Source organism: Manis pentadactyla, chromosome 8 (assembly GCF_030020395.1).
Source record: "Manis pentadactyla isolate mManPen7 chromosome 8, mManPen7.hap1, whole genome shotgun sequence".
NCBI classification, from domain to species: domain Eukaryota; kingdom Metazoa; phylum Chordata; class Mammalia; order Pholidota; family Manidae; genus Manis; species Manis pentadactyla.
Genome location: NC_080026.1, coordinates 56,591,858 through 56,880,215, shown reverse-complemented (window position 1 = coordinate 56,880,215; position 288,358 = coordinate 56,591,858). Strand labels below are relative to the sequence as shown.

At 35.8% G+C, this 288,358-nt stretch overlaps 1 pseudogene; it reads left to right on the top strand.

Annotated features, from left to right (window-relative positions):
• The first annotated feature begins 192,125 nt into the window (after nt 1–192,125).
• On the top strand, nt 192,126–194,628 carry LOC118929336 (mitochondrial intermediate peptidase-like; annotated as a pseudogene).
• Nucleotides 194,629–288,358: the final 93,730 nt, after the last annotated feature.

Genomic DNA, 288,358 nt, shown 5'->3' with positions numbered 1-288,358 from the left:
GGGGTCTATCCTAGGAATGTAAAGTTTTGACATTTGAAAATCATTTTGTGTACTTTACTATGTTAGCAGAATAAAAAAAAGGAAATAAAAAATTAAAAAATGATTGTCTCAATAAATGCAGAAGAAAATATTTGACAAAATTCAACACCCATTCATGACAATGACTCTAGGCAAATTGAAGATTTTCAACGTTTTTCTAGTTGAAAATAGACAGCTTTACAATTTTGAAGTTAAAATTTTACTTAAGAACAAAAGCATGGATATTTTCACCATGAGATTTGGAAAAGCCAAGGATGTTCCTCTCACAACTTACATTGAACATTATGCTTGCAATTATAACAAGTATCATTAAGGAAAGGAAATAAAAAGCATATACCTAGAAGAAATTAAGTAAACCTGTTTTTTTAAATAGGCAATATGATCAAATATGCAAAAAATTCCTAGAGCTTTACAGATACAAGATTGTAGTAAGGTTATTTGACACAGGTCAATATGTAAAATTAATCCTATTTCAATGTACTAGCAATGAAGATTGGTAATCGGTATTTTTTAAGGTTATATTTTATTACAGCATGTAACATGAAATAGGATTTAAAAAAATGTGCAAGAATGGCAACAGAAAATTACAAAACTATGCTGAGAGAAAAGAAAAGAGACTTATGTAAATGAAGAAGTACACCATATTGATAGATCAGAGGATTCAGTGTTATGATTTCAACTGTCCCACACAATGTTGGTGGAAATGTAAATTGGTGCAATGATTTTGGAAACTGGTTTGGCAGTTTCTTAAAAAATTAAACAACACGTATCATAAGTATTTACATCCTTAGGCATCTGTCCAAGAGAAGTGGAAACATATGTCCACACATTTACTTATATACAAATGTTTATAGATGTGTTATTCAAAATGGCCAAAAATGGGAAGCAGCCTATCCATCAAAAGTCATATGGATAAACAAATGCTGATATATTCACACAATAGAATACTATTCAGCAATAAGAACGAACCAAGGACTGATACAGGCGGGAACGTGAATGAATCTAAAAAACAGTATACTGAACAAAAGAAAACAGGTATCAAAGAACACATACTGCTTGCTTTCATTTAAATAAGATAATAGAAAAGATGGAAAATAATGCAGTTGTTGGTGGTGGCTGGTTAGGTTAATGGTGTGTGGGCAACAGCAGATGGGCATTTTGTGGTGATGGGTACATTTCTGTATCTTCATTATGATAGTTACATAGATGTATACATACAGCTGTATCCATTCATGAAAGCTCATCAAAATGTACAACTAAAATGGGTGCATTTTATAGTACATAATTATACCTCAAAAGTTTATATAAAAAGTATAAAAATATAGCTTGGAATGTAGGATCTAGACTGAGAGTGAGATGAGCAGTAGAACAAATTTAGAATTACATGCAAAATCAGATAGTGGGGGGGTCTTGAATTCCGATATTACATATTGAGACTGCTCTTCAGGCTGTTATAATATCAAATCCTCACAATTAGTATCAGACCTCAACTTTCTGAATCATTTTACTATTGTATCATATAACTAGACATATAAGAAACTTATTTACAAAAACCTACATTTGGACTAATAGATTTTATAAGGATGGGTAAGCTTGGCCTGATAAACTAGACTGGTTAGGAATCGGCCCCTTTTTGGAAGTCTACTCATGGAACTGTTGGAACAAACTTGGTGTGCATAGGTAAGTAAAATAGACTTCAGTACTCTGAATGGGGTATTCCTATGATGGAGTGATAAATGCTTCTATATTTAGAAATATTTGTTTTCTTACTATACCCTTTACTGTAAGTGAAAACAGATAAGCAATGAACTCCTGTTTTTCACACACAATGATCCTCCTGCATATTAACATATTCTAAAGGTAACATAGCTTTATAATTGCCAAAGCATTTTCATATAAAAATATTTATATTTGTTTTATTAATTATATCAGAAAGAGAATACTATCTTTATTACAGTTCCTATTTTAGAGATAAGGAAACTTTGATTCTAATAGTGAAAGGAAATAAGACACAAACACAACTAACAGGTATTGAACATTTATTATGTGTCAGCCTTATGATACAGAACATCTATCTTCTGTCTGAATTAATCCACACAACACCCTTGAAAGATAAGATGTATATCAATGTTAACAGATGAAGAAACAGTGACTCAGGAGCAAATGTCCAGCTTAGTACAGAATTAATCAAAAGCAGAACCAAATTTGAATCCAAATGTCTGGCTTCAAAAATCTGTGTTTCACTAACCATACTGCTTTATGAGAAAATATAATTTGAATCGAACATTGTCCATTCCAAATTCAGTGTTTTCACTGAGTATCTACTGGTCCAAATTGATGTTCATTTCAAATTAGTTTTATAATACAAGTTTTAATTAATTCTTAAGCCCATAGATTAATTTTCACCCATTTTATATGACCAAAAATAGTTAAATTAATGTACAATTTTTGTCAGTCATGATTCAAACCAATCTCTAATATTGGTTATTTTTTAAATGTTTAATTTGACATCTACACTTTCTACAGTTTACACAATTTCATACACTGTATTCACAGAAACATTTTCTAACACAAGGATCCTACCTTTTTTGCAAATTGACTCTAGTTCCATATTTTGGGTCATGACTGTCTTACCTATGGGCACATGGTTATGTTCTTTCTCTGGAGCTCAATACTGACTTTTCTCATGTCGAGATGCATTATGGTTTTCCTCCCAGAATCCTTCACTGAGTCATGATTCTAAATTTATAGTCTAAGGGGCCATGGGATGCAACTGGGCACTCAGATGGAGAAATTTTAAGAAATTTGTGCTCAGAATGAGTAAGTTCATAAGGAGAGTATGCAAAGTCATCTTAAAGATGTTAATAACCTAAGTCAAAAGAAAAGGTACACTTAAAACTTTTTTTTGCATATCAACAAGCAATTAACGAGGTCATTTTGTACCCATAATGCTATCTACGAGGAAAAGAATCCTGAACTCCAATGAAATTTACTTAGGAAACTTGTATGTGGTTGAAGAATGTATACTCTCTTTTTAAGAATAAAGGAGTACAGCTAGCTTTTAATCACCAAAGTGTTTCATTTAAATATATCTGAAAGCATTTGAACTCTCACCAGACATTGAAGTGGTCTTAATTTTTAAAACAATGCTTTATGCTAATTAATGTTTAGGAATGCAGTTCTCTGAGATTAGACTTGTTTTCTTTTCAAAAACAGCTGACAGGGAAGAGGAACCAAGATGGCAGCATGAGTAGGGCAGCAGAAATCTCCTCCCAAAACCATATATATTTTTGAAAATACAACAAATACAACTAATCCTAAAAGAGAGACCAGAAGATACAGTACAACAGCCAGGCTACATCTACATCTGCAAGAACTCAGCACCTCCCGACAGGGGTAAGATACAAGCCGTGGCCTGGCAGGACCAGAGCATGCCTCCCACCTCAGTGCACCAGAGGGAAGAGAAGAGTTGGAGCTGGGAGGGAGTGGAAGCATAGGACTGCTAAATAACCAGCCCTGGTGATCCGCACCAGGAGCACAGACACACATTGCATGGTGTGCTGGATATTAGGGAAACAGAACAGTAAAATCTGTAAGCGGGTCCCCACAGAAGGCACCCCTGGGACAAAAGAAAAGCGAGTGCTTTTTGAAAGTCTTAAAGGGACAGGGGTCTCACAGCTGGATGGCAGCATCCTGGCACACTCAGCCCAGAAGCTGGGAATTCCGGGGAACTCCAGGAGCCCTAACTCCCTGGGTAGCAGTGCAGCTCTGAAGCCCCTCACAGAGATAAACAGCCTCCCGTCCATTCTCCCTCTGGCACAGCCTTGCCAGATCAGGGGAGCAGCCTGAGAGTGGCCATGCCCACAGCAGCTGCACTGAGCCACCTCCCCAGACACCTGGGCCAGACTCAGAGACCCTATTGGCACGCGGCAGCCCAGCACAGACAGAGGAAGCAGGGACAGGGCATGAAAGATTGCCGTTCTCACAGGAGAGCACACCCGGCATGCCTGCTTCTGCCGGCAGAGATCTGGGCTGCCCCAATGGCTGCTCTGCCCACTGTGACTCAGGAAATAAAACTGGAAGCTGCTCCCCAGGTGCAGGACATTGTTCCCCAAGCTGGCACATGCGCAAACTGCCTATGACTACCTCTATCACCATGAAAAGGCAGAAGAATTTGATCCAGTCCAGACTTACCCAGACAACTCCTGAAAGGGAGCCTGGGGAGATAGATTTAACCAATCTTCCTGAAAAAGAATCCAAAATAAAGGTCATAACCATGCTGATGGACCTGCAGAGGAATATGCAAGAGCTAAAGGATCAAGTTAGGAGGGAGAATACAGAAATAAAACAATCTCTGGAAGGATTTAAGAGTAGCCTGGATGAGGTGCAGGAGGCCATTAATGGAATAGAAATCAGAGAACAGGAACACAGAGATGTTGAGGCAGAGAGGGACAAAAGGATATCCAGGAACAAAAGAATATTAAGAGAACTGTGTATCCAATCCAAATGGAGCAATATCCGCATTATATGGGTACAAGAAGAAGAAGAGAGAGAAAAATAGATAGAAAGTGTCTTTGAGGAAATAATTGCTGAAAACTTCCCAAACGGGGGAGGAAATAGTCTCTCAGACCATGGAGGCTCACAGAATGCCTTACACAAGGGACCTAAAGAAGACAACACCAAGACATATAATAATTAAAATGGATCAAGGACAAGGACAGTGTATTAAAGGCAGCTAGAGAGGGAAAAAAGGTCAACTGAAAGGAAAACCCATCAGGCTATCATCAGACTTCTCAATAGAAACCTTACAGGCCAGAAGAGAATGGCATGATATATTTAATGCAATGAAACAGAAGGGCCTAGAACCAAGAATACTGTATCCAGCACGATTATCATTTAAATATGAAGGATGGATTAAACATTTCCCAGACAAGCAAAAGTAGAGGGAATTTGCTTCCCACAAACCACCTCTACAGGATATTTTAAAGGGACTGCTCTAGATGGAAGCACACCTAAGGCTAAAAAGATGTCACAAGAGAAAATAAAATCACAGTAAAGAAAGCAGACCAACCAAATACTAACTAAAGGCAAAAAATAAAATCAACTACTCACAAAAGCAGTCAAAGGAAATGCGAAAGAGTACAGATTAAAACACCTAACGTACAAAGAATGGAGGAGGAGGAACAAGAAGGGAGAGAAATAAACAATCATCAGACTGCATTTATAATAGCTTAATAAGTGAGTTAAGTTAGATGGTTAGATAGTAAAGAAGCTACCTTTGAACCTTTGGTAACCATGAATCTAAAGCCTGAAATGGCAATAAGTATATATGTTTCAATAATTACCCTAAATGTAAATGGACTGAATGCATCAATCAAAAGACACAGAGTAACAGAATGGATGAAAAAGCAAGATCCATCTTTATGCTGCTTACAAGAGACTCACCTCAAACCCAAAGACGTGCACAGATCAAAAGTCAAGGGATGGAAAAAGAAATGTCATGCAAACAACAGAGAGAAAAAAGCAGGTGTTGCAATACTAGTATCAGACAAAATAGACTTCAAAATAAAGAAAATAACAAGAGATAAAGAAGGACATTATGTAATGATAAAGGGGTCTGTCCAACAAGAGGATATAACCATTATAAACATATATGCACCCAATACAGGAGCACCAACATATGTGAAACAAATACTAACAGAATTAAAGGAGGAAATAGAATGCAATGCATTCATTTTGGGAGATGTCAACACACCACTCACTCAAAAGGACAGATCCACCAGACAGAAAATAAGTAAGGACACAGAGGCACTGAACAACACACTAGAACAGATCGACCTAATAGATATCTACAGAACTCTACACCCAAAAACAGCAGGATACACATTCTTCTCAAGTGCACATGGGACATTTTCCAGAATAGATGACATACTAGGGCACAAAAAGAGCCTCAACAAATTCAGAAAGATTGAAATTCTACCAACCAACTTCTCAGACCACAAAGGTATAAAACTAGAAATAAATTGTACAATGAAAACAAAAAGGCTCTTAAACACATGCAGACTTAACAACATCCTCCTTAATAATCAGTGCATCAATGACCAAATTAAAATAGAGATCAAGCATCATATGGGAACAAATGGCAACAACAGCACAAAGCCCTAACTTCTGTGAGATGCAGTGAAGGCTGTTTTAAGAGGAAAATATATAGCAATCTGGGTCTATTCAAAGAAGGAAGAACAATCCCAAATGAATAGTCTAAAGTCACAATTTCTGAAATTGGAAAAAGAAGAACAAATGAGACCCAATGTCAGCAGAAGTAGGGACATAATGAAGATCAGAGAAGAAATAAATAAAATTGAGGAGAATAAAACAATAGAAAAAATCAACGATACAAAGAGCTTGTTCTTTGAGAAAATAAACAAAAATATAAGCCCCTAGCCATACATATTAAGAGAAAAAGAGAATCTACGCACATCAACAGAATCAGAAACAAGAAAGGAAAAATCATGACGGACCCCACAGAAATACAAAGAATTATTAGAGAATACTGTGAGAATCTATATGCTAACAAGCTGGGAATCCTAGAAGAAATGGACAACTTCCTAGAAAAATACAACCTTCCAAGACTGACCAAGGAAGAAACAGAAAATCTAAACAGACCAATTACCAGCAATGAAATTGAATTGGTAATCAAAAAACTACCCAAGAGTAAAACTGCCAGGCAGATGGGTTTACCTCAGAATTTTGTGAGACATACAGAGAAGACATAATACCCATTCTCCTTAAAGTTTTCTAAAAAATAGAAGAGGAAGGAATACGTCCAAACTCATTCTATGAAGCTAGCCTCACTCTAATAACAAAACCAGGCAAAGACCCCACCAAAACAGAAAATTACAGACCAGTATCCTTGGTGAACATAGATGCAAAAATACTCAACAAAATATTAGCAAACCGAATTCAAAAATTCATAAAGAGGATCATACACCAGGACCAAGTGGGATTCATCCCAGGGATGCAAGGATGGTACAACATTCAAAAATCCATCAACATCATCCACCACATAAAGAAAAAGAAGGACAAAAGCACATGATCATGTCCATAGATGCTGAAAAAGCATTTGACAAAATTCAACACCCATTCATGATAAAATCTCTCAACAAAATGGGTATAAAGGGCAAGTACCTCAATATAATAAAGGCCATATATGATAAACCCACAGCCAACATCATCCTTAACAGTGAGAAACTGAAAGTTTTTCCTCTAAGATTGGGAACAAGACAGGGAGCCCCCTCTCCCCACTGTTATTCAACCTAGTACTGGAGGTCCTATCCATGCAGACAAAACAAAGAAATACAAGGCATCCAGATTGATAAACAAGAAGTCAAACTGTCACTATTTGCAGATGACATGATATTGTACAACAAAAACCCTAAAGACTCAACTCCAAAAGTACTAGAACTAATATCTGAATTCAGCAAAGTTGCAGGATACAAAATTAATACATAGAAATCTGTTGCTTTCCTATACATTAATAAATGAACTAGCAGAAAGAGAAATCAGAAAAACAATTCCATTCACAATTGCATCAAAAAGAATAAAATACGTAGGAATAAAACTAACCAAGGAAGTGAAAGACCTATACCCTGAAAACTACAAGACACTCTAAAGAGAAATTAAATAGGACACTAGCAAATGGAAACAGATCCCATGTTCTTGGCTAGGAAGAATTAATATTGTCAAAATGGCCATCCTGCCTAAAGCAGTCTACAGATTCAATGTAATCCCTATCAAAATACCAACAGCATTCTTCAGTGAACTGGAACAAATAGTTCTAAAATTCATACGGAACCACAAAAGACCCCAAATAGCCAAAGCAATCCTGAGAAGGAAAAATAAAGTTGGGGGGAATCTCGCTTCCCTCCCTCAAGCTCTACTACAATGCCCCAGTAATCAAGACAATTTGGTACTGGCACAAGAACAGAGCCACAGACCAGTGGAACAGAATAGAGACTCCAGATATTAACCCAAACATATATGGTCAATTAATATATAATAAAGGAGCCATGGACATACAATGGGGAAATGACAGCCTCTTCAACAGCTGTTGTTGGCAAAACTGGACAGCTTCATGTAAGAGAATGAAACTGGATCATTGTCTCACCCCATACACAAAAGTAAATTAGAAATGGATCAAAGACCTAAATGTATGTCATGAAACTATAAAACTCTTAGACAAAAACATAGGCAAAAATCTCTTGGACATAAACATGAGTGACTTCTTCATGAGCATATCTCCCTGGGCAAGGCAAACAAAAGCAAAATGAACAAGTGAGACTACATCAAACTGAAAAGTGATCCTACAAAAGGCATCCTACAGTACGGGAGAATATATTCATAAATGACAGATCTGGTAAAGGCTTGACATTCAAAATGTATAAAGAGCTCATGCACCTCAACAAAGAAAAAGCAAATAATCCAATTAAAAAATGGGCAGAGAAGCTGAACAGACAGTTCTCCAAAGAAGAAATTCAGATGGTCAACCGACACATGAAAAGATGCTCCACATCACTAGTCATCAGAGAAATGCAAATTAAAACCACAATGAGATATCACCTCACACCAGTAAGGATCGCCACCATCCCAAAGACAAAGAACAACAAATGTTGGCGATGTTGTGGAGAAAGGGGAATCCTCCTACACTGCTGGTGGGAATGTAAATTAGTTCAATCATTGTGGAAAGCAGTATGGAGGTTCCTCAAAAAGCTCAAAATAGAAATACCATTTGACCCAGGAATTTCTAGGAATTTACCCTAAGAATACAGCAGCCCAGTTTGAAAAAGACATATGTACCCCTATGTTTATCACAGTACTATTTACAATAGCCCAGAAACGGAAGCAACCTAAGTGTCTATCAGCAGATAATGGATAAAGAAGATGTGGTACATATACACAATGGATTATCATTCAGCCATAAGAAGAAAACAAATCCTACCATTTACAACAACATGGATGGAGCTAGAGGGTATTATGCTCAGTGAAATAAGCCAGGCAGGGAAAGACAAGTACCAAATGATTTCACTCATATGTGGAGTATAAGAACAAATAAAAACTGAAGGATCAAAAGAGCAGCAGACTCACAGAACCCAGGAATGGACTAACAGTTACCAAAGGGAAAAGGACTGGGGAGGATGGGTGGGAAGGGAGGGATAAAACGGGGGAGGGAAGAAATTGGTCATTATGATTAGCATGTATAATGGGGGGAGGGCATGGGGAGGGCTGTGAAACACAGAAAAGACAAGTAGTGTCTCTACAGCATCTTACTATGCTGATGGACAGTGACTGTAATGGGGTTTGTTGGGGGGACTTGGTGATGGGTGGAGTCTAGGAAACATAATGTTCTTCGTGTAATTGTAGATTAATGATACCAAAAAAAAAAAAAAACAGCTGACAGCACCTTGCTATTTATACCCAAGAGGCAAAAACAACTTTGGACACTGTAGGCCTAAGTAATACTTTTGAAATCATTTCCAGTAGTTTATGAGTTGCACAAATCTTAAAGGACTGCTTTCTTTCTCTCTGGTTTCATAGTTCATGAGATTTCTGATTTAAAAAAAAATCATACTTATTCAGCCTAGACTAGTGGAAAACTATTATTTTGTCTACAAGTTACCCAGATTTAGGCAAAACTTATGTCATTTCCTAGGGTTTTGTTTTTGTATGCTTGACCTCACCAAGTTTGTGATATTACAAATGAAATCCATGCAGATGTTAATAACCCAAGTATATGGTCTACTGAGAAATGATACTTCAGGAAGTTTTGCCTGAAGAGGGCAGTGCTTCACCAGTGGAAGGAATCTATAAGGGTAAAATTTTGGAGACTGCAGTGACTCTAGGAAAACAGCCAGTTATAATTGAATAAATTATTTTTTGCTTGCTATCAATATAATTATATATTGCTAACATGTCTTCTTTTCCTTTCTTAACCTAGTTGCTCATTTCAGAAAATAGAGGCCTACAACTCAAAATTTAAAAACATATCTGTATTCCATGAACATATTTCTTATATGTATTATTCCTGCAGAGGCATGATGAAAATCATTGTTTTTACCTACCTGAAGCCTGAAATTCTTCTGAGGGAAAGAATGGTCTTTATTTAGGAAAGCCCCTCAATGAATCCTGTAAAGGTCCCACATGAGCTCTGATGGATGGATGTGAAGGAGACTAGGGGGAGATGGTCAAACTGTCTGTAAGAGAAGAAAACAAACCAAGGGGACTTGGGGGCATTAGGGTACCTAGGGTCAGGAGAGAGCCTGGGGTCTGATTAGTTGATAGGACTGAAGAGTGGAGAGTTCTATGTTTTATTTTTAAATTGTATAGTTCACTGTATAGTAGTCATGTGAAGATTTCTCCCACTTGTTAGAGTTTCCCGCAAAAAAACAAACTCAAAAACCCCTTTTATTCCCCATGGCTTGTGGGCTTGCCATTTAGAGCGGAGCAGTGACATCAATAGACAAATGAGTCCCAAGGGCTTTAATTTGGTGAAATGAACAGGTAAGTGAGTAAAGTGATGCTCATACTTGTCACCACCTGTGTCATGGCCATGTTCATAATTACACAGGTTATGTTTTGTATTGGAAGACTGCTCAGGACCTAGGGGCCTCCAAGGCCAGCCCACACTGCTGGGGCTTTCCGTTTGCATGTCCACCTTGGTCTTTCTGCAGGGCTGTCGGGTGTGCATGTGCTTTCAGCGGTTGTATCCATGGCTTTGTCCAGTTTTCATTAGGGCATTGAAATCTCTGGTATAAGTTGAATGTTGATAGCTAAAATTATTAAAAATAATGTTAAAAACTAGTACCTAGGCTGTGATTTCTATGAGGCCTTGTGTGCAGTTCTGTAACTACCTTGCATAAGGGTCAGTGCATGTTCCTTACGTTGGGTGTTCAAATGGCCGCTTTTTGCTCTTGTGTTGTCTCTCGGATATCTTCTTAGTAGTGGAGATTACTAAATAAATAGGAAGAGATCCTCTTTAGAAGACCTTGGAATGATGCAATGGCACATAAGGAACAAAAAAAGAAGTGTAGGCATAAAAGGCTGGACAGGGAAAAAGTTTCAGAAAATGAAGATAATGACACTTTACATAAATTGAAAACGAGCGTCAATAGTGATATGTGTACGGGCATAAAATTTACTTTCGGATTAGAATTGCTTTGAAATCAGCCATATGAATGAACTGAAAAGAAATATGAATGTCATTCTGTGTTGGCTAATATATACAGGATTATTTAGTGGGTGTTGAGAAATGTGTTCTCCTACAATGACATTTTTTATTTATTTTTTGTTCTTTTTGCTTAAGGATATCACTGCCAAAATGAATGTTAAAGAAGATTAAATTCAGTAAAAGTGAGCAGAGCAACATTAACATAGTCTTAAAAATAATTCTGCGTGTGGGAGAGAAGATGGTTGCTCTAAACTTCATTAAGCCAATTGTTGAGAAGACATCTGGAATCTGATACGAGGGGAGGCCAGGCAATAAACTTGTATAGCTAATTTGTGTTAAAATGTGGCAGTTTAAGTAGGATTTGATTGAAACAAGTACAGTTCTTAGTACCTGCCAATCGAGTTGCCTCTGTGGGTCCTCCTGTGTGTTGGGGAAGATGTGACGGTGGAAGGTAGAGTAAGGTTGGTCCTCATGACGGGGCAGAGACCAGGAAGTGAGGGGCAGTCTTAGGCCTGCTCCCCAAACTTGGTCAGTCTCTATCTAACTTACCCATATGAGAAATTTTCTTTTTAATTCCAGGATTATACATGCACTGGGAGTAAAATCCATGAATTTTCTGTATCTTCACCAGCTAAAATAATGGGTATTCATTGAAAACAAATTAAAGAGTAATTTATTTCCTAAAAAGTATCAACATTTTATTAGAGGAAAAGTCATTCAGAATTAGATATAGTAGGGATTTAAAGAATTGTTCTTGTGAAATATAAAATGTTCATGAACCACTCGATGCACTCTTTCATATTCAAGGAATGATTAGGACTTACTATTTTAAAGGTGAATAAGACATAGCAGCTGCCTTGAAGAAATTTAAAATCCACCGGAGTCAAGCTATAAGTGAGTACATTCACTTTTTTTCTGGGGATATCATATATAATATTCCTTTATATAATATTGATTCATTGCTTATGCTTGAAAACGAAGTCTTTATGCAATGATAAAGTGAATATGAAAGTACATATCCGTAGACATCTTAATGTTGGGGGGAGCATTGTGTATTTTCCTCAGTTCTTGTCCTCACAGCAACAAATTGAAGGGCAGAGACACAGTAATGAAGCAGAGTAAAAATTTTATTTAAAGTTACTTAAAGAGAGAAAAAGTGCAGATGACCTCAGGGCGGGGAGGCACCCTGAAAGGTTTAAGCTTTATTTAAAGAGGGCAAGTGCACACTTGGAGAAAGGGGAGTGTGAGCTACCTCATAAAAGAGGTGCGCTGAAAGGTTGCGATAAATTTTTAAGGCTATGCACTTAGAAAGTGAGAGCGACCTCAGAGAGAGGGACTCACTGAAAGGTTTAGGGTCTGGAGTTTTATAAACGGTTGAGAATTTTCAGGAAAGCGACAAAGGGCCAGGTGTGGACCTGCTAAATGGTTTCAGAATGTTCATCTTTGATAAGACATTTTTTCTTTTTTTTTTAACTGAACGCAAGAAATATACTACTTTGATTCCTTTCCAGTATATCAGCTTCTGTCTGGAATTATATCATCAAGACTGTCTGCCCTGCCTCCAAGGTGGGCTGAACCACTGTCCATTTGATAAAAATGCAATCTCAGCTTTAAGATGGAATTCTTCCTAAATAAGCTGGGCCTTTGAGCAGGCTAAAGTAAATCTTACAATGCTATGTTCTAATTGACAAAGTGAAACATAGGCTATGCTGAGATACTTTTATTTATCTGGGGAGTATTCAAACTTCTAGGCCCAGTTGCTCCTGGCCTTCAGAGCTTTCTATTTTTAACTGGTTAACTCTTTTGAGTTGCTTCCAGTGGGTTTTTCTGGCCTTACTCTCTTTCCACCCCATTCATATCTATTTTCCTGCCTAACATTAATAAACTTTCATTTCCACATTTATGGTATTTCCAGATACCTACCACAATGATGGTTTTGGGCTACAGCATGATATATAGAATACAAAAATAAAAAGAGTTTCAGCAAAACGTAGGTTTAAGAATGTTATGCTGGTGCTCTAATATTTTGTGGTACCTTTGCCTAATTGACAAGCTTTCTTTCAACTCTGGAATGGGCATCAGATAGCTCATCTTTAATGTATTAAGCCCCAGTTCATTCATTATTTCATTGTCATATTGCATAATCATTTATTGAGTGCCTATTAGAGGCTGGGAACTGTTTTGGACAGTGGTTATTTTATGATGAATTATAAAGACAAAAATCCTGCACTCAGAGCCAAAGCTCCCTTCACTATGACTTGCACACCCATTTTATGCCTGTTCTATATATTTCTATACCTGTGTAACCTTAACGTCACTTTCCTACAGCTCGAGTCATTTATTTGTATTTCCAGAAATTCTGAAAATTCTTAGACTACCATCAACCCTTGCCTAATTCTGGTTACCAATCTTAGTTTTATTATTGTCATCTCTCCATGTGTCTTCTCTTGTCTTCATCAAAGCAGATTTTAAAAGGGCTGGGATTTTTTTAATGCTCTTTCAAAGCAGCTTTTTCAAAATATATACAAATGATTTCTTTAAAAAATGAATTACCAAGGAGTGTGTTCAACATAAATCTCCTTGACCGTTATTACTACTCCAATTATAGGGCACTTTCACTTTCTATTTTATACATCCCTGTAACTGTTTGAAGTTTCAAAAGATATATTGCTTTTTTTATTCAGTTAAACAATAAAGCTTATTAACGTTTTGAGTAAGATATTTAAGGAAATGTGTCAAGCAAGCGCATATCTTCAAAAGAAGTTTTCAAATATTAAATATATGAGCTATTGAGAGAGCTTTAAGAAATTTAATTCACTTTTTCTTATGCATAGAAAAGATGATAAGAAGAAATATTTCCTAACCCCATTCTCTTTTACAATTAGGAATATTTCATGCAAGGTATAATTGTTCATCATCTAAAATAAACAGAACACTGAACAATTCCCATTTTTCAGAATAGAAAAACATTTGTTAATTCAAATAAGTCACTGTAATCACAGACTTTAAGTATGAAAAAGGGAATATTTCAAGATACCATTCAAAATATACAGTGAGTAACCTTAGAGTTTGATTGCAGTTTTCAAAGGCCCTTCATTAGATAAACAGGTCTGCTAAAAAATGACTGATTTTATGTCATGTTTCTATTCCAGTCCCCATTGTAATCATCACCCTATTGTTGAGACATTTCTCCCCTACCAAATCAAGGTCCCCATCTATGGGTCTATGATTTTGACTTCCTTTTTAATTCCTTTTTCCTTTATACACACTGAGATCTCCAGAAATACTTGCATAACTCTTTTATGATGGTTCTCCCACTGATGTACTTTTTAAACATTGTTTGCAAATAGCTCTATACCACCTGTATGAGATTTTTAGGAATATTTTTGTAACTCCATTCCTAAAAAAGTGATTGTCACCTACTAGGGGATAAATGTATTTGTTGAAAATAGCATTATTTTAATGAATCTTTAACATGGGAAATTAGGCAACAATAATGCTATAAGAAAAGCAAAATGCCATTTAAGAAATTAATTTAGGACATAATGCTATAAATGGAAAGCTATGTATATATAGCTTCATAATATAATATAAAATATATAAATATATTAACATATTTACATAAATAGAATATATTTACAAACACAATGCTATAAATGGTATCTAAAAGCATGTTTCCAGTGCTTTTCCATTTATTGTCCTGTTTATTTGTGTGTACACAGAAAACCTTTTCCATGGTCAAAAGGTAAACATATACAGTTGTAGTAGCCACCGTCAGGACTGCCCCAGTGATGGTCATACCTGTGCATTCCCATTGTCTTACCCTTCCAAGCTGAACTGGGCTGATCTGTGCAACAAGTAGGAGATTGGAGAAATTACTGCAGCTTCTGCCTTTCTTTCTTGGGCCATTTTCTTTGGGTAAAACCAGTCTCCCTGTCATGGGACTATTCAAACAGCTTTTTAGAGAGATCTCTGTGGCAAGGAATAGAGTACTGCCAACAACCAGCACCAACTAGCCAGGCAGATGAACAGGCTCCCTCAGAAACGATCCTTTAGCTATAGACAAACCTGTAGCTGGCAGCAGTCCTGACCAGCATCTTGACCACACCATGTGGGAGGTGCTGAGCCAGAAGCATTCAGATAAGCCACTCCCAAATCTTATCTACAGAAGATGTGATATAATAAACATTTATTTTAAGCTTCTAGGTCTTGGAATCATTTGTTATGCAGCAAGAGCTAACTAGTATAAGCATATTTACTAAAGAAATCATTATAACTTTAAAAAGTTTAACTTTCATTCCATCCCAGTATAGCTAGAAAATATATTTAAAATCATAGAAAAAAATTCTGACAGAATGCAACTACTTTACATGAGGTTATAACCATGAAAACACTCTACAACAGGCACATTTAAATATATCTTGCTTATGATCCTTTTTATTTTTAACAATGCCAACAGTCAACATAACAAGTCTTATTAGTGCAGAGTTATGGAAACCTGGTCCTATAAATAGTTTTACAGCCTTTAATTTTAAAAATACCATGAACATTTAATTCAGATGGTGTTCAATTAAAATGTATCTCTTAATTCTACTATTCCCAATTTAGTATAATTTAATTTTTAATAAGGTGTCCTCAAAATAAAAAATATGAACCATGAATATATGTGTATAATTTATCTGAAAACAAAGTGATACATATTGCTAATTTCTTATGGGCTATGTTAATCAATTTTTTAAAGCTCTTTGTAAATGGTGACTAAGATGCACAGCATTCAAAGGTAAGACTCAATCTTGTTCTGAATTAGAATGATAGGCTGCCATCCTAGCTCATTTCTCCCTCAACCTTTATACTGAAAAAGAAATGTAAAGAGAAATGGCAGTAATTCACCCACCATCCGGGAATTGCACTCTAACCGTTCTTTTTATTGATTTATTCAAAGAAGCTGCTGTGGTCTTTCCTTCCCCTATACATTTCACAGGCAATATCCATTGCAAACTCTTCCAAAGAATTTAATATATCTCTCATAAAAGAGATATCTTTTATGCATTTTTGAATAAGTGTATTTTTAAGAATTTTGAGGCCCAGTGTTTCTGATATAGGTGGTAAGTGGAGGGAAATGTAAATCTCTGGTCAAATCAACAAGAAGCTCAAACTGTGAAGCCTGATCAAGTGCTTAACTTATTTTTCTTAATCAGAATCAACAAGTCGTAAGCTGAAGCTCATCTCTCAACAAATACTAAGTGTTGTTGTTTCTTAGGTGGTCAGAGAAAGGTTAAACATATTCCACAGTAATAAATGGTTTGTAAGTTTCCCTGATGACTTGTCAATAGAGGGAAAGGAGAATAATAGCTTTGTTTTCCTCATCCAACTCCTTAATGTTGAAAAACAGTTTGAGTCTTTTCTTGGAGAAAAGGTATATGACTATATTCAGTTCTCCTATAGTAAAAATAACATTTTTTCACTCAATCATTTCTAAATATTTTCCCTATTATACTCGATATTAATTTCTAATCACACTGATTTATATCAAATAGACTTTGTTTTTCTAAGGACCAGCTATCTTGGATGTATTTTTTACTTTGTAATGTACTTCTTAGAGGGATTATGTTTCTTAGTCACTCTGAGCCTTAGTTTTCTCATCCACAAAATGACACTGATAACACCTAACATTATTTCTAAGAAATATGACTGTGATCATTTTCTCTTTAGAAAGGAAAAGGGAAACCACATAGTAAATATTTGGGTTTAGAGTATGTTTCTCTGAGTAAATAAAGTGTAGACAACTTTGAGCTGGGAAGTAGCTACCTGTCTGCTCCAATATTGGAAGGGAAATGCCAGTCTATGAACCTCCTCCCTTGCATTCCAGGGCAGAACAATGGCAGAGATGGGAGGCTGGTTCTTTTTTTGACCACTGAACCTTATCAATCCTCCTTTTCCCCTTGCCTGTTCCTCAGTGCTCAATGCCAAGACCAAATGTGTCATTCTCTTACCTAACTCAACAACATGCAGAGCATCAAAACACACAAAGCGATGGTGATGATTAAAGTATGAATGAACATACATAAAATATGCAGCCAATAGCTGACACCTGGTAGGCATCCAGCAGATCATACATATTCCTTTGCTCTATGCTTTGCATTCATTTATTTGACAGATTTACTTTGAAGGAGATTCCTTAATTAAACATTTTTTGTCTTCAAATGTTTAATATATAAAGAGTCTCATCTAAGTATGTTGAATGAAGTGGTAGATAATAAGGACTGTGCTCAGATTTGAGATCAGTACACATTTTTAACTTTAAAAAGATATCTGCTTCTCAATTTTAGGTGGAACGACCCTTTGGTTTGCTTACGTTGACCATAGTCAGTGTCTGTGACTACATACCAATAACCCTTGAATATGACATAGGGTCACTGAGCAACAAAGGCCCAAGAAGAGGGGGGAGCTGGATGGGAGATGGAGAGCTGGCTGGGCAGTGGGGAGGGGCAGTACTGGCAGAGAGTCTAAGGCACACATCACTTTCAGCACTCTTTCCAGAGTAGTTTTTTCCAGGGCATCTAACAAAGTGGAAAGGCATGACATCTCCTAGTAATCCACTTAGGGATTAAAAATTTTGGGGAGTGGAGGCATGAAGAACATTGTGACCGCAGCTCATACATAGATTCTGGAGTGTTTATGATCAACATTAGGGGCAAAGCCTAAGATGCTGAGGATAAAAGCTGTAGATAGAGTGATACAGCGTTCTGATGGACAAGTTAGACACTTGTTCTACTTATGTGGATAAGCATGTGGGACTAACCCACTCACAACTATGATTTTCCTCAACATAACTTCACTAATGATAGTATGATATATTTCTCTTTTGCTTTGGGGAGAATTAATATTAAAAACATTCATATGAAAAATGCTTTGGTGCGTCTTGGAAAAGGTATTAATTTTGGTCCTTCAGTTCTTTTAGAAAGTGTTTTTGTAAGAAATTTGTGGATTTTTATGTTCAGGAGGAAACATGTCGAAAATGAATTTAAGTTCCCTTTTGAAAACCAGATAATGAAATATAGCCAAACAAATTTGTTTTTGTTTTTACTAAAACACTTCTTTTTAATTCTAGTAAGGGATTAAAATCAAATTCACTTTCAATAGGTTTTCTTTTATCTTAAACATCTTCAGATTTTCATTATTCCCAAACATTTAAATATTAAATGGCGTGAACCGGACACAAAAACAACTAGATAGAATTTCATAGGTCTTAAGTAGAAAAATGTTCACTGGGACGAAATCTTCACTTTTATTTATTTTTTATTGAAACATCAGTGATATACAATCTTATATTCATTTCTAGTATATAGCACAGTGGTTCAACAGTTACCCATATTATTAAATCCTCATACTCACTAGTGCAGTTACTATCTGTTAACACAGGAAGATGTTACAGAATCATGGCTATATTGTCGATGTTGTACTACCATCCCTGAGACCAACTTGTGTTATGATTGAGAAATTTTGTGCCCCTTTATCCCCTTCATCCTCTCCACTGACCTACCCCAGCCCCTCCCCCATGGTAACACCAGTCAATTCTCAGTGTCTATGAGTCTACTGCACAAAATGTTCATTTTTAACAGATTTTCTCATGGCAGAAGCCTAAAAAGCCTTGTTCAGAGATACAGCTTTTTTACCTTAAATTTAGAGCATATTCTTTTCACTTCTGCAATTCTCAAAATGATCAATATTTATTTTGAGATATTTTTATATTTAAAAGTCAGAAAACATTTAACTAGAGAATGAAATGTGAATTTATATGCTCTCCTGAATCTGTAAGAAAAGAAAGCCAACCTAACATTGGGCCAGAATATTGAATTATGGATCCTAATATTTTCTAGATTTTTGTAAGACTTTACATCCATTTATTTAATAAATAATAACAGTGTGTGAGACTGTGCTAGATCAAAAGATTCAGTATATTCCAGGGCTCATGAATCATGGAATCTAAGAAGCAGGAGAGACTTTAAATGAATTAAGCAGATTTGGACAAATGAAAACATTTTTCAGAAAAAAAAGAAATAATCTGAAGGGCCAGAGAAACATCTCTTGAGGAAGTGGTTTTAGATGAGTCCTAAGGGATGAGTAGAATTTACATATGTGAGTAAGAAAGCAAAGATCAAGGTAAAAAAAGAAAAGCTGTTTTAATGTTCATTTTTATGGGGAGGGTAGATGATGAAGTAGCTGAAAATTAGTGGGGTCACAGAGAAAATAGAGAAGGAGAAAAAGGAATTGAAGAAACAAAACCAGAATTACAAGTGATAAGAAAGTCAAAGAAAGACCGTGTAAGATAGAGGAGGCCTTGGTCAAAAGGGCAGTGCTCGTAGAGAGAAGACGAAAGTAAGACGGGTTCTGTTGGAGGATCACCCACTTGGTGGTCCGGACATCATCTGAAGCCTTAGCATCACTAACTTATTATTGGCTAGGGGTAAGTAGAAAATAAGGGAATGAAGACAAATATATACTACTCTTAAGAAGTTTAGCTATGAGAAGATAACCAAAAAACAAATAGAAGGAATAGAAGGGTAGTCAGTAGTTCTACTTTCTCTTACTTTGTAGTGTTCTGAGAATGCAATGGTGTTGCTGTCATCACAGAAAACACAACGGGATCTCCAATAAAATAATTTGAACATGTTGGTAAAAGTCAAAATGTGTTGAATGTGAGTCTTTCTAATTAATGCTTTAGTTATATACAAAAATAATGACAATCTGAAGCTTAAGAAGAATTATGAGATGAGTATAATTATATCTCAATGTTTTAATGTCACATGGAATCTAGTATATTTTCAATCACTTAAATCTTCAGAGCTAAATCTGTTACTCAAATTGACTAATGGTTCACAGCATAATCCTGATTATTTTCTCTGCTTTCATTCAGTATATATAAAGGTATTAAATAAAATCAAGTAGAAACTAAATCTCTTTAAGAAGGGAGGCTTAGTCTAATCTATAATTGTGTCAGAATAGATGGTTTAACAACCTCTGTTTTTCCTTAAATACAAACACTGGATTTGGATATTAAAAGAGAATATTTTCTGAACTAGCCTCTAACAGATAAGAACTTTTTAGATTGCTTACTTAACAAATGGGTGAACTAAAAACCAATAACAGATTGAGAACATAGTCTTTTGGATAAGAAGAATGCCAAGATTGTTTATGTTAATAACCACTAATGTTAAGACTAATTTAAAATTAATCAGGGAGTCTATTTTATCACCATGAGCTACAGTTGCCAAATTTCTCAAAGTTCAATATTATTTGTGTATTGGATTAAATGACTGTCTTCCTTTGATTATTAGGTACTTACCATTTTATAAAGCAGTTAGTAACTACTGTCTTATCAATTTCATGGTGACATGGATTAGTCTCAGATATATCATTTTCCATGATCATGATTTTTCCTATTAGAATTCTGTTTTTAAAATCAGATATTGTAGCAATAAAGTAATGAGTTCATGATGTCTAATATTAGAATTACTTGAGTCAATTCAAATAGTAATTCTGAGCATAATCAAGGTGAACATTTATAGTTGATATTAAAAGTAGATAATTTAATAAATGGTAGTAGAAAAACTGGGTAGCCAAGGTTAATAGAAAAGGTAAGATTCCTACTTTATTTTCTTTTACATCAAAATAAATTGCAGATGATTGCAAATTTTTAAAACTAAAAATCAATCTAATTTCTAGTTTTGGTTCTCATATGTAAAGAGCTAGGAAGTTCCAAGTCTCATCCTTACAAGAAAAAACTGGACAAATTAAAATTGAGAATTTTTGTAGGACTCATCCTATAACTGAAGTCACAGGACAAACTGATCACCCAGATATATCCAGAAGTAGAATCCCAGATCTGGCTATTGGGATCAGAATCCTCTGAAGTCATAACCAGGCTAAGAGGACATAAATGGTAATTTTGATTAATTAGTTGAGATTAAGTGTGGACTTAAGTAAAACGTAGAAACTCTTTAGGCTCTGAGCAGGAGACCTCACATATTTTTCAAATTGAAGATCTGAGAACATCCCTTTCTAGCTGAGATAGGACGGGAAGAAGGGTAACCATTGTGAAGAAGGCCGGAGCCTTCCCTACCCAGCTCTCAGAATGGTGCAGCATGTGGAAGAAGGAGAACAGAAAAGACTTTACCTGAACTCAATTCTAAAATCTTATCTTAGCTAGGAGAAGGGAATTTCTCCTGGCTTGTATTTCACTAGGGGATAGGGATTCAAAAATCGATAGGAAATGTTGTAGCCAGGAAGGGCACAGGGGCAGAGAAAAAGCTGTATGACTGAAAAAGGGAAAAAATCACTTATAACATCTACAGCTCAGAGACACAGGTCCACTCAGTGGCTTGGGCATCCTCATCAGATTATAGAATGCTCCTCCTAACCACTACACCAACAAGGCTCCAGTACAATAATAATGAGTTACAGTGGAAAGAACAGCAAGATGTAGAAAAAGAAAGAGTACTTAGATGAACCCAACATCAAGAGTAGAGACAAAAACAAAAGATCTGGGGAAATTTCAAACCCCTGACCCTCACTGCTATGGCAAACATTAAACATAGGCCAATTTCTGGTCAGAGTAACATAGTACTCATGCTAAAGAACTATTTAATGAATTTCTGTTTGTCTTGCTTTCAAAAAATGGAATTACATGGCTTGACAAAGGCAAGAAAAACACAGTGTGAGGAAACAAAGCAAGCATCGGAGTCAGACATAAATGGTATGACATAGTCTTTGGACTTATCAAACAGGGAATTTAAAATAATGTGAATAACATATTAAGAGATCTATTTGAAAAGGAAGACAGCATGGAAGGACAGATGGATAATGTAAGCAGAGAGAAGGAACTGAGAAAGAATCAAAAGGATATCTTAGAAATAAAAAAATAAAGACAGTAATGGAAATGAATACCTTTAACTGGCTCATCAGTAGACTTGACATGGCCAAAGAATGTATCCATGAACCTGAGCACAGGCCAATAGAAACTTCACACCCTGAAATGTAAAGAGAAGAAAGAATGAATACAATATAACAACAGCTACAAGTATAATAGTACATCCAAGAACTGTGGGATCATATTGAAGGATATAATTTACCTGTAATTAGAATAAGAAGAAAAAATAATGAACAGCACAGAAAACATATTTGAAGTAACAGTGGCAGAGAACTTTCTGAAATTCACTACAGACACTGAACCACAGATCCAGACACCTCAGGGAATACAGAGCACGATAAACACCAACAAAGACACACTGAATCAGTCAAACTCCAGGAAACCAAAGGAGAAAAAGTTTTAAGGGACATTAAAGAGTGGGGGAACATTTTATCTATAGAAGAACAAAGGTAGGTATGACAGCAGGCTTCTCATTCAAAATACAAGCCAGAGACAGCAGAGCAACATCTTTCAAGCCCTGAAAAACATTAGAAAGGCAAACAAAAAACTATTTAGAATTCTATTCCAACAAACAAGTTTCAAAATGAAGGTGAAATAATAACATATTAAGATATACAAAATTTGAAATAAATTATCACTAGAAGACCCACATTTTAAGAAGTATCAAAAGAAGTCTGTTAGGCAAAAAGAAAGTAACAGTAGAAAATATGTATCTACGTAACAAAAGAACAGGACTAGAAATGATCTACATTTGGGGAAATGAATTTTTTCCATGATTTTCAAAGGTTATAGCATTTCTGTAAAAATTACAAAACAAATTGTGAAGATTATAATGATCACTATATAGGTTTTATCAGATTTTTAATTAGTATACCAGACAGGAGCCACATTATAAGAATGTTTGTTGCCTAACTTTTTTTTCTTTCTGGTATATCAGTCATTTTTTTCTGTTTTATTTTTTATTTTCTCATGTCTCATAAATTTTTGTGTAAATTACACTTTAAATAATATATTATAGCAACTCTGGGTACTGTCCCTTACCCCTCCCCCATCATTCCTTACAGTTTATAGTTATTTGTTTAATGACTGACTGAATTATTTGATTTGAATTTATTCTGCCTCCAACAGAGAAAACCTGTGATGTTCCTAAGGAGGCACAGACTTGGTTATGGCCACAATCGCCCTGGAATACAATGGTTTCAGCATTGTTTCCTTTGAAGATCTCTTTTTTTAACCACACCCAGCTGTTAAATTCCACTAATTGCTGATTGCTCTGTAGTTATCAACAATAACTTCCTTAAAAGATAATACCAATCAATTCCAGACTCCTTACAAGAGTATTTCCCGAAGTCACTGTTTGAGGTGTGTCTGCACTCTACATCAGGCTCTTCCCGCTGTCTCCTGGATTTTCACAGGTGAACTGATCAGCCTGCAGTCCTACTAAATGCACAATGACTCTATCAAGCTCCTCCTCATTGTCTTTCACTACAAGTAGAACTGTTTTGAGAGGGTTCTTAGGCTTGAACTTCTCCATACTCTACTGCAAATGAAGTCAGTCTGTTGAGGTAAAGATTAAGAGCTATCTGTTTTGTGCACAGCTTCTGACCCCCTGAAAAATCTCTGAGCTTTGGGTCTAGAACTGGGTTTGGGGACTATCGTGTGCTTCTCAGTGAATGGCATCGTTGTTTTAGGAGAGAAATGCTCAGTAGAGAGAAGCAGTAGTCTCAGGTTTTGTGTTTGCTTCTCCTGGCATGAAACCATTGCTAGTGGCAGGGTGACTGGGGCCCCAGGGTTCTCAGCTCCCTGTCAAAGGTAGGCTTTCTGCCCCACAATGCAGGGCTGGGTGAAAGAAAGAGTCCCCACTTCTCTGGTGCATGCAGTCAGAACTTAGCCTTGGCAGCAAATGAGAAATACTGACATCCTGACAGTCCCAGCAAATTAGTCCTCCATCTGGCACTGCCTGGAAAAGGAGTTGTGTTCTTGGCTTTGCCAATTGGGACTGAGATTTCATCTAGGTGAATTGGGAGGAGGAAGGGAGGAGCAGGTCTTTGTTCATGTACCACAAACTCTCACTGTTCCTACTAAATGCTAATAGAATTTCTTAAGTACATGTTTCTTCATTTGCTGCATAACCATGGGACCATTTCCAGAGATTTGGGTTTCCCTTGTTTTACTTATATATGTCTAGTTTTCCATAGTACCACTGAGGAATGGGTCCACAAGCTCCCCACACAGTCATGCTAGACTATATATAACACTGCAGAAAATTCTTAAGAGCATCTCATGTCCAATTCAAATAGAAGATACTATAGAAAATGCAAACTCAAGCTCTTGGCTTTTAATCTGAGGAATTATAACATAGTTAACCATAGAGAAGATAAAATGAGGAGGCCAGATGGTTCCTCTTGTATATTAACATTCTTCTATTTGGTGCTCATGTATTTAGTCCAGTACTTTACAGAATTGTAACTAACTAGTTATCTCTATTTGAAGCCTGAAGGGGATTAGAAGCAGCTATTATGAAGGTGAATAAAACCTACTGCTGTAAAATTTAGAAGCACAAGGCCCATTTAGTATAGGGGAAAATAGTCTACAGAATTACAAAAATTTATGTTAGCAATGATCATTTTGACATAAAAGTGATTAAAATGTATTTTGTATATTACTTTAGAAGACAGTGATGCATATGATATATTTTGTAATGATTTCTTGCATGACCATCTCTGAAGTTTGAATCCTTTATACAGGTTGAATTCTCAGCTCTACAGAAAATTTACATCTAAAGCAACACATTCCTCTAAATCCCAGCTAGCCAGAAATTACTGAATTATCCATGCATCTTGAGTCTCAACCTAGCATTTCCAAAACAGATATGTTTTCAAACAGATTTAAAGTCACACATACAGTACTGTTAATTTTGTTTTTGTGTCTTATTTAGAACAATTAAAAAGTGAAATACTTAGCAATTTCCTGTGCTAAATTAATATAATAATTTACTGATTAAACATAAAAAAGATTAAAATATGTTTCTCTTTCTAAACATTGATTTCCTGAATTGAATTGTAGGAATATGGAAACGGGGATATAAGAAACTGCATGAACACTTGAGTTATATGATAAGCCCATATTCAATTCAATATTTTTGGCAAGTTCTTAGTAGAAAACTAAGAAACTAACAAAGCATGGCAAGCTCTGAAACTGATATTACCAAGTCTATGCAGCTTACTGATAAGGAGTCCCCTGAGCCCTCTCTGAATTTACTTTTATTTTAGACATGATTAGAGAAGCTTGGGAATGCCGTTTTTAGTGCACAACCAATTAAAGGCAAGTTAGGGGTCTTTTTCAGGGAGCAGACACACAACAGCAAAAAGTGACAGCTGATTTAAGGGAAGACATGGCAACTAAAAAAAGCTTAGACATTTTAGCACACGTAGAAAAGAGGTCAATGGCATTACATACTTCAGGGACCCCAGAGGATTCATTTCTGTTTTATTACACTCTGATGTTCTTTGTGATGGCCAAGTTAAACTTTATTTAGGATTCTCTAGTAAAATTGAGGAAATAGGAAATATATTTCACAATTTTTTATTTTTCGCCAAATAAGTTAAAATAAACTGGATGATCAAATGAATTTGCCTTGGTTGCTTGAAAAATTCACATGTATTAACTTAGTTACCCATCAGTGATAATAAGTAAGTGAATTGTTACCACATTTTGGGTATTGTTTCTATGTCTTCTTTTTCAAAACTACTTGTGGCTTCATTTTTTTAATGCAAGTGTGAGTTGCATGGATGTTTTCCCAAAGTAGAAGTGGCAAAGTAGATCAGTCTTTCTGGTTTGAAAAAAAATAAAAAGATCAGATAAGTGATACTTTGGTTCTTCCAAATTAAAACCTGGCTTGATACCATTATCACTTTACAAAGATTCAAAAAACTCCATTCATAAGCATACAATGTCCGACCAGGTTTGAACATCTTTCACTTAATTACTTCATTACAATTTATTGTAACTTAATTGGCAGTGAATTTTTGCTTATACAGGCTTAGAGTTTATGAAATATGCCTTACATAGACTATGAGAATTAACAGAGAATGGAGGGAAATCTCTAGCATGAAAGAGTCCAGAATAAACAAAGAAATAGAGCTAAGAGGAAATAGAAATAATGTTTGAAATTGAACAAAACTGCAAAACAGAGAGATAAGAGAAAATGTTGCATCAGTATGAGTAAAAGAAAGAAAATACTGTTAGAAATATACCTATATATTTATTTTAAAAGTTAAGTAACAAGTTTGAAATTTCAGGGTAGGAAAATTTTGCAGAAAGGAAAAGAAGAAAAAAGAGGAGAGAACATAGGAAAGATAAAAATAGAATGAGAAACTCAATCTAAGAGAACAGAGAAAATAGAGGGGGTGAGAAGTAAAGAAAGATATATTTAAGCTGATAAAAGGACCTTGATTATGGACTTGGTATTAGTAATGATAAAGAGTTATTATTTTTATTAAATGTGATACTGGCATTATTATAAAACACCTCTTTCCTATTTGTAAAATACTTACAAGTGATATAAAGAGATATCTTCAAATATTCCACAAAAAGGAAGTGAGAGAGAGATGAAGTGAGGCTGGCAAAATGTTGGTAACTCTTTAAGTTGGGTCACAAACATGAGGGGATTTATTATAGTGCTCTCTTTAGTTCTGTGAATATTTGAAAAGTGTGTCAAATAAAATGTAAATGTATATATGGTACAAGAAGAAGACACAGAAGTTACATTTTTTTCCTAGTTTGAAACAACTCACTAAGTTCCAGTAAAGCAAATTAAAACCACTTCCCAACTGGTCATTTCATTTTGAAATATCATATTAGAGGTAATGAGAAGTTCCTAAAAAAGGAAGGGAGAAGGGAGGGAGGTAAGAAATTAAGAGAAAGAACTAACGAAAGAAATAAAGGAACTATGGGTCCTGTAGGATACTCGCATAGGCAAATTTGCCATGTACTGTGCAAATACTAAATAAGTACATTATTAACAGCACTAAATGCATTCATGCACAAATTGTCAGAATTACTAGGATAGAGAACATCATGAACTTACTTTTACATGCAAGAGAGGAAACAAATATTTGAATCCAGCAGAGCTAGCTTTGGCGCTTACAGTGGAAAAAAGGTAGAAAAGAGCAGATTACAGGTAAATGCACTTGGTAGTAACTCAGTAATAGAGCAGTAGTGGAGAGACTCAGAGAAATCACACCAAAGGATCCTATCCTGAAGAAGGAATTCCTGAGGCAGGCTTGCGACTTGATGGACCAGGGTACCAACATATGGGATTACTGAGGGGAAGGACTGGAGGGCATGTGGGCACAGAGGAGGCTGTCTTGGGAAAAGAGGGTTCCCAAGGAACAGGGAGGAAACTCAGAAAGGGGATCCACTCCTTGGAAGCTGGCTGGTGTAGAGAAAGAAGGAGGAAAGTGGAACACATTAGGGTCCTAATGAAGTATTTTCACACATAAATCCCTGCAGATCCCACTTTAAAGACCCTCCATCTATGGAAGAACTGCAATAGTGCCCCTTATCTGTGGCGTATACGTTCCAAGACCTCCAGGGAATGCCTGAAACCATGGACAGTACCAAGCCCTGTATATAATGTGCTTTCCTATAAAAATACACCTATGATAAAGTTGAATTTATAAATCAGGCTCAGTAAGAGATTACCACAATAACTAATAACCAAATTGAACAATTATAACAATATACCATAATAAAAGTTATATGAATGTGGTCTCTTTCTCAAGATGCGTTACTGTACTGGACTTACCCTTCTTGTGATGATGTGAGGAGATAAATACCTCTGTGATGAGATGAAGTGGGGAAAATGACGTAGGCATTGTGATGCACCATTAGGCTACTACTGACCATCTGACAGTAGGTCAGAAGGAAAGCCATCTGCTTCCAAAAGTGGTTGACCACAGGTAACTGAACCATGGGTAGGGGGGACAGGCCAATGAAAGTGGGTGCTCATATGATAGGAAACATAATAAGAAACACAAGAAAACAGAGTAAGAATAATTACCCCCCTTAACTCTGTAGAGAAGGACATTATTGCTCGTCAGAAAAAAGAGCATTAAAAATTAATAGGCTGTATCTATAGAAACCACAGTGAGAAGAAAATAGGAGGTGCACCTCAACTAGAAGGGAAAACATAAGACATCATCCCAACATTAATTCAGTATAATTAGACAGGCAAATGAGAATATGAAAGAGTACCTTGAGTCAGAATTTCAAAAACTCAGAATAGAAATGGACATAAAGGGAACATGAAAGGACACTTATCTGAAATAACAAGGAAAAAAAGAATGAAAAAAATTTCCTTGGAAGTGCAGAATAAATTATGTTAATTAATATTATCTAAAAATATAATAAGGGATATTGAGAAAAATAATGAAAATAAGAAAACCAACATTAAAAAAAGAAAAAGGTCAAGTTTACTCTCTAAGAGCACAGACAATGGTATGTCATACAATGCCAACTGTTAAATGTGTGTCACTTTTATTAACTTTATGTAATGAGAACACAGGGTATTTTCTACTAACAGAAAGATTTTTCCTTTGTGATGTCTGAGAAGTAGTGCTGATAACCTGAGAGATTTTTCAATTGCAGTTTTAGTAGGTAGGATAGAAACATGAAAATAGTGAGTGTTTGAGTACTATGATTCTATTTTTAATTGCCTTATTAAAATGAGGTGCTTGTTAAATAGTTATGTGCTAAGTTTATACATTTTGATCTTATGTTGTTGTTGATGAGATATTTTGCTTTAAAATGGGCATACTTTTTCAGCTTTGCTAAAGTATAATTTACCTACATTAGAACTCATCCATTGGCGTCCCGCTTTTAAATATAGTTTTTGATACAAGTAAATTTAATAGCAATAAACTTTGATATTTATCTCATCACATTTAGTTTATTCCTGTAGATTGCATGATGATGGGCAAGGTCTGCATCTTTTATACATAAAATTTATTAAATTAGCTGACCATTGAATTATCCCCACCTCCTGACAACATTGTATCCAATCCTGAGCAGAGCTCCACTTTCCATGTCACTCAGTATGAAAGCTGAATCCTAAGAGCCACTTACAAGATCCCGCGTGAACTGGTTTTCCTGTTACCTATCTTAACTCATTTAGTCCTCTCTTCTTGTCTCACTCTGCTCTGGCCTTTTGCTCTCTTTTCTATTACTGAAACACCCTCTGGAATGTTCCTAGCCCAGGAGTTCTGCATCCCTCTTTCCCCTGCTTCAACTCCTCTTCCCTCAGACATCTGCAGAGCTCCATTCTTTACCTCCGTGAAGTCTTTGACTATTGACTTCACAATTCATCTTTCCCTAAATTCTCTGCATTAACTCGTGTACTTCTTCACTCATATTTCCTCTTCACTGGCCTTGCATCCTCTCCATGGCACCTGTCACCATCAGGCATACCTGCTTATTGTCTGACTATCTTGAGTAGGGTCTAAGGTCAGCAGGGGGAGCTGTTTTGTTCATTGCCAAAGCCCCTGGTCCCAGAAAAGTGTTTGACAAAACATATGCTCTCAGTAAGTACTTTTGGAATGAGTATGAATGACTGGAATACTAGTGACCCAGGACCATAAATTAAGGTGGAAAAAGGAACCAAGATAGATCATTTAGAGCAAAGAAAAAGAAGAATCAGTCTTACAAGCCATGGGTCTTCATGAGTCTCATGAAGGCTTGGAAAGATCAAAAGTTGAAAATGTTATAAGTAATAAAAATTTTGAGGTCAGATTATGTTCTAGGAGTCTGGTGATGAGAAAAAAATCTTCCATAGGATGATGGGTGTAGAAGCTAATTGCATTCATGTTAAGCATGATACAGAATTGATAAAGTCAAAGAAACAATATTTTACCCATATGATATAAACTTTGATAGAGTAAGAAGGATTAGAGATTAAAAATAATTCTTTGTAGAGTTAGGCATGAAAATAGAGATTATTTCTAAGATGAGGGGGATTTGACATGAAAAGAAAGAAGTCAGTGGAGATGGTTGTGACTGAATATAATAAAATAAAAATTTCTGCCTTGAGGGTCTGTGTCTTTAACTGGGGAGAAAAAGCCAGAAATTGTAGTAAAGAACAGAATAATCAATGTCATTAGAGGAGCCAAGGAGTTTGGTCAGAACAGATGAAGGAAGTAAAAAAGATTCCATCACAGTTCTGATATATGACACAGCCTTGGAAAAAATGGAAAGCACAATATTCTTATTAGTATTGATAATATTCATATACTTATATAGTTACAGTTCTCACAGAAGAATAAAGTATCACACAAAGAAATAACTTATGCTCCTCAGTTTTGTAGATACAGCACAGTAAGTAGACTTAAACTGCTGTACAAAAGTATTAAGGTACAAGGAAATGCAAATTTTATAGACTCAGACTGGAAGACTATGATTTTCTGGTAGTTTTAAGTTTGAACAAGTTCTGGGATGGATATGCTGTACAGGAGGAACTCAAAGACAACAGAAAACAAACTAAATTGAGCCAAGGAAAGGATACTTCAAGACAGTGTTACAACAGCCTAAACTTAAAAATAATTCTTTGTGTCCTGCTAGGAATATTTGCCTGCAGATATTAGAGATTAATTCAGCTACTTAGATTGGTTTCATTTTTTTCTGGAGAGGGGGTGTTGGGTCTTGAAGTCCTTAATCCCTATTTTTAAGATTGGTCAGCCCCTTTGTTTGAAGGACATTATGAGAAATGATAAATAAATTTCAAGTTAACTATTTTTTGCTATACAAATAGTGGCAAAAGATATTGCTTCTTCAGTTTTAAAGATAGTAGTGAATCAAGATTCGATTTTCCAAAAGGACAGAGGAATGGTCCTTTGAGCAAAGCCAACCTAATCTTTAAGGAAGGGACTATGTGGCTCCCATATCTTGTTATCTTGTACATGTTACACTGAGAAATTTAAATGGCTGAGAATTATATTGGTAATATGTAATTACAGAAAGTTTTCTAATGAGATGAGACATACGATGTCATATTTTTATGCATAATGACAATATATACAAAGTAGTACAAAGTAGTCTTTGGAGTGTCCTTATGGGAATGGTATTTAAATTGTCAAATCAGTGTTGTCCACATGACAGTACTTAATGAAAACAAAGGGGGAAATACAGGGAAAATGACCTCTATTAAGAAAAAAAGGTAAATTTTCAGTGTTCTACTACATTACTTAAATAGATTTCATGTTTGCTTTTCATTTCCCAGTGGCATGTTAGTTGAAAATGATTAATACTATGTAAAATACATTATTTAAGTAATTGAATATTGTGGGAAATTTTCGATTTCTGTAATATTCTAGATTTTGTATTAACACAGTGAAACATGGTATTGGGAATATAAAATTCCAGTAAATGTTTTCATTGTACTGTCAGGGTCAAAGATGAGATATGAGTTGTTTTTTTAAGAAATACTTCAATTCAAATGCATCTTTTCATTGTTTAACTGAAATAAAAATTACCTAACATCAGGTTACCTTCTATTTCTTCTACTGTGTAAGAGAGATGGAATGACCAGAGTTTATAGTAGCACACAGTAAAAGAAAAAATTATTTAAATTGTAAAGTTATCATTTTTTTTTTTTTTTTATTATTGAAGGGTAGTTGACAACAGTATTGCATTACATTAGTTTCAGGTGTACAACACAGTGATTCAACATTTATATACATGATAATTCTAGGTACCAGGTATCACCATACCAGGTTGTTACAATATTTTGACTATATTCCTTATGCTATACATTACATCCCGGTTACTTATTTATTTTACAATTGGAAGTGTGTTTATATATATATATATATGTATATATATATTTTGTGAGGGCATCTCTCATATTTATTGATCAAATAGTTGTTAACCACAATAAATTTCTGTATAGGGGGGTCAATACTCAATGCACAATCATTAATCCACCCCAAGCCTAATTTTCGTCAGTCTCCAATCTTCTGGTGCATAACGAACAAATTCTTACATGGAGCACAAATTCTTACATAGTGAATAAGTTACATGGTGAACAGTGCAAGGGCAGTCATCACAGAAGCTTTCGGTTTTGTTCATGCATTATGAACTATACACAGTCAGTTCAAATATGAATATTCATTTGATTTTTAAACTTGATTTATATGTGGAGACCATATTTCTCTATTATTATTATTTTTAATAAAATGCTGAAGTAGGTAGATACGAGATAAAGGTAGAAAACAGAGTTTAGTGTTGTAAGAGAGCAAATGTAGATGATCAGGTGTGTGCCTGTAGACTATGTGTTAATCCGAGCTAGACCAGGGCAATAAAACATCCACGGATGCAGAAGATTTCTCTCAGAACATGAGGGGGGAGGTTCTAAGCCTCACCTCTGCTGCTCCCCATTTTCTCACCAGATGGCCCCCTGCGACTGTGCCTGTCTTAGGTTGTTCCTCCCTTGAGGAATCTTACCCGTCTCTGGCTAACCAGTCATCTTCCGGGGCCATACAGGGAAATGTTAAGTTGGTAAGTGAGAGAGAAGCCTTATTGTTTGAAAAGGTTAGCTTTTTACTTCTTTGCATATTTATGCCCTGTGGCATCTATGCCCAGCATTTGTCTTGAGGTATCTTTACCACTTGGAAGAATTATGATACTCGGTAAATTCGACATGTGGCACGAGTTCTATTTAAAGGTTGTGATTAGGTAGGAAGAAGAAAAGCTATAGAAGTAGCAGGCAGAAGAAAACCTGGGAAGATTGATTATTTCTTTGACATATCTTCTTGTAGAGTAACTTCAGCATGGATAGGTTTTAAACTACTAATTAAATTGTGCACACACATTAACATAATAGGAATATAGTTACCTAACCAAAGCATACCTGTAATTACCAGCCATCTCCAGTGAAACCAAGAAAACCAGTTAGGCACCTTAGGCATTTGTGAAAACTTATCTATGATATGGTGGATATTGTCCGACTGAACTTAAACAGTCTGAAAGAATTCAGATAAACTAGAACAACCCATTCCTGGGGACTGTTCATATCCCATATGTTCTTTTAACGATAAATAGTCTGTGGTTGTAAGATTTTGGAGTGCTACAATTTGCACTTCTCCTAATTCTTGGTTGAGTTCCAACAGTATAGATCCAGTCCAATTTTTGTTTTACAAGTTATCATTTTTTAAAAGAAATTAGTGATTTATGAATACCTCACACTCATTTTAGTATTAAATACATTTTTAGGAAAAAGTTTTCTGATGTTTTATTTATCTTTTTGTATTTTTATATTTTATTTTTTTAATTACGGTATCATTGATGTACAATCTTATGAAGGTTTCACATGAGCAACATTATACACTGTGGTTTTAACATTCACCATATTATCAAGTCCCTCCCCTGATTGTAATCACTGTCCATCAGTGTAGTAAGGTGCTATAGAGTTAATATTGTCTTCTCCATGCTATACTGCCTTCCCTGTGACCTACCTATATTGATGTTGTAAATGCCCTTTAATCCCCTTCTCCCATTCTCCCCACACACACCACTCAACCCCTTCTCTTTGGTAAACGCTAGTCCCTTCTTGAAGTCCGTGAGTCTGCTGCTATTTTGTTCCTTCAGTTATGCTTTGTTGTTATACTCCACAAATGAGTGAATTCATTTGGTACTTGTCTTCTTCCACCTGGCTTATTTCACTAGGCATAATACCTGCCAGCTTCATCCATGTTGTTGCAAATGATAGGATTTGTTTTCTTCTTATAGTTGAATAATATTCCATTGTGCATATATACAACAACTTCTTTATCCATTCATCTACTGATGGACACTTAGGTTGCTTCCATTTCTTGGCTATTGTAAATAGTGCTGTGATAAAACACACGGGTGCATATGTCCTTTCGAATCATGGATTTTGTTTCCTAGGGGTAAATTCCTAGGACTGGAATTACTGGGTCAAATGGTATTTCTCTTATTAGTTTTTTGAGGAACCTTCATATTGCTTTCCACAATGGTTGAAGTAATATACATTCACACCAACAGTGTGGGAGGGTTTCCATTTCTCCACATCCACACCAGCATTTGTTGTTCCTTGTCTTTTGGATGTTGGCCATTCTAACTGGTATGAAGTTATATCTATTTGTGGATTTATTTTGCATTTCTCTGATGATTAGTGATGTGGAGCATCTTACCCTGGGCCATTTTTAAATTGGGTTATTTGTTTTTTGGGTTTTGAAGCATGTGAGCTCTTTAGGTAATTTGGATGTTTACCCCTTATTGGATAAGTCATTTATGAATATATTCTCCCATACTGTAGGATGCCTTTTTGTTCTGCTGATGGTGTCCTTTGCTGTACAGAAGCTTTTAAGTTTGATGTAGTCCCATTCATTCATTTTTGCTTGTGTTTCCCTTGCCCAAAGAGTTGTGTTCAGGAAAAAATTGCACATGTTTATATTCAAGAGATTTTTGCCTATGTTTTCTTTTAAGAGTTTTATGGTTTCATGACTTACATTCAGGTCTTTGATTCATTTCAGATTTACTCTTGTCTACAGGGTTAGACAATAATACGGTTTCATTCTCTTGCATGTAGCTGTCCAGTTTTGCCAACACCAGTTGTTGAAAAGGCTGTCATTTCCCCATTGTATATTCATGGCTTCTTTATCGTATATTAATTGGCCATATATGCTTGGGTTAATATCTGGACTCTCTATTCTTTTCCATTGATCTATGGGTCTGTTCTTGTGCTAGTACCAAATTGTCTTGATTGATGTGGCCTTGTAGTAGAGCTTGAAGTTGGGGAGCATAATCCCTCCAGTTTTGTTCTCCCTTCTCAGAATTGCTTAGTGGTCTTTTGTGGTTCCATATGAATTTTAGAAATCTTTGTTCTAGTTTTTTGTATAATGCTTTTGGTATTTTGATAGGGATGGTGTTGAATCTGTAGACTGCTTTAGTCAGGATGGCCATTTTGACAGTATTAATTCTTTCAATTCATGAGCACGGGATGAATTTCCTTTTATTGGTGTCTTCTTTAATTTCTCTCATGAGTGTCTTACAGTTTTTAAGGTATAGGTCTTTCATCTTGGTTAGGTTCATTTCTAGTTATTTTATTCTTTTTGATGCAATTGTAAATGGAGTTGTTTCCCTGATTTCTGTTTGTGCTAGTTCATCATTAATATATAGGAGTGCACAGATTTCTCTGTATTAATTTTGTATCTTACAACTTGCTGAATTCAGTTATTAGTTCTAGTAGTCTTGGGGTAGATTCTTTAGGGTTTTTTATGTACAATATCATATCATCTGCAAACAGTGACAGTTTGACTTCTTCTTTACCAGTCTGGATGCCTTTTATTTCTTTGTGTTGTCTGATTGCCATGGCTAGGACCTCCTGTACTATGTTGAGTAAAAGTGGGGAGAGTATACATCCTTGTCTTGTTCCCAATCGTAAAGGAAAGGCTTTCAAGTTCTTGCTGTTAAGTATGATGTTTGCTGTGAGTGTGTCATATATGGCCTTTATTGCATTGAGGTACTTGCCCTCTATGTCTATTTTGTTAAGAGTTTTTATCATGAATGGTTGCTGAATTTCTTCAAATGCTTTTTCAGTATCTATTGTGATGATCATGTGGTTTTTGTCCTTCTTTCTGTTGATATAGTGGATGATGTTGATGGATTTTCAAATGTTGTACCATCCTTGCATCCCTGGGATGAATCCCACTTGATCCTCTTGATGTGTTTTTGTATTTGGTTTACTAATATTTTGTTGAGTATTTTTGCATCTGTGTTCATCAGGGATATTGGTCTGTAATTTTCTTTTTTTGTGGTGTCTTTGCCTGGTTTTGGTATTAGAGTGATGTCCTCATAGAATGAGTTTGGAACTATTCCCTCCTCTTCTAGTTTTTGAAAAACTTTAAGGATGATGGGTATTAGGTCTTTTCTAAATGTCTGATAAAATTGAGCAGTGAAGCCATGTGGTCCAGGAGTTTTGTTCTTAGATAGTTTTTTGATTACCAGTTCAATTTTATTGCTGGTAATTGGTCTGTACAGATTTTCTTTTTCTTCCTGGCTCACTCTTGGAAGGTTGTATTTTTCTAGAAAGTTGTCCATTCCTTCTATGTTATCCAGTTTCTTAGCATATAATTTTTCATAGTATTCTCCAATAATTGTTTGTGTTTCTGTGGTGTGTGTAGTGATTTTTCCTTTATCATTTCTGATTCTGCTTATGCTTATGTGTGCAGAGTCCCTTTTTTCTTGATAAGTCTGGCTAATTGTTTATCTATTTTGTTTATTTTCTCAAGAAACTAGCTCCTGGTTTCATTCTTTCTGTTGTTTCATTCTTCTCAATTTTATTTATTTCTTCTCTGATCTTTATTATGTCCCTCCTTCTACTGACTTTGGGCCTCATTTATTCTTCTTTTTCTACTTTCATTAATTGTGAGTTTAGACTGTTTATTTGGGTTTGTTCTTCTTTCTTGAGTTAAACCTGTATTGCTATACACTTTCCTCTTAGTACTGCCTTCACTGCATCCCACAGATTTTGGGGTTTTGAATTGTCTTCATTTGTCTCCCCATATTGTTTTATCTCTGTTTTTATTTGGTCATTGATCCATTGATTATTTAGGAGCATGTTTTAAACCTCCATCTGTTTGTGGGCTTTTTCACTTTCTTTGCCTAATTTTTTTCTAGTTTTATACCATTGGGTCTGAAAAGCTGTTTGGCACAATTTCAATCTTTTTGAATTTACTGAGGCTCTTTTTGTGGCCTGGTAAGTGATGTATTCTTTAAAACATTCCATGTGTACTTCAGAAGAATGTGTATCTTGCTGTTTTTGAGTGGAGTGTTCTACAGATATCTGTCATATCCATCTGTTCTAATGTCAGTCCCTCTGTCTCCTTACTTATTTTCTGTCTGGTTGATTTTTCTTTTGGTGTGGGTGGTGTGTTGAAGTCTCCTTAAATGATTGCACTGCATTCTATTTTTCCCTTTAATTCTGTTAGTATTTATTTCACATATTTAGGTGCCCCTGTATTGAGTGCACCTTTTTGTCTCTTGTTGTTTTCTTTGTTTTGAAGTCTATTTTGTCTGATACAAGTACTGCTACTCCTATATCTTTACTCCTATTATTTGCATGAAATATCTTTTCCCATCCCTTCATGTTTAGTCTATGTATGTCTTTGGGTTTAAAGTGAGTCTCTTGTAGGAAGCATATAGATGGGTCTTGCTTTCATCCATTCTGTAACTCTGTGTCTTTTGATTGATGCATTTGGTCCATTTACATTTAGGGTGATTATTGATAGATATGTACTTATTGCCATTTCAGGCTTTAGATTCAAGTTTACCAAGGGTTCAAGGGCAGTTTCTTTACTATCTAACAGTTTAACTTAACTCCCTTATCATGCTATTTCAAACACAATCTAAAAGTTTTTTTCTCCATTCCTCTTCTTCCTTCTCCACTCTTAATGTATTGGGTGTCCTATTCTGGAGTCTTTGTGTATCCCTTGACTGTCTTTGTGGGTAGTTGATTTAATTTTGCATCTGCTTAATAATTAATTGGTTTACTTTCTTTATTGTGGTTTTATTTTCTCTGATGACAGATATTTAGCCTTTGGAGCACTTCCACCTATAGCAGTCCCCTTAAAACACACTGTAGAGACTGTTGTGGAAGGTAAGTTCCCTCAACTTTTGTTTATTTGGAAATTGTTTAACCCCTGCTTCAAAATTAAATGATAATCTTGCCAGGTAGATAATTCTTGGTTGGAGGCCCTTCTGTTTCATTGCATTAAATATATCCTGCCACTGCCTTCTGGTCTGTAAGGTATCTGATGAGAAGTCTGATGGCTTTCCTTTGTATGTTATCTTTTTTCTCTCTCTGGCTCTTTTTAATATTCTGTTCTTGTCCTTGATCTTTGCAATTTTAATTATTTTATGTCTTGGTGTTGTCTTTCTTGAGTCCTTTGTGTGGGGAGATCTGTGCAATTCCATGGCCTGACAGAATATCTCCTTCCCCAGATTGAGGAAATTTTCAGCAATTATTTCCTCAAAGAGACTTCCTTTCCCTTTTTCTCTCTCTTCTTCTGGTACTCCTATAATGCAAATATTGTTCTGTTTGAATTGGTCATACAGTTCTCTTATTATTCTTTCATTTCTAGAGATCCTTTTTTCTCTCTGTGCCTTGGCTTGTTTGTTTTCCTATTCTCTAATTTCTATTTCATTTACCAGATCCTCTACTTCACCTAATCTGCTTTTAAATCCCTCCTTTGTATGTTTCATTTCAGATACTGTATTTTTCAAAGTTTCTATCTTTATTAAAGTCCTACCTCAGATCTTGAATATTTTTCTGTAGCTCTTGGTGCATGTTTATGATTTTTATTTTGAAATCTTTATCAAGAAGATTGGTGATTTCAGTTTCACTTATCCCTCTTTCTGATGTCTGGTGAATTTTTGTTTGTACAAAATTTTTTTGCCCTTTTATATTTCTAGTGATTCCTATGGATTAGTATCTTTCTGTAGGCAGTGCTCTCTAGTGCCCAGAAGCTCTACTTTCTGGAGCTGCCAATCCTCTGGTGCAATGGCACAGGTCACAGGGTCATGGCACCAGCACCTGCCAGGAGGAAAGAACTCCTTTCTGTTTCCCAGCTGCAGTGCTTTTCTCAACTGCCAAGTCCAGTGGGCCAAGCACAGAGGGAGGAGCCTCAGCATTGCACCCCTGTAGCTGAGACAGCAGGTGTGCAGACTGTTGCCTACTGGGAAGAAGGCTGAGTATTACAGTGGGGAACCCTCAGGGCTGTGTTGCCAGCCAGGGGGATTGAGCTACTGAAGCTCCTGAAAGTTTCCAACCTGCTGGGCTGAGTGTGCGAGGATGTTTTTGTCCACCTGCCCTTTCTTCAGAAAAGGTAAGCTCTGTGTAATTTTTGCTCCTTTAACTCCCCAACTGCTTTTGGGATGTCATTCAAAATGCCCACCTTTGTTTCTTCCTGGAGTGGCCAGTTGTGCATACCTGCTCTCCACAGCTGCTGGAATCTCAATCTGAGTATTCTGCCTCTCTTTGCTTTCCAACCCCACTAATCTCCAGAGCACCATGGATTAATGCTCCCAGAGAAGATCTCCAGGGCTCGGTGTTTAACAATCTCTGGGCTTCTACTCCCTTCCTGCTCTGTTTCTCTTGCTCCTGCCTGTGAGCTGGGGTGAGGGGAGGGCTTGTGTCTCTCCTGCTTATGGCTTTGATGCTTTACCCTTTTCTGTGAGTTCTTCTCTTTTCCCCAGATGTAGGCAGTCTGTTCTGCAGTCTTCTGGCTGCTCTTCCAGAATTAGTTGTATTTGCTGTATTTTCATGTTATATGTGTTTTTGGGAGGAGGTTTCTGCCTCACTTCTCATGCTGCCATCTTTTTCACCCTAATGATATTGTATTTTAAACAAAAACAGTCCAGTGCCTTCTTAACAGTCACCTCTTCTTAGAATGTTAAATTGTTCAATTTGTTCTTTGGTTAGAGAGTGGGATCATGAGAAAATCAATTAACACAAAAAATTTGCAGAAATCCAGAGCTGAGACATTACAAGTTCTTAGTTTACTAAAGCCTTTTAATTGTCTATGAATAAAAACCTTAGTCTGATATTGATGTTGGAGTCACTGAATTAATCAATTTCATCAGTGATTACCTAGTGTTATATGGTAGGCACAGTGCTAGACCCCGTGGGTGTTGATCAAGACTAATTTCTTGATTTTGGAAGCTCACACTGTTCAATGGCAAAGAGAATTAACAAGGAAATTCATCGTAGCACTATAACTTTATGTAATTAGCAAAGGACACTCATTTTGGTTACCTTTAACAAAAATATAATTTATGGGAAGAACACTGCAGAAGACAGAGCCTGGGAGGGGATCCTGTGGGTCTTAACTTGTAAATCGGAAGGGACCAGGGGATGGTGATTCTAGTGGTGGAGTTTTAGACACTAATGCTGGCCTTTTCACCATTTGATAACTGCCTCACCACTGCTGGATTTTTCCTGGATACCCTACTGTGACAAATGATTTGTCATCACCCTTCCAACTCTCACTCACTCAAGATTAAATCTTGAAGTGGAGTGTAGATTTGGCTGGACTTAATAATGCATCTCATGCACTACTTTCAAAGGGAATGGAAGAAACATTTGCCTCATGTGGACCTGAATTCAGATGCAAGGCCAGAATTCTCATCACAAGTGTTAAGAGGAGGAAGCATGGGCTGGCAGAGCATGCTGAGGGGAACAGTTAAGTCTTGGGTGGTTCATGCTAGGTAGAGATAAATCCAACTCTAATTTATAAGAATTTGTAACAAACTCATAATTATTATTTGCAAAAATATGCATTGTAATGCAAAGAAAAAGTTTTTGAAGGAAATTAAAAGTGTTTCTCCAGTGGACACATGAATGATACACAAGTGAAACAGCCTTATGCTGATATGGAGAAAGTTTTAGTGGTCTGGATAGAAGATCAAACCAGCCACAATATACCCTTCCTTAAGCTATAGCCAAAAGCGGAGCAAGGCCTTAACTCCCTTCAATTATATGAAGGGTAAGAGAGGTAAGAAAGCTGCAGTAGAAATGTTTGAAGCTAACAGATGTTTGTTCATGAGGTTTAAAGACAGAAACCGTCTCCCTAACAACAATGTGCAAGGTTAAGGAGCAAGTGTTGATGTCGAAGCTGTGGTGTGTTATCCAGAAGATCGACACAAAATAGTTAATGAAGGAACTGCACTATGCAACAGATATTCAGTGTAGTTGAAACAGCCTTATATTGGAAGTAGATGCTGTCAAGGACTTTCATAGCCAGACAGAAGTAGTGCCTATCTTCAAAGGACAGACTGATTCTCTTGTTAGGGGCTAATAAAGCCAGTGATTTGAAGTTGAAACCAGTGCTCACTGACCATTCTGAAAATCCTAGGGCTCTTAAAAATTAGGCTAAAGCTGCTCAGCTTGTGCTCTATGAATGGGACAACAAAGCCTGGATGACAGCACATCTGTTTACAAGATGATTTACTGAATATTTTAACCCCACTGTTGAGATATACTGCTCAGGAAAAAAATTTCTTTTAAAACATTCCTTCTCATTGGCAATATATTTGGTCATCCAAAAGCTCACATGTAGATGTACAATGAGATTAATGATGTTTTCATGTCTGCTAATGCAACATTCACTCTGCAGTCAGTGGATCATGGTGTAATTTTGATTTCCAGATGTTATTGTTAAAGAAATATATTTCATAAGACTATGGCTGCCATAGATAGTGATTCCTCTGATGGATCTGGGCAAAACAAAGTGAAAAAATTCTGCACTTATCATTCCAGATGTCATTCAGAACATCCATTATTCATGGGAAGAGGCCAAAATATCAACATCAACAAGAATTTGGAAGAAGTTGATTACAACACTCATGGATGACTTTTAAGGGTTCAAGACTTCATTGAAGGGAGTAAATACAGATGTGGTGGAAACAGCAAAAGAACTAGAATTAGAAGTGGAGCCTGAAGATGTTACTCAATTATTGTGAATGGATGAGGAGTTGTTTCTTATGTATGAGCAAAAAACGTAGTTTCTTGAAATGGAATCTACTTCTGATTTAGTTGCTGTGAAAATTATTGAAATTAAAACAAAGGATTTAGGATATTACATTGACTTAATTGATAAAGCAAAGGCAGGGTTTAAGAGGATGGACTCCAGTTTTGAAAGAAGTTCTACTATGAGTAAAATGCTAGCAAAGAACATTGCATGCTATAGAGAAATTTTGGTGAAGAGTCAATCCATGCAGCAAACTTCATTGTCTTATTTTAACAAGTTGCCCCAGCCACCCCAATCTTCAGCAACCATCACCCTGAACAGTCAACAGCAATTAGCATTGAGGCAAAACCCTCCACCTTCAAAAAGATTATGGTTTGCTGAAAGATCAATTGATAACATTTTTAGCAAGAAAGTGTTTTTAATTAAAGTATTGTACACACTGCTAATTTAGACATAATGCTATTGTACACTTAATAAACTACAGAATAGTATCACTATAAGTAGGGAGGAAGAGGCTCCCCACCCATGGCAAGTTCTCTATGAATCTGATGAAATGGAAGGAGAACAAGGGTGAGAGGCTGGGGATTATCAGCAGGGCTCAGCCTCTCCTCGCTCTGAACCCGGGCTGCTTGGCTCTCTCTCCCCTGTGCTGCTCTGCTCTGAATGCTGGGCTGCCCAGCTTTTTACACCGGCTGTCTGCTTCCTCCCACCGCTGGCCCCAGGAAGAGCTCTCTGGAAGGGTTTCTGGTGCCTGTCAGAGGCCTGCCCAGTTATACACAGGAACTCAGGAGAGGACAGCCTCTACACCCCTCACCAGGGTGGGAACTCCTGTGGTTGACCAGTGGCTCTGCCATCAGTATAAACATCCTATTGATGTACAGACAGGCTCATATATATATATATATTTAAACAATGGGCACTATCAAGGCCAGGTGGGAATCCTGGTTATAAAATTCCATTTTCCATACAACATAACTTTTATATGTACTGGGAAAACAAAAAATTCAATATGACTTGCTTTATTGGCAAATCCACTTTTTTTTGCACTAATCTGGGACTGAATCTGCAATATCTCCAAGATATGCCGGTATCTTGGGCCTCTTTCCTTATCATTAAGTATTTTCCTCCTTTTTTTTTTTACAGTTCCATATGTCATGGATTAGCATAATGTATTTATCTTTAATTAAATTACTTAAAATGAAAAACCACTGATTTAAATTTTTTAAATTTAAGTCATAATTTAAGACAAATTAATTCCTTATTTATATTTAAATTTTTGCTTCAATCTTTAGTCGTCACAATTTTTGCAATGAATATTCAAAGGTCATTTTCAAGTGTGTACACACATATCTACAAGAAGATAAATTTCCATATATAAAATTTCCAGGTAGAAAAATATATGTACTTGTGATTTTAAAAAATATTGACAAAATTGCCTCTGTTGTGGTTGAACCTTGCTTCCACCAGCAGTATATGAAAATGGCCAGTTCATCACAGCCTCTCTAAAAAGAACATGACATTGAACTTTTGTATTTTTGCCTATGTGATACCCTTTCAATTTTTTTGCCACTTTTCTTTTACATTTGTTTATCTAATTTTGCCAATTTCATACTTGGTTTAAAAATTTTTTTTTGTTGCAGTTTACTAATGTCAAATTTTTCTTTCCCTTACCATTTCTAGAAGATAAGTCATAATTATAATGGAATCTAATTGTTATCTATTATTTTCATATTTAAATCTTTAATCTATTAGATAATAATTTAGTGTATTATGTATGATGGACCTCCAAATCCATTATTTCCCCATAGATACCCAGTTACCTATTTATTCAAGTCTATAATTTGCTCACTGTTTTGGGTGTCACTTTTTTGAGTTTATTTTTTATTGATATACAATATTGTATTGATCTTAAGTATACAACATGGTGATTCAACAGTTACCCTCATTATTAAATCATTACCCCAACTAGTCCAGTTACTGTCAACATAGAAAATGTTACAGAACCGGTGACTATATTCTTCCATCCTCATGACCAACTTTTATTATGATTGAGATTTTTGTGTCCCTTTTTATGCCCCTTACCTCCCCACCTAACCATTCTACCCCCTTCTGCATGGTAACCACCAGTCACTTTTCAGTGTCTATGAATCTACTCCTGTTTTGCTCATTTTGTTTTGTTTTTAATATTCCATAAATAAATGAAATATTATGGTATTTGTCTTTCTTAGCCTGACTTATTTCACTTAGTATAATACCGTCTAGGTCCATCCATGTTGTTGCAAATTGCAGGATTTCTTTTCTATTTATGGCTCAATAATATTCCATGGTGTATATGTACCACATCTTCTTTATTCATTCATCTATTGACAGACACTAAGATTTCTTCCATATATTAGCTATTGGGTGTCACTTTTATCCTACACTAAATTACCATACATGTTTGATTTACTTCTTGATTTTTAATGTTATATTGGTCCATTTGCCTGTTTTTCTGAAAGAATGAATTTCTTACCCACCAGGCTGATGATTTACTTCTTAGAATAGAAAGGAAGACCTTGACACAAATTGTTGCACTGGATTTAATTTTAACTACTGAAAAATAACTGGTAATTTAAATGTGTAGGGAGGCTTGGGTGAAAGCTAGACCCAGTGAAAGTTTCTTTTTTGCCAGAAAACTCTCTCTTACCAGCTTTTCCATAATTCTTGAAATTATCACACAATGTATTCTTAAGGCTTAAGGCATTGACAGCTCATTTTCAAATACAAATATTAAACTGCTTACAACAGTTTTTTAATGAAATAAAATGTAGCTAGAGGTAAACCCTTAGACATAGCAGTCAAAATGAATGGGAAATTACATTATATTAGAGGCACTGGAGAATAATCAAGGCAGTCTTCCATTTAAATAATTTCTTACCTTACTGTTGCCTGCCCATTTATTTCCATAAACCATATTAGATTAATTCCATCTGCTGAGTATTGTGTCAGAAGGGCTGTGAACATGCAATATGTGCTCCTGAAATGAGGACTTTTTTTTAATACAGAGTAAGATGGGATGTTCACTGCTATCAGGAAGAGTTTGGGGGATCCTTATGCTGGTACTTTCCTTTATCATCCTTACATGTCACAAATGCAATCTGAACCTAATCCCAAAACTCAATAAACGTTCCCCAGGACAGGGGCACAAGGTTCACCTGATGGCAGACCATAAACTTCTTGATTTCAGTCATTCCAGTGACTTGTGTGGCTGGAAGAGTGAGTGGCCTCCTTTATTGCACACTATGTCTCAAGGCCAACAGAGCTGAAAGACAAAGTCATCTGCTCTTGAGGCAAAATTCATTTACTTATTGGTCATTTGTTGTGGTACAAACAGTATCTAAATTCTTAAGAGAACACCTACAAGGCATCCTTTCTGAAAATATATTCTTTGTCTCTTTTTTCTCCCAGCAATTGATTATATTTTACTATGACTTTCTGTATACTTCTACTGAGTTACACTTTATACAATAAAACATAGGCACATTTTGCTTTATAATTAACTTTATTAAAGTGTAATGTCAAAAAATAAAATTCACCCATTTTAAGAGCACACTTTAACGAGTTTTGGCAAATATGTACACCACATTAAATATGCCTTCCCCCACACTTAAGTATTCAAAGCCAAGAAAGAGAATAGTTCCATAACCCCCAAAAGACCCTTATAACTGATTGTGCACTGCCCCTCCAGGTCCTGGACCCCAGAAAACCATTAATCTGCTTTCTGCTAACAGAGATCAGCTTTGCTTCTCTAGAATTACAAATTATTTTTCTGAATCTGTGAACAAATGTTTTACTCTTACAGTGTTTCTGAGATTCATCCATGTTGCTCACTGTTAATCTTTTGCTCATTTAAATATAGATGCTTTCTTAAATTGTAGACAGTATATATTCTGTAGTCCAGTCTTTTGTCATATACATGTATTGGAATATTTTCTCTACTCAATAGAATTCCTCTTCACCAGAAACTAGAATTTTTTCATTTTTGATGTGATGTAATTTATCATTTCTTTACTTTACATCTCCAAATGAAGATTTTTCTGATGATCTTAAAAAATATATATTTTTCTCCTTTTTTTCTAGAAGTTTTATAGGTATAGATTTTAGGCTAAATGACCCATTTTTAGTTAAATTTTTTTCTGTATGATGTGAAGAAAAGATTGCGGTTCATTTGTTTCTTTCCAAATGATATCCAGTTATTCTGGCACCATTTCTTGAAAAGATGTTACAATTAAATGTTAATAAAATAATTGGCAGATTATTTTAAAGATTGTGTTATCTGTAATCATTTAAATTAAGGAATAATTTATGAAATATTTGCAGCTTCAGAAGTGAAGCCTGCCATGGAAAATATTTGTAGTCTAGTTTTACAAACTTTCTTAAGATGCAAAATAGCAAGTTATATGTATTTTAAATAATGCTGATAAAGTGTTCTAAAATAATATGTAAGGATAATAGAAAATTTGCACTGATGGCAATTTATATTATCATCTGAATACTAATGATTAAATATTTTTTATGTTTGTGGGGTGGTTGAAGAGGGTTGAAGGAGGGGGTCATAGATAATATAATAATAGAATCACTGCTTACTATATAGTTTATATAACAATTATGTCATCTAAAAAGGTAGCATCAATATTACTATATTATTCTCTAAGGAAATGGTTTGAAATAATGTGTTGTCATCAATAAACATAGATGAGCTGGGCAAGTTAGCAGGAAAATTCCTTATTGTTCCCTTGCAGAATCAGTCTGTTTCATTATTGAGCACTAAAAAATTGATGTCCTGATTTAAAGGGCTGACCAAGCACTTTATGTCTCCTGAATTACTTTAAAGAGGCAGGGAAGAACAGGTGGAGGTGAGGGCCATCAGTTATTGGCAGAAAGCTGAGCATATAGTCACAAACTAAGTGGCATGGCTACAAGATACAAACTATTAGAAACTACAGTTTATCAGGAAGTTAATTGGAGAAAGAAGAAAATAAATTCATGAAAGAAGAGATTAGAGGAGGAAATTAGCATTTTAAAGTACAAATAAAGCACAGAACAGCAGAAATAGGGAAAATGTGATTCTACTCACCTAGAGATGGAAAATTATGAACTTAGAAATGCCACCAGAACTAGTGAAGTTAACATTTCTGAATATGAACTCTTAAGGTTAGTTCAAATATCTAATGTAGCAAGAGCACCATACAGAAATGGGAGTGAAATAATTTTGAGCATTTGAGAGTCTATAGTTTTAATGAAATGAAAATGATTTGGGGTGGGAATTTTTAAATATCTTATTAACATACTTTTAAGGCTTATCATATATAGTTATGTGAATTATCACTGGTATTAGTTATTGTTTTCCAATTCACAGTTCTCCACCATTGCTTTCATTAAATTGACATGGCAAATATTATAAGTGACATTGTTCCTCTAAAGTATGTTTATACTCTTTAAATAAATGACCTGAATATCACCTTAACTTTGGGTAATAGTAAGATCAAGTCAAAACCTAAGAATGAATATGCATTTTCATTAAGAAAAGAAATAACAATAAAAGAGAACATACAATACATCACAACCTTCTTTGAGGAGCTTTAGAATGAAGCCTAATTTTCTTCCCTTTCAGTCAGAAAGAGCAATTATCATTTACTTTCTACTTCTCTTGAAGACTACTTAAAAGTAATCTTCAGCACTTATCTAAATAACCTCACTAACTTCTCAAAATTTAATTTATCTGAACCTTCTCAGAGTCTATTAAAACTAAGTGACCATTTATATTGTGCTATTAAAATTAAAATGTGTCCCTTAGCAAAATCTAGGGTTGTAACTGAGAACTCCATTTTTTACTGATTTTATTGATTGCATCTCCCAAATAGAATATCAGATCTATTATTTCTGATATTTGTTTTAGGAATTTTCCAGGAGATATACAGAAATGTAAAATAGAAATATAACTAAAAAAAAAGAAAAGAAAGAAATTGGCACACTGAGTGGTACAGTACAGGAAAATGGTCAAGACCAGGTACAGATCTTGAACATGCCTTTACTAGCTATGTGACTCTAGGTAACTCTGTATTTCAATTTCCTCTTGTGGAAATGGAAATATATTAGTACCTAAATCACATAGTGTTTGTGATGATTTGTTAAGATAATGTATTTAAAGCATGTAGAATAGTGCCCTCTACTATGAGGGCCAATATGCAAATTAGACTAATTAATAGTTTAGAGATCCATGATAGATTAAAAATTAAACATTGTTCCCTAATTTATGAAGACGGTTCTCTTATTCCCTACAGGCTGCTGTAACAGAAGTCACATCGACTGGGTGGCTTATGAACAGCAGAAATTTGCTTCCCACAGATGTGGAGGCTGGGAGGTCCCAGCACAAGGTGCCAGCACAGTCTGTGTCCCATGGGGTCTGCTTCCTGGCTCACCAAAGGCTGTTTTCCTGCTGTGTCCTCACATGGTCGGGGAGGGCTCTCTGGGGCCTCTTTTGTAATGAAGGGCACTAATCCTAATTATGAGAGCTCTACTGTCATGAACTAGTCACCTCCCAAAGGTCCCACCTCCTAATATCCTAATGGGGATCAGGTGTCAGCATATGACACACATTCATATGAATGTTCATAAGAATGCCCTAGCTAAATATCTGATACTATATCAGAGCATTCCTTACATCATAGCTCCTAACAGAGGGATATGACCTGGCTAGATATTAGGAATGAGAATAGGTATTGGTGGAATAAAGACAAGCCACTAGGCTTCTGACTTGAGTGAACAATGGAGACAGTTATCAATGGAAGCATTTAAGCTGATGAGATAAAAGTTGGGCTTACCAGAATGAAGTGCTTATAAGCAAAAAATGAAAATAAAATTTAAAAAAAAGCCCAGTAGTTAGTTAATTATACAAGAGTATGTATATCAGGAATAGAGTTGTGTACAGAGATGTGAGATTAGAAGTTGTCAATAAATGTATTGTAGTTGAAAGGAAATAAGAAAAGAGGACTAGTGGAAAATATAAGCCACAAGAGAGTAGAGCCGAGTCTAAGGAGGAGTGTTGAGTAGGAGTAGTGTGGGAGATTGAAGAAATGCCAAACATGGAGAAGGTTTTGCAAAGCAATTCACTAATAATGTCAAATTCTGAAGGAGCTGCCAAGATATGGACTTGGAACTCAGTTGTTACTGGTGACCTTCTGGAAAATGGATTTGGTAGGATGGCAAGGATCCAGAATGCAGTGAGAGAAGGAGTAGATGGGAAATAGTAAAATCAGAAAGCCAACTACAGTTAATTCTTTCCTGAAGCCACCCTCAATCTATTTCTCTAGTTAAACATTGTTGAAGTCAGTTATCTTAGGGAACTCTTAGCAAGTCTAAAATTCCATACCATTCAAATGGAGCCATGACATCATTTCTTCATAAGTTATATATTTGAGCTGAGTGATCAGAATACTTATGGTGTGATTTTATAAGAACCATACCATTTTTTTTGGTATCATTAATCTACAATTACATGAGGAACATTATGTTTACTAGGTTTCCCCCTTCACCAAATCCCCCCCACAACCCCCATTACAGTCACTGTCCATCAGCATAGTAAGATGCTGTGGAATCACTACTTTTCTTCTCTGTGCTGCACAGCCCTCCCCTTGTCTCCCCCCACATTATACATGCTAATCGTAATGCCCCCTTTCTTTACCCCCCCCTTATCCCTCCCTTCCCACCCATCCTTCCCAGTCCCTTTCCCTTTGGTAACTGTTAGTCCTTTCTTGAGTTCTGTGATTGTGCTGCTCTTTTGTTCCTTCAGTTTTTTCTTTGTTCCTATATTCCACATATGAGTGAAATCATTTGGTCCTTGTCTTTTTCTGCCTGACTTATTTCACTGAGCATAATACCCTCTAGCTACATCCATGTTGTTGCAAATGGTAGGATTTATTTTCTTCTTATGGCTGAATAATATTCCATTGTGTATATGTAACACATCTTTTTATCCATTCAGCTACTGATGGACACTTAGGTTGCTTCCATTTCGTGGCTATTGTAAATACTGCTGAAATAAGCATAGGGGTGCATCTGTCTTTTTCAAACTGGGCTGTTGTATTCTTAGGGTAAATTCCTAGAAGTGGAATTCCTGGGTCAAATGGTATTTCTATTTTGAGATTTTTGAGGAACCTCCATACTGCTTTCCACAATGGTTGAAGTAACTTACATTCCCACCAGCAGTGTAGGAGGGTCCCCTTTCTCCACAACCTCGCCAACATTTGTTGTTGTTGTCTTTTGGATGGCAGCCATCCTTACTGGTGTGAGGTGATATCTCATTGTGGTTTTAATTTGCATTTCTCTGATGACTAGTGATGTGGAGCATCTTTTCATGTGATCGTTGGCCATCTGAATTTCTTCTTTGGAGAACTGACTGTTCAGCTCTTCTGCCCAATTAAAAAATTGGATTATTTGCTTTTTGTTTGTTGAGGTGTGTGAGCCCTTTATATATTTGGACGTCAACCCTTTATCAGATCTCTCATTTATGAATATATTCTCCCATACTGTAGGATGCCTTTTTGTTCTATTGATGGTTTCCTTTGCTGTACAGAAGCTTTTCAGCTTGATATAGTCCCACTTGTTCATTTTTGCTTTTGTTTCCCTTGCCTGGAGAGATATGTTCATGAAGAAGTCACTCATGTTTTTGTCCAAGAGATTTTTGCCTGTACTTTTCTCTAAGAGTTTTATGGTTTCATGACTTACATTCAGGTCTTTGATCCATTTCGAATTTACTTTTGTGTATGGGGTTAGACAATGATCCAGTTTCATTCTCTTATGTATAGCTGTCCAGTTTTGCCAACACCAACTGTTGAAGAGGTTGTCATTTCCCCATTGTATGTCTATGGCTCCTTTATCGTATATTAATTGACCATATATGTTTGGGTTAATGTCTGGGGTCTTTAGTTTGTTCCACTCATCTGTTGGTCTGTTCTTGTGCCAGTACCAAATTGTCTTGATTACTGTGGCTTTGTAGTAGACCTTGAAGTTGGGGAGTGAGATCCCCCCCCACTTTATTCTTCCTTCTCAGGATTTCTTTGGCTATTCAGGGTCTTTGGGTGAAGAACCATACCCTTTTTTTTTTTCCCTTCCACCTTATATTTATTTACTACAGTGTAATTATAGAATCTGTATAAAAGAACAGTTTAATGAATAAAAGGAGCATTCTGTCAATCATCCATGTGAAAATAAGTCTCATCCTCCACTGGCTGGGATATGCATAATTATGACCAGGACGGTCCTGCTTTCACAGAGCAGATGACTCTAGAGCTCCTACCACTGCCAGAGGTCAGACATGGGAAGGAGAGATGACATTTCATTTAGCTCAATGAAGTTGGCCCAAGTCTAGCAAAGATCTTTTAGCAGAGTGGAGAACTCTTTGTCCATTGCAATGTGCTTTGGACATAACTGTGGATTGGCTGCACAATTCACCATCCAATTCCTGTGGCTATGGAAAGATCATTCTGCTTTGTAGTTTTTTTTTTTTTGAGAGGGCATATCCTATATTTATTGATCAAATGGTTGTTAACAACAATAAAATTCTGTATAGGGGACTCAATGCACAATCATTAATCAACCCCAATCGTAAATCTCAACAGTCTCCAATCTTCTAAAGTATAACGAACAAGTTCTTACATGGTGGACAAATTCTTACATAGTGAATAAGTTCTTACATGGTGAACAGTGCAAGGGCAGTCATCACAGAAACTTTCAGTTTTGATCACGCATTATGAACTATAAACAATCAGGTCAAATATGAATATTCGTTTGATTTTTATACTTGATTTATATGTGGATCCCACATTTCTCCCTTTATTATTATTTTTATTATTTTTAAGAAAATGCTGAAGTGGTAGGTAGATGTAAGATAAAGGTAGAAAACTTAGTTTATTGTTGTAAGAGAGCAAATGTAGATGATCAGGTGTGTGCCTGTAGACTATGTGTGAATCCAAGCTAGGCAAGGGAAATAAAACATCCACGGATGCAGAAGATTTCTCTCAAAACATGGGGGGAGAGGTTCTAAGCCTCACCTCTGTTGATCCCCAATTTCTCTCCTGATGGCCCCCCTGCGACTGTGCCTGTCTTACGTTGTTCCTCCCTTGAGGAATCTTACCCGTCTCTGGCTAACCAGTCATCTTCCGGGGCCATACAGGGAGATGTAAAGTTGGTAAGTGAGAGAGAAGCCATAATGTTTGAAAAGGTTAGCTTTTTACTTCTTTGCAGATTTAAGCCCTGTGTCTTCTATGCCCAGCACTTGTCTTGAGGTATCTTTAGCACTTGGAGGAATTATGATACTCGGTAAATTCGATATGAGGCACAAATTCTATTTAAGGGTTGTAATTAGGAAGGAAGAAGAAAAGCTATAGAGGTAGCAGACGGAAGAAAACATGGGAAGATTGATTATATCTTTGACATATCTTCTTGTAGAGTAATTTAAGCATGTATAGGTTTTAAACTACTAATTAAATTGCACACACACATTAACATAATAGGAATACAGTTACATAACCAAAGCAGATCTATAATTACCAGCCATCTCCAGTGAGGCCAAGAAAACCAGTTAGGCACCCTAGGCATTTGTGAAAATTTGTCTATGATATGACGGATATTGTCCAACTGAACTTGAACAGTCTGAGAGAAATCAGACAAATTAAAACAGCCCATTCCTGGGAACTGTTCACATCCCATATGTTCTTTTAACAGTAGATAGTCTGTAGTTGTAAGATTTTGGAGCTCTACGACTTGCACTTCTCCTAATTCTTGGTTGAGTTCCAACACTGTAGATCTAGTCAACTTTGTTGTTTTACTGTATGCACAGGCCAGCTTAGATATCTCCTTCTTCATTCCCATGGCAAGTCCAGGAACCAGTGGGATGAATGCAGCTACAACCGCAGCCTCGCCTAGATCTTTGCTGAGGTTTTTTGATGAACATCTTCTGGTATGACTCTTCCAGAGAGTGCTGTTGTTGGAAGTTCTTCTTCATATCGTATCTTAGTTCATTTTCTGGGTAGCCAAATCAGGCTTTGATCCTCTGTATAAACACAAACAGACCCTTCGCCCACACTTTGATCTGCCCTTTATACCATTGTGTAGAACTCATTGGAAGTCACCACACAGGAACTGCTTTTTTTTTTTTTAACAGAAAGGAATATTATCAGAAAAGTTTACCTCCATAGCCGATCATCTGACACACTTTAAGTGATCAAAGTTAAGGATATTGAAAACATGCATTAATAGTTGATTTACAGTTAGTTTTATCCTATCATGGAGTAATCCCCCTTTTCTTTCTTTCTTTCTATCTTTTTTGTTATCTTTAATCTACACTTACATGAAGAATATTACATGTACTAGGCTCTCCCCTATACCAGGTCCCCGCTATAAACCCGTTGAGAATCACTGTCCATCAGCATAGCAAAATGTTATAGAAACACTACTTGTCTTCTCTGTGTTGTACAGCCCTCCCCTTTCTCCCACCCCCCATGCATGCTAATCTTAATACCCCCCTTCTTCTTCCCCCCCTTATCCCTCCCTACCCATCCATCCTCCCCAGTCCCTTTCCCTTTGGTACCTGTTAGTCCATACTTGGGTTCTGTGATTCCGGTGCTGTTTTGTTCCTTCAGTTTTTCCTTTGTTCTTATACTCCACAGATGAGTGAAATCATTTGGTATTTCTCTTTCTCTGCTTGGCATGTTTCACCTAGCATAATACCCTCCAGCTCCATCCATGTTGCTGCAAATGGTAGGATTTGCCCTCTTCTTATGGCTGAGTAGTATTTCATTGTGTATATGTTCCACATCTTCTTTATCCATTCATCTACCGATAGACATTTAGGTTGTTTCCAATTCTTGGCTATTGTAAATAGTGCTGCGATAAACATAGGGGTGCATTGGTCTTTCTCAAACTTGATTGCTGCGTTCTTAGGGTAAATTCCTAGGAGTGCAATTCCTGGGTCAAATGGTAAGTCTATTTTGAGCATTTTGATGAACCTCCATACTGCTTTCCACAATGGTTGAACTAGTTTACAGTCCCACAGGCAGTGTAGGAGGGTTCCCCTTTCTCCACAGCCTCGCCAACATATGTTGTTGTGTGTCTTTTGGATGGCAGCCATTCTTACTGGTGTGAGGTGATACCTCATTGTAGTTTTAATTTGCATTTCTCTGATAATTAGTGATGTGGAGCATCTTTTCATGTGTCTGTTGGCCATCTGTATTTCTTTTTTGGAGAACTGTCTGTTCAGTTCCTCTGCCCATTTTTTAATTGGATTATTTGATTTTTGTTTGTTGAGGCATGTGAGCTCTTTATATACTTTGGACGTCAAGCCTTTATCGGATGTGTCATTTTCAAATATATTCTCCCATACTGTAGGGTTCCTTTTTGTTCTATTGATGGTGTCTTTTGCTGTACAGAAGCTTTTCAGCTTAATATAGTCCCACTTATTCATTTTTGCTGTTGTTTTCATTGCCCAGGGAGATATGTTCAAGAAGAGGTCGCTCATGTTTATGTCTAGGAGGTTTTTGCCTATGTTTTTTTCCACGAGTTTAATGGTTTCATGGCTTACATTCAGGTCTTTGATCCATTTTGAGTTTACTTTTGTACATGGGGTTAGACAATGGTCCAGTTTCATTCTCCTACATGTAGCTGTCCAGTTTTTCCAGCACCATCTGTTGAAGAGACTGTCATTTCGCCATTGTATATCCATGGCTCCTTTATCAAATATTAATTTACCATATATGTTTAGGTTAATGTCTGGAGTCTCTAGTCTGTTTCATTGTTCTGTGGCTCTGTTCTTGTGCCAGTACCAAATTGTCTTGATTACTATGGCTTTATAGTAGAGCTTGAAATTGGGGAGTGAGATCCCCCCTACTTTATTCTTCTTTCTCAGGATTGCTTTGGCTATTCGGAGTCTTTGGTGTTTCCATATGAATTTTTGAATTATTTGTTCCAGTTCATTGAAGAATGTTGCTGGTAATTTGATAGGGATTGCATAAAATCTGTATATTGCTTTGGGCAGGATGGCCATTTCGATTATATTAATTCTTCCTAGCCATGAGCATGGGGTGAGTTTCCATTTGTTAGTGTCCCCTTTAATTTCTCTTAAGAGTGACTTGTAGTTTTCAGGGTATAGGTCTTTCACTTCTATGGTTAAGTTTATTCCTAGGTATTTTATTCTTTTTGATGCACTTGTGAATGGAATTGTTTTCCTGATTTCTCTTTCTATTGGTTCATTGTTAGTGTATAGGAAAGTTACAGATTTCTGTGTATTAATTTTGTATCCTGCAACTTTGCTGAATTCCGATATCAGTTCTAGTCGTTTTGGGGTGGAGTCTTTAGGGTTTTTTATGTACAGTATCATGTCATCTGCAAATAGTGACAGTTTAACTTCTTCTTTACCAATCTGGATTCTTTGTATTTCTTTGTTTTGTCTGATTGCCATGGCTAGGACCTTCAGTACTATGTTAAATAACAGTGGGGAGAGTGGCCATCCCTGTCTAGTTCCGGATCTCAGAGGAAAACCTTTCAGCTTCTCGCTGTTCGGTATAATGTTGGCTGTGGGTTAATGATATATGGCCTTTATTATGTTGACATACTTGCTCTCTATTCCCATTTTGCTGAGAGTTTTTATCATGAATGGATGTTGAATTTTGTCAAATGCTTTTTCAGCATCTATGGAGATGATCATGTGGTTTTTGTCTTTCTTTTTGTTGATGTGGTGGATGGTGTTGATGGATTTTCAAATGTTGCACCATCCTTGCATCACTGGGATGAATCCCACATGGTCATGGTGTATGATCCTTTTGATATACTTTTGTGTTCAGTTTTCTAATATTTTACTAAATATTTTTGCATCTACATTCATCAGGGACATTGGCTGTAATTTTCTTTTTTGGCAGGGTCTTTGCCTGGTTTTGGTATTAGGGTGATGTTGGCTTCATAGAATGAGTTTGGGAGTATTCCCTCCTCTTCTATTTTTTGGAAAACTTTAAGGAGAATGGGTATTATGTCTTCTCTGTGTGTCTGATAAAATTCTGAGGTAAATCCATCCAGCCTGGGTGTTTTGTTCCTGGGTAGTTTTTTGATTACCGTTTCAATTTCTATGCTCGTAATTGGTTTGTTTAACTTTTTTGTTTCTTCCTTCGTCACTCTTGGAAGGTTGTATTTTTCTAGGAAGTTGTCCATTTCTTCTAGGTTTTCCAGCTTGTTGTCATATTGGTTTTCATAGTAGTCTTAAATAATTTGTTGTATTTCTGTGGAGTCTGTCATGATTTTTCCATTCTCATTTGTGATTCTGTTGATTTGTGTTGATTCTCTTTTTATCTTAATAAGTTTGGCTAGACGCTTATCTATTTTGTTTATTTTCTCAAAGAACCAGCTCTTGGTTTCATTGATTTTTGCTATTGTTTTATTATTCTCAATTTTGTTTATTTCTTCTCTGATCTTTATTATGTCCCTCCTTCTGCTGACTTTACACCTCATGTGTTCTTCTTTTTCCAATTTCGATAATTGTGATGTTAGACTATTCATTTGGGATTGTTATTGCTTCTTCAAGTGTGCCTGGATCACTATATACTTTCCTCTTAAGACTGCTTTTGCTGCGTCCCACAGAAGTTGGGGCTTTGTGTTGTTGTTGACGTTTGTTTCTATATATTCCTTGATCTCTGTTTTCATTTGTTCATTGATCCATTGATTTTTTAGGAGCATGTTGTTAAGCCTCCATTTGTTTGTGAGTCTTTTTTGTTTTCTTTGTAGAATTTATTTCCAGTTTTATACCTTTGTGGTCTGAAAAGTTGGTTGGTAGAATTTCAATATTTTGGATTTTGCTGACGCTCTTTTTGTGGGCTAGTATGTAGTCTATTCTGGAGAATGTTCCATGTGCACTTGAGAAGAATGTATATCCTGTTGATTTTGGATGTAGAGTTCTATAGATGTCTACTAGATCTATCTGCTCTACTGTGTTGTTCAGTGCTTCCGTGTCCTTACTTATTTTCTGCCCGGTGGATCTACCCTTTGGGGTGAGTGGTGTGTTGAAGTCTCCTAGAATGAATGCATTGCAGTCTATTTCCCCCTTTAGTTCTGTTAGTATTTGTTTCAGGTATGTTGGTGCTCCTGTATTGGGTGCATATATATTTAGAATGGTTATATGCTCTTGTTGGACTGAGCCCTTTTTCATTATGTAGTGTCCTTCTTTATCTCTTGTTACTTTCTTTGTTTTGAAGTCTATTTTGTCTGATATTAGTACTGTAACCCGCTTTCTTCTTGCTGTTGTTTGCCTGAAATATGTTTTTCCATCCCTTGACTTTTAGTCTGTACATGTCTTTGGGTTTGAGGTGAGTTTCTTGTAAGCAGCATATAGATGGGTCTTGCTTTTTTATCCATTCTATTACTCTGTGTCTTTGATTCATGCATTCAGTCCATTTACATTTAGGGTGACAATGAAAGATATGTACTTATTGCCATTGCAGGCTTTAAATTTGTTTTTACCAGAGGTTCAAGGTTAGCCTCTTTAGTATCTTACTGCCTATCTTAGCTCACTTATTGAGATATTATATACACTGTCTGGAGATTCTTTTCTTCTCTCCCTTCTTATTCCTCCTCCTCCATTCTTCATATGTTGGGTGTTTTGTTCTGTGCTCTTTCTAGGAGTGCTCCCATCTAGAGCAGTCCCTGTAAGATGTCCTGTAGAGGTGGTTTGTGGGAAGCAAATTCCCTCAGCTTTTGTTTGTCTGGGAATTGTTTAATCCCGCCATCATATTTAAGTGATAGTCGTGCTGGATACAGTATCCTTCGTTCAAGGCCCTTCTGCATTAAATATATCATGCCATTCTCTTCTGGCCTGTAGGGTTTCTGTCGAGAAGTCTGATGTTAGCCTGATGGGTTTTCCTTTATAGGTGACCTTTTTCTCTCTAGCTGCCTTTAAAACTCTTTCCTTGTCCTTGATCTTTGCCATTTAATTATTATGTGTCTTGGTGTTGTCCTCCTTGGATCTTTCTGTTGGGGGTTCTGTGTATTTCCGTGGTCTGTTCAATTATTTCCTTCCCCAGTTTGGGGATGTTTTCAGCAATTATTTCTTCCAAGATACTTTTTTCTTCTTCCAAGATACTTCCAAGATATTTTCCTCTCTCTTCTTCTACTGGTACCCCTATAATATGGATATTGTTCCTTTTGGATTGGTCACACAGTTCTCTTAATATTGTTTTATTCCTGGAGATCCTTTTATCTCTCTCTAAGTCAGCTTCTGTGTGATCCTGTTCTCTGGTTTCAATTCCATCAATGACCTCTTGCATCTTATCCATTCTGCTTATAAACCCTTCCTGAGTTTGTTTCATTTCTGTGATCTCCTTTCTGGTATCTGTGATCTCCCTCCGGACTTCATCCCATCTCTCTTGCGTATTTCTCTGCATCTCTGTCAGCATGTTTATGTTTTTTATTTTAAATTCTTTGTCAGCAAGACTGGTTAGGTCTGTCTCCTTCTCTGGAGTCTTTGTTATCTTGGTTTGCCTGTAATTTTGTCTTTTCATGGTGATAGGAATAGTTTGCAAGCTGGGACAAGTGACTGCTTGAAGAACTTTACCTCTTGTTGGTTTGTGGCCCTCTTCTCCTGGGTGAACAGCAACCTCTAGTGGCTTGTGCTGGGTAGCTGGTGCAGACAGGGCTTCTGATTTCTGCCCGGCTGCTATGGAGTTTGTCTCCGCTATTGCTATGGGCGTGGCCTGACTCTGGCTGCTGCTCCAAAGTGGTGGATTCGTGCTGGAGGCTGAGTGGCCAGGAGGCTATTTATATCTGTAAGGTGCCTCCGTGCTCCCTGGAGCCCAGGGGGTTAGGGTGCCCAGAGATCCCCGGATTCCCTACCTCTGAATTTAGTGTCCCGCCCTGCCCCTTTAAGACTTCCAAAAAGCACCTGCCAAAACAAAACAACCACAAAAAAATATATATATAAAAAAAAATTTTTAAATAAAAATAAATAAATAAATAAAAAATGGCCGCTCTTTTTTCTTTATTCTCCAGTGCCAGCCTCAGGCATCTGCTCACCGGTCTTGCTGCCCTGTTTCCCTAGTATTGGTGTCCCTATCACTTTAAGACTTCCAAAATTTGCTGGCCAAAACAAAACAACAACAACAGCAACAAAAAATGGCCGCTTGCTTTTCTTATGTCCTCCGGCGCCAGGCCTCCGGTACCTGCTCACCGTTCATGCTGCCCTGTTTCCCTTGTATCCAGGGATCCGCGCACGCACTGTGTCTGCGCTCTGGTCCAGATGGTGGTGGCTGGGTGTTCGGCAGTCATGGGCTCCGTCTCCCTCCTGCTCTGCCTTCTCTTCTCCCGCCAGGAGCTGGGGGAGGGGCGCTCGGTTCCAGCCGGGTTGGGGCTTGTATCTTACCCCCTTTGCGAGGTGCTGGGTTCTCGCAGGTGTGGATGTGGTCTGGATGTTGTCCTGTGTCCTCTGGTCTTTATTCTAGGAAGAGCTGTCTTTGTTATATTTTCATAGATATATGTGGTTTTGGGAGGAGATTGCTGTTGCTCTACTCACGGCGCCATCTTGGCTCTGCCTGAACCATACCCTTTTTGAATTCTCTAATCAGCATGCACATTAGTGGTGTTACAGTGATCAAGGAGACAATTAACATCCCATTGTTTTTAGTTTTGTCAGAGAATTGCAGCAGTTTCTCTTTTCTCCACCCAAGTATCACACTTCTTAGCTGCATTCTCTTGATTTCTATGTTGAAATATAAAAGAAACGTAGCCTAAAGTCCCTTTCTTTATATACTTTAATTAATTGGCTTATTTATTTATTAAAAATAAAATGAAGTATATGGGATTATTTTAAGTGCCTTAAGTTTCTGCTCAAAGTTTTATCAGATAATAGTGTGCAATGTGCAAATCATGTGGCAGTAAAGGTTTCTTCTTCCCAACTGAAAATTGTTCCCTGTATGTCCCTTGCCATATCAGTCAATTATGAACAGCAACAAATGGCTGGCCCTGACTAGTATCATTGACAAGGAAGGGCTGAGCTTCCTGAAATAGATGGTCCAAGATTTACTTATCTTAATTCTGTAGCCCTCCCTCTCTCCTGACTTCTGATTCTTTCATTTTCCCTCCCTTCTCAAACACATACATGGCCACAAATGGGCATTTCAATAAATTGATGACAACATAATTAGGTACTAAAACAGCTTGGGAAACATTGGGCTTTATATTTTTTATTTAATAATAACCATGTGCTCATTTTCCTTGCTCTTAACAAATTTCTTTCAGGAACTAGTTTTTTTTTAAATTGAACAGTCTTGTAGCTACATTAAAATAGTTCACAGTTTAAGGTCATCAACTTTTACTAGGCTGTATCTATTCAAAAATTGATTTTTGTTGCTTTATATTTACTCAAACATTTTTCTACAGATTTATACATCCTACTTTAAAGTGATGATGATGATAAAGGTAGAAATAATAATAACAATAACATTTTCTTTTTACCACTGGGCAGGTGGGAATTAGAAGAGATCAAATTAAAAGGAGTATAGACTAAGAGGATTGTTTAAAATTTTTCTTTTAGAGCCAGCTGTGAATTTGAAAAAGTTGATTAATATTCATTGATAACCTATCACATGTAAGACACAAAAGTGGTGCTCATGTTAGTGCTTCTGATCCAAGGACTACATATTAGGAACCACTGCTTGATATTTTTAATTCTCTTCATTTACCTTTACACTCTCTGCAAGAGCCATGGCAAACTTCTGGAAGGTCCTCTATCATGCCAGGGTGTTTTATCTCCAGGCGTTCTCCTAGTCTGTCCATTTTCCCTGGAGCACCATCTTAATTCTACCCCATGGGAGCACCTTCTTCCCAATACTCATCTTTAAGTTCTTCAGCTTTTTCTGTTCCCTCAATAATGAATGTAATTCCTTCTCATGTGCCCCAGTAGGACCTTCTTTCTTTTAAAAAAAAATTTATTAAGTTATTATTGATATACACTCTTATCAAGGTTTCACATGAAAAAACAATGTGGTTACTACATTTGTGCATATTATTAAGTCCCCACCCATACCCCATTGCAGTCGCTGTCCATCAGTGTTGTAAAATGCCACGGATTCACTGTTTGCCTTCTCTGTGCTACACTGTTCTCCCCATGATCCCCCACACCATGTGTACTAATCATGATGTCCCTCAATCCCCTTCTCCCTCCCTCTCCACCGCCCTCCCACACTCCTCCCTTTTGGTAACCACTAGTCCCTTCTTGGAGTCTGTGTCTGCAGCTGTTTTGTTCCTTCAGTTTTTCTTCATTGTTATACTCCACAAATGAAGAAAATCATTTGACATTTGTCTTACTCTGCCTGGCTTATTTCACTGAGTATAATGTCCTCCAGCTTCAACCATGTTGTTGCAAATGTAGGATTTGTTTCTTTCTTATGGCTGAATAGTATTCCATTGTGTATATGTACTACCTCTTCTTTATCCATTCATCTACTGATAGACACTTAGGTTGCTTCCATTGTAAATAGTGCTGCAATGAACATAGGGGTGCATATGTCTTTGAATCTGAGAAGTTGTATTCTTTGGGTATATTCCAAGGAATGGGATTCCCAGGTCAAAAGGTATTTCTATTTTTAGTTTTTTGAGGAACCTCCATATTGCTTTCCACCATGGTTGAACTAGCTTACATTTTCCCATCAGCAGTGTAAGGAGGGTTCCCCTTTGTCTGCATCCTCGCCAGCATTTGTTGTTCTTAGTCTTTTCGATGTTGGCCATCCTTACTGGTGTGAGGTAATATCTCACTATGGTTTTAATTTGCATTTACTTAATGATTAGTGATGTGGAGCATCTTTTCATGTGTCTTTTGGCTATCTGAATTTCTTCTTTGGAGAATTGTCTCTTCATATCCTCTGCCCACTTCTTAATCAGGTTATTTGCTATTTGGGTGTTGAACCTTCTTTCTTTTTAATCTTAGCATTTATTGCATTGCAATACCTCTATGTCTCTCCAGCCAGACTGCAAATTCCATGAGCACAGGTGTCTCTGCTGGACATCATATTGCCAGCCCAGTGCTTGGTAGTCCATGTTAAGATCTGTGTATTTTTATTGAATGATTGCTTAAAACTTCCATATTTGCTCTTAATGACCTGTCATATTTTAAAGGGTTATTTTATATTCCTTGTATGTTATGTTAGGCTCTGAATTTTAGAGATGATTTTCAAATTTATTGCTGCCCAAATACTTTGGGCTAATATGTTTTGCAGCCTTGATTTTAATGTATATATTATTTCCTCTTGAATTTCTGATGCATTTTTGTTTTATTCTTGATGTGTACCTTAAATAAAAATCTCCAGAAGGTATTTACATAAACATTTAGAAGAACGTGTATGAACTCTGGGTCTGCATGTTGCTGTATCACTCTATTCTAAATGGAAGGTCTCACTGGTTTTAAAACTGTTGCAGTTAATTTTTTTCAAGTGTCATTTTAGAAGGAACTCAAAAGGCAATATTTGCTACAGTTCATAGAAAGTATATAAAACAATGAAAAATTCCTAGAACTGAATAAAAATGATCTTAAAGAGACAGAAAACATCACAATATCATAGTGAATTGGAAACCATGTGTAGCCTTGGAAAACCATCTTTGTTTCTGAAAGGTAAGAAACAATGTAACCTAAGCAGTAAGAGAAAAACATGGAATGGTAAATTATATGAAAAGTTCTTTAGTGAAAGAAACTTACATGATAAAAAAATTGTGTTTAAAGGAGAAAGGACCAGATTCTGATTAGCTTAGAAATTTTGCCAATGAGGAAAATGAAGACAAGGAATTTGAAGTCATTTGCTCTAAACAACAAAGCTGTGTACTTAATGGCACAGATAAGGAAAGAATATCACCTTCTTTAATTCAGAATTATAACTGGTTTCTCATTTAAATACATTTCGTTTGCATTATTATGCTCCCAAATTATGCTTATTTTAGTGACAATAATTCATCTTCTCTAAATAAACATATTTGGCTTAATCTGAATTTGTACAGTTGAATTAGGATTAGAATACTCTCAATAATCAGAAAGTTAAATGTAATTCATGTCTAATAAGCAAGATAACTAAATTTGTGAGGAAACCAAGCAGACTATTACTGGAAATAATTAATACATTCAGTGGATGCTAACTAGAGTGCATATGTTACATTGAACTCTGCATTGTAATATACTGTATGACTTTACAATACATTGAGTACATGATCCATGAGAATATACTTACATGTACTTAATATTTTAGAGTCTGTTTAATTTTTCTTTCTACAGCATGGAGGTGTTGAATTCTATGTCCTTCAAGATTTCATCTGATTTTTAAAACTTTCTAATAGTTACATCTGATATTAAACAATATTGACTTTATGACATAGCAGAGAATGGTAGGTGTTAAATGGTGACACAGTTTATCTTCACAGTAGAGTTGTAGGGGCTGCTCATTTCTTTCAGCTCTTGTCTCCTTCTCATCGATCTCTCCCCTTCTCTATCTACTCTTCACACTCTCAGAGTTGTGATCTTTTAATAAGGGACCAGATGACACAATACAAAATCCTCAACCAGCTCTCTAAAAAAGAAAAGAAAACATAAAATGGAGGGGAAGCAAATGATATCGACACTTGAAAAACTCACACCATGAGATCTGCAGGCATCTCAGAAGGCAGGGGTTATGTTTAACTCTATAAATGGAGGGATTGTTCAAACCTCTCCATAGGGAGAAGTTGGACTCCATGTCCCTTTGAAACAACCAAATAGTATCCCTTCTACCTACACCACTACAGGAGTCTGTATTTCTTCTCTAAGAATTAAAAACTGAGAAATGGCAGACGAAGGGTTACCAGGTACAGAGGGGGCTAGTGTTGAAGTTCAGGAATAGAAACATTAAATGAAACTGAAAAAATGTTCTTGTGGCCACAGGCAGCCAGGAAAATTTTCCCCAGAGGGCATTCCTCCACATATTAAATTTTGGGAGATTCTCAGTGGAGAAATAGCTATCTGTGCATCCTACAGGGTGACCTACATGTTAACAAGAGTAAGTTTTGCCCATTCACACATTAGCTTTCAATCAGCACAATTCATTTGTAAAGAACAAAAAGGAATGCAATTTTAGGAAATATGGCCAAATTTCAAAGGAGTTGGCCCCCTTCCTTCTACTGCACACACACAGACATTCTTAAGTATATGTTAAATGTCCTCATTGTTCTTACAAATACATCTGTATTTTATTGAAAAATCAGTCAAGATCTCCAGCTTCCAATGACAGAGAACAGATTTACAGCATTAAGGTAGAGCTGATGTCACATATCCCAGACAGATTGGGCCCTATTTCAAATTTTTTGTGACCATTTAGGCATAAAAGTAACTTTATTAATAGATGGCATTACATGCATAGTAATCCACAGTAAAAATATCTTTCTAATAAAGAATATGTAACAGTGAGCCTTTCTGGCTTAGCATGATTCTATTTAATTATAATTATCATGATTTCTAATCTAATGATGTAGCTAGGGAACTCCTTTCAGCAAATAGTCATGCCCCATAACATTATTTTTCTTCCTTATAAAAAAATTGTGAGAAATATTATCTATGTGTAGACTGTGTTACATTGACCTCTAGTCAGACTTTTTTTTTTAAATTTTAGCTTATCTGTTAAATTGTTTTGGAATCTACTTTGCTCCATGCCAAACCAAAGTAACGCCAAATAGTTGTAATTACAGCATAAAATTTTTTTCCTAGAAAGATGTTATTAGTATAAATAAATCTTTTTTTAAGCCACTAAAAGGGTGAATTTAGAAATATTAAAATACTAATTTAAAGAGAATTATAAGATTTAGTACTGAGTCATCTATGTAAGATTTTTCTTTATGTAAGCAGGTTAGTAAATGGGTTGAACTCAATGGGGATATAAATAATTTTTCTTCAGCTGCTCACATCTGGTATGATCTCTCACATCTTCCTACTCTGGATGACATCTGAGGCACACACCTTATTTTCCTAGAAGTTGAAAGAAGTGAAGGAGTCTGAAGAGGAAAGTTTTTTTTAAATTGTTTGTTTATTCATATTATTTATTCCCATTTAACTGTCTTTCCAATGCAGGTCTTTCTTGGTAGGCCATAAATGCTCAACATGTAGCAGTCATCCCAAATCTTATCTGGGGCTACATCCTTATGTTCTTTGGTGTGCTCCTTGGCGAAACACTAAGTTTCATGACATAGACAACATGCATTCTGGCTAATGTCTTGCCACTTACTCCCTATTTTAGCTCTTTTGCCAAAAATAAATCCCTCTCTAATCAGTTTGGGTTTCCTAATTCTGGCATTATGCCTACTTGGGAGGAATACCTTCCAGGGGACCCAGTCAGTTCAGCTATCATCGAAGGGCTGCATGAGTCAGTGGTACCACCTCTGAAAGGCAACCCTGGGTGCTCCCAGCTTCCTTCTCTACTCATCCTGCCCTGTGGGCTGCTCCAGATCATTTCATATCTTCAGAATTCCTAAAGCAGAGAGGTTGACCTCAGTTTCTATCTTTCCATATGTCCTCAAACTCCAGTAGATACATGATCATCCCCAGTACATTTCAAACTACATTCCATTTTTGTGGCGCCACTGGGTTATGCCTAAGGATTTCTAAAACTCAGTCTCTTCTTTCAGGTATCCCAGTCTCTATAAATGAAACTCGTGGAGCTCTCCTTACCTTGCAAAATTATAAGATTATGTACCACTTGATATTTTATGAAATAAGTCATCCTCATCCATCAACTTCAAAATTAACTGTTGTTTTTTAACAACTTGTTTTTTGCTATGACTTTTATGAGCAATACCCCTGTATCATTGTAAAACATTTCTGAGAGTATTAGAATTACATTTAATTTATATATTATTATCAAGAAAATGTATATATTAATATGGGGAAAATTGGCATAAGTTATTAAATCCTTCCATTTATGAACACAGTTTAATTCTACAACTAGATAGTCATTTGTTTATTTCAGTAGAAATTTACAACTTTCTTTGAAAAGGTCTGGCACATTTTGATTTAATTATTCAGTATTTTCAGTTAATGTTGCCACAGCTTATAAAAACTATTTTTATTGTGGTAAAATATGTATAACATGAAAATGACCATTTTAACAATTTTTAGATATAAAATTTAGTGGAATTAAACACATTCTAGTTATTGGGCAATGATCACCACTATCCATTTCCAGAACTTTTCCATAATCCCCTAACTAAACTCCATTTTTTTTAGTTAGGTTGCCTAATTGATTTTTTTTGCTACTGTAATGGTAAGTATTAACTTTGTACAGCAACTTTATATGTGGAAAACTATCAGGAGTCTATTATTTATTCTAATAGTTTACACTCAATATTTTCATGTAACATAATCTCTCATATTTTATATCACTTTATATCTCTATTCCAAATCTTGGGGCTCTTCCTTGCTTCTCTCTTAACTTTTACTGATTTCCTTTTCAGCTGGAGTGTAATTAGCTATTTAGCTCAGTTGCTGAGCTTTAAGTTCTATATTTTTTTTCCTCAAATCTACATGCTCTATTGTTCATAGTTCTGCTTTTGACAATATGACTTCTCTTCTTTATATGTAGCTTTAGTAGTTCTGAATAATTTTACATCACTTTAAAATTGTTCTTCTACTTCAGTTTTCTGGGTGCAAATCTACACATATGTTCTATTTGTGCTCTCTGTCTTGCCAATGGGTTTCAGCTCCCGACAAGTTCGCTATGGATTCAATATGACCAAAGAAATGACAGTAGAATGTTTCTTTGGGGTGAAAGGGTTCATTACCCGGTTTGTTCTCCCGACGGTAGGTCGAGCACTAACGTCTCTACCTCGGCCCAGAGCATTGGGTGGAGCTCTTTATACAGTGCAAAAATAGCTTATTGCCTAAAGGTGTAGAAGTGGTAGCCTAGCAACAGGCCAGTTACATCATCAAGTGGTTTAAGTTCAGTGAGGATCCTGGCCATAGGAACCCCAACTTACCCACATCTCTTTTTCATGGTTATATGTTTAGCACTGAATTATTTAATTTTTTTGCTGTAGTTCATCTTCAGTTGCTTCCTTCTATCCTTTGGTCATCCCATAAATTAAAATAGTAACTGTTCTTACGGAGTAATTTCAAGTTTGTTTCAGCATGTGTTCAATAGATTTCAATAAAAAGTGACCTTAGGTGTCCCTTTATATTCATTACTGGCTTGTAGATACCTAAACAAAGGGAATGTGACCATTTTGGCCTTGATACTCACACCTGGTAGAGGCTGTAGCTTTTCCACACACCTTGACTTCAGTTACAGCCAATCTCCTGTTCCATCATGAGCTGCAGGTGGGTTCCTGTTCATCCCCTGCACTAGAAGGGGAAGCCTGCCAGGCTACAGCATTATGTGCATATCTCAGTTCTAGAGTTTGATCTTGCTTGGGCCTGAGGAAAATCTCTCATGTCACTTACCATAGGATAACCCAGTCATCATAACCTATTTCTGGACTTAATTTTCTCAGACTGCATACCACTGTTATGCCAAGTTCACTCCAGGTTTCATGCATTGATGAATTTTATTTTTTAAAAACTTTTTTTTTCTGCACTATTTAAAATTTCTTCCTTTAAGATTTAATCCAGGATTACTGTGGGTAGGAGAAAGGTAATTAGGCTTATTACATTTTATTTGATGTTGCTAATTCAGAAAGAAAACAAATAGCAAATATTGTTTGGCAATTTTTGGTTCAGGGAGGAATACATGGTTTTGCAGTGACATGGGAATCAAGACCAGGTGGTCTGGGAAGTTAAGAATATCAATTTGATAATTACTGTGTTATTCTCCACAAGATCAAACAAGGGAGTTAAAAACAAGGATCAGAAAGCAATGAAGTTATAGTGAGATGGAGGATGCCTACACTCAAATATATCATGTTGTTCCGAGACACTTGTATTCCTAAGAGCCAATCAGGCTCACAAAACTCTTATTTTTGGCTCCTCTTTTAAGAAGAGAATTTTCCTGCAGATCCACAGATGGAATTTGAACTACACAACCAAAGTCGAAATATGCCTGACCTTTCCGCAATTAAATTTCTAACTCTATGTTTTATCAATACTCGTGGCAGAACTTGAACTAAAGAGACAGTGTTGTGAACTCTTTTGCCCTTTATTAATTGTAACATTTGCAACGTACAAATAGTATCATTTCCTTTAGGATTTCTCATAATTTTACTGGGAGATAACAAATTCATTTACTGAGAATACAGAGTACACTTTTTGAAAGAGGTCTTCTTTTAATTCAAGTTCTGAAAACAGTTGTTTAAAGTCCTGAATCTTGAAGTCTGAGAATAACCACATTTTAATAAAAACATAGACGCTGAAAGAATTGAGAGAGCATCGAGCCTAACCATTTCATTTTGGGGTGAATCTTATTATTTATGTAGATTTGGCTTCTAACCAAATTGAATACTCTTCTCCTGCTTTTAAAAGGAAGAAATCCCAAAGTAGTTTGACTAAAGTACAATAATTTAGTCCACTTCTGTTCTGTTTCAATAGTAGACATTTGCCAAATACATTTTCTTCCTCTCTCCTTCCCTCCCCCTTTCTCTTTTCTTTCTTCCTTTTATCCTTCTTTCCTTTCTGTCTCCCTCCTCTCCCTCCCTCTCTCTTCTTTCTTTCTTTCCTTAATATTGATACTTTATTGGTAAATATCAGAGTAGGAAAAATGAATGTAAGGCAAGGAAGAATGAGAAATAAACAAGTGTGCATTACCCAGAGGTCCTTGTTTTATGAAAAGACACACACTTTCCCTCACTTACTTGCAACATTTTCTCTGTAGGCAGGCCATAGAGAAAACACCATGACCCAAAATGGATATAGAAGGGGAAATGGTAATGACTTTATCTGTCTGCTTCCTCCATCTTCCATTGATCAATGTTTGCCCATGGGGAGTTTCAGTTTGCATCTGACAGGTCAGACAATAGCATTGCCCAGACATGCATGGGTAAACTGATCAGGTAAATGGGTCATCTGAAGCAGCATCTAAGTGGTGTCAAATGATACATCCATAGTCTGCCATCTTTTCTCCCAACAGATTTGCTTGAGTATGATGTGGTACCAGTTTCCCTTTCTGGAACCTCTTGAACTCTTGTTGCTGGATTTTAAACAGATTTGGATGAGAGAAAGGTCTTTCACCATCAGAAACATCTGTATAGAATCATCACAGCATGATCTGAGACACACAGTGGCAGAGACATTGATCATCAAAATTAAACAATGACCTTTCAGTCTTGTCCAGCCTGTGTTGTGCATAGTCCTGTGGCTCTGGCAGCAGATTTCAGTGCTGCATTCCTGATGTCAGAGATGCAGGCTCATTTTGAAATTTTAAAAGGTGTATGTGTTAATGGAAAATGGAAACTTTTGCTCTAGAGACATTCTTTTCAGTTATATAAAAAATATCTTCTTAGAACACATAGAACCTGAGGAGGTAAATACTATAGACAGGTTAAGAAGTAGTTTTAGGTATATCATGAATTACTGGGCTAGTCATTACTGAAGGCAGATATAGGATTCCTTTGTATATGTTCTGTGAGTTGCTTTAACTGAAAGGTATTCTCTGAACTGTAACTTAATTATTTTAATATACTTTAAGTAAATAGATAGAAGAATCTTTTCAAAATAGATTTGAAAACATATTAAGTCATCATCATTGAGTGTCTCTCTGGATTCCTTTTGGTTTTTAATCTATGGATTATGAAAATAAATCTGGTTAGCTTTTACCTGTCTTTCCACTGTTTTCCAGAACAGAATCAAAATAGTTGCTTACACTGGCCTGCTGACCTACTGAAATAAAAACCCCTGAACCAGATGGAGCACTTTGGATGGAAGATGCTGGATGTGCCTTGCCTTCCAATTCCTGGGAAAGGATTTTAGCTTCAGCAATTAGGGACATGGTGACTCACTATTTAAACTTTAAACTGAATTGCCTCATTTTTTTTCTTTTACATGTAAGTCATAGTTTCCATTAGCAAAAGTAGTGTATATCCTGTCATACTTTCTGAGTAAACATATAAAGCCCTGAAGAGTCCTCATGATATTTTCTCTACTTTTAGTTCCAGTGTCCCTGGCTTCTGAACCTTTCCCATGTGATGATAGGAAGAGAAAATGAGAATATTCTAACGTCCACTGCATGGAGTAGATGGAGAAGGGCTCTCATGGCTTCATGTCATGGAACCATAGCTCTGGCTCCACGGACCTTGCTTGGCTGCTAATGGCTGAGGGCACCAGCCATTCGACACTTGTGATCCATATGTCATGGTACAAATGATCGAGAAACTGTGCTAACCAAAGCTGCACCAGTTATTTCACCAACATAAAATGATACCTTTGAAGACTATCCCAGCATTATTAATTCAATAAACCTTCAGTTAGCATGCACTGCCATGGCTGATGCTGCGGTGGGTCATGGATTCCAGTGCCCGGATCTGCCTCCAGACCATGCGCTCATTTCCCCAGCTGCTCGGAGCACTGGCTGCTGGCAGCTCACAGATGAATGTGTTGCCAGGGAATTGCCCTAGCATGAGGGAGCTGTCTTACTCACGGCATACCATTCCTTCTCTGGGACAGCTCAAATCCAGTGTTTATTCAGTAGGGGAGGAACCTGAGAAGTCTGTGACTTGGCCAAGTCAGGGAGCTTCATCTGAGCTCCACAGCTTTCCGAGGGATCCATCAAGGTCTCCGCTGTAACTGCCATGAGGTCCAGCTTCTCCCTCTGCCCGACCCCACATCCCTCGTTGCCTCAGAGGACCTGTTCCAGACAGTATCCCCAAAAGCCTTCTATGTGTGGATCTTGTTTCAGCACCCATTTCCTGGGGAATAAATTTAAGATGGAAACAAAGACAAAGTTTAGAACTGGCCCTCCAGGAGCTTGGAATCCAGAGGAAGGACCAACAGGCAAACATAACTACTGTCACCATGAAGGTTAAAGCCATTGTCTTTGTATATATAGGATATATTGAAACAATAAAGAGTGATTGATAATACCTAAGTAAGAGGTGGTAAGAAAAGGGGTCCTGAGGGGCATCTGTGTTGAGCACAACATTGTGCTGTGTATCATTGTTCCCTCTGCCCAGGGGATGACAGGCCATGCTAAATAAATGCTCAGTGAGTCGGTAATGTTGGGATAATCTTAAAATTTATCACTTTATTATCATTTAACTCACTTCATCTGTTGAAAGGAAAGATTGACAATAGATGTTGGTCATGGGTCTTAAAGGATGAATAGGACTTTAATGGACAGGAAGTGATAAAAGGGCATTTTAGGTAGAGAGAGTAACATTTTCAAAACCCCAGATTGTTGAAGTTGTTGTATTTTCAGAGAGGCTCCAGTAAGGATGAGACAAAGCTCATGTGGAAGGTAAAGGCTAGGTTGGAAATATCAGCCTATGACTTCAATTTACAAGCCAAGAGGTTTTTAAATTTTTTTCTTTTACAAACGTTTAAAATATATATTGGATGAGTTACTATATTAGTTAAGGCAATTGCTATAGTTACATAGAGGTCTCAAAATAAACTGGCTTAAATAATGGGATTGAAATGTTTCTTTTCATAATAAGCTCAAGGTCGGTGGTACAAACTGGCAGGATGCCCTGCTTTCAGAGTCAGCATCCTTCAGGTTTTAGCTCTGCCTTCCCAATTTACATACTGGAAGCTGGACCACTGCCACATTTGTAACTAGTACAGTGAAGAGGAAATGGAAGAACAAAAATTCAAAAATGTTTCAGGGTTAAGCCTGAAATAGGCTGTCCCTTCCATTCATATGCCATTGGCTTGTCCAGTCAACTGACACGTCTGTTTGTCGGATCTAAGAAGCTTAGCAAGGTGGGTGAGGGGGAGTACTGACACCAGTAGAAAAAGACAAGGGACACAAGAACAGTTAGTGGGTACCATCATAACAGCCAATGTTTAAAAACTTGGAGATTTCACATCATAAGCAAGATATCTGGCCTCTTTTGAAAATTTGGGCCTGCATTTGCATGTAGCATCAGTCAGTTTGTTCTGATAGATGTTATCAGTCAGGGTACACAGTTCTTGGACTAACATGGAATAAGAAAGAAGTACATAAGTAAACAAAACCTTTATAATCTAAAAAGGCAATGTATAAATCATTTGAAAGAATACAACATAGCATTTACTTATAAAACATGCCATAATTAAAATTATCATAAATTATCTTTAATAAAACTTTATGAAATTAAAGAAAGATTCACTTTGTAAGAAATTTAAAAATGTAACTGTGTTAAGTAAAAATGTGTGAAGCAAAAACTGAAATGAAAACACATTTTTTTTTACTGACGGTACATATATAATAGTATTTATTTAGTTCTGAAGAAATCATATATCCTTAGCAGGAATAAACATTTGCAAATACAAGTTAAATTAGAAACATCATTGTCCAGAAAATGTGAGGATATGGCTAAAGTTTTACTGGACATATTGGTGAAAAATTTAAACCACGATGACAGCATAAATGAAAAAGAAAATGACTATTCCACATAACATTAGGAGGTAGTTTCAGGTTTGCTCATTCACACAAACAGAGGCCCTAATCTGTCACCATGTTTACTTTTGTCTTGGACAAAGATACAGGACAGGAATTCCAACATACCTGGTGGCTTCACGGGTAGTGTCTTGAAGGGGAATCCTTATAGTACTCAAGGAAACACTGCTCAGGACACTCTGGAATCAGTCCCTTACCAAGGGACTACACCATGTATGCTGAGTTGGGACCCACGCTGGGTCTGGTTGTGCTCACTCAACATTGGATCCGTATCTTGTAACATCCCTTGAGCAAAATTTTCAGGTGCCCCTGAGGCCAGTTTGGTTAGAGAGACCTGAGGTTTGTGTCTCAATAAGTTCTAATAGCTCTCTCCAAGCTCTGAAAACACAAATGCAGTTCATCAAATATAGATCATTTTTAAAATAAACATAATTGCTAGGAACAGAGCTTATATGCCTCAGTGAACTTAAACCATTAGTTTTCCAGAGAAATAGGGCTAAGAGAGGTAAGTCTGCAGCCATTGTTTCCACAGAAAAAACATTTAGGCTTACTGTTAACCCCTGTCTTCATACACCCACTTAACCAAATATGCATATTTATAGTTTTGATGAGACTTGCTGTGTTAAAAGTAGTGTAGATATGGTATCTAAGGCAGTCTAAGTAATGTGAAGCATCTTACAATTTCTATGGGAAGAATCTTGAAAATATTAGAACACATTGGTCGATATTTGGGGTTTGGTTAACTAATACTCCTGTGTACCTCATTGATCTTACCACTTGTGCAATTCATTGCACTGATTTTTTGGTTTTATTGTGCTTGGCCAATAGTTATCATCATGTTACTTAGGGTTATGGTCAGAGTACATATGATTCTCTCTAGTAGACAGTAAAGCCAAACTATTATATTCTCTCCTTACTCTCCCTTTCCCATAATTCTGCTGATTGTGTGTGTGTGTATGTGTTTGTGTGTGCATTTGTGTTTATGTGGCTGCATGCATAGATTTATGTGTCTAGCAAGTGAAGATAACATTTAATCAAATAAAGAAGATTCAGGATTTCTTGACTAACAATTTTAACTCTTCTTTGACTTAGAAGATAACTTCTGGCAAAATGGTATCCCTACTTCAGTGGGCTCTTGGGATCAATTTTCAAGAGAGTTGATTTTGGTTGAAGAAATATATCTCTAAATCTAAGTACATAGAAAGATAGATGACTCATAGATGGACATCTTAGTTTGGGCTGCTTAAACAACACACATTTATTTCTTACATTTCAATGGCTGACAAGTCCAAGATCAATTTTGTACCCTGGGAGAGCCCTCTTCCTGGTTTGCAGGTGGAGGCTTTCTTGCTATATTCTCACATGACGGAGAGAGGAAAAGAAAGCAAGCTCTCTCATGTTTTTTCTTATAAGGGGACTAATATCTTCATGAATGCCCCACCCTCATGATGTAATAACCTTGCAAAAGCCGCATCTCCAAATGCCATCATGCTGGTGATTAGGGCTTTGACATGAATTCAGGGGGAACACAAAAATTCAGTACATAGAAGATAGGAAAATAGATAAATAGATAGATACAGATTAATAGATCAATAGACACAAAAACTCTAAGGAAGAATAATAACGACTTCCAAATTTGTATCCCTAGTCTGGACTTTCTTTCCTGAACTGAAGACTCATATCTGTAACTCAGCATCTGAATTGGGTGCCTAAAACACATTTTAACATTTAATTTTTATACCTCCAAACTGTACCAACCCTGCTTTATCTACAGTTTTTCCATATTGTTTAATGGCAACTCATCCTACTAATTGCTTATATTATCTTAAAATCACTTTTGAGACCCCTTTTTCTTTTGAATCATATATCTAATCCAGGAGAAAGTAGATTAATTTTGTCTCTAAAAAAATATCTAGATTCCCATCAGCTCACTGTACTATCTTCACTCTTTTGGATCAATATCCCAATTAAAAAATGAGTGAATTATATGAATAGACATATCTTCAAAGAAAATTAAGTAATGGCCAATAAGCATATGAAAAGATGCTGAACATCATTAATCATTAGAGAAATGAAAATGAAAACCACAATGAGATATAGCTTCATATTCTCTAGGATGGCTGTCAACAAGAAGTCAGATAATAATGTGTTAGAGAGGACATAGAGAAATCTAATACTCAGACATTGCGGGTGGGAAGGTAAAATGGTGCAGCCACTTTAGAAAACAGTTTGACAATCCCTCAAAAGCTAAATTAGAGTTACCATATGCATCAGAAATTTCATTCCCACAATATCACCAAGAGAATTAGAAACATATGTCCAAACAAAACTGTACACAAATGTGTATAGCAGCACTGTTTATAATAACCAAAATGTGGAAGCAACCAAAATACTGATCAAGTGATGAATGCAAAACCAAAATGTTGTATATCCATACAATGGAATATTATTCATCATAAAAGTGAATAAAGTACTGATACACTTGTTTCAATGTGCCTGATTTTTTAAAACATTATACAGGTGAAGAAAACTAGACATAAAGGCCACATATGCATGATTCTCTTTGTATGGAGTGTCCAAGATAGACAAATCCATAAAGACAGAAAGTGGGTTAGTGATTTTCAGGGGTTAAGGAGAATGGGGAATGAAGTGTGACTACATATTTGCACAGGGTGCTTTCTGGGGTGATGATACTGTTCTGGAATTAGATAATGGGATGGTAACACAAATTTGTAAGTGTGCTAAAACTACAGAATTGTGTACTTTAAAATAGTGAATTTTGTGATATATGAACTATATGTCAATTTAAAAAAATGAATGTTTAGATACATTAACAGTTAATAAACCTAAAGCAAATAGGAATCAGAATAGCTACAAAGAGTAAACATAACCAAACAATAAAAATACCATAATCAGCAGTTCTGAGCCGTGGGTCCTGTTCCATTGTTCTTGGTCAAAAGCTGTATGCTGCAGGTAGCCATCACCTTGGCCATTAGTTCTTAGGTAATAAATATCTGCTTTACATAGTCATCAATGTTGGGAGACATTTATTAATCCTTGGCTAAAGATCTCTAGTGGAACTATACACTCTCTTGTCCTTAGACTATATACCAATTCCTCTGACCTTCATTTTACCTTGTAATGAATTTATTCTAGGATCCACCATGTAATTTAGCTGCACTATCAGTTGTCAGAGGACTTGTCAGTATGCTTTCCAGAGTATTTCCAAAGAAGACTTTCTGTAGTATCTCTTTCAGTAGACTTCATTTTCCAGATGTAAATAGTGAGCACATTCTGAATATTAGTATTAACTAATCTCATTAACTAAGAAAGGAACTTAATACCAGTAGATGCTAAAAATTAGAATAGTGACCTGTCCTTTAGAAATATATATTGCTAGATTTTCATAAGGCAAGGCAGACTCAGTAATGAGTGCTGATATTTCAGGAACATAGGGCTCCCCATTATTATTTTATAGAGTTTCGTGTGTGAAGTAGAAACAGGTAACATAATGGCTTTTTAAAGCATGTCAAAACTGTTGGTCAAAGGAATTCAAATTCTGAGAGCTTGGTCTACTTATGTTCATGGTGTTTGTATGCTCTACTTTTTCTGAAGATGTGGAAGATGGGGTAATAAAACTTTTGATCAAGTTTCAGTATTTTGCTAGTTCCTTTATAATGATTCCAACAAAGTGAAAACTTACATGTACAAAGTATTAAGGAAAACATAGGCCAATTATTTCTTTGTCATGGTTACTGCTCTGGTCCTTTTCATTTGAAGTTTTCAAGAAAATTCAGAGAGTTCTAAGATACTCATAAGCACAGATTCGTAAAATTGCATTTGAACAACTGGGTAATTCAGTTGGGATGCCCTTTGGATCTGGCTCAGAACAATGTCCCATCTTTACGGCTTTGTTCAGACCATTATGGCAACAGGTAAGGCATGACCCAGCCACATCCCCAGTTACAGAAGTGAAATTCCCAGTTTGTATGTCTAGGATATGCAAGGATTATTCAGGATTGTGATAATCTTACCTCTTTCAATATGGTCTAGGTAATGTAACTTTTCCAGGCACAATGAAGTGGCTGTCTTGGCCAACTCATGGCCAGGAAAATAGACTTCCTGATATTAGCCAATATTTCTTTTCTGAATCTGGAAGCACATTCTTTAGGTTTAGATTATATTTTGTATATATATAACATTTAATATTTTAATTATCTTATAAACCTCTGTGAATGAAGGTGAAAATACTGTTTTCATAATGATCTTCCACTACATTACCTATGGATTCTTTAGTGTTGCTTTTACTGTGTACCTCCATACTCATTACGAATACTTCTACTGAAAGCATAAACACTACTAAAAAATCTCCTATTGAGTCTCCATTGTTATAGGCTAACAATGGAAATTTAAAATAAGTTAATTGGGTTTTGAAGAATGCTTAGTTGATGATCAGTAATACAGTTTGATTAACATCTAGAACTCCTTAATTCACTGAGGTGGCAAGGACAATATCTACAGGAATTCTACCGTTGTCATGTGTATAAACAAGGCAGTTAAGAACGAGTTATTGAATCTAGTTTGTATAGAAGATGAGTTCCTGATGGTCACCACTTTGTAGAGTTAAAAATTCCTATGCATATCCTATTTTTATGAATAAATTAGGAAAAATATATGTATTTAAATTTCAGATAGATTTTTGGGGGACATATATATTTCACATTAAAGAGTAGCAGATTGTTTCAGCCTGAACAGTCCACAGAAGAAGTGCCTTCACCCTCTGGGAGGTTCGTAAGGGGGTTGTATTATGCTGAAAGGATTGGGAGGAAATTCATTGCCTGAAATATTTGGTAGACCTCAAGAAACCTTTCAATTTTTTCTTGTTGTTGGTTTTGGATATTGCTTAAGCCCTTATTGTTTCTTGGCTAGAATGTGGCCTTCAGAAAAGAAAGACATCAGGGAAAAATCCTAAATTTTTCTTTGCAACTAAAGACCCTTAGCCAGCTACGAATTTCTTTACAAGGTAGATTGAGTCTTCCTGGGAGCTTTTCAGAACAAATGTAGACAAACAAAAGAGAATATCATCCATTATACTAAGTGAGGGTTGAATGTCTTGGAAATATTACATCTTTTGCTTCTTCATTTAAATACTGAAAGAAACATGAACACAGCTCTGTGGATCCTGAGGCATTACCATCTTAGTATATTTTGGGTCATTCCAGTAGAAGTTGGGTTATAAAGCAGCATATCAAAATAAAACACAGTCATAAACACTGTAAAGTCCTAAGTGTGTGTAACCCCATTCAGGCAGTGAACCTAGGGCCCTGGTGAAGGTACATGCCATTGCATTGTTCTTTCAACAGGATGATATTCTTGCTGGCCTCATCCTCCTAATGGTGCTCCTAGTTAGAAAAATTGGGAATTGAGGCTTATAATGACAGAAAGAATGTAAATGACATGAGCATTTTACTTATTTATTTAGTGAACTGGCCAAAGGAGAAACAAAGGAGATTTTTAAAAAAAGTTTGGGCCTTGGGTCCTCTCTTCAATTTTGGGGCCAAAGTGGCTGAGATGAGCATGAGCACGGAAGACTAGCTGGAATGCCCCTCTTTGTTATGACATAAATTTAGCCTATGTTAACTGCAATACTTTATGTACTGGGATGGTTGGAGAAGCATTTCTTGAGAACATTTGCAAGCCTGCACAAACATACACACACAGACACATTTCCATGGTGTTCCATTTTCTTTCTGACATCACCTGGTCCATTGAAGCTGGTACTTGACCCTGAAGTCAGTCTCCCCTTGCAAGGCTGTTGGAGTGATTACCATTGATCCTGAGACTTGACAATGAGAGTAGTTGGCTGTTTCACTCTTTTGGCTTTTATTAGTCTAGGAGCCACTACCCAAAGAGAAATCATTGCTCTCATGAGCCTCACACTTTCAAAACACAGCATATGAATGCAGGGAGTAAGGTTCCCTGTGGTGACTGTCTGCCTGTGAGCTCTTTCTGAAAGTAAATCTCACAGGGATATAGGATTGAGTGAGGAGGGGAGATTGACACTATAATGTTTCTCCCTTCCCAGTATACTCAACCACTGAGACTTGCTTCACTCTTTCTCAGGAACCTAATGTAGAAAAGAAATCTTATTGATCCCTTTACTTGGCTTGTGAATCAGTCTCATTAACTGCTGTGAAAAACCAAGTAAAAAATTAAATGGATTTCTACAACAGAAGTGTAGTTCTTGTTTGCATTAAGTCCCACAAGCAGTGAGAGAAGGGAAGAGGTTTGCCTTGACACAGTCATCAGGGATCCAGGCTGGTACTACATGTCAGCAATCAGAGAATATTCCCAGGTGAGGGAGGAGAGAGCATGGAGAATTTCATGAAAGGCTTTTCTTGGGGGATAATCTCCTGGCCATAAACCACTGGTGTCTTCAGGGCAGTCATAGTTAATAGCAAGGATGTTGGGAAAAGTGCTCTGGTTTTGTGCCCAGAAGGAAAGGAACATGTGTTTAGGTTAACATACAGCAATCTCTGCCACAGGTTTTATTTATTTATTTTGTCTTCTAAGAGTTTTATGGTTTCATGACTTGCATTCAGGTCTTTGATCCATTTTGAGTTTACTTTTGTGCATGGGGTTAGACAATAATCCAGTTTCATTCTCTTACATGTGGCTGTCCAGTTTTGCCAACACCAGTTGTTGAAGAGGCTGTCTTTTTCCTATTGTATATCCATGGCTCCTTTACCATATATTAATTGACCATATATGCTTGGGTTTATATCTGGGCTCTCTAGTCTGTTCCATTGATCTATGGGTCTGCTCTTGGGCCAGTACCAAATTGTTTTAATTACTGTGGCTTTGCAGTAGAGCTTGGAAGTCGGAGAGTGTAATCCTCCCAGTTTTATTCTTCCATCTCAAAGACTACTTTGGCTGTTTGGGGCTTTTGCGGTTCCATATGAATTTTAGAACTATTTTCTCTAGTTCGTTGAAGAATGCTTTTGGCATTTTGAAAGGGATTGCATTGAATCTGTAGATTGATTTAAGCAAGATGGCCATTTGATGATATTAATTCTTTCTACCCATGAGCCTGGAATGTGTTTCCATTTATTGGTATCTTCTTTAATTTCTCTCATGAGTGTCTTGTACTTTTCAGAGTATAGGTCTTTCCCTTCCTTGGTTAGGTTTATTCCTAGGTATTTTATTCTTTCTGATGCAATTGTGAATGGAATTGCTTTCCTGATTTCTCTTTCTGCTAGTTCATCCTTAGTGTATAGGAATGCCACAGATTTCTGTGTGTTAATTCTGTATCCTGCAAGTTTGCTGAATTCAGATATTAGATCTAGTAGTTTTTCAGTGGATTCTTTAGGGCTTTTTATGTATAATATCATGTCATCTGCAAACAGGGACAGTTTAACTTTTAGTTTACCAATCTAGATGCCTTTTATTTCTTTGTGTTGTCTGATTATCATGGCAAGGACCTCCAGAACTATGCTGAATAAAAGTGGGGAGAGTGGGCATCCTTGTCTTGTTCCCGATCTTAAAGGAAAAGCTTTCAGCTTCTCACTGCTAAGTATGTTGTTGGCTGTGGGTTTGTCATATATGGCCTTTATTATGTTGAGGTACTTACCCTCTATACCCATTTTGTTGAGAATTTTTATCATGAATGGATTTTTAATTATGTCAAATGCTTTTTCAGCATCTATGGAGATGATCATGTGATTTTTGTACTTCTTTTTGTTGATGTGTTGGATGATGTTGATGGATTTTTGAATGTTGTACCATCTTTGAATCTCTGGGATGAATCCCACTTGGCCATGATGGATATTCTTTTCTATGTATTTTTGAATTCAGTTTGCTAATATTTTGTTGAGTATTTTTGCATCTATGTTAATCAGGGATATTGGTCTGTAATTTTCTTTTTTGTGGTGTCTTTGCCTGATTTTGTATTAGGGTAATACTGGCCTCATAGAATGAGTTTGGGAGTGTTTCCTCCTCTTCTACATTTGGAAAACTTTAAGAAGAATAGGTATTAGGTCTTCACTAAATGTCTGATAAAATTCAGTAGTGAAGCCATCTGGACCAGGAGTTTTGTTCTTAGGTAGTTTTTTTATTACCAGTTCAATTTAGTTGCTAGTAATTTGTCTATTCACATTTCCTGTTTCTCCCTGGGTCAGCCTTGGAAGGTTGTATTTTTCTAGGAAGTTGTCCATTTCTTCTAGGTTATCCAAATTATTACCATATAATTTTTCATAGTATCCTGTAATAATTCTTTGTATTTATGTGGTGTCAGTAGTGATGTTTCCTTTCTCATTTCTGATTCTGTTTATATGTGTAGACTCACTTTTTTTCTTGATAAGTATGGCTAGGGACTTATCTATTTTGTTTATTTTCTCAAAGAACCATCTGCTACTTTCATTGATTCTTTCTACTGTTTCATTCTTCTCAATTTTATTTATTTCTGCTCTAATCTTTATTGTGTCCCTACTTCTACTGACTTTGGGTCTCATTTGTTCTTATTTTGATAGTTTTGTTAATTGTGAGTTTAGACTGTTCATATGGGATTGCTCTTTCCTGTGGTAGGCCTGTATTGCAATATACTTTCCTCTTAGCACAGCCTTCACTGAGTTCCACAGATTTTTTGCAGTGTTGAATTATTGTTGTCATTTGTCTCCATATACTGCTGGATCTCTGTTTTTATTTGGTCATTGATCCATTGATTATTTAGGAGCATGTTATTAAGCCTCCATGTGTTTGTGGGTTTTTTCATTTTCTTTGTGCAATTTATTTCTAGTTTCATACCTTTGTGATGAAAAGCTGGTTGGTACAATTTCAATCTTTTTGAATTTACTGAGGCTCTTTTTGTGGTCTACTATATGATCTATTCTTGAAAATGTTCCATGTGTTCTTGAGAAGAATGTGTACCCTTTTGCTTTTGGGTGAAAAGTTTTGTAGATGTCTGTTAGATCCATCTGTTATAATGTGTTGTTCAATGCTTTTGTCTCCTTACTTATTTTCTGTCTTGTTGATCTCTCCTTTTGAGTGACTGGAGTGTTGAAGTCTCCTAGAGTGAATGCATTGAATTCTATTTCCCCTTTTAATTCTGTTATTATTTGTTTCACATATGTAGGTGCTCCTGTATTGGGTGCACAGATATTTATAATGGTTATAGCCTCTTGTTGGTTTGACCCCCTTTATCATTATGTAATGTCCTTTTTGTCTCTCATAACTTTATTTATTTTAAAGTCTATTTTGTCTTATATAAGTACTTCAACATCTGCTTTTTTCTCCTTATTGGTTGCATGAAATATCTTTTTCCATCACTTCACTTTTAGTCTGTGTATGTCTTTGGGTTTGAAATGAGTCTCTTGTGGGCAGCATATAGACAAGTCTTGTTTTTTAATCCATTCAATGAGTCTATGTCTTTTGATTGGTGCATTCAGACCATTTACATTTAGGGTAATTATCGATAGGTATGTACTTATTGCCATTTCAGGCTTTAGATTCATGGTTACCAAAGGTTCAAGGTAACTTCCTTACTTTATCAGAGTCTAACTTAACTCACTTAGCATGCTTTTACAAACACAATCTAAAGGTTCTTTTTTTTCCCCTCCTTTTCTTCCTCCTCCATTTTTTATATATTAGGTTTAATATTCTGTACTCTTTGTATATCTCTTTTGATTACCTCTGGTGACAGCTGTTTAACCTTAAGAATCCTTCCATCTATAGAAGTCCCTCCAAAATACACTGGATATGGTTTGTAGGAAGTAAATTATCTCAGCTATCTGGAAATTGTTTAATCCTTCCTTCAAATTTAAATGATAATCTTTCCAGATAGAGTATTCTTGGTTCAAGACTCTTCTGCTTCATTGCATTAAATATATCATGCCACTCCCTTCTGGTCTGTAATGTTTCTGCTGAGAGGTCTGATGATAGCCTGATGGGTTTTCCTTTGTAGGTGATCTTTTTTTTCTGTCTAGCTGCTTTTAAAGGTCTGTCCTTATCCTTGATCTTTTCCATTTTAATTATTATATGTCTTGGTGTTGTCCTCCTTGGGTCCTCTGTGTTGGGAGATCTTTGCACCTCCATGGCCTGAGAGACTGTCTCCTTCCCCAGATTGGGGAATTTTTCAGCAATTACTTCCTCAAAGACACTTTCTGTCCCTTTTTCTCTCTTCTTCTTCTTCTGGTACCCCTATAATACAAACATGGATTGTTCTCACAGTTTTCTCAATATTCTTTCATTCCTCAAGATCCTTTTTTCTCTCTGTGTCTCAGCTTCTTTGTATTTCTCTTCCATAAATTCTATTTCATTTATTGTCTTCTCTACCATATCTAATTTGCTTTTAATACCCTCCATTGTATTCTTCAACAATTGGATCTCCATCCTAAATTAAGTCCTGAGTTCGTGAATATTTTTCTATACCTCCTGGAGCATGTTTATGATTTGTATTTTGAAATCTCTTTCAGGAATATTTATTAGATCAGTCTCACTTAACACTTTGTCTGGTGTTATTGATATTTTGCTTTGAACCACATTCCTTTTACATTTCATATTTGTATGTGGCACCCTCTAGTGCCCAGAAGCTGCTCAGCCCCTGGAGTGATGTTTGGAGTCACAGGGGAGTGGTGCTGTTGCCTGGGGGTAAGAAAGAGCTGTTTCCTGCTTCCTGGCTTCTATGCCTGTCTCCACTGCTGGAACCAGTGGGCTGAAGACACAGGTGTATGCCTCTGTGCTTTGCATTTGTAGCTGCTGTAGGTGGGGCCTCCCTCTGGCTGGCCTGACACCATGGCAGATTTTGCTGGTTTGTGAGCCATGTGAAGGCTGCCCAGGAGGAAGGCATAGCAGGCTGCGTATCACAGTGGGGGATCCTTGGAGCTGCATAGGCAGCCAAGGCCATCTAGCACCTGAAGATCATGAAAGTTCCCAACCTGCTGGGCAGAGTGGGCCCAGACAATTTTGTTTACCTGTCCTTTCTCCTGAGCAGTTAGCTCTGTGCAATCCTTGCCCCTTTAACAGCCCTCCTGCTTTTGGGAAGTCTCTCAGACTGTCCATCCAGATCAGCCAGATATGCCCTGTTTTCCACAAACAGCTGGAATCTCAGTCTCCAGCTATTCCTCTTGTCTTAGCTTTCTAACTCCACTAATCACCAGAGAACCATGGAATGTAGGTTCGTACTGTCAGAGCAGATCTCCAGGGCTAGGTGTTCATCAGTCCCAGGCCTCCACTCCCTCCCCACTCTGTTTCTCTTCCTCCTGCCAGTGAGTTGGGTTGGGGTAGGGCTTGGGTCCCCCAGGTCATGGCTTTGGTACATTACCCTGTTCCATGAGATCTGTTCTTTCCTCCAGGTGTATGCAGTCTTGAGCAGCCTTCTTTCCTGTTGCTCTTTTAGGATTAGTTGTATTAATTATATTTTCATATTATATGTGGTTTTAGGAGCAGGTCTTTGTCCCACCTCTTATGCTGCCATCTTTAATCTGATCTTTGCCACCGGTTTTATAACATCAAGTTCCTGCTCAGTTTGATAACTCCTTCAAAATGTCCTTTGATGGCTGCTTCTTTTGACAATGAATTCTAAACATGCATTCCATAGGGGATAGTCAGGATCCTCTGATATTTCTTACAGTTTTTAATCAGAGTTTTGGTAATTTTCTTTGGAATTAGACATTGTGTCTTTCCTTTCCTTTTTCTTTCTTTCCCCTCTTTCTTCTCTCTCTCTGTTTTTTATATCTCTGTCATACATGTAATATGGTAATATTTGCTTTTGCTTGTTTGGTAATAATGCACTACTGTGGAACTCTATGATATTTGGTACTGATGATTTGGTAGTCTCTGCTTGTTCAGTCATGCTTAGGGATAAGTTACCAAATTTTAATGGGATGGTCTGTATTCATAGACTGTCATATAGTGCTTCTCTGTAAGGTACCCTGTCAAAGAACAAACCTGCACGTGTATGTACATGTGCACCCATAATATATGCTAAAATGTGCATTTGGGAGTGCAGGTTTTATGGGGTGCCATCGTGCTTGGAAAGAAATGGAACAAATTGGAGAGAAATGGAAGTCACATCATCCTATATGTAGACTTTTCCTAAACTCCATCTTTCAAGTTTGGCAGCTCCTTCCTGCCTGCTGTAACTGTAAGGGAATTCCCTCTGGCCATTTTAGGCTGAAGGGATTGAACACAGCAAATTGTATGCTTAGAAAAACACACTGGGAACATTGAAATACTTCCAGGTGGGTTTCCAGGAATTATTCCCAGAAAAGCACTACAGAATTAGCCTGTGAAAGGACCCACAATATCTCTCACTCTTTAGAAGGTCAGGAATCAGGAAATTTTCACTGTCTCTGTTGATACCAGAAATAAACTCTATTACTGGCATTCCCGTGATCAGGAAACCAGAGTCAAAAATATTTAACACAGAGAAAATATTGCTGTATCAAGAACTAGGAAGCAGGAAGCAGCCTCACTGTTGACTTTATTGCTGACCACACCTACTAGCTAAATATGGCAAAACTGTATGATCTGCCCCTTGCCTTTCAATACTCATGCAAGTAGTAACTAAGTATGGATGCTTGTTATCATCTTGGAGAATCCCTACACCTCCCTGCCTCTGTTTACCATCAAAAATGAAGCAGTGCCATGTTGCCTTTTTGTTCAGCCTCAGCAGCAAGGAAGTCTAACAGGCAGTGTCTAGTTTTTCAGCTTCTGCAGTGCACAATGGCACGGCATTTATCAAAGTTCTCCTTATCTCTCCCTGATCTGAAAAGTTTCCTGGTTAAAATTTTCTGGAAGAAGATAAGGAAGGGGACTGAGGTTATCACTGCTCTCCTATATAAGTGATCAATCAGGCTTCCTGTTTACAGCTCCCTGTGTCACCTACACCTTTTGCAGTAAGTGGTTCCTCTGCCATGCTGTCCATCTTCAGTTTGCTGGAGTGAATCCTTCTGACTGGCCTCACCCACCAGGACTGGGACTCCTTTCCTCAGCCCCTCACTGTGTGTTGTTTTCCAAAAATTACTAATTGGTACTTTCACCTTGTATTTTATTTTCTGATAGCTTTTTCCTTGTAGTGAGAGAGAGAGTTTTAATTATATTACCCTTAGTTAGTGGAGTTTTAGGAGAAAATGGAGACAAATGTGTTCAACAAACCAAGTTTAAGCTAAAATCTGCTCATGCTTTTTCTATCTTTAATTTTTTCCAAAGTGATCTATTTCATTATTCCACTGTTCACAAATGCCATATGCATGCCAGTGACTCCTAACTTTGTGTTTTTTCCCTTAATTTCACTACAGAATTTCAGATTCATATATCCCACTGAATGACATCTTGAATGTTTAAGAGACCTTATTGATCTAACTGCACTAAAATAGGATTCTTCTGTTCTCTTCTTGCCTGTTTTTCTCCATAGTATCTAAAAGACTTGCAAACAACAATTAGGGGATTTTGAATTCCAGCTTCTTGATAAAAAAACAAAAAAAACCCTCATTATTATAATATGAGTCTTCCTGTCCCTCAATGGGAGCAATATTCATTGTACTCTTTGTAACGCACACACATCATGAACACTTCTTGTTTTTCTATTTGTTTCCTAAGATAAAAGAAGTCTTCCTCATTTATCAGATAAATCACAATCCTGTAGATCATCTGGAATCTTTACAAAATATTATTAACATTTTTTATTTAAAATCTGAGTTTAAAAGAGCAGTTTTTTAATCTTTTGTTCAGTGTTACTGAATGACCCCTAGGTATATAATGAGTACATGTGTTATATTACTCTAAGTTATTCTGGTTCTTATTTTCTTAGGACTGAGACTTGAGGTTACAAGCCTCAAGTAAATATTGCATAATTTTTTATTCCATAAAAACATACCATCAATATACAGTATTCACATTATAAAAATATTCTTTATTACAGTCAGTAAAAAAAAGTCCCCCAAATATGTATATTTTGGAGGTTAGGTATACTTTTTTTATTTTTTTATTCTTTTATTGAAGGGTAGTTGACACACAGTATTACATTAGTTTCAGGTGCACAACACAGTGATTCAACATTTATATACATGATAATTCTAGGTACCATCTGTCATCATACCAAGTTGTTACAATATTTTGACTATATTACTTATGCTGTACATTACATCCCAGTTACTTATTTATTTTACAATTGGAAGTGCGTGTATATATATATATATTTTGTGAGGGCATCTCTCATATTTATTGATCAAATGGTTGTTGACAACAATAAAATTCTGTATAGGGGGGACAATGCTCAATGCACAATCATTAATCCACCCCAAGCCTAATTTTTGTCAGTCTCCAATCTTTTGAAGCTTAACGAACAAGTTCTTACATGGAGTACTAATTCTTACATAGTGAATAACTTACATGGTGAACAGTGCAAGGGCAGTCATCACAGAAACTTTCAGTTTTGCTCATGCATTATTAACTATAAACAGTTAGTTCAAATATGAATATTCATTTGATTTTTATACTTGATTTATATGTGGATACCACATTTCTCTCTTTACTATCATTATTTTTAATAAAATGCTGAAGTGGTAGGTAGATACAAGATAAAGGTAGAAAACATAGTTTAGTGTTGTAAGAGAGCAAATGTAGATGATCTGGTGTGTGCCTGTAGCCTATGTGTTAATCCACGCTAGACACGGGAAATAAAACATCCACGTATGCGGAAGATTTCTCCCAGAACAGGGGGGGGAGGTTCTAAGCCTCACCTCTGCTGATCCCCATTTTCTCACCTGATGGCCCCCCTGCAACTCTGCCTGTCTTAGGTTGTTCCTCCCTTGAGGAATCTTACCGTCTCTGGCTAACCAGTCATCTTCCGGGGCCATACAGGGAAATGTTAAGTTGGTAAGTGAGAGAGAAGCCTTATTGTTTGAAAAGGTTAGCTTTTTACTTCTTTGCATATTTATGCCCTGTGGCTTCTATGCCCAGTATTTGTCTTGAGGTATCTTTACCACTTGGAAGAATTATGATACTCGGTAAATTCGACATGTGGCACTAATTCTATTTAAGGGTTGTAATTAGGAAGGAAGGAGGAAAGCTATAGAAGTAGCAGGAGGAAGAACTGGGGAGATTGATTATTTCTCTGACATAACTTCTTGTAGAGTAACTTCAGCATGTATAGTTTTTAAACTACTAAGTAAATTGTGCACACACATTAACATAATAGGAGTACAGTTACGTAACCAAAGCATACCTGTAATTACCAGCCATCTCCAGTGAAACCAAGAAAACTAGTTAGGCAACTTAGGCATTTGTGAAAACTTATCTATGATATGATGGATATTGCCCAACTGAACTTGAACAGTCTGAGAGAATTCAGATAAATTAAAACAACCCATTCCTGGGGACTGTTCACATCCCATATGTTCTTTTAACAGTAAATCGTCTGTACTTGTAAGATTTTGGAGTGATATAATTTGCACTTCTCCTAATTCTTGGTTGAGTTCCAACAGTATAGATCCAGTCAAATTTGTTGTTTTACTGTATGCACAGGCCAGCTTAGATATCTCCTTCTTCATTCCATTGGCAAGTCCAGGAATTGGTGGGATGAGTGCATCTACACCTGTAGCAGTGCATGGATCTTTGTTGGGGTTTCTTTGATGATCATCTTCTGGCATGAGTCTTCCCGAGAGTGCTGATGTTGAAAGGTCTTTTTCATATCGTGTCTTAGTTCATTTTCAGGGTAGCCAAATTAGGCTTTGATCCTCTGTATAAACACAAACAGACCCTTTGCCTACACTTTTATATGCCCTTTATATCACTGTGTAGAGCTCATTGGAAGTCACCACACAGGAACTACTTTTTATTTTTAACATTAATCTACACTTACATGACGAATACATTGTTTACTAGGCTCACCCCTATACCAGGTCTCCCCTATATACCCCTTTACAGTCACTGTCCATCAGCGTAGCAAAATGTTGTAGAATCACTACTTGTCTTCTCTGTGTTGTACAGCCCTCCCCTTTCTCCCACACCATTATGGATGCTAATCTTAATACCCCCCTTTTTATCCCCCCCTTATCCCTCCCTAACCACCCATCCTCCCCAGACGCTTTCCCTTAGGTACCTGTTAGTCCATTCTTGAGTTCTGTGATTCTGCTGCTGTTTTGTTCCTTCAGTTTTCCCCTTGTTCTTATACTCCACAGATGAGTGAGAACATTTGGTATTTCTCTTTCTCTGCTTGGCTTGTTTCGCTGAGCATAATACCCTCCAGCTCCATCCATGTTGCTGCAAATGGTAGGATTTGCCCTTTACTTATGGCTGAGTAGTATTCCATTGTGTATATGTACCACATCTTCTTTATCCATTCATCTATAGATGGACATTTAGGTTGCTTCCAATTCTTGGCTATTGTAAATAGTGCTGCAATAAACATAGTGGTGCATTGGTCTTTCTCAAACTTGATTGCTGCATTCTTAGGGTAAATTCCTAGGAGTGCAATTCCTGGGTCAAATGGTAAGTCTGTTTTGAACATTTTGATGAATCTCCATACTGCTTTCCACAATGGTTGAACTAATTTACATTCCCACCAGCAGTGTAGGAGGGTTCCCCTTTCTCCACAGCCTTGCCAACATTTGTTGTTGTTTGTCTTTTCGATGGCAGCCATCCTTACTGGTGTGAGGTGATACCTCATTGTAGTTTTAATTTGCATTTCTCTGATAATTAGTGATGTGGAGCATATTTTCATGTGTCTGTTGGCCATATGTATTTCTTTTTGGAGAACCGTCTGTTCAGTTCCTCTGCCCATTTCTTAATTGGGTTATTTGTTTTTTGTTTGTTGAGGCGTGTGAGCTCTTTATATATTCTGGACATATAGCCTTTATCGGATGTGTCATTTTCAAATATATTCTCCCATACTGTAGGGTTCTTTTTTGTTCTATTGATGGTGTCTTTTGCTGTACAGAAGCTTTTCAGCTTAATATAGTCCCACTTGTTCATTTTTGCTGCTGTTTTCTTGCCCAGGGAGATATGTTCAAGAAGAGGTCACTCATTTTTATGTCTAAGAGCTTTTGCCTATGTTTTCTTCCAAGAGTTTAATGGTTTCGTAACTTACATTCAGGTCTTTGATCCATTTTGAGTTTACTTTTGTATATGGGGTTAGACAATGGTCCAGTTTCATTCTCCTACATGTAGCTGTCCAGTTTTGCCAGCACCATCTGTTGAAGAGACTGTCATTTAGCCGTTGTATGTCTATGGCTCCTTTGTCAAATATTAATAGACCATATTTGTCTGGGTTAATGTCTGGATTCCCTAGTCTCTTCCATTGGTCTGTGGCTCTGTTCTCGTGCCAGTACCAAATTGTCTTGATTACTATGGCTTTATAATAGAGCTTGAAGTTGGGGAGTGAGATCCCCCTACTTTATTCTTCTTTCTCAAGATTGCTTTGGCTATTCGGATTTTGGTCGTTACATATGAGTTTTTGAATTATTTGTTCCTGTTCATTGAAGAATGTTGCTGGTAGTTTCATAGGGATTGCATCAAATCTGTATATTTCTTTGGGCAGGATGGCCATTTTGACGATATTTATTCTTCCTAGCCACGAGCATGGGATGCGTTTCCATCTGTTACTGTCCCCTTTAATTTCTCTTAAGAGTGACTAGTTTTCAGAGTATAAGTCTTTCACTTCTTTGGTTAGTTTTATTCATAGGTATTTTATTTTTTTTGATGCAGTTGTGAATGGAGTTGTTTTCCCGATTACTCTTTCTGTTGGTTCATTGTTAGTGTATAGGAAAGCCACAGATTTCTGTGTGTTGATTTTGTATCCTGCACGTTTGCTGTATTCCGATATCAGTTCTGGTAGTTTTGGGGTGGAGTCCTTAGGGTTTTTTGTGTGCAGTATCATGTCATCTTCATATAGTGACAGTTTAACTTCTTCTTTTCTGATCTGGATTCCTTGTATTTTATTGTTTTGTCTGATTGCCGTGGCTAGGACCTCCTAGGACCACTACTATGTTGAATAACAGTGGGGAGAGTGGGCATCCCTGTCTAGCTCCAGATCTCAGAGGAAAAGCTTTCAGCCTAACTCTGTTCAGTATAATATTGTCTGTGGGTTTTTCATAGATGGCCTTTATTATGTTGAGGTACTTGCCCTCTATTCCCATTTTGCTGAGAGTTTTTATCATGAATGTGTGTTGAACTTTGTCAAATGCTTTCTCAGCATCTATGGAGATGATCATGCGGTTTTTGTCTTTCTTTCTGTTGATGTGGTGGACGATTTTGATGGACTTTCGAATGTTGTGCCATCCTTGCATCCCTGGGATGAATCCCACTTGGTCATGGTGTATGATCCTTTTGATGTATTTTTGAATTCGGTTTGCTAATATTTTGTTGAGTATTTTTGCATCTACGTTCATCAGGGATATTGGTCTGTAGTTTTCTTTTTTGGTGGGGTCTTTGCCTGGTTTTGGTATTAGGGTGATGTTAGCTTCATAGAATGAGTTTGGGAGTATCCCCTCCTCTTCTGTTTTGGAAAACTTTAAGGAGAATGGGTACTATGTCTTCCCTGTATTTCTGATAAAATTCCGAGGTGAATCCATCTGGCCTGGGGGTTTTGTTCTTTGGTAGTTTTTTGATTACCGCTTCAATTTCGTTGCTGATAATTGGTCTGTTTAGTTTTTCTGTTTCTTTCTGGGTCAGTCTTGGAAGGTTGTATTTTTCTAGTAAGTTGTCCATTTCTCCTAGGTTTCCCAGCTTGTTAGCATATAGGTTTTCATAGTACTCTAATAATTCTTTGTATTTCTGTGGGGTCCGTGGTGATTTTTCCTGTCTCATTTCTGATTCTGTTGATTTGTGTTGACTCTCTTTTCGTCTTAATAAGTCCGGCTAGAGGCCTATCTATTTTGTTTATTTTCTCAAAGAACCAGCTCTTGGTTTCATTGATTTTTGCTATTGTTTTATTCTTCTCAATTTTATTTATTTCTTCTCTGTTCTTTATTATGTCCCTCCTTCTGCTAACCTTAGGCCTCATTTGTTCTTCTTTTTCCAATTTCGATAATTGTGTCATTAGACCATTCATTTGGGATTGTTATTTCCTTTCTAAATATGCTTGGATTGCTATATACTTTCCTCTTAAGACTGCTTTTGCTCTGTCCCACAGAAGTTGGGGCTTAGTGTTGTTGTCGTTTGTTTCCATATATTGCTGGATCTCCATTTTGATTTGGTCATTGATCCATTGATTATTTAGTAGCGTGTTGTTAAGCCTCCATGTGTTTGTGAGCCTTTTTGCTTTCTTTGTACAGTTTATTTCTAGTTTTATGCCTTTGTGGTCTGAAAAGTTGGTTGGTAGGATTTCAATCTTTTGGAATTTACTGAAGCTAATTTTTTGGCCTCATATGTGGTCGATTCTGGAGAATGTTCATGTGCACTTGAGAAGAATGTGTTTCCTGTTGCCTTTTGATATAGAGTTCTGTAGATGTCTATTAGATCCATCTGTTCTAGTGTGTTATTCAGTGCCTCTGTGTCCTTACTTAATTTCTGTCTGGCGATCTGTCGTTTGGAGTGAGTGGTTTGTTGAAGTCTCCTAGAATGAATGCATTGCATTCTGTTTCCTCCTTTAGTTCTGTTAGTATTTGTTTCACATATATTGGTGCTCCTGTATTGGGTGCATATATATTTATAATGGTTATATCCTTGTGTTGGACTGAATCCTTTATCATTATGTAATGTCCTTCTTTATCTTTTGTTGCTTTCTTTGTATTGAAGTCTGTTTTGTCTGATACTTGTATTGCAACAGCTGCTTTTTTCTCTCTGTTGTTTGCATGAAATATATTTTCCATCCCTTGACTTTAAGTATGTGCATGTGTTTGGGTTAATGTGAGTCTCTTGAAGGCAGCATATAGATGGGTCCTGCTTTTTTATCCATTCTATTACTCTGTGTCTTTTGATTGGTGCATTCAGTCCACTTACATTAAGGGTGATTATTGAAAGGTATGTACTTATTGCCATTGCAGGCTTTAAGTTTGTGGTTAACAAAGGTTCAAGGTTAGCTTCTTTACTATCTTACTGTCTAACTTAACTCGCTTGTTGAGCTATTATAAACGCAGTCTGATAATTCTTTATTTCTCTCCCTTCTTATTCCTCCTCCTCCCTTCTTCATATTTTGGGTGTTTCGTTCTGTGCCCTTTTTAGGAGTGCTCCCATCTAGAGCAGTCCCTGTAAGATTCCCTGTAGAGGTGGTTTGTGAGAGGCAAATTCCCTCAACTTTTGCTTGTCTGGGAATTGTTTAATCCCTCCTTCATGTTTAAATGATAATCATGCTGGATACAGTAATCTTGGATCGAGGCCCTTCTGTTTCATTGCATTAAGTATATCATGCCATTCTCTTCTGGCCTGTAAGGTTTCTGTTGAGAAGTCTGATGATAGCCTGATGGGTTTTCCTTTGTAGGTAGCCTTTTTTTTCTCTTTGGCTGCCTCTAATACTTTGTCCTTGTCTTTGATCTTTGCCATTTTATTTATTATGTGTCTTGGTGTTGCCCTCCTTGGATCCCTTGTCATGGGAGTTCTGTGTACCTCTGTGGTCTGAGAGGCCATTTCGTCCCCTAGTTTGGGGAAGTTTTCAGCAATTATTTCTTCAAAGACACTTTCTATCCCTTTTTCTCTTTCTTCTTCTTCTGGTACCCCTATAATGCGGATATTGTTCCGTTTCAATTGGTCACTCAGTTCTCTTAAAATTCTTTCAGTCCTGGAGATCCTTTTATCTCTCTCTGCATCAGCTTCTCTGTGTTTCAGGTCTCTGTTTTCTAGTCCATTAATGGTCTCTTGCATCTCGTCCATTCTGTTTTGAAGTCCTTCCAGAGCTTATATTATTTCTGTATTCTCCCTCCTTAGTTCTTGCATATTTCTCTGCAAGTCCATCAGCATGGTGATGACTTTTGTTTTAAATTCTTTTTCAGGAAGACTGGTTAAATCTATCTCCCCAGGTTCCTTCTCAGGGGAAGATGTAGCAGACGTCGAAGCTGTCTGGGTTAGTCTTGTCTGGATCAAATTTTTTTGCCTTTTCATGTTGATAGGTTCAATGGTGAGCTATTGACTTTCTGTCAGCTGGGAGGGCCGAGTCTTTCCACTAACTCCTGGCCTTTCTTTACTGGGACAACTGTGACCCCTAGTGGCTTGTGTTGGGCAATTGCGTGTAGACTGGGTATCTTTATCTTGCCCGGCTGGTATGGAGGAAGCTCCCTTGCTGTGGGCATGCCAGCCTCAGGCTGCTGCTCTGCTATAGCAGGCCCTGGATAGGTAATGGACGGGGGGCTGTTTGACTGTTTACCTCCATGAGGGGGTTTCAGAGCTGTTGCCCAAGGGGTTAGTGCACCTGGAGTTCCCTGAAATTTCCAGCTGCTGGACTGTGACCCGGGAAGCTACCATCCAGTTATGGCGTCCCTGTCCCTTTAAGACTTTCAAAAAGCACTTGCTTTTCTTTGTCACAGGGGTGCCAGCTTCAGGTCCCGCTCAAAGGTCTTGCTGTTCTGTTTCCCTAGTTTCCAGCACTCCACACATGCACTGTGTCTGCACTCTGGTGCGGATGGCTAGGGCTGGGTGTTTAGTAGTCCAGGGCTCCCTCTCCCTCCCTGCACTGACTCCTCTACTCCCGCCGGGAGCTGGCAGGAGGGGCGCTGTGGTCCCGCCGGCTGGGGCTTTTATCTTACCCCTTTCACCAGGCGCTGGGCTCTCACAGATGTGGATGTAGTCTGGCTGTTGCCCTGTGTCTTCTGGTCTCTCTTTTAGGATTAGTTGTATTTGTTGTATTTTCAAAAATATATATGTTTTTGGGAGGAGATTCCCACTGCCCTACTCAAGCCGGCATCTTGGCTCCGCCCCTGTAATCTCTATTCTTATCAATTGTATTTATTTCTTCTCTGATCTTTATTATGTCCCTCCATCTGATGACCTTAGGCCTCATTTGTTCTTCTTTATCCAATTTCGATAATTGTGACATTAGACTATTCATTTTTTATTGTTCTTCCTTCTTTAAATATGCCTGGATTGCTATATACTTTCCTCTTAGGACTGCTTTTGCTGCGTCCCACAGAAGTTGGGGATTTGTGTTGTTGTTGTCATTTGTTTCCATATATTGCTGGATCTCCATTTTAATTTGGTCGCTGATCCATTGATTATTTAGGAGCATGTTGTTAAGCCTCCATGTGTTTGTGAGCCTTTTTGCTTTCTTTGTACAATTTATTTCTAGTTTTATACCTTTGTGGTCTGAAAAGTTGGTTGGTAGGATTTCAATCTTTTGGAATTTACTGAGGTTCTTCTTGTGGCCTAGTATGTGGTCTATTCTTGGGAATGTTCCATGTGCACTTGAGAAGAATGTGTATCTTGTTGCTTTTGGGTGTACAGTTTTATCAATGTCTGTTAGGTCCATCTGTTCTAGTGTGTTGTTCAGTGCCTCTGTGTCCTTACTTATTTTCTGCCCAGTGGATCTACCCTTTGGAGTGAGTGGAATGTTGAAGTCTCCTAGAATGAATGCATTTCCTTCTATTTCCTCCTTTAGTTCTGTTAGTATTTGTTTCACATATGTTGGTGCTCCTGTATTGGGTGCATATATGTTTATGATGGTTTTATCCTCTTGTTGGGCTGAGCCCTTTATCATTATATAATGTCTTTCTTTATCTCTTGTTACTTTCTTTATTTTGAAGTCTATTTTGTCTGATACTAGTATTGCAACACCTGCTTTTTTCTCTCTGTTGTTTGCATGAACTATCTTTCTCCATCCCTTGACTTTTAATATGTGCACACCTTTGGGTTTGAGGTGAGTCTCTTGTAAGCAGCATATAGATGGGTTCTGCTTTTTTATCCATTCTATTACTCTGTGTCTTTTGATTGGTGCATTCAGTTCATTTACATTTAGGGTGATTATTGAAAGATATGTACTTATCGCCATTGCAGGCTTTAGATTTGTGGTTACCAAAGGTTCAATGTTAGCTTGTTTACTTCATTACTGTCTGACCTCACTCGCTTATTGAGCTGTTATAAACACAATCTGATGATTATGATTACTTCTTTCCCTTCTTATTCCTCCTCCTCCATTCTTCATATGTTGGGTGTTTTGTTCTGTGCTTTTTTTAGGAGTGCTCCCATCTAGAGCAGTCCCTCTAAGATGCCCTGAAGAAATGGTTTGTGGGAGGAAAATTCTCTCAGCTTTTGCTTGTCTTGAATTATTTAATCTCTCCTTCATATTTAAGTGATAATCATGCTGGATACAGTATCCTTGGTTCAAGGCCCTTCTGTTTCTTTGCATTAAATATATCATGCCATTCTCTTCTGGCCTATAAGGTTTCTGTTGAGAAGTCTGATGGTAGCCTGATGGGTTTTCCTTTGTAGGTGACCTTTTCTCTCTCTCTGGCTTCCTTTAATACTCTGTCCTTGTCCTTGATCTTTGCCATTTTGATTATTATGTGTCTTGGTGTTATCCTCATTGGCTCCTGTCTCTCAGAAGTTCTGTGTGCCTCCATAGCCTGAGCAACTATTTCCTCCTCTAGTTTTTGTAAGTTCTCAGAAATTATTTCTTCAAAGACAGTTTCTATCCCTTTTTCTCTCTCTTCTTCCTCTGCTACCTCTATAATGTGGATAGTATTCCTTTTGGATTGGTCACATAATTCTCTTAATATTGTTTCATTCCTGCAGATCCTTTTATCTCTCTCTTCTTCAGCTTCTGTGTGTTCCTATTCTCTGCTTTCTATTCCATCAATGGCCTCTTGCATCTTTTATATTTTTTTTTTTTGTAGAACATTATTTTTTAATGAAGGGTAGTTGACACACAGTATTACATTACATTAGTTTCAGGTGTACATCATAGTGATTCAACATTTATATACATGACAATTCTAGGTACCAGCTATCACCATACCAAGCTGTTACAATATCTTGACTATGTTCATTACATCCCGGTTACTTATTATTTTACATTGGAAGTGTGTACTTTTTTTTTTTTTGTGAGGGCATCTCTCATATTTATTGATCAAATGGTTTTTAACAACAATAAAATTCTGTATAGGGGAGTCAATGCTCAATGCACAATCATTAATTCACCCAAAGCCCAATTTTCATCAGACTCCAATCTTCTGAGGCATAACAAACAAGTTCTTACATGGAGAACAAATTCTTACATAGTGAATAAGTTCTTACATGGTGAACAGTACAAGGGCAGCCATCACAGAAACCTTTGGTTTTGCTCATGCATTATGAACTATAAACAGTCAGTTCAATATGAATACTCATTTGATTTTTATACTTGACTTATATCTGGATAAAACATTTCTCTCTTTATTATTATTACTTTTAATAAAATGCTGAAGTGGTAGGTATATACTAGATAAAGGTAGAAAACATAGTTTAGTGTTGTAAGAGAGCAAATGTAGATGATCAGGTGTGTGCCAATAGACTATGTGTTAATCCAAGCTAGACAAGGGCAATAAAACATCCATGTATGCAGAAGATTTCTCTCAGAACAGGGGGGGGTGAGGTTCTAAGCCTCACCTCAGTTAATCCCCAATTTCTCACCTGATGATGCCCCTGCAACTGTGCCTGTCTTAGTTGTTCCTCCCTTGAGGAATCTTACCCATCTCTAGCAAACCAGTCATCTTCCGGGGCCATACAAGGGAATATAAAGCTGGTAAGTGAGAGAGAAGCCTTATTGTTTGAAATGGTTAGCTTTTTATTTCTTTGCATATTTATGCCCTGTAACTTCTATGCCCAGCATTTGTCTTGAGGTATCTTTACCACTTGGAAGAACTGTGATACTCGGTAAATTTGATATGAGGCACGAATTCTATTTAAGGGTTGTAATTAGGAAGGAAGAAGAAAAGCTATAGAAGTAGCAGGCTGAAGAAAACATGGGAAGATTGATTATTTCTTTGACATATTTTCTTGTAGAGTAACTTCAGCATGTATAGATTTTAAGTTACTATTTAATTGCGCACACACATTAACATAATAGGAGTATAGTCACATAACCAAAGCATACCTGTAATTACCAGCCATCTCCAGTGAAACCAAGAAAACCAGTTAGGCACCTTAGGCATTTGTGAAAACTTATCTATGATATGGTGGAAATTGTCGAACTGAACTTGAACAGACTGAGAGAAATCAGACAAATTAAAACAACCCATTCCTGGGGAATGTTCACATCCCTTATATTCTTTTAACAGTAAATAGTCTGTAGATGTAAGATTTTGGAGCGCTACAATTTGCACTTCTCCTAATTCTTGATTGAGTTCCAACAGTATAGATCCAGTCAAATTTGTTGTTTTACTGTATGCACAGGCCAGCTTAGATATCTCCTTCCTCATTCCCATGGCAAGTCCAGGAACTGGTGAGATGAGTGCATCTACAGCTGTAGCAGTGCATGGATCTTTGTTGGGGATTTTTGATGATCATCTTCTGGCATGAATCTACAAGAGAGTGCTGATGTTGGAAGTTCTTTTTCATATTGTATCTTAGTTCATTTTTGGGGTAGCCCAATTAGGCTTTGATCCTCTGTATAAACACAAACAGACCCTTAGCCTACACTTTTATATGCCCTTTATACTCTTGTGTAGAACTCATTGGAGGTTACCACACAGGAACTGCCCTTTTTTTTTTTGGTATGACTAATCTACACTTACATGATGAATATTATGTTTACTAGGCTCTCCCCTATATCAGGTCCCCCCTATAAACCCCTTTACAGTCACTGTCCATCAGCATAGCAACCTGTTGTAGAATCACTACTTGTGTTCTCTGTGTTGTACAGCCCTCCCCTTTCTCCCACCCCGCTATGGATGCTAATCTTAATACCCCCCTTTTTATCCCCCCCTTATCCCTCTCTACCCACCCATCCTCCCCAGACGCTTTCCCTTTGACCTGTTAGTCCATTCTTGAGTTCTGTGATTCTGCTGCTGTTTTGTTCCTTCAGTTTTCCCTTTGTTCTTATACTCCACAGATGAGTGAGAACATTTGGTATTTCTCTTTCTCCGCTTGGCTTGTTTCACTGAGCATAATACCCTCCAGCTCCATCCATGTTGCTGCAAATGGTAGGATTTGCCCTTTTCTTATGGCTGAGTAGTATTCCATTGTGTATATGTACCACATCTTCTTTATCCATTCATCTATAGATGGACATTTAGGTTTCTTCCAATTCTTATCTATTGTAAATTGTACTGCGATAGACATAGGGGTGCAATGATCTTTCTCATACTTGACTGCTGCATTCTTAGGGTAAATTCCTAGGAGTGCAATTCCTGGGTGAAATGGTAGGTCTGTTTTGAGCATTTTGATGTATCTCCATACTGCTTTCCACAATGGTTGAACTAACTTATATTCCCACCAGCAGTGTAGGAGGGTTCACCTTTCTCCACAGCCTCTCCAACATTTGTTGTTGTTTGTCTTTTGGATGGCAGCCATCCTTATTGGTGTGAGGTCATACCTCATTGTGGTTTTAATTTGCATTTCTCTGATAATTAGCGATGTGGGCCATCTTTTCATGTGTCTGTTGGCCATCTGTATTTCTTTTTTGGAGAACCGTCTGTTCAGTTCCTCTGCCCATTACTTTTTTTTTTTTTTTTTTTTATTGAAGGGTAGTTGACAACAGCATTGCATTACATTAGTTTCAGTTGTACAACACAGTGATTCAACATTTATATACATGATAATTCTAGGTACCAGCTATCACCATACCAAGCTGTTACAATATTTTGACTATATTCCTTATGCTATACATTACATCCCGGTTACTTATTTATTTTACAATTGGAAGTGTGTTTATATATATATGTATATATATATATATTTTTTTTGTGAGGGCATCTCTCATATTTATTGATCAAATAGTTGTTAACCACAATAAATTTCTGTATAGGGGGGTCAATACTCAATGCACAATCATTAATCCACCCCAAGCCTAATTTTCGTCAGTCTCTAATCTTCTGATGCATAACGAACAAATTCTTACATGGAGTACAAATTCTTACATAGTGAATAAGTTACATGGTGAACAGTGCAAGGGCAGTCATAACAGAAGCTTTCGGTTTTGTTCATGCATTATGAACTATACACAGTCAGTTCAAATATGAATATTAATTTGATTTTTAAACTTGATTTATATGTGGATACCACATTTCTCTATTATTATTATTTTTAATAAAATGCTGAAGTGGTAGGTAGATACGAGATAAAGGTAGAAAACAGAGTTTAGTGTTGTAAGAGGGCAAATGTAGATGATCAGGTGTGTGCCTGTAGACTATGTGTTAATCTGAGCTAGATGAGGGCAATAAACATCCATGTATGCCAAAGATTTCCCTCAGAACATGAGGGGGGAGGTTCTAAGCCTCACCTCTGCTGCTCCCCATTTTCTCACCAGATGGCCCCCTGCGACTGTGCCTGTCTTAGGTTGTTCCTCCCTTGAGGAATCTTACCCGTCTCTGGCTAACCAGTCATTTTCCGGGGCCATACAGGGAAATGTTAAGTTGGTAAGTGAGAGAGAAGCCATATTGTTTGAAAAGGTTAGCTTTTTACTTCTTTGCATATTTATGCCCTGTGGCTTCTATGCCCAGCATTTGTCTTGAGGTGTCTTTACCACTTGGAAGAATTATGATACTCGGTAAATTCGACATGTGGCACGAGTTCTATTTAAAGGTTGTGATTAGGTAGGAAGAAGAAAAGCTATAGAAGTAGCAGGCAGAAGAAAACATGGGAAGATTGATTATTTCTTTGACATATCTTCTTGTAGAGTAACTTCAGCATGGATAGGTTTTAAACGACTAATTAAATTGTGCACACACATTAACATAATAGGAATATAGTTACCTAACCAAAGCATACCTGTAATTACCAGCCATCTCCAGTGAAACCAAGAAAACCAGTTAGGCACCTTAGGCATTTGTGAAAACTTATCTATGATATGGTTGATATTGTCCAACTGAACTTAAACAATCTGAGAGAATTCAGATAATTCTTAGATAGGTCTTAGAATTCTTAGGCCTTAGATATCTCCTTCATCTTTCCCATGGCAAGTCCAGGAACTGGTGGGATGAGTGCATCTACACCTGTGACAGTGCGTGGATCTTTGTTGAAGTTTTTTTTTTTTTTTTCTGATCATCTTCTGTCATGAGTCTTCACGAGAGTGCTGATGTTGGAAGTTCTTTTTCATATCGTATCTTAGTTCATTTTCGGGGTAGCCAAATTAGGCTTTGATCCTCTCTATAAACACAAACAGACCCTTTGCCTACACTTTTATATGTCCTTTATATCATTGTGTAGAACTCATTAGAGGTCACTACATAGGAACTGCATTTTTTTTTTAATCATTAATCTACACTTACATGACGAATACTTTGTTTACTAGGCTCTCCCCTATACCAGGTCCCCCCTATCTACTCCTTTACAGTCACTGTCCATCAGCGTAGCAACCTGTTGTAGAATCACTACTTGTCTTCTCTGTGTTGTACAGCCCTCCTCTTTCTCCCACCCCGCTATGGATGCTAATCTTAATACCCCTCTTTTTCTGCCCCCCCTTATCCCTCCCTACCCACCCATCCTCCCCAGTCCCTTTCCCTTTGGTACCTGTTAGTCCATTCTTGGGTTCTGTGATTCCGCTGCTGTTTTGTTCCTTCAGTTTTTCCTTTGTCCTTATACTCCAAAGATGAGTGAAATCATTTGGTATTTCTCTTTCTCCACTTGGCTTATTTCACTGAGCATAATACCCTCCAGCTCCATCCATTTTGCTGCAAATGGTAGGATTTGCCCTCTTCTTATGGCTGATTAGTATTCCATTGTGTATATGTACCACTTCTTCTTTATCCATTCATCTATAGATGGACATTTAGGTTGTTACCAATTCTTGGCTATTGTAAATAGTGCTGCGATAAACATAGTGGTGCATTGGTCTTTCTCAAACTTGATTGCTGTGTTCTTAGGGTTAATTCCTAGGAGTGGAATTCCTGGATCAAATGGTAAGTCTGTTTTGAGCATTTTGATGAACCACCATACTGCTTTCCACAATGGTTGAACTAGTTTACATTCCCACCAGCAGTGTAGGAGGGTTCCTCTTTCTCCACAACCTCGCCAACATTTTCTGTTGTTTGTCTTTTGGATGGCAGCCATCCTTACTGGTGTGAGGTGATACCTCATTGTAGTTTTAATTTGCATTTCTCTGATAATTAGTGATGTGGAGCATCTTTTCATGTGTCTGTTGGCCATCTGTATTTATTTTTTGGAAAACTGTTCTGTTCCTCTGCCCATTTTTTAATTGGATTATGTGAGTTTTGTTTGTTGAGGTGTGTGAGCTCTTTATATATTTTGGACGTCAAGCCTTTATCGGATCTGTCATTTACAAATATATTCTCCCATACTGTAGAGTTCCTTTTTGTTCTATTGATGGTGCCTTTTGCTGTACAGAAGCTTTTCAGCTTAATATAGTCCCACTTATTCATTTTTGCAGTTGTTTTCCTTTCCCGGGGAGATATGTTCAAGAAGAGGTCACTCATGTTTATGCCTAAGAGGCTATTGCCTATGTTTTCTTCCAAGAGTTTAATGGTTTCATGACTTGCATTCAGGTCTTTGATCCATTTTGAGTTTACTTTTTTATATGGGGTTAGACAATGGTCCAGTTTCATTCTCCTACATGTAGCTGTCCAGTTTTGCCAGCACCATCTGTTGAAGAGACTGTCATTTCGCCATTGTATATCCATGGCTCCTTTATCAAATATTAATTGACCATTTATGTCTGGGATAATGTCTGGATTGTCTAGTCTGTTCCATTCGTCTGTGGCTCTGCTCTTGTGCCAGTACCAAACTGTCTTGATTACTATGGCTTTGTGGTAGAGCTTGAAGTTGGGGAGTGAGATCCCTCCTACTTCACTCTTCTTTCTCAGGATTGCTTTGGCTATTCGGGGCCTTTTATCGTTCCATATGAATTTTTGAATTATTTGTTCCAGTTCATTATAGAATGTTGCTGGTAGTTACTTAGGGATTGCATCAAATCTGTATATTGCTTTGGGCAGGATGGCCATTTTGACCATATTAATTCTTCCTAGCCACGAGCATAGGATGAGTTTCCATCTGTTAGTGTCCCCTTTAATTTGTCTTAAGAGTGACTTGTAGTTTTCAGAGTATAAGTCTTTCACTTCCTTGGTTAGGTTTATTCCTAGGTATTTTATTTTTTTTGATGCAATTGTGAATGGAGTTGTTTTCCTGATTTCTCTTTCTGTTGGTTCATTGTTAGTGTATAGGAAAGCCAAAGATTTCTGTGTATTGATTTTGTATTCTGCAACTTTGTTGTATTCCGATACCAGTTCTAGTAGTTTTGGGGTGGAGTCTTTAGGGTTTTTTATGTACAGTATCATGTCATCTGGAAATAGTGACAGTTTAACTTCTTCTTTACCAATCTGGATTCCTTGTATTTCTTTGTTTTGTGTGATTGCCGTGGCTAGGTCCTCCAGTACTATGTTAAATAACAATGGGGAGAGTGGGAATCCCTGTCTAGTTCCTGATCTCAGAGGAAATGCTTTCAGCTCTTCGCTGTTCAATATAATGTTGGCTGTGTGTTTATCAAAGTTGGCCTTTATTATGTTGAGGTACTTGCCCTCTATTCCCATTTTGCTGCGAGTTTTTATCATGAATGGATGTTGAACTTTGTCAAATGCTTTTTCAGAATCTATGGAGATGATCATGTGGTTTTTGTCTTTCTTTTTGTTGATGTGGTGGATGATGTTGATGGGCTTTCGAATGTTGTACCATCCTTCCATCCCTGGGATGAATCCCACTTGGTCATGGTGTATGATCCTTTTGATGTGTTTTTGAATTCGGTTTGCTAATATTTGTTGTGTATTTTTGCATCTAAGTTCATCAGGGGTATTGGTCTGTAGTTTTCTTTTTTGTGGGGTCTTTGCCTGGTATTGGTATTAGGGTGATGTTAGCTTCATAGAACGAGTTTGGGAGTATCCCCTCCTCCTCTATTTTTTGGAAAAATTTAAGGAGAATGGGTATTATGTCTTCCCTGTATGTCTGATAAAATCCCAAGGTAAATCCATCTGGCCCGGGCGTTTTGTTCTTTGGTAGTTTTTTGATTACCGCTTCAATTTCATTGCTGGTAATTGGTCTGTTTAGATTTTCTTTTTCTTTCTGGGTCAATCGTGGAAGGTTGTATTTTTCTAGGAAGTTGTCCATTTCTCCTAGGTTTCCCAGCTTGTTAGCATATAGGTTTTCATAGTATTCTCTAATAATTCTTTTATTTCTGTGGGTCCGTCATGATTTTTCCTTTCTCGTTTCTGATACTGTTGATTTGTGTTGAGTCTCTTTTCCTCTTTGTAAGTCTGGCTAGAGGCTTGTCTATTTTGTTTATTTTCTCGAAGAACCAGCTCTTGGTTTCATTGATTTTTGCTATTGTTTTATTCTTCTCAATTTTATTTATTTCTTCTCTGATCTTTATTATGTCAATCCTTCTGCTGACCTTAGGCCTCATTTGTTCTTCTTTTTCCAATTTCGATAATTGTGACATTAGACAATTCATTTGGGATTGTTCTTCCTTTTCTAAATATGCTTGGATTGCTATATACTTTCCTCTTAAGACTGCTTTTGCTGCATTCCACAGAAGTCGGGGCTTATTTTTGTTGCTGTCATTTTTTTCCATATATTGCTGGATCTCCATTTTGATTTGGTAATTGATCCATTGATTATTTAGGAGCATGTTGTTAAGCCTCCATATGTTTGTGAGCCTCTTTGCTTTCTTTGTACAGTTTATTTCTAGTTTTATGCCTTTGTGGTCTGAAAAGTTGATTGGTAGGATTTCAATCTTTTGGAATTTTCTGAGTCTCTTTTTGTGGCTTAGTATGTGGTCTATTCTGGAGAATGTTCCATGTGCACTTGAGAAGAATGTATATCCTGTTGCTTTTGGATGTAGAGTTCTATAGATGCCTATTAGTCCATCTGCTCTCCTGTGTTGTTCAGTGCTTCCGTGTCCTTACTTATTTTCTGCCCAGTGGATCTATCCTTTGGGGTGAGTGGTGTGTTGAAGTCTTCGAGAATGAATGTACTGCAGTCTATTTCCCCCTTTAGTTCTGTTAGTATTTGTTTTGCATATGCTGGCACTCCTGTGTTGGGTTCATATATATTTAGAATGGTTATATCCTCTTGTTGGACTGATCCCTTTATCATTTTGTAGTGTCCTTCTTTATCTTTTGTTACTTTCTTTGTTTTCAAGTCTATTTTGTGTGATATTAGTACTGCAATCCCTGCTTTCTTCTCGCTGTTGTTTGCTTGAAATATGTTTTTCCATCCCTTGACTTTTAGTCTGTACATGTCTTTGGGTTTGAGGTGAGTTTCTTGTAAGCAGCATATAGATGGTTCTTGCTGTTTTATCCATTCTATTACTCTATGTCTTTTGATTGGTGCATTCAGCCCATTAACATTTAGGGTGACTATTGAAAGATATGTACTTATTGCCATTGCAGGCTTTAAATTCATGGTTACCAAAGGTTCAAGGTTAGCCTCTTTAGTATCTTACTGCCTAACTTAGCTCACTTATTGAGCTGTCATATACACTGTCTGGAGATTCTTTTCTTCTCTCCCTTCTTATTCCTCTTTCTTGATTCTTCATATGTTGGGTGTTTTGTGCTCTGCTCTTTGTAGGAGTGCTCCCATCTAGAGCAGTCCCTGTAAGATGTTCTGTAGAGGTGGTTTGTGGAAAGCAAATTCCCTCAGCTTTTGTTTGTCTGGGAATTGTTTAATCCCACCGTCATATTTGAATGATAGTCGTGCTGGATACAGTGTCCTTGGTTCAAGGCCCTTCTGTTTCATTGTATTAAATATATCATGCCATTCTCTTCTGGCCTGTAGGGTTTCTGTCGAGAAGTCTTATGTTAGCCTGATGGGTTTTCATTTATAGGTGATCTTTTTCTCTCTAGCTGCCTTTAAAACTCTTTCCTTGTCCTTGATCTTTGCCATTTTAATTATTATGTGTCTTGGTGTTGTCCTCCTTGGATCCTTTCTGTTGGGGTTTCTGTGTATTTCCATGGTCTGTTCGATTATTTCCTCCCCCAGTTTGGGGAAGTTTTCAGCAATTATTTCTTCTAAGATACTTTCCATCTCTTTTCCTCTCTCTTCTTCTTCTGGAACCCCTATTATATGAATATTGTTCCTTTTGGATTGGTCACACAGTTCTCTTAACATTGTTTCATTCCTGGAGATCCCTTTATCTCTCTCTATGTCAGCTTCTATGTGTTCCTGTTCTCTGATTTCAATTCCATCAATGACCTCTTGCATTCTATCCATTCTGCTTATAAACCCTTCCAGAGTTTGTTTCATTTCTGTGATCTCCTTTCTGGCATGTGTGATCTCCCTCCAGACTTCATCCCATTTCTCTTGCGTATTTCTCTGCATCTCTGTCAGCATGTTTATGTTTTTTATTTTGTATTCTTTGTCAGCAAAACTGGTTAGGTCTTTCTCCTTCTCTGGTGTTGTCTCTGTGATCTTTTGTCTTCCTATAGCTTTGCCTTTTCATGGTGATAGGAATAGTTTGCAGAGCTAGGATGAGTGATGGCTGGAAGAACTTCCCTTCTTGTTGGTTTGTGGCCCTCCTCTCCTGGGAGAACAGCGACCTCTAGTGGCTTGTGCTGGGCAGCTGCGCACAGACAGGGTTTCTGCTTCCTGCCCAGCTGCTGTGGAGTATATCTCTGCTGTTGCTGTGGGCATGGCCTGGTTCGGGCCTCTGCTCCAAAGTGGTGGAGTGGCGTTGGAGTGGGAGTGGCCTGGAGGCTATTTATCTCCATAAGGGGTCTACCTGCTCCCTGCTGCCCAGGGGTTAGGGTGCCCATAGATCCCCGGATTCCCTACCTCTGGATTAAGTGTCCCACCCTGCCCCTTTAAGACTTCCAAAAATACCCGCCAAAACAAAACAACGACCACAAAAAAAAAAAATTTTTTTTTAATTAAAATAAAGAAAAAGGTGGCTGCTCGTTTTTCTTTATTCTCTGGTGCCAACCTCAGGCATCTGCTCACCGGTCTTGCTGCCCTGTTTCCCTAATATTGGGGGCCCTATCCCTTTAAGACTTCCAAAAAGTGCTCACCAAAACAAAACAGAAAAAAAAAATTGTCTCTCACTTTTCTGGTGTCTTCCGGCACCAGGCCACCGGTGCCCGCTCACTGTTCTTGCTGCTCTGTTTTCCTTGTATCCAGGGCCCTGCACTCTGGCCCGGATGGCTGGGGCTGGGTGTTCGGCAGTCCTGTGCTCCTTCTCCCTCCCGCTCTGCCTATTCTTCTCCTGCCGGGAGTTGGGGCGATGGGGGCTCAGCTCCCGCCCGACCGGGGCTTCTATCTTACCCCCTTCATGAGGCGCTGGTTTCTCTCAGGTGCAGATGTGGTCTGGATATTTTCCTGTGTCCTCTGGTCTTTATTCTAGGAAGGGTTGTCTTTGTTATATTTTCATAGATATATGAGGAGTTTTCCGCTGCTCTACTCATGCCACCATCTTCCGCCCCTTCCCTCTTGCGTCTTATCCATTTTGCTTATAAATCCTTCCAGATATTTTTTCACTTTTGTAATCTCTCTCCGGACATCTGTAATCTCCCTCTGAACTTCATCCCTTAGCTCTTGCATGTTTCTCTGCATCTCTTTCAGCATGTTTATGATTTTTATTTTGAATTCTTTTTCATGGAGACTGGTTAAGTCTGCCTGTGAAGATCCTTTCTCAGGTGTCGTTTGAAGTATTTTTGACTGGACCAGATTTTTTTGCCTTTTCATGTTTATAGCATTGGCTGTAGGCAGGTTGCGGGTGTGTCAGCTGGGAGAAGAAAGTCCTTTCCTGCTTGCTGGATGCCTTGCCCTTCTCCACTGCCTGTGATGGTTACCCACGCTCCTGGAGCAGCCACCGGGTTATTCCGCTAAGCTGCTGTGGGCAGGGTCTCTGTTAGAGCAGCACGGAGCCCTGCGGGGAGCAGCACCACTGCTGGGCAGCTGTGTGGCAGCAGCGGCCCTTGGGTCTGGCCTGGGGAGCTGTGCATTGGGCTGGGATTCCGGTCGGCTGCTGGGAACACGCCTGCTTCCTCTGTCTCCACTGCAGGTGTGCACAGGGCTCTTCCACGCAGGCCTCTACTGGGCTCCTCTGGCTTCACTGCCACCAGTGCACATGATCCTTGCCTTTACTGTTCGGTCGTGCCACTGCAGACTAGCACAAGCCTCTCCTGCAGCTCACGGATCTGCTCCTGGTCCCTTTCGGTGCCTCCACAACTGGCATGTGCTGCCACCCTCCCACTACTGGGCTGGTGTGTTGGGGTTTGCGCCATTTGGAGGAATGACTGGTAGGCTGCTAAGCACTGTGAGGGGCTTCAGAGCTGCACTGTCTCCCTGGGGTTTAGGTTGCCTAAGTTTCCCCAGTATTCCCAGATGCCGGGACAACTTCTTCCAGCTATGGGGTCCCTGTCTCTTTAAGACTTGCAGAAAGCACTCACTTTTCTTTTGTCTCAGGGGCGCTAGTTTAGGGGACCTCCCCACAGGTTTTGCTTTTCCGTTTCTCTAATACCCAGCACCTGCGCACCTTGTGTCTGCATTCTGGGTGCGGATTTCTAGAGCTGGTTGTTTAGAAGTCATGGGCTTTCACTCCCTCCCTGTTCTGACTCCTTTCTTCCCACCAGTCTTTGGGGTGGGGGAGCATTCGGGTACTGCCTGGCTGCAGCTTGTATCTTAACCCCTTTGTGTGATGCTGTGTTCTCACAGATGTAGATGTATCCTGGCTGTTGTACTGCATCCACTGGTGTCTCTTTTAGGAATAGTTGTATTTATTGTATTTTCATAAATATATGTTTTGGGGAGGAGATTTCCTCTGAACTACTCATGCTGCCATCTTCCCGTGATCCTCCTCGGTTTGCTAATATTTTATAGAGTATTTTTGCATCTATGTTTATAAGGAATATTGGTCTGTAATTTTCTTTTCTTCTGGTGTCTTTACCTGGTTTTCATATTGGAGTGATGTTGGCCTCATAGAATGAGTTTGGGAGTATTCCCTCCTCTTCTACTTTTTGGAAACTTTATGTAGGATGTGTATTAAGTCTTCACTAAATGTTTGATAAAATTCTGCAGTGAAAACAACTGGTCCAGGAGTTTTGTTCTTAGGTCATATTTTAATTATCAATTCAATTTCCTTACTGGTAATTGGTCTATTAAGATTTCCTGTTTCTTCCTGGGTCAGCCTTGGAAGGCTGTATTTTTCTAAAAAGTTGTCTATTTCTTCTAGGTTATCTAGTTTGTTAGCATATAATTTTTCATAGTATTCTCTCATAATTCTTTGTATTTCTGTGGTGTCAGTAGTGATTTTTCCTCTCTCATTTCTGATTCTGTTTATGTGTGTAGACTCTTTTTTTTCTTGATAAGTCTGGCTAGGCATTCATCTATTTTGTTTATTTTCTCAAAGAACTAGCACTTGCTTTCATGGATTCTTTCTATTGTTTTATTCATCTCGATTTTAATTATTTCTGCTCTGTTCTTTACTATGTCCCTCCTTCTACTGACTTTAGGCCTCATTTCTTCTTCCTTTCTAGTTTCATTCATTGTGAGTTTAGACTCTTCTTTTGGGATTGTTTTCATTTCCTGAGGTAGGCCTGTATTGCAATATACTTCCCTCTTAGTACAGCCTTCACTGTGTCCCACAGATTTTGTGGTATTGAATTATTGTTCTTATTTGTCTCCATGTATTGCTTGATGTCTGTTTTTATTTGGTCATTGATCCATTGATTATTTAGGAGCATATTATTAAGCCTCCATATGTTTGTGGTCTTTTTCATTTCCTTTGTGTAATTTACTTCTAGTTTCATATCTTTGTGATGTAAAGCTGGTTGGTACAATTTCAATCTTTTTGAATTTACTGATTCTCTTTTTGTGGTCTAATATATGATCTATTCCTGAAAATGTTCCATGTGCATTTGACAAGAGTGTGTATCCTGTTGCTTTTGGATGAAGTGTTCTGTAAATGTCCATTAGGTACATCTGTTCTAATTCGTTTTTCAGTGCCTCTGTCTCTTTGCTTATTTTCTGTCTGGTTGATCTGTCCTTTGGAGTGAGTGGTGTGTTGAAGTCTCCTAGATGTATGCATTGTATTCTATTTCCACCTTTAATTCTGTTAGTATTTGTTTCACATATGTAGATGCTCCTGTGCTGGGTGCATAGATATTTATAATAGTTTTATCCTCTTGTTGGACTCACCCCTTTATCATTATGTAATGTCCTTCTTTGTCTCTTGTAACTTTCTCTGTTTTGAAGTCTATTTTGTATGATACAAGTACTGCAACTCCTGCTTTTTTCTCCCTTTTAGTTGCATGAAACATCTTTTTCCATCCCTTCACTTTCAGTCTGTGTATGTCTTTGGGTTTGAAATAAGTCTCTTGTAGGCAGCATGTAGATGTGTCTTGTTTTTTAATCCATTCAGTGACTCTATGTCTGTTGATTGGTGTATTCAGACCATTTACATTTAGGGTGATTATTGATGGGTATGTCCTTTTTGCCATTGCAGGCTTTAGATTAATGGTTACCAAAGGTTTTAGGGTAATTCCCTTACTATCTGACAGTCTAATTTAACTCACTTCATATGCTATTACAAACACAATCTAAAGATTCTTTATTTTCTTCCTCCTCCATTCTTTATATGTTAGGTATCATATTCTGTACTCTTTGTCTACCCTTGATTGACTTTGGGGGTAGTTGATTTGATTTTTCAAATGCTTAGTAATTAATTGTTCTACTTTGTTGTGGTTTTATTTTCCCTGGTGACATCTATTTAGCCTTAGGAGTACTTCAATCTATAGCAGTCCCTCCAAAATGCAATGTAGAGATGGTTTGTGGGAGGTAAATTCTTCCTGCTTTTGCTTATCTGCAAGTTGTCATATCCCTCCTTCAAAGTTAAATGATAACCTTGCCGAGTAGAGTATTCTTGGCTCGAGGCCCTTCTGCTTCATTGCATTAAATATATCATTCCAGTCCTTTCTGGCCTGTAAGGTTTCTGTTGAGAAATATGATGATAGCCTGATAGGTTTTCTTTATATGTTATCTTTCTTCTCTGTGTAGCTGCTTTTAAAGGTCTGTCTTTATTCTTGATCTTTGCCATTTTAATCATTATATTGATGTTTTCTTCCTTGTGTCCCTTGTGTTGGCAGTTCTGTGCACCTGATGGCTTGAGAGACTATTTCCTTCCCCAGATTGGAGAAGTTTTCAGCAATTACTTCCTCAAAAACACTTTCTATCCTTTTTTCTCTCTCTTCTTCTGCTGGTACCCCTATAATGTGGATAGTTTTCCATTCAGATTGGTCCCACAGTTCTCTCAGTATTCTTTCATTCTTAGAGATCATTTTTTCTCTCTGTTCCTCAGTGTCTTTGTATTCCTCTTGTCTCATTTCTAGCTCATTTAACATCTTCTACTACATCTAATCTGCTTTTAAATCCCTCCATTGTATGTTTCATTTCAGGTATGGAATTTCTTAATTATTGAATCTCCATCTTAAATTCATCCCTGAGTTTTTGAATATTTTTCTGTACCTCCATGAGCATGTTTATGATTTTCATTTTAAACTCTCTTTCAGGATGATTGGTGAATTCAGTTTCATTTGGCCCTTTTTCTGGTGTTTGTGAGATTGTTGTCTGAACCAGGTTCCTTTGATGTTTTATAATTCTATGTGGTGCCTTCTAGTGCTCAGAAACTCCAGTCTCTGTAGCTGCTCAGCCCCTACAGTGAGGTTGGGGGTTGTATGTGAGCAGCACTGGTGACATGGAGGAGGAGATAGCTGTTTCCTGATTCCTGGCTGCTGTGCCTGTCTCCAGTATCAGAGCCAGTGGGCTGAGCACACAGGTGTAAGCCTCTGTGTTTAGCATCTCTAGCTGTTGTAGGCGGGGTCTTCCTCTGGCTGGCCTGATACCAATGCAATGACTGCCGGTTTGCCAGCAGGGACTGGCAGGCCAGGAGGAAAGTGCAGCAGACTGTGTCACAGTGCAGGGCTTTGGAGCTGAGTAGGCAGCCAGGAGGATGTGGTGCTTGAAGCTCCTCAGAGTTCCCAACCCACTGAGCAGAGTGTGCCCAGACAATCTTGACTACCTTTTCCTTCTGCCTTGTAGGAAGCTACATGAAAAACCCGCCCCTTCAGCAGCCCTCTCATTGCTAGGAAGCCTCTCAGAGTGCCTGCCTTTCCTTTGTTCCAGAGCAGCCAGATGTGGATCCCTGTCCTCCACAAATGGCTGGAATCTCAGTCTTTCAAGCACTCTGCCTGTTCCAGCTCCCCAACCCCAGCAACCTCCAGAGCACCACACAATGTAGGTCTGTGGTCCAAAGCAGACCTCCAGGGCTGGGTGCTCAGCAGTTCTAGGCTTCCAGTCCTTCCCTGCTCTGTTTCTCTTCCTCCCTCTGGTCAACTGTGGGGGGGGAAGGGCTTGGGTCCCATTGGATCAATGCTTTTGTGCGTTACCTGTTTCGTGAGGTCTGCTCTGTTTCGTGAGGTCTGTAGGCAGTCTGGTGTAGCCTTCTTTCCTGTTGCTATTTTAGGGCTAGTTGTATTAACTACATTTTCACACTACATGTGGTTTTGGGAGGAATTATCTGTCTCACCTCTCATGCCACCATCTTGAATCTCCATCTCATCTCTTTTTTAATTGAAATATTTCATTTTTTAATCAAAACAGTGTTGATAAACAATATTATATTAGCTTCATATGTACAACAGTGATTTGAGAAACTATATACATCACTAAATGCTCACCACCATAATTTACCATCTGTCAACATACAAAGATATTACAATATTATTGGCTATATTCTCTGTACTGTCTTTTCATTCCTATGACTTATTTATTTTTTAATTTCAGTTTGTAATTCTTTATCCCCTTTATGTTTTTTACCCCTTCCTCATCCCCTCTCCTGTGGCATCTACCAACCCATTCTGTTTCTAAGCCTATTTCTGTTTTCTTTGTTGGTTGGTTTTAGTTTTTAGACTCTACATATAAGTTGAATCATATGATATTTGTCTTTCAATGCCTGACTTTTTTCAGTTAGCATAATATCCTTTAGATACACTCATGTCACCAATAGCAAGATTTCATTCTTTTTTTCTGGCTGAGTAACATTCCATTGTGCATATGTACCATATCTTCTTTATCCATTCACCTGTTGATGGACACTTAGGTTGCCTCCCTATCTTGGCTAGTGTGAATAGTACTGTGATAAACATAGGGGTCCATATATTTTTTTGAATTAGTGATTTTATTTTCTTTGAGTAAATTCCCAGAAATGAAATTATAGTTTGTATGGTATTTTTATTTTTAGTTTTTTGAGAAGCTTCCATACTACTTTCTATAGTGGCTGCACTAATTTACATTCCCACAACAGTATAGGAGGGTTCCTTTTTTTCCATATGCAACACTTGTTATTCTTGTCTTTTGGACAGTGGCTGTTCTGACTAGTGTGATATCTCACTACCGTTTTGATTTGTGATGTGGATTTTATTAGGGCATCTTTTCATGTATCTGTTGGCCATGTGAATGTCTTCTTTGGAAAATTGTCTGTTTAGGTCTTCTGCCCAAGTTTTAATTGACTTATTTGCTTTTTGGTGTTGAGTTGTATGAGATATTTATATATTTTGGATATTAGCCCCTTATCAAAGTATCATTTGCAAATATATTCTCCCATTCATTAGGTTATATTTTCATTTTTTGGTGGTTTCCTTTGCTCAGCAGAAGCTTTTTAGCTTGATGTAGTCCTACCTGTTTATTTTTATTTCCCTTGCTTGTGGAGACATACACAGAAAATAATTTCAACTGCCAATGTCCAAGAGTTTACTGTTTTTTTTCTAGGAGTTTTATGAGTTCAGGTCTTACATTAACATCTTTAATGTATTTTGAGTTTATTTTTCTGTTTGGTATAAGAGAATTGATCCAGTTTCATTCTTTTGCATGAAAGAGTCCAGTTTTCCCAACACCATTTATTGAAGAGACTGTCTTTACCTCACTGTATTTTCTTGCCTCCTTTGTTGTAGATTAATTAGCCATAAAAGCATGAATTTATTTCCCAGCTCTTTATTCTATTCCACTGTTCTGTGTGTCTGTTTTTTTGACAGTACCATTATGTTTTGATTACTATAGCTTTATAGTGTAGCTTAAAATTAGGCAGCATGATACCTCCCAGTTTTGTTCTTCTTAGATTGCTTTGGCTATTTTGGGTCTTTTGTGATTCCATACAAATTTTAGGATTAATTTGTCTTAAAATTATGTGTTTTGTTTTCCTGAATGCTTTTTTAATTCCCCATGAGATGTTTTAATCAATTATCCCCAAGCTCAAAAACCTTTTGGTAATTAAGAAAAAAATCCCATTTACAACTGCATCAAAAAGAATAAGATCCCTAGGAAAAATCTAACCAAGGAGGCAAAAGACCTGTATCCTGAAAACTAGACATACTCTGAAAATACTCTGAAAATCAGAAATTGATGAAAGAAATTGAAGATGGCACAACATATGGAAAAATATTCCATGTTCTTAGATAGGAAGAAAAGGATCTTTAAAAATAAATTGAGCACATGACTGCCTAGTATAAAGGTATAGTATAGTGTACAACTTACTTTAAAGCTAAATGTTGCAATATGATACTGTTCTGTTATTGATCAATGACTCATAAGTAAGGGTGGTGGATAAACTCCTGACAAGTCTTAACAAAGGCAGTGTCCTAAAGTTATCTCCTATTGGGTTGAATGTGATAGTTGGAAACAATACAGCCTTTTTGGACTGTGGTAGAAAACTGGTGTGACAAATCCTTAGTCTCAGGTGATATTGAAGCCACCATACCTATCTCAGAATGCCTATGTTACATGAGACATATAAACTTCTGTCGATTTTAAGCCTGTTATAACTACTGTTATTTGTTTTTGTTTTTAAATTTCTCTCCAAAATTTATCCTTACCAACTCATGTTGAATGCCAATTTAAATGAAACTCATATTTTGATAAACCATGGGAAAATGGGAAGTAAATGGTTAGGAAAAAGAAATATATGACTAATTTGGGGAGCTAATAAGTAAACTGATTGACTATTTTTTAAAATGTGCACTAAGTGATCAGAGAAACTTCTTTTTGGGCACACCTAGAAATAATGGTTAATATATAAAAATACATTTTCCTAAATACATGACTGAGCTGATATGAAAGAAAGGAATTCTTCAGAAGTAACAACTTTAAATCCATTTGGGCAAGGGAGTCTTGGAATTATTGCTTGCCTGTGGCATATTTGCTCAAACCTATTGATACAGAATCTAGATATCAGTGGACTAAAGAATTAGAGAAGAGGGAAAATGGGAGACCCATTTAACAATGTCATAATCCCTGAAAGTCCACATTCACAGTGGGCTGATTGGATGGAAAAAATAAGGACAATAGCAGGATCTATTATTACCTTGGCCTTGGCTTTGAACAGAGTTGGAAACATATTTCACTTGAAAACTTTTACATAAAGGCCTGTTTTTGGATTTAAGGCAGTTCAGATTACTATGTGGCCAGAAAGCCCCAGGGCTAAAATATGTATTTTGGTTGTTCCCATGCTTATAAGTACTTTTAGGAAATTAGCAGAAGAAAACTAAATATTCTTTGGGGGTGCATTTTAAATAGAGACTTCAAAAATTTTCTAAATAAAGTGGCGAGAGACATAAAATGACACTAAATCTTTTAATATATAAGGGAAAAATTAATGACCATCAGCAAACCCAACACAATGTACTACTGCAGAAAAGGAAATAATGACTTTTTTGTTGTTGAACTACCAAAGACGAAATTCAAAATTATGATGAAAAAATAAGACTATCAATGTGATCAGACCTATTTAATTAAAAACAACAGATCTTTAAGAACTTAAAAATCTAAAAATCTATTTTAAAAAGTCAATCCATGGATGTGGTAAGCAGACGATAAAGAGCATTTGGGGAAAGAGTAAACTGGAGGCACAATGGAAAAAAAGAAAACGCAAGATAAGGGATATAGAGACAGGATCTGGGAAGTGTAAGGAGAGGCAAATTGGAATAGAGAAAAGAGGCAAAAATATTTTTATATAAGATCAGAAATATTTATACATGGAAACAGTAAACAAAAGCCTAAAGAAGAGGAGGCGTGGAGGAGATGTATGGCTGATTCTGTTCCAGTGCTGATGAAAGTCACAGGTCTCAGTTTCAGGGAGCCCAGTGATTCCCAAATAGGGATACTGAACATAAATACATGTACCAGAGGTGTAATAGTGAAACTCAGAATATACTCAAATCAAAGAAGATTTGAAAAGTCACCTATGAGGAAGGGCAGATAGTGTGATAATTTCTTATTTATAGTGATAATGATAGCCAAAGGACAGTGGCATGATAGCTTTGAATTAGGAGAGGAAATTACCCTCCACTTAGAATCCTACACACACAGACACTCTCTTGCAGAAATAAATAAATACATTTGTGAAAGACATCAACAGTAGATGCTCTTTAAAGGAACTTTTAAAACTTGTGCTAAAAAAAGAGGAATGTTATAAAAGAAGGAAGGTGTCGAATGAAAGAATGATGTGCTAATGAAATGTTAGACTGTGTAAATCCAAGTACAATGAAGATTTCACTTTTCTATGGAACAGTTTCTTCAAATCAGTGGAGCTGCATTAATGAAGTTTGTAAAAATAGATTAAAGTTCAAGAGTTTTAATCACGTTTTTCATGTATAAAATCTACTGAAAGCTCTTCTAATATATAACATATTTTTAACCCTTCCAGAAAAATGAAGATTTAGCAAGCACAGGCAAGAATGAGAAAGCCAAGGTATAAGAAGAGGGTCTATGAGTACTTAGATCATTTAAAATAGAGATAAAATAAAATAATTATCATAATTATTACTGTGAAGATAAGGCAACTTCTCCAAGGAAGTGTTATATAATGTAAAATTATATGAAATAATAATCTATAAATCTATAAAAACACATCTTTTAAAATAAATTAACTGGTGAGATGAAAGCACCGTGAACTAAGCAGAGACTTGATATGTACCTAATTAGCTGGGATGTAAAACATATTTCCCATTTGACTCTAAAATATAAAAACCTTTGGATAATAAATACTTCTGAAAGGTGAAATTTAATTATTAAAGAGATGCAAAAACAACCTGCACATACATTCTAGAGAAAGATGAAAGCTAAGAATTATAAGTGATATCACAGGAATATTATACAAAAATAGAAGCAGAATAGTAAAAGGGAACAGAACAGAATGCAATAAATAAAATATACCTAATGTATCACATGTAAGTGCTGGCTACTACCAAGATATAAACTTCTATGCTGCTGCTCTTAATTAATCTCTCCCATGATTATTTGTCAAATTAAGGATATTTTCACAATATCAATCAAAATTGCTGAGTACATTAAAATTGGTAGCTATTAAAATATCTTTTACATACCAATTATATGTCACACAAGATACATATCAGTTATATAATATTAATTACATATATCAATTTGTATAATTGCAAAAGACAAAAATCTCAACAAAATTATAAAACATATAGTAATATGAAAACAAGAATTCTTCAGAATATCTAGAGAGACAATTACCAAATTTTGTTGAAGAATATAATAATAAATGGAAAGTGATTTAACTCTCCACGGGTTTGATGGAATTTTGATCAAATTAACAAGGTTTTCCTTTTCTTTACAAAATAATTTTCATATGTATTTGGACAAGTAAATAAGAGAATAGTGTAGAAAAAAATTGCCCTCCCATATAGTAAGTCATATCGATAGAAAGAGTAAAATAAATAGGTGCCAAATAAGTTTCAAGTTTAGAAAGTGTGAACAGAGATTTTTAAGATGTACAATTCTGATCTCTAATAAAGGAGCATTTCAAATCAATATGCTAGATTGTATTATTGCTTTTATGAAGCTGAAAAGAAGACTAAATAATTTAATAGTTCAATTTATCTCATATCATTTACTTAAATACTTGATAGACTAAATATTTAAATGTAAAAAGAGAAACTATAAACATACTGGGGGATGTATGAGTGTGGTAGGGAAGGATTTTGAAGCATTAACTCAAAGGCAGGAAACATTAAAACTATAAAAGTTAAAGGCCCCTAAATGAAAAACTTCTCAGTTGTCAGTGTTTTGCCACATATGAATTCAAATACATGTTAAAATTCTGAAAAAAAATTTAAAACATCTGTATAATAAAAAGGAATTGATATATATATATATTTAAATATACTCTTATGCATATAAAGAAAACCAAAAATAAAAAGTTAGAGGGCAAATGATTCACAATTATGCCAATTGAAAAATAATCAAAACATAAATTAAAAATTTTAATGGTTTTTAGCAAAAGTAAAAAATATTGATAATTATCTGTATTGATGAGAGAATATATAAAAGTACCTCAACTGTATATATATATATACATATATCTGCACCATATATATTGTTGAGGGAATTACAATGGTATAAATTTGGGCAATTTGATTAAAAAAATCAGAACAACACTTGGGCAGCATGTGTAGTTTTGATTAACTCTTACTAACTGTAACTAGGTGTAGTTTTATTGTCCATTACATGAAAATAATGATAATATTTTCCTTTTACATATTATACTTATTGAAATGGAAATAAATTAATTTATTATAAAATAAAAAGAAAATAATTATATATATCCAGGATCCCATTTATGTACATTAATAAATAAAGAAAATAGGTGGAATATAAATAAGTTGTCCCTGAGTGGATTATATGACTTTTTTTTCTATAATGAAGTCATATTAATTGTCATTCAATATAAAATATGAATGAAACCAAAAGTTGAATCTAGGAATATTAGCAGAAATTGCATCACCCCACCCTTAATTAACTATAATTAAATGGAAGTGTATTTTACTGACCAACTCACTAGCACTTTCCTATTGTATTATAAGTTCTACTTATTGTGAAATTACTCTGGGTTCCTTTTGTGAACCTAACTTCTAGGCAAAATCAAGTATGATGACATCCTTCTCTTCTATTTACATGCTCCTCTGACCTGTGCTTTATTCTGTTGGAGCCCCAGTGTTTCCCATACATAGCTCATTGGCCTTAAGTGTGGGATAAAGCCAGTCTATCACTTTCCAGAGGGCATGACTTTCTCTATTCATTTATTCTCCCTTTTCTAGCTTCTTACCATGTTTTCACATTTCCATGGACTCCTGATTATTCTCTATTCTCACTCTGACAGACAACCAAACCAAACAACGTCACAGTAAAGGATTTAGATGTCTTTCACCAGCTGAATAGCAAGTGATCTATATGAATAGATAAAACTATTGACTTGGTCATGACTTCAGTTTTTCAGCTGCATTTAAAATACTAGGTCTCCTGGGTGAAAGTAAAATTCCATATTCAAAGAACTTGTAATATATATCTAATACTGCAGGTTGCAATTTTGCCCACATTATATGCAAAACAAGAAGAAAAAACAGGTTATAAACAATCAGTAGAGGAGCTACAACTGTTACTTGCCATTTATTAAATTTGTTTTAAGGAATAAATCATGAAGCTATGCAACTGTAATAAAATTTCTACATTGGTTTCAATACAGCACAGAACTAATTAAGGTTTTATTGTACATGCATATCTTAACATTTGGCTTTAAACTGTATAAAAACTTGTCAGTTGTTGACAACCAAAACTTAAAATGCTAATACGCAACAAAATTTTTATGACGTTTCCTTCTGGTTGGATGGAGATATATTTCATCAAATACTTCTATGAAGATAGTGGCCTGGTATATGGAATCATTCATATAACAATATGCGAATAACATTTTAAATACAATATGCCTTTGCTTGAAAATTGGAATGGCAAGATAGGATCTAGGAGTCTATTCAACTAGAGAAGAAAAATGTAATGATGATATCATAGTATAGCTACAAAAGAAATTCTATTTTTTAACTATGTTAGGCAAATTTCCCACTAGTAAAATAAGAGAGTTGGTGCATAAATTATTACCGGGATGCTTGCTGAGATTTCTCTTTTCTAATGAACTCTTTCGATTCATTTTGCTTCAAAGGATCGAAAACAAAGGACATTGGATTAAGCCCCACATCCAGCTTGCCGCTCCTATTTCTCTATAGATGTGGGTTTACATTCCTGGGTTTGGGTCTCAAAGGATGATACTAATTCATTTCTGAAAGAAAATGTTATCAGCAGTCCCACATTTCTGAACAATATTATCATAAAACATAGTCTCCTGAAATTATTGTTTCAGTGTAGCCATTCACTATGAAAGGCAGTGGCCTTAAAACACCCTAAAGTGCTTGATTAGCTAACTACAAATTATAGGAAGTAAACACTTGACAGGAGGCGACTATCATATTTAAACTCCTGGACCACTGCTTATTAGGTTTTTATGGTTTGTCAATTTAATTTTAGTGGAGATGCCATTTGAATTGCAAATAATTTTTTGGAAAAAAATTTGTTTTGGAATTAATTTAATTTTGAAGGAAAAATGGTGTCTGCCTATCAGATTTAATGTTTAGTTGATTTTAGTCAGAAACAGTGCATGAATTATCCAGCTGTTTTAATTTATTTCTTCTAAATAGTTTGTTTACTTAACTTAAAACTCATAAAAATTTGCTTTTTGCCTTACTAATGGGTATTTAGAATGTAACTGATACTTAAAAATTTAAGTTTGCTGTTTACTTTCAACTAAAGCCTGTCTAAATTAAATGAATGATAAAAAGATATTCAAATGGAAGTAATAGAAGATATTTAATAGAGATGACAGCAGTCATTTATATTACCTGTATTTAAGGGTAACCAACTATCTGCACTAATTACCAGATTTTAATATTTTGCACATGATATAAAAGTTCTTCCTATCTTCAATATTTGAACAATCTCTAATTAGTTGGTATTCAAAACTAAGAAAGAGGAAAATCTATATTTTAGACTTAATATTTTATATCACATTGTAGTTCAGAAAAATGTATCATTAACTTTTTTGCACTACCTACATTCTAGAAGGAAAAACACATAGAAGAGATTCCAGTTTAAAAAACTGTATGTTTATAAGTTCATTATATACTGGAAAAAGATCATTCCTCTTGTCAATATTATCTGAAATTTTTATAATCAGCATACATACAAAATAACATGTATTTTTTAAAAATTGTAATTTCCTCATTTAGTTTTTCTTGCTTTACATTTTTATTCTCACCAAATTATGCCCAATCAGGCTGTTTAGGCAGATCTTCCTAGCTTTTACTTTACATGGTACAGATTATTAATCAGTGATTATATGACTCTGGAGCAATGTACTGAGGGCACCAAACCACCCTCTCAAAGACATATACTCTCACTAGATTGGAATAATAAAAACAATAAGAACTCAATAATGATAATGATATCTAATATTTATTTTGAAAAATCTCCTCAGTCTTTTATTAGCTAAATTCCAACTGTCCTTTTTGTGAGCTTATTTATTGTGAGCTTGGTATGTCTCAGGTGCTATGCTAGGAACTTGAACATCAGTAAATCTTTTAATCCTCATAGTAATGCCTTGAGGAAGACAGTTTATTAGTCTTCATTCCTTTCTGCTCTGGGTGCTGGAGAATCACTCCACTGAGCAACTCTAGATAAGTCCAGGAGAGACCAGCAAGTCACTAAATAAGATAAGCATTTTCTGTCCTTACCTAACTGGGCCAATCCATGGCACACTCTCCCTCCCTCCAACCCCTCTCTCCCCTCTTATCTTCCTTCTTTTTCTCTCTTAGTCTTTTTCATTCTTTTCCCTTCCTTTTTCTCTTTCTTGCGGTAAGGTGAGTCTAAACCAAGATGTCCTTCAGAAATACAAGAGCTGCAAAATCGATACTAAAATCAACTTCACTTCTCTAGTGGATCACAAACCTGCCTTTATTTCCTTTCCCAAATAGGTTTTCTTCTAATCATTTAATGTCAGGGAATATTGTTTGTTTGAATTGTGGGACAGAGCCTTAAGCTCCTGCATTTTTCTTCTCTTAGCATTTTGCCTTTTGTTTTTATCATGATGAGCAAGTTTAGCTTCTAGGTCAGATTGTGCCATCAGCTAGAAGACTTATTCATTTGGCTATTGTTCCAATGTACATTTATGAGCACCTAGTATCTTCTAATCACAGGTGTTAGTTTACTGGACATGCAATGGTCCTCCACTGTTTCCTCCAAGGTCTTACAGATTTTGTTCAAATTATCCTATGAACTGAGATAATAGTAAGAAAGAAAGGAGTACTAAACAGAGCAAATTAACTAAGACTAGAGGATTTAGGGGCCTCAGGGATGGTGGTTCTGAAGAAGCTGTTTTTGAGCTGAAATCTGGTGAGGGGTTGCTTTCTAGGCAGCAGGAAAATATACTTGCATTTTCTATACTGGTAGCTTCTCTTTTAAAGTATGTTTATCAAACCTTGCTGATCACCCAGGTTGCAAGTTAGTTCTCAACTCCAAAGGTTAAACCTGAACACATGTACACACATCAAACATGAGATGCTTCTAGGAAGATGTAAAGAGTTAATTGAATTTTCAAGTTATGATGCAAAACAAATTATTACCTCTTGTGTTCTGAATTTTATGTTTTAAATTAAGAAGTGCAGCTATTTTAGAGAGACAGGTTAAATTATTTTATTGTGAAAATGAAATGCCCCTTTCTCTGGGAGAAATAGATTTGACAGGTTTCTTAATAGCTATCCATTGCTAAATTACAAGATACATTTGTCATTTATCACTCATGCCCCATCTTTTTATATTTACAAATTTGATTAATGATGGATTTCAGCTTTTCCTTCTTCATATCCTCTCTTTCATATCCTACATGTTTACATCCAAAGTATCAGAATTTCCATTAGTTTTTGTTGTGACAAAATCATTTTGGGAAAATGGATTCATGAACATGAGAATATAAAAGGAATGTTATCCTTTCCATCTCTTAATCTATATTTCATATTTTGGAAATATTAAAAAAAAGGCAATAGCAAATGCACATGGCCTTTCCTTGACCCCACCTGTCACAGCCTCAGGGGAACAAAGTCTGTCCGTATGGCAGGTGAGCAGAGGCACTGACTGCATTTATGAAAGTACTGCTAGTAATGAGTGGGCAAACTGGTTTTAAACTGGGACTAGAGCCAGAATACATCTCTCTCTCTTTTTTCTTTCCCTCTTTAAATGTTTGACAAGTGAAATACTGTAATGTCATGAGAGAGATGGTTCTTGTCGTATTTCCAAATTGGCTGAGTTGAGAAAGATTTGTCAGATTTTTATTCTATCAAGATCGCACTATAAATTCAAGGCCCAGACTATGCTTTCCCATTTTATTTTCATTGGATTTTGTTTTTCATCATGGCTGAAACAATCCTGTCATATTTGATAATTTTGGAAAAAATATTTTGAGGTAGCCCTACAAAACAGTTTGCCTATTACCCTTGGCATTTAAATGACATTTCATTTTAAAACCTTGCATATCCTTTAGTAGGACTCATAAGGGCTTAAGTAAAGGAGCTAGATGCAGGGATGCAGAAAGAAAAAAGGAAAAAAATGTTGTATTTCTCTGAAATTAAAAAATGTTAAGTTTAGAAATAAAAATAGGTGAGTTGTGAAAAGAAGCAGTGAAATTTGTTGTAAAGAATATAGTCTGACAGGAGGCAGATTTGGGTTGAATATTTTCTCTGCCATTTATGAGCTAGCTGTATCACTTAGAAGCAATTTTTAAAATTTTCTTGAGGCCTCATCTCCTTGGGTTTAAATGGAGAATAATATCAACTTCTAAATATTCTTTGATAAAGAAGATTACATGAGTTTATATATAAAAATTATATACTGCCATAGGTAATATTTTTTATACCATGTTTTGTTGATGCTCTTGTCATTATTATTATTATTATTGCACCATCTTCATGAAGCCACATCACATTTCTGAAGAGTGACTAGCCTGTGACTTCAAACATGTTTTTGTCCAATTGTATTTCATATTATATGAAGGTTAATACACTAAAAAGAATGAAGCCCTAAAGAGGATATAACCACAGAGCAAAGAACAGATCAAAACCCCAATAGATAGAATTTAAGAAAAATGGCAAATAGTAATGAACACATTTGTATTGACAGAATATGCCTTTTTCAGAAGGAAATATATTATCCTAGGGATCCTGGGCCTAAAAGGAAATGTATGGCTTGTACATGGCTGTTCCATGTCACTGAGGTGAGTCAGCTAATTGTTGTCAAGAAAAAATGCTAAGAATTGCCTGGCTTCTGAGAATTGCCTGGCTTTAATGCTCAGCTTATCCTAGAGAAAGGCCTGATTTGTGGCCCATAGACAACACTGTGCATTGCTTTATGTCTGGAGAGTTTTATGAAATTGCTTTGTGCCTAGGTAATTATAAAAAAATACCCTGTACCATCAACTTCTGTGTGTATTAATCTGTGGGATGTAATTATTGATATCATGACATATCCCTTGTTATAAAAAAATATATCAATAACCCTAGAATGAAGCTCTCCACTCTGGAGCTCTTTTCTTCTTTGGAAGGACCATATTTCCTGGGTAGCTGTCCTAAACATGGGCTCAATAAAACTGTAATAATTCCTTTCTGGAGTTTCACTCTAGGATTTTCTGTTCATTGACAGCAACAGGTGTGGGAGTTTGCCTGCAGAACATAAGGCCTGTGGCCTCACTTTCACCTTCCACATCTCCTGCTAATTTCTGTGTGGTCTACCCTAGCCCAAAGCCATATAAGGAAGCAAATGTGGTCAGCTTCCCAAAACTGGCACAGTAAAAAACCACATCAATGCCTTAAAGATAAAGCCAGAACATTCTTCTGATTTTAATATAGTAAATGAAACAAATCAATTAAGAAAAGACACATCTCGCGTAAGGGCTGTGTTTAAGTAAATCCTGACACAACTTTGGTTCCTGGAAAAACTCAAATACTAATTACAGATATTCTTTCTTCTCATCCCTCTCCTGGAAACTATCTGCCCATCTTTGTGTTTCTTACAAATTTCAGGTCAGTTCTCTTCATGCCTAGCTAAACTATAAATTCTCTTAGGAAGAAACATGCTTTTATGATTTTTATGTCTGAACTTCTTGCATATTACAGAATCAGGTGGAATGGTAATAGAGGTTTATGACAGGATGAGTGAGACACATAAATGAGTCTGTGTGAATCCTCAGCTTGTGCTTCATTAATAAATACACACACAGTTGCTTCCTGCTGTAATTTACGCTTGCTCACTATTTTGCAAGTGTTTCAAAATCTTTTGCCAGGGGGTCAGTGTTTATAAGGATGGTTGAGTTCCTCCAACAGCATCATTAAATTTTTGAGTACAGCGCCTTCTGATTTTATTTTAAATTTCTGTTTTGATTTCCAAGATCCCATGATGATACAGATAGAATGTTGGTTGACATACTTTATTCCTCTCTTTTTTGTTTACTTTACATAGTAATTGTATGCAACTAAAGGATTGATTTTTCTAGGAGGGTATTATGCTTTTAACAATTATACCTGTACTTTCTCTATTTTACAAATGTTTCTTAGCACTTAATGTTGTGCTTTTATTCCAATTCTTTTATAGAAATAGACACATGAAACTTTTCAGGGTTTGCTCAGCTTAGTCATTAATTTAGCTAAACTCAGCATTTAGGAAGATTAAGAATTTCTTTCTATTACAAAAGCAATCAAATTAAAAATATTCTATTACCTTAAATAATCCTTAAATTTGAGTGGTTCATAGTTTTATCCCCTTGGTTTTAAAAATCCTTTGAATGCTAATTTCACTCTTTTGCTTACTTTGTAATATACTCAGCTCTTCCATGTGTGCTCTTAGACTAATATAAATCAGAAGAATTAAAAGGTAAAGCTATATTATACATCTGATGAAACCAAGTCTTAAAAATTCATGTGGACTTTGCACCACTCATTTTTTTTTTTTTTTGAAGAACAACCCTCTGTTCTAAATATGCATTTTTTCCTCAAGGTTGTTAGACCTAGTATTTATTAATAGTCATAGCTTTTAGTTTAAACAAAATAAAAAAAAATATGGTTCTGGGACATAAAGTGTGATGTTAAATTGTAAAACACTGCAGTTGATTCTTTATTACTGATGTAATGACTCAATGCATTAGCAAAAGTATGGGAAGTTGCACCACTCATTTCTATAATGCCTCTTTTAGTCGCTACAACTCCTATAAAGTAACATTACAGAAATTCTCTTTGATTTTATTTATTTATTTTTAGCACAACCACAAAAAAAAGTGCTGCCTTGTGCTTATCAGTAATGATTTAACAATATGTAAAAGGAAATATATTTGAAACTATTGTATAAATTACTTGGTGATTCATCTAAGATGTGATCTAGATTATATATTTAAAATAAAATTCTCTGAAAAAAATCTTTGCTTAAAATGTGATCTCAAAGGATACAAAATTATATAGTTTATACATTTAAAAGGTAAGTAGTCCTATAGTTTGGAAAATATTTCTCTAAGAATAGACTAAAGAATTTATCTAAAGCAATTGTGATCAGAGCCACTGAAATAAAATATGGAATCTCAAACATGAATGATTTCCCCCCAGTTTTAATTAAATTGACATTAATAGTACCAGTATGTTTCTCTCTTTAAACTGAATGGAATTTAATGGCCTCTTATGAATAATACTTAAAGTTGTCATCTGCATACGATGATTTAAATGTCTTTATCGCTAAGGACACATTCTACTTTATTTGATTTATTTTTTTCCCCTTTCTTAATGCTTGATCACCAAAATCAAAGGTTTGGAGTCTCAGTGGTTATAGAAAAATATGTTAATATAAATGAATAGCAGAGAAAATGAGGATGTCTCTTAAGATCTTTTTCTTACACTTAACTGGTCTCACTCTCCATTAGTGATTGCATCTAATCCTTTAGCTTGAACCACAGCCTAAATGTGGGTGATTTTGCTTCCACAAAACCAACCACAAACATTTGCCTATATTTGTTGCTGCTATTTGTAGCTGACTGTCCTTGAGCTTCACTACTCTCTGGGAGCAATCAATACTAATGCGCACATGACAGTGCCTTTGACTCTCCTACTTGTCTCTCTAGTTATTTCTGAGAATCCTTGTAGAGTTGTTCCATGTGCTTTGGTCATGTCTATCCCCATCACCAGTCGCCCCGGATGCCTTCCCATCAGAGTACCTTTCCACCCCTGTCACCAGGGTTCAGCCACCCAGGCCCACCTGTGTTGTGGCCTCTGGGGTGTGTGGCAGAGCAGGGGAGACAATGGAGCCATAGTCAAATTATATGCTTCTTAGGCCCAAATAAGGTCTGCAGGTTCCTAGTGAGGGAGAGCAGAATATGCCACCCCAACATATGCCACTTTAGCATACCTATTATTTTGAATTAAAGCTTAAGAATTAAATTTTAAGACTTAAAGCTTTAAGAATTAAATTAAATTTTGAGTTAAAGTTCTGAATTAAAACTTAAGAAGTAGCCAGTGCAGGAAGGACACCCTGACTCTGCTTTATCCCTGTGAAAGCTGAACAGGTTCCCCATGTGAAGGTACCCTCGCTGTACCAGGAGAGTAGACAGCATCCTTATCCGAGCAATAGGCAATTCAGAGCTGAGATGGCTGTATCAACAAACCTTGTTACTTACATTACTAATTTGTTCCTCCAAACCCCAAATTCTGTGTTTTGTCAAACCAAGGAAAGATTTAGTGTTTCTTGGTCTGAAATATATAAAAGTTGCCAGCTTCAGTCACCTCAGAGTCTCATGTTATTATGAAACTTCTGTGCACAAGAAATTAAGTTTGTTTTTCTTATATCAATTTAATTGTTAGATCAGCTAAAGACCTAGAAGGGAAGAAGGGAAAGGTTTTCCGTCCTTACACTAGATGCTTCCACTTCCATGGATTTACTTTGTTTGGTTTTGATGTCTCTTTTCTTTGTGTTAAAAAAATCAGTCGATTAAATGAATCAATCCTATAATTAATAGCCTGTGCATACATCCCCTTCACAAAAAATAGTTTCATGCATCTAAATAATAATAATAAAAACAAACAAATGATTTAGGAAAACCTGAGCCCACTGGTTTCATCAAGAGACAAAATTTCTCTCCCAAATCTACTCATATTTTGTGTCCTATTTCTTGGTAATGTTACTGTCTTGCAATTTCTTAGCCTTAAATTCTGAATTCTTTGACTCCCTTTCAAATCAATTGACATATACAGTCAATCAATTCAATACAGTGTCTCCCTCTGGCCCTTTTTCTTCTTACAATTGCTGCCCTATATGTCTTGTTATTCCCAGACTAATGCATTCTTTTCCTGGAGTCTGTTTGTAAGTGTGAATGTGTGTATACATGCATTTAAATTTTGGATCTAGCAGTAACATTATGACAGTGGTTTAAAAACAGAAGAAGAAGATAAAGAAGATGTTAATAGGTTTCAAGAGGAAGAAATAAGGTAAATCAATGCTCAGGTTTAGGAGATTCCTAAAGAACTAAATAGAGCTCATTTAACATTCTTTCAAAGCCAGGTGGGTGAAAACAAAATGATGCTCAAGTTATACATTATTTAAATGATAATATGGCTGATGATGTAGCTTAAACTAAAAGGGAAAATAGGTTTGCCAAATTCTCAGGTAAGGGAAAATATAGAACAGTTAACCAGAAAGAGCTGATTAGTTTAATGAAATCAGATATTACTATTTTATGCAGATGATTGGAAACAAAGGATTATTCTATTGATGTTTTTGCTTCTGAACAGAATTTTAAGATTAAGCTAAAGGTATAATTGTAGAGTAGTGATTTACAAAGTAGGAATCAAGAAGATCGTGGTATAGAAGCAAATATTAGAACTCTTGTTTTTCTAGTCCAAATAATAAAGAAATGAAGATTTATTAATATTTAAATGATATTTAGTTTACAGATATTTAGTTTACAGGCCTGCTCTTCTGGCTTAGCCAGATGGTCACATATCATATGTATTAAAAGTTGATCATATCCCAACACTGAGATACTGACAAGGGTCCTCACTCATTCCTTCATGTACAACAAATAGGACAGTGTTGTACAATACATGCCCAGTTTATAGTAATTTTCACATATTAAAATTCAGATATTTTGCCCATTCAAAAAGAGTTGTGTGAACTTTTTTTTTTAGGACTAACATCCATATTTTACTGAAAATTCTCAGGTTTTCTCAGTGCAAGACCCTTGAATACACAGTAAATTGTAGTAGAATAGACAATAAAAAAAGTGAACACACTGGTGATAAATCCATAGTTTTGTATTATTTTAGAAAAGTCCTCCCAAACTCAGGACATCCTATTTGAAACATGTGGAAATACATAGGCCAAAATGCTCTTCTCCTGCAGGATTTTTCACCACACCCATCTCTTCCAACCAAATTAAAAGGCTCATATGATTATTATTATTATTATTTTCCCTCGGATTGCCCAAGTGGCACAGAATGTTATTTATTTATTTATTTATTTTTATTTATTATTTTTTTTTGTGAGGGCATCTCTCATATTTATTGATCAAATGGTTGTTAACAACAATAAAATTCTGTGTAGGGGAGTCAATGCTCAATGCACAATCATTAATCCACCCCAAGCCTATTTTCGTCAGTCTCCAACCTTCTGAAGCATAACGAAGAAGTTCTTACACGGAGAACAAATTCTTACATAGTGACTAAGTTACATGGTGAACAGTACAAGGACAGTCATCCCACAAACTTTCAGTTTTCCTCATGCATTATGAACTATAAACAGTCAGTTCAAATATGAATACACATTTGATTTTTATACTTGATTTATATGTGGATACCACATTTCTCTCTTTATTATTATTATTTTTAATAAAATGCTGAAGTGGTAGGTAATACAAGATAAAGGTAGAAAACATAGTTTAGTGTTGTAAGAGAGCAAATGTAGATGACCAGGTGTGTGCCTGTAGACTCTGTGTTAATTCAAGCTAGACAAGAGCAATAAAACATCCCCGGATGCAGAAGATTTCTCTCAGAACAGGGGAGGTGAGGTTCTAAGCCTCACCTATGTTGATCCCCAATTTCTCACCTGATGGCCCCCCTGCGACTGTGCCTGTCTTAGGTTGTTCCTCCCTTGAGGAATCTTACCCGTCTCTGGCTAACCAGTTATCTTCCAGGGCCATACAGGGAAATGTAAAGTTGGTAAGTGAGAGAGAAGCCATATTGTTTGAAAAGGTTAGCTTTTTACTTCTTTGCATATTTATGCCCAGTGGCTTCTATGCCCAGATTTTGTCTTGAGGTATCTTTACCACTTGGAAGAATTATGATACTCGGTAAATTTGATATGAGGCACGAATTCTATTTAAGGGTTGTAATTAGGAAGGAAGAAGAAAAGCTATAGAAGTAGCAGGCGGAAGAAAACATGGGAAGATTGATTATTTCTTTGACATATTTTCTTGTAGAGTAACTTCATCATGTATAGGTTTTAAACTACTAATTAAATTGCGCACACACATTAACATAAAAGGAGTATAGTTACATAACCAAAGCAGACCTGTAATTACCAGCCATCTCCAGTGAAACCAAGAAAACCAGTTAGGCACCTTAGGCATTTGTGAAAACTTATCTATGATATGGTTGATATTGTCCAACTGAACTTGAACAGTCTGAGAGAAATCAGACAAATTAAAACAACCCATTCCTGGGGACTGTTCACATGCCATATGTTCTTTTAACAGTAAATAGTCTGTAGTTGTAAGATTTTGGAGCACTAAAATTTGCACTTCTCCTAATTCTTGGTTGAGTTCCAACAGTATAGATCCAGTCAAATTTGTTGTTTTACTGTATGCACAGGCTAGCTTAGAGATCTCCGTCTTCATTCCCATGGCAAGTCCAGGAACTGGTGGGATGAGTGCATCTACACCTGTAGCAGTGCGTGTATCTTTGTTGGGGTTTTTTGATGATCATCTTCTGGCATGAGTCTTCCAGAGAGTGCTGATGTTGGAAGTTGTTTTTCATATCGTATCTTAGTTCATTTTCAGGGTAGCCAAATTAGGCTTTGATCCTCTGTATAAACAGAAACAGACCCTTTGCCTACACATTTATATGCCCTTTACACCATTATGTAGAACTCCTTGGAGGTCACCACACAGGAACTGCCTTTTTTTGGTATCATTAATCTACAGTTACATGGCGAATATTGTGTTTACTAGGCTCTCCCCTATACCAGGTCCCCGCTATAAACCCCTTTACAGTCACTGTCCATCAGCATAGCAACCTGTTGTAGAATCACTACTTGTGTTCTCTGTGTTGTACAGCCCTCCCCTTTCTCCCACCCCGCTATGGATGCTAATCTTAATACCCCCCTTTTTATCCCCCCCTTATCCCTCTCTACCCACCCATCCTCCCCAGACGCTTTCCCTTTGACCTGTTAGTCCATTCTTGAGTTCTGTGATTCTGCTGCTGTTTTGTTCCTTCAGTTTTCCCTTTGTTCTTATACTCCACAGATGAGTGAGAACATTTGGTATTTCTCTTTCTCCGCTTGGCTTGTTTCACTGAGCATAATACCCTCCAGCTCCATCCATGTTGCTGCAAATGGTAGGATTTGCCCTTTTCTTATGGCTGAGTAGTATTCCATTGTGTATATGTACCACATCTTCTTTATCCATTCATCTATAGATGGACATTTAGGTTGCTTCCAATTCTTGGCTATTGTAAATAGTGCTGCGATAAACATAGTGGTGCATTGGTCTTTCTCAAAATTGATTGCTGCATTCTTAGGGTAAATTCCTAGGAGTGCAATTCCTGGGTCAAATGGTAAGTCTGTTTTGAGCATTTTGATGTACCTCCATACTGCTTTCCACAATGGTTGAAATAATTTACATTCCCACCAGCAGTGTAGGAGGGTTCCCCTTTCTCCACAGCCTCGCCAACATTTGTTGTTGTTTGTCTTTTGGATGGCAGCCATCCTTACTGGTGTGAGGTGATACCTGATTGTAGTTTTAATTTGCATTTTTCTGATAATTAGCGATGTGGAGCATCTTTTCTTGTGTCTGTTGGCCATCTGTATTTCTTTTTTGGAAAACTGTTCAGTTCCTCTGCTCATGTTTTAATTGGGTTATTTGATTTTTGTTTCTTGAGGCGTGTGAGAATATATCGGATCTATCATTTTCAAATATATTCTCCCATATTGTAGGGTTCCTTTTTGTTCTATTGATTGTGTCTTTTGCTGTACAGAAGCTTTTCAGCTTAATATAGTCCCACTTGTTCATTTTGCTGTTGTTTTCCTTGCCCGGGGAGATATGTTCAAGAAGAGGTCACTCATGTTTATGTCTAAGAGTTTTTTGCCTATGTTTTCTTCCAAGAGTTTAATGGTTTCATGACTTACATTTAGGTCTTTGATCCATTTTGAGTTTACTTTTGTATATGGGGTTAGACAATGGTCCAGTTTCATTCTCCTACATGTAGTTGTCCAGTTTTGCCAGCACCATCTGTTGAAGAGACTGTCATTTCGTCATTGTATGTCCATGGCTCCTTTATCAAATATTAATTGACCATATATGTCTGGGTTAATGTCTGGATTGTCTAGTCTGTTCCATTGGTCTGTGGCTCTGTTCTTGTGCCAGTACCAAATTGTCTTGATTACTATGGCTTTATAGTAGAGCTTGAAGTTGGGGAGTGAGATCTTAATTCTTCTTTCTCAGGATTGCTTTGGCTATTCACGGTCTTTGGTGTTTCCATATGAATTTTTGAATTATTTGTTCCAGTTCATTGAATAATGTTGTTGGTAGTTTCATAGGGATTTCATCAAATCTGTATATTGCTTTGGGCAGGATGGCCATTTTGACGATATTAATTCTTCCTAGCCACGAGCATGGGATGAGTTTCCATCTCTTAGTATCTCCTTTAATTTCTCTTAAGAGTGACTTGTAGTTTTCAGAGTATAAGTCTTTCACTTCCTTGGTAGGTTTATTCCTAGGTATTTTATTTTTTTTGATGCAATTGTGAAAGGAGTTGTTTTCCTGATTCCTCTTTCTGTTGGTTCATTGTTAGTGTGTAGGAAAGCCACAGATTTCTGTGTGTTGATTTTGTATCCTGCAACTTTGCTCTATTCTGATATCAGTTCTAGTAGTTTTTGGGTGGAGTCTTTAGGGTTTTTTAAGTACAGTATCATATCATCTGCAAATAGTGACAGTTTATCTTCTTCTTTAACAATCTGGATTCCTTGTATTTTTTTATTTTGTCTGATTGCCATGGCTAGGACCTCCAGTACCATGTTAAATAACAGTGGGAATAGTGGGCATCCCTGTCTAGTTCCCGATCTCAGAGGAAAAGCTTTCAGCTTCTCGCTCTTCAATATAATGTTGGCTCTGAGTTTATCATAGATGGCCTTTATTATGTTGAGGTACTTGCCCTCTATTCCCATTTTGCTCAGCGTTTTTATCACGAATGGATGTTGAACTTTGTCAAATGCTTTTTCAGCATATATGGAGATGATTATGTGGTTTTTATCTTTCTTTTTGTTGATGTGGTAGATGATGTTGATGGACTTTCGAATGTTGTACCATCCTTGCATCCCTGGGATGAATCCCACTTGGTCATGGTGTACGATCCGTTTGATGTATTTTTGAATTCGGTTTGCTAATATTTTGTTGAGTATTTTTGCATCTACGTTCATCAGGGATATTGGTCTGTAGTTTTCTTTTTTGGTGGGGTCTTTGCTTGGTTTTGGTATTATGGTGATGTTAGCTTCATAGAATGAGTTTGGGAGTATCCCCTCCTCTTCTATTTTTTGGAAAACTTTAAGGAGAATGGGTATTATGTCTTCCCTGTATGTCTGATAAAATTCCGAGGTAAATCCGTCTGGCCCGGGGATTTTGTTCTTTGGTAGTTTTTTGATTACCGCTTCAATTTCGTTGCTGGTAATTGGCCTGCTTAGATTTTCTGTTTCTTTCTGGGTCAGTCTTGGAAGGTTGTATTTTTCTAGAAAGTTGTCCATTTCTCCTAGGTTTCCCAGCTTGTTAGCATATAGGTTTTCATAGTATTCTCTAATAATTCTTTGTATTTCTGTGGGTCCGTCGTGATTTTTCCTTTCTCATTTCTGATACTGTTGATTTGTGTTGACTCTCTTTTCCTCTTAATAAGTCTGGCTAGAGGCTGATCTATTTTGTTTATTTTCTCGAAGAACCAGCTCTTGATTTCATTGATTTTTGCTATTGTTTTATTCTTCGCAATTTTATTTTTTTCTTCTCTGATCTTTATTATGTCCCTCTTTGTGCTGACCTTAGGCCTCATTTGTTATTCTTTTTCCAATTTCAATAATTGTGACATTAGACCATTCATTTGGGATTGTTCTTCCTTTTTTAAATATGCTTGGATTGCAATATACTTTCCTCTTAAGACTGCTTTTGCTGTGTCCCACAGAAGTTGGGGCTTTGTGTTGTTGTTGTCATTTGTTTCCATGTATTGCTGGATCTCCATTTTGATTTGGTCATTGATCCATTGATTATTTAGGAGCATGTTGTTTAGCCTCCATGTGTTTGTGAGCCTTTTTGCTTTCTTTGTACAGTTTATTTCTAGTTTAATGCCTTTGTGTTCTGAAAAGTTGGTTTGTAGGATTTCAATCTTTTGTAATTTACTGAGGTTCTTCTTGTGGCCTAGTATGTTGTCTATTCTCGAGAATGTTCCCTGTGCACTGGAGAACAATGTGTATCCTGTTGCTTTTGGATGTAGAGTTCTGTAGATGTCTATTAGGTCCATCTGTTCTAGTGTGTTTTTCAGTGCCTCTGTGTCCTTACTTATTTTCTGTCTGGTGGATCTGTCCTTTATAGTGAGTGTTGTGTTGAAGTCTTCCAGAATGAATTCATTGCATTCTATTTCGTCCTTTAGTTCTGTTAGTATTTGTTTCAGGTATGTTGGTGCTCCTGTATTGGGTGCATATATATTTATAATGGTTATATCCTCTTGTTGGACTGAGCCCTTTATCATTATGTAATGTCCTTCTTTGTCTTTTATTACTTTCTCTATTTTGAAGTCTGTTTTGTCTGATACCAGAATTGCAACACCTGCTTTCTTCTCTCTGTTGTTTGCATGAAATATCTTTTTCCATCCCTTGACTTTCAGTCTGTGCATGTCTTTGGATTTGAGGTGAGTCTCTTGTAAGCAGCATGTGGATGGATCTTGCTTTTTTATCCATTCTATTACTCTGTGTCTTTTGATTGGTGCATTCAGTCCATTTACATTTAGGGTGATTATTGAAAGGTATGAACTTTTTGCTATTGCAGGCTTTAAGTTTGTGGTTATCAAAGGTTCAGGGTTAGCTTCTTTACTATCTTAGTGTATAACTTAACTCGCTTGTTGAGCTATTATAAACGCAGTCTGATGATTCTTAATTTCTCTCCCTTCTTATTCCTCCTCCTCCCTTCTTCATATGTTGGGTGTTTTGTTCTGTGCTCTTATTAGGAGTGTTCCCATATAGAGCAGCCCCTGTAGGATGCCCTGTAGAGGTGGTTTGTGGGAGGCAAATTCCCTCAACTTTTGCTTGTCTGGGAAATGTTTAATCCCTCCTTCATATTTAAATGATATTCGTGCTGGATACAGTAGTCTTGGTTTGAGGCCCTTCTGTTTCATTGCATTAAGTATATCATGCCATTCTCTTCTGGCCTGTAGGGTTTCTGTTGAGAAGTCTGATGATAGCCTGATGGGTTTTCCTTTGTAGGTAGCCTTTTTTTTCTCTTTGTCTGCCTTCAATACTTTGTCCTTTTCTTTGATCTTTGCCATTTTATTTATTATGTGTCTTGGTGTTGCCCTCCTTGGATCCCTTGTCATGGGAGTTCTGTGTGCCTCTGTGGTCTGAGAGGCCATTTCTTCTCCTCGTTTGGGGAAGTTTTCGGCAATTATTTCTTCAAAGACACTCTCTATCCCTTTTTCTCTCTTTTCTTCTTCTGGTACCCCTATAATGCTGATATTGTTCCATTTCGATTGGTCACTCAGCTCTCTTAAAATTCTTTCATTCCTAGAGATCCTTTTATCTCTCTCTGCATCAGTTTCTCTGCATTCCTGTTCTCTGTTTTCTAGCCCATTAATGGTCTCTTGCATTTCGTCCATTCTGTTTTGAAATCCTTCCAGAGCTTGTTTTATTTCTGTATTCTCCTTCCTTAGTTTTTGCATATTTCTCTGCAAGTCCATCAGCATGGTTATGACGTTTGTTTTGAATTCTTTTTCAGGAAGACTGGTTAAATCTATTTCCCCAGTTTCCTTCTCAGGGGAAGATGTAGTAGATGCCGAAGCTGTCTGGGTTAGTCTTGTCTGGATCATATTTTTTTGCGTTTTCATGTTGACAGGTGCTATTGACTGTCAGCTGGGAGGGCCAAACTTTTCACTTGGTACTGTCCTTTCTTTACTGGGATAACTGCGACCCCTAGTGGCTTGTGTTGTGTAATTGCATGTAGGCTGTGTCTTTGTGTCTTGCCTGACCAGATTGGAGGTATCTCTCTTTCTGTGGGCGTGGTTTGCCTTAGGCTGTTTCTCTTTTTTTGCAGTGCCGGGAGGTGTAATGGACGGTGGGGGGCGTGGGTGTGTCTGTTTGGCTGTTTACCTCCGTGAGGGGTCTCAGAGCTGTTGCCCAGGGGGTTAGTGCACCCTGTTTTCCCTGTAATTTCCAGCCACTGGGCTGTGACCTGTGTTGTTTCCGTCTAGCTGTTAAGTCCTTGTCCCTTTAAGAGTTTCAAAAAGCACTCACTTTTCTTTGTCACAGGGGCATCAGCTTTGGAACCCGCTCAGAGGTCTTGCTGCCCTGTTTCCCTAGTTTCCAGCCATCCACGCATGCACTGTGTCTGCGCTTTGGTACAGGTGGCTGTGGCTGGGTGTTTAGCAGTCCTGGGCTCCCTCTCCCTCCCACCAGGAGCTGGGGGGAGGTGTGCTTGGGTCCCGCCTGGCCGGTGGTTGTATCTTACCCCTTTCACCAGTCGCTGGGCTCTCGCACGTGTGGATGTAGTCTGGCTGTTATCCTGTGTCTTCTGGTCTCTCTTTTAGGATTAGTTGTATTTGTTGTATTTTCAAAAATATATATGTTTTTGGGTGTAGATTCCCACTGTCCTACTCACTCCACCATGTTCACTCTGCCTCGATTTGCAGTGAACTTTAAGTCCAGTTTCCAAATATTTTTATATTTCACTTTACTTAAATAATAAGTAATTTCCAAGGTTTTCTGTGGAAATACTACTATTAGTTAGAAGTTAAGCATGTGTATTAAATGATTAATATGTACTCCTATGCCAATATATTTTCAAATTAAAATATGAAAGAATTTTAAAGGATTAAATAAATCATATTTTAAAATATTAACTGTAATGGCTTCATCCTTCTATTACCTTATATTTTAAAAGCAAATTTGCCATCAAAATATAATAGTTGTAAATCAAAATTTCAAACAGCTTGGAATATGACTAAATGTTTTTTGCCAGTTCACTGTCATATCTGATTAGATCTCTATTGGGATTTCCTCTTCTAAGCATTAAAGAAGTGTGAGATTGTCCCTTTAAGTCCTGATTAGATCTCTGTGGTTGTTATAATGTTCAGTCCTTAATAGATTTAGAAAAAGTATATTTAGGGCACTTTCTGTGAGACATAGTTTAGCTGATATGTAATAATGCCACCTGTGTAGAGCCTGTATCTCACTCTTTAAATATTTGACACTTCATAACATCTTCTAGATAAAATAAACTAGTCAAATGAAAATTCATTATTTTGTATAAAATTTATAAAGAAATCCCCAGTCTGACATGCAAACATTCTATAACTCTAACCTTGTTATAACACTTTATTTAGCCTCTCTTCATAAAACTTCAGACCCTCTGGTGTACACTCAATGGATCTTTTATCATGCCTTGAACACATTTCTGCTTTAAGACTTTCATTCAAAATTTTCTTTATACTTTTGAGGACTTCCCACCCTCAGAACGTTGAGTGTTGCAATCCTATTATTTTTCTAGACTCTCTTAAATGTGACCTTTTCTACAAGGTCTTCTTTGATCACACCAATGAGGAATCACGTCTCTCCACTTTGTATTCCCACAGCACCTAATAAATCTTGGATAGCAGTTATGGCAGTCTTATTTGTGGAAAAACTGTTTATGAGTACTTTTGTCCAATCACACATACAGCCAAGCAAACCTTATTGCTTGTCACGTACCCTTCCACTTTGCACAATACTCTCTTGGTAAATAAATGTTAGTAAAATGAATAAATAAACATATCACCACTTTAAAATAATGGTTTAGAACCAAGGTTCCTTTGCTCTTTGTATTATATAACAAAAATAGTAATGGCAAATTTTTGGAACCATACCCTATATAAGGTACAATATTAAATCATCATGTGTGCTCCTCATATGTGAGTTCTTCTTGACATGATTTTTATCTTTTTAAATTTAGATACTAAAACATTTCTACAATTTTAATTTATTTTCACTCTCATCTAGCTTCCAGCAGTATGATTTTCTTTTGTAATCAACTTTCTATTTCACTTATGGAGAAGCTTTAACCCATGTGTACAAATTTATATGATATGAAGTTAATGTCAAGAGTTCAAAGTCAGGCTTCCTTTTTAAAAGAATGGAGGTTTCACAAATTTTCAAGTCACCCTTCCGCATGAATTACACTAATTTTCTTTGTTCCAGATTTTCTTTGTTCAATTTTCATTGAAACCAGTGAATCCTATGTCACTTTAATAGATGCTATAAATCTTATAGCAATAAAAACAAAATATAACAGTGAATTTAACTGAATATTGAGAACACTATGTATAGGGCATAACCTCAGGATTGTAAAATTTGTTTTAAAAGTGTCTATAACTAGGAACAGTGAACAGCTTTGGGGAAGTATCGCTATGCACATGGATATATATTATATATGTATATATCTCCATTTGTAGTCATGCACTTTATCATTCTACACTAAGTACAATGGGAAATTTCATGGCCACAAAGATAATACATCTATTAAACTTCTGTGGTGAAAACAATACAAATCCTTGACTAATGTTTTATTCAAGATATTTAAATTATTTTATCATGTTAAAAGAAATGCACTCCCTATATTGTACTGGAAAAAACTTGAGGTCAGCGAACCTGCCTTTAAGCTATATTTCTTCCATTACGTATTCACTATGTGGTCCAAGGGAAGAGATTATTCCTCTGCATCTTCACTGTGTTAGATAATAAAGATAATATTTGGTACCTTATAACATTTTGGTGAATACCTGTGTCTATGAATCAATTTTAATCACATTAACATTTAAGTTACATTATAAGTCAGCATATTATTATTGCTTGAATCATTCAACTTGCTCACATAAAGTTTTTACTATTACATACACTTCAAAATTATTCATCCTCATATGTGAGCTAAGACTGAAACATGCATGTAAGAAGGTTAATTGAAGTCAGGAAAGCAAAAAAGTGGTTCTTTATTCATTTGGAGAAAAGGGAAACAAAATTTGAGAGAAAAAATATTACGATCCAAGACTTTCATGCCTTGCCAACGAATGATTCACACGCAATGGTAATATGAAGAAGCGTAACAGTCACCTTTAAAGTGGGAAAGCAACTCTTTTTTTAATAACCTGGAAGAAGAGTTAATTGATTAGAATGAAAGTTTGCTTTTAGGATATCTGGGGAAAAAGTTGATTTTCCATTGACTCTGTAAGATGAGGCTATCAGCTAATATATTTGAATTTTTGGAGAACATATAGGTTACTAGACATGCTAATTCAAGTCTTGGAAGCAGACACCACAATGGAATTGGATGTGCAAAAGATTTATTTGGGGGAAAATTCATTGAAGGACAAAGGACTGTTAGCAGGGAGAGCTTTTAGACCAAATACAGGCATGATAATTATGAAAGGAGATGGACGGAAGGATGGTTGAGTTAGGAGGAGTCTCACACTGAAGTGCAGCTCTGGAAATGTCTCAGTCAGGTAGATGCAGAGTCCCAGAATAAGAGAGCACATTTGAGGGGGCCATCAGGCAGAGATAGTGCTCTAGTCCTTCCTCCACGTGCAATTACTGGCCCGAGAGCAGCCCAGGGAGACCATGTCCTGAGTGTGAAGACTGCGATGGATGCAATGCTGGGCAGCAGAAGTCAGTAAACCAACCACATTGTTCTCAGTGGATCTCTCTAAGAAGGGACATCTGAGCAGTGCACAGCCACTGCTGCCATATGAGACTTGAGAATAGTTGTGGAGAATGGGAGACTTGGTTCAAGAGACATAGTAATGAAGTCTATAATTGATACAGCTAATTCTGGTGTCCATGGATTTTGAGCACAACAGACTTCCATTGAATTTCTTGTGCTCAGCTGTCTAGATCCAATATGACACTTTAATTCCCTATTTTTCTCATTTCTTTAGTGTTCTTTGTATCTTGTAAATTATTGAACTGACACAGGAGATAAAAATGGAATGATTTGAAAGCATACATTCAGATGATTTTAAGAAGTACTTGCTAGTTATTTTGATTAATTAGATTGATTGTGCTAAAACATCCATTCACATGCCCCTTGAAACAAAGCGCCCACCAGGGGAGTATATATCTGTTAGTGAAGTACCCACGTCATGGAAAACACATGTGCTCAAGTTTAGAAGATCAAGGAAAATATTTTCCAAAATATTGTACTACTTCTCAATCATTGCAGAGATTGAGAATTCCCTTGGCTCCACTTGTTGCTAATACTTGGTATTGTCATTTGGCTGTTTCTGTTTTGTCTGCCAGTCTGAAGGATGTATATGGAACTGAATTATGCTTTAATGTGCATTGTTCTGATTACTACTAATAAAAATAATCTTTATAGGTTTTGATTAGAGCCTTGGATATCTTCCATCGTACAGTGTTTGTAAGTCTCTTGCTCATTGTATTGCTGGGTTATCTGTCTTTCTTATTGAATGCTATGCTATGGATATGAGATCTCAGTTTTATATATTTCAAATATCTTCTGCTGGTTATGGCTTACATGTTCACATTTTTAATGATAACTTTTAATAAATGTCTATTGGTTGTCACTGATAGATGGTGATAATATTCATATAAGAGAATTCTAGACTGCAAAAATGAGTAATCAGCAGCTATTTACAAAAAAAACATGGCTCCTAGAAACATACTGTTTATAAAGGAAATGTTCTAATAAAAATAATACATATTTATGATTCCATTTATTCCAAGTTCCAAACCAAGCAAAGCTAATCTTTGCCAATAGAGGTCAGGGTTATGGAGTGTGAAGGTACGGAGGAGGCTTCCAGGATCCAGGTGATCTTGGGCTGTATTTGCATTATTGTTTGCTTTGCTGGCCATTGAGTTGTATACGCACTCTCTCCCTACCTTTCCAGCACAGAATGTATACCACACTTCACCTTTAGAAAAAGGTTAAACATGTGAAATGCTAATTTTACCAAGAAAATGTGAAAATCACCGAGAAAATAAAAGACATTCTTAATGGGTAATGTCTTTCAAAGGGGTAAAGATGGGTACATAAAAGCACTGCACATTCACAGAAGATGGGTACAAAAAAGACCTTCTTAATGGGTGATGTATTTCAAAGGGGTGAAGATGGGTACAAAAAAAGCACTGTACATTCAGACAAATATTTAATCAGCCTTTATAAGTATTATCATCTATGTTACTGTAGAATTGTTTTATATCCGATAGGATTCTTTCAGTTACATGTTAAAAACTGAGATTCAAATTTGTCTTAACAACAAGGAAACCTATTACCTCAAACAAGAAACACACGGTTTGGGGAGCCACAATACATGTGGAATCCATGTGCTACCAACTGAATGCTGTATCCCCTAAAAATCCACATGTTGAAACCCTAATCCCAGTGTTATGGTATTTGGAGATGTGGCCTTTGGGAAGAAATTAGGCCGGAAGAGTGGATCCCTCACGATGCAGCTAGAATTGACTGTAACACCATGGTTCAATAATGGCCTCAGGAACCCAGATTTTCAGTCTTTTTGCTTTGCTTTCTTATGTCTGATTATCCTCAGCTGGTTCCTCTGTCAAAATACAGCAATTAGCTTCTATAAAATCCAGATTATAAAAGGGAATTTCCCCCTAACCACCAATAAGAGCAAGTACATGCTTCTAGAAGCCCCTCAGAAGTTTTCCTTTGTTTCATTAGCCAAAGTTGTGTCCCATCACGTCTTTTAAATCAGTCATTGGTCAGGGGGAATAAAACCATTGTCATTGACTTACATCGATGAAAACCCATTCCTGGGTTTGAGATGGGCAGATCAACTGAATTGTAATGGTCAAAGGAGGCCAGAAACCATTTCATTTAGAAACAGAGGTTAATAATAAAAAAAAAGACAGAAGAAAGAAAAAATAGGTGGTGGAAGGAAGGAGAAGGTTCAGTCGTAGACACAATGCATCAGATATAATTACATGTTACATTCCAAGAAGAGGAGACAGGAATCTTTAAAAAGAGAAAAATAGGATAAATACCCCACTTGCATTTCTTGCATTACGCTAAGTCAGGGCAGTAAAGGTCATTTTCACACAGACTGTGTGTAGATCCTTTCATTACATATTATGAATTACAAACTATCTTACAGAGAACTTCAGTGTGGTTTTTAGTATGTTCTGCCTAAATATATACTGTTTCACTTTCCTTTAGAAATGTGAATTTATTTTCTACCTATTTATATTTTATTTATTAGACTTAAAATTCAGCTGGAATACATTTAGGACATTTTCTTGTTTTCTTTAAAATACTGGCTGTATTACCAACCATTAACAGACTTATGACTATTTTAACTTTTCAAAGTAAATTTTAATTTTTCATTTTTTACTGTGTGACTGGTAAATAATTTTAAATTTCTGTTATTCAGTTCCAGAAATTAAAATGACAAACATTTTACTACAATAGGTGAAATAGCAATGCTACTCAAATACTTCATAATTTTTAATATACACTTTATATTAGTTTGCCAAGTCTATGTAAACATAACTCTTTGAAGATGGATTTTAAGCAAAGGCCCTGTATATAATAATTCATGTAATAAAGTATTGCTAAATAATGTAATAAAGAGCAAAAAGCTGAACAAGTGGGACTATATTAAGCTGAAAAGCTTCTGTACAGCAAAAGACACCATCAATAGAACAAAAAGGTACCCTACAGTATGGGAGAATATATTTGAAAATGACAGATCCGATAAAGGCTTGACATCCAAAATATATAAAGAGCTCACCCACCTCAACAAACAAAAATCCAATTAAAAAACGGGCAGAGGAACTGAACAGAAAGTTCTCCAAAAAAGAAATACAGATGGCCAACAGACACATGAAAAGATGCTCCACATCGCTAATTATCAGAGAAATGCAAATTAAAACTACAATGAGGTATCACCTCACACCAGTAAGGATGGCTACCATACAAAAGACAAACAACATCAAATGTTGGCGAGGTTGTGGAGAAAGGGAAACCCTCCTACACTGCTGGTGGGAATGTAAATTAGTTCAACCATTGTGGAAAGCAGTATGGAGGTTCCTCAAAATGTTCAAAATAGATTTACCATTTGACCCATGAATTCCACTACTAGGAATTTACCCTAAGAAAGCAGCACTCAAGTTTGAAAAAGACAGATGCACCACTATGTTTATCGCAGCACTATTTACAATAGCCAAGAATTGGAAGCAACCTAAGTGCCCATCAGTAGATGAATGGATAAAGAAGATGTGGTACATATACACAATGGAATATTATTAGGCCATAAGAAGAAAACAAATCCTATCATTTGCAACAACATGGATCGAGCTAGAGGGTATTATGCTCAGTGAAATAAGCCAGGTGGAGAAAGAGAAATACCAAATGATTTCACTCATCTGTGGAGTATAAGAACAAAGGAAAAACTGAAGGAACAAAACAGCAGCAGAATCACAGGTCCCAAGAATGGACTAACAGGTAGCAAAGGGAAAGGGACTGGGGAGGATGGGTGGGTAGGGAGGGATAAAGGGGGGGAAGAAGAAAGGTGGTATTATGATTAGCATGCATAATGGGGGGGGAGAAAGTGGAGGGCTGTAAAACACAAAGAAGACAAGTAGTGATTCTACAACATTTTGCTATGCTGATGGACAGTGACTGTAAAGGGGTTTGTGGAGGGGGACCTGGTATAAGGGAGAAACCTAGTAAACATGTAATTGTAGAATAATGATAACAAAAAAAAAAGAAAGAAAAGGGGGATTACTCCCTGATAGGATAAAACTAACTGCAAATCAACGATTAATGCATGCTTTTCATATCCTTAATTTTGATCTTTTAAAGGGTGTCAGATGATCAGCTATGGAAGTACATTTTTCTGAAAATATTTCTTTCTCTTAAAAAGAAAAAAAAACAGTTCCTGTGTGGTGATCTCCAATAGGTTCTTCACAGTGGTATAAAGGTCATATCAAATTGTGGGCAAAGGGTTTGTTTGTGTTTATACAGAGGATCAAAGCCTAATTTGGCTACCCAGAAAATGAACTAAGATACGATATGAAGAAGAACTTCCAACATCAGCACTCTCTGCAAGGGTCATACCAGAAGATGATCGTCTAAAAACCTCAACAAAGATCCAGGTGATGCTGCAGTTGTAGCTGCATTCATCCCACCGGTTCCTGGGCTTGCCTTTGGAATGAAGAAGGAGATATCTAAGCTGGCCTGTGCATACAGTAAAACAACAAATTTGACTGGATCTATACTGTTGGTACTCAACCAAGAATTAGGATAAGTGCAAGTTGTAGTGCTCCAAAATCTTACAACTACAGACTATCTACTGTTAAAAGAACATATGGGATGTGAACAGTTCTCAGGAATGGGCTGTTTTAATTTGTCTGATTTTTCTCATACTATTCAAGTTCAGTTAGACAATATCCATCATATCATTGATAAGTTTTCACAAATGCCTAGGGTGCCTAACTGGTTTTCTTGGTTTCACTGGAGATGGCTGGTAATTATAGGTCTGCTTTGGTTATGTAACTGTATTCCTATTATGTTAATGTGTGTGTGCAATTTAATTAGTAGTTTAAACCTATACATGCTTATGTTACTCTACAAGAAGATATGCCAAAGAAATAATCAATCTTCCCATGTTTTCTTCTGTCTGCTACTTCTATAGCTTTTCTTCTTCCTTCCTAATTACAACCCTTAAATAGAATTCGTGCCTCATATCAAATTTACCGAGTATCATAATTCTTCCAAGTGGTAAAGATACCTCAAGAAAAATGCTGGGCATAGAGACCACAGTGCATAAATCTTTAAAGAAGTAAAAAGCTAACCTTTTCAAAGAATATTTCTTCTCTCTCACTTAGCAACTTTACATTTCCCTGTAGGCCCCGGAAGATGACTGGTTAGCCAGAGATGGGTAAGATTCCTCCAGGGAGGAACAACCTAAGACAGGCACAGATGCAGGGGGGTCATCAGGTGAGAAATTGGGGATCAACAGAGGTAAGGCTTAGAACCTCACCCCCCCTGTTTTGAGAGAAATCTTCTGTATCTGTGGATGTTTTGTTGCCCTTGTCTAGCTTGGATTAATACTTAGTCTATAGGCACACACCTGATCATCTACATTTGCCCTGTTACAGCACTAAACTATGTTTTCTACCTTTATCTTGCATCTACCTACCACTTCAGCATTTTATTTAAAAAATAATAATAATAATAATAAGGGAGAAATGTGGGATTCACATATAAATCAAGTATAAAAATCAAATGAATATTCATATTTGACCTGATTGTTTATATTTCATAATGCATGATCAAAACCGAAAGTTTCTGTGATGACTGCCGTTGCACTGTTCACCATGTAAGAACTTATTCACTATGTAAGAATTTGTTCACCATGGAAGAACTTGTTCGTTATGCTTCAGAAGATTGGAGACTGTTGTGAATTACGATTGGGGTTGATTAATGATTGTGCATTGAGTCCCCTATACAGAATTTTATTGTTGTTAACAATCATTTGATCAATAAATATGAGAGATGCCTTAAAAAGAAAAATAGCAAAAAGCAATTTAGTAAATTTAGGCAAGTATGCACAGTAGTAGAATAATCCTGACTATAAGGATTCTGAGATATATGTTAATATTTCTCTCAACAGAATTACTATGTATCACTTTTCTATTAGGTATTCATGCTTGTATGAAACAAAAGTGAAGAGGCAACTAACTCTGTTCTTAAGGAATTTTATCTAACAGGACAGATATCTGATGTGTCTTCCATCCTGATATATACATATATACATCCTTATTTACAATGCCTTAGAGTGTTATGTAGGAACTGCAGGCAAATATGGAATATTACAGGTAACAATGAGCATCCATATTTTGTTCTTGACTTTCTTATAAATGTTTCTAATGTTTTATCATAAGTATAATGTTTGCCAAAGATTTTTGAAGATATCACTTTTCAGATTATATAAAAATAAAATTTATGTAGATATATATAATTTTTGAGGTGAGTTCTGTTTTGTTTTTTCTTATTACTATGAGAGCTTATCAGATAAAATAGAATAAAGAAGAAAGAGAGGGAGTCAAGGGTGGTCCCAGAAAAACTGAAAGGGTAGTAAAACTTACCTCTCTGGACCCCAGAGATGATGAGTGTAGCAGGGAGAAACAGTAGGACTCTATTAATTAATGATTAATGATGATCAATGATTAGGTCCAATGAGTAATACACTAGGTTATTTGCTCTACCAGCTTCTTTTGACTAATTGTTGATGAAAAAATGCTGCTTTAGAAACACCTAAATAAATGTTGAAGAACATTTTTCCACTTCTCTGCTCCTCAGGACTTTTGCCCAGTATGATGTCCAACATGGAGTAGGATGGCCTCCTTATAGAGTCTAAGGCAAATGCCTGTGTGCATGTGGCTTGCCTGTAGTGTGAGGGGATCTAGAAATTACTGCTTGCCCTAGTGAGAAAATGCAAAAGTGCTAAAGGGCCTGTGGACACCCAGAGCTCAGAAAGCATGAGAAAATATCCAGAGCATGAAGTCGGATGTTGTATCCCCATCTAACACTCAAAACTCCCAGTGGAATCTGTCACACTTGGAAGTTTCCAACCCAGAAAGCAGGCCATATGGAAACTGGAGAAAACAGTGAGTTTGTAAGGCACCATATGGATCTAATCCCAGGTCTTCTCTGCTTCTGTAAAGTTAGAGGGGATATCTTCATACCCCAGATGCTCTCTGGAGAGAAGAATGGAGAAATGGAATTCTGAAAGCATTTATCTCAGGAGAGAGACTCACCAAAAAGATGTTTTAATTTAGCAAACAAAAGGAATCTGAACCTTTGATACTATATATTATTGACTATATAAATAGAAAGATGACAATGAAGCTTCAAAAAATCTAAATTATTCCTGATTTGAAAGTGCAAATTTTAAGATTATTCATTTAGGTAGAAACTTTTCTATTCACATCTGAATATAGTTTGAATGAATTTGTGGTAATTATTATTAAGAATAATTCCTCATTACTTTATCAGAAAAATCTGTTGAATTTTATAAAATGCATTTTCAGTATCTTTTGAGAAGTTTGGGTTTCTCTATTTTAGTCTGTTAATGTAGAATAATGATTATCAAAAATTGTTTGGCCCACAACCCCTTATATTCTTAAAAGTTATTGAACACCTCAAGAAACTTTTGTTTATGTGGGTTATTTCTATTAATATTTACATTATAAATTAAAACCAAGAAAAATTTAAATAATTATCAATTCACGTAAAATAGCAGCAATAAAGCCACTACAAGTTAACTGAAATAACATATTTTTGTTTAAAATATTGAATTTTGGAAAAAAAAAAATGTCAGAAGTATGGCACTGTTTTACACTGCTGCAAATGTCTTCAGTGTTTGGCTGGATTTCTTTTTCTTGTGTCCATATTGTTAATACTTTGCTTTACAGGTTTCCAGACTCTTTTCATGAATTTTTATATTCGCTTCTGAATTAATTTTTCACACTTCATGTATTACATTTATTTATCATACTTTATACAATCTCTGGAAATTCCGTTATATACTTGTAAGAAAATGGCAGTGAAAAAGATATACAATGTTTTGGTATCATTATGAAAATAGTTTTAATGTTTCTGAGCCATTTAAATAGTGTCAATTTATAGTTCCCACCCAGGATTTATGGCTTTAGTGTAGACATTGTTAAATATCAGAAATATCTCCAAAGTTTAGCACACACTCATTGCTCTGCGTCTCCCCATGTCCATCCAATTCTCTAGCCTAACCTCCAAAGTGCGCATGACTCCCTTTATCCTGCAGGTTACGTACTGTCCAAGGGGCACCTCCTACCCCTCGCTCCTAGACTCCACTCCAGCTCAGGCTGGTGCCCTTTGAGTTGTTAGTGACATGAGACTCAGCCAGATCCCTGCACATCCTCTCTTATATAGCTAGTGGACACTTGCCTCCAGTCCTACCAGAATTTGAGTTAGTGTTACATGAAGGGTATAATTCAGAAACTCAAATAACCAATGATTTACTAAGAAACACATAATCATTGTCAACTCTACTTCAGAAAAAATCTAAAAAAATTAACACCTGTTTGGGATTCAAAATTTTGAAATTATTAGGCTGAGCATTGATTGTTTTATTATGCTGGTATGGACACAAGAGGGAATCAAATCATGAGTTCTTTTTTTCAGAAAATGGTTCAGTTTTTCTAAGACTGAGCCCGCTCATGTATAAGAGTTGTATGTTCAGTCTATACTAAGTTTGGAGGAAAATTTGTGAAATTAGTGCTTTCTAAAGCAAATCTGACTCCTGTGATAGGAAATCACTGATTCATGTGCTAAAACTTAACAGCGGCGGGATGGAGACGTTTGTTGTCATTTTTATAGAGCCTAAGGGATGATTTGCTCTGCATTAGCTTGTGTGCCCTTGAAGTTAATGATGTCTGAGGATACCAAAAGAGGAAGTTTTCTTTGGATAAAATTAGGCAATTACCCTGCATGAAATTAATTTAACTGAATTTTGAAAACTTGCACAGAAACTACTCTTAATGAAGACACTAAAAACAACAGATATTCAGAAAGTGTCAAATAAGATTTAAACATATAAAATTGCTATCACTTTCAGATTCCAGAATTAGCTCCTCAAAACAACCCCCCTTGAGGATTTACCATCTCTCAATATTTTCAGTGAATTTCTTAAAATTCAGAAACTCAAAATTTATTAACCCAGACTAAATTGAAGAAATTCACGCTTAGCCTTTATCGCAACCAAAAAGAAATCACTAGTACTGGAAAGAAATCAAGTTAGTTTTTTTTTTTTGAGAGGGCATATCTTATATTTATTGGTCAAATGGCTGTTAACAACAATAAAATTCTGTAGAGGGGACTCAATGCACAATCATCAATCAACCCCAAGACTAGTTCTCAACAGTCTCCAATCTTCTGAAGCATAACGAACAAGTTCTTCCATGGTGAACAAATTCTTACATAGTGAATAACTTCTTACATGGTGAACAGTACAAGGGCAGTCATCACAGAAACTTTCGGTTTTGATCACGCATCATGTACTATAAACAATCCGGTCAAATATGAATATTCGTTTGGTTTTTATACTTGATTTATATGTGGATTCCACATTTCTCCCTTTATTATTATTATTATTATTTTTAATAAAATGCTGAAGTGGCAGGTATATATAAGATAAAGGTAGAAAACTTAGTTTAGTGTTGTAAGAGAGCAAATGTAGATGATCAGGTGTGTGCCTGTAGACTCTGTGTTAATCCAAGCTAGACAAGGGCAATAAAACATCCACGGATGCAGAAGATTTCTCTCAAAACAGGAGGGGAGAGGTTCTAAGCCTTACCTCTGTTGATCCCCAATTTCTCACCTGATGACCCCCCTGCGACTGTGCCTGTCTTAGGTTGTTCCTCCCTGGAGGAATCTTACCCATCTCTGGCTAAACAGTCATCTTCCGGGGCCATACAGGGAGATGTAAAGTTGGTAAGTGAGAGAGAAGCCATATTGTTTGAAAAGATTAGCTATTTACTTCTTTGCAGATTTAGGCCCTGTGGCTTCTATGCCCAGCATTTGTCTTGAGGTATCTTTAGCACTTGGAGGAATTATGATACTCGGTAAATTTGATATGAGGCACGAATTCTATTTAAGGGTTGTAATTAGGAAGGAAGAAGAAAAGCTATAGAGGTAGCAGGCTGAAGAAAACATGGGAAGATTGATTATTTTTTTGACATATCTTCTCGTAGACTACCTTAAGCATGTATAGGTTTTAAACTACTAATTAAATTGCACACACACATTAACATAATAGGAATACAGTTACATAACCAAAGCAGACCTATAATTACCAGCCATCTCCAGTGAAACCAAGAAAACCAGTTAGGCACCCTAGGCATTTGTGAAAACTTATCAATGATATGATGGATATTGTCTAACTGAACTTGAATAGTATGAGAAAAATCAGACAAATTAAAACAGCCCATTCCTGAGAACTGTTCACATCCCATATGTTCTTTTAACAGTAGATAGTCTGTAGTTGTAAGATTTGGAGCACTACAACTTGCACTTATCCTAATTCTTGGTTGAGTACCAACAGTATAGATCCAGTCAAATTTGTTGTTTTACTGTATGCACAGGCCAGCTTAGATATCTCTTTCTTCATTCCAATGGCAAGTCCAGGAACCGGTGGGATGAATGCAGCTACAACTGCAGCATCACCTGGATCTTTGTTGAGGTTTTTAGATGATCATCTTCTGGTATGACCCTTGCAGAGAGTGCTCATGTTGGAAGTTCTTCTTCATATCGTATCTTAGTTCATTTTCTGGGTAGCCAAATTAGGCTTTGATCCTCTGTATAAACACAAACAGACCCTTTGCCCACACTTTGATCTGTCCTTTATACCATTGTGTAGAACTCATTGGAGGTCACCACACAGGAACTGCTTTTTTTTTTCTTTTTAAGAGAAAGGAGTATTATCAGAAAAGTGTACCTCAATGGACAATCATCTGACCCCCTTTAAGTGACCAAAATTAAGGATATTAAAAGCATGCATTAATCATTGATTTATACTTATTTTTATCCTATCATGGAGAAATCTCCCTTTTCTTTATGTTTTTTTGTTGTTGTTGTTATCTTTAATCTACACTTACATGAAGAATATTATGTTTACTAGGCTCTCCCCTATACCAGGTCCCCTCTATAAACCCCTTTACAGTCACTGTCCATCAGCATAGCAAACTGTTGTAGAATCATTACTTGTCTTCTCTGTGTTGTACAGCCCTCCCCTTTCTCCCACCCCCCATGCATGCTGATCTTAATACCCCCCTTCTTCCTCCCCCCGCTTATCCCTCCCTACCCACCCATCCTCCCCAGTCCCATTCCCTTTGGTACCTGTTAGTCCATTCTTGGGTTCTGTGATTCCGCTGCTGTTTTGTTCCTTCAGTTTTTCCTTTGTTCTTATACTCCCCAGATGAGTGAAATCATTTGGTATTTCTCTTTCTCTGCTTGGCTTATTTCACTGAGCATAATACCCTCCAGCTCCATCCATGTTGCTGCAAATGGTAGGATTTGCCCTCTTCTTATGGCTGAGTAGTATTCTATTGTGTATATGTACGACATCTTCTTTATCCATTCATCTATAGATGGACATTTAGGTTGTTACCAATTCTTGGCTATTGTAAATAGTGCTGCGATAAACATAGTGGTGCATCTGTCTTTCTCAAACTTGATTGCTGTGTTCTTAGGGTAAATTCCTAGGAGTGGAATTCCTGGGTCAAATGGTAAGTCTGCTTTGAGCATTTTGATGAACCACCATACTGCTTTCCACAATGGTTGAACTAGTTTACATTCCCACCAGCAGTGTAGGAGGGTTCCCCTTTCGCCACAACCTCGCCAACATTTTCTGTTGTTTGTCTTTTGGATGTCAGCCATCCTTACTGGTGTGAGGTGATACCTCATTGTAGTTTTAATTTGCATTTCTCTGACAATTAGTGATGTGGAGCATCTTTTCATGTGTCTGTTGGCCATCTGTATTTATTTTTTGGAAAACTGTTCAGTTCCTCTGCCCATTTTTTAATTGGATTATTTGAGTTTTGTTTGTTGAGATGTGTGAGCTCTTTATATATTTTGGACGTCAAGCCTTTATCGGATCTGTCATTTACAAATATATTCTCACATACTGTAGAGTTCCTTTTTGTTCTATTGATGGTGTCTTTGGCTGTTCAGAAGCATTTCAGCTTAATATAGTCCCACTTGTTCATTTTTGCTTTTGTTTTCCTTGCCCGGGGAGATATGTTCATGAAGAAGTCACTAATGTTGACATCCAAGAGGTTTTTGCCTATGTTTTTTTCCAAGAGTTTAATGGTTTCATGGCTTACATTCAGGTCTTTGATCCATTTTGAATTTACGTTTGTATATGGGGTTAGACAAGGGACCAGTTTCATTCTTCTACATGTAGCTGTCCAGTTTTGCCACCAGCATCTGTTGAAGAGACTGTTATTTTGCCATTGTATGTCCATGGCTCCTTTATCAAATATTAATTGACCATATATGTCTGTGTTAATGTCAGGAGTCTCTAGTCTGTTCCACTGGTCTGTGGCTCTGTTCTTGTTCCAGTACCAAATTGTCTTGATTACTATGGCTTTGTAGTAGAGCTTGAAATTGGGGAGTGAGATCCCCCCTGTTTTATTTTTCTATCTCAGGATTGCTTTGGCTATTCGGGGTCTTTGGTGTTTCCATATGAATTTTTGAATTATTTGTTCCAGTTCATTGAAGAATGTTGCTGGTAGTTTCACAGGGATTGCATCAAATCTGTATATTGCTTTGGGCAGGATGGCCATTTTGACGATATTAATTCTTCCTAGCCATGAGCATGGGATGAATCTCTCCATCTGTTAGTGTCCCCTTTAATTTCTCTTAAGAGTGACTTGTAGTTTTCAGAGTATAAGTCTTTCACTTCTTTGGTTAGGTTTATTCCTAGGTATTTTATTTTTTTTGATGCAATTGTGAATGGAGTTGTTTTCCTGATTTCTCTTTCTGTTGGTTCATTGTTAGTGTATAGGAAAGCCACAGATTTCTGTGTGTTGATTTTGTATCCTGCAACTTTGCTGTATTCCGATACCAGTTCTAGTAGTTTTGGGGTGGAGTCTTTAGGTTTTTTTATGTACAGTATCATGTCATCTGCTAATAGTGACAGTTTAACTTCTTCTTTACCAATCTGGATTCTTTGTATTTTTTTGTTTTGTCTGATTGCTGTGGCTAGGACCTCCAGTACTATGTTAAATAACAGTGGTGAGAGTGGGCATCCCTGTCTAGTTCCCGATCTCAGAGGAAATGCTTTCAGCTTCTCGCTGTTCAATATAATGTTGGCTGTGGGTATATCATAGATGGCCTTTATTATGTTGAGGTATTTGCCGTCTATTCCCATTTTGCTGAGAGTTTTTATCATGAATGGATGTTGAACTTTGTCAAAAGCTTTTTCAGCCTCTATGGAGATGATCATGTGGTTTTTGTCTTTGTTTTTGTTGATGTGGTGGATGATGTTGATGGATTTTTGAGTATTGTACCATCCTTGCATCCCTTGGATGAATCTCACTTGGTCATGGTGTATGATCCTTTTGATATAGTTTTGAATTCGGTTTGCTAATATTTTATTAGGTATTTTTGCATCTACATTCATCAGGGATATTGGTCTGTAATTTTCTTTTTTGGTGGGGTCTTTGCCTGGTTTTGGTATTAGGGTGATGTTGGCTTCATAGAATGAGTTTGGAAGTATTCCCTCCTCTTCTATTTTTTGGAAAACTTTAAGGAGAATGGGTATTATGTCTTCTCTGTGTGTCTGATAAAATTACTTGGTAAATCTGTCCGGCCTGGGTGTTTTGTTCTTTGGTAGTTTTTTGATTACAGTTTCAATTTCTTTGCTCGTAATTAGTTTGTTTAACTTTTGTGTTTCTTCCTTGGTCAGTCTTGGAAGGTTGTATTTTTCTAGGAATTTTCCCATTTCTTCTAGGTTTTCCAGCCTGTTGGCATATATATTTTCATAGTAGTCTTTAATAATTCTTTGCATTTCTGTGGAGTCTGTCGTGATTTTTCTGTTCTCATTTCTGATTCTGTTGATTTGTGTTGATTTTCTTTTTCTCTTAATAAGTTTGGCTAGAGGCTTATCTATTTTGTTTATTCTCTCAAAGAACCAACTCTTGGTTTCATTGATTTTTGCTATTGTTTTATTATTCTCAATTCTTTTTATTTCTTTTCTGATTTTATTATGTCCCTCCTTCTGCTGTCTTTAGGCCTCATTTGTTCTTCTTTTTCCAATTTCGATAATTGTGATGTTAGACTGTTCATTTGGGACTGTTCTTCTTCAAGTGTGCCTTGATCACTACATACTTTTCTCTTAAGACTGTTTTTGCTGCGTCCCACAGAAGTTGTGGCTTTGTGTTATTGTTGTCATTTGATTCTATATATTCCTTGATCTCTATTTTAACTTGTTTGTTGATCCGTTGATTATTTAGAAGCAGTTGTTAAGCCTCCATGTGTTTGTGAGCCTTTTTATTTTCTTTGTAGAATTTATTTCTAGTTTTATATCTTTGTGGTCTGAAAAGTTGGTTGGTAGAATTTCAATATTTTGGATTTTGCTGAGGCTCTTTTTCTGGGTAGTATGTGCTCTATTCTGGAGAATGTTCCATGTGCACTTGAGAAGAATGTATATCCTGTTGCTTTTGGATGTAGAGTTCTATAGATGTCTATTAGGTCCTTCTGCTCTACTGTGTTGTTCAGGGCTTCCATGTCCTTACTATTTTCTGCCTGGCTTATCTGTCCTTTGGTGTGAGTGGTGTGTTGAATTCTCCTAGAATGAATGCATTGCAATCTATGTCCCCCTTTAGTACTGTTAGTATTTGTTTCACATATGCTGTTGCTCCTCTGTTGGGTGCATATATATTTAGAATGGTTATATCCTCTTGTTGGACTGAGCCCTTTATCATTATGTAGTGTGCTTCTTTATCTCTTGTTACTTTCTTTGTTTTGAAGTCTATTTTGTCTGATATTAGTACTGCAACCCCTGCTTTCTTCTTGCTGTTTTTTGCCTGAAATATGCTTTTCCATCCCTTGACTTTTAGTCTGTACATGTCTTTGGGTTTGAGGTGAGTTTCTTGTAAGCAGCATATAGATGGGTCTTGCTTTTTTATCCGTTCTATTACTCTGTGTCTTTTGATTGGTGCATTCAGTCCATTTACATTTAGGGTGACTATTGAAAGATATGTACTTACTGCCATTGCAGGCCTTAAATTCGTGGTTACCAAAGGTTCAAGGTTAGCCTCTTTAGTATCTTACTGCCTAATTTAGCTCGCTTATTGAGCTGTTACATACACTGTCTGGAGATTCTTTTCTTCTCTCCCTTCTTATTCCTCCTCCTCCATTCTTCCTATGTTGGTTGTTTTGTTCTGTGCTCTTTCTAGGAGTGCTCCCATGTAGAGCAGTTCCTGTAAGATGTCCTGTAGAAGTGGTTTGTGGGAAGCAAATTCCCTCAACTTTTGCTTGTCTGGGAATTGTTTAATCCCACCATCATATTTAAATGATAGTTGTGCTGGATACAGTATCCTTGGTTCAAGGCCCTTCTGTTTCATTGCATTAAATATATCATGCCATTCTCTTATGGCCTGTAAGGTTTCTGTTGAGAAGTCTGATGTTAGCCTGATGGGTTTTCCTTTATAGGTGACCTTTTTCTCTCTAGCTGCCTTTAGAACTCTTTCCTTGTCCTTGATCTTTGCCATTTTAATTATTATGTGTCTTGGTGTTGTCCTTCTTGGATCTTCTGTTGGGGGTTCTGTGTATTTCCGTGGTCTGTTCGATTATTTCCTCCCCCAGTTTGGGGAAGTTTTCAGCAATTATTTCTTCCAAGATACTTTCCATCCCTTTTCCTCTTTCTTCTTCTTCTGGTACCCCTATAATATGGATATTGTTCCTTTTGGATTGGTCACACAGTTCTCTTAATATTGTTTCATTCCTGGAAATCCTTTTATCTCTCTGCATGTCAGCTTCTATGCGTTCCTGTTCTCTGGGTTCTATTCCATCAATGGCCTCTTGCATCTTATCCATTCTGCTTATAAACCCTTCCAGAGTTTGTTTCATTTCTGTAATCTCCTTTCTGGCATCTGTGATCTCCCTCTGGACTTCATCCCATCTCTCTTGCGAATTTCTCTGCATCTCTGTCAGCATGTTTATGATTTTTATTTTGAATTCTCTTTCAGGAAGACTGGTTAGATCTGTCTCCTTCTCTGGTGTCTCTGTTATCTTGGTTTGCCTGTAATTTTGTCTTTTCATGGTGAAAGGAATAGCTTGTAGAACTGGGAAGAGTGACTACTGGAAGAACTTCCCTTCTTATTGGTTTGTGGCTCTCCTCTCCTGGGAGAACAGCGAACTCTAAGGGCTTGTGCTGGGTACCTGCACGCAGACCGGTCTTCTGCTTCCTGCCCAGCTGCTATGGAGTTTATCTCCGCTGTTCCTGTGGGCGTGGCCTGGCTCAGGCAGCTGCTCCAAAGTGGTGGAGTCGTGTTGGAGGGGGAGCGGCAGGGAGGTTATTTATCTCCATAATGGGTCTCTGTGCTCCCTGCATCCCAGGGGATTATGGTGCCCAGAGATCTCCTGATTCCCTACCTCTGAATTAAGTGTCCCGCCCTGCCCCTTTAAGACTTCCAAAAAGCACCCACCAAAACAAAACAATGACCACAAAAAAAAAAAAGATTTTTTTAATAAAATAAAGAAAGAAAGAAAGAAAGAAAAATGGCCACTCGTTTGTCTTTATTCTCCAGCGCCACCCTCACGCACCTGCTCACTGGTCTTGCTGCCCTGTTTCCCTTGTATTGGGGTTCCTATCCCTTTAAGATTTCCAAAAAGCGCTCGCCAAAGCAAAACACGAAAAAAAAAAAAAAGGAAAAAAAAAATGACTGCTCACTTTTGTTTTGTTCTCTGACACCGGCCTCCAATACCCACTCACTGGTCTTGCTGCCTTGTTTCCTTAGTATTGGGGTCCCTGTCCCTTTAAGACTTCCAAAAAGCGCTCACCAACAAAACAACAACAACAACAACAACAACAAAAATGGCCACTCGCTTTTCTTATGTCCTCTGGCACCAGGCCTCTGGTACCTGCTCACTGTTCTTGCTGCCCTGTTTCCCTAGTATCCAGGGCCTAGCGCATGCACTGTGTCTCCGCTCTGGTCCAAATGGCTGGGGCTGGGTGTTCAGCAGTCCTGGGCTCCCTCTCCCTCCCGCTCTGCCTGCTCTTCTCCTGCCAGGAGCTGGGGGAAGGGGCACTTTGGTCCCGCCGGGCCGGGGTTTGAATCTTACCCCCTTCACGAGGCGCTGGGTTCTCGCAGGTGTGGATGTGTTCTGGATGTTGTCCTGTGTCCTCTGGTCTTTATTCTAGGAAGAGTTGTCTTTGTTATATTTTCATAGATATATGTGGTTTTGGGAGGAGATTTCTGCTGCTCATATTCACAATATGCCGCCATATTGGCTCCCATCGAAATCAAGTTAGTTTTAAAGTAAAAATTAACTCTATCCTTGAGACCTTTAGCAAACTGATAAAGTCTGACTCCTCAATCCAGAACATAAAAATAAACAAATCCACAAAACGTTCCATGAAATTTCCCTGAGTTCATGATATCCATCTATAAACTTTGAGAGGTTTCATGGATCTCAGAATAATTTCACAAAATTATCAAATGAAAAGTCATATAAATTTTAATGAAATGGAAATTACCAGCTGTTCTAATTTTAATAAACGTTTCAATCTTCTAAATTTAATGATTGTTATCTATTAGTGTAGCCAAAGCTGAAAATTTCAAAAGTTATTATTCCAGGCAACACTGATTCATGCATGCTGCTGTTGAATTAAAATTCTGACAGGTTCCCAATGTTGCTTTCTGACTCAGGTGCTCTCAATGCTAAAACTCAGAATAAAGTTCAGTTTGTTGAAAAAAAATCAGTCAAATGATGTCATTAAACTAAAAAAAAATTTAAGTGGATTTATCACATTTTATCATAAGTCATCAGATGAACCTTTAGTACAGCATTCATAAAAATATGGCTGGTCAGGATTTTGTGCTTTTTGTCTTCCAGAGCAGTGGTCTGAAAGAAATATAATATGTATTTTTCAACATCCTAATATTCATATTCAAAATTTAAACACTGCTGTATTAATTTTAATATCATAATTTTATTTAAATTAATACACCAAAAATATTATTTCAACATGTATTCAATATAAAATTAAAGTCCTTTTTTCTTTTACTATGTTTGAAATCTAGGGCTTCCTTTATACTTACACAGTATATCTCAGTTTGGAGTAGACACATTTAAAGCATTCCGTACCCACATGTCATTAGTGGTTACATTATTATTGGACAATGTAGGTCTAGAGACTGACTTCAATCCACCCCAGTCCTTTTCTACATTTGGAGGAACTATGAGCTGTTTGTGTTTTTCCTTTTTAAAAACATTTTATTAAGGCTAAAGTGAATAGTTAGGATTCTCCATTTGTAATTACCTGTAACTTTTTTTCAGTGTTTGAATTTCAAAACTTAGGACTCTAATAAAGACACTGATAAAGATACTTTTAATTGACAATTTAGTTTGCAACTCCAATAGCAAAACACCAGGGAGGTCTTCTGATACAGACTGATATATATATTGGTTACCTATTAAAAAAATCACAAAATGTATTGATGAAAAACTAGTGTGTGAAGGGAAATAACTTATTTTGTGATTTTTGAACATCTATAAAATATAGGAAAAGTGTCTCGATTAAGATAAAGCATGTATACACTATTTCAAATATGCATTTCATAGACACAAATTATCATATAAATCCATTAACTTTTTTGTCTAACTTGTGTATAATTCACATTGCTGGATTCTGTTTTTAAATAATTAATGCAACGTAGACCTAGAAAGCTGAACATATGAAATAAATTCAGAAGAACTGAATATTTTTGTCCTTGTTCATTGATATGTAATATAAATTGAAGATTGCATTTCTATTCATGCTCAAATTGTATGACTAACATGCTGAGTAATGTAGCTACATCAATTTTACATTCTAGAATGATTGCTTTTGATATATACAGTTATCTTTTGTATCAGTTTACCAGCTGCCCTTTCCTCATGGTCTATGTTGATTCAAAGCACACTGGCTTTTTCAGCACTTTTTTATTAAACAGAGGATGGGTGAAGGAAGAATAAAAAGAGGAGTAGGGAAGGATGCCAATTGAATAAATAACATGAATAGAATAATAGCATGAAAAAGAACTAAAAAAATAACATGAGTAACACTTATCCAAGAATTCTTGGCCTAATGGTGATCCAGTCTTATTTAAAACCATATATATTTAGGTTTGAAACAATGTATTGAAATAAATCTTCAGGATAAAAACACATACTTGCTATTGAATGTCAGTCTTGTGCTTGTTGCTTAAAAACACATACTTGCTATTGAATGTCAGTCTTGTGCTTGTTGCTTTTGTATGTATTATTTTATTTTATTTTAATTCCTAATATCTAGGTAGATAGCTCCTTAAATAATATCAAATATAGTTCACAACCAAATTATATCCATAAAGAATTTTTGACATGTAATATGTTCAGTCATAGGGAAAAATATGCTCTTTCTCACTAAATTTCAGAACAGTGTCTCAAAATTATGTGTAGTCCAAGTAGAACTGAAATCTAGCATTATGCTAGCTATTCTGTATTACCACTTCCATGAGAAATTGCATGAATGGTTAAAATTCGACAAATTTCAATTACAGATACATTTCTGCAGGAAGAGGAAATTTCAGATCATTAATTATACTTTCAACATCTTCAAAAGGATTTCTGACCTAAGAACCTTAAGAAGGCAGAACAAATATTGTGGAGGCAAGAAAGATACATTGAAAATATTTGGGGTGAAAAGGACTGTCTCTCTTACTGCTACAAATCTGAGAAGCCAAATATATCAGTTCTGATTATAACCCATTTTCTTTCTTTTTTAAAAATCAAGTTATTTTTCTGGAGTGCTCAATTTTCTAGTGAAATTGAGCAGAAAGTACTAAGAGTTTACATATATACCCCCACCCACAACATGCGCAGCCTCATCCACTAACCCTCTATAGGTGGTACATGTATTACAACTGATAAACCTACACTGACACATCTTAAGCACCCAAAGTCTACAACTTAAGTTAGGGTTCACTCTTGGTGTTGTATATTCTATGGGTTTTGACAGTATATGTTGATACATATCCATCATTATAGTATTGTATATTTTCAGTGCCCTTAAAATCCTCTGTGCTCCAATTATTCAACCTTCCTTCTGAAAGGTCCCCATAGCTTTACCTTTTTCAGAATATCATCTAGTTGGAATCATGCAGCATGTAGCCTTTTCAATTGGCTTCTTTTGCTCAATAATAAGCATTTAAGGTTCCTACAAGTCTTTTTATGGCTTGCTAGTTCATTTCCTTTTAGCACTGAAAACAGCCCATTTTCTGGATGAACCACACTTTATCAGTTCATCCTTTTAAGTGCATTTTGGTTGCATCCAACTATTTGCAATTTTGACATGTATGTGGGTAAAGGGTTGAGGGTATCACATGCAGTGATTTTTAATGCTACTCTAACACATGTAAACTGTTCTTTTAACAAGCACAATAAATCAAGCTTGATACATTGTGAACGTTTCTTAGAAATACACTGGGATACTTTCTATGTTAGGCTTAACTAGACAAAAATTCATTTGTGTAGAAGTCTGCTTTTCTGGCACATAAGCACATGATCCTAATATATCTTAATATTTGGTTCAAGTCTTTATGTGTATCCATTTTATCCATACTACTCTATCTAAGAATGGGTTAATTTCTACATTGAGGCAGAAAATACAGATTCTTGCCACTACTTTGCAGAGCTATAATTTCTTGCCTCAGACTCATTATTATTCATAGGTTACCCTCATACCCAAAACTTATATGGAAAAATAGAGAATAACTACTGCTTGACTAAGGATAATTATACTGAGGCAAAGAATAAAAATATGCATAGAATTTCAAATAAAGTTTATTTTTATTTATATGTTTAGCCCTAAAGGTTATTAATGACACCAGATGTACACTCATCATTTGGGAGAGCACGTCCCACATCAGCAGTAGCACTGGTAATTTGATCTTGAGAGAAAATGATGCTCTCGTATATCCCAGGAATTTCAATTCCCTCCTAGTAATCATTATGCTTAAGAGCATTCAGCAACCACATTTTGAGAATGTGGTCTCACTGTTGATGAGATAAAATATAATGAGTAGACCAAGTTAAAATAAAATTCAAAGGCACATATTCAGTGGCTTCTACTGAACTCATCCTTTGAACAAGCACATTCTTGAAAATTGTCAAGAAATTTGGGGATTTCAGCTGTTCCATGATTACTATACCATGGTGAGCTTTATCAAGCATCTCCTTTGTGATTGACTAAAATTCTGCCGAGATTATTTAGCTCATTTAAAAAAAGAAATAATTAAAATATCAGAACCATTGACTAACCAAGGCTTTCTCTTAACATTAAGGATTTAATTAGAGACATACTTGGAGGTATACAGTATTTTAATAAAAAGAGCAGGATTGATTATGATAAATCATTAATGTCCTGCATGACTATTGTAAAGATGAATAGTAACTAATGAAATGATGTATTATAATTTTCTCTCTCCTTAGAGAAACAAATGTAATTTGATATCCAAGACTCCCTGAAGTCATTAAGAAATAAACTAAAGCACTGTGTGTGTGTATGTGTGTGTGTTTCTATAGAGTGTTCATAGGGAAAGAGATGTTAACAATTTTATCTGTGGATCCCAGAGGCATAGCATAATGGCAAAAACTCAGAGGACGTCAAATTGTTTTCTTGGAGAGATGTATCTTGTATAACCAAACATATTTATTAGTTGTGAGGTACATGGCAATATGATTCACTCTTTGAAAATGAGAAAAAGAGCTGCATTTTTTCAGAGCTTTCTCTGCAGAACATTTAAAAAATTATGCCAAATTTCCCTGCCCTCTTCTCATTATAGAAAGAACATTTTTAAATTGAAAGTAATTCCATGTTCAGATCACCTCTGTATTTGAGATAAATTTAGAAGACATCTTACAATAGTGCCAGAAAACATGGGATACTTAAGAATAAAGAATATGCAAGATGTTTTCACTAAAACCACTGGAAATTGCTGAGAAGAAAACAAGAAAACCTACATAAATGATAAGATGTGTCAATGAATTGGAAAACTCAATATTTTCAGATGCCATTTAATTCCAAATGGTTCTGTAGGTTCCAAACAATTCCATCTGTAATTCCTCAGCAATCTTTTAGATTGTAAAATTTATATAGAAATGACAGACAAGGGCTAAACAATTTTTAAAGAGATGAACAAAGTTGGAAGAATATACCACTTGATTTCAACACTTTTAGTGAGTCCCACACATGTCATCAAGAGTAACTGGATAAGATTTGCCCTCCAGGCTTAGAAACTGTAAGAAGAAAAAGAAAAGAGAAGAAAAGAAAAGAAAGAAGTTGAAAGATAATTAAAGAAAACTTACATGTCTTCAAATTTTCATCGCATCTTATTTAATTAAATATTTTACACTGCTCATGTACTGCCTTCCCAACTAGACTATAACATCTTGTGATACAAAGCCATATTGAATACTCTTCTCTTCCTATATATACTCTGACTTTCATAGAACCTATAAACCACCAAATTGAAAGAGAATTTTAGACCAAGTTTAAAGTATACTAAAATGCTGTTATGTATCAGTACTCAGGAGTTTTTTAGGAAGGAACATGTGAAGTTATTCAGACCTGGTTTTGAATTCATCTCTGCTATTAGCTAACTGGGGGTCCTTGGGTAAGTCTTCTATCCTTCAGTTTCTTTAAAAATACCTAAAATTCTGCCTAACTTATTGATTTATTTTGACTTTATAAGATTATACCAGTGAATTGTCTTGAGTAGTAATGAGCACACACGATTTGAGCATTGAGGGAAATTTTCTGATTCCCTCTTCTTAGCTTCTCTATTTATTTAGAGAAAACCATGTAACAATAAGTATTCTGACTTTTCTGAATGCCACTGTGTCTGCATGGAAATTTGAAGTGCTCAATGTAGATGAAAAGTCCTAAAGGGCCCCTGTACACACATATTCATTTTCTCTGATAGGCAGTCACTGGTAATTCTTACACTCAAGCTCTGTAATTGCTGCTTGCTGCTTTTGAACTCCCCATGGACAGGGATGATTTAGGACAAAGCTCAGGAGAGAATAAAAGAGAAACAGGCAATCAAGACAAAGTAATTTCCCCAAGGGAAAAGAAAGAGAGCACCCTAGGAATCTGTAGATATCATTCCAACTCCTGAAAGAGATAAATGACATTTCAGGAACAGATGGTTGCAATCAAATAAATGATCACAAGCTTTTACATTGAGTCAGATAACATATCATTGGAGTTAAGTTAAAATGCAAGCTTTGGTGAGTTGAGAATCAACCAAGGACTCACACAGAATATATTAACAAACTTTTCCAATAAAGATTCACTTTGAGTTTGATGTTGTCTTTACATTTTTACTATATATATTATTTTCAACTTTTTCCATAAGTTGAAGCCATACATATGATTCTAGGTATGTTGGAAAAGGCAAAATAAATACATGGAATTTTTCAATAATTATTGATTTTAAGGATTTCTTTTTGTCTTTCATATACATTTGTTTCTCAGAATTTATAGTTGCAGTCATCTGGATTTTTTCTTGACATTAAGTTAGAAATAAATACATATATCTCTACTATATGGACATTTTATATTTGTACCTTCATAGTAAATTTAGTAAATTTGAAATATGTCATATATTCATTAAATAAATATTTATTAAATGATAATTAAGATATCACTAGGTGTATTAGTGCATTTGGGCTGCTATAGCAAAATACAACAGACTGGATGTCTTTAAACAACAGATATTTATTTATCATAGTTCTGGAAGCTGGAAGTCCAAGATTAGGATATCAGTATATCACATTCTAGTGGAAGCCCTCTTCCAGGTTGCAGGTTGCTGACATATTGCTTTGTTCTCACAAGGTGGAATGGGGCAAGGAACTCTGTGCTGTCCCTTTTATAAGGTCACTAATCCAATTTATGAGGGCTCCATTCTCATGACCAAAGCACCTCTAAAAGGCTCCATCTCCAAAAGCTATCATATTGGGCATTATAATTCTACCATACGAATTTGGACAGGATATAAACATTCAGACCATAGCACTAGACTAGACTCTGAAACTACAATACTGATACATAACATAATATAATATATCACAATGTAACATAACATAAAACTATAACATAAAGATAGTAAACATAAATATAACATAAAACATATAACAAACAGGAGATTAAATAAGATGGTAGCATGAGAAATGAGGCAGAAAACTCCTCCCAAAGCCATATATAACACGAAAATACAGCAAATACAATAAATCCTGAAAAAGTGTTGGAAAGAAGACTGCAAAAGAGCCTAAATCTGGGGAATAGAGAAGACCTCAAGGAAAAGGGTAAAGTAGCAAAGCCTTTAGCTGGTGGGACAAAAGCTCTCAACCCACCCCAGCTCACCAGCAAGAGAAAGAGAAACAGAATAGGGAGGGTGTAGGAGCTCAGGACTGCTAAACCCACCCCTGAAGATCTACTCCGGGAGCATGAACACACATTATGTGGTGCTCTGTAGATTAGATGGGTTGGAAAGCAAAATCAGGTAGGATACTCAGAGAAACTGAGATTCCATCCACTTTTGGAGAATAGGTACCCACAACAAGCTGCAATGGGACAAAATAAAGGTGGGCACTTTAAAAGAGTTCCCAAGAGTGGGAGAGCTGCTAAAGGGGCAAGGATTACACAGATCTTGCTGCTCAGGAGAAACAACAGGTGGACAAAATTGTGCTGGCATACACAGACCAGCAGGCTGGGAACTTGCAGGGGCTTCACACGTTCCATCCCTGTCACTGACAACACAACGCTGATGCCCCTCACTGTGATATGCAGCCTGACGCTCCTTCCTTCAGGCTGACATCAGTTTGCAAACCTGCTGCACATGCAATTGCATCGGGCCAGCTGGAGGGTGGCTCTACTTGCAGCAGCTACAGGGGTGTAGTATAGAGGTTCCTCCCTATGCACTCAGCCCACTGGCCCTGGCAGTTGAGGCAGGAACTGCGGCCATAAAAGCAGGAAAAAAGCTTTTTCCTGCCAGCAGGCACTGGCACTGTGTGCTTGCAGCTATTACCACCACTCCAAGGGCTGGGAAGCTCCACAGAGTAGAGCTTCTGAACACTAGAGGGTGCCACCTACACAAAGTTATTCATTAGGAATATAAAACAGTAAAAGAACTTGGTACAAACCAAAAACCTCAAATGCCAGAAAGAGGGTTAAGTGAAACTGAAATCACCGATCTTCCTGATAAAGATTTCAAAATAAAAATCATAAACATGCTCACAGAAATACAGAAAAATGGTCAAGACCTTAGGGAAGACTTCAAGAAAGAGATAGAAACTTTGAAAACTACAGTTTCTGAAATGAAACATAAAAAGGAGTGATTTAAGAGCAGATTAGATGAGGTAGAGTAGATGGTAAACAAAACAGAAATTAGAGAATAGGAATGCGAAGAAGCAGAGGCACAGACAGGAAAAAGGATCTTCAGCAATGAAAGAATACTGAGAGAACTATGTGACCAATCCAAACAGAATAATATTTGGCATTAAAGGTGTACCAGAAGAAGAAGAGAGAAAAAGGGATAGAAAGTCTCTTTGAGGATATAATTGCTGAAAACTTCCCCAATCTGGGGAAGGAGATAATCTCTCAGACCATGGAGGTGCACAAGTCTCCCAACAGAAGGGACCCAAGGAAGACAAAACCAAGACATATAATAATTAAAATGGCAAAGATCAAGGAAAAGGACAGAGTAGTTAAAGCAGCCAGAGTGAAAACAGAACATATACAAAGGAAAACCTATCAGGTTTTCATCAGAATTCTCAGCAGAAACTTTACAGGCCAGATGGGAGTGGCATGATATATATAATGCAATGAAGCAGAAAGGACTTGAACCAAGAACACTCTACCTGGCAAGATTATCATTTAAATTTGAAGCAGGGATTAAACAATTCCAAGATAAGGAAAACTTGAGGGAATTTAGCTCCCACAAATGATCTCTACAGTGTAGTTTGGAGGGTCTGTTATAGATGGAAGAGTTCCTAAGGCTAAATAGCAGTCACAAGAGAAAATAAAGCCACAGTAAAGGAAGTAGACCAATTAATTAGCAAGCAAATGCAAAATTAAATCAACTATGCACAAAGTTATTCAAGGGATACACAAAGAGTACAGAATAGGATACCTAATATATAAAGAGTGGAGGAGGAAGAAAAAGAAGGGAGGAAGAAAAAGAAAAAGAACCTTTAGATTGTGTTTAAAATAGTATACTGAGTTAAGTTAGACTGTAGATAGCTAAAAGCTACCCTTGAACCTTTGGTAACCATGAATCTAAAGCTTGTAATGGCAATAAGTGCATATCTATTGATAATCACCCTAAATGTAAATGGATTAAATGCACCAATCAAAAGATATGGAGTTACAGAATGGATAAAAAACAAGAACCATCTATATGCTGCCTAAAAAAGACTTACTTCAGACCCCAAAACATACACAGATTAAAAGTGAAGGGATGGAAAAAGATATTTCATGCAAATAATAGGAAAGAAAAAGCAGGAATTGGAGTACTTGTATTAGACAAAATAGACTTCAAAGCAAAGAAAGTAATGAGACTAAGAAGGACATTACATAAAGATAAAGGGTCAGTCCAACAAGAGGATATAACCATTATAAATATCTATGCACCCAATATAGGAGCACCTAAATATATGAAACAAATATTAACATAATTAAAGTGGCAAATAGAATGCAATGCATTCATTTTAGGAGATTTCAAAATACCACTCACTCCAAAGGACAGATCAACCAGACAGAAAATAAGTAAGGAGGCAGAGGCAATGAAAAACACATTAGAACAGATGGACCTAACAGACATCTACAGAACACACCACCCAAAAGCAAAAGGATACACATTCTTCTCAAGTGCACATGGAACATTTTCCAGAATAGAACACATACTAGGTCACTAAAAGAGCCTCAGTAGATTCAGAAGGATTGAAATTCTACCAACCAGCTTCCCAGAGCATAAAGGTGTGAAACTAGAAATCAATTATGAAAACTAAAGAAAAAAGCCCACAAACACATGGAGGCCTAACAACATGCTCCTAAATAATCAATGGATCAATGACCAAATTAAAACAGAGATCAAGCAATATATTCAGATAAATGAAAACAACAACTAAACACCCTAAAATCTGTGGGATGCAGTGAAGGCAGTTCTAAGAGGAAAATATATAGCAATATAGGCTTACCTCAAGAAAGAGAAACAAACCTAAATGAACAATCTAAACTCACAATTAATGAAACAAGAAAAAGAAGAACAAATGAAGACAAAAGTCAGTAGAAGGAGGGACATAATAAATATTAGGGCAGAAATAAATAAAACTGAGAAGGAGAAAACAATAGAAAGAATGAATGAAACCAGGATCTGGTTCTTCAAGAAAGTAAACAAAATTGGTAAACCCTCAGCCAGACTTATCAAGAAAAAAAGACAGTTGTACACACATAAACAGAATCAGAAATAAGAAAGGAAAATTCAGTGGGGACACTACAAAAATATAAAGAATTATTAGAGAATACTATGAAAAATTATATGCTAACAAACTGGATAACCTAGAAGAAATGGATAACTTTCTAGAAAAGTACAACCTTCCAAAAGTGACCCAGGAAGAAAGAGAAAATGTGAACTTCCCAATTACCAGCAATGATTGAATTGATATCCAAAACTACCTAAGAAGAAAAGCTCTGGACTAGATGGCTTCATCACCGAATTTTATAAAATATTTAGAGAAGACCTAATACCCATCCTTCTTAATGTTTTCCAAAAAGTAGAGGGGAGTAGTTCCAAACTCATTCAATAATGTCACAATCAATCTAATACCAAACCCTGGCAAAGATACCACAAAAAAAGAAAATTACAGGCCAATATCCCTGAACATAGATGCAAAAATCGTCAACAAAATATTAACAAACCGAATTCAAAAGTACATCAAAAAGTTCATCCATCATTATCAAGTAGGATTTATTCCAGGGATGCAAGGGTCATACAATATTTGAAAATTCATCAACATCATATACCACATCAACTGAAAGGACAAAAGCCACATGATCATCACAATAGATGCTGAAAAAGAATTCAACAAAATTCAATATCCATTCTTGATAAAAACTGTCAACAAAATGGGTATAGAGGGGAAGTATCTCAACATAATAAAGGACATATACAACAAATCCACTGTCAATATCATACTTAACAGTGAAAAGCTGAAAGCTTTTCCTCTAAGATTGGGAAAAGACAAGGTTGCCCAATCTCCGCACTTTCATTCAACATAGTACTGGAGGTCCTAGCCACAGCAATCAAACAACACAAAGAATATGAAGGCATCTAGATTGGTAAGGAAGAAGTTAAATTGTCATTGTTTGCAGGTTACATGATATTGTACATAAAAACCCTAAAGAATCCAACCCAAAACTACTAGAACTAGTAAATGAATTCAACAGGGTTTCAGGATACAAATTAATACACAGAAATTAGTGTCATTCCTGTGTACTAATGATGAACTAGAAGAAAGATAAATCAAGAAAACAATTCCATTTACAACTGCATCAAAAAGAATAAAATACCTAGGAATAAACCTAACCAAGAAGGTGAAAGACCTATACCCTGAAAACTACAAGACACTCATGAGAGAAATTAAGAAGACACCAAAAAATGGAAATACACCCTGTGTTAATAGATAGGAAAAATTAATATTGTCAAAATGGCTATCCTGCCTAAAGCACTCTACAAATTCAATGCAATCCCTATCAAAATACCAACAACATTCTTCAACAAACTAGAATAGTTCTAAAATTCATATGGAACCACAAAAGACCCAGAATAGCCAAAGCAATCCTGAGAAGGAAGAATAAAGCGGGGGGATTATGCTCCCCAACTTCAAGCTCTACTACAAAGCCACAATAATCAAGACAATTTGATACTAGCACAAGAACAGAGCCATAGATCAAAATTCTACAGAATAGAGAAACCTGATATAAACCTATACATATATGGCCAATTAATATTTAATAAAGGAGCCATGGATATACAATAGGAAAAAGCCTCTTCAACAACTTGTGTTGGCAAAACTGGACAGCCACAGGTAAGAGAATGAAATTGAATTATTGTCTAACCCCATACACAAAAGTAAACTCAAAGTGGATCAAAGACCTGAATGTAAGTGATGAAACCATGAAACTTGTTGAAGAAAACATAGGCAAAAATCTCTTGAATATAAACATGAGAAATTTTTTCCTGAACACATCTCCTAGGGCAAAGGAAACAAAAGCAAAAGTGAACAAATGGGACTACATCAAACTAAAAATTTCTGTACAGCAAAGGACATAATCAGTAGAACAAAAAGATATCCTACAGTGTGGGAGAATATATTCTTAAATGACAGATCTGATAAGGGGTTAACATCCAAAATATATAAAGTACTCACAGGCCTCAACACCGAAAAAGCAAAAATCCCTATTTAAAAACGGGCAGAGGATATGAGAAGACACTTCTTGAAGGAAGAAATTCAGATTGCAGACAGGCACATGAAAAGATGTTCCACATTGCTAGTTATCAGGGAAATGAAAATTAAAACCACAATGAGATATCACCTCACACCAGTTAGGATGTCCAACATCAAAAAGACAAGGAACAACAAATGCTAGCAAGGATGCAGAGAAAGGGGAACCCTCCTAGACTCTTTATGGGAATGCAAATTTTTTTAGCCATTGTGGAAAACAATATGTAGGTTCATCAAAAAATTAAAAATAGAAATACCATTTGACTCAGGAATTCCAATCCTAGGAATTTACCTGAAGAAAACAAGATTCCAGATTCAAAAAGACATATGCAATATGCACCCCTATATTTATTGCAGCACTATTTACAATAGCCAAGACATGGAAGCAACCTAAGTGTCCATCAGTAGATGAATGGATAAAGAAGATGTGGTACATATATATGATGGAATAATATTCATCCATAAGAAGAAAAAATTCTACCATTTGTGACAGCATGGATGAAGCTAGAGGATATTATGCTCAGTGAAATAAGCCAAGTGAAGAAAGACAAGTACCAAATTATTTCACTCATTTGTGAAAATGAAGGAAAACTGAAGAAACAAAACAACAGCAGACTCACAGATTCCAAGAAGGGACTAGCGGTTAGCAGAGGGAATGGGGGTGGAGAGGGTGGGTTGGGAGGGAGGAAAAGGGGATTAAAGGGCTATATGATTAGCACACATAATACAGGGAGTTCATGGGTAAGGCAGTATTATAGAGAGAAGACAAATAGTGACTTTATAGCATTTTACCGTGCTGATGGACAGTAACTGCAGTGGGGTGTGTGTGGGGTACTTAATATGGGTAAAGGTAATAACCACAATGTAGCTCATATGAAATCTATATAAGATTGTATATCAATGATACTTTAATAAAGACAAAATATATAACAAACATAAAACAACACAAACATAAAACATAAAACACATAACATGACATATATAACATAAAACACAAGATAACATATATAAGATATTTAAGATACTATCAGTTTAAGAAACAATGACTGGCATGATCATTGCACAGTTAAGATTATTTTGCCCTATTAGAACACAAAGAAGAGTCTTCTTAACTAGCTGTAGCAGTCTGTGTAAGGGATTGGTCAATGCTGTGGAAGAAGTCTAATCTACATTGAGTTGTGAAACTTAAGAAAGGTACATGTTTCCAAGGGAGAAGTAGGTGCGATAAGGATTTTCAAAATTGAAAGAACAAAGAACAGTGTGTACAAATTATCAGAAACCAAAGAGAACACTTGTAAAGTATAAAAAACTCAGTTTATTTGTAAAAGAGAGAGAAAGAGATATGTGGAATAGGGGGCCATAGCAAGAAGAAAGAAGGAGGGAAAAGTAGGGGCTAGATAATGATATGAATGAATGATGATTAGGATTTTATTCTAAAACATGAAATCACCAAAATGTTTTAAGCAAAGGACTGAATTGGCTAGGGCTGTGCTTTGAAAATAGTATTCTGATGTCGCTGTCAAAATTGATTTAAAGAATGTCAAGCTGGAGTCATAGATATTATCTGAAAGAATTTCCACTCACTTGTCTGTAAACTGAATAAAGTTTGGGCTATATTGTGACTCATCTTGATCAAGTGTGGCATTCAATGACATACCAAGGTAGCATCCAAGAATAATTACCAAGCAATTTTAAAATCTTTCCAATCTTTTATGAGAATATACCAACAGGTGGGATGATAGAGTCAATTTGTAATAAAGAACGAAATTCCACAAATCCTTTCTTCCTTATCTTTCTGCTTCTCAATATCTCAAATGTTTCTCAGTTATTCCCAATGTCTTCCCTCAACTACAGTTTCTCCTCTCTGAAACTGTGTCCCTAAATTCTTTCTTAACTTTCTCCTCCCTTTCAAATCCTTCTCTCTCAAAGACAGGGATCTTTCAGCCACTTCTAATGTAAATTAGACTAGACTCTAAACCCTAGGGAAACTCTGGCCCTGGCGTGATCCATCATGTTGATCTGCAAAATAAAATCTGAAATCAGATTTTGTAAAACAGAATTTATTCTGTTATACATTCATTCAACAAAAATTTATCAAGCTGTGTCCAGTTAAAATCCACTTTAGCACTTGTAATCTAGGAAGAGATAATGGTGGTGATAAAATTAAAGAATGAATTCAAGAGATAAACAGGAAATAATCAGTAAATGGTTTTAAGTAATGAGGAAATTTTTTTTTTAATTCAAAGATTATAAGTCTTGTTAAGTAAGTTGATGTTTATCATGCTCAAAATGTGAACTCAGGAATAGCAGTACATTGGGGTGGGGATAAAAGACTGCCATTTTGGGCATTTGGATTCAGATTGTTTGAAGTTCTTGACTAGAGGCACCCAGTACTCAACATAATGTATGGGGTTTTGAGATTCAGGAGAAATATCTAAATGCTGATATAGATTGGTTACCATTAAAGTTGAAGGGTTAACACAGTGAAAAGAGACATTTCATGAAATAATATGAGAGGATACATAGATTGAGAAGGAAGAAAAACTCAGTGATTGAGCCAAATTAGGTAATCATATACAGAAATCAATTACAGAGCACAATTACAGAAGGCAATTTAAGGTGGAGGAAGTGATACTCTTGGGAGTTGAAGAAGTCATATTCAAATTTGCCTTTCTGATTTCTCAGAGAAGTTGGCCCCTTTAACAAGAAGCAGTTTCAACTAAGTGGTAAGCATTAATATCTGTTTTTAAAAGTATCAAAGGATATAAGAAGAAAGGAAGTAGCAAACTTAATATAAGCGACTTGTAAAAAGTGTAATTGTGAAGGTGAAAGGCAGAGAATATTATTATAGGCAAGTATATGATTTTTTTTTTTATTCAGAAATGCTTTTGTGCATTACTCAATGCTGTTGACTTCTCTGGAAATACGAACTCTGTACATATGCATAACTCAGTCTTCTTATTAGGAATCTATTTAATATTCACTATTGTTAACATTCTGTAGTTGATGAGTATTCTTGACACATTTAACATATGGGAGAGATTGGTGTTTGATGAACTGTGGTCCTTGTCAAAGGCGGTTACCAAATGCAAAGATTGGTTCTATTGAATATCTTGATTCAGTGAGGCTGTGCTTTGGTCCTGGTCTCCTCTTGAGTAAATTACTTGTTATTATTAGTGACACCACCTTAGAGTCAATACTGACCTCTTTCTTTCTTCATAACATATGGTCAACCAACCAGCAAACCCTTCAATGTAAACCTAGCATCTGACGAATTCTCTGACATTATCATCCCTCCCTCGAAACAGGTTCCAAATTTATCTCTAATTATGCTCTTGCCTCCATACAGTCTGTTCCTAACATAGCAACCAAAGTATTTTTTTTTTAATTAAGCCAGTGTCTAGCAAACCAAACACGATGCAAGCAGCTCTCACTAGGGACAATTCAGTTGAGCCAAGAGCAATAACAAGACTTTGGGCCCCTCACTGCCCATTGCATTAAGAAAGTGTATAGATGGATGTAAGACTCAGGGAACAGTGTGTTGGCCTGAGGCCTTTAATGGAAGTGCTCCCCCCATGGCTTGATGAAGGACTGCAATCCAGTGTAAGACAGCAGGTCCATCTTTGGATCTTGTCCCATTCTGCCAGCTCACACGAGCAGTAGTACCACTTCCACTGAATGACAATAGACCAGAGATAGAGATGAAGCTGCGTGATGAGATGAGCTAACAGCATCATTTGCCACCTTAGCACTGATGGTTAGAAAGAAAAATAGAGCCCTTTGATGCAAGTCTTGTAGGTGATTGGGATTAATTTTTAACCACTAAAGTGCAGCTCATCACCGTGGAATTCCATAAGAGGCAAGCTCCTTTTCTGGAAGGCTAGTCAGCAGATGATTCTCAGACAAATTAATGCATACCTCTCTGCCAGATAATGCTGTTCTCCTACTTAGTAATTTCCAATGGCTACTCACCTCACTCAGAATACAATTCATATAATTCAAATTCCTTACCATGGCTGTCAAGGCCCTAGATGATGATCCAGCCCCCTTTTCTATTCCCCTGATTTTACTTTCTACCATTCTCCCCTTTACCATTGTTCTGTAGCCAACTGGTCTCCCTCCTTTTCTGTGTACATGGCTTTACTTGGGCATTTTCCATGCCACTGAGGTCCTCACAACATCACGTATTTGAAGATTGTTTTTTTTCCAAAATCTTGGGACATTTTCAGTCTTTATGCCTCCCATAGGTCTATAGCTTATTGTTATAGTGGATTACACTGATGTATTTTCAACTGTTGAAAACAACATTCTTTAACATTTTGTCATTCTAGTGGACCTGTAGTGCTCATTGCCATTTTAATTTGAATTTATCTGTAACTAATGATGTTAAGAATATTTTCATATACTTGCCACCTGTATATTTTAATTTTCAAACTCTCCCAAATATTCTATCAATTTAAAAACTGGTTTGTCTTCTTATTCTTGAGTTATGTAAGAGTTTTTAAAAATATATTCTGGATACAAGTCTTTTATCAGATTTATATTTTTAAATGTTCTCTCTCAACTTGTGGATTGCCTTTTCTCATTTGTAACTGTATTCTAAAGATTTTTTTTTCTTTTGAAGAAGTCCTTTTAATCAATTATTTTGCTTTTATAAAGTATGGTTTTGTACCCTATTTAATAAATCTTGGCCTAACTCATAGTTACTAGGATTTTCTCCCACATTTTTTTCTGGGTGTTTTATAGACTTAACAACTGCACATAGGTCTTTGGCAATAATTTTTCTATATGGTTAAAAATAATAGCTAAGGATTATTCTTATTCATGGCATATTAATATCTAACAGCTACAGTACAATTTTTTTTAAAACATTACCCTTTCTCCTTGAATTCTCTTGGACCTTTGTCAAAAATCAGAAAATTTAAGTGAGTCTGTTTCTGGACTCTATCAGTACCATTTATCTATATATTCATTTCTATGCAAATTATATACTTCCTCGATTATAGTTACTTTAAAAAAGTTTCAAAGCCAGGTAGTGATGGTGTTCTGCATTTTATTTTATTTTTCAAATTTGTTTTTTGCTATTTTAAGATTTGAATTTCCATACTAATTTAAAAATAAGTCTATATATGTCTATCTAAAGCAGTCTGGATTTTGATTGTCATTGCATTACATCTGTAATTCAATTTGAGCAAGAATAGACCTTATTAACAATAGTGTGTTTCTGAATTCATGGGTATACCCATTTAGTTTTCCTTTAATATCTCTATGCAATGCATGTCATTTTATATATATAGATCTTGTGTATCTTTTGACAAATATATCTGTAATTATTGTATACTTTTTGATGCTACTGTAAATTGTATGTTTTAAATTTAATTTACATTTTCATTTCCTAGCTTATAGAAATCCAGTTATTTTTGTATATTGGCCTTGCATTCTGCAAATTTTCAAAACTCATTTGCTAGTCTTAGTAATATTTTTTTGTACAATACTTTAGATTTTCCATACATAGGATTATATTACCTATGAACAAAGATAGTTTTATTTTTTCCTTTCCAATCTCTACAGACTCATGACTATTGTAAATAACACATTTGATGCATCTGACTAAAATTATTAGTGTACAAATGGTTATGTATCTTTAAATTAGGCATTTAGTAGTTTTTGCAAGATTTTACTCTAACCTATAAAAGAGAAAAATCTCTCTTTCAGTCCTGGAGCATGTAAGGATACATATATCTTTCCAAATTTCCTGTTGTCATAAGTCTATGTGCAAGGGGAAATTTAGAGAAAACAGATGAGAACTGAAAAGAGACTCTTCTGAAAGCATTTGATTCCCTAGACACAGCTGGTTCCACCTCTGGCTACCCTTATCATTTCAGTACAGAAGGCAACATATTCCTCCTCACTTTTAGTTTATGCTCAACTTAATTGCATTTGGGTTTACATCATTTGCAAGTGAAATGATTTTGAATAATACAATAACAATGAGTTGTGAGGATTAGAAGTAATATAAATGCCAAAAATAGCACAAAAGCTTGGAGAGGGGGAATGGAAGTATACTGACTGACAGCCCCAAAGGTAGCTGCATGTAGACTTGGGCAACAGTCAACCTTTATAAGAGGGTTTTGTTCTGCGTGAAGTTAATCTAAACACAAATATAGTACATATATGTCTAATAATGAAGTAAATAGAAAACATATACAAATGTAGAAATCAAAACTATGCAGTCGATAAAAAGAATAGAGCAAAAACCGTCAAGATGTAACAGGAACAAAGAAAGGCATGTGCACAAAAATACACACACACTTAAGAATCATAATAGGATAGATTTTACTCAGTGTGGCAATTCTATGAAGAAACATTTTTCTTAATCTTGATGATTAAAAAGTGGACCAAAAACATGAACAGACATCTTACCAAAGAATATACACATATAACAAATAAACATATGAAGTGATGCTCTACATCATATGTCATCAAGAAAACACAAAACAGTGGGGTACCACTATGTACCTAATAGAATGGTCAAGTGTGGAATATTGACAAAACCAAATGCTGGGGAGGATGTAGAACAACAGGAACCCTCATTCATTGCTGGTGGGAATGCAAAATGAAACAGTCACTTTGGAAGATGGTTTGATGTTTTCTTATAAAACTAAAGTACTCTTATCATGTGACTATGCAGTCACATTACTTGGTATTTATCCAAAAGGGCTGAAAACTTATGTCCACACAAAAACTTGTACACAGATGTGTATCACAGCTTTATTCATAAATATTAAAACTTGCCAGGAACTAAGGTATTTTTCAGTAGGTGAATGGTAAGTGAACGCTGGTACTTCCAGGCAATGGAATATTATTCAGCAATCAAAAGAAATGAACTCTCAAGCAATGAAAAGACATGGAAGAAACTTAAATGCCTATTACTTAGTGAAAAAAGCCAATCTGAAAAGGCTACATGCTGTAGGATTCTGGTTATAAAAGGTAAACATATGGAGATGGTAAAAATAGCATTTGCTTTCAGGGGTCGGGGTTGGTGGTTATGGACAGGGATGAATAAGTGGGGCACAGAGGATTCACAGGGCAGTGAAAAAACTCTGTGTGATACCATAATGATGGATTCATTCATTATATATATGTGCAGACTGATAGAATGTACAAGAATGAATCCTAAAATAAGCTATGGACTTTGGGTGATTATGATGTACTAAGGTAGGTTCATTGATTGTAACAAATGTAAGCTCTGGTGGGGGATGTTGATAACAGGGGAGGCTAAGTACTGTGGGAGTAGAGATTATATGGGAAATCTCTGTATCTTTCTCATGATTTTGCATGAACCAAAATTTCTCTCAAAAACTTAATGCTTACATAAAGTGTACAAAAAATCAAGAATAAGTGGAAGACCTAGCTAGTCTAATAAATATATGCCCAACAGCTCTTATTGAATCCCAGCCAAAGTATCAGTACAGATAATTTTAGAAAATAATTTAGTTAACTTTCAAATAACATGCAGTGTAGGTAGCATAATAATTTTCCAAGCAATATAACAATTTACATATTAATTTTCCCTATGTATTTGAGGAATATACTATAGCTTTACTAATAAAACACACAGAGAACTCATTTATAGAACATAGTTTTTCCCAAGGCCTTGCTTCTCTTTTGAGAGAGAGAGCAAATTTCTGTATGTGGCTCCACCTGTATTTCATCTGATAGGATTTCCTGGAAGTTATTACATTTGGCCTCTCTGTGCCTTAGTTTTCAATATTGGTGCTTACTTTTCCTTGTATTTACATTTCTTAGCTTATTTAAGAATGTTGATAAGAAATAAGAATATGATATTAAGCTTCCCTTATCCATCTCTAAGCACTTTTGCTTGTCAAATGATCAAACTAGGGAAAACTCAGAGATCATTGAGATTATACAGAAGGTATGAACTAATGATTGGTTTATTTCTCTGACATCTGCTTGGTTTCTGTTTTAATATCTGGTATTGCAATGTCTTGATTCAATGTCAATTCTCTATTGAGAGGCCTTACTAACTTGTTAGATGGCCTATTTTATTTTGAAGTAGCTCCAATCATAAGAAAGAAAGGAAAGGGAAAATGCATGTTTGTTGAATACTAAGTCTTTTTATTGCAAGTTATTTTATTTATTTGGGGGCGGTAAGTGTGTTTGGGATGGTTGGGTTTGGATCTGAGTTTATAGCATATTCAAAACCATATGCTGTGATTGGACTTTTTCATAGTGTGCTTTTTACACATGTTACTGTGAGATCAGGGCACCACCCACAAGGGAGGTGCACTTTTGATTCTGTGTCAGAGGAGATCTGAAGGAATCAGAGGAAAAGACAAAGAAATGAATATGTCCTGACTACATCATGTGGCTGTAAAAAACACTACTTAATTTCTTTTTACTATCCAACTATAAAATTATATCAATGTCACAAAATTCTTATTCCTTACTTTGAGTCAACTGATGGTATAGAGATGATTTTGGTAACATTATTTGTGTATTCTCACTGTAAGGGGAAAATGGTAACATTATTTGTGGCAGTATTAATAAAGAATATTAATGTTGTTAATGTTTTATATGTTGCTAAATTGTAAAAAATGTCTATTTAAAATAAAAAACTGAAGGCAAGTAAATCATCATGCAAGTTAAAGGTAATAACACTTCATATATATTCATGAATAATAATGACTCCCTTAGGCCAATTTTCCTCTCAGTCAGTTTTCATCCTGACATTTTGTTTTAAAATGGTACAACATGTTTTTCTTATAATTTTCTCTTCTACGAACACATTCAAAGCAACCAGTCTATAATTATCCATTCACAAACAATAGCTAATTGATTTTTGTAATTTTCTACTCTATCATCTACCTCCAGAGAAAATTAAGCAAGCATCAAGAAATTATGCACTTACTTTTGGTGTAGCAGAGACATCACATCATTTTTGGAAATGTTGATTAAAATTCCCATTTTAGAGCTGGACTTGAAGAATTAGTTTGCATCTTATCTAAGGTGCTTATAAGGGATGGATAAATTCAGTAATACCCCATATCTTGAGATAAAGCAAAACATGTTTTGATAAAGTAAATTATAAAATGTTAAGATATGTACTTGTGTTAAAAGACAAAATATTGTGTTGATTTTCATAGAGCATATCTGTCAATTCTTAGTTTAGTTTACACCAAGTGAAAATAAAGAAGTTGAGTGGCATTTCTCTGTGATAATTCACAAAGATAATTCACATTAGTACAAAAAAGTGCTAATGCAGCTGGAGGGGAAGAGGTTCCAAAAAATTGGAGAAATTAATTCTTGGTGATTGAAACATTATAGGGTAGGTTTTGTGCTCTCAGGTGTTCTTAGGCTGTTCAGTACAGTAGCCACTAGCCACATTTGGTTATTTAAACTTTAATTAAATCTAAGTAAAATAAATAAATTCAGGCTCTCATTTACTCTAGCCTCATTTTAAGGGCTTAATAGCTAATGTGGCTGGTAGCTATGTTACTGCAAACACAGAGAGCATATCCATCATTTTAGATGTCCTACTGGACAGTCCAAAGGTATATCTGCAAAGGGAGATGTCCAACAACTGGGAGTGGGGGTTTGAAAGTGAGAGGAGGGATTCTGTACATAATTATCGATTTTATGGTAACCCATAGGAAAGTAAGAGGTAGAGCCATGAAACAGATAAGACTGCTAAGGAAGCGATGGCACAATCCTTTCAGAACATCGACTGCAAGGGGCAGAAGCAGGAAAATGGTATGATAAAACAGAGTGTGTAGTTAGGGAGATTCAAACGTGCTGATGTAATCAAGGTCTTCAATATTTGAACCAGAGCTTTCAGTATCATCCTGGCATTATTCATTTCCAGGAATGTGTGCAATGTGCAACCTCACACTGAAGCACAGAGATGTTCCTTACATAGCCAGGTTTGAAAAGGTCATCCCTGCAGGGACTGTCACCACGACAGACTAGTAAAATTTGCCTCTTTTTTTTTTTACCTTTATAGTTTCCTGCAAGCGGGGTTCTAAGCACACCAAAGTCTCTTTCTTTCAATGTAATGGAAGACTTGTGGCAATTTCCTCCTTTGGGCAATCGTGAAGATGTTCATGTTCTCTATCTCTAAGATAGAGTTTTAATTAAAAATGCAAATCAGTATTTCAAATTGGAATCTCTTGATAGTGTCATTTGCTATTCCAAAGGCCCTGTAGGCTGAGTTAGTGTCTGTACTGCAATTTGTCTCAAGATATTTATGCCTTCCTCCCTTCCCCCAGGTGGTAAGACAGTCACATCTACTGCACTGCTCAAAGTTGCCCCATTAGAGTTCTTGTCCATACTCTCAATGATTCTTGATATCGTCAGACTTTTAAAACTGTATGTATCTTCTTGGCATGAAATGGGATCTTATTATATTTACATTTTCCTGAATATTAGCAAGGTTGAGCATCTCTACACCTGGTACTAGACATTCAGGTTTTTTTTTTCTGTGAATTGGCCCATTTCTTTAGTGTGTTCTTTCCTTTTATTCAACAAGAATATATCTATTTCTTTAAGTCTTAATATGCTCCCTTGATTGTTTATTCATGTTTTAAAATCACTTCTTTTCAATGACTTGTCTTTCAACTCTCCTGACGCTGTTTTTCTATGAATAGAAGTTTTACCTTCGAATGTAGCCAAATTTATTACACTTTACTTTTATGGTTTATACATTTTATACTTATATAAACCCTACCCTACCCAAAGCTAATGATACATTCAATAACATTCTCTTGCAGAAGATGGAAAACATTGTCTTCATGTATATATTTGGTATAAGTTGAGTTTATATTTGTTTTTGCAGAAGGTAATTTAAAAAATATGATCAACCAATTGCTCCAAACCAATTACTGAAGAATTCATCATTTTAGTATTATTCTGGGGAGGCACTTTGTGTGTCTATGAAGTTTCCATATATGGATGGCTTCTTTGCTGTGTTTTACTGCTTTCTTTGTCCTTGTGACAATACCACGGTGTCAAAATTGCTATTGCCTGACACTCAATCTTGACATACTGATGGCCAAAATACTCCTGTTCCTTCTTCAAAATTTCGATTTTTTGCCTGCTCAGGAAGCTGGTTGGCTGATTTCTGAGCCCAACGATCTCCTTCATTTCTTATCAATGTCAACATTTTGTCTATCTTAATGGCAAGCATTATACCCCACACCCTGAGTTTACTATGCAGTCTTGACCTTGTGGAGAGCTTAAGAACGTCAGTGTTGGTCTTGCTCCTGTTTAGGCCATTCACCTGTGGTCATGGGGGTGGTCATGTTGAACTCATGTAGTTGCTGCCACTGTATGCTTGCAAATGGAAGCATGCAGAAGGCTGGTAATTATAAGAAAGGAATGAATTACTAAAAACTGTGTAGACAACCCAAATATGTCTTTAACTCATTTCTATTTTATTCCCATTCCTTTTGGTATCATTGAAACAAAAATTTTAATAGTTCCTTCTAGATAGTTAGGGTCAATAATTCTAATCCACACCATGATCCACTTTCCAGAACTAGGTGGCAATATCAGATTCCAATATTTAAGAACATTATTAGGTTACTTGATTCAAGTTTCCTATCCCTAAGAACTCATATCCCAAACTGCCATAGTTAAGAACCATAGAGATCAAAAACAACTATATTAAAAGTTGATCATTTGTACAACTATAGGAGGAACTGGCTCTATTTTCACCTCTTCATTCATAGACTTATTTGAACGTTCTAGCAAAAGGAGGAACAGTGCCCATTGTCATGGATCATCTTGTGTCTTTTAAGCCAGCTCTTTCTGGCTTAAAGTCTTAATATGCCCCCTTGATTTCATAATTTGGTAAGATCGTACTCTATGTTGTATCATAGACATTCTGTTATTATGTAGGGTCTTTGCTTCTGGGTGATCAAGTGCATGATAGTATCAGTAGAGAAGTCCTATGGCTCCACCTCTTTTTTTTTCTTAAGCTAATGTATGTTCCTGTGTTAGGAACTATGATGTAAGGAATACTCTAATGGGTGTAGTATTGATGTTCTTACAGACTGAATCTTTGTGTCATATGCTGACACCTGATCCCCACTGGGATGATATTAGGAGGTGGGATCTTTGGGAGGTGACTAGGTCATGAGAGCAGAGCCCTCATGAGTAGGATTAGTGCCCTTCCTTACAAGAGAGGCCTCAGAAAGCCCTCCCCCATGTGAGGACACAGAGAGAAGACGGCCATCAGTGGGCCAGGAAGCAGACCCCACCAGACACAGACTGTGCCAGCACCCTGCCCTGTAACTTCCCGGCCTCCACCTGTGGGAAGCAAATTTCTGCTGTTCATAAGCCACCCAGTCGATGGGACTTTGCTATAGCAGCCCAAACTGTCAAAAACAGACAAGAGTTTCATAATGTAACTTGTTGAGCTATAAGATAGAAAATTATTCAAAACTGAGAATATAAATCACTGCTGGGGAGAATAACTCACTGTCTCTATTATCAGCCCCTACATGACTAGCTGGCCTGAAAGAAATATGAATGAATATCAGGGACTGTCAGTTGCATTTATTACTAAACAGAACATTTGGTTGATGTGGTAACCATCACATCTAATTTGGCTGTAATAATGTATCCATGTGTAGCTTGTCTTCATGTGCCTTTATTTATTGCATAAGTAGACGGTTGGCTTTCTGAGGAAATTGGAAAAACAAACTTTTATAGTGATTAGTTATAAAGGAAAACATTAAGTTTTCTTCCCTTAGTTTATGTAAAACAAACTGCCCTCTACTTCTCAGTCACCACCTAGTTGTCATATTCTCTCCCTTCAGCAGGTTCTTCAGTTTTCTCACCCAGTCCAATGTCTCCACTCAGTTTCACAGCTATACATCCAGGATGGATGCATATCTTGACTGAACTAGGAAGGGCCTACCCTCTCTGATTTAGCATTTGTTTCATTTTACTCTGGGTGTAGTTCACTTATAACAATGCCTCATTAATTACAGTGACATTAGAGTAAGCTAACTTATTTCATAGGTTTTCCATTTATCTCATAGATTTTGAATTTCCAGCTTCTGTCATGGTTTCATCTCAGAGTGAGATATTGGCCCAGGGAATGAGTTGGTTTCTTTTCTCTTTCTCTCTCTTTCCCTCTTTCTTTCTTTTCCAATTTTGTCCTGACAGTTTCCATCAACAGATCATGACCATAATTTCATTTATATCCTGAGTCCATTTTAATAGTTGCTTTAAACTCATTGTCTCATAACTCCAGTCACCTTAATCCTGTGGAAACTTGTCATAGGTTTCCTTTGGGCGCGTTTAATTGTGTTTTATCTTTAACTCTAAGGTATGAAACTTGATCTTGAACTTGGTCTTTACTCCTAAAGAATGGCTATTTTGGGTGCAAAGGTCTGTCACCAATCTCTTCTAGAATGACATGACATAAATTGTAAACATTCCCTCTCCAGGAACAGGACTTTACTAACATACTTTTGGCTTTCCGTAGGTTGCTTTCTGCTGGGCTCCCTGTAGTCTCATCTCAGCACACCTAACTGAGAAGAGAGCTGAGGCAGCTGTACTGGATGCAGATGTGAGCTGTCTCCTTCTGTGGCTTTGTTTCTCCATGATTTCATCCTTGATGCAGTTCTGACCGTAACTCCACATCCCACTAAGACTGCTACTTTTTCCACTTCCAGTATGATTCACAGACTCTGTAAGGAGGTACTTTCAGAGAAGAAAATATTTAAATGTAGTATCACTGGGTGCATATCCCAGCTCCCAGTGTCCCATTGAGACCTCTCATGTATTTTCTACTCCTGAAAAAAGCATACTGGATATTTTTCAATTATTTTAAGGTTGCAGGGTTTAGAATATGCACTATTCTATTAGTACCCTCAGTGTCTGATATAGAGGTTGACTAAGAAGACAATATTACTGAATGATTTGAATAATTAAATAGTTATATCATATAACAACAGCATAACATTGTGCTAACATGAGATAGTTTTATGCAACTTGGCCTGTGTATTTTTTCAGTTAGTGAGAGCTGAAAAAAAGTATTGTTTTCACAGATCAGCTGGTTACCTTAGTAGGTCTTGGTAATGTGGCCACCGACTAAAGTCTGCTGCTTGGCATTGCTCCATAAACTTTGTTTTGTCTAAGTACCTCAGGAGCATAGCATTTGATGAACAATTTGCCATAACCAAAAATATAAGAACTAATGCCTAACCTACAGGGATAATTTAGCAGTTTCTGAAGGAGAGCTATTTTCTTACTGTGACCGAATATTCATAGCCACAATTCAGGGGAGACATCACTGTTTTAGAATATTTGGGAGTGTAATTAATAATAAAATACTTGGTTAAAGATTGACTGTGAGTAAGGAAATACACAATACAATATCCTTAACTGATATCTCATTTAGATAATTCATGCAAGTATGTGTTAAGATCTTGTTATGTGCCAGTTACTATAATAATTGTTGGTTATAGTGAAATTTGGGTAAAATAAAACTTTTAGCTCCATTTCCATATACCTGATTCTGTGCCTATTTCTTTCAAAAGTGATGAATAACTAAATAAATTCCTCATTTACAATTGTGCATTTCAAGAAGCTCAACCCAATTCTAGTAGTGCAATTTTTGTTAAAACAAAGCATGGTATAGCTGATTAGGATCAAGATATCTTACTATGGAAATACTTTATTCATACTGCTTCAGATTTTACTTAAATCACCTTGATTAGAGTTTGAACATTTACTCAAAATTTACCGTCTATTTAATTTTGTGATATCATGCACCCATATAATTAGAAATGCTATTATGTATACACACACATGCCTACACACATATATATACATATATGCAAATATGTGTGCTAATTGTGGCTATATATCACGTGTAAGTTACACATATTTACATATGTGCATATAAACATTCTCAAAGGGTCATCTTATTTTTCTCATTTTTAAGTTCTTGCAGTATGAGGGTAAACAAATTACACTGTTATTCCTTCTTTAAGAAGATATTCTACATGTAAATTTATTCAAGTGAATAAAGAAATATTTAGTGAGATGAATGTTGAGAATATAGCAGTAACATTGCAATGGTGATCACTCATTCATTTGTTCACACAGCTTTGGTGTTCCGGTATTAAGTATCAGGCACTGTATCACTTGACAGAATTCTCAGGAAATTGTTTTCCAACACTGCATTACTTGATTACTTGATTTGATGTTAACATTTAAAAATGGCAACTTAGTATTTAATTTTTCACTGCTGATTTTCATATTTTCACTTATGGAAGATAAAATTGTTCTTTAAAAATCTGAGCAACAGCATGATATTGAAAAACTGTGTATACATATTGAAATACTATGTATAAAAAATAATAAACATTTTTCTTATTCTCTCTCCCTTATCCTTGATTTGATCTCATGTCTAGAAAATATTTTCACCTTTACTATTAGAATGGAAGACATCAAACACACAGATTATGGATCGAGTATTCAGGAAAGGGTTTTAGCTAAAGATATAAAATCAGGAATCCTCATCTATATGTGGTTTTCAAGGCCATGTGGTCAAATAAAATGTACAAGAGAGTGTTAGATAAAGAAGAGATTATGACCAATGACCAGGTCTAGGGCCACTTCTACATTAAGTCTTTGGGAAAAAAAGAACACAGATTAGAAGCAACCAGTGAAACAAGTGGGAAAAAACAGGAATTAAAGATAACATGAATATCTGTTGGTAGGCCATGCAAGAAAAAAATCAAGCTTAGGTCATTGCAACTTGAATCATGGATATCATTAGTGCTCTTAGCTAACAAAGTTTGGAAGAAAGGTGGAAGAGGAAGCCTCATTAGAATAGGTTTAAGGGAGAATGGGAAGAGAGAAACTAGCCCCAAGAAATATACATATCTCTTCTGGTTTTGTTCCCAAGTGAAGCAATTAGATGAGAGCTGTTAGGGAAGTCAGATCAAAGGCTTTTGCTTTCTGTTTTTTGTTTTTAAAAAAGATAGAAATAATAGCCAGCTGATGGGAATGACCCATTAGTGAGATAATAAATGTTAATGTAAGTGGGAGAACAGAGATTTGCTAATGGATGGATGTCCTGGAATGAGTGAGAAGGAATGAAATGGAGTAGACTACTGGGAAGAGTGGCTTATGCCTTTAGGTCAAAGGATCTTGTATGTGTGTATGTGCACGCGTATACAAGTGTGTGCATTCCATGGAACCCATTGAAGCTCTATGAGTTTATCATAAATAATTTCTAAATGTAGAGAATGAATCCCCATGGGATTATAGAAAATACAGTGAAATATTACCAACAAAAATTTAAAAAATTGTAATATACTCATCTATGTTCATTATTAATTAGTTCATAAAGATAAAACAATATAATACACATAAATTATTACTTGATTTTAAAGATACGTAAATGTGAAGGTTCCTGTTGCTTAGCTTGAAAGATGGCTGAACAACTTTGCTTGATAGTAATAGGTGTAAAAGATATTTCAATTGTCTTAGTCCATTTGGGCTGCATAACAAAATGCCATAGACTAGGTGGTTTACACATGACAGAAACTGATTTCTCACTTTCCAGAGGCTGAGCAGTCCAGCTCCATGGCATCGAGGCACGGGCTGATTTGGTGTCCCTGAGAACCCCCTTCCTGGTTCACAGAGGGCAGTCTTTTCTTTGTAATCACACATGGAGGAACAAATGAAGATCCCTGTGGAGTCTCTTTTATAAGGGCACTCATCCCAATAAGGATCCCCATAATCTGCTCTCAAGATTTTATCACTTCCCAAAGGTCCCACCTTCAAAGATCATCACACTGGTGATTAGGTTTCAACATATGAATTTGGGGGGATAGAAACATTCAGTCCATAGCAGATATATGCAGGTTATATACAATCTAATGGTACAATGCCATAAAATGAAAACTTATTATATGATAATGATGTGATGATTATGGTAATAATAATACTAACAATAATAATAATAAATCTGATGCTCTGGATATGACCAGTCAGGGAACTGTTGCCAGATAAAGCTTTGTCTTTGCCTTCTGGTCCTGTGCAGTGAAGCTTTTTGAGGTTTTCTTGCTGTGGCACTGGACTGAAACAAGGATGCTAATAACCCCCTTACTAGGGGTTAGCATGAAACACCATACCTGGCTACTGCTTTATCATGATTTTACGATCCTTTTCATGAACTTCACTGTTATGTGGAGCCATAGGCACACTGAATTTTAAGAAAGCACATAGCTACAGCATAAAAAAAATCCTACTTTTCCACCTTCCCCTTTACAGTTGATCTTTGTTAAAAACACAAAATTTAGGAACATTTTTTGTCAGTACCAAACATTAAGGTCTCCCAAATTATCCCATCTTTCCCTTCATCCCCCCCTGACAAATGCTTCAATCCCAAAGTTTAATATAGCCAAAGAGATGTACCTGAAGATTTTACAGTTTCTGTTTGTGTGTATACTGCAATTATTTTTTAATAAGTAAAATCATATTATTTTCAAGTTTTTTCCTAGCTGAAGTTTGAAAACAAAATTTGGAGGCCTGAAAGTCTAGTTTAAAATACATGCTAATCAATTGAATACATATACAAATGATCATATGAATCAACACTTAAATCATACATTTTGTAGTATATTGAAGCCTTTTAACAATCCCGTGATTATTTAGTAAGTATACTGGAAACAGGTGGTTTTAGAAAGGAATTTAAAAACTACTCTTTTAGTGCATTACAGTAATATGAAAATTTGGGAGGATTACCATACAGTTAGATTATAATTTTCTTATTTTTCTCTAAGGTGAGCAGGCTGTGCTTATCAAGCTAAATGTTAGAGGGTGAAATAAAAGAAAAAAATATGTAAGGTGATTGAAGGAGATCACAGTGGTTGACACTCTTACCCTTTCACTTTTTTTAGTTTTGTTTTCACAACTGCAGTGACAGAAAGTCAAACAAGTGTTTAGGTATGTGCAACAAATTTCAAACTAACTCATATAAATGCCACATAGATCAATTAATGAATGCTTCTATTTATACATTTAGATTAGATATTGAATTTGTACACAGATGCAGAGGCCATCAGCTACTATTTTAAATCAAAACAACTGTGCTTCAGTAAATAAAAACAGACCACATTTACAGCAAAATCTATTTACTTCTGATGATTTTAGCATATTTTAAGGAAATGCATCAAATATAATAATATTTTAAAATAGAGAATCACTGTGTAAAATATATTTATAAGTCTGAAATTATTCATTATTGCGTACATTTTCTAAGTAATTCCATTATCCTCCTAATTAACATCTAGCCTTAATTTAATTGGTATGTTTTCTTCTTGTTACAGTTCATTTGTTATTTTTTAAAAAGACATTTACTGGTAAATGTAAGATGTCAGACTGTACTAAGCCCTCATGGAAATTATAATTCAGTAAGGGAGTAAAAAATAACAAGGGAAGCAAGAAATGAACACATAATTGCCCATTGTGAACAGTACCAGCAGAGAAAAGCAGAAAGAGGAAACACCAGGGGCCAGGAGGATTCTGGCTAACTCATCCCAACAGGATTCTTTGCTAAGGACAGGCTAGGGGATCAGACATTACCTGGGAGATGGTGGAGACTGGGGAACCTGATCATGTACTAGCGGTGATTCGATATTGATGGTGGGGGACTTCCGGTTAAACTGACTTAGCAGGATTCTCACTAAAACCAGATTTTACAAGGAAGAAAAATGAGAGGAGAAAGTTCAGAAGCCTGGCTAAAGTCTGGTCCAGCAAAGAATCTTTGTCAATACTTTTAGATAATATGTTAAAGAGTATACACTTATCTATTGTATTATACAAAATTAAAATTGTGTAGCACATACAGTCTTATATCTTGCTTTACACACTTAACTATTGTTTACAACATACAAATATATAGATGCATTTATGCCACATTAAAAAACTTACTTTACAAGCTCGCTATCTTTGTGCATGTAAGTCATTTCCCTTTCATTGCTGCTATAAGGGACTAATGAATTTGTGTACCAAAATCTCATTAGCTAATTTTTTTTTCTTATTAATGGAAATTTGGAACATATTACGGTGTGATTATATCTTGTGTCAAATTCCTAGAAACAGATGCATGAGTAAAAGGGTAAGAAAACTGTGAAAATAGTCTTGTTATACAGTATCAAATTATTGTCTGTAAAATTTGCTTTACTGACATAAGTTTGGGAGGGCCTGTTTCATGCACATTAATACCCTTTAAAACTAAACTGTTTAAATAATTTTTTTTAGATAATTGTACATTCACATACAGTTGTATGATATAACATGGGGACAGCCCATGTACCCTTTATTTAATGTCACGCAACGGTAATATCTTGTCCACCTGGAGTAATAGATCAAGTGCTAGCATACGGCATTCATGCAGTCAAGGCAGAACATTGTTTTCACCACAAGGCCACCTCACGGTAGGTACAACTCCCTGTTGTAGTTACAGCCCACCTCTCCTCTAATGCTACTTCCTATCCCCTGGCAAACTCTGATCTGTCCTCCATTTCTAAATTGTATCATTTCATGGATTTTTGGATTTTCTTCACTCTGCATAATCCTCTGGAGAATCATCCTGGTTGTTGTGTATATTAATAGACTTTTCATTTTTTTACCCTGAACAATATTTCCTGGTATGAATATACCACAGTTTGTTAACCATTAACCCACTGAAAGACATCAGGGTTGTTTTTATTTTTTGACTATTACAAGTAAAGATAACATAACAGTCATGTAAAGATTTTTACACGAACATAAAATTTCACCTTTCCAGGTCTAGTTAGTGCAGGCCTAGCTTGTTAAAGACTCTGCTAAATTGTTTTCCAGAGTGACTGTGTCATTTCACATTCATTCCCATGAGTAATGTATGAGTGATTCACTTTCTCTTCAGCTATGTCAGTGTTTGGTGTTATTATTTTTTATTTTAATCATTCTGATAGGCATGTAGTTCTATCTCCTTGAGGTTTTAATCTGTATTTTCTGATAGCTTCACATATGAAATGTTTGTTGCTTGCTTTTTTCCATTTTCTATTTGAATATTTTTGACCATTGGGTTTTGAGAGCTTTTAAAAAATATTTTATCTGGATACTAGCTCTCGATCACCTATGTGGTAGATAAGTATTTGCAAATATATTCCCATAGTGGGGAAAATGAAAGGGTTTTCTTTTCATTTTCTTCACAGGATATTCACAAAGCAAACATTTTTTAATTTTTATGATGTCCAGCTCATCAATTTTTCTTTTAATGAATCTTGTTTTGGTGTAAAGTCTAAGAACTTTTGACTCATTCTAGATCCTGAAGAATTTTTCCTACTTTTTACCTAAAAGTTCCATGGTTTTATGTTTTACATTTAAGTCTATGATACATTCTGAGCTAATTTTTGTGTACATTGTGAAATGTAGATTGACATTCAATGTTTTTCATATAGATGTACAAATCATCCATTACCATTTGTTGAGAAGGCTGTATTTCCTCTGCTGAATTGCTTTTGCAATTTGTCAAAAATCAGTTGGGCATATTTGTGTGGGCCTATTTCTGTATTCTCTAGTCTATTGTACTGATACACATGTTTATCCCTCCACCAATACCACAAAGTCTTGATCCCTGTATCTCCATAATAAACTGAATCAGGTAGACTGTTCTACTCCCATTTAATTCTCTTAATTCTTATTTTTCATGTTTGAATCAACTATTTTAGTTCCTTTGCCCTTTTATATAATTTTTTTCAATAAGCTTACCTATCTCTTTCAAAAACCTTACTCAGAATTTGTTAGGAATTACACCAAAACTTTATATTAATATGTGAGAAAGCTGACATCTCTATTATATTGAATAGCCTGATAATATAGTGTATCTCTCCATTTCTTTAGATCTCCTTTGATTTCATTCTTCAGCATTTTGTAGATCTCAGCATATAGGTCCTATACATTTTTTGTTAGATTTAGACCTAAGTATTTCCTGCTTTCTTTTTCAGTGATTTTAAATGGTATTTGTATTTGTCATGGAGCTCCAGAGAAGCACTACAAATAAGAGATAATAGATAGATAGATAGATGATAGATAGATAGATAGATAGATGATACATAGATAGATAGATAGATAGAAAAATGATGGATAGATAGAAGAGATTACAGCAATTGCTTCATGCAGTTATGAAGGCTGAGAAGTCCAACAGTCTGCCATCTGCCATCTGCAAGCTGCAGAATGGAAAGTCTGAAGGCTAGAGAAGCAGAAACTCTTCTGTCCCAGGGCAGGAGAAGATGAAAGTCCCAGCTCAAGAAAAGAGAGAGAGAGTTGTTTCTCCCTCTACTTTTTTGTTGTATTCAGCCCCTCAATGGACTGGATGTTACCACCAGCAATGGGAAGAGCCAGTCTTCTTTACTCAGCCCACTGATTCAAATGCTAATGTATTTCTAAAACACCCCTGCAGATATACTCAGAAATACTGTTTTACCAAGTATCTGGACATTCCTTAGCCCAGTAAAGCTAACATATAAAATTATCCATCACAGAATTAACATTTTAATTTTGGTATCCATGTTAATTGCTGGAATACAGAAGTACAATTGATCATTTAACTTGTATTCTGAGACCTTCTTAAACTCATTAGTTTTAAGAGGTTTTTTTTTTTCTAGATACTTTAAGCTTTTATGTGGACTCATATCAACCTATGAATAGGGACAGTTTTGTTTCTTCCTTTATGATAATACTGTATGTCTTGTTTCCTTTTCTTTGCCATTTTTCACTGGCTAGATCTTCCAGCATCATGTTGAATAAAGTGCTGAGAAAAGACATCCTTATCTTGTTCTGGATCCTGGTGGGAAAAGGCTCCAACTTTCAGCATTAAGTAAAATGTTAGCTATTGTTGTTTCCTAGATTCTATTTTTCAAATTGAGGAAGTTACCCTCTATTCCTTTTTATCTGAGAGATTTAATCATGAATGTGTATTAAATTTTCTCAAATGTTTTCCTCTACCAATTGTGGATGTGCGGATATGATCATGTAATTTTTTTTCTTATTTCAGCTGTTAATACAGTGGATTACATTGCTTTATTTTCAGATCTTGAACAGACATTGCTTCCCTTAAAAAAAGTCCACTTGGTCAAGGCTTATAATTCTTCTTCTATATTTCCATATTCTATTCAATAATATTTTGGTAAGGATTTTTCACCTATATCACACTGGCCATCTTTTTGTAGTTTTCTTCTCTTTCTTTTATTTTTTTGGCATTATCTTTGCCTGGGTTTGGATTCAATGTAATGCTAGCTTTATAAATCTAATTGGTAAGTATTTTTTTATTTTCTGGAAAGAGATTGGTGTTACTTCTTCTTTAATGGTTTAGTAGAATTCCAGTGAAGCTATCTGGTTCTGAAGATTACTTTTTTTAGGGCGGACATTAAAATTATGAATTAATTTTTCTGAATAGTTATAGGGCTATGCAAATTATTTAATTTTTAGTGAGTTGAGATAGTTTGTTTTTTTTTTTTTTGAAGGAGTTGGTCCATTTTATGTAAGTTGTCAAATATACATAAGTAGATTTGTTCTTAGTATCATTTTATTATCCTTTGGGTTTTGTTAGGATCTATAGTGATGTCTTATTTCATTCCTGACATTGATAATTTGTGTCTTCTCCCCTTATTTATTTGTCAGTATTGTCATAAATTTGACACTTGCACGGAATTTTTTAAAACAAAACATATTCTTTTGAATTGCACAGAGAAAATTCACTAAAATGATCATATTCTGGATCAGAACAAGAATCTCAGCAACTATAAAAGGTTTGAAATCAAACAAAGTGTGTTTTCTGAGTGCAACAGAATTCTGTACTCATTATCAAATATCAATCAAAGTGTAAACATCAATAATAGATATTTGGAAAATACCAACATATTTGGAAATTAAATAGCATGACTCAAAATAACCAATGGACCAGGGAAGAAAAGCCTATAGAAACAATAATTTGCAGTTAATAAGAAATGACACTGAGCAGGTAAAACTCTGTGGAGTGTAGCTGCAGAACGGCTTAGGTAGAAATTTAAAGAAGTGATATTTATATTAGAATATGTTAGAATAAAAGTCTCAAATGAATGGTCTTAACTTGGACCTAGGAAGTTAGAAGAACAATAGCAAATTAAAACGTAACTTAGCAGGAAAAAAAATAATAGTAAAATTAGAACAGATGTCAAGGACATCAAGACTGGAGTTTCAGTGCTGAGGCTGGGGCCTTACAGCTGGAGGAGAGTCTGCTCTAGACACAGTTCTGAGCTCTTGAAGGCTTGGTGCCTCAGCAAGAGGATCTCAGCAGAGGTGTCAGGACCAGCAGTCCCTGGTGGGCACAGTCTACAGTGTCAAGCCCCAGGGCCACCACCTGGACCTGTTCAGTAAGAGCTGGACTTCCTGAGCTCAACACCACAGGAAGATTTCGAATTGCTGGTGGAGCATGCATTTTCCACACCACCTGGGCCCCTCACCATGCCCATCTTGGATGTGCTCTTGAATTCCTTGTGCCGAGTGATTGATTTTTTGAAAATTCTCCTCCAAAGCAGAATGTTGTAGATATATTGGCGCCATGGTAGAAAATTTGAACACAAATGTGGAATTACATCAAAGTTTTAAAAGTTACTAGTTGATTAAAAAACTTGTGGATTCTGTTGATCCAGAAACCAAGTGGGTGATTGAATGTTAATGTTTGTTTTTGTGACCATGGAATCCATTTAGACACAAACATAGACGATCAGTGGGACTTAATGTTAAAATCTTGGATTTGAGTAATACATTTCTTATGGGAAGCAATTTTCCCAAGATTGATGAGCATTTCTATCAGAACATATTTGTCATAACTTTATATTAGATGGAGGTCATGTAATAATTGACAGTCTACATGCAGAAGCACCAGATGCTCCTGGGAAAAGATGCTGATAACATTTTTCTTCATGCCAGTTCTGGCCAAGCAAAATGTTTAGAAGGCAAGATCTCAGCAGCAAAGATCTTATGGCAAATTAGGATATTTTACATTACATTTTTTCACAGGACTCTCCAAAGAAACTAGCTAAACATTCAGAGATTGCCATGCAATTCCTTGAGAAATTATCTGACACATTTTCTGAAAGAGTTATAAAAGATTTTTAGATGACATACATTATAAAAATGAAGCTAAATCCTCAACATTCTGAATGAATGCCTAGTGACACCCCTACTACAATGGTGTGATGTTGATAAAATTGCAATATTTCCAGAATCTCTTGCCTGTCCTTAGCCATCTCCATATCAATAAGTGTTTCCAAGGGGTGGAGAGAAGTAGGCCATTTCCATATCAATAGGTGACTAAAAGGGGGGTGGAAAGCAAGTACGCACCTGGACAGAGAAGAGGTTTGATGGGGTCTTGGCAGTCAGTTTGCAACAGACATGGGCAAGCAGGAGTAGATGAGTATTGCTTGTAAGCAATAAATGGGTTTCTCCCACTTTATTTCTCCTTTTCACTGATTTTGGCTTCAAAGGTTTATTTGCCCCAGGCTAGGAACATATTTTTCCCCGAGGTACAGTGATCAGTGCAGAGAGGTGTAATATTAATTTCAATTTATAATCTCCATTTTCCTCCCTTGGAGCATGAACAGAAGGTGTGAATATTTTGTTTAATTATTGTTAAGGATTTCGTTATGTGCAGAGCTTCCTGAAAAAATAAAAAGAGGTACAATGTGAAGATATTAAAAACCTGGCTGTGGTTCATGAATTCAAGGGATTGTTGGGATATATTTACTGTGATTTTTTTTCTTTTTTAGCAAACAGACAAAACACAAAAAATAAGATGGTTCTTATAACCATCTTATAGCTAAATCTTCCCCATTCCTCAAGGAATTCATCAACTTTATTAACTCCTGGAATAATGGAAAATCTTCTCCATCAAATGGGATATACCATGCATTCTATGCTGGGGTGTACTCATTACCAACATGTCAGTGGGACCAGACATACCACTGATTTTGCTGAACTTTTTTCTATACTGCTGGTATATTTCAAATGATTATTGAATTATTAACTAATTTGCTAGACATTATCAAACAGGGAAGCTACCACCAAAGAACAGATGATGTCTCATTTTTGTGAATTAAAAAAATTTGTGCTGCAGCTAATAATGCAACTTCAAGACCCAAGTTGCCATGGGAAGTATCCCCTGATGAAGTCTTCAAAGAAACACAGGATAAATTATGTTTTACCATACGTGGCAAATACTTCTGGCTACCATGATTCAGTCACACTGTGGGCTATGGTGCTAAATACTATTCTTACCTGATGATCAGGATACTAGCTTCAATAGTTTGGAAGGGATGTTTTCTACAGGATCCTTTTAACAGGCTACAGGAAAGTGCTGTCTCAGGGAGATGCTGGCACATGGTAGTAGCAAAGAGCCCATACTTGTGGTTCCATGAACTCAAAAGGGCTCTGTAATTAAGTATGTTTGACAAATGCCACATAAGCTTTGAAGGTTCATTGTGCACATTAGAAGATTTGCAATCACTGAAGATATTTATTATTGCATATGTAACTCAATATTTCCCAAATATATTTGACTATAGGGCGCCCACTTTTTCTGGAGTACCTATTGATAACATTTTTCTAAAAACTGGGAAATAAATAGTAAAAGTGTTCAGATAGAAATAACAGACTTACATAGAATTGGTTAAAAATTAATGTGATCATAAACGACATCAAAAGATGAAAGACAGTGAAAATAATTGTGCCTGGAAAAGACTGAGATGCAAAATCATATTCCCAGATATAACAGGGCTCAGGAAATACCTCAATTTTGTACTTTTCTTCAAATATTGCTTAGTAAGTAATTTTGACCAAAAGTCAAAGCAAAGGAAATCTTTACAGAACTTCTGAGAATGTGAAGTCACTGTTTTTTTCACAATAAAATCTGGGTAAACCATAATAAAATTATTTTACTATGAACATTTTACCCATATGGGAATGAACACATTAGCACAGAAGCAATTCTTCTTCCTGAGGTTATGGTTTATTACCAATTTCCAAAAATCTAATTTGAAATACTCTTGATTTTGTAAATACTAAAAAATAACCTGAGAAAGAACTGGAGGAAAATGAATAAAATGCAAATGTAATTGTCAAAAAAAGTCAAAGAAATCAAGAATAGAAAAATCAATCAAACCAAAACTGTTTATTTGAAAAGATCAAAAGAACTGGTAAAGCTTTACCTGGGCCGATAGGAAAAAAAAAAAAAAGTACAACATAAAGAACAACGAGGAAAGGGAAACATCACTACTGATCTTATACATCTTATACAATTATAAGTATTATAAAAAGTATGCAACACTTTGTGAATAAATTTGACAACTTAAATGAAATGTTCAAATTTCTCGAAGTACTTAAAGTAACAAGTCTGTCTTGAAGACATAACTTACTGATGCAATGCCTACATCTTACACATATATATCATGTATGTATGTACATAACTCCACCAACAAAATTCCAAGGTCAGAGTCACATGGCTTCACTAACAAAGTTCCCACATATATTTAAGGAAGAAATAGTACTAATTCTACAAATTCAAAGAGAAATTTAAGGAAGAAGGAAACTTCCCTTCCCATTTTATGAGGCTGGTGTTAACTCAATACTGAAGCCAGACAAAAAATATTTTGAGGAAAGAAAACACATAGTCCTGAGAAATTATTAGCAAATCATGCCTAGTAGTAGTATCAAAGGGTGCTAAATTGTCACCCAATGGAGTTTTTCAAAAAACCAATGTTTTAGTACTCGAAACTCAGGCAATGTGATTCACTATATCTGCACACAAGCTTATTTAAAAAATGTAAATGTAAATGTAAATGACCTAGAATGGCAAAAATAATTTTGAAAAATAGCTTACTATATAATTAATATCTACTTAATGTACTTAACTATATACTGAAATAAAGCTAGAATAAGCAAAATAATATGGTTTTGGGGAAGGGGAAACTATATAGGTCAATGGAACAGAATAAACAGTCCACATGTAGTCCCCACATATATATGATCCATTCATTGTTACAAAGAGAAAAACAAATGAAGTGGGAAAGGATAAATCTTTTCAACAATTGGAATTGGACTAATTGGAGGTCCATATGTCAATAATAATAATGAGAATTATAATTATTCTGACTGTTAACACATACCATATAAAGCTTAATTTGAAATGGTTAATAACCATAAGTGTACAAGTTAAATCCATAACTTTTAAAGAAGAAAACAAAATAATATTTCTATAATCTTGGCATAAGCAAATATGTTTTAATTAGGACAGATACACAAAAAAATCATAAAAGAAAAAAATGATAGTTGGGCTTCATCAAAATTAAAATATTTTTTATTGGAAGATGCTATTAAGAAAATTAATAGGCAGACTAGGAAAAAAAATGTTTGAAAAGGCATTTTAAAAACATAATGAGGAAACTATAGCAGGAGAATAAAATGTCTGATGATTGGAAAAGTGGCACATTACAGAGAAGAGAAATATTAAGTAATTCAGTGATCACATGTAAGTTGTTTCTGGCTCTGTCAGATTTAATGCTCCTTAGGTCAAAAGAAAATGTACCCAGAATAAATTTTACCCATAGATGTAATTTTAGAAAAATAAATGTAGTGCCCAAATTGTTGTATTAAGGAGAAAAGAAGAAAAATAATTTATAAAGAGAATTGTATTCAATATATAAATGCTATACAAGACTACACAAGAAATTACAGTGGAGATCACAGAAGTTAGCAGTTACAGAACGTATCACTATAAATGCAGTAACTAGGACTGTGTTCTTAAGCAGTCATAAAGCGGTTCAACATTCACGGCATTCAGATATTTTTGTGATGAGTACTTCTCAAAAAAGTTCTAATGAAACAAATTATTTTCCTTTCAATTTACATGGTGTTTGCGTTCTCAGAAATTCCATATTGCAGTGAACTATTCACAAAGGTTTTCTTTTTATGTGCTGAATGGGATTATTTCTTAGCTCAGGTAATTATAAAGAGGTATTTCACCTACATGACATTCTAAAATCAACTAAGACACAGGATGATATTTAATTGCACAGAACTGTCACAAGCACTGCTGGAAAACATTGGACCTGGCCTACATCTGCTGAATGTCAGTGGCACTCATTAATCATTGTTAGAACCTAACATGCCCTCAGACATTTGCAGAATATCTGCTGTGGAGGGTGAAACTGCCATCTCTTTCTTTCCCAAAACAGAAAAACTACTGAAATGCAGTCACAAAAAGTACCCAAATGAACTTTTGCTGATAAGCCATACCAGGCTATTGACACATTCATTTCTAACAGTCTTGTGTAATCTGCGGTTATAATTCTTAAATGCATTCATTTGCATTCTTTATTCATTTAGCAAATATTCTTTTAATACCAGCTACTGTTAGTCCATAGGAATACAAAAAACTACTCCCCCCCAAAAACCCCATGAGAACACTAAAAAAAAAGCAACTCTTAATAACAGTTCTTCTCTAGTGACATACAGCAATTCTTAGCACATAATTTTGATTAAAATCTTCTAAAAACTGTAACTTTAATTAAAAGCTCCCAAGGCAACATTTATTCCACATAATTATACTGTTTTCCTCCATGCCACTGACCCTCTACCCCTCTCTTCAAACCCCCAAAACCATTACCAAATGCATTCAAGATAGCAGTGATTATTGTCTTCTAGTTTTATCAGCCACTTTTGTAGTTAGATTAGCCAGTGGAATAAAAGAACAGATTTTTAAATGAGTTATACTGAGGTTTAATTTACACACAATGAAAGTAACTCTTTTAAAGCCTGTAGTTCCATGAGTTTGGAGAAACATATATAGTCATGGAACTGCCAAAATAATCAAGATATACGGAATATTCCCTAAGCCCTTAGATTCTCTCATGGCGCTCGGAACTCAATCTCCTCCTCCAAAACCAGATGCTCACAACCACTAATGTGTTTTCTTATCGCTATCATTTTGCTTATTTCAGAAAGTCATATAAATGGAATCATACAGAAAGTAGCATTTTACTTCTTTTATCACTTAGTCATTTAAGATTCATTCATATTTCTGAGTTTATCAGTAATTCATTGCTTTATTATTTCAAGTACAACCCCATTTTATACCTAGGAATGTGGTTGTTAGGTAGTGCAGTAAATCCATACCTAACTTACTAAGTAATTGCTAAACAATTTTACAAAGTGGCTGCACCACTTTGCATTCCTGTTAACAATACATGATATATTATGTTGCTCCATATTCTTGCCAGGACATGGTCTTGTTAGTTTTTCCAATTTTTGTCATTCTACTCAGTATGAAGTGTCATAATATAGTGGTTTTAATTTACATTTTACTGATGACTGGTAGTAAGATTTCCTATGCATAATTTCCTATGCTTATTGGCTATTTACATTTCTGCTTTAGTGAAATGTCTTGTCAAATATTTTCCTCATTTTTTAAAGTGGGTTGTTTGCCTCTTATTGAATTTTAAGTGTTTTTTATATATTTAAGATACATGTTATAAAGTATTAAAAGTGCACATGATGATTTAAGATATGAATACATTGTGAAAAGATGCTCCCAAAGAATTAACACATTTAGCACTTTTCATATTTACTTTTTTGTGTGTGTGGGAACAACCAAAGTTCTACTCTTTTAGCAAATTTCAATTCGTAATGCAGTGTTGCAACCTATAGACTATAGTGTACATTAGATCTTCAGACTTAATTCATCTGCTAACTGAAAGCTTGTACTCTTCATTTCCCATTTTACCTTTTAATTTGAAATAGTCTCCATTCAGATCAAATATTTTTTCTTTGGTATATTCAACTATAGATTTGACAAAGAGCAAGAAAAGCATAGCTTTTCCAAGGGAAATAAGACACACATTTCAAATAATTATCAATTATCATTCATATAATCTTAACTGCATCAGAATATTTCATGCCTTACATTCAACAGCATAAAAGTCATTTGAGACATGTAATAAAAATATAATAATAATAACAAAGGAAAAATATGGAACAAAGATTTGCTGTAGAAGAAACAAGAAGATTAATAATTGATCTAGTGGCCATAGTGATACTGAATAATAGACGGATACTTAAGGTAAAATGCAGACTTTTACTATGAAATAATAGTCCTTCTTTACTTTTTGTCTTTTTTATCTTTCTAGTGTTTTTTGCTACCTGTTACAGTCTGAATTGCATCCCCTCAGAATTCATATGTTGAAGTCCTAACCCACATTGTGATTGCATCTGGAGATAAGGCCTTTATGGAGCTAATTAAGGCTAAATGAAATCGTAAGAGTGGAGACCTCATCCAGTAGGTGTGGTGTCATTGTAAGAAGATGAAGAGACTCCAGAGCTCTAGAGACTCCAAAGTTCTTTCTTTCTGGGCACACAGGGATAGGACAAGGTGAGCACAGCAAGAAGGCAGCTCTCTTCTAGGACCAGGTGAAGACAGCAAGAAGACAGCTCCCTTCAAGCCAGGAAGTGAGTCCTCACTGGAAAACAAATTTTCCGGCACCCTGATTTTGAACTTTCAGCCTCCCGAACTGTGAGAAAATAAATGTCTGTTGTTTAAGTGTCCCAGTCGGCAGTATTTTGTTATAGTGTTCCAAGGAGAATAACACACTATTGTCCCCACTAGGCACTGTTAACTCCCTAAACAGAGAATATTGTCCCTTTTCCTGAGTGAGTCACATGTTCCCAGGTATACTTAGAATGTTGGGTATTATTTCAACTATTAGGGATATAGCACTTACTAAACACATAAAAATTGCAACCTCATACAACACATATTCTAGTAGGAAAGAAAAAGTAAATCAATATTTCACAATATCAATTTTGACTAAATGTGAAGACAATGATGATAAAAAATAAAGAGGAAAATAATGGTAGGCATTGCTACTATGAAGAGTCAGAGAGTCCTTTCTGAGGAGAAGGCCATGGACAGAAACATGAATGAAAGGGGTGAGGGACCATAGGAATGTGGAGTGGCAGGGGACACAGAGCAAGCTCAGGAGACTTGAGGCAGGAGTCTGAAGAGTCACCTGAAGGCTGATGCCTTGAGCTCTGAGCACGCTAGAGGAATAAGGAGGGCAATTAGCGAGAGTCAGCTGGCAAGAACTTTGGAGACAGTATTGGGAAGAGGTGCGAGCAGGATCTGATATAGTTTTAAAGGACAATTTGGGCAACAGTTTGACTAATTGAATTTAAGGGGAGCAAGAGAGCAGTGAAGGAAAACAACCAAGGTGTTGTTAAAAAGCAATCATTTTATTTTCTCATTTGCAATTTTTCTTTTATTCTTTTATTTTTATAATCTTTTATTTTCTCATTTCTAATTTTTCACCAATGACCAATGGGGTCTAGCCACACAAAAGTTGCTGTTGAAGAATATGAAGAAATAAAAAGAAAATGAGACAACATGAATTAATTCCCAAGTTAATATAAACCGTTTTCAGGTAGTCAGATAAACAAGTTTACTCCAATTCCTAAGACTCTTTTCCTATTGGCAATGATCACATGGATCTTTGTTGTTTCTGACACAAAACTCTTCTTTCATTATCCAGTAGGTTAAGCACTGCTTTGGAAAATATGCCCATGAAAACCTTATGAGGCTGTAATCGCAGCCTTTCAATGTTGTCAGGGCCCAACCAGAGCTTTAAAGACACAGGTGATTAGATTCTTTTCTTCTGTTTTGGGAAAACTGGGCCAGTGGATTTTTCAAGTAATATGCACTATGCTGTATCCAAATGTGAACTATTCACTCTGATGTTTAAGATGGACATTCTACCAAGCTTGTGCACATCAATTCTGTTAGAATGAATCTCTTACCACGCAAATCCTTAGCCTTCTAATGTCCAAATGAGATGAAATGATTGAACTATGAATTTGAATGAATTAAAGTGGTTAAATCTCAAACATCCATATTCCAAATTATCAATCTACGAGCCCAGCTCACTGTGGTAAGCACAGGACCCGTGAGTGAGTGGCTTAGGGACACACACATGACGAAGTGCTGATGACCAAGTCCTGAAGACAGATCTACAGAGGAGCACCCGGCAAAGTTCACTTATTCCTAAAATGAAAGAATGTAACAAAGTCTGTCTTCTGTGGATTTTTCATATGTTAATTTAATTCCTAGAACTACTACAGCTGTCTGTGATCACACAGTAGCCCCTTCCATACCTCCCAGTGACCGCAAGGGATGGAAATAACTTGAGTCAGTAACTAGCCAGCCACATACTGAAGTTCAGTGCTAGTATTACTCTTAGCTCTCCCAGTGCCATCACGAAATGGGAATACATAACTGCACAAAATTAATAAGAGAAGCAGGTAATTTCCCTAAAAATGCTACTTTCATCTACTGATAATTGATATCAATGAGTGATCTTTTGAAGGATCATTAATTGAGCATAAATTCCCTGATACATTAGCTAGTCTCAAAGAACACTGGGTATGGTAGAAGATAATAAATAATACATATCTTTCAGTAACTCAACAGCTAAGAAATCAAAGATATCTAAGGGCAAATCTAATCAAGATTGCCTGTTGAAAGGCATACCTAGTCAACACTGAAAAAAGTCAAAATTCAAGTAAATATAAATATATTTTCCTCTACAGATAGAAAGTGTCTCCTATATGCATGTAGTTTATTTACCTTTCTATGTTTCATATTGGCTTCTAAAAATTCCCAGAGTTGTAATTTGTTCCATTACTCTTTGCATTCCTAGAAATTCCCCAATACCTAATCCATAGTAGGCATTAATAAATACATGCTGAACCAGGAGTGAACAATATCACGAGACATAAATTTGTAGAAAGAAAACAAACAGGCATAGCTACTGCAACCTAATTCAACACCTTAATTGGCCATAAAAACAGATTATTTCTATTTATTTATGGGATTATGGGATCCAGTGAAGCATAAATTATATTGCTCTTGAACTTTTAAAGAAGCAGTATTTTAATTTCATTACAATGTTTTTTTGTAGAAATCCATCAATAAATAAAGTAGAATCATCATTTCAAATTTATTCTTATGTTGTCCTAGGGTTATGCTTATTTAAACCCACATTCGATTGGTAAAACTAGTCATCCCATATTTTTATTTCTTGAAATGAGCTTACTAAAAATTAAATGATACATGCATTTGTATAAATATTTTGTTTTGTAAATCAATATATGGTTGAGATTTTTAAAAGTTTTTCAGATGATGGTGATTTGCAAATTTCAATTAGCAAAAGAGTAATTAGTAAACTCAGAGTCAAACATCCCTGGATAGTTAAATCAGATTTCAGTGGTAATATTCTACCTGGCATCTATGCAGAAACTTTTGGCATTGATGTGTAAATCTGTCATGGCAATCCAGATATTCCTCCTTTGTGTTCTCTGAGAATTGGCTGTGTTCTTATTTTCTGCCATCATCCCAGTGAGAAATTCAGAGAAACTGCCAGATGGCTCACCCTGTGAAGAACTCTATGTAATCAGGAAGAATTTTGAAATAAAGCAAGCCTTGGCAGAAACAAGTTAGCAGAACTCATCAATATTATTATCATTTCAGATCCGTTGCCCTATTCCTAAGGCAAAAATGGAAACTTAAGTTGCCACAGAGTTGGATACCATAATTTATTTTACTTTACAGCAAACTTTACTAAGTATCCTATGTAAAACAAGAAGAATCCTTAGCACAAACATGACAGAAATGTCCAATATATTTATGAAGAGACTCAATCATTAGAAATTCTGATAATTGAATAGTCACTACAATTTTTACATTTAAGTCCTTTGAGGTAGAGACTGTCTTTTTATGTATAGTGATGTACAATAATGTGGCAAATTAATAATATTGCTTTTGTTGAAAAGTATTAACAGAAGAACGTTAACTAACAGCCCTGTTGAAACTGAGACAGAACATGTCTTAAAGAAACTATTCTACCCAGTTAGTAAACATTAATTTTCATTGTATCATTTTGTATGTAAGGACCTGTATTTTGCCTAATTATTTACCAACTCAAATACAAACACTGGAACTTGTAAGTATTCCTTATTTTATATTCATCTTTGTTTTAACTCCTAACGATCCCTCATGTCTACTGTCAACCCAGCAATAGCATCTTTATTCTCACAATCATGCTAGTTCCCTGACCTGGAATATACTCTCTCTTTAATGCACAAACCTTATGCTTACCTCATAATTAATCTTTAATTATGTTTTTCAAATTAAGTCTTTCAAATCCAAGACACCAAAAATGACTGTTTACTCTGAATTTCTTATATAAATATGCAGCATGAAATTTGTTAATGTTCTAACTTAAAATTATCCTTAATTATTCTTAAACACAGCATAAGATTCTCAGCCTTCCTCCTGCCCATCTCTCCTGGGTCCCCATTTATTCTCTTGCCCAAATAACCACATTCTTAACAATCCTGAGATTGTGGCTTTTTCTTGCTCTAAATCATTCCCTCTCTTGTCAATGTCTACAGAAAAAAAATTCTACAGTTCTGGGTTTAGGATTTCCAGGTCTGCTTTTAAAAAAAATCACTCCTATGTATACCATACATACATGAATAAGATGGAGGGAGAATGAAGGAAAAATATGAGATCAATAAACAAGCAGTTTTCTTGGATAGAAAATGACAATTTAAATGTACAAAGTGGAAGGAAGGTGTCTTGGTGACTTTTGAGTTTGTTTTTCCAATACTTTGATAATTGTGAAGTACTACAGGATCTCTTTCTTTGGCTGAGCAAGAGAAGAAAGTGGATGCACTGCAAGTCAGATCTGAACAGATGAGGCAGGTGAGAAGCCAGGGAAAAGCACGATGTGCAGAGGCTGAGAATGTGGCATTACATCTGTTAGTGACCAGGAAGTGAGTCAGTAACTAGCCAGCCCGACTTGGAGAACAGAGGAAAATCAAGAGGAGATATCAGCGTCGTAGAAATACCCACTGCTTTGGCATGGGACACCACTCTCCTCTTTTATTTCTCTTACCCCAAATTCCACATGCCAGTCCCCCAGATGGACTATACTTTCTCTTTTAGGCAATTCAACCTTTCTTAATTGCAAGCTCCCACCTATTCCTAGTCATTATTGTTATTTTTGTTTTCTCCTTTAGTGTTTCTACCTGTTGTTGCTACTCAATGGTTTGCCCTCTGTTTTTTTTTTTTCTGTGTTTTTTTTTTAATCCTGAAGACCCTTTCAGGGTCATTAAAGTCATCTACATTTCCTCTTGTGTTCTGCTTGTGTTTTTGTTTTATGTATTGTCTTGTGTTTTTAAATATTCCTTATATTATGATTAATCCCAAATCCAAATTTCCAACCAAGATTCCTCTTGCAAGCAAGCTACAGACTTATTTATCCACCCAGTTGACTCTCCCATATCTTCACTTAGGTGTCAAATATCAAAAATACCCAAAATGGATCTCTTCACTTCTTGAACCCTTTCTCTGAAACTAGTATCACCTTTGGTTTTTCTTCTTTAATTTTTTATTAAGGTATGATTGATATACACTCTTATGAAGGTTTCACATGAAAAAAACAATGTGGATACTACATTTACCAATATTATCAAGTCCCCACCCATACCCCAATGCAGTCACTGTCCATCAAAGTAGTAAGATGCCACAGATCCACCATGTGCCTTCTCTTTGCTACACTGTTCTCCCCATGATCCCCCACACCGTGTGTGCTAAACATAATACCCCTCAATCCCCTTCTCTCTCCCTCCCCACCTGCCCTCCCACACCCCTCCCCTTTGGTAATCACTGGTTCATTCTTAGAGTCTCTGAGTCTGCTGCCATTTTGTTCCTTCATTGTTTTGCTTCACTGTTATACTCTACAAATAAGGGATATCATTTGGCATTTGTCTTTCTCTGCCTGGCTTATTTCAATGAGCATAATGTCCTCCAGTTCTACCCATGTTATTGCAAATGGTAGGATTTGTATCTTTCCTAAGACTGAATAATATTCCATTGTGTATATGTACCACCTCTTCTTTATCCATTCATGTACTGATGGACACTTAGGTTGCTTCCATGCCTTGGCTATTGAAAAAACTGCTCCGATAAACATAGGGGAGCATATGTCTTTTTGAATCTGAGAAGTTGTATTCTTTGAGTAAATTCCAAGGAGTGGGATTCCCGGGTCAAATGGTATTTCTATTTTCAGTTTAATGAGGAATCTCCATATTGCTTTCCACAATGGCTGAACTAGCTGACATTCCCATGAGCAGTGTAGGAGGGTTACCCTTTCTCCGCATCCTCACCAGCATATGTTGTTCTTCATCTTTTCTATGCTGGCCATCCTTACTGGTGTGAGGTGATATCTCATTGTGGTTTTAATTTGCATTTCCCTGATGATTAGTGATGTGGAGCATCTTTTCATGTGTCTGTTGGTCATCTGAATTTCTACTTTGGAGAACTGTCTCTTCATATCCTCTGCCCATTTGTTAATCGGGTTATTTGTTTTTTGGGTGTTGAGGCATGTAAGTTCTTTATATATTTTGGATGTTAACCCCTTGTCAGATATGTCATTTAAAAATATATTCTCCCATACTGTAGGATGCCTTCTGTGTCCTTTGCCATACAGAAACTTTTTAGTTTGATGTAGTCCCATGAGTTCATTTTTGCTTTTGTTTCCCTTGCTCAAGGAGATGTGTTCAGGAAGAAGTTGCTCATGCTTATATTCAGGAGTTGTTTGCCTATAATGTCTTCTAATAGTTTTATGGTTTCATGACTTACATTCAAGTCTTTGATCCATTTCCAGTTTACTTTTGTGTATGGGGTTAAACAATAATCCAGTTTCATTCTGTTGCATGTAGCTGCCCAGTTTTGCCAACATGAGCTGTTGAAGAGGCTGTCATTTCCCCATTGTATATTCATGGCTCCTTTATAGTATATTAATTGACCATATATGTTTGGGTTTATATCAGGGCTCTCTAGTCTGTTCCATTGGTCTATATGTCTGTTCTTGTGCCAGTACCAAATTGTCTTGATTTCTGTGGCTTTGTAGTAGAACTTGAAGTTAGGGCGTGTAATGCCCCCAGGTTTATTCTTCCTTCTCAGAATTGCTTTGGCTATTCGAGAAATTTTGTGATTCGATATGAATTTTAGAAAGATTTTCTCTAGTACATTGAAGAATTCTGTTGGTATTTTGATTGGAATTGCATTGAATCTATAGATTGCTTTAGGTAGGTTGACCATTTTGACAATATTAATTCTTCCTCTCCATGAGCATGGGATGTGTTTCCATTTATTAGTATCTTCTTTAATTTATCTCATGGGTGTCTTGTAGTTTTCAGAGTATAGGTCTTTCACTTCCTTGGTTAGGTTTATTCCTAGGTATTTTATTCTTTTTGATGCAGTTGTGAATGGAATTGTTTTCCTGAATTCTCTCTCTGCTAGTTCATTGTTAGTGTATAGGAATGCCACAGATTTCTGTGTATTAATTTTGTATCCTGCATCTTTGCTGAATTCAGATATTAGATCTAGTAGTTTTGAAGTGGATTCTTTAGGGTTTTTTATGTACAATATCATGTTGTCTGTGAACAGGGATGGTTTAACTTCTTCCTTGCCAGTCCGGATGCCTTTTATTTCTTTGTGTTGTCTGATTGCTATGGTTAGGAGCACCAGTACTATATTGAATAGAAGTGGGGAAAGTGGGCATCCTTGTCTTTTGTCTTGTTCCCAATCTTAAAGGAAAAGCTTTCAGCTTCTCGCTGTTAAGGATGATGTTGACTGTGGGTTTGTCATATATGGCCTCTATTATGTTGAGGTACTTGCCCTCTATACCTATTTGGTTGAGGGTTTTTATCATAAATGGATGTTGAATTTTCCCAAATGCTTTTTCAGCATCTCTGGAGATGATCATGTGGTTTTTGTCCTTCTTTCTGTTGATGTGGTGGATAATGTTGATGGAATTTTGAATGTTGTACCATCCTTGCATCCCTGGGATGAATCCTACTTGACCCTGATGGATGATCTTCTTGATGTATTTTTCAAGTGGGTTTGCTAATATTTTGTTGAGTATTTCTCCATCTATGTTCATCAGGGATATTGGTCTACAATTTTCTTTTTCTGTGGTGTCTTTGCCTGGTTTTGGTATTAGAGTGATGCTGACCTCATAGAATGAGTTTGGAAATATTCCCTTCTTCTGCACTTTGGAAAACTTTAAGGAGGATGGGTATTAGGTCTTTACTAAATGTTTGATAAAATTCAGTGGTGAAGTAATCTGGTCCAGGCATTTTGTTCTTAGGTAGTTTTTTTATTACCAGTTCAAATTATTTGCTGGTAATTGGTCTGTTCTGATTTTCTGATTCTTCCTTGGTCAGCCTTGGAAGGTTGTATTTTTCTAGAAAATTTTCCATTTCTTCTAGGTTATCCAGTTTGTTAGCATATAATTTTTCATAGTATTCTCTAATAATTCTTTGTATTTCTGTGGTGTCCATAGTGATTTTTCTTTTCTCATTTCTGATTCTGTATATATGTGCAGACTCTCTTTTTCTCTTGATAAGTCTGGCTAGGGGTTTATCTGTTTTGTTTATTTTCTCCAAGAACAAGCTTTTGCTTTCATTGATTCTTTCTATTGTTTTATTCTTCTCAATTTTATTTATTTCTGCTCTAATCTTTATTATGTCCCTCCTTCTACTGACTTTGGGCCTCATTTGTTCTTCTTTTTCTAGTTTCATTAATTGTGCATTTAGACTGCTTATGTGTAATTCTTCTTCTTCCTTGAGGTAGGCCTGTATTGCAATAAACTTTCCTCTTAGCATGGCCTTGGCTGCGTCCCACAGATTTTGTGGTGTTGAATTATTGTTGTCCTTCGTCTCCATATATTGCTTGATCTCTGTTTTTATTTGGTCATTGATCCATTGGTTATTTAGGAGCATGTTGTGAAGCCTCCATGTGTTTGTGGGATTTTTCATTTTCTTTGCATAATTTATTTCTAGTTTCACACCTTTGTGGTCTGAAAAATCGGTTGGTAAAATTTCAATCTTTTTGAATTTACTGAAGCTTTTTGTGGCCTAGTATATGTTCTATTCTGGAAAATGTTCCATATGCACTTGAGTAGAATGTGTATTCTGCTGCTTTTGGGTAGAGAGTTCTGTACATGTCTGTTAGGTCCATCTATTTTAATGTGTTGTTCAATGCCTCTGTCTCCTTACTTATTTTCTGTCTGGTTGATCTGTCCTTCAAAGTGCATCAAGTGTTGAAGTTTCATAGAACGAATTGATTGCATTCTATTTCCCCTTTTAATTCAGTTAGTGTTTGTTTCACATATGTAGGTGATCCTGTGTTGGGAGCATAGATATTTATAATGGTTACATCTTATTGTTGGATTGGCCCCTTTATCATTATGTAATGTCCTTCTTTGTCTCTTGTTACTTTCTGTGTTTTGAAGTCTATTTTGTCTTGTACAAGTACTGCAACTCCTGCTTTTTTCTCTCTATTAGTTGCATGAAATATCTTTTTCCATCGCTTCACTTTTAGTCTGGGTATGTCTTTGGGTTTAAAGAGACTCTTTCGTAGGCAGCATATATATGGGTCTTGTATTTTTTATCCATTCAGTGACTCTATGTATTTTGGTTGGTGCATCAGTCCATTTATATTTAGGGTGATTATCAATAGGTATGTACTTATTGCCATTGCAGACTTTAGATTCGTGGTTATGAAAGGTTCAAGGTTAATTATCTTACCATCTAAGAGTCTAACTTAACTCATGTAATATGCTATTACAAACACAATCTGAGGGTTCTTTTCTTTTTCTCCTCCTTTTTCTTCCTCTTCCATTCTTTATATATTAGGTATCATATTCTGTACTCTTTTCTATCCTCTTTCTGTTCTCTTTTACATCTATGTTAAAATACATTTTCCCCAACAAATGATACTAGATCAATTGAACATACACAAAGAAAAAATTGTACCTGGCCTTTACCTCATAGAAAAAAATCCATTCAAATGGGACCACAGACATCATGGTCTATAGACAAACCAACAGAGCTTGTATAAGTTAACAGAGCAGAGTTCTTTATTACTTTTGATAGGCAAAATTTTCTCAAATAGGATAAAATTAGGTATTAATCAATAAAGAAAAGACTGATAAACTGGACTATGTCAAAATTAAAAATTCTGTTAATGAAAAGATACAATTGAGAGAGTGAAAGATAAGCCACAGTTAGATATTTGTAATGCTTCCATCTGACAAGCAATTCATGTCAGTATACAAAATTCTGACACTAAATTAATTTTTAACAATAATTCTTACCGCCTATTATATCCATATATGATAAAATTACTAGGGCATGAAATGCACTGAATATCTGCACAATGAAGTAAATGTCTCACAATGAACATCCAAGTCAAGTGAGTAGTCAGGCTGAAAATATACTCTAACAAAATAGTCCAAACATGGAAAAATGCTCACAATAATAGGACTTAGGATTTTAAAAAGGTAAAAATGTGACCAAATTAAGAAATGGCTAAATAAATAGGGCCGTTGGTCATGTGATGGAGAGGATACAGCCTTTCTAACTAATGCTTAGGAAGACTAAAGAAATAAAGGAAGCCTTTCAATGTGTAATTGTTTTAGTGAAGTTATAAAGTGAAGCGTATTCAAATATATGGGATGGTTTCAACTTTTTGAAATACCTTAAGAAGCTAGGGAAGAAAAATAAATAAATATTAACTAAATTAGTGGTGATAATTTTTTCTCTATCTCCTAAATGATTATAATTTTTTAGTATATGATAGTATATGGTCAGATCTTTTTATTGGAAAAGTTAATATCTGGAAATAATTTGATTAACTTGATTAATTATAACACGTTTCTATCTGTTATTGTTTTGTTATTGTTACTGTTGTTCAATCACCTGATTTGCCAGAAGACTGAAAGAGAGGCACAATATTGTCAAGTTTTCTTAAGTGACCTATGTGCTATGCATTCAGTATGAAATAGTACACTCACTCAAAGGCTGGTGGTTTTGGTAGACATTTAAGTGGCATATGTATAATAAAAAATAACTTGCTTCATATTCTAAATGTTTCTGAAAAATTTGGATAAATCCTGGATAAATTATTTTGGTATATTTTCTTATTTGGATCCTTATAGATTCTTCCTAACTAAAATTGGTAGGCCAAAATTAAAATCAGAAACATGGAAAAAATCTCCATTTGGATATGAAATTCCTCATCATTTCCTTTTCATATAAAATGATTCTATGGTAGGGCTCTTCCTGCATTGGTTTGATTTGTAGCATCAACATGATAGCTATTCATTTTAAATGAGTTTGAGGGAGTCTGCTGTATGCAAAAATTACAAGGGAAAATTGTAAGGACTGGTTCCATGACCCTTGGACTCTTCACCATGATAAAGGATTTAAAAACACATCAGAGTGAAAAGAGATGGAGGGGATTCTGAAGACCTATTTTTAGAAAGCTTATTTGCCAGATTAAGTCTGCTCACAAGAAAGGATGGTGGGATACTAATCCCTTCACCTCAGGACTTTAAGAATATGGCTCCAAGGTTTACAAATATGTGTGTCTGTAAAGTAACAATGAATAGTGATTGACTCAGCCTAATGGAGCTAAAATAGCACATGACAGAAGGTCAGTAGTGGCTGCATTTGGAGTGTTCTACAGATTCAGAGTTTACTGAGGCAAGGAAAGTATGCTTTTCTTTTCAGTAATTATAGGCTGCATAGAGGAGAAAATAATAGGGCCTTGTCTTTTTTTTTTAATTGATATACAGTCTTTTATTAGTTTCAAGTATACAACACAGTGGTTCAATAGTTACCCATGTTATTAAATCTTCATGGCAGGGCCTTGTCTTTGAAGGTCTCCAAGAGGAACAGAAAGAATCTGTCATTAAAGAAATAGAAGAAATGTGGTGGCCCTAGTGATATATGAGATATTACAATGAACATCTGTAATAGAAACACATCCACTGAGACCAGTGCAGGAGATAGCCGTCCAGGGATGAAATTCACTGAAGAACCTTAAATGTGCATGTGAGAAAGGGAGCTTGAACACTGGCCTGGCCTCTTAGGAAAACACTAGTTCAGGTGAGACCTGTTACTCCCTTATCACTTGCAAACCCCATGCTTGAACTGGTTAGACTCAAAAGGGATCAGAAACTATCTAGCAAGTTGGGGGTGGATGGGAGAAGTTCAAGTTGAAGAAACAAAGTGAAGAAACCATGAACTCTTTCTCCAAATTCCGGTGGCCACTAACTACAGACTTAGCAACAGAAGGGAGGAAAATCTTATCTTGGGATGAAGGGGAGAATTGTTTTTTATCGTTGTGAGGGACACTTTTAATTATTTCATCAAGACTATTTGATATTTAAATTAACTATGGGACTGTCTAGTCACTAAGGGGAAGATTCTGTTTTGATTGTTCAATCATATTGCTACAGTGGTTTGTTTGAGACAGAATCAAGAGCTATTTTCATTCTAAGACACGTGCCTAATGCTTCTAATGAGAGAAAGTATACATACTCAGGCTTGGAATTTGAAGAAACTGACAAAGGTTCTTCAAGTAGCAGCCCAGCTTGGCATCGCTATGGCAGAAGACACTGACTATTTCCTCTTTCACCTGGCCTACCTGGGTGCTCCTTATGTCCTGCTGGCCTTTTGTTAGTCTTTAGACCTATCAGCCTGGAGGCCTGGTTAAATGGCAGCAGTATCTTGCTAATCTCCTTTGACATGTGGCTAAGTGTCCCTTATTGAATATAAACCATTCATATTTCAGGTGAAAATAACTTATTACAAATATTGTTTAAAAGAAGAAGAAACCTTACTTTGTGTCAACCTGAATTTACTTGTGTCAAACAAGTGTTCTGCTAATATGTTTAATACATTCATTGCCTATTCAGACAATTAGATGTAACCTGTAATGGGAAAAACAGAAGCAAAGAACAAATATGAATAAGATGTTAGGTGCCATTGATTGACTCTGGAATATGTTTCTTTCAATAATGCATTGTTATATGCAAACTATCAGATTATATGAATTTTAGTAAAAATTTCATACATTCTATGTTTTCTTTTTCACTTTTAGGGCTATCTTCATTTTTTATGCATCTTTTCATATAAAACATTAGTTTTTTCCTCTCTAAATATAATTAATGAAACTTGAAAACTGCATTGTCATAGATATGAGAGATTTGTAGTAAAATTTTGCAAAAGGGTATAATTAATTCTAGTTCATCTCAAGGAAAAAGGATGAAAATTGTGAAAGTGTGATATAGCACATTCCACAGGCTATGACACATACTTTCCAAGTTAGAAATGAAGTGCCTTCAAGGAAAATATTTAACAGAAATTACTCAAGAAAAATTAATGCATGCAATAATCAAACATACTGATTATAACTAATATATTGGCACTCAAAGAACAGTCATATAATATCAGAATAATGTATATATTTAGGTGAAAATTAGAAATTTGGTACTGTGAAGGAAAAAATATTTAGTGATTTGAAGTCTCACTAAATATGTTTTATTTGCAGAAGGTAAATACATCTTTCTTAGTAGCAAAAGCTTTGGTGCCCTATGGATTAGTTTCTAAGTGTGCATTAACCGAGTTTACCACACATCAAGTGATTTAAATACAGAAATTTATGGTCTCACAGTTAATGGAGGCTAGAAGTCAGAGGTCAAAGGATCAGCAGGCCATCCTCCCATCAAAGGGCTTGGGAAGAGGTCTGTCCCGGGCACCTCTCCTACTTTCTGACAGTTCCTGGGCTTGTGGCAATGTAACTCTAATCTTCATGGGGCATTTTCCTTGTGTGTGTGTGTGTGTCTGTGTCCAAATTTCCCCTTTTTATAAGGACACTAGTCATGTTGGATGAGTGTGACTTCATCTTAACTAATTATATGCTCAACAACCCTATTTTTAAATAAATTTACATTTTGAGGTATCAGGGTTAAACTTGATAGTAACATTTATTTGGACACCAAACATTACCAATTCTCTTTGTTGTTATTGTTACATCAGAAATAGTTAGAGGTTGGAAATAGCTGAATTTCTAAATAGTGACCTGAGAGAAACACATACAATACGAATTCCACAATTTGGTCTTGCTACAAGGAATAACACTTCATTACTAGACAGGAAGGAACTTCAACCTTGTAGCTGATATTCTAGGCTCACAGAAGCTGTGCTAGTTTTCTGATCAATGTCAGTGATTTACAACATTTATTTACCATTCAAATTATACATAAGTGGTGGTGTGTCAGCTACCAGGGGCCTGTCTTTCCCTTCCAGCCCCAAGCTGCATGAGGAGCACCTAGCTGGGTCATGCATCTGTCATGGCAAAGGGGAAAGAGCAAGACAACGGAACAGCAGGTGCCTCCTAAAATTCCTGCTTCGAGTGACATACTGTTATTCTAGGCAAAATTAGTCATGTGAAAGGACAAATGAGCAGAAACATCCTCTTCCTACAGGGAGGTGACAAAAACAAGATGGAAACAGGCAATGTCGTATAAGTTTTTTATAGAAAGAGAACAATTATATGACTTACCAAGGAAGACTTTGTTATTGTTCACAAGGCTGTCTGAAATTATTTTCATTAAATAATCGTTTGATAATGTAAAAGGCTCTTAACCTCACTTTAAAGAGATATGAAAATTTGAATTAAAACAAAAGTTAATCTGGGAGTAGCAAAATATATAAAGAAAAGTTAGAACTCTATTTGACTTCAGCAAATGGGAATTGATTTAAATTAGTCAAGGATATATTGCATAACAGAGTAATTGATCATATTGTGGAAATAGTATGATAGCATCTTTGTTAACTTGATTGCCTTGGTACACATAACTTTGAAATTTTCTTCAAGTATTTTGTCATATAAATGGGTTTTTCAAAAAGTCAGTTATAACCAAAGTGTACTACATGTACACCATTTTACCACAGACAAGAATACTATTTATAGAAAGATATTTGGCTTAAAACACTATCTCATGAATTTGAATAAATATATATGAAATTACTTTTGTTTATGTCCTAAAATTTATGCTATTAAGCAGTGTCATTGTAAAGCAAATCTGTGCTGGCTAGGACCTGTAGTCTGTAATTGGGAATGAAGGAGGAACTAACATTTGTTTAGTTTGCTAGATGTTGCTCCATTTTCTTCTCAATGAACCCTCAAATTCACACTGTAAAGGAGCTATACTCTCTATTGACTAAAGAGAAAACTGAAGCTGAGGGTTAAGTAACCACACAGCACATCTAATTTGCTTGCCATTTATTTGCTTTACCCTAATTATACTAAACTGTTGAAGAATAAGATACAAAAGGAAATGCAACTCTTATATTAAAGAGAAAAATGTTATACAGTCTGACAATATCAAAATCAGTAGATAGCTGAATAAGCTTGTTCACTGATGCAAGAATAAATTGTTAATGTTATTTAAAAATGACAAATCAAGAAGTGTTATTAAGAATAACAAGCTAAACTTTGAAGATAAGGTACTGTTTTCTTAAACTGGGTAGTGAAGAAAAGTAATTAAAAGGGAAACTAAGCTAATTATATCAGTATATAGTTAAACAGAGAATGAAATAAGTGTAAAATATAACATGTATTTAAATCATTACCAGATTTCAAATCTTACTAAATACGAAATTTATAAAAGAAAGGCTAAATGGTAAAATATTTTATATTTTGATGCATTACATATATGCATGTACACATAAATGCTTATAAATAATATAGACAGAAAAAATAACATAAAATAATATTAAAGAATTGACAGCAAACATATTTGTCATGTCAGTAAATATAAGAAAATTGAATAGTGCTAATGTACTATCTAAACTCAAGCTGCTAGAACAAAATATCATAGATCGAGTAGCATAAACAACAGACATTTATCTTTCACAACTCTGGAGGCTGAAAGTCCAAAATCAAGATGCTGGCACACTGGGTTCTCAGTGAGGACTCTCTTCCTGGCTTGCAGACAGCTGCCTTCTGGCTGAATCCTCACTTGGAGGACAGAAAAGGCTCTGGAGTTTCTTCACCTAAGAAGAGGAGGCCAGTAATCCTATCATGGGGGGCTCTACCCTCATATCTTCATCTAAACCTAATCACCTCTCAGAGGTCCTACATGACGTTGGGGTTAGTTAGGACTTCAACTTCAACTTGTGAATTGACAAGGGGGACACATTCAGTCTGTAACATTTACATATTGAAATACAAAGATTCTCAGATTAGATCCAACATCAAAGTCCAACTCTTTGGCAGATACATCTAAACAAAATAATCAAAAAAGGTAGAAATCATAGGTCAGGCCATGGTGAACAAGGCAATGTATGAAGGTAAAATTGAAATGAAGCAGATATAAAGGATGACTTCCCAGCATATTCACATAAAAATATCTACAACAGACATCTGATAGTACAAAAGGATTTGATTCATGAAAAGGCTATGACTATTAGAAATATTCATGCAACAAATTAGCAGCTGTGTTTATGGAACAAAAATTAGAAGAGATGCCAGAAGAAGCTGATAGAAAATAACATGCTTTGAATTCTCTTAACTTCCCTCAGGTCAAATTAAGTCAAGTAGAGAAAAAAGAAATTAAGACTTGGGCGATCCAAAACAAAAACGAATGAAGTTTAATGGTTTTATATATAGAACATCTTATTCTGATAATAGAAAACAAGACTCCAAGAGTCAATGGGCTATGTAAATTAACAATAGAAACTAATAAATTCCAAAAGTATAACTAATGTAGCAACATTATCTGATCACAATGGGATTAAAATAAATAGAAAACAGAAAGCTTCTTCAACTTGGAAAGTTAAAATACAATATGTATTCCCCCCTTAAAATTATTCTGCAGATCAAAAAGGAATTTTAAAGAAACAATGATAATGAAACACTACATAGGAAAACCTATGGGGCACATTACCTGAAGGAAGTCAGCATGAAATCATAATTGATAAGAAAATAGAAAATTAGTAAGTTAAGAGCTGAAATCAAACAGTTAAGGAAAATATAAAAATAAAACTGATGATAGCAAAAGGAAGAAATTAATAACAATGAAGGCAAAATTTTGTGAGCTTAAACACAAAAAAATCAGTAAAATTAATAAACCACAAGCAAAACAAATTAAGTTGAGATATGCCACACAAGACATGTTGAGATGGAAATAATCAGAGGGGAAGAGGAAATTTTAAAAATCACAGAGGACATGATTGTTTATAATTCATAATGCGTGATCAAAACCAAAAATTTCTGTGACTGCCCTTGTACTGTTCACCATGTAAGAACTTATTCACTATGTAAGAATTTGTTCACCATGTAAGAACTTGTTCGTTATGCTTCAGAAGATTGGAGACTGACGAGAATTAGGCTTGGGGTGGATTAATGATTGTGCATTGAGCATTGACTCCCCTATACAGAATTCTATTGTTGTTAACAACCATTTGATCAATAAATATGAGAGATGCCCTCTCAAAAAAAAAACAAAAAAAATCGCAGAGGACTAATTTACAAATTCTATGAAAAATTATTTCTTGTTAAAACACAGTTTATCAAAAGTGATCATGAAAGACATAGTGAATTTGAATATAGCAATTTCTATTAGAAAATAGGAAAAAACCAATGTTTTAAAGAACATCTTTCAAAGCAATCACCGGGCAGTTTCACATACTTCACAGGTGAATGTAATAAAATCTTTTTTAAAATTAAAATTTTAACTTTAATATAAGCAATACATGCTTATTTTTTATTATGACAATTTTTTGGGGATCAGTTTAGCAGTCATGGGAAAATTGAAGAGGAGATGCAGAAATTACCCACTATACCCTCTGACTCCACCAGACATAGCACCCCCATTATCAACATCCCTACTAGAGAGGGACATTTGTTACAGCTGATGAACCTACCTTGATCCATCATAAACACTCAAGGTCTACAGTTTACTTTCATGGTTCACTCTTGGTGTTGTAAATTCTATGAGTTTGGGCATATGTTTAACAGCATGTACCATCACTATGGTATCATACAGAGCATTTTCACCCTAAAAATCTTCTATGCTCCACCTATTCATCCTTGCCTCTCCTCCCACCCCACTACGACTGATATCTTCACTGTTTCCATGATTGACATGTATATATTTTGATACATTTGCATATATTTTCTTTAAAATACTAAAGATAGACACAGACTGGAACCATGCTGTATATAACATTCTGCAGCTTTCCACATCAGTTCATGTAGATATACTTCTTGTTATATAATTGATAGTATTGCATAGAATTCCATTTAATTATTACCATGATCATTTTCTTAAGCTAATACCATATTGATGGGCATTTTAGGTTGATTACACTTTTTTTTTTTGGTAGATAATTATTTTTTATTGAAGGGTAGTTGACACACAGAATTACATTAGTTTCAGGTGTACAACACAGTGATTCAACATTTATATACATGATAATTCTAGGTACCAGCTATCACCATACCAAGTTGTTACAATATTTTGACTATATTCCTTATGCTATACATTACATCTCCGTTACTTATTTATTTTACAATTGGAATTGTGTACTTTTTTTTTTTTTAAGGGCATCTCTCATATTTACTGATCAAATGGTTGTTAACACCAATAAAATTCTGTATAGGGGAGTCAATGCTCAATGCACAATCATTAATCCACCCCAGGCCTAATTTTCGTCAGTCTCCAATCTTCTGAAGCATAACGAACAAGTTCTTACATGGAGAACAAATTCTTACATAGTGAATAAGTTACATGGTGAACAGTACAAGGGCAGTCATCACAGAAACTTTCGGTTTTGCACATGCATTTGAACTATAAACAGTCAGTTCAAATATGAATACTCATTTGATTTTTATACTTGATTTATATGTGGATAGCACATTTCTCTCTTTATTATTATTCTTTTTAATAAAATGCTGAAGTGGTAGGTAGATACAAGATAAAGGTAGAAAACATAGTTTAGTGTTGTAAGAGAGCAAATGTAGATGATCAGGTGTGTGCCTGTAGACTATGTGTTAATCCAAGCTAGACAAGGGCAATGAAACATCCATGTATGCAGAAGATTTCTCTCAGAATGGGGGGCTGAGGTTCTAAGCCTCACCTCTGTTGATCTCCAGTTTCTCACCTGATGGCCCCCCTGCGACTGTGCCTGTCTTAGGTTGCTCCTCCCTTGAGGAATCTTACCTGTCTCTGGCTAACCAGTCATCTTCCGGAGACATACAGGGAAATGTAAAGTTGGTAAGTAAGACAGAAGCCTTATAGTATGAAAAGGTTAGCTTTTTACTTCTTTGCATATTTATGCCCTGTGGCTTCTATGCCCAGCATTTGTCTTGAGGTATCTTTACCACTTGGAAGAATTATGATATTCGGTAAATTTGTTATGAGGCATGAATTCTATTTAAGGGTTGTATTTAGGAAGGAAGAGGAAAAGCTATAGAAGTAGCAGGCGGAAGAAAACATGGGAAGATTGATTATTTCTTTGACATATCTTCTTGTAGAGTGACTTCAGCATGTACAGGTTTTAAACTACTAATTAAATTGTGCACACACATTAACATAATAGGAGTATAGTTACATAACCAAAGCATACCTGTAATTGCCATCCATCTCCAGTGAAACCAAGAAAACCAGTTAGGCACCTTAGGCATTTGTGAAAACTTATCTATGATATGGTGGATATTGTCCAACTGAACTTGAACAGTCTGAGAGAAATCAGACAAATTAAAACAACCCATTCCTGGGGACTGTTCACATACCATATGTTCTTTTAACAGTAAATAGTCTGTAGTCGTAAGATTTTGGAGCACTACAATTTGCACTTCTCCTAATTCTTGGTTGAGTTCCAACAGTATAGATCCAGTCAAATTTGTTGTTTTACTGTATGCACAGGCCAGCTTAGATATCTCCTTCTTCATTTCCATGGCAAGTCCAGGAACTGGTGGGATGAGTGCATCTACACCTGTAGCAGTGCATGGATTGTTGTTGGGGTTTCTTGATGATCATCTTCTGGCATGAGTCTTCCAGAGAGTGCTGATGTTGGAAGTTATTTTTCATATCGTATCTTAGTTGATTTTCAGAGTAGCCAAATTGGGCTTTGATCCTCTGTATAAACACAAACAGGCCCTTTGCCTACATTTTATATGCCCTTTATACCCTTGTGTAGAACTCCTTGGAGGTCACCACACAGGAACTGCTAATTTTTTTTTTTTCTTGGTTTCATTAATCTACACTTACATGACGAATATTATGTTTACTAGGCTCTCCCCTATACCAGGTCCCCTCTATAAACCCTTTACAGTCACAGTAAATCAGCATATCAAAATGTTGTAGAATCACTGCTTGCCTTCTCTGTGTTGTACAGCCCTCCCCTTCTCCCACTCTCCCATGTATGCTAATCTTAATGCCCCCCTTCTTCTTCGCCCCCACTTATCCCTCCTTACCCACCCATCCTCCCCAGTCCCTTTCCCTTTGGTACCTGTTAGTCCATTCTTGAGTTCTGTGATTCTGCTGCTGTTTTGTTCCTTCAGTTTTTCCTTTGTAATTATATTCCACAGATGAGTGATATCATTTGGTATTTCTCTTTCTCTGCTGGGCTTGTTTCACTGAGCATAATACCCTCCAGCTCCATCCATGTTGCTGCAAATGGTAGGATTTGCCCTTTTCTTGTGGTTGAGTAGTATTGCATTGTGTATATGTACCACATCTTCTTTATCCATTCATCTATCGATGGACATTTAGGTTGCTTCCAATTCTTGGCTATTGTAAATAGTGCTGCGATAAACATAGGGGTGCATTGGTCTTTCTCAAACTTGATTGCTGCATTCTTAGGGTAAATTCCTAGGAGTGCAATTCCTGGGTCAAATGGTAAGTCCTTTTTGAGCGTTTTGATGTACCTCTGTACTGCTTTCCACAATGGTTGAACTAATTTACATTCCCACCAGCAGTGTAGGAGGGTTCCCCTTTCTCCACAGCCTCACCAGCATTTGCTGTTGTTTGTCTTTTAGATGGCAGCAATCCTTACTGGTGTGAGGTGATACCTCAATGAAGTTTTAATTTGCATTTATCTGATAATTAGCGATGTGGAGCATATTTTCATGTGTCTGTTGGCCATCTGTATTTCTTTTTGGAGAACTGTCTGTTCAGTTCCTCTGCCCATTTTTTGAATGGGTTATTTGTTTTTTGTTTGTTGAGGCATGTGAGCTCTTTATATATTTTGGATGTCAAGCCTTTATCGGATCTGTCATTTACAAATATATTCTCCCATACTGTAGGGTTCCTTTTTGTTCTATTGATGGTGTATTTTGCTGTACAGAAGCTTTTCAGGTTAATATAGTCCCACTTGTTCATTTTTGCTGTTGTTTTCCTTGCCCGGGGAGATATTTTCAAGAAGAGGTCACTCATGTTTATGTCTAAGAGGTTTTTGCCTATATTTTCTTCCAATAGTTTAATGGTTTCATGACTTACATTCAGGTCTTTGATCCATTTAGAGTTTACTTTTGTATATGGGGTTAGACAATGGTCCAGTTTCATTCTCCTACATGTAGCTGTCCAGTTTTGCCAGCTCCATCAGTTGAGGAGACTGCCATTTTGCCATTGTATGTCCATGGCTCCTTTATCAAATATTAATTGACCATATATGTCTGGATTAATGTCTGCATTCCCTAGTCTGTTCCACTGGCCTGTGGCTCTGTTCTTGTGCTAGTATCAAATTGTCTTGATTACTATGGCTTTATAGTAGAGCTTGAAGTTGGGGAGTGAGATCCTCCCTACTTTATTCTTCTTTCTCAGGATGTCTTTGGCTCTTCAGGGTCTTTGATGTTTCCATATGAATTTTTGAATTATTTGTTCCAGTTCATTGAAGAATGTTGCTGGTTGTTTCATAGGGATTGCATCCAATCTGTATATTGCTTTGGGCAGGATGGCCATTTTGACAATATTAATTCTTCCTAGATATGAGCACGGATGCATCTCCATCTGTTAGTGTCCCCTTTAATTTCTCTTAAGAGTGACTTGTAGTGTTCAGAGTATAAGTCTTTTACTTCTTTGGTTAGGTTTATTTCTAGGTATTTTATTTTTTTTGATGCAATTGTGAATGGAGTTGTTTTCCTGATTTCTCTTTCTGTTGGTTCATTGTTAGTGTATAGGAAAGCCACAGATTTCTGTGTGTTGATTTTGTATCCTGCAACTTTGCTGTATTCCGATATCAGTTCTAGTACTTTTGGTGTGGAGTCTTTAGGGTTTTTTATGTACAGTATCATGTCATCTGCAAATAGTGATCGTTTAACTTCTTCTTTACCAATCTGGATTCTTTGTATTTTTTTGTTTTGTCTGATTGCCGTGGCTAGGACCTCCAGTACTATGTTAAATAACAGTGGGGAGAGTGGGCATCCCTGTCTAGTTCCCGATCTCAGAGGAAATGCTTTCAGCTTCTTGCTGTTCAATATAATGTTGGCTGTGGGTATATCATAGATGGCCTTTATTATGTTTGGGGTATTTTCCCTCTATTCCCATTTTGCTGAGAGTTTTTATCATGAATGGATGTTGAACTTTGTCAAATGCTTTTTCAGCATCTATGGAGATGATCATGTGGTTTTTGTCTTTCTTTTTGTTGATGTGGTGGATGATGTTGATGGACTTTCAAATGTTGTACCATCCTTGCATCCCTGGGATGAATCCCACTTGGTAATGGTGTATGATCCTATTGATGTATTTTTGAATTCGGTTTGCTAATATTTTGTTGAGTATTTTTGCATCTATGTTCATCAGGGATATTGGTCTGTAGTTTTCTTATTTGGTGGGGTCTTTGCCTGGTTTTGGTATTAGGGTGATGTTAGCTTCATAGAATGAGTTTAGGAGTATTCCCTCCTCCTCTATTTTTTGGAAAACTTTAAGGAGAATAGGTATTATATCTTCCCTGTATGTCTGATAAAATTCGGAGGTAAATCCATCTGGCCCGGGGGTTTTTTCTTTGCTAGTTTTTTGATTACCGCTTCAATTTCGTTGCTTGTAATTGGTCTGTTTAGAATTTCTGTTTCTTTCTGGGTCAGTCTTGGCAGGTTGTATTTTTCTAGGAAGTTGTCCATTTCTCCTAGGTTTCCCAGCTTGTTAGCATATAGGTTTTCAAAGTATTCTCTAATAATTCTTTGTATTTCTGTGGGGTCCGTCATGATTTTTCCTTTCTCGTTTCTGATACTGTTGATTTGTTGTTAACTCTCTTTTCCTCTTAATAATTCTTGCTAGAGCGTTTTTGTTTTCTTTGTACAGTTTATTTCTAATTTTATGCCTTTGTGCTCTGAAAAGTTGGTTGGTAGGATTTCAATCTTTTGGAATTTACTGAGGCTCTTTTTGTGGCCTAGTACGTGGTCTATTCTGGACAATGTTCCATGTGCACTTGAGAAGAATCTGTATCCTGGTGCTTTTGGATGTAGAGTTCTGTAGATTTCTGCTCTACTGTGTTGTTTAGTGCCTCCGTGTCCTTACTTATTATCTTCCCAGTGGATCTATCCTTTGGATTGAGTGGTGTGTTGAAGTGTCCTATAATGAATGCATTGCAGTCTATTTCCCCCTTTAGATCTGTTAGTATTTGTTTCACATATGCTGGTGCTCCTGTGTTGGGTGCATATATATTTAGAATGGTTATATCCTCTTGTTGGACTGAGCCCTTTATCATCATGTAGGTTCCTTCTTTATCTCTTGTTACTTTCTTTGTTTGAAGTCTATTTTGTCTGATATTAGTACTGCAACCCCTGCTTTCTTCTCACTGTTGTTTGCCTGAAATATGTTTTTCCATCCCTTGACTTTAAATCTGTACATGTCTATGGGTTTGAGGTGAGTTTCTTGTAAGCAGCATATAGATGGGTCTTGTTTTTTTATCCATTCTATTACTCTGTGTCTTTTGATTTTTGCATTCAGTCCATTAACATTTAGGGTGTCTATTGAAAGATATGTACTTATTGCCATTGCAGGCCTTAAGTTCGTGGTTACCAAAGGTTCAAGGTTAGCCTCTTTAGTATCTTACTGCCTAATTTAGCTCGCTTATTGAGCTGTTACGTACACTGTCTGGAGATTCTTTACTTCTCTCCCTTCTTATTCCTCCTCCTCCATTCTTCCTATGTTGGTTGTTTTGTTCTGTGCTCTTTCTAGGAGTGCTCCCATCTAGAGCAGTCCCTGTAAGATGTCCTGTAGAGGCGGTTTGTGGGAAGCAAATTCCCTCAACTTTTGCTTGTCTGGGAATTGTTTAATCCCGCCATCATATTTAAATGATAGTTGTGCTGGATACAGTATCCTTGGTTCAAGGCCCTTCTGTTTCATTGCATTAAATATATCATGCCATTCTCTTCTGGCCTGTAGGGTTTCTGTTGAGAAATCTGATGTTAGCCTGATGGGATTTCCTTTATAGGTGACCTTTTTCTCTCTAGCTGCCTTTAGAACTCTTTCCTTGTCCTTGATCTTTGCCATTTTAATTATTATGTGTCTTGGTGTTGTCCTCCTTGGATCCTTTCTGTTGGGGGTTCTGTGTATTTCCGTGGTCTGTTTGATTATTTCCTCCCCGTTTGGGGAAGTTTTCAGCAATTATTTCTTCCAAGATACTTTCCATCCCTTTTCCTCTCTCTTCTTCTTCTGGTACCACTATAATATGGATATTGTTCCTTTTGGATTGGTCACACAGTTTTCTTAATATTGTTTCATTCCTGGAGATCCTTTTATCTCTCTCTATGTCCGCTTCTATGCGTTCCTGTTCTCTCGTTTCAATTCCATCAATGGCCTCTTGCATCCTTTCCATTCTGCTTATAAATCCTTCCAGAGTTTGTTTCATTTCTCTAATCTCCTTTCTGGCATCTGTGATCTCCCTCCGGACTTCATCCCATCTCTCTTGCGTATTTCTCTGCATCTCTGTCAGCATGTTTATGATTCTTATTTTGAATTCTTTGTCAGGAAGGCTGGTTAGGTCTGTCTCCTTCTCTGGTGTTGTCTCTGTGATCCTTGTCTGCCTGTAGTTTTGCCTTTTCATGGTGATAGGAATAGTTTGCAGAGCTGGGGCGAGTGATGGCTGGAAGAACTTCCATTCTTGTTGGTTTGTGGCCCTCCTCTCCTGGGAGAACAGCGACCTCTAGTATCTTGTGCTGGGCAGCTGTATGCAGACATGGCTTCTGCTTTCTGCCCTGCTGCTATGGAGTTTACTCAGCTGTTGCTGTGGGCGTGGCCTGTCTCAGGCTCTGCTCCAATGTGGTGGAGTCGCATTGGAGGGGGAGCGGCCCAGAGGCTATTTATCTCTGTAAGCGCCCTCCATGCTCCTTGCAGCCCAGGGGCTTAGGGTGCCCAGAGAACCCTTGATTCCCTACCTCTGGATAAAGTGTCCCGCCCTGCCCCTTTAAGACTTCCAAAAAGCACCCACCAAAACAAAACAACGACCACAAAAAAAAGAAAAAAAAAAAAAGAAAATTTTAAAAATTAAAAAAATAAAAAAATAAAGAAATAAAAAATGGCTGCTTGTTTCTCTTTATTCTCCAGCGCCAGCCTCAGGCATCTGCTCACTGGTCTTGCTGCCCTGTTTCCCTAGTATTATGGTCCCTATCCCTTTAAGACTTCCAAAAAGCGCTTGCCAAAACCAAACAGAAAAAAAAAAAAAAAAATGGCCGCTCGCTTTTCTTATGTCCTCCAGAGCCAGGCCTCCAGTACCCTCTCACTGTTCTTATTGCCCTATTTCCCTAGTATCCAGGGCCCAGTGCACTCACTGTGTCTGTGGTCTGGTCCTGATGGCTGGGGCTGGGTGTTCAGCAGTCCTGGGCTCTGTCTCCCTCCCTCTCTGCCTATTCTTCTCCCGCCGGGAGCTGGGGGGAGGGGCACTTGGGTCCCGCTGGGCCGGGGTTTGGATCTTACCCCCTTTACGAGGCACTGGGTTCTAGCAGGTGTGGATGTGGTCTGGGTGTTGTCCTGTGTCCACTGGTCTTTATTCTAGGAAGAGTTGTCTTTGTTATATTTTCATAGATATATGTGGTTTTGGGAGGAGATTTCCGCTGCTCTACTCACGCCGCCATCTTGGCTCCACCAGTTATTTACACTTTTTCCTATTAACAATGATGTAATAAATATCCCTTATACTTTTATTTTATGCTTACATAGATATATCTATAAGACAAAATTTTCAAAATGGAATTTTCTTTGACAATGACTGCAGAATTTAACTTTCCAAAAGTTTATCCCAATCTACACTTCATTCATCAGGCATATAAGAATGCCTCTGCAGTGTGTATAATCAACTTCTTTTTTTAGTACTACTTAGGATCTTTATTTATTTTTTAAAAAACTTTTTATAAAGCAGTTTTAGGTTTACTGCATAATTGAGGAGAGATAGGAAGATTTACCATGTACCACCTGTCCCAAAACATTCATCACCAACTCGCTAACCAGAGTGGGGCATTTATTGCAATTGGTGAGTCTACATCAAACACATCATCGTCACTCAGCTTCCACAGCTCAATTAGGGTGCACTCTTTGTGTTTATGGGTTTGGACAAATGTATATGTATCCATCATTATAGTGTCAAACTGTATTTTCACTGCCCTACAATCCTCTGTGCTCTGCCATTCATCCTTCCTTGTCCCCAATCCCTGCTGCAACCACTGATCTTTTTACTGTCTCCATTATTTTGCCTTTTCCAAATGATCATATAAAGTTAATAAAATTATACAGAGTATATCCAACAAAACCTGTTAAAGGCATAAAAATGCAAAGTTCTTTAAATGGTATCTGACATAGAGAAAGAAGGTATATATCCACAATAGTTTTGTCAAGTGATTTTGACAATTATACTGAAACTTAACAAATACTACACACACAAAAAAAACTAGAGTTCTGTGTCATTTGTGAATATTGGACTAAAAAACTTAAGTAAGATATTAAACAGATTTCAGCAGCTTATAAAAAACCCTCATGATTAATTTGTGTTATTCCAATAATAAAAGATATTTTAATACTAACATATGTATTAATATAGTTCATATTATAAGAAAACTCATGATCTCATCTTATTACATGCTGCAAAAGCACTTGTTAAAATTTAACAGTAATTTTTTATTTAAAATGTTTTCAATAAAGTAGGAATCAAGATATATTTTCATACATATAACATATATATAACAAAATCCAGCAGATCTATCTGTCTACCTAACTATGTGTGTATGTTGTTCCAAAACCCAGCATCACTCATAATGAGCTCAAATACAACACCAGAAGCAGTCCTAATAAAACTGTATTAAGTAAGTGAAGGGGATAAAGAGGTACAAACTTCTAATTATAAAATAAATTTATGACAGGTATGAAAGCACAGCATAAAGAATATAGTCAGTAATATTGTCATACCTTTGTATAATGACAGATGTAACTGCATGTGTCATGGTGACCATTTAGTAATGTTATAATTGTCAGATCACTATGTTGTATGCTTGAAACCAATATTGTTTATCAAGTATACTTCAATAAAAATGTCCCATTAAATTTAGAACATATTTATTAATAATTTATGAGATATTAGACAATAAAATTACAATGTAATTATGCAAGAGAAAGGAATAATGAGTATCAAAATACAAAAAACGAAGTAAAAATATTCTAGTAATAGAAGGTATCATTTTATATATGTAAAACTCTAAAAATATCAACTAAACTAAATAAATGTGCAGGAATCTATAGACTTCACATATACAAACAAAACCAGTGTGAAGATATAATGCAAAAGATCATTCCATTTAAAATAGCAACCACCACTGCTCTCAGAGAAATACTTTAGGAATAAAATGTTAAAGACTGGCATCAAACTAATATACAGAAAACACTAAAGTACTACTAAACTATACAGAATAAGACTTGAATACATGGAAAGACTCCATTTATGCATAGGAAGATTCAAAACAATAAAGAGATCAATTCTTAATTTCTTAATTTAATATGATCTCTATAATAATATTTTGAAGGCTTCTATTCTAGAATTATAAAAGTCCTTCTAAAATAAAAATGTTGGGAGATCTAGGAAAATTCTTAAATGGAATAATATTAATGAGTACTTCAAAGCCATACAAATCAAAATAGTAAGGTAGTGATAAATGAATACACAATGAGACTAAATTTGCAAAATCAGAAGTCCTGAAATAGCTCTGAATACATATGTGAATTTAGGATGTAAAAACAGCATCTTATATTTATGGTATGGAGACAAACTTTTTAATAAATGGTGTGGCAAACAAATATCAATGACATGAACACATGATAAACCTGGGCACAAGAGAAATGCAAATGAAATCCAAGTTGAAATATTTCTCATTCCCCAAATTAATAAAACACCAAAAATATGAGAAGCAAACCTTTTTGGTGAGACCATTAACAGTGATTAAATACAAAAGAAAAAAGAAACCTCCCTCCCTTTGACTATGTACTTTTACATCTCTGAATAGCTTTTTTACATACTTATAAAATATGATTAGTCCACAGTTGTTTTTTTTAACCTTTTTTCTTTTCATAAACATAAAGTCAAAAGCAATTCAAATTTCCATCTAGAGGGGTTGTTAAACTGTGACATGCCTAGAAAATGCAGTTCTGTGTAATTTTAAAAAATAATTTAGAAGGTCTCTACTTGCTGATGTGAACTTTTAAGTGAGAAAGCAAGATGCAGCCTTATATCCTTAAGTCTACATCTACTTCTATCGCTATATTTATATAGAAACTTCTGTGTGTTAGTGGAGGAATAAGTATACAAATTCATATATACTTCTATTTAAACATATGACATGAAACTCTGTAAAAGGGGAGGATGAGAGAGACTGTGGCAGATGGGCAGGAGTTAGCAGCAAACCTTTACATTTTACATTTTCATACCAATTTGGTCTATATATGTAAAGTATTTAGGGGTCCACATCCATCTCTTTTAGGCAGTTGCTTATTATTTGTTTGTATATGTCAGTTTTCTAGAAAACTGACCTGGTCAGCTGGTTTACTAGTAGGATTACAATGAATATTAGGGGAGGGGCAAGAGAAGCCTTCATTATATTTGAAAATATCAATGATTGCTGGATTGAGTTTGTATTCCATCTGAGTATTTGAACAAAGGTAGTGCCGGCATGTTTAACTTAATATTGTTGCTGAAGACGTCCCTTATACTTTATTTTCTCATACTTTTCTGGGATGGATACACATTTGTTGAATTGCAACATTATGGAAGGTGCAAGTCATGTTGTGTTGGAATATATTTTGACGGGCTATTGCAATTATATTTGACCTAAAATAAAGACTTGTCTTTAAATTATTATCCACAATTTACACATTTATTAACTAAGTAAATATGTGTTAATAACTTTGTATGTGCATAACGTACCATACTGGGCCCTTCAAGTAATTAATGTATTTTAAGTGAATAAAATTTATATCAGTAACATTATGTACTCAGTAATTTTGACTTTCAAGTGTTTTTATTCCTTTTTGGTATACAAACCTAAATGAACTTGTAACCAAAACTAAGCCATGGAAACTAAACATGAATTATATATTGAAGATTTGAAGTGTTCTAAGAGTTCTAACAATAGATTTATCAATAAGGCTATGGGTAGTTAATAGACTCATTTTTAATGTAAACAGAAAAAGAGCTGAGCTTTAAAGGGTAAAAAATTTTCCTATAAACATATTCTTTCTGTAGTCTCCGTTCTTTCTATCAATGACTCCTGCCCATCATTTCTGCGGTTACCTACCATTTCTCCTCTTCTGAGGCTCCCACACCTAATAAAAAAATGTCCTTCAACTCAACCAGAACACTTAGTAGGGTTTACAAATATTGTACCATCATTAATCATGGATACTTAATTGTATAAGTTGTAACTAAGTCTTTAATATTTTCCATAAATTTTAAATGTCCCTTAATTGCCTATCTTAAGCACTTTTCTTTGTTGGGTTCATCTGTAAATTTATGTATGGTCATATGTAACCTAGTAATTATGCATTTCCAGGCTTTCCCAAGCTATCTACTCCAGCCTTTATGTGGTCTACCATAACTCCTTGAAATGGCCAACTGCACAACATCTCCTTTATAGTTTGGCAGACTGTTAGCTTTCCATTGAAACCCATTTCCATTTCTTCTTAAGCCACATTTCCCAATCTCCCTTGCAGTTTGGTGTGCCGTATCAGTGATTTCCAAGCAATACTTTGTGAAAAAAACTCAACTCTGCCATTCCCAGGTCTGTCTATTCCATAAATCTTTCCAACACATATTTCACTGTTTCTTTTTCTTTCAGTTGGGCTGAGATGGAAACAATACATGAGTGACCATAGGTCACACATATGGCAGCAGAATTCCTAAACCTGGAACTATTCTAATCTGTTATGTAATAAAGAAAAAGTTTATTGAGCTATATAATTTATAGAATCATATGTGTAGGTCAGAACAGAACTAATGTACTCATTGCCCTAATGTTTGTTGCAAACATATCTTCTTATGTCTGTTACACAATATAAAAGTAAATTCCCACTGTGTGCAACTACTGTATAGCTTACTTTATGGGTAATGCAGTCTGACCTCACAAATAAAGAAATGGATCTTAATATTGTTGCAAACTAAACTTTTATTATTGAATTCCTTGGTTTTGCCCCAGGGTCTTTGAATTGCTTCATGAAACAATGAGTTTAACATGTTCTAGGATTTCTCACTCAATGACAAATTTTAAAAGCTAAAAACTGCAATTAGGATTTCTAACAATTCTCTTGTGTCCAGAGTTTGGGATTTGTTTCGGGTGGCAAAAACCCAAGTCTATAATTTCAAATTGAGCTCCTAGGAGGACACAGGATATGCCCTCTGGTTTTCTGGTGTAGACCATGGTCAGCCTAGGCAGCTTTGCTTTAAGTGTGGCAGGTGGCTTTCAAAGCCTCACCTTCCTGATCATAGCAGATGTCCTGCAGTAAGTGGTTATAGCTTATTTATCCAGTCTCCTAAATGTGGTAGAAAAATCAGCTTCTTTGAAATTTGAATTGTGTCCTGGGTTTAAAAACTCATACCCTGAAATTTAGAATCTGTTTTTCAGTTTTTTCTACATCCTAATTAATTCCTTTCTGCTCAGTAGAGTGGATTACCTTTCTCCATATAAGAGTTCTCATCAATGCAGGATGTGTGGTTCCTAGTCCTACTATCCAGCTTACTCTCTTCTTATCCTCCAGCATAGCCTAGACCACCTCCTTTGCTTTATCTATTCCCAAGGGAATGTCACTGAGCATCACAGGAGACAGTGGGGAAAATGAGGCAGAGTTGACTGAGAGGAGAATAATCAGTGTAGATGTTGGTAATTAAGCCAGTTATTGAATTTATGTTTTGTGTATTTGTCCAGAATGTAATTATGTTTCAATACTTTGCTTCACTTTCCTATATACTAGTTTTTACTTTTGGAGGTCATAGTTTTAAGAACCAGTCTAGTATGCTCTATCTCTTAACTTCTCTTATTATAACAGAGACAATTTGTTTTCACAAGACCAGATGTAATTCAAAATTAGAAAAAATATTTCAAAAAACAACAATTTGGGGAAATATAATAATCCAACTACTGCTGCTGCTGTATTAGTGTTAAGAAATTCAGAACTATTGCTTATGAAAAAACAAACATCCCAAACTCAGATATATGCATTAATTATATTTTTACATATACAGTAGCCTTCCCTTATCCGCATGTTGGCTTTCCATGGTTTCATTACCACACAGTCAATCATGGTCCGGAAGCAGATGATCCTCTTGACATATCATGGAAGAACAATAGTAACCTAAGGCCACATCACAATACTTACACCATTCACCTCATATATCTCATCATGTAGGCATTTCATCATCTCCTATCATCACAGAAAGAAGGGTGAGTACAGTACAGTAAGATATTTTGAGAAAGAGAAAGAAACCACATTCACATAACTCTTATTACAGTATATTGTTGTAACTATTCTATTTCATTATTAGTTATTGTTAATTACTTACTGTGCTTTATTTATAAATTAAGCATATATAAAAACTTATACAAATAAGAATTTATTAGATTAGGTAATGTTTTTCATTTTGTATTTGCAATCTAGAGATTACTAGGCTGACAAAAACCAAAGAAGTAGAACTGATTTGTGGTATATCTCTTGAGCATCTATTTAATCCCCTAAAGCTAGTCAATTTCTATAACAGAATGATATGACTGCTACTTATGTATTAATTTTCATTTATAGAATGTCTTTATAGTAAATGCCATTTGGCATTTATTTTCTTAATGCAAAGTCATTAATCTTATGTGATTGAATTTTCATAATATTTATTTAAATGATGTTGTTCTGCATGTAATTTATGCTTAAAATATATTCATCTAAGACTTCATTAAGTACTTGCATAATTCCTTCCACAGCAAATAGAAGGTAATTATAATACCACCCAACTTCTCCTCAAGTATTTTAAATATATATGGAAAATGTCAATTTCCAACACTTTTATTCTTATTACAATATTGCCCACTTTTCAAGAATTTTGAAGAGTGCCTAGAATTACAAGACGAGAATGAATCTTTGCTACTATCTCTGCAATGTCTCTTCTATTGAAAATCATACAAACTGATGTTAAAGTAGCTATTCATTGTGGTATAAATACCAATATTCACTGCTTAATTCAAGGCATATTAAATTGTGATTGTGTGTAAGGGAATAAGTATTTTTCAGTGAATTTAAAGGAGAATTCGTTTTAATGATTGCCTTATAAAAGGAGGTGTCCTGAAATGTCAGTGTCTTCAGGACAAACCTACCTGTCTCACTGTGGTCTGATCACTTAGGCCTGAGGGAAAGCCTCATGTGATTTTTTTTTTTACTTTTTTTACTTTTTTATATTTTGGTATCATTAATCTACAATTACATGAAGAATATTATGTTTACTAGGCTCCCCCCTTCACCCAGTCCCCCCCACATACCCCTTCACAGTCACTGTCCATCAGTGTAGTAAGATGCTGTAAAATCACTACTTGTCCTCTCTGTGTTGGCTCATGTGATTTTTAAGTGTGGTGTAGAGCTACCACGTTACACAGCCTGTAAGCATTTTAAATTATTTCAAAACCAATTTTACAGAAGTTTTAAAATTTATTCTTCAGAACTGTGTAACACAGTAAGGGCATCTTCTCAATTAACTTGGAATAGATAGGAATTGCTCCTATTAACCATTGTTTGTATGTTCTAGTTATCAATTGCTCTATACTAAGCTACCCCAAACTTAGTGGCTTAAAGTAAAAGTAATTATTATGATGGTATTAGATTATTGGGTAAACTCAGCACTGAGGAGACTTTCCTCTTTGTTACCTGGTATCTTTAGGGGCTAGCAGGGGCTAGAATCACCTGAAGGTTTTTTCACTTCACATATCTGATGATAATTGCTGGCAATCCATGGAAAACTTTCTGGGGCTGTCTGACATAACATCTATAGGATGTCTTCCTATTTGGATGTTTAGCCTTATCACAGCATGTTGGCTGAGTTGCAAGAGTGAAGATTCCAAGAAAAGTTGAGGTTCATGGAATTTTTATGACCTAGTTTAAATGTTTAACATCATATGGAATCACATCTACTGTACTCTATGGCAAAGGCAGTGACATGGTGAACTCTGTTTCGAGATGAAGTGTCTTATGCAGCACTACATGAGCATAGTGTCAATGCTATATTTTATGAGGTATTTATAGATATGTTGTGATGGAAAATCTTTGGAAAATACAGTATTGTTGCTATCCACAAATCCTTCCCACATGCAGAATACACTCAAGACTCCTAGTCTTCCTCCCATTCTACAGTTCAGGTTCTCGTCTTCTGCAACAGGTCCATGTGCAAATGAGGCTTTTTGGGTGTGGTTCACCCAACACAGGCCTCTGAGTATAATTCCTCATTATTTGTGAACTAAATGCAGAGTTGTCCAACATAAAATGGTGGGACAAGGATAGGAAAAACTACTACAGACACTTGTGTTAAAAAATAGAATGGTAGAGGGAGTGGATAGCCAGTCACTGGTCCATAGCAGTTCTGAAATCCAGCCAAGCACACGTTGCCCATTGCCCATTTCTTGATTAGGGCTGAAGCCTGAGAATGGTTCTTTGTTGCGCTTAGCTCTGGCAATTAGTGTAGCCTTTTGAGTCATTCTTTCTTTTCCATATGATGTAGCACACGTTTGTAAGTGAGTACTTTGAAGTTCCAAAGGCCTCCTTTCATTTTGTATTGATACTGTCATTTTCAGTCAAAGCTGGAATAATTAATTTAAAGGCCTTAATAGAGTTATGGAAATCAATGAAAATATTCTATGTTAGACAAAAGGCAAGCCCAGTATCAATGAAATAAGTGTTTCTCTAACTTGGACTCCCTAAAAGCCTGCTTTGGGGTAGTAGCTTTAAGATAGTTCGCAGCCCTGTTGTTTAGCAGACAGGGCCTATGGGGCTTACGTTCCAGGTTTTAGAAGGCTCTTTTTCTCTCTCTTTCAAAACTTATAGTCCTTATGAATATTTTTAAATTTATTCCTAAATATTTCTTTTTTTAATGGAATTATAAATGTTATTGTCTTATTAATTTAATTTTTCAATTGTTCATTTATAGGATATAGAACTACAACTGATTTTTGTCTAATCATCTTATACTCTACAACCTTGCTCAATTCACTTATTAATTCCAGTAGCTGCTTTTAGACTTTTTAAAAACATGATCATGTCTTCTGCAACTAGAAGTGGGATGTGTAGGCATGCTTGTTTTGGAAGTGTTCTTGCAGGGATAATTCTCAATATGTCATCATTATATATATTTGTTGTAATGTGTAAAAAACATTTGTAAGGTAGAAGAAACTTCCATTCCTAATTTTCTGATAGTTCATCTGGAATGAACTTTGGAATTATTGATTATTTTGTCCACATATTTGTTGATTTTATTTTTCTCCTTTATTTCATCAATATGGTGAATACCAGTGAATCTAGTTGTCCAATATTGAACTTTCATTTCTGGGAATAACCCAACTTGGTCATAATATCCTGTGTATATGATGTTCAATTCAATTTGATAAAATATTTTAAGGGAATTGAATCTATATTCATGGCTGACATTGGTATGTAATGATACTGTCTTTATTTTTGGTAGCAGGGGAATGTTGACCCGAAATGATTTGCTAAGCATTTCCTCCTCCTCTGTTTTCTGAAATAATTTTTTATACTTGGTATTATGTCTTATTTAAGTATTTAAAAGAATTCACCAGTGAAGCCATCTGGTCCTTTTGTTTTTCAGGGGTAAGATTTAAATATTAATTAATCTTTAATTTATATAAAGCTATTCATGTTCTTTATTTCTATTTCATCTTAATCATTTTTGCTGTTTTCTGTCTTCCAATAAACTAATCCATTTCATTTAATTTATCAAAAATATTGCCATTAATATGTTTACAATGTTTTCTTATTACCTATTTAGTATCTGTAACATCTACAGACACATCCCTTCTTCCACTCCTGATATTTGGCAGTTTGTGTTTTCCTTCTGTGTTCATGATCAGGAGTTTATCAATTTTACTAATCTTTAGGGAAACAAAAGCTTTGGTTTCGTTTATTTTCTCTATTTATGTCCAATTCCTATTTCATTAAATACTCCTCTTATCTCTATCATTTTCTTTCTTCTACTTATTTTGAGTTTGAATTGCACTATTTTTTCTACTGCTGTATAGTGGAAATTTAGATTGTCATTTTAGACTTTTTGTCTAGTCAAATATAAACATTTAAAGTTAGAAAATTCCTCCTAAGCTCTGTGTTAGCTGTATCTCATGATTTTTGATTAATTGGTTATTGTTTTTAATTTTTATTCAAGTTGTTTTATAATTACACTTCTGACTTATTCTTTGGACAGACTATCTAGAATTCATTCTTGATCTGCAAATATTTGAGAAATTTTCAGATTCTTTTTTATTACTTTTATTTTAACTATTGGAGAACATGTTGTTTGTGATTTTAATCTTTTTATATTTATGGAAACTTGCGTTATTGCCCAGTACATGGTCTTTTGTTTGTGAATGTCTTATATGAACCTGAAAATAATGTCTATTTTGATGTTATTGGGTAGTGTCCTATTAGTATTACTCAAATCTTCTATAAGCTTGATCAGTTTCATTTTCATTATATTATCATATACTAGGAAAATAATGCTAAAATTTATATATCTAATTTTGTATTCATCAACTTCTTCCTCTGTTCTTATTGTTCAAAGTATTTTAAAACTTAGCTATTAGGTGCATACATACTTATTTAGAACTATTTTGTCTTTAGGATGATGAATTGGCCCCTTAATCATTTGGAAATTTCTATTTATATCCCTGGAAATACTACTTGTTTAAAGAATATTTTCTCTGATATTAATAGGGGCACTGGAACTTTTAAGAATTTTTTTCCAATGGATTTCTTATTCCATCATTTTACTTGTCACCTTTCTGTGTCCTTATATTTTTTTCACATGTTCTTCTTATTTTGCTGAGTTTTTAAACTGAACTGAGTTATAATTTTGTTTCTATCTATGAATTTATTAGTGTTATCTTTAAAAATAAACCTGTCAGGATGCACCCCTATGTTTATCGCAGCACTATTTACAATAGCCAAGATATGGAAGCAACCTAAGTGTCCATCAGCAGCTGAATGGATAAAGAAGATGTGGTACATATACACAATGGAATGTTATTCAGCCATAAGAAGAAAACAAATCCTACCATTTGCAACAACATGGATGAAGCTAGAGAGTATTATGCTCAGTGAAATAAGCCAGGCAGAGAAAGACAAATACCAAATGACTTCACTCATATGTGGAGTATAAAAATAAAGAAAAAAACTGAAGGAACAAAATAACAGCAGACTCAAAGAACCCAAGAATGGACTAACAGTTACCAATGGGAAAGGGACTGGGGAGGATGGGTGGGAAGGGAGGGATGGGGGGGAAGAAAGGGGGCATTATGATTAGCATGTATAATGTGGGTGGAGGCACAGGGAGGGCTGTGCAACACAGAGAAGACAAGTAGTGATTCTACAGCATCTTACTACGCTGATGAACGGTGACTGTAATGGGAGTTGTGGGGGAACTTTGTGAAGGGGGGAGCCTAGTAAACATAATGTTCCTCATGTAATTATAGATTAATGATACCAAAATAAAAAATAAAATGAAATAAAATAAACTTGTCAGTTATTTTACCAGAATAAATGGGTTTATTTGGGAGTAGGAGATAATTGCAATTAGGAACAAGCAAGCTATGGCAAAACCTTAGTCAAGACCTGAGAACAAAGGAAAGAAACATTCTTTTATGAAGGGGATGGGCCTAGTTGGAAGGGCTATTTCTAAGCAAAAAGTCCATTGGAGACTGTATTAGTGTCTTCACATTGTCTTGAGTTGTGACAATCTCTCCTTGGGAAGGGCATTTCAGGCAGTTGGAAAGCAGAAAACTTCCTTCCTCTTGCTGGGTAGTAAAGTACTAAAATAGTATTGACTTGCAAGGTGTCTATCTATGCTGGCAGGGGCTGCAGTTCAGGAGTGGTGCGACCCAAGGGTTTTCCCTATGGCTTCCCAACACCACATCAGTGAGGTTTCCCTTTATGAATTTTCACATTGGTTGTTAAGTTTTGTTTGAATTTTTAAGTCTTGTTTGAATTTTTAAGTCACTCCTCTACAGCAAGGCTTTGGAAGCCATGGACTTAAGATGTCAGTATGGTTCACAAATTAAGTTTTAATGGAACACAGACAGACCCATTCATTTACATATAGTTTATGTAATTGTCCAAGGATGCTTTTGTGCTCCAATGTCAAAATTGAGTAGCTGAGACAGAGAATGCATGACTTGCAAGTGTAAAATATTTACCATTTCTCCCTTAAGGGAACCCTTACAGACTCCTACCTTAAGTTTTCAATATGCATGTTTAATTTATCATCCTCTATTTTCATGTAGCTTTATATCAATTCAAGTATAATAAAACACCCTTTCACCTATACACTTCCCACCTTATTCCTTTTGCTGTTTTGTCAAATATTTTATTTCTATGTGTTAAAACCTCACAATGTATTGTCATTGATATTATCTTTCATCAAACATAAAATACTTCTTTATGGAGTTTTAGAAAGAAAAAAATACTTTTAGTTTATCCATTTATTTGTTATTTGCAGCATTCTTCTTTTCCCTAAGGAAATATTTCACTTCTTAAAGTTCAGATCTACCACAAACTCCTTCTCTAAACTTTTGCTTAAATAAAAATGTCTTTATTTCACCTTAATTTTTGAAGGATATGTTCTGTCAATATAGAATTTTGAGGTAACAGATATTTTTTACAGCACTTTAAAAATATTGTTGCATAATATTCTGGCTTGCTTTACAACTTATAATCAACATCTGCTTTAATTACCTAAAGTACATTTTTTTTTGAGAGATTGTATTTTTCATTTGTGATAAAATTTAAAAAATGTTCCCTTTGCCTTTTTCACTATATTCAATTTTTTCTCTAAATCCCATGTATTTTTATACTAGTTCATTTAGAGTTGCTGTTTTCCAATTCCATTAACTCTACCAGAGTCTCTCCATCTATTTTTATTGGCTGATTTTCCTCTTGGTCATGGATCACATGTCCCTGCTTCCTTTCATGCTGTGAAAGTAATTTGCATCAGATGCTGAACATTGTGACTGTAACTATTTTTAGTGGTTGGATTTGTTTTTTTTTAAGAGTATTGAACTTGTTTTGGCAGGAAGTTAGTTAATTTCTGAATCAATTCAATAATTGTAATCTTTGCTTTGTTAAGGCAGATTTAAAGTGGCCTTTACTCCAGGGGCCTTGTACCAAGGAATGAGATCTCTGGAGCCCCTGTTAAATAGCCTGGGTATTTCATGAGGTCTCTCTTCTCTGGTTTGCTGGAATTCAGTAGTCTTTCTAACCTGGAAAACTTTTGGAATTGTTTAGCTTACAGGTCCTCAGAAGTACTTTGCCTATCATGCTACAAATGACACATCATATGTGTCAATAATTCTTTAGTAACAGATTTAAGGGAACTCTTATGCAGATTTCTTAGAAGTAGCTCCCCCTCTTTTATATTCTCCCTATTAATTCCAGCTGGTTCAACATTCTTAAATTCCAATCTGTTTTACTGAATTGTTTAATACTAAAAACTAATTGTGATACTAAATACTTTATTTGTACAGTACTAAAATGCTCTACCTGGTTCCATCTCTCCATTCTACTGTCCAAAATGTACTTCCAGAAGAAAAAAATCCCAGTGTATAATAAGCATTACCTCATTTGGTTCCATTTCATTTTATAAAAATAGTCCTATTGCATGTAACAATGCCTGAAAACTGTTGTTTCATATATAGTGTATAGTTTTCTAGTCCTTTATGATGGAAGGGAAGTAACATGGCCAGCAGTAGAAATTATAATTGATTGATATCTATTCATATCTTAGTATTTTCTTCTTTTCAGACTTTAACATTTGCTAGTATTTTTTAACTTCTTGAGAAAAACAGGGTTTATTTAAATTTTATGTTTTCTAATATGTGTATTTGTAGGTATTAATTTCCCTTTCACCAACTTATAGCTTAATCTCAAAATTCTAGTGCATATTTCATTATACAATTTCAAAATAATTTAAAATTTCTCTTCTATTTCTTAGACTTAGATCATTTTATGTTTGCTGCCTAATTTCTACATACTTGGGCATTTCCTAGTTAAGTTTTCATTATTGATTTATGCTTTAATTTCTATGAAGTCAGAGGAAATACTTAAATGATCTCAATTTTTTCTATTAGTTGCATTCGTATATTGGAACCCAAGATGTCTATTTTTGTGAATGCTCCACCTGCACTTGAAAAGAATATGTACTCTGCAGTGTTTTATGTATATTCTAAAAATGTTAATTATGTCAAATTGGATATAATTGCAAATCTTGCATATTCTGACTTTTTGTCTCTGTGCTAACTCAGTAACTAAAGCAGGTGTTTTAAAAGTTTCAAACATGATTGTAGATTTGCTTATTCCTCCTTTCATTCTGTCAATTATTGCTTCAAATATTGATAAAGCATATCATTGAATGTATACATTACGATCTTAAAATACTGATTTTTCTTTGTTAAAAATATAACACTGTACCTTTCTACCTCCAAAAATTTATACTAAGTGAAAAAGCCAATGCCAAATGTTATGTATTATATAATTCCAATTATATAACTGTCTTGAAATGACAAAATTTTAGAAATGGAGGACAAATTATTAGTTACTAGGGAAAGGGAGGGGAGGTATGGAAGTGGGTGTGTCTATAAAAGTTCAACTTGAAGGAACCTGGTTGTGACATTGTGCTACAGTTTTGCAAAATGTTACCTTTGGGGAAACTGAGTAGAGGATATTTGTAATTTCTCTGTATTATTTTTTACAACTTCATGTGAACTTAAAATTATTTCAAACTTGAATTCATGGGAATCCTTTTCCCCTATATACTGGGCATGTGGTTAGACTACATTTCCAACATCTCTTGAAGTTAGGTCTTGTCATATACTCAGGTTAGCTAAATGAAATGAGAGCATAAATGATGTTAATCACTTCATGATCTGCTCCACTTCCTCTGCCCTGGTGACTGGACCGATGAAGAGGATCAGTGGAAGATACAAGACTCTAGTCATTGGCAGGTCCATTCCTGGGTGACTAGAAGGAAGGCCACCTACTCATTACAAACATCAGCATTAAACACTGAAAAAGCTGAAAATTACCTTTATTGTTTTAGGCTGCTCACTTTTTTTAAGAGTTTTTTTTTAACAGCAGTGAGTTTTCCATTACTATAATTACATTGTAATTTTAACTTTATAAAACCTGACTTTTCCTCCAAATTGGCCAAGTCATCTTGTTTCTTACCAACAATATATGCAGTTTCCAGTTGTTCTACATACTTGGCAGCACAGCATTGTCAGTCTTTCCAATTTTAGCAGTTCAGTGGGTGTGTAGTCACGTCATTATTACTTTTTAATTTGTTTTGCTTTAAAACATAATTACTTTAAGCATATTTTTGTGTGCTTTTCTGCCATCCATACATCTTTTTTGAAGTATCTGTTCATATTTTTCTCCTGTTTTATTAGGTTGTTTGAGTATTACTGAGTTGTAAGAACATTTTTAATATACTTTGAATAAAATCCATTATTGGATATATATTTTATAATTTTTTTAAGTCTGTGGCTTGCATCTTCATTTTATTTATATATATATATAAAGCTGATTAAATTTTTTAATATTTAATAAAGAATGTAAACATTTATAGCACTTGTAATGGTCAATGTGATTCATACTTCTAACCCCCGATATACATATGTAAGTTGAATGTCTAAGCTAGTTTCTCATCTCAGTTGCTTTAAGGAAAAATTTTTGTCATTTGGAAGAAATATCATTTGGGGACCCTGCAGGATATATCTATTTCTGTACTTAATAAGCTTTTGTTTCAAAGTTACATTTTTGATTTTGATATTAGAGACCATAGAAAATATTTCATAATATTTTAGAGCATAAGGATTTATATATCAGAAATTTTTATCTTTGTAGAAATGGAAATCCATGGAAAATGTTTTAACTTTCTCCATTGTATATTCATTATGTATTCATGGGAAAAAGTAAAACTCTTTTCTAATTTATAAGCCATCTATGGATTGAGATAAATTGGGAAGTGAAATAGCACTGGCTAAAAGATCATGGAGTTTGTTAGGAGATCTGGATGGCAAAGGTGGAGCTTTGCTTTTTATATGAGGTCATACCTGAGTTCACAGCTTAAATGGTGTGCAACACTGCAAGACAGACCATTCCACAACCCAAGCAAGGAAGATAATGTTGGGAAAGAAAAAACAAAAGGCATTGGGAGCCACAGAAAACAATGAGGGCTATGCAATGTTAAGCTATGATAGAGGTTGTTTTCTAACTGGATTTGCTTCCAGGTTTAAAACTGAAACTTTCTTGATGTAACCAGGGTGCCAATTAGTGGCAGTTAGGTTAGTATCAATTTTATATAAGATAGATGTCACGGTGTGCAGCCCAGGAGTTTTATAGTATTCTATATTTTATCTGCCAGTGTCCCCGGCTATTTCATGAGATTCTTTGTATTAAAACTCTTTCTTTCATCTACAAAGGCAAAAATCTCTACAAAATCCTGTAAAAAACCCAGTCTTAGTTTAATAAGTACTCATATCACTTCACAGATACAGAACTTAAATTAATAATCAACATCTCCTAGCATAACTTAATTATTTTACTAATAATTTTTAAAGGACACTATGTTTACAGGTAACCTAGGATTTTCTTCCTTTAATTGAGGAAGAATTTTCTCATTGTCAGTATTTCCTTTATTTAGCATTTTTATAGGCAGAATTTTAATTATTATTTATCATAATATTTTAATGTTATTTTTCTTACATAATTTCTTATATTATTGACTTTTCTTTCTGCCTGTTTTTCTCTACAAATGTTTATGCTCAGGAAATAACCATTCCTTCATTCTAAGAATGTGTTTTGTGGACAGTAGCCCAGTGAGAGATGACTATGGCATGTAAAACATTGGCAATTATTATGGTTTATCAATGCAAACCTGCCTTTATAATTTCATTCAGATTGAAATGTTTTTATTTATATCTGCATAATTCTTTCATTTTCTACACAGACCTAATTACAATCCCAGATACACTTTGATCAAATAGCAATTTAAATTTGGCCTGAGGAAATATTTAAACTCTATAAATCATAGAAGGGCTAGTATGCCATATGCTTTAGGAATGATTTTGACAAATGACAATTATAAATTCAAATCTCCATTAATAAACTCTACTGTCAGTCTATGAATAATACAATATCACATGTCCATTCTAAGAAAACAAATGCTCTTCCATTCTAGAACATCCATTTATTTAAAAGCTCTTATCATATCTCCATTTAAGATTTTTCCCTTAGAGATTCATACCATAAATTTGAAAAACTTAGAATGAAATGGGCAATTTTCAAGAAAACTATGGAGAAAGAGAAATTTAATATTACTTACATGTTAAATAAATTGAATTAATAGTTAAAACTCCTTACCATGGTAGTTTAAAATACATATTTTTCCCCAAATATTTAATAGTCTAATTGTGCAAATACCAAAGGGATGGAAAGAAAATAGGAGAAAGAGGACCAATAAAACATTTACTTCATGAAGTTATTAGCTTGACTAGGAAATATATTTAAAGGGGAATCTCCTTGTATGTAGAAGCATATATCCTAAACAAAATGTTAGTAAACCAATACAAAAAATTTGAAAAACAAATGCTTTAACAAGGTAGGATTATTCCAGGATACAATAGTAACTCAAAACTTTATAACATTTGAAATATTTACACATATACCACATACACACTTGACTGTCGAATACATGGGTAGTGGAGTGTGTGGTAAAACCACTATTGAAAAATATGTCCAAATAATTTCATAGCAACAATATTAGAAATCACCAAAATTTTTAACAAACAAAATATTAATTAATAGTGATATGAATAATAATTGTAACATATTCAAACAATAAAGACTATATGCCAGTAGAAAACTAACTGAACCCAAATGAGAAAACATGCATACGTCTCAGAAAATGAGTGAAAACAGGACACAGAGCGAGTGTACTGTAAAATTCCCTTTATAAAGGGTTCAAAAATAGGCTAAACTAACCTCTGTTTCAGAAAGAATAATGGTTGCCTAGTGTAGGTTAGGACTGGGTGGGGACACTCAAAGGACATCTGCAGTGTGGGGTGCAGGTAGGTTTCTATATCTTGATCTTGTGTTTGTTACACACAGGGACAGAGCTTACGGGGCAAAGCACTTTTAAGATATGCAGACATTACAATTTCTATGTAATATATTGTACTTCAATAAACACCTTTAAAGAACATATAAGGAAAATTAAGGAAGAAGATACTATAAGCAAGTTTATAAAAACAAATGACAGGCAGGAAGAAAATGTACTTTATCCATGTCCCCAGGTTGTATTTAAGAGCAAAGCCCCTGCAAACCAGTGTAAAAAAACAAAAACAAAACACCAAAGCAAACAAGAAAAACTTTCATAGCAAATGGAAAATAGGCAAGTTATATATATAAAGGGGTTACACAGACAAGCAAAATGTAATGATTTGTGAATTTAAAAGTTCTATCCACAGGAAGTCAGAAAAATGCAAATTTGAAAATAATCCATTAGATCATTAAAATTAAGGCCAAACCACAACAGTCTGGCAATAATACATTACCAAAGTGTTACCAGGTATTCCTTTGAAAAAAATGTAGCAGTATCTTTTAAAATTGCAAGTGCACATGCCCCATGAACCAGCAATTCCATTTCTATTTCTAAGAGATACACTCAGAATGATAGTCAAAAATATACTTATACAGATATTTGTTGCAGGATTATGCGAATCTGAATAAATCAGAGACATACCTTAGTATCAATTTAAAATGCATAAATAAAACATATTCTTTTTCTTAAGTATAATTTTATACAGCAGTAAAAGAACTTTATTATATGTGTTTGCATAATTTGGGGAACATTTCCCAAATTTATTGTGAATGAATTAAAGTAAAAGCCAAATGAGACTCATAAAATACTATCACTAAGGAAAATTTAGAAACACCTCCCCAAAACACAGAATGAAACCATGCATTTTAATAGTTACCCATGAATATGAAAATATTTCTGATATATCAGTCTGCATGTTGATTCATGTGCATGTCAGTGGGAGGCTAGAGAATAGGACTGAAGGTACTAGATGGAGAAAAACCTGAAAAAATGTAGATTTAACAATAAAACAATGGTGCTGGAGCCTCAATCCCTCAAGATGATGTAACCCATTCCTTCAGGGTCCTAACTTTTACAAGTATACCCCCTTTCATTTTCATAACGAAAACAGCACAAGTATAGGAAGACTCTGAAAGAAAGAAGAAAATACTTTCTAGGCAATCTTGGGCCTTTTCCTGTTGGATGTCTAATTGGATCATACTGGATTTTCTTAATGGCTCCCATATATCCCAAACTGCATGCTGCAGTAGGCACCAACACAAGACCACCAACAGGCATACACACAAAAAAGCTCCAAAAACATTCTGCCCCATACCCCTACCCTAACAAAAGAAAATTAATACCCATCAATCTAGCTGACACCTATAGAAAAACTGCATTGCATCCCTGCAAGCAGAGAGAGCCAAGTGGACAGTTGATCTTCCAACAAAACCTCGTGCCTCACAGGAGCAAGTCATACTCCAATTTCCCTGCAAGGCAGTTTGTGTAGGACCCAGGGAAGAGCTGGTATTCCATCACCTGTCAGAACCAGGTGGTACTCTTATCCAATGAGACACCCTCCAGAAGCTTTCACCCTCCAGACACATCCACTAAGGCACACACATGCACAGTCTTTTCAGGACTGAACCTTTATACCCATCTAACATCAAAGAGGTTGAACAAGGTAGTGCAGGTTAGAGGCAATAAGTGCCTCACTTCCTCTTACCCTTGGCTGTTGTAAATGATGTTTCAGTGAACACGGGAGGATATGTATCCTTTCGAGTTGATGTTTTTTGTATACTTTGGCTACATACGCAGAGAAGGAATTGCTGAATCATATGGTAGCTCTATTTTTAATTTTTTGAGGAACTCCTGTAAAATTTTCTTCAGTTGTTTTACATACAATTTTACATTCCACCAACAGTGCACAAAGGTTCCCTTTTCTCCACATTCTCACCGATGCTTGTTGTGTCTTATATTTTTGATAATAGTCAATATGAGGTAATATCTCATTTGATTTTGTTTATAATTTCCCTTATGAATAGTGTTATTGAGCACATTTTCATGTGTTTGTTGGTCATCTGTATGTCCTCTTTGTAAAAATGTTTATTCACACTGCCCATTTATTAATCAGATTATTTTTTTGTTATTTAATTGTATTAGTTCTTTATATATTTTGGACATTAACCACTTGTCAGATATAAGATTTGCAAATACCTCCTCCCATTTGGTACATTGTACTTCTATTTTGTTGGTAGTTTTCTTTGCTGCTCAGGAGCCTATTAGTTTAATGAAGTACCCCTTGTAGTCACTGGAAAATGAGTTAATGTAACCCACCATTTCAACAGGCCAAAGTAGAAAAAAATCATATGATTATATCAATTGATGCAGAAAAAAGCATTTGACAAAATCCAATACCAATTTATGATAAAAACTCTCAGAAAACTAGGAATGGAAGGGAACTTTGTTAACATAATAAAAGACACCTATAAAAAACCTACAGCTAATATTATATTTAATGATGATATATATATATATATATATATATATATATATGGATATATATATATATATATATATGGAGAGATATATCGTGTTCATAGATAGGAAGACCCACCTTCCATACATTCCCATAAAGCTGTCAATTCTAAAATTGATATAGAGACTTGATAAATTTCCTACCCAAATCCCAGCAATTATTTTTGTAAATATAGGCAAACTTGTTCTGAAATTTATATGATAGCATAAGCCTAGAACAGCTAAAACAATTTTGAAAAAGAATTCTTGAGGAATCATTCTCCTCAATATTAAGACCTATTTATAAATACAGCAATAAGAAAAATATAGTATTGGCCGAGATATAAACAGCGGATCAATGGAATAGAAAAGAAAACCCAGAAATAGACCCACACATACATGACCAAATGATTTCTTTTTACAAAGATGCAAAAGTAAACCTAACGAGTTGGTTAGCCTTTTCAACAAGTGATGCTGGAATAGGCAAAAAACTAAACCAAAACCAGACTGAACCTAAACTCAAAACAAAAATAAACTTAAAATGGATCACAGATTTATATGGAAACTATAAAAGTAACCATTTTTTGCAAAAAAATGTAACAGGAGGAAATATTCATGATCTAGGATTAGTCAAAAAGTCTTAAATTTGGCACCAAAAAATTATCCATAAAGAGATAAATTAATATGTTTCACTTTATTAAATTAAAAGCTATTCTGTGAAAGCCCATGTGATAAGGATGAAAAGGCAAAGTACAGCATGGGAGAAAATATTCACAAATCATGTATCTGACAAAGGACTTGTATCTAGAATAAATAAATAGCATACAAACTGGAGTAAAATAAAATATCAATTTGAAATTAGTCAAAAGACGTGAAGAGACATTTCACAGAAAAGGATACAGATGTCTCCACTTTCCAAAAGTTTCTGTTTCACTACTTTACATAGATACAATGACTGATTTTTCTTAAGAGCTAAAATCCTCTTTGGATTTCTTTTGGTTGGTAAAAACAGGTATGAATACAGGTCTTTCATAAAAGTGAAGTGGCATAATGACAACTTTCAAAAAGCAGGTGATAACTTTACACCACCTCAGCTTAAAAACGTCTTATAGGAACACTCTAAGTGTTGATAGTGGGAGAAACCAATATAGAGCCATTGCTGTGCACATCTATAATACTATTTATATAATAAAAAAGAGTGACACCACCAAATACTGGCAGGGATGAGGAGAAACTGGACCACACATTCATTGCTGTTGAAAAGGAAAACTGGTGCAAGCTCTATGGAAAACTGGCAATTTCTTGAAAAACTAAACATGCAATTACCATATGATCCAGCAATTGTACTTTTTTTATTTTTATTTTTTATTTTGGTACCATTAATGAGAAACATTTTGGTTACTAGATTCCCCCATTATTAAGTCCCCACCACATACCACATTACAGTCACTGTCCATCAGCGTGTTAAGATGCTGTAGAATCACTGCTTGTCTTCCCAGTGTTATACTGCCTTCCCAGTGTCCCACATTCTACATTATATGTGCCAAATGTAATGCCCCTTTTCCCCCTTATCCTTCCCTTCCCACCCATCTTCCCCAATCCCTGTCCCTTTGATAACAGTTAGTCCATTCTTGGGTTCTGTGAGTCTGCTGCTGTTTTGTTCCTTCAATTTTTGCTTTGTTCTTATACGCCACAGATGAGTGAAATTATTTGGTACTCGTCTTTCTCCACCTGGCTTGTTTCAATGAGCATAATATCCTCTAGCTCCATCCATACTTTTTTTTGCACATAGTACCATTTGTTTTCTTCTTATGGCTGAATAATATTCCACTGTGTATATGTACCACCTCTTCTTTATAAATTCATCTACTGATGGACACTTAGGTTGCTTCCATATCTTGGCTATTATGAATAGTGCTGCAATAAACATAGGGTTGAATATTTCTTTTTGAATCTGGGAAGTTGTTTTCTTTGAGTAAATTCCTAGGAGTGGAATTTCTGTGTCAAATGGTATTTCTATTTCTAGTTTTTTGAGGAACCTCAATACCGCTTTCCACAATGGTCGAACTACTTTACATTCCCACTGGCAGTGTAAGAGGAATCTCCTTTCTCCACATCCTTGCCAGCATTTGTTGTTCCTAGTCTTTTCTATGTTGGCCATCCAAACTGGTGTGAGATGATATCTCATTGTGGTTTTCATTTGCATTTCCCCTGATGTGGAGCATCTTTTCATGTCCCTGTTGGCCATATGAATTTCTTCTTTGGAGAATTGTCTGTTCATATCCTCCACCCATTTTTTAATAGGATTATTTGCTTTTGGGGTGTTGAGGCATCTGAGTTCTTTACATATTTTAGATGTTAACCCCTTGTCAGAAATGTCATTTACAAATATATTCTCCCATAATATAGGATGGCTTTTTGTTCTGATGATAGTGTCCTTTTCTGTACAGAAGCTTTTTAGCATGCTGTAGTACTATTCGTTCATTTTTATTTTGTTTTCCTTGCCCAAAGAGATGTGTTCAGGAAAAAGTTGATCATGTTTATATTCAAAAGATTTTTGCCTATGCTTTCTTCTAAGACTTTTATGGTTTCGTGACTTACATTCAGGTCTTTAATCCATTTTGAGCTTACTTTTGTGCATGGGGTTAGACAATAATTCAGTTTCATTCTCTTGCATGTAGCTGTCCAGTTTTACCAACACCAGTTGTTGAAGAGGTTGTCTTTTCCCCATTGTATATTCATGGCTCCTTAATCATATATTAATTGACCACATATGCTTGGGTTTATATCTGAGCTCTCTAGTCTGTTCCATTGGTCTATGGGTCTGTTCTTGTGTCAGTACCAAATTGTCTTGATTACTGTGCTTTGTAATAGAGCTTGAAGTTGGGGAGTATAATCCCCTCAGCTTTACTGTTCCCTCTCAGGATTGCTTTGGCTATTCAGGGTCTTTTGTGGTTCCATATGAATTTTAGAACTATTTGCTCTAGTTCATTGAAGAATGCTGTTGGTATTTTGATAGGGATTGCATTGAATCTGTAGATTGCTTTAAGCAGGATGGACATTCTGACAATATTAATTCTTCCTATCCTTGAATATGGGTGGGTTTCCATTTACTGGTATCTTCTTTAATTTCTCTCATAAGTGTCTTGTAGTTTTCAGATTATAGGTCTTTCACTTCCTTGGTTAAGTTTATTCCTAGGTATTTTAGTCTTATTGATACAATTGTGAATGGAATTGTTTTTCTGATTTTCTGCTAGTTCATTGTTAGTGTATAGGAATGCAACATATTTCTGTGTATTAATTTTGTATCCTGAAAGTTTGCTGAGTTCATATATTAGATCTAGTAGTTTTGGAGTGGATTCTTTAGGGATTTTTGTGTACAATATCATGTCATCTGCAAACAGGGACAGTTTAACTTCTTCCTTGCCAATATGGATGCCTTTTATTTATTTGTGCTGTCTGATTGCTGTGGCTAGAACCTCCAGAACTCTGTTGAATAAAAGTGGGGAGAGTGGGCATTCTTGTCTTGTTCCCAATCTTAAAGGAAAAGCTATCCCCTTCTCGCTGTTAAGTATAATGTTGGCTGTGGGTTTGTCATATATGGCCTTTATTATGTTGAGGTACTTCTCCTCTGTACCCATTTTGTTGAGAGATTTTATCATGAATGGATGTTGAATTTTGTCAAATGCTTGTTCATCATCTATGGAGATGATCATGTGATTTTTGTGCTTTTTGTTGATGTGGTGGATGATGTTGATGGATTTTTGAATGTTGTACCATCCTTGCATCCCTGGAATAAATCCTGCTTGATAATGACGGATGATCTTTTTGGTATATTTTTGAATTCAGTTTGCTAATATTTTGTTGAGTATTTTGCATCTATATTCATCAGGGATATTGGTCTATAATTTTCTTTTTTTTGGTGTCTTTGCCTGGTTTTGGTATTAGAGTGATGCTGGCCTCATAGAATGAGTATGGAGGTATTCCTTCCTTTTTCTACTTTTTGGAAAACATTAAGGAGGATGGGTATTAGGTCTTCACTAAATGTTTGATAAAATTCAGCAGTGAAACAATCTGGTTCATCCTGGAAAAATGAACTTTTAAATCACATAGAAACCTGTGCACAAATGTTCATACTAGCTTTATTCAAAATGGCTACCAATGAAAAACAACTTCCAAAGGATGAGTGGTTCCATAAACTGTGTTATGTTCACAATGGAACACTGCTAATACATTCTATGGAAGTGGGTGTGGCTATAAATCTCAAGATGAAGGATGTGTTTGATGATGGAATTTCTCTGTTCCTTGACTGTATCAATAGCAATATCCTATCTATGATGCTGTACTATAGTTGTATTAGATATTACCACTGGAGGTCAAATAAATTCCATGCATTTAAGGTTTAAGATGGGAATAATGGATAAGGGCAGCACCCCTTCTTAATTTGAATTAGTTTCAGTTGTTAATATAATGTAAACATTAAATAATCAATCAGCCTTTTCCACTTAGTACTTTAGGGTCACTTCATCCCACTGGACACAAACAATGACAGAAAAACACAAAACAATCAATATCAAAACAAACAAACAAACAAGGGTTCCATCAATCTACACACCAAAATCTGATTTTCTAAGAACTTGTTCACCATGTAAGAACTTGTTCGTTATGCTTCAGAAGATTGCAGACTGTTGAGAATTAGGCTTGGGGTTGATTAATGATTGTGCATTGAGTCCCATATACAGAATTTTATTGTTGTTAACAACCATTTTGATCAATAAATATGAGAGATGCACTCTCAAAACAAACAAACAAACAAACAAAAAACAAAAAAAACCCTAAGGATTTGTGGCCCAGACTTGGATAATCTTACATCTAATCACACCTTCTTCTAGCACCAGGCTCACTCAATGTCCCCAGATAATTGTGTTTTTTGTTCTAGGCAAGGACTCTGATCTCTTCATCTTTGTATTTCTGACTCAGCTTAAACTCCAACTGAAACTCAAAGAAAAATATATTCAAAATAAAATTTGGGGAATATAGGGATTAACTGATGGTATGTTAATAATATAACTGCTACAATGCATTATATACAAAAAAGTCATTAGAGTTTTCTGCAGAAAATTCTACATGGGAACTAAAATCAGAATCATAATAAAAAGGTACTATTTTAAAATAAGAAATCACAACTATGGTATTTTAAATATATAAGAAAAGCATATTTTCTTTCAGATCAATGTAGGCTGTGGTTCATACACAGATTTCAATGAACCATTAATGTTCTAAAAAGATTCTGTGAATATGCACATAATTCATATATTTCTGGGATTTGTTAGTTTTTGTTATAAATATAGGCCTCCATGCTGCCTCCGTATTTAAGTATCACTGCATAAACAGATTCATGAAAGACCACAAGTATTTTAGTTTCCTTTGAGTGTGGAAATAGGAGAATTAGTTATAGATATACTTGAACAATATAATAATAGCCCAAGGTTCAGAGAGTGCAATGAATTCATAAGGCAAGCATTAATGTGAGTGTTCTCAGAATTTTCTATCTACCTGCTTTCTCTTCTCAGCTGTTTCTCCCTTCTTTCTTGAATTACCTCTGCTTGGTACACCTGCTCTGTGAGATTCCCTGGTGCCTATTTGAATGATAATTGGAAGGAAATGGAGATAGAGAAAATCTAAAAGGGATTTTTATTTGGGGCCAGGATATTTTTCTCCAGTGCATTTAAAGAAAGGGTATCAGTCCACATGATTCTACCCATATGTTATTTAATTACATGGATTGACTTTTATCTTTACTATGTGACAGAGGTTTATTTTGATATATTGAGTATTTTTTATCTAAAATTTTATTCAAAGAGAACAAATTTTGTTTTACTGATTTCTCACCTGAGAAGCAGGAACTATTTCATGGTTGTTTACAAAACGGCAAAAAGGCTAACAAGTTAGTTCACATTTCAGCATTAATCACTGATCACTCATAAATACTGATAAGTATCTCATTTATAAGCAGCACAGCAAATGGAGTGAATATTTGCAAATCTTCTGAACTTTTATCAAAGATTTTACACTCTGGTAAATAGGGCATGCTATACACACAGATTCACACCTACAAAGTATCATAAAAATATGTGCCTGATATTTAGTATGTACAGAAGAAATGTTGATAATTACATGAATAAGTTGCCTACTATAATTCTTAAAAATATGTAATAGCAGCAGTAAAAAATAAAAAAAAATTGACAGTAAATTAGCATGACGTTTAGAGCATATACAACCTAAACTGGAACAATAGAGGGAAGATGTTGAAGAAGACATAGGAAGATTCTATGTACATATAGACAGACACTCGTAAGAGAAAAATACGTCCATATTATAGTTTTTATATTCATATCATCAGAATTTCCACAATGGTATGCACTGTTAAGTCCCTATGGCTAGTCTCATTTTCAAGGAAGCATGTAAGGAAACTGTATATTGCATTATTCAACTTTTCTGACAAAAAATTAAGTACTCTTCTTAAAACATAACCCCCATTACCAGTGGATACAGTTTCTACCAAATTTGCTTCTGTAACCTAAACTGAGTTGTTAAGGCAGCTTGTGCAGCACCTGATTTGACTGGGTGAAAACTTTTTATTAGCTCACTCTCTTTATCCACTCAAAATCAATTAATATCTTTCTCACTATTCCAGGTCACAAGCTTAATTAATTCAGTGTTACCTGTTTAATTTCATTGTTTACAGTTATTGAAAGTAGTATTTACAGCTCATTTTTTCTTTCAGTATCCCTTACATGTATACATTTTCTGTCATTAAGTACCTCACTATTGTGTCTTTTTATGCTAAGGTTCACAAGAAGTTCTCAGAAAAATATCACTGTTGTTTCTACCATTCATAGATTTTATTTCTTTTCTTTCCTTTTTTTTTCTCACAGTAAGGAGTTGGTGTGGAAAAGGAGAAGAAAAATGAGACTATCGAGAAGGTTTTACAAGCAGACATTTCAACTACCACCTGTGGGATGGTGTAGGAGCAGCTAACATGCCTCATCATATCAACCCTTTTACGTAATTCATCAGAGTAGTGAATCAGAGTTGCTAAATTAAGTATCCTATAATTTGCTCTTTCGGGCAATCCCCTGATGACTCATCCTGTTTTCAAAGTTGTAGTTAGTTTCCGACAGATTAATGGCGGCCATACTTGGGTACTCTTTGAAACCCTTTATTTTCATTGACTTCCTCAAAATATTTCCTTGCCTATATCTCTCCTGCTTCAAAAAATTAAGTAAGTGAATCTTTGAACAATTTAAGGCTTTTAAAAGCTCTTATTGTAGAGTATGTGCAAATAATAACAGAGGAAAAATTAACTACTTCCCTTCTTTTATATCTATATGGAGACACAAGCCACTTAAAAAGAGAAAAAAAAAGTTTGAGCTACTGGAATAATTGAAAAAAATCACTTTATCAAAGGCAAGAATGGACATTTACTTTTTGTTATTATTTATATATATAATGTTTGCTTTTGAAAAATAAATAATAGAAAGAGCAAAATATGCAGTTCGTAATGTACCTGTTTCTTCAGATATTCAGAAAACTTCAGTGTTAAATGTTTCTTGTGTAAGCTTCAAGGGATTTCCTAAGCATATACATAAAAATGTATATGTTAGTATAAATATGGTGTTTATAACCTGATATGTAGCCTGCCATATCAATGCAAAATATTTTTAATAGTTTTATAATATCTGTTTACATTTTAACCTAACTTGAAAAAAATCGTTCCACATTGAGAGACATCCAGGTAGTTTTCACCTACTATTAAAGACGTGATAAAAATGAACATACTGGTATAATACAAATAGTATTTTTATATGTGTAGTGACCAAGTCAAAGGGAATATATATTCTGCTATAAAATGTGTAGAATTAACTGAGAATTGTAGAAATAATTTGAGAATTGGTTGACAGGCTTATATGTTTATTATTTGATATATTTTATTATTGAAAAAATAATTCAAGACCATATGATATTTAAAAATGTCAAACAAAACTGAAAATTGGCTCTGGAAATAAAATGCTAGCACTCCTGTCTACAGTTTTTTTCTTTCAACAGGAACAAAATTTAATAGTAATTGTACATTGTACCAAATTAATTCATCACGTTAAAGTTGAAGATTAATTATTGTCACATTTACATGTTTACAACACTTAGACTTCTCATTTATCATAAAGAGTTTTTTCTCTCACAGGAACTCTTTGTTGTTGCTTTTGTTTTTTTTTCTGTACTTGCAAAAAGAATAATTTATTTCAGTGTATTTTAAAATTAATCACATTGGTTAAAATAAAACTAATGTTATTAATTTCATGTTTTAAATTTCTTTTTTTTTTTTTTTTTTTTTTTTAGATAATTATTTTTTATTGAAGGGTAGTTGACACACAGTATTACATTACATTAGTTTCAGGTGTACAACACAGTGATTCAACATTTATATACATGATAATTCTAAGTACCAGCTATCACCATACCAAGTTGTTACAATATTTTGACTATATTCCTTATGCTATACATTACATCCCGGTTGCTTATTTATTTTACAATTGGAAGTGTGTACTTTTTCTTGGTTGTTGTTGTTAGGGCATCTCTCATATTTATTGATCAAATGGTTGTTAACAACAATAAAATTCTGTATAGGGGAGTCAATGCTCAATGCACAATCATTAATCCACCCCAAGCCTAATTTTCGTCAGTCTCCAATCTTCTGAAGCATAACGAACAAGTTCTTACATGGAGAACAAATTCTTACATAGTGAATAAGTTACATGGTGAACAGTACAAGGGCAGTCATCACAGAAACTTTTGGTTTTGCTCATGCATTATGAACTATAAACAGTCAGTTCAAATATGAATACACATTTGATTTTTATACTTGATTTATATGTGGATACCACATTTCTCTCTTTATTATTTTTAATAAGATGCTGAAGTGGTAGGTAGATACAACATAAAGGTAGAAAACATAGTTTAGTGTTGTAAGAGAGCAAATGTAGATGATCAGGTGTGTGCCTGTAGACTATGTGTTAATCCAAACTAGACAAGGGCAATAAAACATCCACATATGCAGAAGATTTCTCTCAGAACAGGGGGGGTGAGGTTCTAAGCCTCACCTCTGTTGATCCCCAATTTCTCACCTGATGACCCCCCTGCGACTGTGCCTGTCTTAGGTTGTTCCTCCCTTGAGGAATCTTACCCGTCTCTGGCTAACCAGTCATCTTCCGGGGCCATACAGGGAAATGTTAAGTTGGTAAGTGAGAGAGAAGCCTTATTGTTTGAAATTATTTTAAATTTCATATGTACTGAATTTGCTTATTTTTTTCTCTGCATTGTTTATGTATGAAGTCATACATGTTTTTAAAACACAAAGATAACTGCATTTTCATTTGCACTTGAAATGAACCACTTTCTACTTTCATTATTAGTTCCAAAGCAATTTAATTTAATAATGGTGATAATAAGCACATTTGTCTTGTTCTTTATTTCATAGAATTATTTTAATATTTTACAAGGAATAATGATGCTAGTGTGCTGTTCTTTGTTGTGTTTTATTTTATAAATAACCACTTTTCCTCTTACCTTAATAATGTCCTTAATTTCATCAGGAATAGATAATGAAAGTATATACCTGGAAGGTACCATTTTTCCTCTAACATGAATATGGTGAAAATATCAATCTTTTCCTATCTGTTTGCATACCTGGAATTAGTCCTACATGTTAAAACTACACTGTATTTAATGTGTTAATGAATTATATTTGATAATATTTTATGTTTTTTGCATAAATATTCACAGTAAGATTGGTTTCTTTCATCTTGCCTCCTTTTTCCCTCCATTCTCCCTCTCTTCAGTCTTTCCTTCCTTTCTAACTTTTTTGCAGTGTCAGAGAATTGTTAAAAGTAAAACATTTAAGCTAATGAGTTAATAAGAATGAGAGACTAGTAAAATACCCATCTTTCTGTTCTGAGAATGGACTAGCAGGAAGAATGAATCAGAAATATACCAATACCCTGAAAGCTAGATCCAAATGACACAAATACCTTTTTGTTAAAGGTGATTTTCTTCCACCAGTTAAAATACCTTAGATAAGGATTGTATCTTAAATAAGATAATATTATCCTGAACCTCTCTTCATATTCAAGTGATGCATACAATTAATTAAATAGAAGACATGACAAAAAATAGGACCAAATGATTAAAAACCAGACATTAAAAAGAGAGGGACAAAAAATCAGAGATGATCCATATGATGGATTTGTGAGATATGAGTTTTAAAATGACTATCATTAATGCCTTCCAAAATGCATGAAAAAATGGAGGAATTCACCAGAAACCTGGACACATTAAAAAAAAAATTCAAACAGAAATTCTAGACGTGGAAAATAAATACCCAGAAGTAAAGTTCAAAATATAGGCTTAGTGGCATATTAGGAACCCATGAGAAAGGACTAATGAACTCAAAATTGTAAATTAATAGAAAATATTCTGAGGAATGAGAAAATGACAATGAAAAATATCTTAAAAGAAAGAAGAGTCATAGAATATGGACATAAATTTTACTGTATATAATTGGAGTCTCAGAAGGAGAGGGAAGAAAAATAGATCAAAGCAATATATTTGAAACGATGCTATTCAGAAAATTTCTAAAACTGATGGGAAAGTTAAACCATGGGTTAAAATGCGTAGCCAACACTTCCCTGGATAAAGAGGAAACTGCACCTAATCGCTTCAGATAAAATTGCTGATAACCAAAGACAAAGACACAATAAATCTTAAAATAAACCAGAAAAAAAAGACTCATTAACTCCACAAGAGCTATAGTGACTTACATCTGAGTTTTCAGCAAAATTAATGGATGTTAGGTGACAATGAGCTGACATTGTGAAATTGCTACTGCTGCAAAAATTAGTAATCTCCAACTTAAAAATATTCATTAAATGACGTTTAAAAATGAACAAAACAGATAATTTGTCACTTGCAGACTCGCACACATTAAAACCTGGAGAGAGGTATTCAGAAACATGCATAAGAAACATGGAATGGTAGGAAGGGAAGAATGCACAAAAGTAGGTAAATATTGAAAGCTTGCAATGAATATTGAAGATACAAGAAACTAATGATTTTTGTGAAGATTAAGGCACTCATAAGATTAAAACACACAACAATAGTACCATGAAGGAAGGAACAAGTTAATGTAATCCAAGAGTGCAGAGTCTTTGAATTTCCCAGTGCATGTTAGAAGTACTACTTTAAGTGAACTTCATTATATCAAGGATTTATGCCTATCATAACCTCTTAAATATTTATAAAGAATACTAAACCACAAATGTAAATAAGACATAAGCAGAATAAAAATGTATACATTAATGTAGAATTTAGAAAATAAAGAATAGTGAATAGAAGAAATATAAAACACAAGAAATTAGAAGATATGAACTTCAATAGATCAGTGGTTACCTTAATGTAAATTCATTAAGCAATTTAATTTAAAACATAAATAACAGAAAAAGTAGTTAACACCACTAACCTGTATAATACTTTTAAGAGACATATTTCAAATTAAATGATGCAGAAAGAATAATGATAAATTGATGAAAACATATTATGAATATATCCATACAAGAAGTCTGGTATAGCTTTACTAATATCAAGAAAAGTATACCTTATGGCCAGAAGTGTTACAAGTATTAAAGAAGGTTTTCATAAATATGACAGAGTCAATACCCAGAAAGAAATTAAATGTCTGAATCTTCTTCACCTAATAAATACAAATATGTAAATATAGCAAAATTAATTTAAAAAGAGACAATTTCTCAATCACAGTGATAGATTTTGATATACAAGGGTGAGTGACTTATTAAACATGAAAATAAAAATAGAGAAAGGTTGGAAAACATGATGAATAAATATAACTTGGGTACAGGCTCACTCACAAAATTGATTATACTAGCCCACATAGACAGAATTCATGCAGAGTATATTCTACTACCACAGTGAAATTATTCCAGAAACCAGTAGGAAAAACATACCTAGGAAACATTCAAATATCTTAAAACTAAATAATGCAATAAAGCCTATATTGGGAAGGAAATACATGCTTTTAAATATATTTGTCAAAGAAGTAGAATGGGTGAAAAAATTCTACAAAAGAATCTATTTGAAACCAGTATTTTAATTCAAAAGCTAATAGAGTGCCTAACAGCAACAAAATACACATCTTTCTTAGATACACATGGTACATTTTCCAGAATATATACCATACAAATTAAATCTCAATAGATTAAGAAAATATATCAAAGTATCTTCTCTAAACACAAAGGGAAGAAGTAAGAAATCAATAGCAAAAGGTAAACTGGAAAAGTCACTAAATTGTGAAAATTAAGTACTATATCCTTAAATGACCAAAGGACCAAAGAAGAAATCACAAGGTAAGCTAGAAAATACTTAAAGATAAATGAAATGCAAACACAACGTACCAAAACTGATGGGGTGCATAAGTAGTGCTAAGTGGGAAATTTATAGCTATAAATAATTACATTAAAATAAAAGAAATATCAATAGCCTAATGTTAGAACTTAGGGAACCAGAAAAAGAAATAAAGTAAACTCAATGCTAAAAGAAGGAAGGAAATAAAGATTAGAGCAGAAATAAATGAAATTTAGAATAAAAACATTAGAGTACATCAGTGAAATCAACATTGGCTTTTTGAAAAGATCAACAAAATTGACAAACCTTCAGCTATATGGACTGAAGACAGGACTCAAGTTATTAAAATCAGAAATGAAAATATAGGCATAATACTGATTCTGCAAAAATAAAAGCAATTATAGAAGCATATTGTAAACAACTGTATGCCAAAAATTGGATAATTTACATGACATAGGTAAATTCCTAAAAACACAAAACCTATCAACAATAAATCACAAAGAAGTAAAAAATCTGAAAAGACCTACAACAGTAAGGATATTAAATCAGTAATCAAAATTCCCCCAACAAAGAAAAGCATTGGACCTGATGTCTTACTGGTAAATAATACCAAACTTTTAAAGAAATAACACTAATCCTTATCAAACTTTTTCAAAAAGTTGAAGAAAAGGGAACACTTAGTAATTCAGGGTTTGAGATCAATTTTACTATGATACTAAAGCCAGACAAAAACACTAGAAGAAAAGAGGAAAATACTATACACCAATACCCCATTTGAGCACTGATGCAAAAATCCTCAATAAAATACTGAACCAAATTCAGCAGCATATTAAAAGGCTTATAGAGCACAACCAAGTGGTATTTATATCTGGAATTAAAGGTGATTAAAAGTAATGAAACCATGTTAACAGAATAAAGAAAAAAACATGATCCTCTTTACTGATGCAGAAAGGATTTTTGACAAAATACAGCACCTATCATGACAAAAACACTTAGCAAACTAGAAGAAAATCACTTCAATGAAATATAAGCCATATATTAAAAATCATAGTAAACATAATATTGAATGGTAAAAAAATTAAAGCTTTCATCTAAGACCAGGAACAAGGCAGGGTTGCCCATTCTTGCTACTTCTGTTCAACACTGTACTGGAAGATCTAACTGTAGTAATTACACAAAAAGAAGAGAAGTAAGAGGCATCCAAATTGGAAAAGAATTAAAATAATCTTCTCTGTTCACAGGTAATGTAATCTTATATGTAGAAACCCTAAATGTTTCACAAAAAAGTCTTAGAACTCCTAAACAAATTCAGCAAAGCACCAGGATACAAAATAAGCATTTGAAAATCAGCTTCATTTCTATACACCATAATGAAAAATCTAGAAAGGAAAGAAAACAATTCCATTTACAATAGCATCAAGAAGAATAAAATAGGAATTAATTTAACCAAAGAGGCTTAAAACTTGTGCAATCAGAACTGCAGAATAATGCTGAAATAAAGAAGATGTAACTAAATGAAAACACTTCCCATGTTCATGGATTGAAAGATAATATCATTAAGATATCAGTACTACTTAGAGTTGTCTTACAGATTCATCAAAATCCCTATCAAAAGCCTCATGATGTTTTTGCAGATGCATGTATGGTTATTATATCTATTGTCAAATTTTGACTTTAAAATTACTTTGGTTTAAAATTATTTGAAAATGGGTTTTCAATTTCTATTCTATAACGATATTTATGTAAGTTTGATTTATGTCTGCTTACATGAGTGGCAGAATTTTTCCCTGAAGTTTCCTTTGTGGGGTGGTTATTTCTGAATCAACTTACTTACACTTTATTGATGTAAAAGAATATTAAATCAGTAATAGGCAGCATATTTGTGTCTTATTTGTGTTTTCCTTTTGTTTCTTTCCCTTCCTTCCTTCCTTCCTTCCTTCCTTCCTTCCTTCCTTCCTTCCTTCCTTCCTTCCTTCCTTCCTTCCTTCCTTCCTTCCTTCCTTCCTTCCTTCCTTCTTCCTTCCTTTTTTCTCTTTCTCTCTTTATTCCTTTCAGTGGCTACATTATTTTAAATAATGTTTTCCATTTCATCCAAATTTTCAAATGTGTTGGTTTAACAGGTTTAATGATTTTTTAATTAAGGTATCACTGTCACACACTCTTAGGAAGGTCTCACAAGAAAAACAATTCAGAATCTACATTTATCCCCACTATCGAGCCCCCACCCTCACACCCCATTGAGGCACTGTCCATCAGTACAGTAAGATGCCACAGAGTCCTATTTGTCTTCTCTGAGATACACTGTCTTCCCTGTGACCCCACACACACCATGTGCACCAGTCATGATACCCTACAATCCCCTTCTCCTTCCCTCTCCACCCACACTCCACAACCTCACCCCTTTAGCAAGTCTGCTGTTAATCTTGTTCCTTCAGTTTTGCTTCATTGTTATACTCCACAATCAAGGAAATCATTTGGTATTTGTCTTTCTCTGCCTGACTTATTTCACTGAGCATAATACCCTCTAGCTCCATCCATGTTGTTGCAAATGGTAGGATTTGTTTCTTTCTATGACTGAATAATATTCCATTGTGTATATATACCACCTCTTTATACATTCATCTACTGATGGATACTTAGGTTGCTTCCATTTCTTGGCTATTGTAAATAGTGAAGTGGTAAACATAGAGGTGCATAATTCCTTTTGAATCTGAGAAGTTGTTTTCTTTGGATAAATTCCTAGGAGTGGAATTCCTGGGTCAAATGGTATTTCTATTTTCAGTTTTTTGAGGAACCTCCATATTGCTTTCCACAATGGTTGAACTACTTTACATTCCCACCACCAGTGCAGGAGGGTTCCCCTTTCTCCGCATCCTTACCAGCATTTGTTGTTCCTATTCTTTTCTATGTTGGCCATCCTAACTGGTGTGAGGTGATATCTTATTGTGGTTTTAATTTGCATTTCCCTGATAATTAGAGATGTGAAGCATCTTTTCAGGTGCCTGTTGGCCATTTGAATTCTTCTTTGGAAAAGTGTCTGTTCATATACTCTGTGCATTTTTTAATCAGGTTATTTGCTTTTTGGGTGTTGAGGCATGTGAGTCCTTTATATTTTGGTTGTTAAAACCTTTTTGGATATGTCATTTACAAATATATTCTCCCATAATGTAGGATGGCTTTTTGTTCCTCTGATAGTGTCTTTTGCTATACAAAAGCTTTTTAGCATGCTGCAGTCCCAGTTCTTCATTTTTTTATTTTGTTTCCCTTCCTGAGTTTAGGAAAAAGTTGCTCATGTTTACATTCATGAGATTTTTGCCTATGTTTTCTTCTAAGAGTTTTATGGTTTCATGACTTACATTCAGGTCTTTGATCCATTTTGAGTTTACTTTTGTGTATGGGGTTAGACAATAATCCAGTTTCATTCTCTTGCATGTAGCTGTCCAGTTTTGCCAACCCCAGCTGCTGAAGAGGCTGTCATTTCCCCATTGTATGCTCATGGCTCCTTTATCATATATTAATTGACCATATATGCTTGGGTTTATATCTAGGCTCTCTAGTCTGTTCCTTTGGTCTATGGGTCTGTTCTTGTGCCAGTACCAAATTGTCTTGATTACTGAGGCTTTGCAGTAGAGTTTGAAGTTGGGGAGCATAATGCCCCCAGTTTTATTTTTTCCTTCTCAGAATTGCTTTGGCTATTTGGGGTCTTTTGTGGTTCAATATGAATTTTAGAACTATTTGCTCTAGTTCATTGAAGAATGCTCTTGAACTTTTGATAGAGACTGCATTGAATCTGTAGATTGCTTTAGGCAGGATGGCCATTTTGACAATATTAATTCTTCCTATCGAGCATCGGATGTTTTTCCATTTATTGGTATCTTCTTTAATTTCTCTCATGAGTGTCTTGTATTTTTCAGACTATAGGTCTTTCACTTAATTGGTTAGGTTTATTCCTAGGTATTTTACTTTTTTAATACAACTATGAATGGAATTGTTTTCCTGATTTATCTTTCCTCTAGTTCATCGTTAGTGTATAGGAATGTAACAGATTTCTGTGTATTAATTTTGTATCATGTAACTTTGCTGAATTCAGATATTAGATCTAGTAGTTTTAGAGTGGATTCTTTAGGGATTTTTATGTACAATATCACAGGGACAATTTAACTTCTTCCTTGCTAATCCAGTTGCCTTTTATTACTTTGTGTTGTCTGTTTACCATGACTAGGACCTCCAGAACTATGTTGAATAAAAGTGGGGAGAGTGGACATTCTTGTCTTGTACCTGATCTTAAAGGAAAAGCTTTCCACTTCTCAATGTTAAGTATAATGTTGGTTGTAGGTTTGTCACGTATGGCTTTTATTATGTTGAGGTAGTTGTTCTCTATACCCATTTTGTTGAGAGTTTTTATCTTGAATGGTTGTTGAATTGAATTTTGTCAAATCTATGGAGACGATCATATGGTTTTTGTCCTTTTTGTTGATGTGGTGGAAGATGTTGATGAATTTTCAAATGTTGTACCAACCTTGCATCCCTGGAATAAATCCTACTTGTTCATGATGGTTAATCTTTTTGATATATTTTTGAATTTGGTTTGCTAGTATTTTGTTGAGAATTTTTGCATTTGTGTTCATCAGAGATATTGGTCTGTAATTTTGTGTGTGTGTGTGGTGTCTTTGCCTGGTTCTGGTATTAGTGATGCTGGCCTTATAGAATGAGTTTGGAAGTATTCCCTCCTCTTCTACTTTTTGGAAGACTTTATAGAGAATGGGTATTAGGTCTTCACTAAATTTTTGATAAAATTCAGCAGTGAAGCCATCTGGTAAAGGGGTTTTGATCTTAGGTAGTTTTTTTTTTATTACCAATTCAATTTCATTGCTGGTAATTAGTTTGTTCAGATTTTCTGTTTCTCCTTGTGTCAGCCTTGGAAGGTTGCATTTTTCTAGAAAGTCCATTTCTTCTAGGTTATCCAGTTTGTTATCATATAATTTTTCATAGTATTCTCATAATTCTTTGTATTTTTGTGGTATTCATAGTGATTTTTCCTTTCTCATTTCTGATTCTGTTTATGTGTGTAGATTTTCTTTTTTTCTTTATAAGTCTGACTAGGTGTGTATTTATTTTGTTTATTTTCTTGAAGAACCATTTACTGCTTTCATTGTTTCTTTCTATTGTTTTAGTCTTCTCAATTTTATTTATTTCTACTCTAATCTTTATTTTATCTCTCCTTTTACTGACTTAGTGCCTCATTTGTTTTTCTGGTTTAATGATTTTACTTTCTGTAAGATATAGTGGGATAATCCTTTCTAAAGTAATGGAAATCAGTCTCTCTTTTTTGTAACATTTATGAGTTCAGTTAGACTTTATCAGATTATCAATACACAATAAGTCAATAACTTTAACATTTGTTGATTTCCTTTAATGTATGTTTTTGTTTCTTTTATATCTGCCCTTATTTTTAATATCTTTTACCTTATTGCCTTTTTCTTATTTATAAACATTTCAGTAGGTATCTCTTTTCCATTTTTTTATTAAAATACCTGTAACATAAAATTTACCATCTTAGCACTCTTTAAGTGTACAGGGGTATTAAGCACATTCATAATGTTGTTTATTATCACTGCCATACATCTCTAGAACTCTCATCTTGTAAATCTCTATATACATTAAACAGTAAATCCCCATACATCCTTTCCCACCAGTCTCTGGCTAGTATTGTTCTACTTTCTGTCTGTATGATTTTGAATATTCTGAGTGCTCCATTTAAATGGAATCATGCATTATTTGTCTTTTTCAGACTGTTTGACTTAGTATAATGCCCTCAAGTTTCATCTGTGTTGTAGCATATGTCAGAACTTCCTTTTAAAGGCGGAATATTGTTCCATTGCATATATATCACACTTGGTTATTCATTTATCTGTTAATGGACACTTGCATTGCTTTCATATGTAAGCTACTGTGAGTACTGCTGCTGTGAATGTGGATGTACAAATATCTCTTTGATACCTGTTTCCACTTCTTTTGGGCATATACTTAGAAGTGGAATTGCTGTATCATATGGTAATTCTATCTTTAACTTTTTGAGGAACTAGCATTCTATTTTCCACAGCAGCTATACTATTTTACATTCCTTCCAATAATGTTTCAATTTCTCCACATCCTTGCCAATATTTTTGTATTTTCATTCTTGTTTTCCTTTATAGTAAATACCCTATTGGGTGTAAGGTGGTATCTCATCGCTGTTTTCATTTACATTTCCCTAATGGTCAGTGATTTGGACATATTTTCATGTGCTTCTCAGCCATTTGTATATTCTTTTTGGAGAAGGTATATTTTGGAAAAGTATATTCTTTTTTTGGTTTTAGGTGTTGTCTGTATACACTGTGGATATTAAACCCTTATCATATATATGATTTGTGAGTGTATTATCCCATTCTGTGGGTTGCCCTTAACTCTGTTAATAGTGTCTTCTGATGTAAAGTTTTACAAATTTTCATAAAGTCTGATATCTATTTTTGTTGTTTTTGCCTGTGCCTTCTACTAAATGTGTAAGCAAGAGATAAATCCTCCTTACAAAATATCTTTAGAGAATACAAAAAGGTACAATCCACTTTCCAATAAATTTTAAGCCAGAATAACTTTAAAATCAAAACCTTACAATGCATATAAAAACATAAGTACATCTACAAAAATATTGACAAAATATTATAAAATCAAATTCATAATGTATATATGTCATACCCAATTTATGTTCACTTGAGTTAAAACATTTGACTTGCAAACAATGGAATTTGCTATATTAATAGAAATGAGGAGAAGACACATAATCAATAAATTCAGGGAATAAAAGTCTGTTTCTTAAAATTTAATACTTACTGGTAACATTCTTAGGAAAACAGGAATAGAAAAAATGTTTTTAACTTGATAAAGATTTGCAGAAAAACCTACAACTGACATCATAGTTAAAATGGTGAAATATTGAGAACATTCCCTGAGATCAGGATCACAAAAGTCATTGTAGTCCTTGAGGTCTTAGTGTAATAAAGCAATAAAAAGAAATATTAAACATGTGTAAGGATTGGGAAAGAAGATATGAAAATATGGTTATTTGAATATGGCATTAGTATATTACTAAATTGTGTATGTAGAAAGTAAAAAAGAATCTACACATATAATAAGTCTTTGAGGTAGTATTATACCTACATTTTGCATATTAGTTAACTCAGGCTTGTAAAGTTTAATTTACCTAGCAGAGGTCAGATAACCAATATCACTGTAATATAATGCATTTCTGGCTCTAGAGCTTTTATTTTTATCCGCTTTGAGATTTTTCTTTGTCTTTTCTGAGAATTGCTTTCTTTGAATGGATATATAAATATGAGTGGATGCACTGATGGTTATCTTGTGCACTTCGAAATTCAGCATCCCAGTGAAAAAAAATGCTAGTTTCTCTGGTGTAGGGTTTTATAGACCCTAAAAGGATATAGAGAAGACCAGAGAGTGGAGGCAAAGTGAAATTATCTCCTGCTGTTTGGTGTGTCTGTTTCATTAAGAAAGCATGGATTGGCCAAGGAATTGTCATGGCTAGTGTTTTGCTTAATTTTAATGTTGTTTGTCTTGCTTCTTGAAGTTATTAAAGATTATTTTACAGTTTATAACATAGTAAATTTTGCTTTTCAGATGGTCTTATGAGTTTTGGTCATTTTTTCGAGTTGATGTGGGTCCTCATGGTGTCTTCACAGAGAGCTAGGAAATGCTGCATCAGAGATTGCTGGCCTGATACTACCAAACTTAAAATGCAAAATTTCCTTCAAAGCAGCATAGATATCAAATCATTTCTATTAAATTAACTTTATTAATTGTTACTAAATTAATTCTTACAAAGAATATAATTATATCAGATTTGACATATATTTTTCTATAAACTAGACAAATACCACTTAACTGAATTATAGATTAATTTATGCCATTATTTTATTGTTACCAACAGTTAAGTTCTCCACAATTTAAATATGTCATTAAAACTGGTTTAATTATTTTATTATTTTTGCTTTTTCAATCTGCATCCTTAACTTGGTTATTCCTCCCTATTTCTCCAATGTCTTTTGATCTCTTTGTGTTGAGCTCCCAAGTATTTACAAACCTTGACATCTGTATATGATTTTCTCTCCTAATTAATGTTTTTCTTTTTTTGCAGCAAATTTTGTGGTCTAGGTCTACAGAGTATTTTGTAGATTTTCAGAGTAAAATTTTAAACATAATTGTTTTACTGAATTATTTATGTAAAGAAGCATCTGCTTATTTTTAACCAGACTGCATTTTTGATTTGTAGTTCTCAGAGTGTTAGAAAGTATGATAGATATTTAAGATACTGCTTTAACTGATGTCCATATCTTTACCTCCCTATCATCTAACTTATTGAGCTGTACAAATGAACGTGAAGAGATTTCTTCTCGTAGGGTATGGTACACTGGCATACAGCTTTTCTACCAGTCCCTTACGGTGTATGTTTCTGTGCTGCAGGATAGGTTTCTTAGAACTCTTACCAGTAAAACACTTATACATATTTGACTTCAAACATTTAGATCTCTTGTATGTAAGGACAATTTGGAAGATTTGACAGAAACAGAAACTATATGTTCAGCTCTTTCTGTTGTTTCTGATTTTACTTACCATTGTGGATTTGTTTGGTTTATCTGCAGTTGTTTCTTGATCATGATATTTTCTTATTACAGATGAATTAGTGGCTCATTAACACTCTGGCTTTGTCCTGTGATTCTCAGGTCATTCCTGATATTTCCACTTAGAGGCTGTTTCTTCAGCTCTCCAAGAGATTTTATAAGACATTTAATGCTCTTGAATAAATCTTTTTCTCCTTAACTAGTTTATTGCTTTATTCTCTACCTGAACTAAACACAGATTTGTCACTTCACAGTATATAAAATAATACTTAATTCTTGAGAGAAACTGTGAACTAAGATTTATATTTATGGTGAAACATATCTACAAATCAGAAACATTTATTCTACTTATAGAAACATACCACATTTTACTGTGAAAGCCATCAAATACTACAGCTACTTTACATCTAGTGAGATGCTGTCATCATAAGGAGCCCAAAATAATTTACACTGTTTTTGACATGTAAGCATCATGATGTTCCCTTTCTTTAACTCAGGTGCATACATTTATTGAGCACAAAAGTGAATAGTTTCTCTGGCTCTATTAAAACTCTCAATTTGCATAAGTAAAGCATAGTTCTGGTGCCAATTTATTGCATATATCAAAAATACTATGAAGGTTTTTTTTTTCATTAAGACTTTACTTTTTTAGAGTAGTTTAAAGTTCACAACAAATTAAAGGGAGGATACAAATTTCCCATATATCCCTGTCCCCATACATGCATTGTCTCCTCATTGTCAACATCCCCAACCAGAGTGGTACATTTGTTAAATTGTTAAGTTACATTGACTCACCATAATAACCCAGCATCCATAGTTCACATTACTGTTCACTCTTGGCATACATTCTGTGCATTTTGAAAAATGTATAATGACAGGTATCTATCATTATGGTGACTTAAAAAATAGACAAACATTAAACTCTCTAAAATAGAAACACTGGTAAGCAAGGAATTAGAAGAAGTCTTTGGGTCCATTTTATTGTTGTAATCATTTTGACTAAGTTCTATGTTTATATATTCTAATGGAATTCAATATATATAAAAAATTTACATATTCATTTATCTTCTATAATCTAATTAAGCAAGAAGATAGAAAATAAGTAATCAGATATCAGCCTTTTGGGAAATTTACTGTAAAGAAACAGAAGGAAGTAAAGAAAATAGAAAGGAAGGAAGGGAAAAAGAAAGCTCGTTCTGTGGCAATTTCCTGCTCTGTCAATGTCTCTGAGGGTCAAAGCCAATAATCTGGTTTGTAGTATTTCTCTCATCTGTATTATAATTACAGAACCTCAACTTTGGCTCACTTTAACCAACTGCTCAAAGAACTGGAGTATATGGGTAAAATCACAAAAACTTTTAGCAATTTCTTGAATTTCAAAAAACGCTGGTCCCTCAGAACCTCTCAAGATCCTCTTAGGCAAGGTTGCTGAGTTTCATTTTTTCACTATTACAAACATGTTTTCTTAAATCTTTAGATTGGGATAGTCAGGTTAAAGCTATTCCATATGAACCTTCCAAAACTACTCATTGGATCTCTTAATACATTCAAAATGAATGATTGTATGCTTCACAGATGATTTTATTTTAATAAAAGTGATGACTTAAAATCTGTCAAACTGAAGTGATAATATAGGAAGACCTCTTAGACTCATGTCTTCTTGGTACAGAGAGCCCCAAATGACTTGTGGCACAGATTGCTGCCCAAATTCTTTGGGATTTTATTTCCCTCTCCCATTGACAGGAACCTGCTTAATTCATCACTGGCTGTCCCACTGGCTGTTCATTTTAAAGTCTGCCAGTCATCTCCAATGGTGTTAAAGCAAGGCAGAATATATTTTATATTCCAAGTGTTCAGTAGAATACAACAAAAGTTTTAGTCACAGTCTTACCCTTTAGCTACAAATTGACACTTAGAAATGAGAGCTCTCCAAACTTTATAAAAAATGCTAATGAAGTTGTCAAAGAAGGTCTGCCATTGATAATGTGACACTGATCCAGAGTGTGCTGGTATCAGCATCTCAGGTCAAGGAAATGGCAGGGGCAGGGGGAAGAAGTAGCTAGACTGTTGCCAGCTCTCTGGCTTCCCCTTTTTGTGGTGTGGAGTGTGCCTTCACATTCACACCAGCAAAGCAGATCCCCACCTGACACCACCTGCAGGGAGAGGCACAGGGATAGCATTGCCAGTTCTTCAGTAACTTGAGCTTTTGAAGACTTTTTCTCCAGCTGAGAGGTAAAATAGTTGTTAAAGAGGGAATGTAAAACTGTTTTTATAAATGAATTTCTCAATTTCTGTTATTACTATTATCCAAAGATACATCAACAGTGTTATCTCCTGCTTAATATGCAGAATAAGAACATGTGGGTAGTAGTTCAAGTGTTCCCAATGACTGAACATAAGGCATATGTCAACAAACATGTTACTGTAATGGCACCAATAGTTTTATTTAAATTGTGAGTTTATAAGCAAAATACAAAATACCCAGATCATTGAGAAGGTGAAAGAGCCTCTTATATTGACAGCTTAGATTCATATTGCTCAGATCAGAGCTTCTCAAGCTAGTCTTGCAGGAACATTTATTTTTAATATCAAACCCTTTACAGAATTGTAAATAAGTAATTAGTAATTGTCAACAGACTATTTACTATTAATAATGCAAAATTACTAGTTTGGGCCTATTCAATAATTAGTAGATTACTAATTAGTAATTTGTAAAATACACTATAAATGAATTGTTAGGAAAATAATTATAAAGGACATACAAAGTAAAATCCCAAACTTTTATTAGATCAACAGATATAAATCGCTTGGTCAAATGGCTATAAAAATTCTAAGTGCTTAACTTAAGTTCTGAGCTCATCTCTTTGTGGATCAGTAAGAAAAATCAATGGGCCAGCACCTAGGCCATTGAGCACACTTTGAATAGAACCATCTTATATCTCCTTAATTGCTAACAGGCATCAGTGATTTTATACAATGCCCTGACTAACTTCCATTCACTGAAGAATATTCCGAGATTTTCTGTAAGTAGAGAACCACACTTGTAAGAACGTAATTTTACAAAAACTAGTCATGCATAATGCCTTACTCCAAGACTGCCATTGTAGCTAATGTTCAGCAATGATACAGTAAAATGAGATAATTTCATATAATATATTTAATTCTACTGTATATGTAGCAATATTTTCAGCTCTATTGAGGTATCTTCGACAAAATTATAAGATCGTTAAAAGTATACATGTGATGATTTGCTATAAGTATACAATGTTCAAGTATTGTCCCATGGAGTTAATTAACATATCTATCACCTCACATATTTTCCTTTTTTTTTGATTGGTGAGAATATTTAAGTTCTACTCCCTTAGCAAATTTCAATTCTACAATACAGTGCTACCAGCTACAGTCACCATGCTTTATATTAGATCCTCAGAGCTTATTCATCTTAAAACTAATATAAGTACTCTTACCAACAACCTCTCCCTATTTCCCCCACCTTCCAGCCCATGGCAAACACTTTTCTACTCTGTTTCTATGAGTTCAACTATTCCTTTGAAGATTCCACATAGTTAGACCATACAGTATGTGCCTCTCCTTAAATGTAAAACTTGAACCCCATGAATCTTCTAGAAGAGAACATCTGGGGAAAAGCTTGACATTGGTCTTGATAATGAGTTTTTAAATATGACCACAAAAGTAGAAGTAACAAGACAAAAGTAAACAAGTGGTATTATATCAAACTAATGAGCTTCTGCACAGAAAAATAATAATTAATGGTATGAAGAGGCAACCTATGGAGTGGAAGAAAACATTTGCAAACCATATGTCAGAAGACACGTTAATATCCAGAATATATAAGGGACTCATACTACTCAATAGCAAAAATAATAGTAATAATCTGATAAAAGAACAGGTAAAGGAACTGAATAGACATTTTTTTTTTTTGAATAGACATTTATACAAGACAACATACATATAGCCAACAGATAAATGAAAAGACGCTCAACACCATAAATCATCAGGGAAATGCTAATCAAAACTACAGTGAGATATCACCTCACACTTGTTAGAATCGCTATTAAAGAAAAGATAAGAGATAGCAAGTGTTGACAAAGATGTGGAGAAAAGAAAACCCTAGTGCACTGTTGGTGGGAATGTAAATTGGTACAGCCACTATGAAAAGCAGTATAGGGGATTTCAAAAAATTAAAAAGAGTTACTGTATTAAGTGGGATACAACAATCCCATCTCTGGGTATATATCTGAATGAAATGAAGTTACTATCTCAAAGAGATATTCACAATTGTATGTTCACTGCAGCATTACGTAGAATGGAAAAACTTAAGGGCCTAATAGAACAATGGAAATCACCAAAGTGCCCATTGGTGGAAGAGCAGATAAAGAAGTGGGATATGTATACAATGGAATTATTCAAGGATAAAATAGAAGGAAATCTTGTCATTTGTCATAAGGTAGTAATTTTTCAAACCTTGGGTAGAATCTACCAGGGAAGCCATATGGGCTTGGACTTCCACTTTTTTTGTGGGTAAACTTTTTTTATAATTAATTTAATCTCTTTACTTGAAGGACTATTCTATTTTTCGATTTTTTTTTCTTTTTACTATTTTAAATTGAAGTATTGTTGCTATATAATATTACATTTGTTCAAATATACAACACAGTGGCTCAACAATTACCCATATTATTAAACATAGAAAGATGTTACAGAATCATTGACTATATTCCCCATGCTGTACCATTATCCCCATTACCAACTTATATTATGATGGCAAATTTTTGTGCCCCTTTATCCCCCTTGCTCTCCCACCTATGAACTCCAACCCTTCCCTCCTGGTAACCACTAGTCACTTCTCAGTATCTGTAAATCTACTGCTATTTTGTTCATTCTGTTTTGCTTTGTTTTTATATTCCACAAACAAGTGAAATAATATGATATGTGTCTTTTGCCACCTGACTTATTTAATTGAATATAATACCCTCTAGATACATCCATGTTGTAGCAAACAGTGGTTTTTTTATGGTTGCATAATATTCCACTGTGTATATGTACAACCTCTTCTTTATCCATTCATCTACTGATGGACACTTAGGTTGCTTCCATATCTTGGCTATTGTAAATAGTGCTGCTGTAAACACAGGAGCACATACGTCTTTTTGAATCTAAGAAGTTGTTTCTTGGGTAAATCCCTAGGAGTGGAATTCCCAGGTTAAATGGTATTTCTACTTTTAGTTTTTTGAGGAACCTCCATACTGCTTTCCATAATGGTTGAACTAGTTTACATTCTCATCATCAGTGTAGGAGGGTTCCCCTTTATCCACATCCTCACCAGAATTTGTTGTTCCTATTCTTTTCTATGTTGGCCATCCTAACAGGTGTGAGGTGGTATCTCATTGTGGTTTTAATTTGCATTTCCCTGGTAATTAGTGATGTGGGGCATCTTTTCATGTACCTGTTGGCCATCTGAATTCTTCTTTGGAGAAGTGTATGTTCATATCCTCCATACACTTTTTAATAGGGTTATTTGCTTTTTGAGTGTTGAGGCATGCGAGTTCTTTATATATTTTGGATGTCAACCCCCTGTCAGATATGTCATTTACAAATATATTCTCCCATACTGTAGGATGCCTTTTTGTTCTTCTGATTGTGTCCTTTGCTGTACAGAATATTTTTAGCATGATGTAGTTCCATTTGTTCATAAAAATGGAGATGCATTCAGGAAAAAGTTACTCATGTTTATATGCAAGAGATTTTTGCCTATGTTTTCTTCTAAGAGGTTTATGGTTTCATGATTTACATTCAGGTCTCTGATCCATTTCAAATTTACTTTTGTTTATGGAGTTAGTAATCCAGTTTCATTCTCTTGAATGTAGCTGTCACGTTTTGCCAACACCAGCTGTTGAAGAGGATGTCATTTCCCCATTGTATATCCATGGTTTCTTTATCATACATTAATTGACCATATATGGTTGGGTTTATATCAGGGCTCTCTAGTCTGTTCCATTGGTCTATGGGTCTGTTCTTGTGCCAGTACCAAATTGTCTTGATTACTGTGGCTTTGTAGTAGAGTGTGAGGTCAGGGAGTATAATGCCCCCACTTTATTCTTCCTTCTCAGGATTGTTTTGGCTATTTGGGTTCTTTGGTGGTTTCATGTGAATTTTAAAACTATTAGCTCTAGTTCATGGAAGAATGCTGTTGGTATTTTGATAGAGATTGCATTGAAACTGTAGATTGCTTCAGGTAGAATGGCTATTTTGACAATATTAATTCTTCCTGTCCCTGAGCATGGGATAGATTTCCATTTATTGGTGTCTTAATTTCTCTCATGAGTGTCTTACAGTTTTTCATAGTACAGGTGTTTTATAAACCTCCTTGGTTAGGTTTATTCCTAGGTTTTTTTTCTTTTTGATGCAATTGTAATAAACCTCCTTGGTTAAGTTTATTCCTAGGTATTTTTGATGCACTTGTAATAAACCTCCTTGGTTAGGTTTATTCCTAGGTATTTTTTTCTTTTTGATGCAATTGTAAATGGAATTGTTTAACTGATTTCTCTTTCTGCTAGTTCATTATTAGTATATAGGAATGCAACAGATTTCTGTGTATAAATTTGCATCCTGCAACTTTACCAAATCCACTTGTTAATTCCAATAGTTTTTGGTGGAATCTTTAGTCTTTATACATAGCTTTTTCTATGTATAATATATTATCTGCAAATAGTGACAGTTTAACTTCTTCCTTACCAATTTCGATGCCTTTTATCTCTTAGTCTTATCTGATGTCATGGCCAACACCTCAAGTATCATGTTGAATAAAAATGGTGAGAATGAACTTCCTTGTCTTGTTCCTGATGTTAAAGGAAAAGCTTTCAGCTTTTTGTAGTTAAGTATTATGTTAGCTCTAGGTTTGTTGTACATGGCCTTTATTATGTTGAGGTATGTATCTTCTATACCCATTTTGTTAAGAGTTTTTTTCATGAATTGATGTTGAATTTTGTCAAGAGCTTTTCAGCATCTATTAAGATGATCATGGGGTTCTTATCCTTTTTATTAATGTGGTGTATGATCTTGATTGATTTATGAATATTATACCATTCTTAAATACTTGGAATAAATCCCACTTGGTCATGATTGATGATCCTTTTGATGCATTTTTGAATTTGGTTTGCTAATATTTTCTTGAGAACTTTTCATCAATGTTCATCAAGGATATGCATCTATAATTTTCTTTTCCTGTAGTGTCTTAGCCTTTTTTTGGTTATTAGAGTGATGCTGGCCTCATAGAATGAATTCAGAAGTATTCTCTTCTTTTCTATTTAAAATACTTTAAGAAGTATGGGTATAACTTTTCCTTAATGTTTAGTGAACATCTGTGAACATCTGTGAAGCCAACTGGGCCTGGATTTTCATTTTTGGGGGTGATTTTTGATTTCCAGTTCAATTTCATTGCTGGTGATTAGTTTGTTTAGATTTTCTGTTTCTTCCTGGGTCAATCTTGGAAGGTTGTATTTTTCCAGGAATTTGTCCACTTCTTCTAAGTTGTCCAATTTATTAGGATATAATTTTTCATAGTATTCTCTAATAATTCTTTGTGTTTCTATGATTTCTGTTGTGACTATTCCCTCTTCATTTCTGATTTTATTTGTGTTATCTCCCTTTTATTTCTTGATAATTATGGCTAGGGGTTTATCTCTTTTGTTCAATTTCTCAAAAGCAATCTCTTGTTTTCATTGTTTTTTTTCCAATATTTTATTCTTCTCTATTTTATTTATTTCTGCTCTGATCTTCATCCCTCCTTCTACTAACTTTGGGTTTTATTGGTTTTTATTTTTCTTGTTTATTTAATTGTGAGTTTAGACTGTTTATTTTTGATTGTTCTTGGTTCCTGAGGTAAGCCTGTATTGCTACATACTTCATTTTACTACTGCTTTTGCAGCGACTCACAAATTATTGGCTGTTGAATTTTTGTTTTCATTTGTCTCCATATATTGCCTGAATTCTGTTTTAATTTGTTCATTGATCCATTGATTATTTAGGAGCATGTTGTTTAGCATCCATGTGTTTTAAGGTTTTTTGTTTTCTTTTGTAATTTATTTCTTTTTTCGTACCATTGTGGTGTGAGAAGTTGCCTGATACAATTTCAATCCTTTTTGTATTTATTAAGGCTCTTTTTTGTGGCCTAGTATGTGATCTATTCTGGAAAACATTCCATGTACACTTGAGAAAAATTGTATCCTGCTGCGTTTGGGTATAGTGTTCTGTAGATACCTATTAAGTCCATCTGATCTAATGTATTGTTCAATGCCTCCCTTTACTTATTTATTTTCTGTCTAGTTGATATGTCTGTTGATGTGAGTAGTGTGTTAGAGTCTCCTAAAGTGAAGGTGTTGTGATCTATTTGCCCCTATAATTCTGTTAGTATTTGTTTAACATATTTAGGTGCTCCTATATTGGGTGCATAAATATTTATAATGGTTATATCCTTTTGTTGGAATGACCCCTTTATCATTATGTAATGCCCTTCTTTGTCCCTTGTTACTTTATTTCTTTTTGGAATCAATTTTGTCTGATATAAGTATTGCTATTCCTGTTTTCCTCTCCCTATTATTTGCATCAAATATCTTTCTCCATCCCTTTACTTTTAGTCTGTGTATGTCTTTGGGTCTGAAATGAGTCTCTTATAGGCAGCATATAGATGGGCCCTGTTTCCTTATCCATTCTGCCACTCTATGTCTTTTGACCGGTACACTTAATCCAGTTACATTGAAAGTGATTATTGATAGATATGTACTTATTGCCATGTTATTGTTTTCTGGTTGTTTTTTTTAGTTCCTTTCTGTTGCTCTCTTCCTTATACTCTTTCTTATATTCTTTTTGTCTTTCTTATACACTTCGCTTGGTTTGCTTTAGTGTTGTGATTATATTTCTCTTTTTAAATTTTTTATGTGTCTATTAAAGGCTTTAGGTTTGTGGTTACCATAAGGTTTAAGGGTAGCTTTCTGACTATATAGCAGTCTCTATTAAGTTGATGATTGCTCTGTTTCAAACACAATCCAAAACTATTTTTTTTTCTTTTGCCTCCTCCACACTTTATGTATTAGATATCATAACCCACACATTTTGTGTATCGCTTGACAGATTTTGTGTGTAGTTGGTTTTACTACATTTGTTTTGCTTAATTTCATACTTGCTTGGTAATTAATTGGTCTACTAGCATTAATTGTAACTAATGAAAGCTATTTAGCCTTAGGAACATTTCCATTTACAATGTCCCTTTAACATATGATGTAGGCTGGATTAGTAGTTATAAATTCCCTGAGCCTTTATTTACCAGGGAATTATTTAATCTGTGCTTCAGATTTGGTGATAATATTGCTGAGAAGAGGATTCTTGGTTGACAGTCCTTCTGTTTCAATATGTTAAATATTTTTATGCTACTCCCTTCTAGCCTGTAAAGTTTCTGCTGTCAAGTCTGCTAATAGCCTGATAGAATTTCCATTATAACTAATCATTTTTCTCTCTCTGGCTGCTTTCAATATTCTTTCCTTATGCTTATTCCTTGTAATTTTAATTATTATATGTCTTGGTGTTGTCTTCCTGGGGTTCGTATTGTTAGGGTTCTCTGAGCTTCCATGACCTGAGTATCTATTTCCTTTCCCAGATGGGGAGGTTTTCAACAGTTTTTTCCTCAAAAAGACTTTCTATCCCTTTGTCTCTCTCTTCACCTTTTGGTACCCCAATGATATGAATATTATTTCATTTGGATTGGTCACACAGCTCTCTTATCATTTTTTCCTAAGATATTTTGCATTCCTGTTCTCTAATTTCCATCCATTGATTGTCTCCTCTACTTGCAGCAGTCTTATTATTCATTCCCTCCATTGGATATTTCCTTTCAGTTATTGTATTCTTCAGCTCTGGGTGGCTCTTTTTCAGCTCTTATATCTTCTTGTAGAACCCTTCCCTGAGATCTTCAATGCTTTTCTTCGATCTGTGAGCATATTTATGACTTTTACTTTGAAATATTTACCAAGTCAATTGGTGATCTCCATTTCATTTAGCCCTCTTTCTGGTGTCTTTTCTGGTACTTTAGTTTGGAACAAATTCCTCTGCCTCTTCATTTTGTCTGTGTTTCTGTGTTTCTTCTTTTGTATTTGATGGATCTTCTCTGCTTCCTGGTCTAGAGAGTAATGACTTTCTGAAGAAGGCATCCTCTGGCACCCAAAAGCTTAAGATATTTTGTTACCCAGTGCCTTGTTTTTCTTTGTGGTCAAGCCCCAGTTGCTATTGGTGGACAATGCACAGGGATGCCTTTCTGTCTGCTGTCAGTGGCCTCAGTCTGTTGAAGCTAGAAGTTTGTCTCAGCAGGGGCTTCTGCTGAGATTGTGGTGGGTGGGCTGCCCTCTGCTTGCCCTGTAGTAATGTTGGGGATGCCTGCAGTGAAGGAAGGATGGTTGCATGGCTCTGGGTCAGGGCGGTGCATGGCAAGTTGCTCTGTGGCTAGGCATGCTACAACAACCAGGCAGGAAGGTGTCACCTGGCTGTGGTCAGGCACACAGCACAAGGGTTGGCTGCCTGCAGGAAGGAAGCTCTTGGTGCAGGCACCTGCAAGTGCCTCCCCAGTTAGGCTGAGACAAGGCTGAGAGAGCTGGGAGAGCCTACCTCTGCCTGCCAGGCAGCAAAGTCTGCTGGGCCAAGTGGGCTGGCATGGTGGGGTGTGCATGGAAGAGCTTTGGGACTGAGCCACCAGCAATGGGGTTGGAGTGTCTGATGCTTCCAAGAGTGCCTGAATTTGTTGGGTAGAGGAGGGCTTGTAGATATGTTCACCTGCACTTTCTCTTGTAGAGAGAGGTCCATCCACTTTCAAACTGCTGCCTCTGCTTTGAGTCACAGCTAGACTGGTGGAGTGTGCCTGTCCTCCACAAGTAGCTGGAGTCTCAGCATCCCTATAGTGTTATAACTGTTCCTGATGTCTAGCTATGCTAATCACCAAAACTCAATGCAATGTGGACTCATGTTCCCAGAGCATATCTCCAGGAGCAGATGTAAAGTGTTGCTGGGTGCCTATCCCCTCTCTGCTCCATTCCTCTTCCTTCTGCCTGTGGGCTGGGATGGGGGAAGGGCTTAGGTCTTACTCAGTCATGGCTCTGCCATTTTGTTCTTTTTTATGTTGTCGTTTCTTCCCCAGGTATAGGTAGTTTGTTCTGAATTCTGGTCATTTTCAGGTTTAGGAGTATTTGCTGTAGTTACTTCCTCAGTGTGTTTGTGGGAGGAGGTTTCCACTTTGCCTTCCTACTCTGTCATCTTTTTTCTGTCTCTTTTTATTTCTTCTTTAGTCAATTTTCTGTAGTTTGTATATCCCTTGGAATTTACACATTTTATCTAAGCTATTTAATTTGATGGCACACAATTATTAAAAGGGTTTTCATTTCCTTACTGCTCTTCACTGTCATGTCAAAAATGAAATTCAGTGTTTTTGTATGTGCAGCTACATTTTTGAAATCTCTATTAAGTTCCACAGTTTGATTTGTCCATATTTGTGCCATGGTAATAAATTAATTAATGCCATTATAACAAATCAAAATATCTGGTATAGTAGAACTCAACTTTAAAAATTTTCTTCAATGTTTTTAGGATGAACTTGGTTCTTTGAATTTTAATAACAAAAATTTATAATTAGCTTATACATTTCTACAAATACTGCTAGGATTTTTATTAGGATCACAGTGAATCCATAAATCAATCTGAAGAGAAATGATATTTCTAAAATATTGAAACATCCAATTTAGGTACTTAGTTTTTTCATTATTTTGAAAATGTTTTGTTATGTTTTTTTCCCATATAGTTCATATTTAATAGCTTTGTAAATGATTTTTTTTAATTTCATTTTCTAATCATTTCCTAATGGACAATAGAAATATGTTTATTTTGAATATAGATCCCGGTTTCTGTAAACTTGCTAATTCCTTTAGTAGGCAATTTTACTTTACTACATATATAATTCAATTATCTGTAAAAGTAACCATAATAATGCTTTCTTTTCATTGCTTGACCTGGTGGTTTTCTTTTGCTGTATTGGACCTTCCTGAGAAAAATGGAGAAATGAGGATAAGTTAATAGATTACATCATATGTGTTATCAATATTCATCTCTAGGTTCTGATAATTGTAATTTATTTGCATGAAAGAATATCTTACTTTCATATACACCAATTGAAATATTTAAGTATATACTGGCATCATAGTTTCAACTTAACTCTATAGCAGTTTAGAAAAATGAATTTTATATGATAGTTTTGTTGTGAGATTTTAAAATATAAAATAAATTCATTTAGTCTATTTTTGGCCCACCTAATATTTAAATAGAATCCTTTTTAATGTTTTTGGTAATTTGTTTTTCCTATAAATTTGTTCATTTCACTTATCTTTGAGATTTACTTGGTAAAAACTACTTCCTATTATTAGATATTTTAATTTCATCTGTATCTTTACTTATGCAACAACACTTCATTCCCCAGTGTGTTCATCAGTTCCCATCCCATATGTGTTGCCTTATGTTTTTATTGTGGCATCAATGTTCTAAACTTAAATTTGTGATCTTGTGAATTTCAAAGAGCACACCTGTCTATGCACTTCAAGATTTAACACAGAAAAGCCTTTAATAGAATATGTTTAATGATTATGTACTAGATAGAATGACTTTCCCTACTGTGTGTGACTTAGGCTATTCACTATGTACTTTAAAACATAAATGTCTCATGGGAGGGGTGGAGCCAAGATGGCAGCGTGAGTAGAGCAGCATAAATCTCCTCCCAAAACCGCATATATTAATGAAAATATAACAAAGACAACTCTTCCTAGAAGAGAGACCAGAAGACACAGGACAACATCCAGACCATATCAACACATGTGAGAACGCAGCACCTCACAAAGGGGTTAAGATATAAGCCCCAGCCTGGTGGAACCTGAGCACCCCACACCCGAGGTCCGGGCAGGAGGAGAGGAGTTGGAGCGGGGAGGGAGAGGGAGCCCAGGACTGCTAAACACTCAGCCCTAGCCATCTGGATCATAGCACAAACATAGTGCATGAGGAGGATCCTGGATACTAGGGCAACAGGACAGTAAGACCAGTGAGAGGGTCCCTGAGGCTAGCACCCTGGGGACAAAGAAAAGCGAGTGCATTTTGGAAGTCTTAAAGGGACAGGGACCCCAAAGCCAGACAGAAGCATACAGGGACACTTAGTCAAGCAGCAGGGAATCTGGGGAACTCTGGGCACTCTAACCCCCTGGGCAGCAGGGAGCACGGAGGGCCCTTATGGAGATAAATAGCCTTCCAGCCGCTCCCCCTCCAAAGGGGCTCCACCATATCAGAGTAGCCCCCCCCCTGAGGCAAGCCACGCCCACAGCAACAGCGGAGATAAACTCCATAGCAGCTGGGCAGGAATCAGAAGTCCTGTTTGTGTGCAGCTGCCCAGAACAAGCCACAAGAGGTCGCTGTTCTCCAAGGAAAGGAAGGCCACAAACCAACAAGAAAGAAAGTTCTTCCAGCTGTCACTCGTGCCAGCTCTGCAAACTCTCTATCACCATGAAAAGGCAAAATTTCAGGCAGACAAAGATCACAGAGACAACACCTGAGAAGGAAACAGACTTAACCAGTCTTCCTGAAAAATAATTCAAAATAAAAGTCATAAACATGCTGACAGAGATGCAGTGAAATATACAAGAGCTAAGGGATGAAGTCCGGAGGGAGATTACAGGCACCCGGAGGGAGATTACAGACATCTGGAAAGAAATTACAGAAGTGAAACAAACTCTGGAAAGATTTATAAGCAGAATGGATAAGATGCAAGAGGCCATTGATGGAATAGAAATCAGAGAACAGGAATGCATAGAAGCTGACACAGAGAGAGATAAAAGGATCTCCAGGAATGAAACAATATTGAGAGAACTGTGTGACCAATCCAAAAGGAAAAATATTCATATTATAGGGGTACCAGAAGAAGAAGAGAGAAAAAGGGATAGAAAGTGTCTTTGAAGAAATAATTGATGAAAACTTCCCCAAACTGGGAGAGGAAATAAATGAACAGACCACAGAAATACACAGAATTCCAATAGAAAGGACCCAAGGAGGACAACACCAAGACACATAATAATTCAAATGGCAAAGATCAAGGACAAGGAAAGAGTTTTAAAGGCAGCTAAAGAGAAAAAGGTCACCTATGAAGGAAAACCCATCAGGCTATCATCAGACTTCTCAGCAGAAACCTTACAGGCCAGAAGTGAATGGCATGATATATTTAATGCAATGAAACAAAAGGGCCTTGAACCAAGGATACTGTATCCAGCACGATTATCATTTAAATATGAAGGAGGGAATAAACAATTCCCAGACAAGCAAAAGTTGAGGGAATTTGCCAACCACAAACCACTTCTACAGGGTATTTTAGAGCGACTGTTCTACACGGGAGCACTCATATGACTAAACACATGTCACCAGAGAAAATAAAATCACAGCAAAGAAAGCAGACCAACTAAATACTAACTAAAGGCAAAAAATAAAATCAACTACCCACTAAAAGCAGTTAAAGAAAACACGAAAGAGCACAGAATAAAACAACCAACATATAAAGAATGGAGAAGGAGGAATAAGAAGGGAGAGAAGAAAAGAATCTCCAGAAAGTGTACATAACAGCTCAATAAGTGAGCTAAGTTAGGCAGTAAGATACTAAAGAGGCTAACCTTGAACCTCTGGTAACCACGAATTTACAGCCTGCAATGGCAATAAGTACATACCTTTCAATAGTCACGCTAAATGTAAATGGACTGAATGCACCAATCAAAAGACACAGAGTAAAAGAACAGATAAAAAAGCAAGACCCATCCACATGCTGCTTACAAGAAACTCACCTCAAACCCAAAGACATGCACAGACTAAAAGTAAAGGGATGGAAAAACATATTTCAAGCAAACAACAGCGAGAAGAAAGCAGGGGTTGCAGTACTAATATCAGACAAAATAGACTTCAAAACAAAGAAAGTAACAAGAGATAAAGAAGGACACTACATAATGATAAAGGGCTCAGTCCAACAAGAGGATATAACCATTCTAAATATATATACACCCAACACAGGAGCACAAGCACATGTGAAACAAATACTAACAGAACAAGAGGTGGAAATAGAATGCAATGCATTCATTTTAGGAGACTTCAACATGCCACTCACTCCAAAGGATAGATCCACTGGGCAGAAAATAAGTAAGGACACGGAGGCACTGAAAAACACACTAGAACAGATGGACCTAATAGACATCTATAGAACTCTACATCCAAAAGCAACAGGATATACATTCTTCTCAAGTGCACACGGAACATTCTCCAGAATAGACCACATACTAGCTCACAAAAAGAGTCTCAGTAAATACCAAAATATTGAAATTCTACCAACCAACTTTTCAGACCACAAAGGTATAAAACTAGAAATAAATTATCCAAAGAAAACAAAAAGGCTCACAAACACATGGAGGCTTAACAACATGCTCCAAAATAATCAATCAATCAATGAACAAATTAAAATAGAGATCAAGGAATATATAGAAACAAATGACAACAACAACACAAAGCCCCAAATTCTGTGGGATGCAGCGAAAGCATTCTTAAGAGGAAAGTATATAGCGATCCAGGCACACTTGAAGAAACAAGAACAATCAGAAATGAATAGTCTAACATCACAATTATCGAAACTGGAAAAAGAAAAACAAATGAAACCAAAGTCAGCAGAAGGAGGGACATAATAAAAATCAGAGAAGAAATAAACAAAATTGAGAAGAATAAAACAATAGAAAAAATCAATGAAACCAAGAACTGGTTCTTTGAGAAAATAAATGAAATATATAAGCCTTTAGCCAAACTTTAAGAGAAAAAGAGAATCAACACACATCAACAGAATCAGAAATGAGAACAGAAAAATCACGACAGACTCCACAGAAATACAAAGAATTATTAAAGACTACTATGAAAACCTATATGCCAACAAGCTGGAAAACCTAGAAGAAATGGACTTCCTAGAAAAATACAACCCTCCAAGACTGACCAAGGAAGAAACACAAAAGTTAAACAAACCAATTACGAGCAAAGAAATCGAAACGGTAATAAAATACTACCCAAGACACAAATCCCCTGCGCCGGATGGATTTACCTGGGAATTTTATTAGACACACAGAGAAGACGTAATACCCACTCTCTTTAAAGTTTTCCAAAAAATAGAAGAGGAGGGAATACCCCCAAACTCACTTTATGAAGCCAATATCACCCTAATACCACAAAACCAGGCAAAGATTCCACCAAAAAAGAAAATTATAGACCAATATCCCTGATGAATGTAGATGCGAAAATACTCAATAAAATATTAGGAAACTGAGGGAGGGGCAGAAGATGGCAGCGTGAGTAGAGCAGCGGAAACCTCCTCCCAAAACCACATATATCTATGAAAATATAACAAAGACAACCCTTCCTAGAATAAAGAACAGAGGACACAGGACAATATCCAGACCACATCTGCACCTGAGAGAACCCAGCGCCATGCGAAGGGGGTAAGACACAAGCCCCGGACCAGCGGGAGCCGCGTGCCCATCCCCTCAAGTCGAGGCGGGAGAGGAATAGGCAGAGCGGGAGGGAGACGGAGCACAGGACTGCTGAACACCCAGCCCCAGCCATCCGGGCCAGAGTGCAGGGCCCTGAATACTAGGAAAACAGGGCAGCAAGAACAGTGAGTGGGCACTGGAGGTTGGGCGCTGGAGGACATAAGAAAAGCGAGCAACCAATTTCTTTTTTTTTTTTGCTGTTTTGTTTGGGCGAGCGCTTTTTGGAAGTCTTAAAGGGATAGGGCCCCCAAGACTAGGGAAACAGGGCAGCAAGAACAGGAAGGGGGCTCCGGTGGCCTGGCGCCGGAGGCCACCAGAAAAGCTAGCAACCATTTTATTTAATTAATTTATTTATTTATTTGCTGTTTTGTTTTGGCGAGCGCTTTTTGGAAGGCTTAAAGGGATAGGGAACCCAATACTAGGGAAACTCGGCAGCAAGACTGGTGAGGAGATGCTTGAGGCTGGTGCCGGGGAATAAAGAAAAACGAGTGGCCACCTATTTTTTTTTTTAATTTTCTTTTTTTTTTTTTTTTGTGGTCATTGTTTTGTTTTGGCAGGTGCTTTTTGGAAGTCTTAAAGGGGCAGGACGTGACACTTAATCCAGAGGAAGGGAATCCGGGGATCTCTGGGCACCCTAACCCCTGGGCTGCAGGGAGCAGGGAGGCCCCCTATGGAGATAAATAGCCTCCAGGCCGCTCCCCCTCCAACGCCAATCCACCACTTTGGAGCAGAGGCCCGAACCAGACCATGACCACAGCAACAGCGGAGATAAACTCCCTAGCAGCCGGGCAGGAAGCAGAAACCCTATCTGCGTACAGTTGCCCAGCACAAGCCACTACAGATCACTGTTCTCCCAGGAGAGGAGGGCCACAAACGAACAAGAAGGGAAGTTCTTCTAGCCATCACTCGTCCCAGCTCTGCAAACTATTCCTATTACCATGAAAAGACAAAGCTAAAGGCAGACAAAGATCACAGAGACAACACCAGAGAAGGAGACAGACCTAACCAGTCTTCCTGAAAAAGAATTCAAAATAAGAATCATAAACATGCTGACAGAGATGCAGAGAAATCCGCAAGAGAAATGGGATGAAGTCCGGAGGGAGATCACAGATGCCAGAAAGGAGATCACAGAAATGAAACAAACTCTGGAAGGGTTTATAAGCAGAATGGATAGAATGCAAGAGGCCATTGATGGAATTGAAATCAGGGAACAGGAACGCATAGAAGCTGACATAGAGAGAGACAAAAGGATCTCCAGGATTGAAACAACATTAAGAAAACTGTGTGACCAATCCAAAAGGAACAATATCCATATTATAGGGGTCCCAGAAGAAGAAGAGAGAGGAAAAGAGATGGAATGTATCTTAGAAGAAATAATTACTGAAAACTTCCCCAAACTGGGGGAGGAAATAATCGAACAGACCACGGAAATACACAGAACGCCCAACAGAAAGGATCCAAGGAGGACAACACCAAGACACATAATAATTAAAATGGCAAAGATCAAGGACAAGGAAAGAGTTTTAAAGGCAGCTGGAGAGAAAAAGGTCACCTATAAAGGGAAACCCATCAGGCTAACAACAGACTTCTCGACAGAAAACCTACAGGCCAGAAGAGAATGGCACGATATATTTAATAAAATGAAACAGAAGGGCCTTGAACCAAGGATACTGTATGAAGCACGACTATCATTCAAATACGACGGTGAGAGTAAACAATTCCCAGACAAACAAAAGCTGAGTGAATTTGCTTTCCACAAACCAAATCTACAGAACATCTTACAGGGACTGCTCTAGATGGGAGCACTCCTACAAAGAGCACAGCACAAAACACCCAACATATGAAGAATCGAGAAGGAGGAACAAGAAGGGAGAGAAGAAAAGAATCTCCAGACAGTGTATATAACAGCTCAATAAGCAAGCTAAGTTAGGCAGTAAGATACTAGAGAGGCTAACATTGAACCTTTGGTAACCACGAATTTAAAGCCTGCAATGGCAATAAGTACATATCTTTCAATAGTCACTTTAAATGTTAAAGGGTTGAATGCACCAATCAAAAGACATAGAGTAACAGAATGGATGAAAAAGCAAGGCACATCTATATGCTGCTTAAAAGAAACTCACCACAAACCCAAAGACATGCACAGACTAAAAGTCAAGGGATGGAAAAACATATTTCAAGCCAACAACAGCGAGAAGAAAGCACGGGTTGCAGTACTAATATCAGACAAAATAGACTTCAAAACAAAGAAAGTAACAAGAGATAAAGAAGGACACTACATAATGATAAAGGGCTCAGTCCAACAAGAGCATATAACCATTCTAAATATATATGCACCCAACACAGGAGCACCAGCATATGTGAAACAAATACTAACAGAACTAAAGGGGGAAATAGACTGCAATTCATTCATTCTAGGAGACTTCAACACACCACTCATCCCAAAGGATAGATACACCGGGCAGAAAATAAGTAAGGACATGGATGCACTGAACAACACAGCAGAGCAGATGGACCTAATAGACATCTATAGAACTCTACATCCAAAAGCAACAGGATATACATTCTTCTCAAGTTCACATGGAACATTCTCCAGAATAGACCACATACTAGGTCACAAAAAGAGCCTCAGAAAATTCCAAAAGATTGAAATCCTACCAACCAACGTTTCAGACCACAAAGGCATAAAACTAGAAATAAACTGTACAAAGAAATCAAAGAGGCTCACAAACGCATGGAGCCATAACAACACACACCTAAATAATCAATGGATCAATGACCAAATCAAAATGGAGATCCAGCAATATATGGAAACAAATGACAACAACAACACTAAGCCACTACTTCTGTGGGACACAGCAAAAACAGTCTTAAGAGGAAAGTATAGAGCAATCCAAGCACATTTAAAAAAGGAAGAGCAATCCCAAATGAATGGTCTAATGACACAATTATCGAAATTGGAAAAAGAAGAACAGATGAGGCCTAAGGTCAGCAGAAGGAGGGATATAATAAAGATCAGAGAAGAAATAAATAAAATTGAGAAGAATAAAACAATAGCAAAAATCAATGAAATCAAGAGCTGGTTCTTCAAGAAAATAAACAAAATAGATAAGCCTGTAGCCAGACTTATTAAGAAGAAAAGAGAGTCAACACAAATCAAGAGTATCAGAAACGAGAAAGGAAAAATCACGACGGAACCCACAGAAATACAAAGAATTATTAGAGTACTATGAAAACCTATATGCTAACAAGCTGGGAAACCTAGGAGAAATGGACGACTTCCTAGAAAAATATAACCTTCCAAGATTGACCCAGGAAGAAACAGAAAATCTAAACAGACCAACTACCAGCAACGAAATTGAAGCGGTAATCAAAAAACTACCAAAGAACAAAACCCCCGGGCCAGATGGATTTACCTCGGAATTTTATCAGACATACAGGGAGGACATAATACCCATTCTCCTTAAAGTTTTCCAAAAAATAGAGGAGGACGGGTACTCCCAAACTCATTCTTTGAAGCTAACATCACCCTAATACTAAAACCAAGCAAAGACCCCACCAAGAAAGAAAACTACAGACCAATATCCCTGATGAACGTAGATGTAAAAATACTCAACAAAATATTAGCAAATCGAATTCAAAAATACATCAAAAGGATCATACACCATGACCAAATGGGATTCATCCCAGGGATGCAAGGATGATACAACATTCGAAATTCCATCAACATCATCCACCACATCAACAAAAAGAAAGACAAAAACCACATGATCATCTCCATAGATGATGAAAAAGCATTTGACAAAGTTCAACATCCATTCATGATAAAAACTCTCAGCAAAATGGAAATAGAGGGTGAGTACCTCAACATAATAAAGGCCATCTATGATAAACCCACAGCCAATATTATATTGAACAGCGAGAAGCTGATAGCATTTCCTCTGCGATCGGGAACTAGACAGGGATGCCCACTCTCCCCACTGTTATTTAACATAGTACTGGAGGTCCTAGCCACGGCAATCAGACAAAACAAAGAAATACAAGGAATCCAGATTGGTAAAGAAGAAGTTAAACTGTCACTATTTGCGGATGATGTGATACTGTACATAAAAAACCCTAAAGACTCCACCCCAAAACTACTAGAACTGACATCGGAATACAGCAAAGTTGCAGGATACAAAATCAACACACAGAAATCTGTGGCTTTCCTACATACTAACAATGAACCAACAGGAAGAGAAATCAGGAAATCAACTCCATTCACAATTGCATCAAAAAAAATAAAATACCTATGAATAAACCTAACCAAAGAAGTGAAGGACTTATAAACTGAAAACAACAAGTCACTCTTAAGAGAAATTAAAGGGGACACTAACAGATGGAAACTCATCCCATGCTCGTGGCTAGGAAGAATTAATATCGACAAAATGGCCATCCTGCCCAAAGCAATATACAGAGTTGATGCAATCCCTATGAAACTACCAGCAACATTCTTCAATGAACTGGAACAAATAATTCAAAAATTCATATGGAAACACCAAAGACCCCAATTAGCCAAAGCAATCCTGAGAAAGAACAATAAAGTAGGGGGGATCTCTCTCCCCAACTTCAAGCTCTACTATAAAGCCATAGTAATCAAGACAATTTGGTACTTGCACAAGAACAGAGCCACAGACCAATGGAACAGAAAGACAATCCAGAAATTAACCCAGACATATATGGTCAATTAACATTTGATAAAGGAGCCATGGACATACAATGGCGAAATGACAGTCTCTTCAACAGATGGTGCTGGCAAAACTGGACAGCTACTTGTAGGAGAATGAAACTGGACCATTGTCTAAACCCATATACAGAAGTAAACTCCAAATGGATCAAAGACATGAATGTACGTCATGAAACCATTAAACTCTTGGAAGAAAACATAGGCAAAAACCTCTTAGACATAAACATGAGTGACCTCTTCTTGAACATATCTCCCCGGGCAAGGAAAACAA